At 35.7% G+C, this 223,685-nt stretch overlaps 8 protein-coding genes, 5 long non-coding RNA genes and 1 pseudogene across 32 annotated transcripts; 6 read left to right on the top strand and 8 right to left on the bottom strand.

Moving 5' to 3' along the window:
• Positions 1-8,027: 8,027 nt before the first annotated feature.
• On the bottom strand, positions 8,028-14,269 carry LOC128920147 (uncharacterized). The gene is made up of 2 exons (XM_054226704.1): positions 14,132-14,269; positions 8,028-13,431 (listed from the first exon to the last, which is right to left on the bottom strand). Exon 2 carries the CDS (start codon positions 11,832-11,834, stop codon positions 11,016-11,018), a length of 819 nt encoding a protein of 272 aa, XP_054082679.1. The 5' UTR covers positions 11,835-13,431; positions 14,132-14,269; the 3' UTR covers positions 8,028-11,015.
• Positions 13,974-60,307, bottom strand: LOC105219245 (hypothetical protein). 13 transcript variants are annotated; one of them, XM_054226700.1, is made up of 6 exons: positions 59,237-59,807; positions 59,099-59,163; positions 27,195-28,107; positions 20,630-20,782; positions 18,873-19,056; positions 13,974-14,734 (listed from the first exon to the last, which is right to left on the bottom strand). In XM_054226700.1, the coding sequence occupies exons 3-6, from the start codon at positions 27,783-27,785 to the stop codon at positions 14,418-14,420; spliced, it is 1,245 nt and encodes a 414-aa protein (XP_054082675.1). In that variant the 5' UTR covers positions 27,786-28,107; positions 59,099-59,163; positions 59,237-59,807; the 3' UTR covers positions 13,974-14,417. The 13 variants fall into 13 exon arrangements, 12 of the variants coding, with proteins under 12 accessions (XP_054082675.1, XP_011193553.1, XP_011193547.1 ...); XM_011195251.3 differs by lacking the exons at positions 59,099-59,163; positions 59,237-59,807 and adding an exon at positions 59,876-60,307; XM_011195245.3 differs by lacking the exon at positions 59,099-59,163.
• A 20,646-nt stretch (positions 60,308-80,953) lies between these two features.
• Fasn_0 (fatty acid synthase) lies at positions 80,954-93,439 on the bottom strand. The gene is made up of 7 exons (XM_011195241.3): positions 93,262-93,439; positions 92,837-93,047; positions 88,885-89,303; positions 84,646-88,803; positions 82,067-84,585; positions 81,889-81,984; positions 80,954-81,820 (listed from the first exon to the last, which is right to left on the bottom strand). Exons 3-7 carry the CDS (start codon positions 89,102-89,104, stop codon positions 81,563-81,565), a joined length of 7,251 nt encoding a protein of 2,416 aa, XP_011193543.2. The 5' UTR covers positions 89,105-89,303; positions 92,837-93,047; positions 93,262-93,439; the 3' UTR covers positions 80,954-81,562.
• Positions 93,440-99,034: 5,595 nt separating this feature from the next.
• LOC128920148 (uncharacterized) lies at positions 99,035-102,125 on the top strand. The gene is made up of 2 exons (XR_008470270.1): positions 99,035-100,867; positions 100,923-102,125. It is a non-coding gene; the product is annotated as an uncharacterized LOC128920148 (long non-coding RNA).
• Positions 102,126-102,369: 244 nt separating this feature from the next.
• LOC105219244 (reticulon-4-interacting protein 1 homolog, mitochondrial) lies at positions 102,370-135,437 on the bottom strand. 4 transcript variants are annotated; one of them, XR_008470269.1, is made up of 6 exons: positions 135,106-135,437; positions 134,841-135,055; positions 134,183-134,788; positions 133,725-133,875; positions 104,668-104,830; positions 102,370-102,702 (listed from the first exon to the last, which is right to left on the bottom strand). XR_008470269.1 is itself a non-coding variant. In XM_011195244.3 (5 exons), exons 1-4 carry the CDS (start codon positions 135,377-135,379, stop codon positions 133,768-133,770), a joined length of 1,203 nt encoding a protein of 400 aa, XP_011193546.1. In that variant the 5' UTR covers positions 135,380-135,437; the 3' UTR covers positions 102,370-102,718; positions 133,725-133,767. The 4 variants fall into 4 exon arrangements, 2 of the variants coding, with proteins under 2 accessions (XP_011193546.1, XP_011193545.1); XR_008470268.1 differs by having other exon boundaries at positions 104,668-104,790; XM_011195244.3 differs by lacking the exon at positions 104,668-104,830 and having other exon boundaries at positions 102,370-102,718.
• Positions 125,665-202,000, top strand: LOC105219240 (DNA-directed RNA polymerase, mitochondrial). 2 transcript variants are annotated; one of them, XM_054226696.1, is made up of 14 exons: positions 125,665-126,010; positions 189,032-189,172; positions 189,833-190,259; positions 190,724-190,873; positions 190,926-191,319; positions 191,372-191,728; positions 193,992-194,254; positions 195,489-195,863; positions 195,935-196,076; positions 196,149-196,256; positions 196,504-196,734; positions 196,795-197,164; positions 200,766-201,618; positions 201,681-202,000. In XM_054226696.1, exons 1-14 carry the CDS (start codon positions 125,986-125,988, stop codon positions 201,808-201,810), a joined length of 3,966 nt encoding a protein of 1,321 aa, XP_054082671.1. In that variant the 5' UTR covers positions 125,665-125,985; the 3' UTR covers positions 201,811-202,000. The 2 variants fall into 2 exon arrangements, with proteins under 2 accessions (XP_054082671.1, XP_011193541.1); XM_011195239.3 differs by lacking the exon at positions 125,665-126,010 and adding an exon at positions 172,111-172,419.
• Positions 127,454-136,006, top strand: LOC128920152 (uncharacterized). Its single transcript, XR_008470275.1, has 3 exons — positions 127,454-127,708; positions 134,662-134,799; positions 135,821-136,006. It is a non-coding gene; the product is annotated as an uncharacterized LOC128920152 (long non-coding RNA).
• On the bottom strand, positions 147,615-151,337 carry LOC105219241 (PHD finger protein 14). The gene is made up of 3 exons (XM_011195240.3): positions 149,855-151,337; positions 148,820-149,660; positions 147,615-148,753 (listed from the first exon to the last, which is right to left on the bottom strand). Exons 1-3 carry the CDS (start codon positions 151,274-151,276, stop codon positions 147,921-147,923), a joined length of 3,096 nt encoding a protein of 1,031 aa, XP_011193542.2. The 5' UTR covers positions 151,277-151,337; the 3' UTR covers positions 147,615-147,920.
• LOC128920153 (uncharacterized) lies at positions 153,616-154,431 on the bottom strand. Its single transcript, XR_008470276.1, has 3 exons — positions 154,123-154,431; positions 153,801-154,059; positions 153,616-153,741 (listed from the first exon to the last, which is right to left on the bottom strand). It is a non-coding gene; the product is annotated as an uncharacterized LOC128920153 (long non-coding RNA).
• LOC128920150 (uncharacterized) lies at positions 157,379-159,651 on the top strand. Its single transcript, XR_008470272.1, has 4 exons — positions 157,379-158,498; positions 158,560-159,120; positions 159,182-159,353; positions 159,410-159,651. It is a non-coding gene; the product is annotated as an uncharacterized LOC128920150 (long non-coding RNA).
• LOC114804875 (uncharacterized) lies at positions 161,117-165,447 on the top strand (annotated as a pseudogene).
• On the bottom strand, positions 201,741-205,390 carry LOC114804874 (uncharacterized). Its single transcript, XR_008470274.1, has 2 exons — positions 202,999-205,390; positions 201,741-202,853 (listed from the first exon to the last, which is right to left on the bottom strand). It is a non-coding gene; the product is annotated as an uncharacterized LOC114804874 (long non-coding RNA).
• Positions 205,391-206,575: 1,185 nt separating this feature from the next.
• Positions 206,576-207,794, top strand: Gs1l_0 (NADH dehydrogenase [ubiquinone] 1 alpha subcomplex subunit 2). The gene is made up of 3 exons (XM_011195237.3): positions 206,576-206,790; positions 207,469-207,575; positions 207,635-207,794. Exons 1-3 carry the CDS (start codon positions 206,693-206,695, stop codon positions 207,718-207,720), a joined length of 291 nt encoding a protein of 96 aa, XP_011193539.1. The 5' UTR covers positions 206,576-206,692; the 3' UTR covers positions 207,721-207,794.
• Gs1l_2 (probable pseudouridine-5'-phosphatase) lies at positions 207,702-213,754 on the bottom strand. Of its 4 annotated transcripts, none has more exons than XM_054226902.1 (4): positions 213,344-213,753; positions 209,811-210,029; positions 209,544-209,762; positions 207,702-208,273 (listed from the first exon to the last, which is right to left on the bottom strand). In XM_054226902.1, the coding sequence occupies exons 1-4, from the start codon at positions 213,402-213,404 to the stop codon at positions 207,855-207,857; spliced, it is 918 nt and encodes a 305-aa protein (XP_054082877.1). In that variant the 5' UTR covers positions 213,405-213,753; the 3' UTR covers positions 207,702-207,854. The 4 variants fall into 4 exon arrangements, with proteins under 4 accessions (XP_054082877.1, XP_054082878.1, XP_011193538.1 ...); XM_054226903.1 differs by lacking the exon at positions 213,344-213,753 and adding an exon at positions 210,419-213,266; XM_011195236.3 differs by lacking the exon at positions 209,811-210,029 and having other exon boundaries at positions 213,344-213,754.
• Between the last annotated feature and the right edge of the window lie 9,931 nt (positions 213,755-223,685).

Here is a 223,685-nt window from a genome sequence, read left to right as displayed (position 1 = left end):
AAACCGAGAGTATGAATAATGAGTAAGTTTCTCTTGATACGTATCGTTGAAGTGCTCATTTGTCGCATGAGCCAATAATTCAGTCAAGTTAAACCAAAATGAGCTATACCACCAAAAAACACCAAGAGTATAGCTGAATGAATAAAGTGATACGAATCAAAGTAAAACTGACGAAGACTGTGCCACCGCTAGGCAAAGGTGCCCTGCGGGAAATGACTAACGATGTATTTAGTTCTTTGATGTCGTGTATTACATTTAATGTATTAAGTTATTTAATGAGAGTAAAGATAATACTTTAGGTTCTAATATATTTCTCATAATAGTAATACAGTACTTTTCGCTTAATTGATCATCAAAATTTGCACAAATTTTCGTTCAATTAACAGGGGATTCAATTAACAGATACTCGCTTAATTGAACAATTTGTGCAATTAAAAGAATCCCTTTTAAATGAACAGTTTGTTCAATTACAGGAATTACGGTTATTTGGACCATTTGGTGAATTAAGGCCTTACGTGGGAATCGAAAATTGAAAGTTTTTTGTCTTATTAAATAGCACAATATTAAAGTATTGTCTGAAAGTAAAAAATCGATATGATTAAAATTTCAAGAATGTAAAACTTTAAACGGATTTATCTCAAAACTCGAATTTTGAAGTCAATGGACACGATTTCTTGAAAATTGCCACATATATGTATATCTTTATTACAACTATTTTTAGAGTCGGTATATGGCGAAAATTTCACCACAAAAGTTAGTTTTTTTTGTTCAAAATCTATCAAGAATTCAGTTTTCAATCTTTCCTTTTTTGCTTCGTTCATTATTAATACTAATAAATAATATTTTTGGTTCGTTGATTTGGATGAACCAATAATGAGAATAAGAGATAATAGGAAAGAGAGGAGTGGCGCGCTCTCATCGATTCGGCTATAACCTGCTAAACGGTTGAACGCCAATCATGGAAGATGAGGTACCAACGGCTAAGCGGAATTTGAAAATATAAATTTCACAAAATACTGTTTAAATGTGTATATTTAATATGCTAAATGAAATATATGATTTTATACATTAAAAAAATGTAAATATACTCATGTTTTCAATCTCTTAACCCCACCTAACCTCTTAAAGAAAACTGCATACATACGTATGTATGTACATATATGCACTTAAAGTTTTTCAAATATTGGAATATTTTTTACCATTATAGGAAAAAATGCAACAACAAATTTATGTACTAACATAGGTATGTATATACATATATTTGATATTCCAATTTATTAATAAAAAATGATACAGTGTTGATTAAAAAATTATTTTTTTCAACAATAATATTTGGAGGAATTAACCGGGGAAATTTAAAAGGAAAATGATTTTTGATGACATATATTTTGAACCAACTAAGTAGGAAAATAAATTAACCGAGTCCAATTATCCGAGAAAATTTACATGTGTTTTCATATGCTACATTTTTTGTCCGATAACACCGTTCAATTAAACCGGGGAAACCAATTAACCATAGAGTCAATTAAACGAAAAGTACTGTATATTGAAAATGAATGAAGACGCCCGAAAATGCATGTTCAATGAAATAATGAAAAATGTAATGTGACAAAGTTCTCACTGGGTACTTTTACTTTCGTGCTCAGTTACGAAGACACAATTCCACTCGTACCAATCAGTGGACCGAACTCATTCAAGTTTATTTTCATCGTGACCAATGAACAAGTGAGTAAAATCAAATTGTTCTTATACATTCGTTTGAGTCATAAATTGACGGCAGATATAAGTGTAGAAATACTATGAGTTTTTTTTGGTTTGATAGAAATGCGTCTTACAGCCGGTTTCACGAAATTTTTAAATTGAAAATTAAGTTCCATTTAATTATACTCTCGCAACAAAGTTGCTACGAGAGTATTATAGTTTTGTCCACATAACGGTTGGTCCTAAAACTAAAATTAAACGAGTTAGATATAGGGTTATATATATCAAAATTATCAGGGTGACGAAAAAAATCAAATCCGAATGTCTGTCTGTCCGTCCGTCCGTGCAAGCTGTAACTTGAGTAAAAATTGAGATATCTTAATGAAACTTGGAACACGTGTTCCTTGGCACCATAAGAAGGTTAAGTTCGAAAATGGGCGTAATCGGGCCACTGCCACGCCCACAAAATGGCGAAAACCGAAAACACTTAAAGTGTCATAACTAAGCTATGGAAGTAAAATTTGGTATGAAGGATCGCACCAGGAAGGGGCATATGTGGATGTAATTTTTTTGGGGAAGTGGGCGTGGCCCCTCCCCCTACTAAGTTTTTTGTACTTATCTCGCAAACTACTAAAGGTATATCAAGGAAACTTTCTACCTTCTTAACTACTACCTTATACAGTTCAAAAATGGAGGAAATCGGATAATAACCACGCCCACCTGCCATACAAAGGTTATGTTGAAAACTACTAAAAGTGGGTTAACTCAATAACGAAAACCGCCAGAAACACTAAATTTCACATAAGAAATGGCAGATGGAAGCTGCACTCAGGGCGTGGCATCGCCCACTTATAGGTCAAAAACCGTATCTCAGGAACTACTCGACTAATATTAGGGTTTCCAACTTGGAAAATGGGCGTGGCATCGCCCACTTTTAAGCCAAAAACCATATCTCAGGAACTACTCGACTAATATTAGGGTTTCCAACTTGGAAAATGGGCGTGGCATCGCCCACTTATAGGTCAAAAACCATATCTCAGGAACTCCTCGACTAATATTAGAGTTTCCAACTTTCAATGGACTTTATACAATATATATGACGAATATGTGGGTCAAATTGTGTATTATATAATATTAATATAGCTAAATAAATAAATTGCGAGAGTATAAAATGTTCGGTTACACCCGAACTTAGCCCTTCCTTACTTGTTTTAATTTTATTTTTATTTAACTTTGCACTTAAGTTTCCTGCGTTTCACCATTATTGACTTTTGGCATCCAAAAAATTAAAAGGCAGGGATGTTAGTAAGAATAACAGCTGATTTATGTATGTAAACAAATAAATTGTATTTCTTTGTCAAAATGGTAAACAAATGGGAATTCAGCTGATAGAAAAGCGTAACCATGGTTACATAAGACAGTATTTAAATAATATTTAAATGGCAAAGCGTGACCATTTAAATAAAAATTAAGTCAAATGGTGAAACTGAAATTAATTATTTTTCACTTAAATTTGTTTCGGGAAACCGGCTGTTAGGCATTTTTGATATTAGTATTAGTATTCATTTGCACCAATTTGTTTGGCTCATGAGTTAGTGCTCTAATTTCATTAGTACTCAATGCAGATCTCTGGTATGTATGACCAGTAGAATCTCGATACTTGATAATTTAAAAATAATTTGACGGCATAAATCATTAAAATATATTACGGAATAAGTTATTAAAATTAACTCCATCTAATTCTTCAATTGAACCACTCGACAATTTTAAAGAAATATCTGAAGGAATGAAATTTCGTGGCCTCGGTGAAGGTTGCGTTGAAGAGACTATTAAGTGACTGAACTGCGATAATGAAGACCCTGGAATCCAAATATTAATTGATGAAAAAATCATTAACAATTTGAACAGTAAGGAGAGAGAAGATGATGATGTAAAATACCTTGATGTTGCTTTTAATGTTCAACCCACACCGAATTTGTCAAAAAGTCTTTGACTAAAAATACAAGAAAACCTTTTTTTGGCCTAATCCACACCAAGCAAAACAAAATGCGACGTTGCAAAACATTTTTTTGTTTTTTCTAATCAACAAAATTTAGGTATACAAAAATTCAACCCTTTACTTGGCCGTGTGACAGAAATGTTACAAACGGTATTAAGGTATTAAGGTATTAACGGTATGCGGTAGAAAGAAGTGTACGAAAGAATAAATATTATTAAAAATTGGAGTGAAATTCTGACCGTTATTAATAGCTTCACATTTGGTTGACAAGCTCTTTATTAACCTGGGTACCTTTTTGGTATACTCGAATTGACTTTTTGGATTTTCTCTCGATGCAAAAATGTTCTACAATCAGGACCAAAGCGGTTTGTTTCATTTTCATCCATAAAACGTGTATGTATGTATGTATGTGATTGGCGTTCAACCGTTTAGCCGGTTATAGCGGAATCGATGAGAGCGCGCCACTCCTCTCTTTCCTTCGCAGTTCGCCGCCAGTTGGGGATTCCAAGTGTAACCAGGTCGCTCTCCACCTGGTACCTCCAACGGAGTGGAGTCCTTCCCCTTCCTCGGCTTCCTCCGACGGGTACTGCATCGAACACTTTCAGAGCTGGAGTGTTTTCGTCCATTCGGACAACATGACCTAGCCAGCGTAGGCGCTGTCTTTTTATTCGCTGAACTATAACAATGTCGTCGTATAACTCGTACAGCTCATCGTTCCATTGTCTGCGGTATTCGCCGTTGCCAATGTTCTGATGACCATAAATCTTGCGCAAAGTTTTCCTCTCGAAAACTCCTAGTGTCGTCTCATCTGATGTTGAAATCGTCCAAGATTCTGCACCATAATGCAGAACGGGAATGATAAGCGACATGTAGAGTTTGATTTTGGTTCGTCGAGAGAGGACTTTACTGTTCAATTGCCTACTCAGTCCAAAGTAGAAACTGTTGGCAAGAGTGATTCTGCGCTGGACTTCGAGGCTGACATTGTTGGTGTTGTTGATACTGGTTCCCAGGCATACGAAATTATCTACAACTTCGAAGTTATGACTGTCAACAGTGACGTGGGAGCCAAGACGCGATTGCGCCGACTGTTTGTTTGATGACTGGAGATATTTCGTCTTGTCCTCATTCACCTCCAGACCCATTCGCTTCGCCTCCTTATCCATGTGGGAAAAAGCAGCTGTACACTCGTGTAGAAGATTGTACCTTCTCTATTTAGCTCTGCAGCTCGTATTATTTTTTCCAATATCAAGTTAAAGAAGTCGCATGATAGTGAGTCACCTTGTCTGAAACCTCGTTTGGTATCGAACGGCTCGGAGAGGTCCTTCCCAATCATGACGGAGCTTTTGGTGTTGCTCAACGTCAACTTACACAGCCGTATTAGTTTTGCGGGGATATCAAATTCAGACATCGCGGCATAAAGGCAGCTTCTTTTGGTGCTGTCGAAAGCAGCTTTAAAATCGACAAAAATATGGAGTGTGTCGATCCTCTTTTCACGGGTCTTCTCCAAGATTTGGCGCATGGTGAATATCTGGTCAATTGTGGATTTTCCAGGTCTAAAGCCACACTGATAAGGTCCAATTAGTTTGTTGGCGGTGGACTTAAGTCTTTCACACAGTCCGCTCGATAGAACCTTATAGGCAATATTTAGGAGACTGATACCACGGTAATTGGCACAGTTTGTGGGATCTCCCTTTTTATGGATTGGGCAGAGCACACTGAGATTCCAATCGTAAGGCATGCTTTCTTCCGATCATATTTTGTAAAGAAGCTGATGCATGCACCTTATCAGTTCTTCGCCGCCGTATTTGAATAGCTCAGCCGGTAATCTATCGGCCCCTGCCGCTTTCTTGTTCTTCAAGCGGGTAATTGCTATTCGAATTACTTATTGGTCGGGTAATGGAACATCTATTCCATCGTCATCGATTGGGGAATCGGGTTCGCCAACGACTGGTGTTGTACTTTCATTGCCATTCAGCAGGTCGGAGAAGTGTTTTCTCCATAATCCCAGTATGCCCTGGACATCGGATACCAGATTACCACCTTGGTCTCTTCGTGAAGATGCTCCGGTCTTGAAACCTTCGTTAAGTCGCTTCATTTTTTCATAAAATTTTCGAGCATTACCTCTGTCTGCCAGCTTCTTAAGCTCTTCGTACTCACGCATTTCTGCCTCTTCCGTTTTTTGTCTGCAGATGCGTCTCGCTTCCCTCTTCAGCTCTCGGTATCGGGGTAGGCAGTCTGTTTTCTCTCCGCTGCGAGACGGCATTCCTCATCGTACCAGCTGTTTTTTTGACTTTTCCGAAAGCCAATTGTTTCGGTTGCAGCGGTATGCAGTGAGTTTGAGATGCCATCCCACAGTTCCCTTATACCGAGATGCTGATGAGTGCTCTCAGAGAGCAGGAGTACAAGTCGAGTAGAGTATTTCGTGGCTGTCTGTTGCGTTTGCAGCTTTTCGACGTCGATCCTTCCATGTGTTTGTTGACGGGCGTTCTTTGCTGCACAGAGGCGGGTGCGTATCTTCGCTGCAACCAGATAATGGAGCGTACGCACGTCTAAAATCGATTTGGTTACGCGTATTTCGATCAGGAGACAGCCAACTCTCTTATGCTGGAATCTGGTACTACATACGAACATATTTCGGGCCCGAGCGAAGTAGATCAGCCTCAGGCCGTTTAGCGATGTTTCGTCATGGAGGCTGAATTTTCCGACTGTTGTGCCAAAGACACCTTCTCTACCCACCCTGGCGTTAAAATCGCCAAGTACGATTTTGATATCGTGGCGGGGGCAGCGCTCTTAGGTGCGTTCTAGGCGCTCATAGAAAGCATCTTTGGTCACATCGTCCTTCTCTTCCATTGGGGCGTGGGCGAGGCTTTCTTTTTCGATTTTTCATTGGAACTTCGTTTTTATATAGTGGGTCCCAAGCTCTACGCATAACCGCAGAAGCGGGTTCGTTTTCTCGATTTAGCTCGCCTTCAAACGGATGTTTGTTAGCTACCCAGAGGATACTTGGTCTAAAACCGGAAGTCGTGAGCTGCTTGAATCATGTGGAGAAGAATCGGTTCTGGCCACTCCCAAGTGAATGACAATCAAAAACTTTCCTCACTTACGTGAACTTCTACACATTATCCCTTTCTACAAAAGGTGTACTTTTCGAAAAAAAAAATTCATCTATAACTATAAGCGAATTATAATCGCACTTTAATTTTTTTTCGACATACATATGTATGCGGTTTTTTTCTGCTCACAGGCACATACAAATTATTTTCATTTAGACGTCTTCGTACTAGTCTACTTGACATGTTTAAAAGAAACTCTGTATTATGTTCTTTATTGCCCGTGAGATGTTAAAGGGATCAGCTATACATTTTCTAAATAAAATTCATCTTTCTTGCTAGGAGTTGTTTTGCGAGGTGTCGTTTTATAAATTTTGTTCTGATTTAACAGTTTGGGATCTGATTTGACGTTTTGATGAAAAAAAATACGCTTTTATTAGCTTCACTTGTATGTATGTATGTATGTATTTTTGTTTGTTTGCTTGTAACTTTTTCCACTGCAAGAAGGCGATCAAAAGTGTGAGCAACTCTGCCCTTAACAGTATGTAACATATGAATATAAATACAAATCCTTAATGAAAGTATACTTGTATAGAAAAGCACTTCCGAAAAGCAACTACAGTATACAACCCGATTTAATATGCTTTTCAACCTGTATCTTTAAATGGTTGTAACTTTTTTTAGTGGTACTTAAAATATTTGAGCGACACTGTAAGGAAGTTAGAATAACATAGTATGTTGATATGTTCAAAAACATCTCTATAAAAGCCAATTAGTAACAGGATTGTCGATTTTAAGATTTCCCCTTTTAGCAGAACTGCTTACAGCATAACATCAAACTAAAAAGTTAAAAATAAATATAGTTTAAAAAAACTAAAAAACACAATTTTAAACCACATCGAACTAAAAAATTAAAAATAATTCTTAATGAATGGGGAACTGTGGAACGGCATCGCACACTCACTGCGTACCGCTGCAGCCGAAACAACTGGATTTCGGCAACGACAAAAAATAAGCTGCTACGATGAGGATTGCCGTCTCGCAGCGGAGAGAAAACAGACTGCCTACCTCGCAACGTTGCAAACGACCACAACACGTGCGGGATGGGATAGATACCGAGAGCTGAAGAGGGAAGCGAGACGCATCTGCAGACAAAAAAAGAAAAAGGGCGAAATACGTGAGTACGAAGAGCTTGAGAAGCTGGCAGACAGAGGTAATGCTAGAAAATTTTATGAAAAAATGAATCTACTTAACGAAGGTTTTTTGCCAATTAATGCTAGAAAATTTTATGAAAAAATGAATCTACTTAACGAAGGTTTTTTGCCAATTACCGTGGGATAAGCCTATCGCGTATAAGGTTCTATCGAGCGTACTGTGTGAAAGATTAAAGCCCACCGTCAACAAACTGATTGGACTTTATCAGTGTGGCTTTAGGCCTGGAAAATCCACAACTGACCAGATATTCACCATGCGCAAAATCTTGGAGAAGACCCGTGAAAAGAGGATCGGCACACACCATCTTTTTGTCGATTTTAAAGCTGCTTTCGACAGCACGAAAAGGAGCTGCCTTTATGTCGCGATGTCTGAATTTGATATCCCCGCAAAACTAATACAGCTGTGTCAGCTGACGTTGAGTAACACCAAAAGCTCGATACCAAACGTTCGATACCAAACGAGGTTTCAGACAAGGTTACTCACTATCGTGCGACTTCTTTAACTTGATGCTGGAAAAAATAATATGAACTGCAGAGCTGAATAGAGAAGGTACAATCTTCTATAAGAGTGTACAGCTCCTGGCGTACGCCGATGATATTGATATCATCGGAAGCAACAGCCGCGCCGTTAGTTTTGCTTTTTCCCGCCTGGATAAGGAAGCGAAGCGAATCGGTCTGGAGGTGAATGAGGACAAGACGAAATATTAAATTTTGTTATAATATTACATATTAAGTAAAAAAGTAGAAAATTATGAGTGCGCTTAATCAATGTACATACCTGTATGTAAAAGGAACTGCGTTTCATATAAGGCGCATGCGATATAGTGAAAAAGCGTATTTGCATTACAAAATTTAGAGAGTGGAATTTCTGAAGTCGTAAAATTAAATAAAAACATCCGTTTAAAGCATATTAAACAAAAAAATTAAAAATAATTCTTTGGGTTGATTTGTGTTATATTATTCTCATATTGAGTAACTTATCCCCTGTTCGAGCGCCAGTTAGCTGCATTCGTTTTTTTGAAAAAAAAAAACTGAAAAAATGTAAAGAAAAGAGCACAAGACTACATTTTTGTGAGAAAAAACTGCAACTAGTTTTCCACGGTTTGTTCTCCACGTGCAGATCAACAAATCGATCTTTGATATTACTAGCTGTTACCCTGTGTGCTTCGCTACACTTATCTCGATTAAAACTCTTAAGGGTTTTTACTTTGTGTTTTATTTATTGTTGTAAAACTGTTACTTATTTATAAAACATATTGGTATACAACATTTTTGGTTTTTCCACCTGGCGCGTAAATGAATAAGCACATTGGTGTTCCCACACTCTCGAGCATGCGACGAACAATTGGCCGTGGGAGAAGCACGGTTCTTCTAAATTGACGCCGCACACTTGAAACGTTTGCCCTTGCGATTTGTTGATGGTCATCGCAAAGGCAAGACGTACTGGGAACTGCAAGCGCTTAAATTCAAACGGCATGTCCGTTGGAATCATGTGAATGCGTGGTAAGAGTACAACTTCACTGCTGCCTTGCAGGCATTAAATATTGTTGCTTCAATCAAATTTGGCCACAATTTTTTGACTGAAAGTATTGTGCCATTACACAAAGTCGGTGGCTTCAGATTGCGTAGAAGTATAATGGGTGAACCGACTTTCAGGACCAAACGATGCGGTGGCAGACCGGGGGATCCAAAGAATTGAAGAATTCAGTTGGATAATTGACTACTTCATCTTGATTCAAAACGCTATCAATCGATGTATATGTTGTAGCTTCTCCTGGCAGTTTTTCTTGAATGGCAAAATTGATTTCGGTGCCAATATTGCGCGTTCACTTAAATAATCGTGGCGTTGATAGTGTTGAACAATATTCGGAAATACACTTTCAATCAATTCTTCTTTCGATTGTAAAAGTGTACAAAAGTTGTTCGGCAATGTGATCAAACCGGTATCATCGATTGGTATTTTGCATTCGCCAATGTCCAACAACTGCTTCGAAAACGCCGCTGCGGTTCGATCGTTTTGCAATTGGACTCGCATGTTGATGGTAAGAGTCAGCCTTTGAACATGTCTCCACAAAACTGACGATTTTAAACATGCGTTTATTTCGTCGGCAGGAGTTGATCGAGGAATGACTGGCAAAGTTAGCCGAAAATCGCCGGATAATAAGACTAATGCTCCGCCAAAAAGTTGTTGCTTTTGGCGTAAATCTTGCATTGTTCTATTGAATGCTTCTAATGACTTTTTGTTAGCCATTGGGCACTCATCCCATAGAACTATTCCAGCTCCTCGCAAAACTTTTGACATTGCTGAATTCCTCGATTTGTTGCACGTTGGTGTTTCAACGACTTGGATGTTCAACGGTAATTTCAACGCAGAATGTGCTGTTCGGCCGCCATCAAGTAGAGTAGCAGCGATGCCTGACGAAGCAATTGCCAGCGCAATTTTCTGCTGTGACCGTATAGTAGCAAGAATCAAAGAGATCAGAAACGTTTTCCCTGTACCACCGGGTGCATCCAGAAAGTAGAATCCACCGGCGTTATTGTCAACTGCTCGTATAATCTTATCATAAGCATTTCTCTGCTGAATATTCAATTTGGTAATGTTAGCTTGTATGAAAGCAAGCAAATCATTGCAATCGTATTGTTGTTCACGTTGAAGGTCATGGTCAAGCATATCAATCGCTGAACGATTGGGCGCTGTTATGCTAAGTTGCGCTAATGCCTTATTCGCAATTGTAAGGCACAGATCTTCAACCAATATCAAAGCATCATTATACATTTGTAATGTATATAGCAAGTCTGCGTCCGATGCTCGATTACGCGCCAAAATTAATAAGTCCTCGGTCATGCAGTCTTTGTACTTATTCCACAGTTCTTGCGGATTTGACGGAAGGCATGTAGATATTATTATGGCGAATAGTACGCGTATTTGTTTTGGATGAGATGTGAGTGATGAGTCATGAAGTGTGGTGTCCCAATGCATATCATCTTCTAACAAATGCAATCGCTGACATGCTTCACGACACGTCGCACACAACTGGCCGTCAACAGTTTTCAAATCATCAAATGATCTTGTCCGCGCACGTTGACTAATGGCAGACGCAAATAGAAACATTCGGCGTTGTTCGGATGGATGGTGTAAATGCGTCCTATGGCATCGGTTTTACGGACATTTGGATAACCGTCAACACGCTCGCCTTCCTTTCGTCGTTGAAATGTTTTCGATGATGGATTCCAAGTAAAATATTGTGGTATTTCGGAATATAGCAATGTTCTTGCAAATTCATCGTTTTCACACAACTCGAAAAAGGTAGTTAGTGTTGTCCCCGGTGGTCGTGCTGCGCTCTGTTGTACATTGTCTGCAGTGAAATCAACGCGTTGACCATTTTCGAGATAAACTGCCAAATGAAGAACAACGGGATGCCGGTCGTGTATTGGGAACGATAAAATGCGCCATACCGCTTCGTTGCTGCTTTTATAACGACCCATTTGGTATTGCTGAATTTCATCAATTCTCTGATAATCAGCCACTCCGAAAACTGCTATATCACTGCCCTTATTTACGTATTTGCAGATGTATTTGATCGAATTGACAGAGTTGCAATATTCTACATTGATGTGCGATTCGAAAATTTTTGACAACAATGGTGAATACGGCACGACCCAACGATTATCAACATCAACGTCTTGATTCCGAACTTTTATGACCGTTGAATTACCGCCATCTTCAGCGGATCGACGCCGATATAATGGATATCCGTCATTTCCAGTGATTGTATCATCAACTAAAGCTCTAGGATAGCGCTTTGAACACTTATTGTCAATCATGCATGGTGACGTTGGATTAATAGCGCCGCAAGGGCCGTGGATCATGTTTTTTGTTACAACGTCGAACAATTGTAGGTCACAATTAAATCCATCATTGCTTTTTGCTTTTCCCTGAATACACGTGCTGTTAAGTCGTGACGATTTTTATATATGTATATAGATATAGATATAGAATATAGATATAGATATAGATGAAATGTGATATTCTTTTATGTTTACACATACATAATTATGTACATTTAAACTTCCATAACTCGCAGATCTCAATATCTCCAACTTTTGATTTGGCAATAGCGTTAAGTAATCAAATTTCATAACAATTTCCTTAAATAAATCGGATTTTTCGATTTGAGCATAATACAAAATTTAAAATTTTACTATCGAGGCAGAATTTTAAAAGAGTCTCTATATAGTATGGAGAGGAAGATAAAATATGATATTACACTTATCGGTTGCATAAATAATGTAAGAAAGACATGGGATATAGACGTGAAGAGCAAAACAGTAGCAAACTGCAAAAACAAAATTTCAGAATACATGTTTCAATGTATGAAATGCTGCTGTTCGGCCGCCATCAAGTAGAGAAGCAGCGATGCCTGACGAAGCAATTGCCAGCGCAATTTTCTGCTGTGACCGTATAGTAGCAAGAATCAAAGAGATCAGAAACGTTTTCCCTGTACCACCGGGTGCATCCAGAAAGTAGAATCCACCGGCGTTATTGTCAACTGCTCGTATAATCTTATCATAAGCATTTCTCTGCTGAATATTCAATTTGGTAATGTTAGCTTGTATGAAAGCAAGCAAATCATTGCAATCGTATTGTTGTTCACGTTGAAGGTCATGGTCAAGCATATCAATCGCTGAACGATTGGGCGCTGTTATGCTAAGTTGCGCTAATGCCTTATTCGCAATTGTAAGGCACAGATCTTCAACCAATATCAAAGCATCATTATACATTTGTAATGTATATAGCAAGTCTGCGTCCGATGCTCGATTACGCGCCAAAATTAATAAGTCCTCGGTCATGCAGTCTTTGTACTTATTCCACAGTTCTTGCGGATTTGACGGAAGGCATGTGTATTATTATGGCGAATAGTACGCGTATTTGTTTTGGATGAGATGTGAGTGATGAGTCATGAAGTGTGGTGTCCCAATGCATATCATCTTCTAACAAATGCAATCGCTGACATGCTTCACGACACGTCGCACACAACTGACCGTCAACAGTTTTCAAATCATCAAATGATCTTGTCCGCGCACGTTGACTAATGGCAGACGCAAATAGAAACATTCGGCGTTGTTCGGATGGATGGTGTAAATGCGTCCTATGGCATCGGTTTTACGGACATTTGGATAACCGTCAACACGCTCGCCTTCCTTTCGTCGTTGAAATGTTTTCGATGATGGATTCCAAGTAAAATATTGTGGTATTTCGGAATATAGCAATGTTCTTGCAAATTCATCGTTTTCACACAACTCGAAAAAGGTAGTTAGTGTTGTCCCCGGTGGTCGTGCTGCGCTCTGTTGTACATTGTCTGCAGTGAAATCAACGCGTTGACCATTTTCGAGATAAACTGCCAAATGAAGAACAACGGGATGCCGGTCGTGTATTGGGAACGATAAAATGCGCCATACCGCAAAACTGCAAAAACAAAATTTCAGAATACATGTTTCAATGTATGAAATATATAAAACTGTGTAAAAATCTATATTTTACAGGTTTTTGAAAAATTGTATGTTCTAATAAAACCTTCTAACTCGAAGTTTTTTGTGAATTATAGTGATTTATCATTTATCATTAGGATTGATTACAAATTCGATGCGATTGAGACTGATTACTCTCTCTGTATATTCTTTTGGGCACTAAGTCGTAATCTCATTTCCATTTCCGATACCGGCCAAATACCAAAAGAAGTAGACATTTAGCTAAGAAACTAAGTGAACCAAGTTTTATCAAATCGTTTCAACCTCAACTAAATGTATACATTTTACGAACCGATATAATCGTAAAAATAAGTATTTTGGTTCTAACGTTTAGATATGTATAAAGATTAAAACCCAATTATATGTTGGTGTAATACCAAGTTTTTGTTTTATTAATGAACTAGTGAAAGTTGTCTAAAAGTTCTTAAAAAATATATGCGAACTTTATGATTGCCACGATACTAGTAATAACATACTTGATTAAGATAGATTCAATTAGATGTATTTACACTTAAATATTTGCTTATCGTAAATTAAATATTACTTCATAAACCCTAGCATTTATCAATGTATTGTTCCCTATGGTGTAAAAAGGCTCTTTATATTTGAATCTAGATAAATTTACTCATACTAGTTACCTTTACATATCCGCCTAGATATTGGGTGAGTGTCCGATATTAGTCATATTACTTATGCGTTAACGTTCACTAGCTTACAAAAGTTCAAAATTTATTCCAGATTCACAAATATAAACTACATCTGTAAAATAACTTATTAATCCACATAAAAACTTTCTTTCATTTTGTTAACTTTTAATTGCCATTTATATGGTAAAACCTATAAGCCATTATGAGTACAGTTGTAGAAAATCGAAAATTATTTTTTATACATATGGTACATATATGGTAAGTGTATGTACATTGGTTATACATGTCCTGCTGCATCTCTGCCAGCTTGTATTTTAATTTCAGCTTTCTCAGACTTCTCGATTAAGTTGATTTGGGCATCCTTATTCGCCTTCTTCATCATGTCGGTTTGATGGCATATATATATAGATTTCTTTTTGCGTTCTCTTTCGAAATGTAGTTTTATATAATTAATCGGAATTGTTACACATTCATCGGGCGTTCCTTCCGCATCAATGAATACCCCACGCACTAGTATTGAATTTGAGCATTTAAGGGCGGCAAGCACCAGAAATGGTATAAGATGTGTCAGCCAATAGCTCAGTATTTTATTGTCTGTAAATAAAATTGACGACATTGACATATATGTAAATATAATATATATATGTATATATATAGGTGTGTATGTATGTGTGAGTATTTTTAATTTAATAACTAAAATATATCACAACAAGTAAGGAATGGCTAAGTTCGGTTGTGACCGAACATTTTATACTCTCGCAATTTATTTATTTAATTTTATTAACCCTTTCATGCCCATTGTCGCCTATAGGTAACGTTGTACTTACCGGCTTCTAATTCTCGTTATTTAAAGCTTACAGTTACTTTTTCTGAGCTGTACGTGTGTTATTCAGTAAGAGTTCTCTGCAGAGAGAAATTGGCAAAAATCGTTTCGCGAAAAAAGTTATACAAAAGTGGTTATACAAAAAGTGTTCAAAAACATAGAAATAATTGTTTTATTTTAAAACAATGTGAACTATATAAATAAGTAAAGATAAGAGTGTCATTTAAAAAAAAATTCATGAAAAAAGTGTTTAGTTTATTTATAAAAATTTAATTTGTGCCTATATGCAACATCCTGTAACTAATGAACCGGGATACATAGGACTTTGAAATTTTTATCACTTCATATTTCAGTTAAGAATTAAGATCTGTCCTAAATAAAAATGTTAGCTCTGTCCATTTTAATTCGGGCATGAGTGGGTTAATATTATATACTACTCAATTTGACTCACATGTTCGTCATATATGTATATGATATAAAGTCCACTGAAAGTTGGAAACCATAATATTAGGTTAAAAGCACCGAGGTCCTCATGTTCGACATATGGGGTCTTGAAAACCTATGGTCCGAGTTCGGGAATTTTTAGAAAGGGGCTGCCACACTATTAACATAGTATTTACTTGTAAATTAAAAGTTACTCGTAAATTAAAATATTCAGATCGACTTCAAAGTTCTGGTATATAGGAAGTAGGCGTGGTTGTGAACCGATTTGACCTATTTTCGCAACATATCATTGGGATGTAAGGAAAATATTACAAACCAAATTTCATTGTCATTTTCAAGAGTGTACAGCTGCTGGCGTACACCGATGATATTGATAACATTGGATAAGGAAGCGAAGCGAATGGGTTTGGTGGTGAATGAGGACTAGACGAAATATCTCCTGTTATCAAACAAACAGTCAGCGCATTCGCGTCTTGGCTCCTACGTCACTGTTGACAGTCATAACTTTGAAGTAGATAATTTCGTTTATCTGGGAATTAGAATTAACAGCAATAACAATGTCAGCCTGGAAATCCAACGCAGAATCACTCTTGCCAACAGGTGCTACTTTGGACTGAATAGGCAATTGAAAAGTAAAGTCCTCTATCGACGAACAAAAACTAAACTCTACAAGTCCCTCAACATTCGATGAGGCGACACTAGGGGTTGTCGAGAGAAAGGTTAAACATTGGCAACGGCAAATACCGCAGACGAAAGAACGATGAGCTGTACGATTTATACGACGTCATTGACATATGTACATATGTATGTAGTTCAGCGAATAAAAAGAAGTTAGGTCATGTTGTTCGAATGGACGAAAATGCTCCAGCTCGGCAAGTGTTCGATGCAGTACCCGCTGGTGGAAGCCGAGAAAGAGGGAGATCTCCACTCCGATGGAAGGACCAGGTGGAGAAGGACCTGGCTTCATTTGGTGTTCCCAATTTGCACCAAACTGCCAAAAGGAGAGATGCGTGGCGCGCTGTCGTGGACTCGGCTATAACCGCGTAAGCGGTGTCTACGCCAGTCAAGAAGAAGAAGTGTTTTCCCTTACTGAATTAAAGCATTTTTAGTAGTTTTCAACATAACCTTTGTATGGGAGGTGGCCGTTGTTATAATTCCTCCATTTTTGGATTGTATAAGGTAGTACCTAAAAGAAATGATTCTAGAAAATTTGGTTGATATAGCTTAAGTAGTTTAGGAGATATGTACAAAAACTTAGTAGGGGGCGGGGCCACGCCCATTTCCCCAAAATAATTACATCCAAATATGCCCATTCATAGTGCGATCCTTTGTGCCAAATTTAACTTCCATAGCTTTATTTATGGCTTAGTTATGGCTTTATTGTCAGTTTGTGGGCGTGGCAGTGATTTTGACCATCTTCGAAAGCAGCCTTCCAATGATGTCAAGAAACAAGTGTACCAAGTTTCATCAAGATATCTTAATTTTTACTCAAGTTACAGCTTGCACAGACGTACGGACGGACATACAGACATCCGGACTCTTCACCGTGATCACTTTGGTATATATAACCCTATATCTAACTCGTTCAGTTTTGGGTGTTACAAACAACCGTTATGTGAACAAAACTATGTACTACTCTCTTAGTAACTCTGTTGCGAAAGTATAAAAACATATTAGGCTTAAAAAGTGATATGAAAGACCAGAAAACTTATCGATAACAGATGTAAAATTTAAATACAATAAATATTCATAAAACAATATACATAACAAGGGCTAAGTTCGGGTGTCACCGAACATTTTATACTATCTCAATTTATTGATGTAATTTTATAAAGATAACACAATGCATCCTTATGTATATATATATATATATATATATATTTGGCGTAGAAACCGCTTAAGCGATTATAGCCGAATCCACCAGAGCGCGCCACTCGTTCCTGCTTTTTGCTTTTTGGCGCCAACTGGAAACACCAAGTGAAGCCAGGTCACTTTGCACTTGGTCTTTCCACAGGAGTGGAGGTCGTCCTCTTCCGCGGCTTCCTCCAGCGGGTACTGCATCGAACACTTTCAGAGCTGGAGTGTTTTCTTCCATTCGTACAACATGACCTAGCCAGCGTAGCCGCTGTCTTTTTATTCGCTGAACTATGTCAATGTCGTCGTATAAATCGTACAGCTCATCGTTCCATCGTCTGCGGTATTCGCCGTTGCCAATGTTCAGAGGACCATAAATCTTACGCAAAACCTTTCTCCTTATGTATACATATATTATAAAGTGAACGCATCAGATGGAATTCAAAATTGAGTTATATCGGAAATAGTTGTGGTTATGAACCGAATCGGTCGAGTAGTTCTTGAGATATGGATTTTGACCTATAAGTGGGCGACGCCATGCCCAATTCCATTTTGTTAAAAAATTTGAGTGCAGCTTCAATGTGCTATTTCTTATGTAAAATTTAGTGCTTCTGACGTTTTTCGTTAGTGAGTAAACGCATTTTTAGTCATTTTCAACATAACCTTTGTATGGGAGTTGGGCGTGGTTATTATCCGATTTCTGTAATTTTTGGACTGTATAAGGAAACGGCTAAACGAACCGACTGCAGGGTTTTTGGTTTTCGGTTTTTGCCATTTTGTGGGCGTGGCAGTGGACCGATTTTGCCCATGAAAGCAACCTCCTCAGGGTGCCAAGGATTATGTGTTCTAAGTTTCGTTACGCTATCTCAATTTTTACTCAAATTATCACTTGCACGGACATACGGATGGACAGAAATTCGGATTTCAACTCCACTCGTCATCCTGATCATTTATATATATACATATAACCCCATATCTAACTCTTTTATTTCTTGGTGACACAAACAACCGTTATGTGAATAAAACTCTAAAAATATTATTTCAAAAATAAGTTCCAAAAAATTATGAAATCATTTTACACTTTCACTTAATCTTCTTTAAACGCAAAATATGATATTTTTTGCTTTTGATTGACTTTACACTATATATGTACATATCGAGCCTTTACCGCCATTTTAGCGTAAGCGACAAAAACCAAACTTTACAGGAGAAGGTTTTTTTAAAATACTTTTAACCATTAATGTGGTAGTAATTTAAATTTTTTTTTCAATTATATATGTAAATGTCTGAAAAGCATTAATGTATGAGAAATTTTAAATTACTACCGCATTAATGGTTAAAAGTATTAAAAAAAACCTTCTCCTGTAAAGTTTGGGTTTTGTCGCTTACGCTAAAATGGCGGTAAAGGCTCGATATGTATGTACATATATTGTCGAAAGTGCGAGATGAGTGTGTCTTTTTATGATTATGGTAAAAAACAGAGCGATATAATTGTAGTTATTTTAGTTCAGTAAACTGTTATTTCTCAGAATATCAATATATATGCGTATGTCATATGTAATGAAATTTCTAGCTATTTCTCTTTTAGCAACGTTATCACAATCTACTCACCTGGATATAAGTAAATATCCAAAAGGTTCCATATTCCTCGCCATGCATTTACTGCTCCGAAAAAGATTAAAAAATAGAACACGTCACAAATGATTAATTTACAAATTCCGTCAATTTTTTTGCATATGCAACGTATAATTGGTCTAATAACGAATGTGATGACGACGGTTATGTAACCAAGTATCTAAAAAAAAGATATACATTATATAATAGAGATCAGACGGTTGTGAATTTTTTAATAAATATAAATTTTTCATTCATATAGTAGATTTGATCGAACTCAAACAAAAGAGATGTGTCCACTATGTTATGAACAAGCTGCACGGATCCAAAATGTAATTAATGGTAATTTCGTAAATAACAAAGATAAGTATTAATTTGTATTACTCCTTTGATTTTATTTTTGTGTGTAAAAAGTTTTTCATGAAATTTATAAGTCGTTCAGAGGCAGCATGATATTCTCTTCGCTCCAAAAGCAGTAAGGGTTTGAATTACTTATTGATTTTTCGTTATACGAATGGGAGGGTGGCGAATCAATGATATACATGTAGATGGACTCGTTCATAGTCGAGTTAACAACACTGCGCCATTCGATTTTAACTTTCCCTGTGTGATGCCATGTCCTTCTCCACCTGGTCTTAACTGAGTGGAAGTCTTCCTTTACCTCTGCATCAAACACTTTCAAAGCAGGCGTACTTTCGTTCATTCGGATAACATAACCTGAGCTACAGCTTATTGTTCAAACTCTTAGTGCCACGCTTCTGCGCCATAAAGCAGGACGGGAATTATGAGGAACATGATTTTACATTTTGATTACCTATTTAGTCTAAAATAGCACCTGAGGGCAAGATATATTCTGCATTGGATTTCGATTATAGACGAAATTATCTATAACTTGAAAGTTATTACTGTCATCAGTGAGATGCAAAGACTTGAATGCGCCGACAGGATGATATTTCGTCTTGTCCTCACTCTCCGCAAGACCCATACCCGTCCTAATTCAGTTTGGAAAAGGCAGAATTAAGGGCGGTTGATGCCCTGATATCGATACCATCGGCGTACGCCAGCAACCGTACACTCCTATAGAATATTGTATGTTCTCTATTTAGCTCTGCAGCTCGTATTATATTTTCCAACAAAAGGTTGAGGAAGTCACATGATAGTGGCCATATACGGGGTAATAATACTTTAGAGAGGTATCCGTATACTCTTATATATGAATGGAACTAGATGGCTTTGGTGTTACCTCTGTTCTGCCCCTCGCAATTCTCTCGGTCTTGCAAATCCCTTGTACGGTGCACGGTTGCAAAGACACAACAACAAAACACATGCAAAACACAATACAGATAGCTGCAAAGTTTGCTACATCGCAACCCATGTTAATTATCATACAATGAGACTTAGTTGCAACTCTGTGTTTGATGTCCTATTGTATATACATATATACACAAATACTTTATTTTCTTCAAAGTGGTGTTCTTGCATATTTTTGCGAAGGATTTTTGCATTTCGTTAAATCGTGCAAACTTATAAGATTAAATATGTTAAAAAAATCTTAAAAAAGACAGAAGTTTGTAGCTTAGTGCGCTACTGAGGTATCGCGGTTGGGATACGAAAACGATAGTGTCGTTCTGAACGAAATCGGTAAAGAACCAATTCAAATTTTATAATGTATATATATGTTAAAAAAATAAATAAAATAAGCTAATGCGAATTTCTGATATATATATTTATATTAATTTTGTGTAATTACATACCAAAGAGCTCCAAGACGACTTTGTCTTGTCGAATGGGTAAAATGTTATGTCCATTATTCCCCAGACTCCTCTCCACACAATTACAACTAATGTTCCAATGACCAAAACGGAAAACAGTGTATCGAGGACATATAAGCCAGGCTGGTGGAAACCCTAAAAAATAGTTGTAGTTAATTATAATAATATTTAAAAAGAAGAGGTAAGAAGGAATAATGGGTTGAGTTGGGTTAAAGCCACTCGATATTATTCTAGCATTTGTAAAATTAAAAGCCCATGAAATACGTCGTGTTATCCTAATGTCCTGGAAAAGAAATGCACAGATATCTTATGCTTTGTCACGGAATCGTTTTTGATATATTTATATCGGCAAGTAGTGAAAAAAAGCAATTTTTTAATAGAGTCATTTTTATTTAATAATGCCGTACATATGTACTATATATGTAAAAATTAGCTATATCTATAAATATTTTTTTAAATGGTCACCTTTTGCTTTCACACATGCCCTCGAACGATTCGGTCATTTATCAGTATCAATTGGCACTCATCAAAGATTTTTTAAGACTTTTAAGAATTCTGTAGGATGTTCGACAGAACATGTTCTCCAACTCTGACCACAAACTTTATCTTAGGTACTGAGTTCTTCAAATTCGATATCCGGGGAATTTAAAAGTTATAGTTCCGGTTTCAAATTTTTTCTCCCAAGTTATGATCTGATACTGATCTCATACAGTATTTGTGTAAAGTTTTATTACACTATCTTCATTGGTTCGTTATGTATGTATATATTATAAAGTGAAGGAATGACATGGAATTTAAAATTGAGTTATATGGAAAGTAGTCGTGGTTGTGAACCATTTCACCCATTTTCCATCTTCAGGGTGTCAAGAAAATACTATATACCGAATTTCATTCGAATCGGTCGAGTAGTTTCCGAGATGTGGTTTTTGACCCATAAGTGGGTGACGCCACGCCCATTTTCTATTTTGTAAAAAAATCTGAGTGCAGTTTCGAGTTATGGAGAACTTCGACTTATAGAAATTCGAGTTAAGGAAGGAAATTTGTATGAAATTTGATTTCTAAACGCTATTGCTAATTCAAAAGTTCAAGTTATGGCGATCTTCGACTTAACTTGAAGAAGTTCGTGTTATGGAAGATCCACTGTATTTAGATCATCTTTCTGAAATGCTCTTTGAATAAGGAGTTAAAATTGCTAAGCTATTTATCAGAATGCCTTAATATCAATCGGCGAATTATATGAAAAAAGTTAGTAAAGTAAGCAGCAAATATTTTTATTTTACCTTATCCTCTTTTTTTAACAATTTCTTTAATTTTTTATAATCTGCACAGAAGAAGCAGATGAAGATTCCTATTTATGCCTACATAGTATATACATATGTAATACTAGCAGACCCGGCCACACCTTTTTGTGGCCAAGGTATACATTAAATTAAGTTGGTCCAATCTTGGCTTCGGCGATGATATTGATTACTCGAGGTTGATTTATGTCACGCAGCATGATGATAACTCACACTACTTTTAATTGCAAAGTGAGTGGTGATAGTACAGGCAATTTTAAATAGTTTGGGATAATTGACTACGTAATCCTGGTTTGTAGCTGTGTCAACTTGAACCGAAATTCTAAATTGTCGCATTAAGATCATCGATATCTTTTTTTTTACCACCAATATAGGACATTCAATCAGTCATTTATGGTTATCATATTAAGGTTTCATGTCAGGAAAACTTCTCTTTCGAGTCAATGAAGTGACAGAAATCTGTTGGAAATGCTATTAATCCATCGAGGTGTCAACTGCCAACTGCTTCTACAATCGCAATTTGATATTGTTGCAAAAACACTCATATGTTAGTTGTTAATTGGCGATTCTTTATGTGTCGCCACAAATTAAATGATTTTAGGCATGCGATTAGCCCGTCAGTAACAGTTGATCCAGGAATAATTGGAAGAGTCTGGCGTAAATCACCTGCTAACAGAATCCTGACTCCACCAAAAAAGTTCATCGACAATCAAGATATTTTAAAGTCCTATGCAGTACCTCCAGCGACTTCTTGAATATTTGGAAAATCTTCGTTAAAGCGCTATTTTTGGCGATTTTGCCGACTGGTGTTTCGTTCATTTGAAATTTAGGAGTAATTTCAAGACCGAATGTGCCGTTTGTTTGCCTACTAACAGGTGCCAAGTTGCCCCTATTCCCGTTAATCTTGGTGGTGAAAATGAGTGAAATTTTTTCGGGAATTACATCAGCCCTCATATACTATATATGATGATTTTCTATTGGACTTTATGGCGAATATATATGTCAAATTGTTTGTTATCTTAATAAAATTACATCAATAAATTGCGAGAGTATAAAATGTTCGGTTGGACCCGAACTTAGCCTTTCCTTATTTGTTACAAATTGTTTTGGGCTATCGACACAACCTTATACATACAATTGAACAATAACAAAAATATTTTAACAAAGCAACAATGATGACCTTCAAAATATAATTTTTTTGTTTTCTCTTTTTATATTTTTCTTGTCAACTCGAATAAAATTCTCTTATTATTATCTTCCTCGCAATTTTTCCATATTTACTGACTTTCTAATATTTTTCTGGCTTTCCACGAATATTTCAAGACTAAAATTAGCCAGATCGGTTTGGCCGTTCTCGTTTTTTTGCGGCACAAACGAACAGCAATTCATTTTTATATTATATTATTATCAAGCGACAATTTTTTTTAATTCCGCACACGACCATTCCGTAGGGAGCCGACCGCGCGAGTGATCTTAACCCCCCTCCCGTACCCCCGTGCCCGGGTGACGCCTACAACTCTACAACGCATAGTTAGCCGCCGAGCGGCTTTTCAAAATTTTTAACTCGTGATATCTTTTGAATGGAACGTCAATCTAATAATTCAAAAAGTTATATAAAGGTTTTGAAGCGATCTTAAATAATAAATCATTTATTTCGATAAGGATTAATACTAAGGTACAAATAAAGAGCCTTTTCAAGTAATTAATTTTAATTAATTTTTTTATATAAAATCGTTTATTGTGACAAAACTATAATAGTTAGAGATATGATGTTGCATTTTTGTAGATAATGATAAGTTCTACAAAATTGTAGTACAACACTTTATTATATCTTCAATCGTTTTCGCAGCATTCGCGATTAAAAATTTGGTATTTTTTTTACATTATCGGAGTTTTGGTAAGGAACCCTATTTTTTTTTTAAACTAAATATAGTCTATGTCACTCAGGGATAGTATAGCTTTCCAACGGTGAAAGAATTTTTCAAATCGGTACAGTAGTTTCGGAGCCTATTCGAGACAAACAAACAAAAAAAAAACAAACCTTTCCTATTTATAATATTAGTATAGATAGTATAGATAATATAACTGCATTCACTATGGGTATCCACCAAAAAAAGGTTATAATCATCAAAAAATAATTAACACCATTAAGTCTTTTATACAAAGTTAGTATATCTATAATATAAAAATAAATCGCTTAATGTGTTGCTAAGTGCAAATCCCGAGAACTGCTGAACCGATTCTGCTAATTTTTATTTAGAATGTTCCTCGAAGTATAAGGATGGTTCATACGTAGAGGATACTAAAAAAATTTGGAAAATAAGAAGGCTAAAACCAACAATTTTCAATAATCTCATACAAACAATTTGTAATCAATGTATGTATGTATATTTATATACATATGTAAAAGAAAGTCGCGTTAGTTACACTATTTATAACTCAAGAACGGCCTGAAATTTTGGTAAGCAGCTTGGGACCGGGGAAAAGGATATAGTATTTTGTATCCCGTTCCCTTAGGACATGTATGTATGTAGGTACAAATTTCACGTCACGTTATTTGTCCGGGATTCACTCCTACACTACTGAACCGAAATTTATTTATTGAAATTTTGAACACTATGTGAAGTTTGATTCAACTTGAGAAATAAGGTAGTTTTCTTTCTGTAGTCGCAATGGTACACTTGGCCATTGGCAATATTAGAAACATGAAGTTTCACTCCAAAAAATATTTTTGACATTCTTATGTTATAATGGACGAAAGCGGACAACAACTTCCAGTATAACACAACAATAAATTCTGTAAACACCAATGAAGATATCGGAATAAAACTTGGAAAAATCAGCGCTATATATTTGGATATTATATTGAAATGTCCAGTAAATATTTTTCAGTACAATAAGACTCTAACAGATAATTTATCGAACTATGGAACTTTTTACCGTCAACTTGGTCCGGTTTTGCTACTCCCTGGAGATTTCTAACACACTTTGTCAGTGATTCCTAGCATTACTTTCGTCGATGAAATTAACGCACATTTAAACTTACGATTTTTACTGCGAAATATAGATTTCTATACTTCCTTTGACCATGAACATGCGCATACAACTTCAAAAGGATTCAAAATATTTTTCAAAAAATGTCTATGTATTTGGAGTGGTAGAATGAAATTACAACCAAATACGTTGAGATATTTTTCGGAACATACAAAATAATTAGTTGGATCATAACCCGTTCAGTAATTGGGCTATTTTGGCAAAAAAAAAAAAATGTTTCAGTTGTTGCCAAGACATCTAATGTCTTTTAAATCAATCAATCAATTCAATTATTGAAAACATCAGTGTAGCCGTTCATTTGATAAAAATCGAAAAATAACAAGTAAGGAAGGACTAAGTTCGGTTGTGGCGGAACATTTTATACTCTCGCAATTTATTTATTTAATTTTATTAATATTATAAAATACACAATTTGACCCACATATTCGTCATATATATGGTATAAAGTCCATTGAAAACCCTAATATTAGGTTAGAAGCACCGAGGTCCTCATGTACGATATATAGGGGTCTTGAAAACATATTGAAAACCTATGGTCCGATTTCTGCAATTTTTAGAAAGGGGCTGCCACACTATAACTGCAGTATTTATGCAAAATTCGGTTCCGATATCTTCACTAGTGCATACTACTTTACATATTGTAAAGTAAACTATTCAGATCGGCTTCAAAGTTCTGGTATATAGGAAGTAAGCGTGGTTGTGAACCGATTTGGCCTATTTTCACAACATATCATTAGGATGCAAGGAAAATACAAACCAAATTTCATCGATATTGGTCGGGTAGTTTCGGAGATATGGTTTTTGACCTATAAGTGAGCGGAGCCCCACCTACTTAAAAGTTTGTATACCAATTTGGGTGGAGCCCTTCTGTACTTTCTTTATAATGAAATTTAAGGTTTCTGGTGTTTTCCCTTACTGAATTAAAGCATTTTTAGTAGTTTTCAACATAACCTTTGTATGGAAGGTTGGCGATATCCTCCATTTTTAAAAGAAACGATTCTAGAAAGTTTGGTTGATATAGCTTAAGTAGTTTACGAGATATGTACAAATAATTTAGTAGGGGACGGGGCCACGCCCACTTCTTCAAAAAAAATTACATCCAAATATGCCCCTTCATAGTGCGATCCTTTGAACAAAATTGTATTTCCATAGCTTTATTTATGGTTTAGTTATGGCACTTTATGTGTTTTCGTTTTTCGCCATTTTGTGAGCGTGGCAGTGGTCCGATTTCCCATCTTCGAAAGCAACCTTCCTATGGTGCCAAGAAACAAGTGTGCCAAGTTTCATCAAGATATCTTAATTTTTACTCAAGTTACAGCTTGCACAGACGGACAGACGGATTTGAACTCGACTCTTCACCCTGATCACTTTGGTATATTTAACCCTATATCTAACTCGTTTAGTTTTGGGTGTTACGAACAACCGTTATGTGAACAAAACTATAATACTCTCTTTAGCAACTTTGTTGCGAGAGTATAAAAAGCAACTGATAACAAGCAATACGTTGTTTATAAGTTGGTTTATTGTTCGGTTTATGTGTTGCTTCGAGTTTTGATTTCCTATTTGCCGCGATCAAGACGATCAAATCTTTCCAGACAAAGCTATAATGTAACTAGTATTTGAAACATTGTGAATGAAAGGACTGAAGAAGAACATGAAATCGCATGTGATGAACGCCGCGTTAGTATGGCTCGACTTTGTGCTTCTCAATCATAAGAGAAAGGGAAAGCAGACCGTGAAAGAGCTCGGTTGATAACGAAATTAATTTGAAGACACAAAGAATGTTGTCACTAGATCTATTGTCTTTTGAATCAATCGTCACTGTTGCTGATGAAATTTCAATTTTCATATTGACTTTTTAAATTCTCTTGAGATATCCACCACATAATTTTCGGTTCAAGTTTGGGCCTAATTAAAAATGTTGCTAATTCAAAATATTAAATATTATAGTTAACAATAAATTGTCATCATTTAGAAAACTAAATGTGAAATATTATCAACTAATTACTTTATAATGAGTAATAATATTGACATCAAGTAAAAATGTATACGGGCTATAACGAGTTGGAAGTAAAGTAAAATTTTTACTTACTAAAGGGGAAGAAGAAATCTAGACATGTTAAGGAAGATATTATGAACATTTGTTTTAGATATGATTTTTAAATACTTATATACATATGTATATCTGAACTTACCGGTATTTTAAACATAGTATCAACGTCGAAATAATCACTTTTATGATCCATTGTAACAGCATAAGGAGCGGCGCTTAAGTTTCGAACAGTACGTGTTGCAATGAGGAACATCAAAGACACCAACGTTACAGCGGCAATTATTATTAAGGAGTCCGCACTGGTGAGCCAATCGCATAGGATCCACGACCCTCGCCACATATTCACGCATACGATGCCAAATAAAGCTGTGTAGCTTCGCGAAATTACGTAATAGGTGAGGCGACGCTTATCGGGATGAATGTAACTTCGAAAAAAAGATTGAGTGATTGTAAAAAAGAAATGACCAGAAAGACCAATCAAAAAGGACATCAGCGCAGACAACGGCATGCTCCGTGGGAATAATAAAACTCCCATTAATTCCCAAGTACCTCGCCAATAGGCAATTACGCAAGGTGCCACTATGACACATGATAGTACTGCGTCCAATATTTCCAGAAATAATTCATGCAGACTTTTGATCTTCTTCTTCGGTCTTAAATTAACAATGTTGTTGCTCTGCTGAGACTTTTTCTTTGAAATGGACGATGTACTTCCCTCACCACTTAACATCATTTGGTATAATTAAGGAGCGTGCAAACAACAATTCAATAACTTATTGATTTATGTGACAGTTGTAGTTGTTGTGCCTCTTCTGTATCGTGCGTCTTCTATATCGCGGTATTTTATTTGTGAAATTTGTAATTTTCTTCATATATGCATACACATATGTATGCGTGTTGAGCGTGAGTTTGTGCTGAAACAAGGTAATTAATCTGAGGTCGTTGAAACATCTATATATAACATTTTATATCCGAAATAAGTATAAAGATGCGAATTGGAGTAATACGCAGGTACGTTGGATACATGTGCTTTCGTATGTATTGCTGCCTGCAACCTAAAAAAGTTTCATTGTTATTTTGATAATTTAATGCATTTATTTGTAGAGAAATTTAAATTAATTGCTTTTTCTTTAGATTTCATTGATTACTTGTATCCCACTTACACTTATCAGAGGGACTGTCGTCAGTTAAATCTCATAATCACATGTAAAAGTCTTACACAATTGTTTTATTAAGTGTAGAGATTACAGTACACATAGTTATTTTCCATAAAGATGTACGCACATATCATGTAGCTATTTGCATCAGAGTATTGGTTTATTATTTTTCAACTTTACGCTTCACTATGTCGATATTAAATTTGCATGGGCACGTATTCTGAATTATTGGTTTATAATGTTTAAATAACATGTCCACGGATATTTAAATGATGAATGTAGATATAATTCTATAGATGTATGCATAGTACACTGTACTAAGTACTCACTTCCAGTTATTTGCCTTCCCAACACGGTTTGATTAAATTTAGAACTAAAGTCGACAAAGAGATGGTGTGAGTCGATCCTATTTTCATGGGTCTTCTCCAAAATTTGGCGCATGGTGAATATCTGGTCTGTTGTTGATTTTCCAGGTCTAAAGCCACACTGATAAGGGCCAATCAGTTTGTTGACGGTGGGCTTTAGTCTTTCACACAATACGCTGGACAGAACCTTATACGCGATGTTGAGGAGGCTTATCCCACGGTAATTGGCGCAAATTGTGGGGTCTCCCTTTTTGTGTATTGGGCAGAGTACACTGAGATTCCAATCGTCAGGCATGCTTTCTTCCGACCATATTCTGCAAAGAAGCTGATGCAAGCACCTTATCAGCTCTTCGCCGCCGTATTTGAATAGCCCGGCCGGTAATCCATCGGCCCCCGCCGCCTTATTGTTCTTCAAGCGGGTAATTGCTATTCGAATTTCTTCACGGTCGGGCAATGGAACATCTGCTCCATCGTCGTCGATTGGGGAATCGGGTTCGCCATCTCCTGGTGTTGTACTTTCACTGCCATTCAGCAGGCTGGAGAAGTGTTCCCTCCACAAACTCAGTATACTCTGGTCATCAATAACTAGATCACCTCTGCTCTCAGACAGCAGAAGTGATTGCAGCTTCTCGAAGTCGAACCTTCCTTGTGTTTGTTGACGTGTGCGCTTTTCTACACAGAGGCGGGTGCGTATCTTAGCTGCTACAAGATAGTGGTCCGAGTCGATGTTGGGACCACGAAGCGTACGCACATCAAAAACACTGGAGACATGTCGTCCATCTATCACAACATGATCGATCTGGTTGCGAGTGATTCGATCCGGGGACAGCCAAGTAGCTTGATGGATTTTCTTATACTGGAATCTAGTCATATTTCGGGTCCCGGCGAAGTCGATCAGCCTCAGACCGTTTGGTGATGTTTCGTCATGGAGGCTGAATTTTCCGACTGTTGGGCCAAAGACACCTTCTTTACCCAACCTAGCGTTGAAATCGCCAAGCACGATTTTGACATCGTGGCGGGGGCAGCGCTCATAGGTACGTTCTAGGCGCTCATAGAAGGTATCTTTGATCACGTGGGCGCAAATCAGCGATATGTTGAAGAACTTCGCTTTGAGACGTTCATCCACCGGAGTGAATGCCAGAACTCGACGACGGAGTCTCTCTCCCACCACGAATCCCACACCGAATTTGCGCTCCTTTATATGGCCGCTGTAGTAGATGTCACAAGGACCCATCTTCTTCCGTCCATGTCCCGTCCATCGCATTTCTTGGATTGCGGGGATGTCAGCTTTTACTCTTACGAGGACATCAACCAGCTGGGCAGAGGCACCTTCCCAATTAAGGGTCCGGACATTCCAGGTGCATGCCTTTAATTCGTAGTCCTTTAAACGTTTGCAGTGGTCGTCATCAAAATTGGGGTCTCTCATCCGAGGCTGTTTCTTTCTTTTCATTGGGGGGTGTTTTTATGTGGTGGGTCCCAAACCCTACGCACAACCGCATAAGCGGGATTCGCCTTCTCACTTTAGCTCGCCTCCAAACGGATGTCTGTTGGCTACCCAGAGGATACTTGGTCTAAGACCGGAAGTCGTGAACTGCTTGAGCCACATGTAAAAGAATCGTTCCTGGCCACTCCCAAGTGAATGACAGTCAGAAACTTTCCTCACTTACGTGAACTTCTACATATGACTCCATCTTCGGGGATCAACTTAATTTTTACATAAATCAGCTTTGATTTTGGAACTTTTTGTCCTATGTGCCTCTTGAAAGTTTTCCACAAACTTTCTATAAGAATTATTTATAAGATAATACTACGTTCGGACCGACATTGAAAAAATGGGTTTTCGTTCGAAAACTTGTGTTTTCATCCTTGCAAAATCTGTCAAACAAAATCACAGTTCTCGCTGAAAACTTACATTGCACTCATTATAATCGATGTCTGCTCTAGTTTAGTCGATATAATTGGAAGACATATTTTGCCATCCACATTGTCAGCTGATATTTCTTGACATTTTAAAAAAGAATGGAGAAAAAACAAAAGTACAAAAAAATAAATTCCTGCGGTGAGAGGTAGGAAGTCGGTCAGAACGACTTTGGTTCCACAATCCACAAATTGTGTTTTCAAGAGGTTTTCAATGTCGGTCCGAACGTAGTATGAGATTTATTGCACAGGCCAACCCATATATTAAACAACATTGTCCGAAAACGATTCCAAGTGTATATTTGGGGCCATTGTCTTGCTGGTGTCCCTATTTTAAAGGCAATTCCCCTTAACAAAAGGTAGCATATTATATTCAAGTATTTGAAACCGTGAAAAGAGGATCGACATACACCACCTTTTTGTCGATTTTAAAGCTGCTTTCGACAGCACCAAAAGAAGCTGCCTTTATGCCGCGATGTCTGAATTTGGTATCCCCGCAAAACTAATACGGCTGTGTAAGTTGACGTTGAGCAACACCAAAAGCTCCGTCATGATTGGGAAGGACCTCTCCGAGCCGTTCGATACCAAACGAGGTTACAGACAAGGTGACTCACTATCGTGCGACTTCTTTAACGTGATGCTGGAAAAAATTATAAGAGCTGCAGAGATAAACCGAGAAGGTACAATCTTCTACAAGAATGTACAGCTCCTGGCGTACGCCGATGATATTGATATCATCGGAAGCAACAACCGCGCCGTTTGTTCTGCTTTTTCCCGCATGGATAAGGAGGCGAAGCGAATGGGTCTGGAGGTGAATGAGGACAAGACGAAATATCTCCTGTCATCAAGCAAACAGTCGGCGCATTCGCGTCTTGGCTCCCACGTCACTGTTGACAGTCATAACTTCGAGGTCGTAGATAATTTCGTATACCTGGGAACCAGCATCAACAACACGAACAATGTCAGCCTCGAAATCCTGCGCATAATAACTCTTGCCAACAGGTGCTACTTTGGACTGAGTAGGCAATTGAACAGTAAAGTCCTCTCTCGACGAACCAAAATCAAGCTCTACAAGTCTCTTATCATTCCCGTCCTGCTTTACGGTACAGAAGCTTGGACGATGTCAACATCAGATGAGACGACACTAGGAGTTTTCGAGAGGAAAATTTTGCGCCAGATTTATGGTCCTCAGAACATTGGCAACGGCGAATACCGCAGACGATGGAACGATGAGCTGTACGAGTTATACGACGGCATTGACATAGTTCAGCGAATAAAAAGACAGCGCCTACGCTGTCTAGGTCATGTTGTCCGAATGGACGAAAACACTCCAGCCCTGAAAGTGTTCGATACAGTACACGCCGGAGGAAGCCGAGGCCTCCACTCCGTGGGAGGGACCAGGTGGAGAGCGACCTGGTTAAACTTGGGATCTCCAACTGGCGCCGAACTGCGAAGGAGAGAGAGAGGTGGCGCACTACCGTCGATTCGGCTATAACCGGCTAAACGGTTGCAACGCCAATCACATACATTTGAACTTAAAGATGCTTGACCATATTTTTCTTAATTTAAAATATTGACCCAACGCCAGGCCAGGAAAACACCTATACACCATGATGGACCTAATCCTATGAATGCACGTTTTAGTAGAGTGCTCTTGCAAATTTAGTTCAGATGCTATTGCTACAGATCCTATAAAAGGATGCTATTTCTATAAGGATGTCATATTTTTGTAGTTTTACGTGACTTTCCTTTTCTGGAATGAGGTTTATTCGTAGTAAGGCATTATAAAATGAAGTATTGATATTGTCTAAACATTTGAGCCATATTACATTAACATTTTCGTAATTTTTGAACGATCTCACTTCTCAATACATCACCTTTCGTTTTATCAGAAAGCGATCTCAAACTACATACATATATGATTCCAATATAAAATTTATATGTTTTCATTCATATGTGCAGTGGCATTCACAATGCATATATATGTACATATAACGGAATATTTACGATGTAAATACAAATTATAAGAGACATAACAATGTCTTCTGGTTACTAAAAATAAGAACTGGCAAGCCATTTGGATGAACTTTGCTATTTTACTTAAATATTATATAATTGTTATTTGTGTCGACATATTAAGTTTACAGCAGTGTCACGCTTGTGTTTTTTATTATTATTACAACCAAGTAGTCGACACTATCGTATTAAACTTTTTCAAACTAATCCATTTTTTTAAGAAAGCCAAACTTTTCTCCGAATACGTGAAGATATTAAATTATATAATATTCGTCCTCAATCTTAATAAACTAACATAAATGTAGTATCTGTTGAAATACTATAGTATTAGTTGAAATACTTCTTGTGAAACTATAGCGATCATTTTGCAGGATAACGAGACGAGTGGAAATCAGGATGCCTGTCTGTCCTTGCAAGTGATTACTTGAGTAAAACTTGAGATATATTGATGAAACTTGGTACACATGGTTGGTATTATAGAAATTAAGGCAGAAATCATTATTATTAGGAGTACAGGGCCACCCAAGTTATATACTGATTTCATTCGTACACTGTAAATAATCTTGGAGTGAAAACACATCTTTATTTACCTAAAATATCAAACATATCACTACACATCATATATTAGTACCAGGAGACGGTCTGAGGTCCTTTAATTAATTTTGGTATAAAACTTAATTGTGCCTGTGATTTATGTCAATTTTAATAAGATAATTCAGACATTGCCCGAAATTTTCGTCATAAAGTCAATGAGAATATATTATATTATACACTGATGTAATTCACGGACCGATAAGATTCACTTTTGCCATATGTTAAGATATGTATATTGAATATTGACCGATATATACGGGATAAAAAAAACATTTTTATACTCTCGCAACAAAGTTGCTAAAGAGAGTATTATAGTTTTGTTCTCTTAATGGTTGTTTGTGGCACCAAGAAATAAAAGAGTTAGATATGGGGTTATATATATATAAATGATCAGGATGACGAGTGGAGTTTAAATCCGGATGTCTGTCCTTCCGTCTGTCCGTCCGTCTGTTCGTGCAAGCGATAACTTGAGTAAAAATTGAGATATCTTAATGAAACTTGGAACACATGTTCCTTGGGACCGTGAGAGGGTTGCTTTCGAAAATTGGCAATACCATTGCCACGCCCACAAAATGGCGAAAACCAAAACACATAAAGTGTCATAATAAAGCCATAAATACAGTTATAACAGTAAAATTTGAAATCGCACTAGCAAGGGGCATATTTGGATGTAATTTTTTTGGGTAAGTGGTCAGCCGGGAAATCCAACGCAGAATCACTCTTGCCAACAGGTGCTGCTATGGACTAAGTAGGCAATTGAAAAGTAAAGTCCTCTCTCGACGAACAAAAACCAAACTCTACAAGTCTCTCATCATTCCCGTCCTACTTTACGGTGCAGAAGCGTGGACGATGTCAACATCCGATGAGACGGCACTAGGAGTTTTCGAGAGAAAGGTTTTGCGGAAGATTTATGGTCCCTTAAAAATTGGAAACGGCGAATACCGCAGACGATGGAACGATGAGCTGTATGTGTTATTCGACGACATAGAAATAGTCCAGCTAGCTGGCTAGGTCATGTTGTTCGAATGGATGAAAGTGCTCCAGCTCTGAAAGTATTCGATGCAGTACCCGCTGGTGGAAGCCGAGGAAGAGGGAGACGTCCACTCCGATGGAAGGACCAGGTGGAGAGGGACCTGGCTTCGCTTGGTATAACCAATTGGCGCCAAACTGCCAGAAGGAGGGATACGTGGCGCGCTGTTTTGGACTCGGCTATAACCGCGTAAGCGGTGTCTACGCCAGTCAAGGAGAAGAAGAAGTGGGCCAAATCGGTTATTTCGCAAACCAATAAAACTATATAAACCAAACTTTCTGCAGTCGTTTCTTTTAGCCACTTCTTAACACAATCCAAAAATTAAGGAAATCGGATAATAACCACGCCCACCTTGCATACAAAGGTTAGGTTGAAAATTACTAAAAGTGCGAAACGACGAAAAACGTCAGAAACACTAAATTTTACAGAAGAAATGGCAGAAGGAAGCTGCAGTCAGATTTTTTTGCAAAATTGAAAATGGGCGTGGCATTGCTCACTTATGGGTCAAAAAACATATCTCAGGAACTACTCGAGAGATTTCAATGAAATTCGGTATATAATATTTTCTTGACACCCTGATAACACGGACAAAAACTGGGCGAAATCAATTCACAACCACGACTAATTTCCTTATAACTCAATTTTGAAGTCCATCTTATTCCCTTACTTTATAATATATACATAAGGAACCAATGAAGACAGCGGAATAAAACTTTACACAAATAGTGTATATCATCTCTGGCTTCATTTGTGAAAAAATTGTCGAAAACGGACTATAACTTTTCAACGACCCAGCTATCGAACATGTTCAATTCAGCGCCTAAGGGTAAATCTCTTAGATAATTTAATGAAATTCAGAGGAAATTGTTTTCTTTTAATAGTGTTCTGTTCCAAAAATTATTAAAATCGGGTCATAACATCTCCTAGCTCCCTACCTAATATATAGGTTTATAGGTTTTTCAAAAATACGGTGGGCTTTATTCCGTATATATGTATTGGTTAATATGTGAGATATCTTAGCATAATTAAGTGTTAGTCTTGGATATAGTGTACCTTGCTGGTGAAAATGAATGAAATCGGAAATTACCTCAGCCCTACTATATATGACGATTTTCGTTATTCTATTAAACTTTATGTCGAATTTATGGGGAAAGTTGTGTGTTATGTAAATAAAATTTCTTCAATAAATTGCGAGATTATAAAATGTTCGGTTACATCCGAACTAAACCATTCCTTACTTGTTTTATTTAAAGTTAAATCAGATGGAGTATAAAATTGTAATGTCAGGATATATAGGAAATATTACATACCAAGTTTTGGTGAAATTGAGCGTATAATTCCTCAGAAATGGTTTTTGACTTAAAAGTTTGTGTTGCGCGATTGACGTTTGATCGATGTACATACATATGTATTTCGACGTAATTTTTTGTACACTCGAGCTATCGCTTCAATGTCTGTTGGTTATGGATGTAATTTTAGGACTGTCAATCAAATTAAATGAGAAGTTTTTGAATCTTAATAAATAAGTACTGCTTTGATATAACACTTGAGAGAACTTTAAAACATATTTAGTATCAACATATGACGCCCATGCGATTCCACGACTATACGTTCACTTAATTGTGATTTGATATTCGAGATTAGGACTTTTATTTCCAAATACGCATTTTACATACATATACCAAACACCAAAATGCAACAATATTACTGCGGCAATTTGCAGTAATCGAGGAAGTCTTGCTGTGTTTTTAAATAATATTGCAGTGGATTTCGAATTTGCTATGAAGGCTTTACGCAGTGGGGATCTAATTGAGATCGTTAATAAATACATACGGGTCTATGATTTTTTAAAAGAATATCAACTGCCACATGTTGCTCATTGCAAAATTGCAAAGAGCATAGTGTTACTGTTTCAACATATTTACACCATATTTTAATTCGAAAATTAAAATAATTAAATACAAATTGATTTGTTAAATAAAGAAAATTTAATTATTTATTTATTTAATTTTATTAATAAAACAAACAATTTTACTCACATATTCGGCATATGTATATGGTATAAAGTCCATTGAAAGTTTGAAACCCCTAATATTAAGTATATGGGAGATAGGGGAAGTTTCACTCATTTTTGGCACGGAGATTTATATTATACATATTACAATTTCATTGGAACCACGCCCATTTAAAATTTTGTACACCTTTTTGTACACCATGGTTTCTAGTGGGTTTCTTTACTGAATTAAAGCATTTTTAGTAGTTTTCAACATAACTTTTGTATGGGAGGTGGGCGTGGTTATAATCCGATTTCCTCTATTTTTGGACTGTATAAGGTAGTAGTGGTGACATCCGGACTTTACTCGTCAGCCTGATCATTTGGATATATATAACCTTAACTCGTTTAGTTTTAGTACTTACAACCAACCGTTATGTAAACAAAACTATAATACTAGTTGGTAAACAACTTTGTTGCGAAAGTATAACAAGTAAGGAAGGGCTAAGTTCAGTTGCATTTACATTTTATATTCTCACAATTTATTGATGTCAATTTATTAAAATAACACAATTTGACCGATGTACTCTGTATTTGGCTTAAAGTCCACAATAATAATGAAAATCAATATACATAGTATATGGGGCTGGGATAATTCCTGAACTATATCCAAGGCTCACTTAATTTTGCTAATATAGCTCACATTTTAACCGATATATGCAGTATAAAAAGACCACCGGAAGTTTGATAATCCGAATGTAAGGTATATACAAGTTACGGGAAGTTGTTACCCAATTTTAACCATTTTTGGTATAGAGACACACTATTAGAAGAGAAAGATTCTATCTTAATTACATTAAAATTTCTGAGAGAATTAATGATATTTTCGGTGATATATTACTCTTAAGCACTGAGTTCTTCATGTTCCATATCTGTGGCCTTGAAAAGTTATAGCCCGATTTCGACAATTTTCCAAAAGTGATGCCACAGCTTAGGGGGCTATACCAGTGTAACCCATGAAAAATTAAGCGATTTACGTGAAATTTTTAAGAGAAAGTACTCGAGCGAATGTTTTGAAGTTTTTTGGACATAATAAGGTATATGTTCAGCTATATTTTAAGATTTTTTTTACTCTTGGGAGGTGCCAAACAAAGGTCCCCAACTGCTGACATGATTAGCTGAAACAAAAGAATTCAAAAAGGATGAATACGATGACCTACGATTATTGAAAATATCCAAAATTAACAAAATGGCGTAGTTCTAAAAACATGTCGTTTATTTAGTTAAACAAGTGTTGTTTTTTAATGCCATTGACAATTTTCAACAAATCAAATCAATCAGAATACTCAGTTTAAATTTGAAGTCGATCGGTCAATTTCCCGTTGAGTTATGATGTCAGCAATTTTGAAAAATGTCGTTTCAAGAAAAACGCGTTTAAAGTCTAGACTAGTCTAGTGATCACACTTTAGAACGCTGACATTCAAAAACTATTCAAGATACGACCTTACCGCTTTCACAGGATATTTTTGAAAGTATAAGCTATCAAATAATAATAAACAAATCGATTTTTTTCACACTTGTATAGCCCCTTAAATACAATATTTGGTTAAAGTTTTATTCCGTTATCTTCTAATATATATGTGGCAACACCATAAAGCTTTATAATTTATAATCGCTAATGCAACCATGCATTTTAACATTTTGACATTTTATTGTGTATTATCCTTCATACTATTGTACCCTTTTATGAACTGTCAATAAATCTTCCCTTTTTCTCATCAACCATCGAGCGTGTAACAAGTATACTTTTGCAATTAAGCTATATTGGTGACCCGCGAACGTAAGTAATTATTTTAAATATTTTCAACGCGAAAATGTTAAATATGCGAACATCCGCGGACACGAATACCGATGGAGAACCACTTCCATCACAGAATATACCACCACGGATTCCATTGCCGGTGATGTCGGAAGATAATGTCGAAGCGTATTTCTTTTCAATGGACTTCTGGTTTGAAGCCTCCCGCGCTTTTTCCGACACGGCAAAATTTAACATAGTACTGGCAAGTGTACCTCCAGCAAAATTATTGGAGATGCGTACACTTATCGAAGATGTACCTGCTACAGAAAAAATCAACTACATTCGCCGTAAAATCATCGAAAACTTCACCGAGAGTCAGCAACGTCGGCTTCAACGCGTTTTGAAGGAACTCCCATTGGGTGACCGAAGACCTAGCGATTTGTACAATGAAATGCATCGCACTGCAGGCGCCACGCTCAGCGAGAGTATACTTCACGATCTCTGGGTCAGCCGCTTACCACCGTACGCACAAGCTGCTATCATCGCAACAAATGTTCCAATTAGCGACAAAATTAAAATCGCTGATTCCATCACAGAATGCTTATCTCTGAAGGATGGTGGACATATCTTTGAGGTTAGCTCCGAAACGCAATCGCAGGGTGAGTTGAGTGAAATACGAAATGAAATTGCTGCTCTTTCAAAAAGCGTAGGAAAGTTGTTGCGGAATGGCCAATATACCGAAAGACAGCGCAGTAGATTTCCATCACGTGGAAGAGCCGTTATTCAACATGCGCAAAATTTTTGTTGGTATCATGCCAAATTTGGTACAAACGCTACGAAATGTCGGCAGCCGTGCTCTTTTACAGCTGTACCTATTTCTCGTCAATAGGTCAGCTCGGCTAATTCAATATCAGAGCCCGGCAAACACTCTGATATATCAACAGGTCGCCGCCTTTGCATTTACGACACATCAGCGAAACTGAGTTTTTTAATAGATTCAGGAGCTGACATATCCGTCATACCGAGGTCGACTAAATTAGCCAGAGCACGTCCATCGTCACTTTCATTGTTTGCCGCAAATGGTTCACTCGTACATACCTACGGTGAAGTTATACTCAAATTAAATTTAAATCTACGTCGTGAATTTCTATGGAAATTCATAATAGCTGATGTCACGCAGGGTATCCTTGGTGCAGACTTCTTAAGTCATCATGGTTTAATCGTCGATTAACAAGGTCAAAGTCTCGTAGATCGCAACACTCTATTCAAAACGCTGTGCTCAGTTACGCAACTTAAACAAGTATCGAATATATCAACGATAAATTTTACGGAAAATTTTTCTGATATTCTAAAGGAGTTCTCCGAAATCACATATCCATCACAACTTGGCATACGTACGAACACGTCAGCAGTTCACCATATTTCAACTACTGGCCCACCAGTATGCTCACGACCGAGATGCTTATCTCCGGAGAAACTCGCAGCTGCACGTGCAGAATTTGAACTTCTAAGCAAGCTTGGTATTTGCCGCCCGTCGAATAGCAGCTGGGCTAGCCCCTTGCATCTAGTCCGCAAGGCTGACGGATCGTGGAGACCATGTGGCGATTACAGGGCTTTGAACGCTAACACGATCCCTGACCGCTACCCGATACCTTTTCTTTAAGATTTTTCAACGATTCTAGCAGGTAAAATGATATTTTCAAAGATAGATTTGCAGAAAGCATTTCACCAGCTGCCGATTCACCCCGATGATATCTGCAAAACTGCCATTACGACGCCGTTTGGTCTATTTGAATTTACTCATATGACATTCGGGTTAAGGAATGCTGCACAGACGTTCCAGCGTTTAATAAACGAAGTGCTTCGAGGCTTAGATTTTACATTTGCGTATTTAGATGATGTTTGCATCGCATCAAAATCGATTGATGAACACAAACAACATCTTCGTATAGTATTTAACCGTTTACGAGACTACAATTTAACGATCAATGTCGCGAAATCGCAATTTGGAGTATCTCAACTCGATTTTTTAGGCCATTCAAGAGCCGTTATTCAACATGCGCAAAATTTTTGTTGGTATCATGCCAAATTTGGTACAAACGCTACGAAATGTCGGCAGCCGTGCTCTTTTACAGCTGTACCTATTTCTCGTCAATAGGTCAGCTCGGCTAATTCAATATCAGAGCCCGGCAAACACTCTGATATATCAACAGGTCGCCGCCTTTGCATTTACGACACATCAGCGAAACTGAGTTTTTTAATAGATTCAGGAGCTGACATATCCGTCATACCGAGGTCGACTAAATTAGCCAGAGCACGTCCATCGTCACTTTCATTGTTTGCCGCAAATGGTTCACTCGTACATACCTACGGTGAAGTTATACTCAAATTAAATTTAAATCTACGTCGTGAATTTCTATGGAAATTCATAATAGCTGATGTCACGCAGGGTATCCTTGGTGCAGACTTCTTAAGTCATCATGGTTTAATCGTCGATTAACAAGGTCAAAGTCTCGTAGATCGCAACACTCTATTCAAAACGCTGTGCTCAGTTACGCAACTTAAACAAGTATCGAATATATCAACGATAAATTTTACGGAAAATTTTTCTGATATTCTAAAGGAGTTCTCCGAAATCACATATCCATCACAACTTGGCATACGTACGAACACGTCAGCAGTTCACCATATTTCAACTACTGGCCCACCAGTATGCTCACGACCGAGATGCTTATCTCCGGAGAAACTCGCAGCTGCACGTGCAGAATTTGAACTTCTAAGCAAGCTTGGTATTTGCCGCCCGTCGAATAGCAGCTGGGCTAGCCCCTTGCATCTAGTCCGCAAGGCTGACGGATCGTGGAGACCATGTGGCGATTACAGGGCTTTGAACGCTAACACGATCCCTGACCGCTACCCGATACCTTTTCTTTAAGATTTTTCAACGATTCTAGCAGGTAAAATGATATTTTCAAAGATAGATTTGCAGAAAGCATTTCACCAGCTGCCGATTCACCCCGATGATATCTGCAAAACTGCCATTACGACGCCGTTTGGTCTATTTGAATTTACTCATATGACATTCGGGTTAAGGAATGCTGCACAGACGTTCCAGCGTTTAATAAACGAAGTGCTTCGAGGCTTAGATTTTACATTTGCGTATTTAGATGATGTTTGCATCGCATCAAAATCGATTGATGAACACAAACAACATCTTCGTATAGTATTTAACCGTTTACGAGACTACAATTTAACGATCAATGTCGCGAAATCGCAATTTGGAGTATCTCAACTCGATTTTTTAGGCCATTCAATTACAAAAGATGGCATTCGCCCATTGCCAAGCCGCGTGGAAGCTTTAACAAGCATGAAGCCGCCCAAGATTGCTAAAGAACTTAAACGTTTTTTGGCAATGCTAAATTTTTATCGGAGATTTCTTCCTAACGCCTTAGAGTTACAACCCACTCTTCGCGATGATAGTCGGAAATAAGAAAAACGACAACACCGTCTTAAATTGGAATGACGATACTAAACGTCATTTTGAGGCTGCGAAAGCACAACTAGCAAACTGTGTTATGTTAGCTCATCCGCTACCTGACGTAGAACTTTCATTGTGGGTAGATGCCTCTGATTTTTCAGCGGGAGCAGTTTTGAATCAAATGGTAGATGGCGAACTTCAACCTTTAGGATTCTTTTCAAGAAAATTCTCATCAGCTGAAATGCGTTACAGTACGTACGACCGTGAGTTGACCGCGCTATACACCTCCATTCGTCACTTTCGCTACATGTTAGAGGGTCGTAGTTGCCACGTCTACACGGACCATAAGCCGTTAGTATTCGCATTCCGACAACAATTGCATAGAGCTTCCGATCGTCAAGTTAGGCAGTTGGATTTCATATCACAAATCACTACTGATATCCTACATGTTAAAGGTGAAAAAAATGTAACCGCTGATCTTTTATAACGAATTCAATCACTTACCACCGCTGTAATAGACTATGACGCCCTCGCCGTGGACCAAGAAAACGACGAAGAGTTACAAGCACACCTGAATGACACCATTCGGCATTCGCTAAAATTGAAACCTTTCATGATACCTCCAAGTACCAGAAAAGTTTTTTGTGATATATCAACTGGACGTATTCGTCCCTTCGTAACATCAAAATTTCGACAAAATTTTATTCAGGCTACACACAATCTGTCGCACCCTGGCACACGCGCCACTGTGAAATTGATGGTTGACAGATTTGTTTGGCCATGCATTGCGAGAGATAGCAGATCTTTTGCAAGATGTTGCATTCAGTGCCAACGGTGTAAAGTCATTCGACACAACAAAAGTTTACTTCAAAGCAGAACAAATCCAAGTAGCCGATTTGGACATTTGCATATCGACATTGTTGGACCGTTTCCAATATCGGAAGGCAATCGATATTGCTTAACAATAATTGATCGATTTACGCGGGAGTGACGCATTTAAAAACCACACCGTATCATCCACAATGTAATGGACTAATAGAACGATGGCACCGCACATTAAAATCTGCAATTTTATGTCATAAAGTAGACCAGTGGACAACCTATCTACCGCTTATACTGCTTGGACTACGTTCAACATATAAAGAAGACATCGGTTCTACTCCATCTGAATTGGTATATGGAACATCATTGCGATTACCTTCAGAACTTTTCATCGAACAACCCAGCAATCAAAACCAATCAGAAATCTTAGTGGAGCTACGGTGTATCATGCGAGAATTGCGTCCTGTTAATACAGCTTGGCATACTAAGCAAAACATTTTTGTTCATGGCGATCTCAAATCTTGTGATCAAGTTTTCATCCGCGATGACTCTATCAGGCCGTCGTTATCAGCACCGTATTTGGGACCATACAAAGTTTTGAGCCGCTCATCTAAGTATTTCGAAGTGGAAATAAACGAGAACAAAGTCAAAGTTTCCATCGATCGTCTTAAGCCAGTTTTTACACCACCTACGACTCACTAGAAGGAGGGTACTGTGGCAACACCATAAAGCTTTATAATTTATAATCGCTAATGCAACCATGCATTTTAACATTTTGACATTTTATTGTGTATTATCCTTCATACTATTGTACCCTTTTATGAACTGTCAATAAATCTTCCCTTTTTCTCATCAACCATCGAGCGTGTAACAAGTATACTTTTGCAATTAAGCTATATATATATTATAAAGTGAAATAATCAGGTGAAAAACTAAATTGAGTTATATGGGAAGTAGGCGTAGGGATGGCTCTCGCAACAAAGTTGCTAGCAACAAAGATGCTAGAGAGTATTATAGTTTTGTTCACATAAGGGTTGTTTGTAACACCCAAAACTAAACGAGTTAGATATAGGGTTATATATACCAAAGTAATCAGGGTGAAGAGTGGAGTTCAAATCCGAATGTCTGTCTGTCCGTCCGTCCGTCCGTCTGTGCAAGCTGTAACTTGAGAAAAACGTCAGAAATACTAAATTTCACATAAGAAATGGCAGATGGAAGCTGCACTCAGATTTTTTTACAAAATGGAAAATGGGCGTGGGCTCGCCCACTTATGGGTCAAAAACCATACCTCAGGAACTACTCGACCGATTTCAATGAAACTTGGTTTGTAATAGTTTCCTTACAATGATATGTTGTGAAAATAGGCCAAATCGCTTCACAACCACGCCTACTTCCTATATACCAGAACTTTGAAGACGATCAGAATCGTTTACTTTACAATATATAAAGTAAGCACTAGTGAAGATATCGGTGCAGAACTTTGCACAAATACTATGTTTATGGTGTGGCATTTTAAAAATCGTCGAAATCGGACCATAGGTTTTAAAGGCCCCATATATCGAACACGAGGACCTCGGTGCTTCTAACCTAATATTATGGTTTCCAACATTCAATGAACTTTATACAATATATACGACGAATATGTGGGTCAAATTGTGTGTTATATAATATTATTAAAGTTAAATAAATAAATTGCGAGAGTATAAAATGTTCGGTTACACCCGAACTTAGCCCTTCCTTACTTGTTTATGTACAATTTCTCATGTCGCGAGCCCACCTAAAAATGCTCACCCAAAAAAGTGCCCAACGCGCCTTAAGTTCAAGTTTTCACTTCTGCCTGCACTCCCGGAGTGCAACCCCACAAGGTTTTTTTGTTTGCATATGTTTACGAAATATCACTTATGCAAGTTCTGAAAGAATACTATTAAAATCAACATTGCTAAATAAATTTGAAGTGTACTCATTCAAATACACCAATAGTTAAAGATTTGTGTTTCGGACAATTTTTGTATTACTTGCATTTGTCATTTTAAAACAAGTTCCCAACGAGACAACGAGCGTGGCTGTGAACCGATTTCGACCATAATCCATCCGTGTCATCAGGGTGTCAAAAATATTATGTACTGTAGAAAATATATAACTTTTGTATGGGGAGTGGGTGTGGTTATAGTCCGATATCAACTATTTTGGTGTGTGATGGGACATGTATGGCAAACGACTGCAGAATAGATATATACCAATTGCGCTCTCTTAGCAACTTTGTTTGGTTTCTACAACAATTTATGCTTTTAAATGATTTTCAATCACAGTTTTCTTTGTTTATAATGTCCCATTACTCGATATTTCTCGACAGCTTGTCATGTAACAGTTACACTCGAAACTACTAAATACAAGAAATTTTAGTTGTTCATGAATGCTTATGTTGTATTTAGAGAATAGTTCTTCAACAAAACCCACAAATTATCGTACATGTTAACATCGGATGGCTGGGCCACACCATATTAGCCGAGTCTGTGCGATTGTCGATTCGTGTTTTCAGTGTTATTCTCCTAATATCAGAAATATTGACGTATTCCAAGCTTCTGAATACTTTGGAGTAAGCTTCCTTTTAATATGTTTAGGTACATTGAAAATGCTAAAGTTCACACAGAACTGAAAGATACTTTAGTGGACGAATGGCATAGGATGTCAATTGTATTGGGCCTACCAATTCCAAATGTAGTTACTCCGACCGATTTCCAATTTTTGGACGATGTCGATATCAACACGATGATTAATCGTTCGGAATCTAGCAGTTACATATCATAAGTTGTTATAAAGTCATGTAATGAACAACAATTAAAATCTTTGGGTTCCTCGTATTTACCTCGTATCTAATACTAGCTCAACAATTTATTTTTCTTCCCATGTGGACGGTAAATTTTAAAAAACTTAAATATTCCGCAAAAGGCTCTATAGGCTAATCTCGCTATGTCAATTTTAATGTTTTAATAAAATTGATGTATAAACTAAAACTTACTCGTACAAAATTTGTTGTTGGGGTGATTTTAGGTTTTTTAATACATGCACGTAATAGGTACCAATTAATATTTGCACATGCACATTGGAATACAGTGGCAGCAAATTAATTGCCTGAGTTTGCAATTTGCAACTATATTGTGATGAAATCAAAGAAATCTTATTCATATGTAAATACCTGCATAAATATTTACATATATGTAGTATACGTACATATGTATTGACATAAATGTGGAAACATTACTTGCAGTTTTTGGCTTCAGAAATGCTTAGCTCTTTGCATTTGTTTGTGGCACTTAGTGGGCCATATGTATTCAATGATTCTATCGTTTTATTCACATTCGTTAGTAGTGTTGCATTTAACCAGTTTCGATTGTATATTGTAATGTCTGATTTTTTGTAATTTGTATGTACATACATACATATCTATGTTCATTCATTATATACCATATTAGTAAACTTATACTCGTATACATGAACATCTGTACGTATACCACTAATTTATAGAAGATATTGCATGAATGCTTATGTGTCTAATTACTTCAGCTTTTCCAGATAATGCTAATTGAATGTGATTTTTAAAGACCCCGCTAATAAACGAATTTACCTACAATTGTATGAATGATGTGCATTTACAATATGTATGGAGGCAGGTAACGGAAACATGCATTGTAGTACAGAATTCTACAACAATTCAGAATAATCAAACAACCACTACTACAAACATTCGACATACTGTAGAGTTACGATAAATTTTTATACTCTCGCAACAAAGTTGCTAAAGAGAGTATTATAATTTCATAACGGTTGGTTGTAAGTCCTAAAACTAAACAACTTAGATATAGGGTTATTTATACCAGAATGATCAGGGTTAGGAGTAAAGTTCAAATCCGGATGTCTGTCTGTCCGTTCGTCCGTGCAAGCTGTAACTTGAGATAAAATTGAGATACGAGGGCTGCTATATGTATTTCTGGCCTGGGTTTCCATTGGAAAATTTGACATTTTTTAGCATAACATCACTCAGAACGTTTTGGCATTTAATCGTGAATTGTTTTATTTACAGGAATTAAAAAATTCATCTCAGCCAACCAATGTAATTAACTCGTGAACATTTTCGTGCGATCATTTTTCACAACTTTCGACGTGGATTATCACGACAATAGTGCATCGATGAACTAAAATCTTTATATGGCTATGAAGCACCATCCTATAGCACTGTGAAAAACTGGTACAACGAATTCAATCGTGGCCGACGCTCGCTCAAAGACGAATTCGTGAAGTTCGTCCAAAAACAGCCGTTGTGCCAGAAAACATCGATGCCGTACGTGAGTTGATAACGCAAGACCGTCATGTAACATACCTTCAGATAGAGACATGCCTATGCATTTCTCCCACCAGCATACATTCGATATTGCATGAACACCTGGCCGTAAAAAAGGTTTGTTCTCGTTGGATCCCGCACAATTTGACAATCGCTCAAAAAAAGGCTCAAAAAAAGTGCTTCGAAAATTGGTTTGAGCGCATGCAAAAGTGTATAAATCTTGATGGAGAATATTTTGAAAAACAAAAAAAAAAATTTTCGTTGATAAATATTCCTATTTTCATTATTAGGCCAGAAATATATATAGCAGCCCTCGTATCATGATAAAACTTGGTACACGTAATTCTTGGTAAACTACTTAAAATATATCAAGGAAACTTTCTAGAGTCGTTTCTTTTAGGTACTACCTTATACAGTCCAAAAAAGGAAGAAATCGGATTATAACCACGCACACCTCCCATACAAAAGTTATGTTGAAAACTACTAAAAATGCTTTAATTCAGTAAGGAAAACTACTAGAAACGTAAATTTCATTATAAAGATGGTAGAGAAGAGCTGCTCTCAAAATGGTATACAAAATTTTAAATGGGCGTGGTTTCGCCCACTTTGGGTTAAAAACCATTTCTCTGAAACTACTCGACCAATTTCAATGAAATTCGGCTTCCTGGCTTCCCAATTATATATTATGAAAATAGTCCAAACCGGGTTCACAACCACGCCTACTCCCCATATACCAGAACTTTGAAGCCGATCTGAATCGATTACTTTACAATATATAAAGTAAGCACTTGTGAAGATATCGGAACACATCTTATCACAAATTATGCATTTATAGTGTGGCATCCCCCTTCTAAAAATCTCCGAAATCGGACCATAAGTATTCGAAAGCCCCATATATCGAACATGAGGACCTCAGAGCATCGAATTAATTGTTTACCGAAAATATAAATAAGTCTCTCAGATATTTTGAAGAAATTCAGAGGGAATATTTTCTTCTAATAATATGTCTCCGGGCAATGAGTGAAATCGGGTCATAACTTCCCCTAGCTCCTATATACCTAATGACAGGGTTTTCAAACGTTCAATGGGCTTTATACCATATATATGCCGAATATGTGAGCAAAATTGTTTGTTTATTAATAAAATCAAATTAAAAAATTGCGAGAGTATTAAATGTGCGGAACTTGCCATTCCTTATCATGATCCGATTATTTTAAATATGCACAGTTTTGTTCAACAACTTGTTGAGATTTTGAAGATAATTTCATAATGTCACTCTTATAGAAAATTTACAAAAAACTGGGAGAGTCTATTTTTAAAAGTTTCTCTTGAGACGAATTTTCATACATCAACATCATTCGCCATAGACAGGAACAGGTAATAATAATTTGGTGCTGGTCTGGACTATGAGGTGCATGCAAAGGAACCTCCCAAACAAGCTGTCTTTCTGTCATTAAAAAAAAGCTATATTACTGACGTAGCAACTTGATTTGAGAAAAGGCGAATAACTTATTTTTTATATCTGCATACATATATATTATAAAAACAAGTTATTTAGTTTTAAATGTCAGTTAAATTAATAAACACATTCATATTTACATATGGACTAATATTTGTTACTATACTATAGGCACCGGCATCTGCCGATACTTTGCCAACTATGCTATTTGTGCATATGCTATTAGGTTCTATATTCCATCATAATAAAATAATATAACTCTTAAACTCATTGGCCAAACAACTAAATGTTTGCAAACACATTACCATTTGACGACCACTTAAACCACGGCTGTTTACTTGACGGCCGGCTGAGTAGCCACTCGCTTCAGCAAACACAAAAGAATAAATAAGGATAGGAAAATTATTTAGAAAAACTTTAGAGGAAAAGCTTATTATTATTATATATATACATATAAATACAATTTGGCCTATATTTTCGGAGGCTATGTTAATTCCTGGACAGTTTTCAGCCATTTTGCTCGCCAAGCTAGTCATATCCACGATTACACGTTCAATTAATTATGCTATGATATCGCACATATTAACCGATATATGCGGTATAACGTCTACGGGAACTTTAAAAGCCGTATATTAGGTATATGGCTAGAGGAAATATTGACCTGATTTTTCCTATTTTCGGTACTGAGATACATTATTATAAGGAAAACATCTCATTTGAATTTCTCTAGAATATCTGAGAGATTTACCGAGATTTTCAGTAAAAAATTAGACACAGGCTTTGAGGTCTTCATGTTCCATATCACTATACCATTGGAATGCCAAGAAAATGTTATGAACCGAATATCGTTGAAATTAATCGAGTTCCTGAGATATGGTTTTTGACCGATAAGTAAGTGGCGCTACAACCCTTTCTATTTTTTATACCAATATGACTGCACCTCTTCTATAGTAATCTTAACATAGAATTTTGTGAGTCTGGTTTTTTCATTTCTAAATTTAAGCACTTTTAGTAGTTTTCAACATAACCTTTGGATGTGAAGTACCTGTGGTTATAATCCGATCCGATCCATTTTATCCAGTATACACTGGTAGTCACGTAATTAGGGACACACATTTTTATTTTGAAACGTTGGTATATTTTATAATTAAAAGGCGGAATATTTTTATACTCTCGCAGCAAAAGTTGCTAAGAGATTATTATAGTTTTGTTCACATAACGGTTGTTTGTAAGTCATAAAACTAAACGAGTTAGATATAGGGTTATATATATCAAAATGACATATATATCAGATGACAAGACGAGTTGAAATCCGGATGTCTGTCTGTCCATCCGTCCGTCTGTCCGTGCAACGGATAACACAAGTAAAAATTGAGATATTTTAACGAAACTTGGTACACGTATTCCTTGGCACCCGGAGGAGGTTGCTTTCGAAAATGGACAAAATCGGAAAATTGGCACGCCCACAAAATGGCGAAAACCAAAAACCTATAAAGTGTCATAATTGAGACATATATAAAGTTATAAAAGTAAAATTTGGAATAAATGATCGCACTAGGAATGGGTATATGTGGATGTAATTTTTTTGGGAAAGTGGGTGTGGCCCCGCCCCCAAATCGGTTATTTGTATATATCTCGCAAACCAATAAAGCTATATAAACCAAACTTTCTGCAGTCGGTTCTCCTACGTACCCCACCACATACCATGAAAATAGTTGAAATCGGATAATAACCACGCCCACCTCCAATACAAAGGTTAGGTTAACAAGTAAGGAAAGGCTAAGTTCGAGTGCAACCGAACATTTTATACTCTCGCAATTTATTTAGAGATTTACCTATATTTTCGGTGAAAAATTACCCTTAGGCACTGAGTTCTACATGTTTGATATCAGGGGCCTTGAAAAGTCATGGTTCGATTTTCACAATTTTTCCACAAGTGATGTCACAGCTCAAATACAGTATTTGTGTAAAGTTTTATTTCGCTATCTTTATCGGTTCCTTATGTATACATTATAAAGTGAACGAATCAGAACTCACTAACGAAAAACGTCAGAAACACTAAATTTCACAGAAGAAATAGCAGAAGGTAGCCATATCTCAGGAAGTATTCAACAGATTTCAATGAAATTGGATTTAATAACTAATTTTTGAATTCCATCTTATTCCTTCACTTTATAATACTGTCATGTGAAAATATGGGTCAAATTGTGTGATTTCTTAATAAAAATATAGCAATAAATTGCGAGAGTATAAAATGTTCGGTTGCACCCGAACTTAGCCTTTCCTTACTTGTTTTTAAATAAGTTATCTTATTTATTATTTATTAAAGTACATATTCATGTATAACTATTTTGACTTGGTCAACTAATTTAGGACACTCAAGATTTTGTCAATATTTTTAAAATTGATGGCTAAAAATTTAAAAATTGTTAAAACTTTTTATTTTATGTTAGTTTTTAGTCGGATAACCTTTTTATTCAGGATCAGCTTTGTATTTCTAGGCAAAATACCAACTAATTGGTATCAGCACCAGTTGATATGTTCTTCCATTTTGCCTTGACATTTTTGTTTGATTTCTTTTCCAAACCCCTTTGACATCTGCCCAAAGGTTGCCTATTGGGTAAATGTCCGGATTCTGGGCACGTAAATTCAAAGCCGTAACCTTTTAGGATGAAACATATGTTCTGCCACTTCTATCAGTGTGATTTGGTCGTTATCCTGCATAAAATTGTAGGGTTCAGGCATGTGTCCCTGTGCAAATGGCAAATCTGTACTCATCAAAATGTTTGTATATGGCTATTTGTTGAGTTATTCCCCGAATAGGAGCTAAACCGAACAACGATATGCTCCATTGTAAATTTAATACAGCGGTTTAATTTTGTAACACATGTAAACATTTTATAATACATTTTCGTAGTTCATTTTCATGAAAATGACATCAGAAGGTTCGTGTTGATTCATCGTTGGTCAGTTGAGCCATTATTATGTCAAAAAATTGTCTGAAAGTCAATCCTCTTTTGTAATAAATCTAAACAATGTAACCATTGATTATAAGCTTGCTTGGTCCACTAAAAGCGGTAAGCTACCCTAGCGATCAGTAAAACATCCATGGAACCATGAAAAGCTCATGTTAAGGGATGCTTCACAAAACAAGGATTTGACAAACTAAGTTAAATATAATATAACACGAAAAGCTCTCGAACCTGAAGCTTTCATTTGAATGCATTATTTATAAAAAGCACACTGAAGTTCTACTTCTTCGTGGAATATTGTACACTATAAATATTTGCTTATAAAATTGAAGTGTAGTATGTAATTTTCTTAAAAAACGTCAAACTATATGAAGAATCGAGATGTTTCAACACCGGAGCATTATCATGGAGGGACCGAGGAGGAATTCTGGTAACAGATGTCCAGAGCATACTGGGATTATGGAGGTAACATTTCTCCGACCTGCTCAATGGCAGTGAAAGTACAACACCAGGAGATGGCGAACCCGATTCCCCAATCGGGATAGATGTTTCATGACCGACCATGAACAAATTCGAATAGTAATTACCCGCTTGAAGAACAACAAAGCGGCGGGAACCGATGGATTACCGGCCGAGCTATTCAAATACGGCGGCGAAGGACTGATAAGGTGCATGCATCAGCTTCTTTGCAGAATATGGTCGGAAGAAAGCATGCCTAACGATTGGCATCTCAGTGTCCTCTGCCCAATCCATAAAAAGGGAGACCCCACAATCTGCACCAATTATCGTGGGATAAGCTTCCTCAACATTGCATACAAGGTCATGTCGAGCGTATTGTGTGAAAGACTAAAGCCCACCGTCAACGAACTGATTGGGCCTAATCAGTGTGACCTTAGACCTGGAAAATCCACACCTGACCAGATATTCACCATGCGCCAAATCTTGGAAAATACCCGGGAGAAAAGAATCGATACACACCATGTCTTTGTAATTTTTAAAGCTGTCTTCGATAGCACCAAAAGGAACTGCCTATATGCCGCGATGTCTGAATTTGGTATCCCATGAAAGCTGACGCCAAAAGCTCCGTCAGGATCGGAAAGGACATCTCGAACCGTTCGATACCAAACGTGGTTTCAGACAGGGTGACTCACTATCGGTCGACTTCTTCAATCTATTGCTGGAAAAAATAATACGAACTGCAGAGCTAAATAGAAAAGGTACAATCTTCTATAAGAGTGTACTGGCGTATGCCGATGATATTGATATCAGCGGCAGCAACAACCGTGCCGTTTGTTCTGTTTTTCCAGACTGGGTAAGGAAGCGAAGCGTATGGGTCTGGTGGGGAATGAGGACAAGCCGAAATATTTCCTGTCATCAAACAAACAGTCAACGCACTCGCGTTTTGGCTTCCACGTCACTGTTGACAGTCAAAAATTTGAAGTTGTAGATAGTTGTCTACTAGGGAACTAGCGTTAACAACACCAACAATATCCGCCTCTAAATCCAACGCAGAATCACTATTGCCAACAGGGGCTACTTTGGACTTAGTAAACAATTGAAAAGTAAAGTCCTCTCTCGACGAACCAAAATCAATTTTGACAAGTCGCTAATTATTCCCGTCCTGATGCATTTCGCAGAAGCGTGGACGATGACAACATCCGATGAGACGACTCTTGGGGTTTTTGAGAGAAAGGTTTTGCGCAAGATCTATGGTCCTCTGAACATGGTCAACGGCGAATACCGCAAACGATGGAATTTATACGACGACATTGACATAGTTCAGCGAATAAAAAGACAGCGGTTTCGCTGGCATGTTGTTCGAATGCTCTGAAAGTGTTCGATGCAGTACCCGCTGGTGGAAGCCGAGGAAGAGGACGACCTCCACTCCGTTGGGGTGACAAAGTGGAAAGTAACCTGGCATCACTTGGTGTTTCCAGTTGGCCAAAATATAAGAAGAAGAAATTAATGGCGCTCTGGTGGATTCGGCTATAATCGTGTAAGCAGTTCCTACGCCAAATATATACATATGTATATATGAAGAATATGAAACCACTCATTCGATTCAGAAGCTCTCTTTTCTGCCTCCATATTCGATCAAAATTTAATGTTAAAGTTATTCGTGAAGCTAAAAATTTAAAACTATTAGTATTCAGAAAAATACCATTTAACAACAACGTAAAGTCGCCTTTTTTAATAAAAAAAAAAAAAACTATTCTATTTGGAAGCCTATGATATTCGAAAGGAAGAACACTTTCCTTCTCACTATCGTAGTTGTATAATCGGCGTGGCAATCTTAAATGAAATCCCATATCTCACTAATTGTTACTGTTACAGTTTGAAAATTATCTCGAATACTGCGCCATCTTCCCATTTAACACGCTTTTATAGTTGTATTTTTTTATTTTAGAATATCCCAAAACTCATAAAGATAAAGATTCGTTGTTGTAGTGTTGAAGACGATCTGTAAACTTCGAAACTTCTGCCACCCTGCTTTACGGATTGACTTCTTGGTTTTTCTCTGAATGTGTAAATGTTGTACAATCAGAACCAATGCGGCTTATTTAATTTACATCCATAAAAAGTAGTATTTTCCAAAAAAATAAGTCTTTTGATATACATACATACCTGTATAGGTCTATGAACGAATGCAAACGCACTTAAATATACTTTTTCGACAATAGTTTTTTCTGCCACACTCCCATACATTATTTTCATTTGGACGTGTCGGCACTAGTCTACTTGCATGTTTAAGCCAAATCCTATATTCAGTTCGGCCATTATTGTCCGTGAGGATTTAAGGAGATCAGCTTTAATTTTTCTTACAATTATTTTATTCTCGCCGGAGGTTTTCGCATCAATCTTAAATTTTCTGATGGTATTGTATACAATTTTTTCCGAATATTTCACTATATTAGGAATTTTTAATTTGTTCCTTTTTTGTAAAGGTCACACATAATTTAAAATTTTCCAACAAAACAGTATCTTCTTTTTACCATTGTATCAAATATTTTAATAACATTAACTATTGAATACAAGTTTCCAACCGAAAGTAGTTACTGTTAGACCACGCACCACTGATAACAGAGAATTATAAGTGCGCTAAATAATTATCCAATGCTTTTCCAGCGAAATTTAACGAAAGCAAATTAAAACCATTTGAGTGGAGTTTTTTATACCCTCGCAACATGTTGAACAATGTCACCAAGAAATAAAAGAATTAGATATGGGGTTATGTATATATAAATGATCAGGATGACGAGTGGAGTTGAAATCCGGAAGTCTGTCCGTCCGTTTGTCCGTGCAAGCAATAACTTGAGTAAAAATTGAGATATCTTAATGAAAACCTGAATGGCGAAAACCGAAAACTTATACAGTGTCATAACTAAGCCATAAATAAAGTTATGAAAATAAAATTTGGATCATAGGATCACATTAGGGAGGGGCACATTTGGATGTAATATTTTTGGAAAAGTGAGCGTGACCCCGCTCCCAAATCGGTTTTTTGTATATATCTTGCAAACCAAAAAACTGTATAAACCAAACTTTCTGCAACAATTTTTACAATATATAAAGTAAGAACAAGTGAAGATAACGGAACAAAACTTTGCAAAAATAATGCATTTAAAGAGTGGCATCGCCCTAAAAATCGAAATCGGTCCATAAGTTTTCAAGACCCTATACCTCGAATATGAGGACCTCAGTGCTTCTAACAATTTTTTTACAGAAAATCTCGGTAAGTCTCTCAGATATTTTGAAGAAATTCAGAGGGAATATGTTTCTACTAATAATATATCTCCGTGACAAAAATGAGTGAAATCGGGTCAAAACTTCCCCTACTCCCATATACTTAATATTAGTGGTTTCAAACTTTCAATGGACTTTATACCGAATATGTGAGTGAAATTGGTTGTTATATCATTAAATTTGCGAGAGTATAAAATGTTCGGTGACACCCGAACTTAGCCCTTCCTTACTTGTTTAAATTCACTTGATATAGCAGAAGTCCACCACATAATTTTCTGTTTAAGATTATTCTTGTGTAAAATTTTGTTTTCATATTCAAGCAACAATTTTGACTTGAAAATTTAAAGAAAATCAGGTCCGGTTGCCACGTTTAGAATAACACCGTCAGAATCTACGTTACTCTTTAGAAGGCTTCAGTTTCAAACTCCTTTAACATTCGTTAATACTATGAATAAGTAAATAAACCCATACAGTGTCCATTTGTGGAAAAACTAGCTATGTAGAGGCAGGTTAACCTAGAATGAGCACCGATTAGCGCTGAATTAAAAATGTAGCTAATTCAAAATATTAAATAATATAGTAAAGAATAAAATGTAATAATTTAGAAAATGAAATGTGATACATATGTTATCAACTAATAACTTTAAAATAAGTAGTAATAGTGACATCAAGTAATTATATCAGCCAGCCACATACATCGTGTTTGTTATTTCATTATTTTATTCGTCAATAACATTAATTTCACTATAAAACAAGTAAGGAAGGGCTAAGTTCGGGTGTAACCGAACATTTTATAATCTCGCAATTTATTTATTTACCTTTATTATATAATACACAATTTGATCCACATATTCGTCGTATATTGTATAAAGTCCATTGAAAGTTGGAAACCATAATATTAGGTTAGAAGCACCGAGGTCCTCGTGTTCGATATATGGGGCCTTAAAAACCTATGGTCCTATGGCTGCCACACTATAAACATAGTATTTGTGCAAAGTTCTGCACCGATATCTCACTAGTGCTTACCGACTGCAGAAAGTGTGGTTTATATAGCTTAATTGCTTTGCAAGATATATACAAAAAACCTATTTGGGAGCAGTGCCGCGCCCACTTAAAAAAACTTACATCCAAATGTGCCCCTCCCTAATGCGATCCTTTGTACCAAATTTTACTGTCATAACTTTATTTACGGCTTACTTGTGACACTTTATGTGTTTTTGGTTTTTCGCCATTTTGTGGGCGTGGCAGTGGACCAATTTCCAAGTTTCATTAAGATATCTCAATTTTTACTCAAGTTATAGCTTGCATTATCATGTAGGGACCGAGAAGGTAATCTGGTAACGGATGTCCAGAGCACACTGGGATTATGGAGGGAACACTTCTCCGACCTGCTCAATGGCAGTGAAAGTACAACACAAGGAGATGGCGAACCCGATTCCCCAATCGATGACGATGGAATAGATGTTCCATTACCCGACCACGAAGAAATTCGAATAGCAATTACCCGCTTGAAGAACAACAAGGCGGCGGGGGCCGATGGATTACCGGCCGAGCTATTCAAATACGGCGGCGAAGAACTGATAAGGTGCATGCATCAGCTTCTTTGTAGAATATGGTCGGAAGAAAGCATGCCTGACGATTGGAATCTTAGTGTGCTCTGCCCAATCCATAAGAAGGGAGACCCCACAATCTGCGCCAACTACCGTGGTATAAGTCTCCTCAATATCGCATATAAGGTTTTGTCGAGCGTATTGTGTGAAAGACTAAAGCCCACCGTCAACGAACTGATTGGACCTTATCAGTGTGGCTTTAGACCTGGAAAATCCACAATGGACCAGATATTCACCATGCGCCAAATCTTGGAAAAGACCCGAGAGAGAAGAATCGATACTCACCATCTTTTTATCGATTTTAAAGCTGCCTTCGATAGCACGAAAAGGAGCTGCCTTTATGCCGCGATGTCTGAATTTGGTATCCCTGCAAAACTAATACGGTTATGTAAGCTGACGTTGAGCAACACCAAAAGCTCCGTCAGGATCGGGAAGGACCTCTCCGAGCCGTTCGATACCAAACGAGGCTTCAGACAGGGTGACTCACTATCGTGCGACTTCTTCAATCTATTTCTGGAAAAAATAATACGAGCTGCAGAACTAAATAGAGAGGGTACAATCTTCTACAAGAGTGTACAGCTCCTGGCGTATGCCGATGATATTGATATCATCGGAAGTAACAACCGCGCCGTTTGTTCTGCGTTTTCCAGACTAGATAAAGAAGCGAAGCGTATGGGTCTGGTGGTGAATGAGGACAAGACGAAATATCTCCTGTCATCAAACAAACAGTCAGCGCACTCGCGTCTTGGCTCCCACGTTACTGTTGACAGTCATAACTTTGAAGTTGTAGATAATTTCGTTTATCTGGGAACCAGCATTAACAACACCAACAATGTCAGCCTTGAAATCCAACGCAGAATCACTCTTGCCAACAGGTGCTACTTTGGACTGAGTAGGCAATTGAAAAGTAAAGTCCTCTCTCGACGAACCAAAATCAAACTCTATAAGTCGCTCATTATTCCCGTCCTGATGTATGGCGCTGAAGCGTGGACGATGACAACATCCGATGAGACGACTCTTGGGGTTTTCGAGTGAAAGGTTTTGCGCAAGATTTATGGTCCTCTAAACATTGGCAACGGCGAATACCGCAGACGATGGAACGATGAGCTGTACGATTTATACGACGACATTGACATAGTTCAGCGAATAAAAAGACAGCGGCTACGCTGGCTAGGTCATGTTGTACGGATGGAAGAAAACACTCCAGCTCTGAAAGTATTCGATGCAGTACCCGCTGGAGGAAGCCGCGGAAGAGGACGACCTCCACTCCGGTGGAAAGACCAAGTGCAAAGTGACCTGGCTTCACTTGGTGTTTCCAGTTGGCGCCAAAAAGCAAAAAGGAGGAATGAGTGGCGCGCTCTGGTGGATTCGGCTATAATCGCTTAAAGCGGTTCCTACGCCAAATATATATACATATATATATATAGCTTGCACGGATTATGTGAACAAAACTATAATACTCTTGTGCAACATGTTGCGAGAGTATAATAACTTTGCTGGTAACTTCCAGCTAAACACAATAAGATGAATAAACACAATAAGATGTTTCGATCATTTAAAGGTTAAGCAAGATATTATATAGTAATCAAATTAAGTAGCTAGATTACGTACATAAATTATAATACGAGGTTTAATAACTCCCGTGGTATTTATTATGGAATGTATGTATGTACTAAACAAATATAGACATTGTAGACAGCTACACAGAGAAGGAAATACTCGTAATCGAGACTGTAACTTATACGGCTAGAGATATTATCATTATACTGTTACGGTTAGAATCAGGCATTTTCGCTGTGTAGGACCTGCTTCTAACGAAGGTGCCTGATAAAAGTTGTCTATAAAAATTGGGAAGAGGAGCATCTAAGCATCTAGCAGTGACTGGCAATGTATATTTATGATAGTTATAAAGTAATAACAATTAAGTTATTAAAAATTATCAACTTCGTTAAATACATAGCAACTGATATACCATCAATGTTGTATATTGCATAGAATAGCTTGTACTCATACATATGTATGTTATAGGGGTGATTATATCATAGGGGTGATAATGACATCAATATATGTATACGTTACCCTACATTTCATATAATCCATTCTTTTTAATTATACCTATCTACTTACAGATCTAAACTCTTTAGATCAACGTATAAAAACGCTAAGGACATTAATAAACTTTTGCAACCATAATAAACATGAAGATTAGAAATAAGTTTAGGGTTCATAGTAACTCCCAAATCAACAAAACTAAATACTTGAAACAAATTAAATTTTTTATTGCATTAGAAGAAGGGTATAAAGATCTTCCTGAAAAGCACATCGTTTTACATCTTTTAAAAATCAGTGGAATATTAACCAAGTAACTAAATTGTTTAAGTCCATTTGCTTCTGGAATCTTTCATTGATTGTAGCATATGATTTAGAAAGTTTTGTAAAAGTATAACACAATTTTTGAGTTCTTAATTAAAGAAGTAATATCATTAGTAAATAACAAGCACAGAATCGAACCAATAAGACTAAGAAGATACAGTTTTTGCAAAAGAGTTGCGTGATTTATTTTATAGAATGCCTTACTAAAGTCTGTGTATATAACATCAGTATACTTATTCTTCCTATAACCCTTTGATACATGGTTTACAAATTCAAACAAATTCGTTTGTACAGCCTTCCATTTACAAAATCTATGCTGAGGGTAAGAAATTATGGTATTGCGGACATGGCTATTCCTTTATAGTTCCCAATGACTGACCTCTTTAAATCCCCTCTTCTGCAAAGCATCTAAAAACTACTTTTTCCTTATTGATGAAAATATACCTTGTTTAAAAGATGAATTAATTAGTTTTGGTAATAATGTGATTGACACATGAAAATAATATTTAAAACTCACCGCCTATGTTTGTAAGGCCAATTTTTATTAAGATGAGCATAAGTTCGTGCTATGTAAGTATTTACTTATATGGGTTCATTTTATTGAACACTTCTGATATGCTGTATGTCCGCACACTATTTCGAGCAATAACTACAAATCCTTTTGTTTACAAATATCAGATTATAAATAATAGGTAAAGCAAACAACTAATCCCACGCACTATCTATAAATGTTATACAGTTATTATTTTAGCACTGCGAATTAATTTTTTGGATTAGTATAGAGTCCAGCAATTGTTTAAAACTTTCCGAAATGTGATGCATTCAAGTTAACAATTTATTTATTACAACTAAATAATGTATGCACATAGCTAATTTATATATTATAACAATGATTCGGAATAACCCACGAATACAGCTGTTGTATGTCGAGAAAACCTTTGTCTAATTTCAGCGCTTCGAGTTCATCGACGATAATGAAGAGGATAACGGATTTGATTAAAAGTCGTAACTTGATATGCCTTAATTTCGTATCAGCACGCGACTGCTTCGATAAAGGGAGAACTTGAGACTAATCGTACGCTTATTTCAAAATCAAAATCACAACGAATAAAGATAACTTTAAAGCAGAAATTATATTTATCTGTGGAGAACTTACGGAATGTGAATTAGATTGTTAGTTCATTTGCGCACAATCTCAGCGAATCTCGAATTGCGAGCAACACATTTGTCGTTGACGTAGCGAACGGTGATCGGTGGCATCAACTATCTATTTTGCATTTCTAACTTGCTACAGTGGTGGAAATTGTAAAAATCCCACGTTGGAAGAATAAATAAGACGTACTCATACAAAACACGGTGTATGGCAGTGTTAGCTCTGATAGCATATTTACAAACATACACAATCAACATAAGCACGTCGAGCTCTATTTACTACTGTTATTTTATTCTAGCACACTCAGTAGATGCGGAAAAGCGTATGACGAGGGTGCAGAGGTGCACACTTCACCGCCCACATGGTAGATATTTACTCATACAAATCCCACATATTCATGTAGGAGACACACATACATGCATGCAAATATGCTCACAAAAGACATAATAAAGTAATAAGTGGCGAACAGTGTAAGCGTTGTTTGATAACGGAACTCGCACTCAACTTTTCATATTTTATAGAATTTATCGTTAATCTGTATATAAATAATCCCGTTTTTGATACTGCAACCGAATTTTATATTTTGAATGTCCATAATTTATTTGATAGCATTTTCTGGTGTTATCACACTACAATAGACGTGTAATTGTTATAGAGAGCATTCAACGACTATTTGATCTTTTCATTTTTATCAGATCTCTAGTTTAGTGGCACTGATAAGATGGATGGCGACAAATAATGTGGGTGTCGAATTCGTAAACAAATCCTATAATGACCTGTGTGTCGATCTCATTCATTCCCATAACCATTAAGTCTGTAATTATTAAACTCAATTTAGAAGTGACAGCAGTTCGTTTCACGCTTGAACGGTATTTATTCGTGTGGCTGGTGTAAGTGGCAAAAGTATATTTGACTAAATTCAGGGATGATATAAAAGTAGTTCAAAGTGAAGCGTAAAACTTGATGAACTCTGTGGCAAAGATATTATCATTGCAAATGTATCATCTTCAAAATTCGTAAAGACGATCAAAGAGTCCGACCGATTAATCAGCCTTGGCATCGGCATCGGCTAGTATCTGCAAAAAAATTCAGCATTTATCCGATCACTTGTACTTCTTTCGCATGTGACTTAAATCAATTTGTTGTTTTCAACATTTTTGATTTCTTTTTGTATTAAATTGAAGGTTTTGTTTGACAATTGCTTCCTTCAGACGGCCCCATTGTTGAGAGTATAGGAAAGTTGGCAAATATGGACCACCAATCCTTTTTGTTATATAGTTCACTAAATACCGAAATCAAAGGACTTACCCTTTTTTGTATCTTTTTGAAGATACAAGATTTCATAAATATTGCATTTATGGTGTATCATCGCTCATTTAAAAATCATTGAAACCGAACCATAAGACCTTAGTGCCAATGCCAATAGCAATAGCTATTTATCTTAACACTACACTAATATTATGACTCTATTGATTTGTGTTAATTACATTTATTTAGATATAATTGCATTATATTATTTTAATATGATTGCAATATATTAAAGATTTCGTCGAACATCAAATATTGAATTTTTTTGCAACATTTGTTAAAAGTATATACTAAAATAACCTAGTTTAATGTACTGTCTGTATTGCACGCAATGTTATAGCTAATTGAAAAGGATTTTCATCCATTCTACAAGGTTTTCTAGTTATCTTCGAACGTTAATTTAAAGTTCTTTTGAATGTTACGTATACCACCCGTATTATCCAGTATAGGAAAATCAGGTTTATGCAGGGCAAACTGGTCACTTTTACAACATTAGTTCTTGCTGAGGTATAAATTTAAGTGCATTTCATTAATTAATAAATTCATATTGGTAATAGTAATAGTTGCAAAAAAGTTTCGTTTTCTAAAGTTTGCAAATATATTCCGACAATATAGACCGTTAGATAATGACGCAATCTTTTAGTTGATTGAAGGTTCGGGAGGTATGGGGGGCCCATTCAATACCAAAAATGGGCAAATGGGGTTGTTCACTACGTTCACTACGAACGAGGCTCTGACGACCGAGTAAACGCGGTATAACCTTAGCACCTGCGAGGGGAAATTCGTATGCCACTGCCCGCCTAGCGGTGAAACCGACAGCTCCTGAACTAGGCTCGGATACAGAAGGTAAGGTAAATCAATTACTCATCTTAAACCCTTTAATTGCCGAAACCGAAGTAAACAAAGTTAAGATTAAGAACGATAAACTGATGACGACCTTTAGCATGAAAAATGGACTACGATTAGGAACCTGAAATGTACGTTCATTGTTAGAACCGACTAAACTACCACAATTGTGCACATAATTTCAACGCTATAAACTCCTTCTTCTTGGTATCTGTGAGGTTGTGTCCACCCGACTCGGGTGGATTTACAACAATTACTGGCGTAAAATTTATTTTCTGTGGAAACAAACCCACTCAAAGAGAATGGCGTCGGTTTTTTTCTTTCTAAGTCAGCCTCTGCGGCGCTTATGGAATGGAGAGCTCACTCGGATAGAATCATCTCAGTGAGGCTGCGCACAAGAGCAAAAAACATAACTATTGTACAAAGCAATGCTCCAACGTAGCTAAATGTAATGAGTGCAATTAATAGAGTGACATAGTTAACTTAATGGGTGATATGAATGTCCAATTTGGTCATCACAATAAGGGTTCAGAGACGACGATGGGCCGGCACGTGTTAGGCACGATGACTGAGAATGGCGAGATGTTTAACGAACTTTGTTCTAATTTTAATCTTGTTATAGGAAGAGCGCTATTCAATCATAAGCGCATCCACAAAATAACTCGGACATCTCCAGATCGTATGACTGAAAATCAAATTGATCATATAGCAATAAGTTGTAAATGGCGCGGTTCCCTTATGGACACGCGGAATAAACGTGGATCTGATATTGCAAGCGACCATCATCTTCTAATTGCGTCAGTCAGGCTCAAGGTGGCTACAGTAAGCGACTCGAAGAAGATGATACGAAAAAAAATCGACGTATTGAAACTGAAAGACGAATCTACCTGAGGTTTATCGAATCGTTAAATGCGTTTGACGAAACAGAACACACTCTGAAAACAAACTTTCCTACAAGCATCGGATTCAAAGAGTATAAGCGAAAATCCTAGGTTTCAGACTAAACGAACGCAGAGAAATAAAAAAATCACTTAAATTCCTCCAAGACGGCACTACAACACACTTACAACAAAACTGACAAGCTGATAAAGAAAAGCGCTAGAACGGGTAAACGAATTTGGAGTGACAATTTAGCAAGACAAGCGCAGGCGGCCGCGGAAACGTACTCGTCACCTGTATCAAACGATATGCCATTTGAAAAATGCAACACTCAAAACCACCAAACCGCTAAAAGATGGCAAATTCACAATGGCCAATGATAAGCAGACTACCATCTGGGAGCGTTATTATGAAAAATTGCTCTCACCAACTTCGTCGGAGGCTATTCAGCCATGCGGTTTCCAACGTCACATACCAAGACGTCACATTTACACCTCGTACCCAAATGAGACGGCTGCTATCAGAGCCTTAACGAACAAAGCTCCTTGGCCCGATAACCTTAACCCAGAACTACTAAGAATTAATCCTCAGACGACCGCACGGATAATGTTTCCTCTACTCAAAGATATTTGGATCTCAGAAAATATACCAGACGTGCTGAAAGAAGGCGTTATTACTCTTCTTCTGAAGAAGGGGAACTTATGGGAATGTAAAAATTGGAAAGGAATAACACTTTTAAGTATACGTACGTATAAGTACGCATATAATTCACAAAATGTTATCTGACTCGTTGATGCAGGGGATACGTTTGTTCTGGTTTCTGGTTTCAGACGCCATTGTCGACCACTCCTTACGAATGATTGTAGGGCAGTAGGTAAAGTGGCGAACTCCTCTCTACTTATGATTTATGAATTTTGAGAAAGCGTTCGACACTCTCAAACATGACGCGATTTGGAGAGCCCTAGTATGCAAGGGAATTCCGGAAGAATTAATCAATCTAATAAAACAGCTGTTCTCAGGAGCTAGTTGTCGAGTATGGTGTTAAAATATTTTAAGCAACAGCATCCAAGTCAGGACTGGTGTCAGGCAGGGGTGCGTGCTATCTCCGCTTTTTTTCAATTTGGTATTGGATTTGGCGATGCTTCAAGCGTGTGCGATTAATAGAGGAATATCTTGGGGTTTAGGTGGTTGCCTAGAAGATCAAGATTATGCGGATGATATATGTCCGTTGTCCCATAAATATTCGCACATTTCCTTAAAACTCGAAGCCGCACAAACGGGACTTAAACTCAATATAGCGAAGACAAATCCCATGTGCATCAACAAAACCGAAACGCCAAACATACATACATATCGCTGGCAAATGTCTCGAAAAAGTTGATGAGTTTTGCTATTTAGGTATCATTACAACTAAAAATGGTGGATCAGCAGCTGATATACGAAATCGTATATCCAATGGTCACGCTGCCTTCGGCATGTTGGATAAAAAAGCTAAAAATTTTGATCGATTTAAGCGTGAAATCTGTTGTGTTAAATGGCTGCGAAACGTGGAATATTGCGGGAAGCCGAAGACGTGGGAGACCAGCCAACACCTGGAGACGGGAAGTCGAAGTAGAAGCACAGAGAAGTGGCTATTCTTGGCGAGAAATTGAATTCCTAGCTATAAATAAAATTAATTATAATTTGTTTATTGAGGCCCTATGTCCACCTAGGAACTTCAGAGAAATATATAAATATATATACGGGAGCACTTAATCAAACCTATTTTATATGTTCGTGGAAATTGTTTGGAAAAATATTTTGTTTTATTTTGGATGGAATATAATTTAATGTCCTACAAAACTGCAGCATTATACTTTTTGTACTTTAAAATTTCATAAAAACTTATCGGGGGTGAACTACAGTGTGAAAAGTCCTTGGCCTAGCTTTTATCTCGGCGTCCAATCCGAACATTAACTGAAGTAATATTGTATATGTTTCGAAATAGTCAATAGTAATAATTTGATAGGTTAAGAAAACTTTAGTAAAATATATAACCGCCAGTAAATCCCCGCATAATTATTTTGATTAGTCTTCTTCAAATTTTTGTAAAATTGTTTTGTCTGTGGAGGAAAAATCCAAAATCGAAACGGTTCATGAAATGTGAGCTATTCTTGCATAAAATTGGAAAAATAATTTTAAATTTTCTTCGAAATAAAGAAACTTATGAAAAGAAAATCAAATGTGGCAATAATCGCCGATTTACGGAAGCAGGCGGGCGGTGTATACTCAGAGAAGCTTCAAATTATCACGGCTCCTCCGTCAAAATTGAAGAAAAACTAATATTTTAGTGATCAATTCAAATACTAAAGGGGTGGTTAAGGAAGCTGAACGTTTAATAACGCAGGAACTAAAGAAAAATCCCCCACTTAATAAGTTGCGAAACGAAATACGCCTAATTATTGATCGAACACATTTAACCTTTTAAGTAGTAGCATTATCTCATATTTTCAGATGAGAATACATTTATATATGAAAGCCCAAATGAGAAAAGTTGTTGTTTCCTAGACGCGCGCCATGGATGGGTCCCATTAGGGTCGCAAAGACACTCGGGTCAAAGGTGTAGGGAGCCATATCATATTATGATACCCGCGAATTGCAATTTTTAACGCCAAATAAGAATGCAAATAAATGTAACCGAATTCGAAAAAGTGGATTTCCCGTTTTTTAAAAATATCTTTGGCAATCTAATATGATATTCATGGCATAACAATGCGCAAATTCATTCAAAACGGAACTAGTCGACGACATAAGAATGGTTTGGTCAGCCATTACACTAGATTTTATTAAAAAACTATGGGGTTCTCTTCCCAATAAGATTTATGAAGTTTTTATTAACAAATGTGGCACCGCCCATTACTAATTTAAGTTAAAAATATTCGAATTATAAATGAAAAATGTTAAATGTAACTTTTCATATAAAATAAACGGAAACAATGAAATAAACGGGTGCAACCGAACATTTTATACTCTCGCAATTTATTGCTATAGTTTTAGTAAGATAACACACAATTTGACCCAAATATTCGGCATAAAGTCCAATATAATAACATAAATCCTCATATATAGTATATAGGCTAAGGTAATTCCTGAACCGATTTCACTGATTTTCACTCACCACATTTTATCTAAGATTATATGCTCACTTAATTTGGCTAAGATATTTCACATATTAACCGATTAATAAGCTATTAAGCCCATCGTATTTTTGAAAATCCAATAATTAGCTATATGGGAGCTAGGGGAAGTTTGACCCAATTTTAACAATTTTTGGTACAGAGACACACTATTAGAAGAAAAAGATTTCCTCTGAATTAAATTTAGATATCTGAGAGATTTACCGATACCGATTCGGGGCATCGAAAAGTTATAGTCCGATTTCAAATTTTTTCTCACAAGTTATGATCTGATACTGATCTAAAGTTTTATTACACTATCTTCATTGGTTCGTTATGTATATATTATAAAGTGAAGGAATGACATGAAATTTAAAATTGAGTTACATATATGGAAAGTAGTCGTGGTTAGTTTGCGAGATATATACAAAAAACCTATTTGTGGGCGTTGCCCCTCCCCCTTCCTAAAAAAATTACATCCAAATATGCCCCTTCCTTGTACGATTCTTTGTACCAAATTTTGGTTTTTCATTCACTAAAATTTTATAAAGAATTGTATTGTGACCCTTTATAGCTTATTTTGAAGCAAAATTTTTGTAGCTCTAACCCAAATACTATGGAAAATATTTGGTATCAACCAAGCATGATTGAGGGGGCGCTATCCTGATGGTGCGCGGTGTATTTTTAATATTGAATGCCCTGAGTATTGTCAAAAGTAAAACAAAAGTAAATACAAAGTTTTGTAATGTAATAAAATACTGAACGTGTAGCAGGCGCCATAGAGTCATAAATGCCAAAGTGATGAGTAGATTTGAAATCCGGATGTCTGTCCGTCTGTGCAAGCTGTAACTTGAGTAAAAATTGAGATATCTTAATGAAACTAGGTACACGTGTTTCTTTTCAATATAAGAACGTTGCTTTCGAACATGGGCGAAATCGGACCCCTGCGAAAATGGCTAAACCCAAAACCCATAAGGTGTCATAACTCAGCCATAAATAAAGCTATGAAAGTAAATTGTTGTCGGAAGGATTGCACTATGAAGAGGCATATTGGGATGTAATTTTTTGCAGATGTGGTGTGGCCCCGCCTCCTAATACGTTTTTTGTACATATTTCGTAAGCTACTAAAGCTGTATCAATCAAACTCTCTAGAGTCGTTTATTTTAGATGCAACCTTATACAGTCCAAATCGGATTATAACCACGCCTACCTCTCATACAATGGTCGAAAACTACTAAAAATGCTATTATTCAGTAAGGAAAAGCACCAGAAACCTCAAATTTCATTACAAAGATGGTACAGAAGGGCTGCACTCAAATTGGTATACTTATGGGTCAAAAATCCACTTATGGTTAAAAAATAATATCACAGAAACTACACGATAAATTTCGATGAAATTTGATTCGTAATAAAATGGAACTTCTCTAACTCGAATCAATATAATCCACAAAAAAAACTTCGAGTTATAGAATTTTCATTAAAATATACAGTATTTCAAAAAGCTGTAAAATATAGATTTATACCCAGTTTTATTTTTTTACTTCGCAAAAAGTTTTATGTACATACTTTAAAACATGTTTTCTGTAATTTTGTTTGTTGTTGTTTGGCACTTGATGTCTGTATCCCATGTCTTTTTTACATGATTTATGCTATCCATAAGTGCAATATCATATTTTTAGTTCGCCTCCATACGATATAGAGAGACTCTTTTAAGATTCTGCATCGGTAGTAAAAATTTAAATTTTATAATTTGTTCGCCTAATTTTGTAACACCCAAAATAAGTCAACATATAGAGTTAGTTATTCATTTTAAATTGATACGATGATCGGAATATGTGTTGTCCTCTCGTCTGTGCAAGAAATAATTTGAGTGAAAATTACACGTGTTCCTTGAGAAAGCGAAAATCGGTGAACTGCTATAACGAAGCCTCAAATTAAGCTATAAAAATTAAATTTCACTTAATTGTTTTTCAGTAAAAATTAAGAAGAAACGTTAGGAATTAAACTTTTCTTAATTATTGCAAATCATATCGAATATATTTAAACTCTAAAAACAGCTACATATACAGATGTAAGCATGTGGAAGTAAGATGCAGCATGTGCTATTTACATTTACGTCAGTTTCTTTAGCACGCGTATAAAACAAATTAGCAAGATTTATATTAAGCGTAGTCTGAATTCCATTTGCGCTTCTGCGCATGATAATTGCGAAAACTAATATTGCACCTTACCACTTAGTAGTAATTGTATAAAAGCAACTATTTAGTAATTATTTAAAAGCAAATTATAATAAATTGTACGTTTGTACATGCAATCCCTGGAATTAATATATGTATACACGTCCATCCATATCGACTCGATTTGATAACATTGGGTTTAATAAAATCACTTTGGTAGTATAAAATTTGTTATACATATATATTAAACACACACGCATGCAATATATCTAGTAATAATATTATAAATGAATTAAAATTGATATTAAATATTATAAGCAACCCAGTCTTAAAATGATAAGACATTTTAACACCTTTCAAGACTTAACTCTAGATAAAAACTTTCAGCCGATATGTTAAATTTGGGACAACTACTTAGATACGAAGATATATTTTGTGATAAACATAATGATAATGGAAAATATACATTTATTTTTAGTTAGTATTTGGTTGTATAACCCTTTTACTTTAGCACCGCCTAATCACCCTAGATGCTAAGCTTCCCTGGAAAGAGCATGTCAAGAAAAAAAGGTGCGAGCTTGATTTAAAATTTCCTAAGTTTTACCATCTGGTCGGTAGGAGATCCACGCTTTCAATCGCAAACAAGCTGTTTATATATAACCAAGTACTAAAGCCAATTTGGGCCTATGGAGCTCAACTATTGGGTTGCTCAACTCAAAACTGTATTGTCTTCATTCAGCGCTTCCAAAATAAGGTACTAAGAAGTATAGTTAATGATATGTTTCTTGGTGTGAATTCAGTAGTAAACGAAATAACCAAATTTGCATAGACTCACGAAATGAGGCTTATACAGCATGTAAATGAAGAGGCATCCAGACTCATCGGTACTGCTGAACGAGAAAACCGACTGACACGTAAGAGGCCTTCAGACTTAGCAAGGCAACTGTAATGAAATGAATTTCTCTAACATTTAGCTTTTAATTATTATTTTAAAGTTATTAGAATTAGATTATTGAATTGTTGTTAGTATTTAATCATTGTATACTACAGGATGGCTGATGAATTTTGCTACGCTACATTAAGAAACTCAAATAATTTTTTTTTTCAGTGTATGGAATTCATTTTTCTTTTATTCATGTTAAAGCTCATTCAATTTTATTAAATTAATTAGTTTTAAAAATAATGGAATTTAAATGAGCTAGAGCTCTTGGTATTCGACTAATCGACTAACCGAATTAATCGAATAGGGCATTATTCGAATAATAATATTCGGTTTGCACTATTCGGATAGTCGTCAGTCATCGACTATTCGATTAACCGCTCATTTTCGACTATTCGGTTAACCGTTCGTTGTCGACTATTCGAATAGTGCAAGTTCATTAATTTTCTTATTTTTATTGAAAAAAGTGAAATATTAAAACTAACAAAAAACTCGCTATTTTTTATTACTGTCATACCAAAACTGTTGTTGTTTCACATGCAAAAGTAAAATATGACTGATACAACACTGCGTGGTAGGTTTCTTGAGTTCGCTATTCTATACCCCTACCCACTAGCTGCCAAATTTTTTCGGTTTTTTGCGGTTACTGTAGTAACCGGTTACCTTTTGGAACCGGTTTTTTTGGGGCACACTCGTGGCAGTGTGGGCGGTCGGTGGGTGGGGCTTTGGGTCATTGTGGGGCAAAACTTCGACGTGGGTAGTCGGTTTTCTGTGAAGAACCGGTTTTTTTGGGTCGGTCAGTGGTCGGTTTTGCTCGTGCCCTTCTGCCCGAACACTTCTCAACCGATTTATACCGCACATTGTATATATCTGGAAAATACGGACATATATCTGGAAAATCAAAGGCTTTTAGACTGCAAACAATATTCATTTATTCGAATAGTGACAGTATAACTATTCGAATAACCGCAGGAGAACGACTATTCGAATAGTCGGAACATTGCGACTAACCGAATAGTGCTAACCGGTTAATATTCGTACGAACGGTTACAAACCGGATATTCGATTGCCTAAAGCAAACGGGCTAACATTCCGATATAATAGAAATGTAAATCTCTGAGCATATTTTTCATTTAATGCTCAGCAATGTTCTCCTTCCGAGCTGGCTGAGGTGAAACACGCTCATCGTGTTTTGTTAGATTTTGACAATTCACACGCTGGTTTGCAATTGGACCTTCTCTATATTTAACGTTCTCTGGTTAAATCGTTACGATTTGATGTTCGAAAATGGAAATGGAAAAGGGAAATTCAGTGCATCACGTCTTTCATGCGATAACGAATTGCAGTTTTGCAAAAAATCTAAAATAATTCGGGCACAACTGAAATTTATCGCTGTTGTAAAAAATAATGCAACATAACAAGTTGAATAACGTCACATTCTTATTTCAGGTTTATTTTTCTACGGCATCAGAATGAAAACTTTATAAAATATGGACGATGAAATTGCACACATTTCTGCATAAGAGTGTGTTCTTTGAGTTATGACACTATTCATATTAATGAGAGGTATGGGGACTTGTTCTAGCTTGATCTTGGTGCAAATGCTGTATATGTCTTTCTGCTCTAATTTTTCTATTATTTTGGAAAGCCACATGTCAATCTGTGGTTAGCAGAGCCATCTGAAGTCGTTTGTTTGCTTCATCATTCTTATGGTCACCCCTTAGTCACAGGAAGTGGTTATGGTATTTTACATCTATAATATAAAAATGAATCGCAAAATGTGTTGCTAAGCGCATAACTCGAGAATAGCTCAAAAATCATGTTCTTTGAGTTATGACACTATTCATATAAATGAGAGATATGGGGACTTTTTCTAGCATCAGGAAAAAGGTTACCACTTCTCCTCTTTTACAACACGTCGGTGTTATTATCTTGCTCGCTCTATCTCATTGATCTTGGTGCAAATGCTGTATATGTTGATAAAATCCTGAAGTGGTCTAAAATTCCCACTTTTCTAATCTCCCGTACAAACAAATTGTAATCTATAGATATAACAAGTAAGGAAAGGCTAAGTTCGGGTGCGACCGAACAATTTATACTCTCGCAATTTATTGATGTAATTTTAGATTACACACAATTTGACCCATATCGGCATATGGTCCAATAGAATAACGAGAATCATCATATATGGTATATGAGGGCTGATGTAATTCCTAAACCGATTTCACTCATTTTCCCCACCAAGCTACACTATTGCCCGGTTTCACAGTCAGTGCTTAGGTTGTGCTTAAGATAAAACAGAAATATTGCGTTTTATAGTTCAAACTTAAGTTCTGCTTAAGTACTGAAATTGGGAGACTTAAGCAGTGCTTAAGTAACAGCTGATTTTTGTTTTGAATATTGACTTATTTGTCAAAAAAATAAAATAAAAATGATTTGCTGAAAAATTTTTTGGATTTTCTTGCATTCAATGACGGTTATATTCTTTCCTGCGAGTTGCAATAGGTGCCCACACTCGCTTGCGGTGAAATTCGGTGTCCTATTATTGTTTGCATCCATGTCCCAGATTCTAAATTTATTCGTCGCAAAGTTATTTTTCATCAACAATAATTTCAATTTGTCAGATGTTATTTGTAAACAAATGTTTTTCATTGTGCTGCCATATATCATAATAGAATTTTATAGAAAATAAGCATCGACTGTGAAACGCAAATGACTACTCAGTCGACAACAATGCTTAGCTAAGATTTTATTTGGGCACAACTTAAGTACGAACTGTGAAACCGGGCATATATCTCACATATTAACCGATATATGGGCATTTCCGCCAGAAGCTCCACCACAGACAAAATATTAAACATTATTAGAATTACAAAGTTTTTGCATATTTTCATAGGAAAATATTTAAATTTATTTATATTAAATTAATTCATAACCAATTACGAGACATGCGAAATCCAAGTCGCTTAGGAGCTACTTTTCTCATTTCGATTTTTCTACTGCATTTGTTTTTTCGTCAAAATTGTTAAAGAAACTTTTTTCTTTCAAAAACTCTTTTTAAAAAAAGATTATTAAAAAGTTTCAGCATTAGGAACTTAAATGCTCGAGACCGCATTTCGTTAACTCCTTCGCGCTTTCAAGCTGCGCTATAGGGAAAATGGAAAAGCGTGCGTCTTAGCCAGTGTTGTTCTGATCATTTGCGTCTGTTTGTTGGCATTGTTCCCAGTTCCCTGGGAAAATTGAAATTGAATGTGTTGTGAGTTTGAAAGTAATTTATATTAGTATAATGAACTATAAAATCAAGTTTATTCAATAATGTGGAAAAATGTATATTTATTATATTCATTGTTTAATGAAATTATGAATGTATGGGGCTGTTATTTAATATAGATCGATTTCATTCATAGGTAAAATAGATAGTCGCAAAATTTCTATAATGGTAATGGTATAAACACAACTGAAAAGGCGAACTTCGACACAGTTTTATTAAGTATTTTGACACGATTTACCGATTTTTAGAACTAAGACGCACTGTTTGGGTATCTTCGATAATCACCAGTATTTTCGGTGAAAAGTCATCCATAGAATTTGTAATAATTGTAATTAGGGAAAACCAAAAGAAACTAACCTTTTCACACAGCCAAATTAATTGATTGAGAAACCAGCTTTTACCCTTCACACTGCCGGCTACTCGATAACCGATAAGCTGCTATACAGCAACAAAAGTTGCTAAGAGAGTATTACAGTTTTGTTCACATAACGGTTGTTTGTAACACCTAAAACTAAAACAGTTAGATATAGAGTCAAATTTACCAAAGTGATCAGGATGACGAGTAGTTTTGAAATCCGGATGTCTGTCCGTCCGTCCATCTGTCTGTCTGTGCAAGCTGTAACTTGAGTAAAAATTAAGATATCTTGACAAAACTTGGTACAAATATTCCTTGAAACCGTGAGAGGGTTGCTTTTCGAAATAGGACCATTGCCTCGCCCACAAAATGGCGAAAACCGAAAACACATAAAGTGTCATAACTAAGCCATAAATGAAGTTATAAAAATACAATTTGGAATAAAGGATCGCACTAGGAAAGGGCATATTTCGGTGTAATTTTTTTGAAGAAGTGGGCGTGGCGTATATATCTTACAAACCAATGAAGCTATATAAACCAAACTTTATGCAGGCGTTTATCTTACGTACCCCACCACACACCATGAACTTAGCCTTTCCTTACTTGTTGTTTTTGCTTTTCATAAGAAGTTGGTACGTTTCATCAGCTGATTGATATTCTACCATCGTGTAGCATGTATGTACAACAACTCGCAGTCAAAGAACGTACATATATAATAATACGGTCTTTGTCGCAGAATTGAATTTAATTACAAGTCGATTAATGTAGATTTTTATTTTGTATGGTAAATCGATCTTAATCAACGTTTTAATCGATCAGACCGTTAATTTATCAATTAGCTCCTGTGTGAAAAGGCTATTAGATCTCTTTTCATTGTCATTGAAAAAGAGCAATAGAACATGGAACATACTGCAGGTAATAAAAACATATGGATGCACTTATTGGTAACGAGTTTTTTAATTAGAGCGCTAAAAAACAAAAACTGTTTGGGATATCAATGAAATTCTTTATTCCTATGAAAGTACATTCAATGCCATTACGTATGGAACTCGATTTATTTTGGTCTTGCAAAAACGCTGGACCCAATTTTCGAAGGTTGGATACTGCTGTAATTTCACGTTCGATATTCGTACGAAGTGCATCAACAGTCGCCGTTGGCGTACACCATAGACTTGACGCAGGCCCACAGGAAATAATAATAACCGCGTCAAATCGTACGACCGAGGCCAAAGAACATATAATAATAAGAAGGAGCAAATGTTAACTCGCAGCTTTTTGTGTGCTAAAATATAAGGGAACATCGAAAACTCGCCACTTCGAAAGAAAAATAATACACCACAGAATGAGCGAACTGAGATCAATTAGACACAAAGGGGAAATGGGTGTTCTCACGTCAATTCTCCAAAATAAAATATAATAAAAAAAAACAAAAAAGTCAAAAAATATATTAATACTTCAAGTAAGATTTGAACTCGAACAATATATTTGAAATTGCAAAACGTTGGGTTGCTAAGCACACAGCACCAAAGTCAACTTTAAGACCAATGCATTTATTGTGATCTACTTAGAACACAAGCGATATACACTCCTCTACGCAATTTTTCCACCACTATGAGGGAACACGACAAACTACACCTCATTGATAGAGAACATGAAAAATATCCAATTAGAAATCACAGAATTCTGTGCGAATTTGTGGTTGATGAGGAGGCAAATTCGTAAATCTTGTGCGATTAATAATTATTTCTTTACAATACACATTATTCCAATTACCCCTTATGCGCATATCAAAGAACATCTGCGTGGGCAATTTCTATAGAGTAGTTCCCTTGAAGTGTGGTGTAGTTTCTCTGATGCATACATTTTCTGTTCTCATGTTCCTTTATATCGTGGTGCACGCAATTGATCAGTTCCCTTATAAAGTGGTAAACATTGGCTTGCTTCCCCTTTTGAATGGTGTGTTCCTTCATAGTGTTCGAAATTTTTTCGATGTTCCCTAATGTCAAATAACATTTTAGCACAGCTAACATTTGCTCCTTCTTAATATTATACGTTCTTTGACGTAAGTTTGTCACCATCACAAAAAATCAAAAGTATTTTCTACAAAAACAACAAGCGCCTCAAACGCATAAGCAGCATCACAAGTCAATATGGCAGCCAATCAACGAAGCCAATAAATACAGTAAATACAACAAAAACATTGTCATTCATGAACGCAAGCGCACATTCATAAAAGCAACACCATACACAACCCCCGCGCATGCCATGTCGACAAACGTCTTTTCGCGACGATGACAAAAATTATAAATTGAAGATTTTTCTAATGTTCCCTCCAGAAGGAAAATTTGCAACATCGCAAAAACCTAAGTACAAAAGTGGCAACATAGCCCTTGAGTCGATTTAAAATATTTTTCAGCAAAAATTCTGTGGCTCGCAAAAATTTATGTCGATATGTTTGCATGCTTATACATATTCATACATATTTACGACAAGTCGATTTTCTACCAACAACGCAATATTGCGTCGACGTCGCGCAGGCGGCCATCAAACCTTCTACACATCGAGCTTTACAGAGGCGTTTCAAGTGATCCCTCCCTAATTATAAATGCGCTAATTATGTATTGTATAGTATTGACCTACAATTAGCAAATACAAATAATTAAATGTATTTAAATATTCTACCTAATACATTGGTATTTTGGCCATATTTCAATGTACTACGACTGATTTCTGTAAGAATCAAGACATAAAAATTTAAACGATAAGATGAGTTGAGGACCTGGACCTCTCCCCTTCGAACGTGCGACACTGCTTTAACTTGAGAACAAAAAATCACAATTTGCGGCCATTCGTTGTCCGTGGCAACGAAGATTTTACAACAAACCATGAGGCACATATTTACGCACATATGCATGTAAACAAATTTACAAACAAATTGATTTTGTTTACAATTACAAATTATGCGCGAACGTTTACTCATTTGGTATATATATATATATCATTTGGACAATTTTAATAACCAAAAAAAAGGAAATACACATATTTACATATATATATAATATATAATTACATTGTATTTTAGCATATGTACATATATAAAATAATTAATTTATTAGATTCTTAAAGCATTTTATGGAATAATTCATAATTTTTTACATATGTACGTATTTATTTTCATATCAAATATAAACGAAATTATATACAGAGTCGTTTGCACATTGTATATAAGCGAAACTGTAAGCGTACAGTTAATAACATTGAAATTAACATAATTTTTCTCATTTAACACAGAAAATGCTCATTTCTGCTATTTTCGAGCGCGCCGATTTTAAACCTGTGGTGAAACACGCTAATAATTTTCTGTGGTGAAACACGCTCATCTTGGCGAGTACCCCTGCGAAAAGAGGACCACTTTGACAATCGGCACACCATGAACCATCTCTATATTTAACGTTCTCTGGCTATACTATCCCTGAGTGACATAGGCTATATTTAGTTTAAAAAAAAAATATGGTTCCTTACCAACACTCCGATAATGTAAAAAAAATACCAAAAAACTTTCTTTAATCGCGAATGCTGCGAAAACGATTGAAGATATAACATTATCTACAAAAAACGTCGCGACATCATACCTCTAACTATTATAGTTTTGTCACAATAAGCGATTTTATATAAAAAAATTAATTAAAATACCACTACTTGAAAAGGCTCTTTATTTATACCTTAGTATTAATCCTTATCGAAATAAATGATTTATTATTTAAGATCGCTTCAAAACCTTTATATAACTTTTTGAATTATTAGATTCTGACATACCATTCAAAAGATATCACGAGTTAAAAATTTTGAAATTTTTGGATGGTCCTGTGCGGAATTAAAAATAATTGTCGCTTGATAATAATATGATATAACAAGTAAGGAAGGGCTAAGTTCGGGTGTAACCGAACATTTTATACTCTCGCAATTTATTTATTTAACTTTATTTATCTATACTAATATTATAAAGAGGAAATGTTTGTTTTTTTGCTTGTTTGTGTCGAATAGGCACCGAAACTACTGAACCGATTTGAAAAATTCTTTCACCGTTGGAAAGCTATACTATCCCTGAGTGACATAGGCTATATTTAGTTTAAAAAAAAAATAGGGTTCCTTACCAAAAATCCGATAATGTAAAAAAAATACCAAAAAACTTTCTTTAATCGCGAATGCTGCGAAAACGATTGAAGATATAACAAAGTGATGTACTACAATTTTGTAGAACTTATCATTATCTACAAAAAACGTCGCGACATCATACCTCTAACTATTATAGTTTTGTCCCAATAAGCGTTTTTATATAAAAAAAAAAAATTAAAATACCACTACTTGAAAAGGCTCTTTATTTATACCTTAGTATTAATCCTTATCGAAATAAATGATTTATTATTTAAGATCGCTTTATACCTTTATATAACTTTTTGAATTATTAGATTCTGACATTCCATTCAAAAGATATCACGAGTTAAAAATTTTGAAATTTTTCGGCGGCTAACTATGCGTTGTAGAGTTGTAGGCGCCACTCAGGCACGGAGGTACGGGAGGGGGGTTAAGATCACACAGCTACAAACCAGGATGACGTAGCCAATTATCGCAAACTATTTCAAGTTGCCTGTACTTTGCAATTAAAAGTGGTGTGAGTTGTAATCATGCTGCGTAACATAAATCAACCTCGAGTAATAAATATCGTCGCCGAAGCCAAGATTGGACCAACTTAATTTAATGTATACCTTAGCCACAAAAACGTGTGGCCGGGTCTGCTAGTTGTTTATATTTTTTTGAAATATTTAATGTATGTACATATGTATGTGAAACAAAGTTTGTATTTCAGTTTACTACAAATCGATGTGTGTCAATGCACGTAGTAAACACAATACCCTAATACTTTTCCACATATGTGTCTAGGGTATACATATATCTGTCCAATTTTTCAATTACAGTAATCCCCGCTTAAGTGCCCCCTCTTAACAAGCAAGACTTTTGAGACACTTTATCGGGGAAGGCCCTTAAATAAATCCCGCTTAAAGGCCTTGAGATACTTACCAAGCTTTTTCTTAAAGGCACTTAAACGGGGGGCACTTAAGCGGGGATCACTGTACTTGCAAAAAATCAAAAATTCCCGCAAGTGATACGAACATCAACCAATCGTATGCGTACGTGCTTCCTAATTGGTCAATGTTCGCGCTTGCACTATATGTGTATTCTAATTAGAACATTTAAATGTTTCATGCTACAACAAAACAATTTCATTCATAAGGAACGCGCTTCTTCGACAAAGCAAAGTTCATGGATTCGCAAATCAGTATCCCATTCTTTTTTCTGCGCGCCTGGTCAACCACAAGTCGTTTGAGTACGATCTTCGCGAGCATGATAATTATGAAATTGATATGAAATTTTTGAAATTATGATTTTTTACAATTTGAGCAACCAACCACTGAAAATCCCACCATCCCCCCGCATAGTTAAGCCGTCCACAAGTGATTTCTTCACAAACTTGCTAAAAATACAAAGTTGAAGAATTTCCTTAATTTTCACTTTAGAAGTGAAAAGTGACAACATACCACTTTCCAGACTCACAAGATTCTTCAGTCCATTCAGTGTTCATATGAATGCATGATCCTTATTCATAGGTTTTCGAGTTAACCTATTTTAGGCCTACCTGGACAAATCAAACTTTGTCTATGTCATTATTCAGAAACAAATCACTGCGAAAGAAACAAATGTGACAACAGCTTTCATCGATTGGTCACTTCTCTGATCGCTATTTGTGGGCGCTGCTCGTCTGTCAATAGATTTACATGTGAGTTACACTGAGTTATCTAGTTGAATCCGTAAGAGAGTATGCGGAAAACTCATTAAAAATGCTATCGCCGCTTGCTGAATGCTGCCAATTACAGGAATAGTGCGTTCTTTTGGCTTCTCTATAACTCTTAGCCAAGCGATGACAGCTAACATGTCCGACATTGTCGCTAGATTGTAGATTTGAAACATTTTTGTCAACTCAGCGACGACTCGCACAATTCAACGTCAATATGTATGCGAGTTCATCTGTACGTTTATGTGCACAATTGTCAATTGAAGGGAAGCGGTCATTTGCTTATTTCAACGTTTTGTAGCAACGCAACAACTACACAATGATGTGTCACTTCGTCTTCGCCCAAAATCTCCATTACTTCTTCGAGACAACACATGTACAGAGGCGCTTTGATAGAGGTCGCCTATTAATGATAGCACTTGAGGGAGTGATTATTTAAGTAAATATGAATATATTTATACTACTTTTTAAATTTTGTATAATTTTTCATAAATTATCCATTAATATATAACATTAAAAATCAAGGGCTACTGCGCCCCCGACCCCTCCTTGCGAACGACCATCCCACTTGCTTCTTTCAACTGCACTCACGTAAAAGCAAAAGTGTCGACAAGCGTATGTGTATTTAGGAATTTTTGCGTAAATATGATTTGCATTCATACCAAAAATATTTTATTGAATTCTTTTTAGATGTGCAAATATTTTCAAAAAATATTTTAATTATTAAAATAAAGAAGATTTGCTATTGAAATGATTATATGGACGTAAATCTGCAACAACTCCCTAAAAAAAGGTTATTACAGGATCCGAACGTAAATGCTCGGAATTAACTCCTTCGCGCTTACCACCTGCGTCATGTCGAAAGTGGGAACGCGCGAGCCTTAGCTAGTGTTTTATTCTGATCATTTGTGTCTATTTGTGGCATTGTTCCCACTTCCCTCAAGCTGTGGTGTAATTTTTTCCATTCCAAGTGGCTAATTTCGCACTCAAAAAGTTGCCAATTAACATTTGCTCCTTCTTACTACATATACGTTCTTTGCTTTGGTTACGGCCCAATTTTTGTAATTTTTTTTGGTACAAAGACACACTACTAGAAAAAAAGACTCTCTGGGAATTATATCAAAATATCTGAGAGATTGACCGATATTTTCGGTGAAAATTACCATTAGGCACTGAGTTCTTCATGTTCAAGTGAAGCCACAGATGAAATGCAGTGGGGGTGGTTTTGAACCAATTTAGCCAAAAAAATATTATGTACGGAATTTCATTGAAATTGGACGAGTAGTTTCTGAGATATAGTTTTTGACCCATAACTGGGCGACGCCTCGCATATTTTCCTTTTTTAATCTGAGTGCAGCTCTCCTCTGCCATTTCTTCTGTAAAATTTAGTGGTTAATGTTTTCCGTTAGTGAGTTTACGCTCTTTTAGTAATTTTCTATATAACCTTTGTATTGGAGATGAGCGTGGTTATTATCCGATTTCACCATATGCAATATCAACTTCCTCTAGGTGCCAAGGAATATGTGTACCAAAACTGTAATACTCTGTGCAACATGATGGGAGAGTATAAAAACAAGTATCGATCGATAATGATCGATATAACGCCTTTAAATTTGTAAGATTTCTTCTAACGGTAATACTTTTACAAACATTTAAAATCAACAGGCAAATATTCGAACATACATATGTAGCATGGAATCTATTTATTCTATAAACCATAACAAATAATTTCCATAACCGTCATATTATATTAATATTAAGCTTAAATTTAGCATTAAAATCTAATTTTTCCATTGTTGTTGATTTTTCGTTAAACAATAAAACTTATCCCTATGGGGTGTTGTTGCATGACAGCTGTTCCTGGTATTGAATAGTTGTTGTAGATCGATATGCGATTTGTTATTGAAAAATTGTTTTTATTAATACCTGTCCAATGCGGTTTCCTGCCTTTAAGCACTGTTTTTGCAATCCCAAATACTATAATTGTTGTTCCTTTTTTTTCTTCAAAGCACAACGAAGGAGTTGCTGTTGCTTGATTTTTTTTTTTCAAGGTGATCTTCCTGTCACTCACGCAGGAACAAATTTTGTTGTTCGAAGCAGGATGAAGAAGTTATTGTCGTTTGTTGTTGTTTTTAATCAAGGTTGTTGTTAATTAACTTTCTTGTAGTTAATTAATTGTATAAATGCACGTTGTTGGTAGTGGGAGTATTTGTATATGACTATATCATTAAAAAAAAATTTAATTATGATCAATTGGATCAAACGAATATTACAAGAAATAAAGGACAACGTTGTTATATAATATTCAAGTACATATATTTTATTGTTGCAAAACAAATTATATTTACATATTATAAGAAAATTATTAATTAATATTAATTTAAGGAATGTTGCAGAACTAAATTGCATAGATCTTATCAAATAGTAACATATGATCAAGGTATGTGTAAATAATAAATGTTCCTACAAACATATATTTATAAATTACAAATTCATTAAACTATGTTATTTCATTCGAGACTAACAAAATTCAAAAATAATCAAAGTGCTATACATACATAGTTTACAACTCCTATGAGCTCATTTAGAACATGTAATTATTATTATGCTTCTATTCATGCCCACATAAATTTCCGCATGTACGTTTATGTTCTATATATATGTATGTGAAGGCTTGATAATATCAAATTTATCGCAATAACGTATTATATGTAATTATTTTCATGCCTTTTGCAGTATTCTAGATTGTGTGATTTCCAAAAGCAATTCATAAAAATTGGACTAAAACATTAATTACTAATAAGTTGCGAAGGAAACTAATTTAACATTTAGTGCATGACCTCTAAAACGTCTAAAATAAGCATAGTAGCATTTATAATTAAAGTGTTGTTAAGGTTTTAATATACTATTAATTCAGGAGACGCTTCAGAGAGGCCTCGATTGTTTGCAGGGGTTCTTCATCTAACAAGATGGTACGATGATTACCTTCGACGATTAGAACATCAACATTGCCATCGCACACTTCATTTAGGCCGTAATCAATTTCCAGTTTCGAGTAATTTTCGGTTGGTTTAATCAATGTTACATCACATTGCAAATTTTGCGTTACTGCGTATTTATCAGATGCAGCAAGTTTGTAGTAGAACGAGGCGGCAGCAGCTTTTACCTAAAGTTAGACAATTTTTTTCAAATTAAAAATTAAGTAGAGATATATAGATAAGCGCAAATGCATACCAGTTCAACGGGTTTATCTATTTCGTCCGCCACAATTTCCGCACACTTCTCCACTTTGCCTTCGAACGTTGGAATATCCACGAGCAGTTTTGCCATCTAAAAGGTAAAATATTCAAAATAATCACAAGTACAGAACAGACTTTGTCTTCAATTTTCTCAATTCCTAAAATGTACTTACACTATAATCGGTGTTAGCCGCAACAACGCCAAAATATGCCAAAGCAAACGCTTGATTTTGATTATCATCATCAGCTGTATTGTAACGCTTCTTGAATGCCTTTGTGTACCAATTTACGTACTTAGGTGCACCGTCTATTAACACCAACTTGATTTCTTCTTTGTTCTGCTCTAGCTCAACGGCCATAGCAAAAGCGACGGTTGCGCCAAATGAATAACCAGCAATTGAATATGGTCCTTTAGGCTGAACTTTACGTATATGTTTTATGTAGAATTTCGCCAAGGACTCAATAGAGTCCTGTTCTGCATCAGCTGTACATTGTAGACCGTAGACGGGGCAATCCAAACGTTCCGCCACTTCTTTCAAGGCGTCCACAAAACCTTCAATAGGCGAAACAAAGAAAATTGGGCTTTTCTTTGAGTTTTCTGGTGCAGCTGATTTTAGGCGGATAATAGCTTCAGAAGGCATCAGTTCTGTTACAAAGACTACTTGAGTTCCATCACCAATGGGTGTTGGTGAGCGGGCTTCAGCTGAGCTGGCTGCTGAAGCAGATCTTTCGACGGACCCACCATCCAGTTGTTTTAATTCACCGAAAGTTAGAGCACGAATTTCTTGTGGCGAAAGTACTATATCAAAGCAACGCTCGAGGGTCTGTTTAATTTCGGAACTCATCAATGAATCCATACCGAGATCAGCGAGCGAAGCAGAATCTTGTATATTTTTTATGTCCCGCAGTCCCAAAATATTGGAGATGGCTGCTACTATACTCACACCACCAGATGGATCATTACTACGCTTCTCCGCCACAACCATTGACGCCAGGACTGGATGGGGTTGTTGCAGGAATAGATCGATGGTCTGAAGACAAGAATTCATACGCTGTGGCAGTGTTCCACCAATAACTGTATCATTATCTCCTAATCCCTCGAGTACAAGTCCTGTGTCACCGATTGCTCCCCATTGTATGGCCAAACCAGGAAGTCCATTAGCACGACGTTTTTCGCAGATGCGTTCCATAGCGGAGTTCGCCAAACCATAATTAGATTGACCAACGTTACCACGACCGCATGAAACACTAGAGAAGCACACAAAGTAGTCTAATTCGGGGCACAGCGTACGAGAGTGCAAGTCCAAGAATTTTGTACCATCAATTTTAGGTTTGCAAACAGTTTGGTATTCTTTAGCTGTTAAATCTTCAATTAAGGCATCCCGTAATACAGCGGCTAAATTAAATATTCCTCCAACCAGTGCTAGTTTATTGGCATTTTGCAATAATTTTTTGCATCCCTCAGTAGTTGTAACGTCATTGGTATCAACGATTACTTTAACTCCACGCTCCTCCCATCGTCGTACCATAAGAGTCTGGTATCCGGTTTTGATACCCGATCTTGATGTTAAAACAATATATCTAGCTCCGCGTAATACCATCCAATGAGTTAGTTCCAAACCAAAGCCTCCTAACCCTCCAACAATTATATAACTCTTTTCTGGATGCATATAGGTGCGTGGAATTGCGTTAACTAGTCGTGAACTTGGTTTTAATGTCTGCTTACCAGGTTCTTCATCACGAACTTTAATAACGACTTTGCCGATATGTTTTCCAGAAGCCATAAAACGGAAAGCTTGTTCGACTTGGAATTCATTGAAAACTGATGTGGGCAGTGGACGCACTGCTCCATTTTTAATGCCTTCTGCAACTAATGCGACAACGCGGTTCTGCATTTCCTCTGCTCCTTCCATTACACTGTCCAACAGAATGCCATGAAATGATGTGTTTTTCAAGAATATTGACATTCCAAGGGGACTATTATTGCTTAAATCGAACTTGCCAATTTCCAAAAAGCGTCCATTAATACCCAAACAACGGACAGAAGCTTGTAATTTTTCTTCAGAAAGGGAATTAAGCACTAAATCAACACCCTTGCCTTGTGTTTCTCTCATAATCAATTGTTCGAAGGATGTATCACGTGAGTTGCCAATGAATCGATCTTCAAGTTTGGGGAATCGTTTCTTCAAGAAATCGCGTTTTTCTTGACTACCTACTGTAGTAAAAACAGTCAGACCGTGATGCAGCGCAACCGAAATAGCTGCTTGACCAACACCACCCGACCCAGCATGAATTAATATCTTTTCTCCCTTTTTCATTTCTCCTCGAACAACCAGCGCATAGTAAACGGTAGAGTATACGCAGGGCACAGTAGATGCTTCTTCCATGCTCCAATTTGAGGGGATTTCCCACATCATGTTCTTGCTAGCCAAACATGTGGTTGCCAATGATTTTGCAGGTACCATAGCCATAATTCGTTTACCAGAGGAATCGCGTCCAGAAAATTCAAGACCGAGCACACAATCCTGTTGTGCTAAATCACCAGGAAGTGCATCAGCAGATAATTTTCCAGAACTTAACATAACATCGCGGAAGTTCAAAGGGGCATAGTAAACAGAGCACAGCTCCAAGCTATCATTTTTCAAATTTTGAGACGGCGATGCCTCAATCCATTTTAATGATGCGAGATCACCTAAATCGATGTCAGCATATTAAAAAATATATTAGTTTTAAATGTACTATTTTTACTAACCTTTTACAAGCGCATTCACATAAGCGTGTTCCACTTGCAGTGTTGCAAGTTCTTTCTCCAATTTCAAATGTCGGAATGTACCCCAGTTACCGTGTTTAAGTACATTGGAAGTTAAATCTTTACGTAATTGTTCGGAATAGAATTTAGAAGTCAAAGAGAACTTTTCGGCGTTTGCATCTTGAATGAAGACGGTTCTAACAAATTTACCACCGTTTTCGTAAGTGACACATGTAGTCAAGCCAACAGCTCCAAAAAGCTCTTCTCCTTGGCTGACAATATATATATACTTCTCTTCTTCTGCTGCCTTTGAAAGTGCAAGTTTCAGGTCCTCTAACCAATCAAAGTTTTTGTCTGTCACGTTTATAATCTCTGCTTTTCGTTTGTTTAAATCTGTGGCACGTCTAGACACAATAAGAGCCCTAGAATCGCCTTTGTATAATTCTTGAACCACGACAAAGCCATATTGGGACAATAACTCGGTTCCAGATTTCTTGAATGAGTTTACATTTTCGTCAAAAATTAGGAATCCATTATCTTTGATACTTGCAATACTATTCTCCAACACAGCAGTGTCAGGGCGAGATAGTATATCATTTCCAAATAAGAAGTTACAATTTTGCTCAACTGGTTCTTTGGTCACATTCTTTGAAATAACTCGAACACCAAAATCACTAAAAGCTGTTTTAATGCTCTCCTCATCCTTGTTTGCAGTGGCCACAGCAATGTCAGCAGCAACAGCTGGCTCTCCTTCAATCAACTGTACTAGCTTTCCAGCCATCAAAGAGTCGGTGTTTCGCCCATTTGCAAGTTCCACTCCTTTGATTTTGAAAGAACGTTCCGCATTTTCAATGACAATTTGAATTGCTACAGAAAGAGCATGAACGCCAGCTTTTCCGGAATTCTCGTGTAGTTCTGAGTTGTTGAAATTTGGCACAAATGTATAACGTTCTAATGTCGGGGGGGTTTGCGCATTTGGTCTTTTCTGAGCTAATGAAGCTTTTAGCCCACGCAACTCAACTCCTCCACTCTTTATGACATTAATGTCGCTGTACCAATAGACAGGTACGCCAACATTTGTACGTTCTTCTTCTGATAATTGTGATAAAATTTCAATGTGTTTGGATGGATTAATTACTGCCTTTTCAATACGAGTAGGCAGATAAAGTTCACGCAGATCCTTACTCAAAATACTGAACTGCAGCATTGTATCCATAAAACTAATCCAGTTATCTACCCATTGTAATTTACCAGTACGAGAAGAGATGTCTGATGAGATTATTCCACGGAAAATACCACCATAATCATAGCCACGTAGACGCAATTCTTTATACACATCATTTGCTACCAATTCTCGGTCAACGAAATGGGGAGAGAGTGGTTCCAAAGGCAATTCCTCCAGAGTAATATTATCGACGATTTTAATTTTTCCCGACATGGCTAAGCTGCCGCCTTCGCATATTTCAAAAGCTCCGGTGCCATCAAAGAAATTAATGCCAAATTTAGTAACACTTTCTTTATTTAGAATAGTTGCACGATGGAAAACCAAATCTTCTAGAACCACTGCAGTCTTATTGAATTCGACACCACGCATTTTTGCGAACGTCATCCAAGCTAAAGTCATATAACCAGTGGCTGGGAACAAGATACGCCCGTCGATGGTATGACCGACAATGAATGCATCGTCTTCACTTGATAAATCAATTTCGATAACTGTATCACCTGAAGATTTAGCAGCTCCATATTTTGGCACTACCCATCTCTGAGAATGATCCCAACCGATTTTCGAGTTCAACATTGGGGTACCACGGCCAACAGGGTAGGAAATCGGACGTACTAAATTCTGTATCTGTGGTTGCGCTCCAGCTGCATATAATTTACCAATATTGGCCAGTAGGAATTCAGCATTATTAGGGTGTCCTCGTTTTACAAGGCTAAGATTTAAAACGTCACGTCCTAGAGCTCGTTTGAGAATGGCTTGCAGTAAGCCATGAGGTGCTATCTCAATGCAAATAGCGTTTGCTGGAATATGTAGCAGAGCTTCATAGAAAAGTACTGGTGAAAGCATATTGTTAACATGGTAAGCGGCTGAAGACTGCTTGGCTACAGGCGTATTCCAAGCACTTTCTGGGATACTACTGCTCACCCAACGCGAAGAACGATTTTTAGCCGTTGGAATAATTTTCTCCAACATTTGCCTTAGTTTCGGTGCTGCGCCAGCAATGTATTTGCTGTGAAAAGCGAAACCAGATGAGCTAACAGCCTTGGCGAATACTCCTTCAGCGTTTAATTGTGCTACTAATGCATCGATAGAGTCACCCGGGCCAGCAATTGTACAATTATCTTGATTATTGTGGCAAACTGGATAACAGTCAGATGGAACACGTTTATGAGCATCATCCCAGGCTAATCCTACGGCTGCCATTTTTCCCTTCGGCAAATTTGATTCTGTAATAGCGCGTCCTCGATAATATGTAGCCAAAACAGCTTGATCAGCGCTCAAACCACCATCTGCATATGCACAACCAAGCTCACCAACGGAGTGACCAACAATGCCGGCGGGGTGAATACCAAGAGAAGATAATAAATCGGTGAGAGCGACTTGCATAGTCGTAATTGAAACAAATGAACTAACGATGTCAGCGAATTTGTCGTCAGTAGAACGTGTTAAGATTTCCATGAGATCAATACCTTCGGGACGCAAAATTTCGGCACATCGATGAATTGATTTATTGAACACATCAAATTGCAGGAGATCTTTAGCCATACTTCCCCATTGACTGCCCATACCAGAATAGACAAACCAAATGGGACGGCTATCATCCGAAAACTCTACGACTTCACGCTGCACAGAACCTTTAGAGGTTAAAACATCATAGCCACGATAATAATGTAACGAAATAGGCTTCGTATGTATGCCGTTAATTAGAGCTAAATATTCATCATCGTCTCGATGTGTGCCAGCATCTTCGAGCAGATCTTGAACAGCGTCCATTGTGCGTCCGGAACATACAACCAGTTTTGGTGGACCATCGCGGGGAGTAATAGTTTTTGGTTTCGGATTCGATTTTAGAATAATGTGCGCATTAGCTCCGCCAAAACCAAAAGAATTAAGTCCAATAATACCTCCATTCCAGGGAATATTTTGGTCGACAACCTTTAGTCGGCCATCACTCAAACCGTATAAATCAGGATTAGCTGAACTGTAATGCAAGTTTGCTGGAATGACGCCCTCTTCCATTGCAATTAAAATCTTAGCAATAGAGCAAACACCTGATGCGGGTTCTGAGTGACCCATATTCGACTTAACGGAGCCAATTAATAATGGAGTTGGGCGATTTTTGCAAAAGAAGTCAGTAATCGAATTAACTTCCTGTGGATCTCCAACCTTAGTGCCAGTACCGTGTGCTTCAACATATACAACTTCATTGGGATCCAAGTTAATTTCCTCATAACTTTCACGAATTAAACGATTTTGCATACGTCCATCAGGAAAAGTGATACCCTGTTCCTTAAAACCATCGGTGTTTGTTCGTGCGTTCAGAATCGATGCGTAAACTCGCTTTGCCACAGATGTTTTTTGTAAAAGCAGTACTACCACTCCGTCGGAACGAACGTAACCTGCTCCAGTCGCATCAAAAGCTTTGCACATACCACTGTCACTCAGCATATTTAAACGCCTAAACTGCAATGACATCTCTGGTTTCAAAATCAAATTGGAACCACAAACTAGGGCCGCATCACATCTTCCAGCGCGCATATCCGTAAATGCCTGAGACAGAGCATACAATGAACTTGAGCAGGCAGTATCAACAGCGAAACTGGGTCCCTTCAAATCAAATGTATATGAAATGCGATTTGCAAACATAGCTCGCGCGCATCCTGTCAAACCATATCCATTTACTCTATCTGCGTTTGCGCACCAATAATTCTCGGTTTCTGAATTAGAAACACCAATATAAACTCCAGTACGTGTGCCACGTAACTCAGCCGGATTAAGACCCGCATCTATAATGGCTTCGTAGGTCGCTTCAAGTAGCATACGCATTTGAGGGTCCATACATTCAGCTTGTTTTGCAGAAACACTGAAGAATTGTTGATCGAAAACTTCCAAATCTTCAGCTTTGATTTTTCCCATTCTTTCGGGTAAACCATAAAGACCTATAATGCAGATTATAAAAATTCGAATAAAGCATGAGTATTAATACAATGGAGATGATGTTTTAAAAATAGGTACATTACCTCGTTCCCATCGTCTGGGATCATCATTGACCAAATCCACACCATCAAAGAGATTTCGTTTGAACTCCTCAATGCTAGAGCTTTCGGGGAGTCTGCCAGAAAAACCAGTTATTACAATGTCGTCATTTATTGCGGAATGATGATTGTAGTGTCCACCTAAATTTAGTGGAACACTACTCTCATTGTCGGTTATAACGTCTTCGGCGAAACGGGCAGGCATTTCGTTAGCTATTACTATCTGTGCTTTCGGTGGTTGCGAACAATTCGATTCTGCAGAATTTTGCTGATGTTTGTTGCGACGTCTTTTTCGACGATTTGAACGCGAATTGCTTTTTTTCTGTAATGATGGCGCTGGTATGTTGTTAACAGCACCAGTTTTTGAAGTATTATTACTTGTGTTTTGTATCAGCTTGATGGAACTAAAAGTACAAATAAATTAAATAAAATTAATAAATTTTAACAAATCTCACAAATTCATTGCAAATATGTTTTAGTATTATTTTTCATTATCACAAATTTAATCAAACTGGCTTTTACTGTATCAACAATTTATAGTGAAGTAAGAGTAGGAGAGACTAAGAGCAAATAGTACAAAGAGAATGATGATGAGTGTGTGTGGATGCTCACTTATTGCATGTGTTTACATGTCTATAAATGTGTGAATGTACATAGAAATAAGTATCAACAGCATGGCGTGGTTTGCCGCCTCATGTCTAACAAAAACATTGGTATACAAATCCAAAATCAGGTGATTCTTGCGTTCACTTCAAATGCACGCCAATATATATGTACATATGTATGTTTTTAGTGAGAGCGTTGAGGGTAAAAGCATAATACGAGAGCACTCTCTCTCAAATTTTCAAATTAGCATTTTTAACAGTTTGTAATGTCAATATAAAAAGTGTGGGGCATACAACTTTACGCCATCGTAAGTATGCATATACCGCAGTTATTGATTATACTTAAATGCGCAAAAACAACAAATGTTCTGAAAATAATAGAAATAGTATGTTTCGAACACCAATTTCTACTTCCATGTGTTGCAGTTACATTCCAATTGCAAGCATTATGCAATTTCATATCTTCTTACGTATGTACGTACATATAAAACATTATGTACCATTTTCCTTATAAAATGTTTATTTAAAAATAATTTAATTCGAAATAAATGATAATGTTTATATGCATACACATGCATGTGCAGAGAAGTTATAACATATGCATATGTATGTTATAAGTTCTCTGCATGTGTTAGCCGGCTGTGTAGCGTCATTGTCGCTCATAACTACCGCAAAAAGCACGCATCAGCAGGCATCAAGCTCGTGTGCCGCTAACTCAAGAGAGTGCTTATTCGTCATCCGCCGCGTGAACGCTTTTTTTTTATTTGGTTTAACCACCACTGCTATTACCATATTTCTCTCTTTCTATGTCTAGTTTTGCATTTCTCTTTTCAAAGCGAGATAAGGTGGCGTGATTTCAAGTTCATTGATGTTTTTAGTGATAATTGTATTGCGAATAGTTGGGGTGGGGAAAGCATACTTATATCAATATTAGTAATTTTATATTATTATATACAATTTTTAAGGCTGATTAATAATCATATGTATGTACATATAACACTTTATCATAGCATTACTAAAATAAATAAGAGTCAATACAATTACGTTCATAGGACACCAAAAAATTGTTTTGGACAAAATGATCTTCCGCTTCTCTTCCGCTATTGAATGTTTTACCATAATTTCAAATGATTTTATATGTGTAAATAGGTATACATATGCATGTATGGTATATAGGACAACTAGATCATTTCATTGAAGAAGGATTTTAACAAAATTAAAATAGAATTGGTGACAAATTATAAATGTTTACCGAGACTTATCAGAAATTAGAAATACAAAGCAATTTTAGTTAGCACGAACTACATATCTGAAGAATGGTTGCAACCGTCACTATTACTGACCTCGGTTATAGTTGGCAGATTTACAGTATATAAACAAATTCGTCAAATCACCATCAGAATGTTCAGACAGAGTTACACAATTAGGGCTAATAAGAACAACATTGTTACATATGTACATAAGTCTTCAAAGCGCCGGCCGATACTAATGCTATCCCTGATAGCTAACTAAGATGTATTATCTGACTAAGTTAGAAATTTATTTATTTCTATATATATTTATTATATTATCTATTTATTTCGTTGGTCTATAAAGAAATTTGCTTAACAATAGGTTTAGGAACCTAGTATCGGAAGTGATTGGTAATTAGATTCGATCTCCATACAATATACTAATAATATCTCCATAAATATATGTATGTATGTACATGCATATGTATATATTTGAATGTGCTAAAAAAAGTTGACATTGTCGGAAACAATTGATTTTTCAGCTTTACCAATTATTATAATCAATTCAAAATAGAAGCAATTAAGTAATTAGAATGCGTACACTTAGTTAGCATTTCATTTGAATGTGTTCCCGTACCATTAGCTATTCACTTTCTTCTCCAAATGTTTGTGTATAGACTCACTGCTCGGTAAGAATCATTCTAGTGGAAGTCAAGGTTAATACTTATTTTGCTAGCGCTGTCGAAAAGCTAAACCTAACCTATTGACTCAAAACACACTTAACTAATATACGGTTTAAATTTATTAATGTTAAAGTACATATTTTAATAAAGTTATATTATATACATACATCTATACATATAATGTATGTGCATATAATATGAATATAATATACTTTTATGTGCGTCAACTAGTAGCCTGCGTATGTACTTAATTACTAAGTATTTTAACTTGAAACTTGTCAAAGACATATTTAATTCAAATTACCACCTCATTCACCTTAAAAACCCTAAATCGAATAAACTTATTTTAAATAAAACTCAATTCAAAATAGTATGGTTTTGATTATATAAATCGCACATAGGAAGTTTTTATGCGTATTTAAAAATTTGTACATACATATGTAAATACATGCTTTCTTCATATGTTATTCCAAAGGTGACTCCTATAGAGCACAAGCCGCTGTACAGATACCGATTGAGGTGAATGTAAAGTAAATGTTCGCCCGAAATATTTCCACTTTTTACAACGCATTGTTGTCTGTTAAGTTAGTATTTGAATTGAAGATTTTTTATGTTATATTTTAACACATTTTTTTTTAAATACGAAATTAAACTGTGGCCATAAATCATTTTGAATATGCATATTAAGAACTATATGAATAATGAGCTCTTCGTAGGTATAAATTGATATATGTACATATGTATACTTATAAACATTCGCACAGGAATCACACTGCTTGTGGAGGTAATTCTTGGATCTGTCATTTCAATTTATCATACAGTAATAAATATGTAAGAGCATATATGCAATGCACTTCAATACACATACATTACATATGTACATGGTTATGCTACATAACATTTGCTGAAAGGAAGACCTACAGTAATTGAAAGTTCAGCAATTAGAATTTGTCTACATAAATTTAGAAGCCATACTTGAAATGTTGTGTTGTGTTATCCTTATAGACGTAAAAAATATTGAGCCTCTTCTAGCACTTAAATACAAAAGGGCAAATATGCATATAATGCATTAAATTACTAAACTTTGAGAAAATGGAACTTTGGCTTTTAAACGTTAGCGCAATAAATTTACTTTTAACGGAAAATTGTATCTAATTAGCACTTTTTTAATGCAGAGTAGGTCAATGTAGAGGAGAATGCTTTTATAGGAGAAAAAATGATATATATATACTATGAATGCAAATATTAAATAAGTGTAACTACTTAAAAACTTTAGTTTATACATATGTACATAAATGAGTACATATTGCACAAAAAAATATTTCTTTATAGATATATATATTTAAACCCTTAATGTTGGATGTACTACGCAGTTTTTCCTTTACCACACACAAACAACAATATATTGAGTACATACCGAAAATCAGTCACTCCGTGAGAAATGTCCTTTCCTTCTGAAGCTCGCTGTTGTATACCTTTTGTTCTCAACACACTTTCCAAGTTATGCGCTTTGTTGTATTCCGTTACTTCACGACGTAATATTCAATGTATCGTGATACCACTACAGTCCTTTTTATGAATTTAAAATATATATTTTTCTCCAAATTAACCAATGCCAGACGAATATCCTTAAAATGTGAAAAATCGTATTAACATTTAATGCAAATAAACACTCAAACAGTTTTATGCATCTTAATTTATTTCATAAGAGTACTCCTAAATGCTATGAACGAACAGGAATTAGTTATTGTTCTTTTTTATGCTTTTGATAGTTATTTCCAGTGTTCTTTCTTGTCTCTGAATATAAAAATACGTTGAAATTAATTATTTCAGCTCACTCACTTTTATTCACCGTTAAATGGAAAATTTCCGTTTGTATTACATTCAAGTGTTTCCAGCACTAACAAAATTATACAAGTCAAATTTCAAATTTTATCCGCCAAGTTGCAAAGCCGACAATAGCCCAAATTAACGTCTTGACGTTGTGAATTGTCAATGAAGACTGTTTCGGATTCGCGAACGTTTGCCTGCATTTAACAGTTGGGAGATCCCGGCGATGATGTGCGAAATAATGACGTTTCACTATTCAACGCCGACTCGCAACGCATACAATGAGTACGACAGAAATGCTCTTTCGTAGAGGTGACATTCACAGTGGAGCAAGACTAACTGTCTTCCTTAAATAATAGCGGCAGCGGCAAGTGACTATCTAAAAATGCTCATGTCCATACAATTTGTATGGCGCACACCGAAATAACGCAACGGCACCGCTGAGCGGTTAAAAAATTCAGATATAAAGTTGGCTGCGAAAAACGAAGTTTCTCTGTACAAAAAAATTACATGTATATATATGATTGATTTTTATGGACCAGTGAATAATGATCCACCAGTGCCTTAAGAGTTATTAATTAAATGCTACCATATGGATCAATAGCTGTAATCGTTTGGTCACTTCTCTGCTCGCTATCTTTGGGCGCTGAGATAAAAAAATATTTTTGCAACACTATTGCGCATGATTAAGAGGACATTTTAGTGCTGCCTGTCTGTTTGAATTACGGGATAGTGCGTTCTATTGGATTCTCTATAACGCTTAGCCAATCGATGACAGCTAATATTTACCAGTATACTACGCTAGGTAACGCTTTACATTTACAATAACCAACTTTTAACCACCTAACAGAAAATTTAAAGCTTCAGAATTCAGCTATATTTGTAAATATTAATTCGCACATGTAAAATAATAATATATGTCAAAACAAAAGTTGACCAAATTTGCTTCACCGTGCTTTATCTGTATCACAGAGCGCAGCGTTAAATAAAGCCCTTAAAAAGACTCTCTCGATATTTAACATACACATGCTGCTACAATGATAAGTCGAATCACCTCATCGGCGGAACCAACCAAAATTCATAACAGATTGTACGAGTGAGAGCTTTCTTCTAAGCCCAAAGCGACGACGCTAATCCAAGTGTAGCTATTTCTCTGTGTTTAGCTGCTTATTGTACACGGAAGAGAGCAATTAGTCTCATCTAAACATTATGAGCGTAGATGATTTTTTCATGCGCATTCTATTAAGTAAACTATACTCTAAAATTCAAAGTATTCAATAAATGACATGCATTTCTAATCATTTATAAAAAAACTTAAACTTAATACATTTGTTGAATTCACTTGTCATCACATTTTGCACAATAATCACATTTGTTATTATTATAAATGTATGCATAGCTATACTTTCGTATAGAATACCGGCATTATAGATATGGATATAATATTTATGAGTGGATACATAGGTACATACATATGTTATTACTTGGCAAATTAAGAGAAACTAAGGCACAGAAGAGAGACTCAACTTTATTGTAATTGCGATACTGTTAGTTATTATTAATATTAAATGATCTTTACTTTATTTTTTTTTTTTGGCAAACTGTTGCAAAGCCAAGAAAAACTTCAAATTAATTTTGAAATTAATATTGATGTATACAAAGGATGTCATTATTTTTGGTAAGTCCACCGCGGCTGCATCGAATAAATTCAACCGCGGGGACCAATTTTCGACCACTTTTTACAACAGTATGTTTATTATGTAATGGCAAACCAAATTGAGTATAAATTGAGTATAAATCGAGTAACAGCTGTCAAAAAGTATAACACCGAAAAAGTACAAGTCTCAACTACAATATCGACAGATGTTGACTTAGATTATGAAGTTGAATCTTTCACAAAAGTAATTCAAAATGCTGCGTGGAAGAGTACACCGAATATTCGCGTGAATCTAAGTGGAAACAAATTTCCAAAATACATCATTGAAGGTATTCATAAAAAACGAAAACTTCGGCGAAGATGGCAGCAAACTAGGTCGGCTGCTCTCAAAACTGAGCTTAATAGATGTACAGCGGAACTAAAAACAAAAATTAGACAGTTTAAAAACTATTCCTTCAAAACGTATTTGTGCAAACTCACTGTCGATAAATCTACCGATTATTCGCTCTGGAAAGCTGCAAGGAATATTAATAAACAAATAAAATTAAACGAAACTGAATGGGCCAAAACAAATGCACAAAAAGCTGCAGTATTTGCAAATCATTTGAGAAACACATTTACACCTAACGATGGATATGAGCTAAACTGTGAAAATAGTTGGTTGGATCCACTCGTCAGCATTTTTCTAGTTACTAGTAAAGAAATTAAAAGTCTTAATTATTCATTTAATAACCGGAGAAATATTACGCAAACTACAAAAGAACTGTTTAAAAAAAAGTAAGGAAGAGCTAAGTTCGGATTTGAACTCCACTCTTCACTCTGATCACTTTGGTATATATAACCCTATATCTAACTCGTTTAGGTTCGTGTGTTACAAACAACCCTTATGTGAACAAAACTATAAGACTCTCTTTAGCAACTTTGTTGCGAGAGTATAAATATTGTAAACATTGTAAACAGTGCATTATTATATGTACTTAAGATACGTTCCATAGCTTTGGAAAGTCTCTGAAGTTATTATGATACCTAAGCCGGGTAAACCACTTCATGATGTCATATCTTATAGGCAAATATCGCTGTTGCCAGCTTTATCGAAAGTCTACGAGAATGTTCTCACAAAGAGGCTCAAATCAATAATAGCACGAAAACACCTTATACTAGTACATCAGTTCGGCTCTCGTAATCACCATTCAACAATTGACCAGGTGCACCGAATCGTTAATTTCACTTCACTTTAAAAATGACATCATACCATCCCATTTATATAAGTACCTAGGAATCACCCTAGATGCTAAGCTTTGCTGGAAAGAGCATGTCAATTTGGGCCTATGGAGCTCAACTATGGGGTACTAAGAAGTATAGTTAATGCTCCTTGGTATGTTAGATCTGCTGACCTTCACCGTGATTTTGGTGTGGATTCGGTAGGAAATGAAATAACCAAACTTGCAAAGTCGCACGAAATAAGGCTCAGACAGCATGTAAATGAAGTGGCATCCAGATTAATCGGAACTGCTGAATGAGAAATCCGACTGAAGCGTAAGAGGCCTTCAGACTTAGTAAGGCAACTGTAGCAGCAAATGAATTTCTCTAACATTTAACTTTTAATTATTTTTTAACTTATTAGAATTGAATTGTTGTTAGTATTTAATCATTGTATACTACAATAGATACACTTGTAAAAAAAGAAATTGGAAACCACACGGCTAAAACATATGTATGTACAATGTGCAAAGAATAATCATATCGAATACGTTCATACATACATACATATGTACGTATGTTAAAATGAACTTATAAACCGAATAACAAATTATGTGTGACTTACTATAAACTATTTATCATTTTCTAATTTATACATATTCATATATTGCCATTTGTATGTACATTAAAAAGAAGAATATGTAGAGAAAAATTGAAACCATCGGTAGGTAGAATGGTTCAAATATGCACATGCATTTGAAAGTAAGTGATTGACGGAAATGTAAGCTTTATTTACATATGCATATGCTTGTATTGTTTTTAATGAAATTGAGACCGTGCAAAAAGACAACAACATTTGAAAAAATTCCAACGTAAAGAGTACTGCAGAACTCGTGTTATTATTATATTAACTAAATATTAAAGTATTTGTCACGATTCTATTATCAATCAAGGATATTCGAACACTAACATTCTTTGCATTCGGGTTAGACTATCGCAATTACTTACATATATATATTGCTTGGATTTTTATATTCATAATTTGTTTATCGAAACAGGTGATTTGTTTATAAATATGTATATTTATTAAAAAAATTTATTTATGAAATACAGTTGAACTTCCTAACTCGAATCACCATAATCCACAAAAAAAGGACGAGTTAGAAGACTTCAAGTTAATGAAATTTTCATTAAGAAATACATAGATTTATACATAGTTTTATTTATTTTCATCAAATTAAAGTTTTACATTACTATGTACATACGATGAAATATGAATTCTGTGATTGTTTTTCTAATATCGATACCTAATCAAATTATGATAAGCAAGCCATGATCGTCGAACGGATTTTATGCATGTTCGAAAGAAGGTTGCCTGAAAAGGTTGTGTCATTTCTAAAAGAAGAGGCCACTAGAATCGGCCATATCTAGAGAAACTTGATTAAAAATAATTTAGTGTACTAATGAAAAATTCACAATCCGTGCGAGATCTCAACCAAATATTTAGATATATCCCATATGAATATAGACCACTTGAGTCATTGTGTGACAATGGTTAACATAATGTAGTAAAAATATATTTTAATCTAAACTATATAAGGTGAACTTGATCTTTTTTCTTTTAATTAGCCTTTCCCGTAAGCTTCTACTAACGCATCTAGACATGCGCGCGAATAAGGGCGTCGGAATGAACACGCGTTCATATATATTATGCCCACACATTTTGAGGAATGCGAGTTAGATTTTAAGGAATTTTTTTTAATTCAAAAACATTAATTTATAAAGATCATATGTTCGAAAAATCAAAATAGTAAGTTCAAAGTCAGATTGTTGAGCAAACCGTTGATATTGATTTGGAAAAGGTGATAACGGATGCTTAGCGAAAATTTAAAAAAACATCAAGGTCAAAATGTGATAGTATTATTAAAGCATATATGTATGTATATACATATACATATGTATATCATACAGATGTGTTTTGATAATACTATCACATGAGTTAGAATTGACACGCGACAAGTATACGATTTAATTTAGAGCAAATTTAAAGTACATCATCTGTAGCAATTGTATTCATAAGCATAACGCTACTGCAATAAAAGATTATATGAAGTATTTAAGTATGAATGCTCAATATATTATAGCTTTTCTTCAGTTTTGTGATGAGAGGAAACTAATCATGACATTTATATATATATTATATAACATTTTGATTTATACCCAAAATTGTGTGGATTGTACTAATTGGATGACAAATGATATAATATTGCTTTAAATTTCAAAAATGCTTTACAATTGAAACAAATTAAATTATGAATTCCATGGTTTTTCTCCATAATTCAATTCGCTTATCCGCACTGGTTGAGACAGGCCACGATTTCAATGAAATGTGGCAAACTGCTGTTGTTTGTATGGGAAAAGTTAAAAAATAGTTTAAAATCTTACTAAAGAGTTTAAAGTAAAAAATCCATATTTACGACACCATTTTAATTGTTATTATTTTTTAAACTTTGCACATTTACTTAAGTCAAAGTTGTCTCTCCGTCTCCTATAATAATATACAAAAATCTCACACTATTCTTTGAGTATCTATAGTAGGTACGTTGGGAATTCTTTTAACATGCGCTGTAGCTCCTTATGAAGTCAACGTTATAGATAATATTGACGTCCTCTAACACATTTTATAATAAGAACGAGATTAAGCAATAGAAAATGATATTCAGTAATAATATCATAAAAATAATTTTTTTCTAATGGCAATGGAGGTATTAATTATGTTAATATATGTATATTTTTTATTGTATATGTATATACGTACATAGAATATTAAGATAATATTCACAATGTGTATTAAAATATCATCTAAACAACTAATAAGAAGAGTCTTCTCAATTATTTAATTTTCTTCTATTTTTTATTTCTATTCGTTTAACATTTCCTATTGCAATAATTATGCATAACATCCAACTATATATTTAGATTTATAGAATCCCTGTTTTTTTTTCATGAGCAACTATACTATGTTGAACACTCATGTGTGGGAAAACAGGTTAACTCAGAATAATGTGACGGACTAGCGCCGAATTAAAAATTTTGCTAATTCATAATATTAAATATTATAGTTAAAAATAAATTGTTATAATTTAGAAATTGAAATGTTACAATGTTACCTGTTATCATCATTATGTCATCAAGTAAATATTTATACCTGCTCTAACGTGTTATTTCAATATTTTATGCGTCAATAATCAGTTCATTATATGAAATATTTAAGTACTTCCGTGTAACTGTTATATTGTATGCATGTGTTCGCAAACTTTTATAACCAAGTAAATTGCTTAGTAAATTTCAAACTTATTCGTAAAAGATGACGCCCCCTGTCCTATATAAGTCCTAACATTACCAATAACGTAATTGATTTAGCATAAGACTCAACATTTTTCCTCACTCACTTACTCTTTACATATTTGCATATGTAAATATCATTTATCAGCTCTTTCTAATTTTGGCAATACATACGTGTGGTTTTGTCCGTAGCCAGCAAGAACTACATGCATTGCCATCTCACATTATGCATCGCTATATACCTATGTATGTACGTATTTATGTGGACAATTCACTATGTATTTTAATATAATTTTTTATTTTTGTTTATTTTACAAGTGTACCTAGTATACAATGATTAAATACTAACAAACAATTTAATTCTAATAAGTGAAAAAATAATTAAAAGCTAAATGTTACAGAAATTCATTTGCTGCTACAGTTGTCTTGCTAAGTATGAAGACCTCTTATGTTTCAACCGGTTTTCTCGCCTAGCAGTTTCGATGAGTCTGAATGCCTCTAGGCTAGATGCCTATATGCAACTCTATAGTTGAGCTCCATGGGACAAAATTGGCTTTAAAACTTGATTATATATAAACAGCTTGTTTTGGATTGATAGCGTGAATCTCCTGACGAACAGGTGGTAAAGTTTAGCAAATTTTGTATCAAGCTAACGCCTTTTTCTTGATATCTTGAAGCGTAGCATCTTGGTTGATATATAACTTGTATCACTTGTAAAAAGCAAGTAAAGCATTGGCCCCAACACGCTTCCCTAGGGAACACCCGCTTCTATTGGGTGCAAGTTTGAGTATGCATCCTCTTGTTTAATGCGAACTATATCAATAGCCTAAGGCACATCTAAGAAGGCCGTCGAACAAACGTTCTTTTATCCATAGCATTTTCAACGAAACGAACGTGGTCAATTGTTAAATGGTGATCACGAAATCCGAATTGATGTGCTGGTATAGGGTGTTTTCGATCAATTATAGTTTTTAGCATCTTTATTGGTATATTCTCGAAGATTTTCGATAAAGCTGGCAGCAACTATATTGGCCTATATGATGTGACATCATGTAGTGGTTTACCCGGCTTAGGTATCATAATAACTTCAGATACTTACCAAAGCGATGTACGTACATATAACGTATAATGCGCTGTTTACACTCTTTTCTACAACTCTTTGGTAGATTGGTTCTTTGGTAGTAACTGAAGGAGTGCTGACGAGTGGATCAAACCAACTATTTTCGCAGTTTATTTGCATCGTTAGGTGTAAATGTGTGTCTTAAATTATTTGCAAAAAAATAAATTAAAATATTTTGGAGCTTTGTAGATTTGTCAACTGTATGTTTCGACAAATACGTTTGGAAGGAATAGTTTTTAAATTGTCTAATTTTTATTCTTAGTACATCAAAATCAATTAATAAAAATCAAGATCTGGTAATTTTTTTAATTTATATAATAATTATAATAGTAATAATAATTTATATAATAGTCAAACATTAAGGTGTAAAGGATTTGTCTAAAACGAATATAGCCATTCTTCCATTCGAATAAAACTGAGGGTTTGGAATACGACTTTTGAAATTGCTCCTATAGATGATTTCTTTGGTACTCCCCAATATTATAAAAATTTTAAAATATGTATGTTTTTACTAAACATTTATTTGAAAATTGCATAATTTATATTATTAAAACTACAAATGTTTTACGTCTCCGCTATTTTTTAAATTAAAAATTTCTTTGAATAAAAATTATCTTACAAAATGGTTCGAAATTATTAACAATAAAAAGAACGATATCTTATATTTTAATATATTGCCATGAGGAAATGTGTTTAATACGAATATAAAATACAAATTTGGTTACATAGTATAATGGATTTATAAGTACACACAACTATCGCCTCCTGATTTTTCTTCCATTAGCACTACGGGCCCGTTTACGACCACGACCCGATCTTCCGCGTGAATAACTTCGCGGACCTGTTGACTTCCGTGCACAACTGCGTCCTCTTGGTCGGCCTCGAATTTTTTTGGAACGTAGAGGCGGTGCAATTCCAAAGTCGGGATTACCTCGTCGACCATCAAAATTATTTGGCACACGATTCTAAAATACGGGCGATAAATTAGTAAAAATGTAAGTTATGATGATTACATGTGTATTACATGTGTCTTCGAAGGTACTACCATGTTCTTGTCAGTATCATTTTGTACCACCGGATTTCCAGTCCCTATTGCTGGCTGTTGAACTTGTTGGTTCGCTGTATTTGCTAAAATTTTTGTGTTTTTAGCTGTGCTAGAACGAAAGTTGAAAGGCATGCGTATGGTTTCGTTGGTCAAAGTTAAGATTCCTAGTGATTGGCCCACGTTTAAGGCACGTTGCAAAGCGATGCGCACATTCCCATAACGTGTATTATTATCAGCAATTAATTGTTCTTCTATATCTTTGCAAATATGATCGAATGTATCACCTGAAACGCACATTGAAACATACATACATACAATTGCATATTAAAGGCAATAAAACACCAGTATATATTTTCAAAGTAATTACAGAGCTCTGGCTTGCGGCTTAGTGTTTCCAAAATATATGGCAACAATGTTGAATTTGGATCCTCCATTGAAATAATATATATGTATGTATGTATAAAAAGGAATTTAGCTATAAACTTTTCAAGAAAAAATTTAATTCAAAATGAATAATGAGCATTTTTGATTTTTAAATCATTGAATCAGTTATTTATTTATTTTGCCTTGTAGTGTTCGACAAAGTTTTATCTCTGTGCGGAAAACGCACAAACATGGATTGAGGAGTGCCTTTTCAAAATAGAATATTTAACTTTTTTTAACTTAGTGTCTTGTTTTTAGAGCTAATACACTCAATTTTGTCACTTGAATTATGATCTGAAAGAGATGGTTACCAAGTAAAACAGCTTTAAATGTGAGCGTCCGTTTCAAAACGGGATATTTTAACCATAAAAATATAGGTAGGCTGGAGAAAGAAATAAGAAAGAAACTGGTTATAAACAACAAAGATAAATATTGGTTGTCAAATATCTATCAAGCTTTTTTGTGTATCCAGATGGTTTAAAATGGTTTGTTGACTAACTCCCATCTCCTGGGCGATGTCACAATATGCCACATGACGGTCTAACTCGATGTTTTCCATGATTTGATCGGTATTCGTCGTCATGGGTCTTCCACCGGCTGGCTTATCCATGGTGTCGTTTTCACCCGCTCTGAATCGTCGAAACCATTGCTCCGCAGTTTTGCCTTTAACGAAAAAAAACTTTAAAATAGCGCGAATTTCGGCGTTAGTGAACTCATAGCCGCTAAGTTTAAAAGACAACAAGTAAGGAAGAGCTAAGTTCGGGTGTAACCGAACATTTTATACTCTCGCAATTTATTTATTTAACTTTATTTATATTATAAAATACACAATTTGACCCACATATTCGTCATATATATTGTGTAAGGTCCATTGAAAGTTGGAAACCATAATATTAGGTTAGAAGCACCGAGGTCCTCGTGTTCGAAATATGGGGCTTTAAAAACCTATGGTCCGATTTCGGCGATTTTTAGAATGGGGCTGCCACTCTATAAACATAGTATTTGTGCAAAGTTCTGCACCGATATCTTCACTAGTGCTTACTTTATATATTTTAATGTACACGATTAAGATCGTCTTCAAGGTTCTGGTATATAGGAAGTAGGCGTGGTTGTGAAGCGATTTGGCCTATTTTCACAACATATCATTGGGATGTAAGGAAACTATTACAAACCAAGTTTCATTGAAATCGGTCGAGTAGTTCCTGAGATATGATTTTTGAACCATAAGTGGGCGACGCCACGCCCATTTTCCATTTTGTAAAAAAATATGAGTGCAGCTTCCATATGCCATTTCTTATGTGAAATTTAGTGTTTCTGGCGTTTTTCGTTAGTGAGTTAACCCACTTTTAGTAATTTTCATCCTAACCTTTGTATGGGAAGTGGGCGTGGTTATTATCCGATTTCTTTCATTTTTGGACTGTATTAAAAAGTGGCTAAAAAAACGACTGCAGAAAGTTTGGTTTATATAGCTATATTGGTTTCCGAGATATGTGCAAAAAACTATTTGGGGGCGGGGCCACGCCCACCTCCCCAAAAAAATTACATCAAAATATGCCCCTTCATAGTGCGATCCTTCATACCAAATTTTTTTCCATAGCTTTATTTATTGCTTAGTTATGGCACTTTATGTGTTTTCGGTTTTCGCCATTTTGTGGGCGTGGCAGTGGTCCGGTTTTGCTCATTTTCGAAAGCAACCTTCCTATGGTGCCAAGTTTCATCAAGATATCTTAATTTTTACTCAAGTTACAGCTTGCACAGACGGACGGACGGACAGACAGACATTCGGATTTGAACTCCACTCTTCACCCTGATCACTTTGGTATATATAACCCTATATCTAACTCGTTTAGTTTTGGGTGTTACAAACAACCGTTATGTGAATAAAACTATAATACTCTCTAGCAACTTTGTTTATATATAATCAAATGTATAAAAAGGCGGAAGGGAGATATTTGACAACCTAATATTATGATACAGTAAACTTCCGAATCACCATATTACACAAAAACAATGTCGAGTTATGCCTAAGACAAACATATGGTTTCCGTACTATAATGTGTACGACAATAAAAGCTCAAGAAACCATGTACGAGCATAGTGACACACATGTAGTATTGTACAATGATTACATCCATCAGCTGATACAAATAAATTCTAGCAAAATATAATTATAACAGGCAAGAAAATTGATCCTGACTTAGTTATAACTTCAAGCAATAATAAAATGTTATTTTCCATTATAATTATTACTTCTCAACATATTTTTCACAACATCTTTTCAAATACATATTTGCTTTTTTATTTCAGTTTATTTTGAGTTTACTTCATGATTCAATTATAAAGAGTTTGGTAAGTAGTGACAGCTATGATTTGACACTGGGTTACAAAAGGATGTATTTGCGAAGGAAAGAAAAAAGGGAAAAAACAAGTAAGGAAAGGGTAAGTTCGGTTGCAACCGAACATTTTATACTCTCGCAATTTATTGAAGAATTTTTGTATTTTTGTATTTTTGAAAAACCTATAACTAGGTATATGGAGATGTTATGGCCAGATTTTAATAATTTTTGGAACAGAGACATACATACTATTAGAAGAAAACAATTTACATTAAATATATGAGAGATTTACCCATATTTCCGGTTAAAATGTATCCTTAGGCGCTGAGTTCAACATGTTCGATATCTGGGGCCTTGAAAAGTTATAGTCCGCTTTCGACAATTTTTCCACAAGTGAAGGCAGAGATGATATGCACTATTTGAGTAAAGGTTTATTCCGCTATCTTCATTGGTTCCTTATTTTTACATTATAAAGTGAAGGAATAAGATGGAATTCAAAATTGAGTTATAAGGAAAGTAGTCGTGGTTGTGAACTAATTTCGCCCATTTTTTATCCGTGTTATCAGGGCGTCAAGAAAATATTATATACCGAATTACATTTGAATCGGTCCAGTAGTTCCTGAGATATGGTTTTTAACCCATAAGTGGGCGATGCCACGCCCATTCTCCATTTTGTAAAAAAATCTGAGTGCAGCTCCCTTCTGCTATTTCTTCTGCAAAATTTAGTGTTTCTGACGTTTTTCGTTAGTGAGTTAACCCACTTTTAGTAATATTCAACCTAACCTGTCTATGGGAGGTGGGCGTGGGTTATTATCCGATTTCAATTATTTTCATGGTGTGTGGTGGGGTATATAAGAGAACCGCCTGCAGAAAGTTTGGTTTATATAGCATTATTGGTTTGCGAGTTAAATACAAATAACCGATCCCGAAATTTCGAAAGCAACCCTCTCACGGTCCCAAGGAATATTTGTGCCAAGTTTCGTCAAGATATCCTAATTTTTACTCAAGTTACAACTTGCACAGACGGACAGACGGACGGACGGACAGGCATCCGGATTTCAAATCTACTAGTCACCCTGATCACTATGGTATATATGACTCTATATCTAAATCTTTTAGTTTTAGGTGTTACAAACAACCGTTATGTGAACAAAACTATAATATTCTCTTAGCAATTTTTGTTACGAGAGTATAACAACGATGCTGCAAAATATTGTCCCTTAAATCATTGTATATCATATGTGTGATTGTCTGAGACTTGATATTGGACAAATCAGCATTTAAGTTATTATTTGTTTTATTATTATATTTCTACTCTGATGAATAAACTTATATTTCTTTCTATATTTTTTTTTCTTTACAATATAATGTACATACATATATTGCAAAAGAGGGGATATTATTAAAGTTGCGTATCAATAGGAATATTCTGTTTTTTAAGAATTGTGTAGCTCTAAATGACGAGGTCCTATTTTTACTAAATTGTTTAGTTCCAAAAATATAATGACCAAACCAAATACTATTTTTCAAATGTAAATTTTCCCCTTTGTTTAAATGAGTCTGGCTCAACCCCCAACTGTAACATTCATCCACACTCACTAAGCATCAACATACCACACTGGCACACAACATATATCCAAATCCACACCACTGATACATAACATTCACCACACTCACCACAGAACAGAAGAAAACTGTCACATCAACACACCCACACACATAACAACACCGTACACCACACAAAAGGGAATAGAAAGGATCGTCAATTATACCCGCGATTTCTTCTTTTTCGACCTGCGTTCCGATTCACGTATATTCTTTCGTTTTTTCACCATCCATCCGCAGCAAGCAGTTGATTAAATCGACAACCTTTGTATAAAACTAACATTTAAAATATAAAATTAGCTAAACCATATAAAATCGAATAAAGACAAATATTATAAATTGTATTAGCAGAATATACGTCTTTCATTGTTTTTCGGACATATGTACATATATGGATATTAACAGAGTGCGTCCAAAACTAGTGAGAGGCTATGCACCCTATTATTCACCCTTATATAGTTTTCTATTGTTTGTATTTTAAGAAAACACTTTAAGATAAGGATATCCTCTTTTGAAAAGACGGTCCTCAATTATTATATGGTCACTGTTTGAACAAATTATTAAAAATAAATATACCAAATAATATGTATCTACTAAATGTATACAGATTGTTTTGTACTATAAGATGTCGGGGGTTCAAAATTTAATCGCTGTGAATATTACAGAATACAAGGTAGTCCGAGTTTGGGCGTAGTATTGAATGTTTCTGCCTTATAAATAATAAAACTGAGTTTTGCATATAACTGCCTTCCCTAAATAAAAGCGTTGGCGGAACGTTTTTTAACGCTCAGCGTTAACGTCGATGCGCCATCCCTAAATAAAAGCGGCAATTTTATGTCAAATATCAAAATGTTTACTTGAATTGTTGTTGTGAAATTTTATTGTACAGAGAAACTTCGTTTTTCGCAGCCAACTTTACTTCGGAACGCTCTGTCAAAATAGAAAATTTCAACCGCTCAGCGTCGCCGTCGCGTTATTTCGGTATGCGCCATACAAAATGTATGGGCATGAGAATTTTTTGACAGTCATTTGCCGCTGCCGCTTTTATTTACTGAAGGCAGTAAGAGAGAAAATACATTTTTATATAGCATGTAATACATATCATGTATGTATGTATTATTATATTGTACAAATTTTTACTTGTTCAAAATACATAAACATTTATTTGTTGGCTACTTCCAGGAAAATGCCCCCAATGTATCTGTTATGAAAGTAATTACATTTTAAGACATTGTTGTCTGAAATACATGAATGTACCCTAACACGAATTAACAGAAACCATTAATTGTTGCATTGTAAAAAGCTATTGCTGTTATACTTTAGTAAATTTCTTTGTCAGACATACAAATTTTTATAAAAGCTAATATTCCAATAATTATTATTAATATTATTTGCACAAACGAGTCACGCCACGCTTTTTTTTTTAGATTTTTAGTAGACAGTTCTATATTGGCACGCGCACATTATCAGTACGAGGACGGTCTCATTGTATATGGTAATAAATTAATATGCAATAGGTTTTATAAATATGTAGAAGTATATACATAATTCTACATATGTTTATGCGGCCATATGCATGACACGTAAAAACCACAGCGATAAGTATAATAATCAGCCTGGATTTAAATGATTTTGTAATCTAGTTTTACTTCCATTGAAGACAGAAATACATACATATTTATAAAAACAATGATTGAAAAAGAATAATACGTATACACGTAAAAAATTTGCATAAACATATGGAAATTTTGATTCAGTTTCGCACTGATAAGTGGATCGTCTAGCGATTATCACCAAAGGCGAACCAAACTAAGCGTGATCAGCTTGAAAGACGAACAAAATAGTCGCGCCATGCCATATGATTAGAATGAAACCTGTAACAAGAAATTAATTGATATGATTCAGAATGGCCAGATAATGAGTACTAATCTATATACAGTAATCGCTGCTTAAGTGCCCCTTCTTAACATGCAAAATTTTTAGGAAACTTAAGCGGGAAAGGCACTTAAGGCAGTAGTCTGCTTTATAGGCTTCAAAGAATCGATTTTTTTGTTTTGTTTTAAATCTCTTCCAAAACTATCCAAGAATATGCCTTTAAAATTCTAGAGGACAATTCGACATATTTTCGAAGCTAGAGCAGTTTTAGTGGCCGAGCGTCGAGCAGGTGCGAATGCTCAGGCAGTACTTTAAAGCGCGTTTTCTCGAGTTTTCATTTTCACAAGTGTTAGAAAACGGTGCCGGCTATAGCAAAAATAATATATGTCCGATCGAAGAAAACCAAAATGATCTAGCTTCAGTATTAAATTATCTTCTATTTGAACTAAAAAAGTTGGACAAAAGGATTATTTAAATTACTTGTTTTGCAACTTAAAGTCAATTTTTTTTTCTTAAAAAAGTGAATTTTTTTTCAAACCTCGAACCTTCAAACCTCAAACCTTTTTATAACTTCGATATTTTTTTTGTTCATAAAGAAAAGAAACTTATAAAAATTAAAAAAAAAATTGGTTAATAACAATAAAAATGAAAAAAAAAACATTACAAAACTATGTATGTGTTTTCCTTTTGAAAATTTTCAGCGCCTTCAATGACAAAAATATTAAAAGGCACTTAAAAGAAAAAAATTGCAAACAATTTTGTATTTGTTACCTACAGTGGCGGACAAAACTCTACGTACGACCCCTTTTTCTTAAATTTAAATGTCCCAATACATTTGAAAAAAAAAGTAATGATGCAGGTTTGGTTTGAATCTTATAATTGTATATAAAATAACAAAATAATATATATCTCCAATACTAACTTTTAAAGTTATTCACAGAAAGTTCAAAAAAGGCACTGACAAAAGTGTACGTACGAATTTAAAAAAAAGAAATAATATTAAAATTTAAAATTAAATAATAAAATTTAATATTTTGTTGGACCACCACCGGCATTGAAGCTACTAAATTTTCGAGCTCTTTTAGAGTTGGAGCACCACTAATATCGTGCTTTCGGATCTTTCGCTCCAAAATTTCCCACACGTGTTCTATTACATTCAAGTTTGGGCTTTGTGGAGGTGAATACAGCTGTCGTGGAGCATAATACAGCAGCCAGTCCTTCACCACCTGCGACGTATGCTTTGGATCATTGTCCTGTTGGAAGATCCAGCTCGTTCCTAGGCATAACTTTTCCACGGATGGTTTCAAATTGTTTTCCAATATGGACTTGTATTGAAAGCGATCCATAATGCCTTCAACAAATACCAGATTTCCAACTCCTGAGGCTGCAACTGCTCCCCAAACCATAACATTGCCACCACCATGCTTCACGGTTGGCATTAGGTGCTTGGGATCCATAGCAGTGTTCGGTTTTCTCCAAACTTTGGCTTTCCCGTCGTATCCAAAGATGTTGTATTTGGACTCATCCGTAAATAGAACACGTTTCCAGAAGTCAATTCTCTTATTTATATGTTTTTTTGCAAACTCCAAGCGAAGTTTCCGGTTTTTCTCACTTATAAGGGGCTTCTTACGAGGAGTTCTGCAGTTAAATCCTTCATTATTGAGGGCCCTTGTTACTGTGCGTGGGTGAACAACAATTTGGGATCGCTCTGCTATGTCCTGGGCCAATTTAGTACCATGAACTTTGGGATTTCGGTTCACTTCTTTACGAATGAATGAAACGTCTCTGCGGTTAAGCTTCTTCGGACGGCCAGTGCGCGGCTTACTCTCGATGGAATTTGATTTTTTAAAGTTATTAAATATGGTCTGCACCGTCGATTTGCTTAAACATAAAAATTTTGCTATTTCGCCAAATGATTTATTCTTATTTCTATGTTTAATAACTAAATTTCGCACATCCACCGAAATTTCTTTGCGTGGAGCCATTTTTCTGGTCGTACACACTTTTTAAAATGCCAAAATGCAATAAATTCCAAGAATAGTACAAAGTACAGACATAAATGAAACAATCGGCAATTTACCGTTATGCTTCAGCAGAAAAAAATAGCGAAGAGTGAAACTAATAAAACGTATGTAGACTTTTGTCAATGCCTTTTTTTAGTTTTGAGTGAGTAACTTTAAAAAATAATATTGGAGTATTATACTTTTTTGTTATTTGTCAGACAATAATAAGATTTAAAACAACCCTGCATCATTACTTTTTCTTCTCATCCTACAGAATTTGTTAAATTTAAGAAAAATGGGTCGTACGTAGAGTTTTGTCCGCCACTGTAAATATTACAGCGGAGGCTCTTAAGCGGGGAATTTCATATGTAGGAAGGAAAAGCAACGTTGCCGCAAAATATGGTCACTTAAGCGGGAAAGGCACTTAACCGAGATAGGGCACTTAAGCGGGGTTCCCTGTATTAAAAAAAAAAAAAACAATTAAAACTTTCGATTGAATTGCAAATATTGCACATAATATCCAGCAGAGTATAAATAAATAAATAAATCGATATTTACTCTACAGGAAAATATCAAAGACGGAGGCTTGAGCATTGTGAAATCAATTGCTCCTATAAAAGTGTTAGTGGTTTCTGTCCTGGGAGCGAACAGAACGAAAATATTATATATTGTAACGGATTTCCAAAATCTGTCGTTTACGCTGTCCCTTTTCGTTACAATATGATAAAACTCAAAGTATTACAGTGTAGGACCTAATGATTACTGGTTTTTTGTCAACAATATTGTAAATGTAAAATCTGTGTCGATTTTGTAATATTAAATATACTACTATACTGTAGTATAGGTTGGGATCATGTGTAGAAGTTCATGTAAGTGAGGAAAGTTTTTGATTGTCATTCACTTGGGAGTGGCCAGAAACGATTCTTCTCCACATGGTTCAAGCAGCTCATGACTTCCGGTTTAAACCAAGTATCCTTTGGGTAGCCAACAAACAGCCGTTTGGAGGCGAGCTAAAGTGACTCACATAAAAACGAAGTACCAATGACAAATCGACGAAAGTCTCGGATGAGACACCCCCATTTGATGACGACCCCTGCAAACGTTTTAAGGAAAATGATTTAAGGGCATGCACTTGGAATGTCCGGACCCTTAATTGGGACAGTGCCTCTGCCCAGCTGGTAGATGTCCTCATACGACTAAAGGCTGACATCACCGCCATCCAAGAAGTGCGATGGACGGGACAAGGACGGAAGAAGGTGCGTCCTTGTGACATCTACTACAGTGGCCATATAAAGGAGCGCAAATTTGGTGTTGGATTTTGGTGGGAGAGAGACTCCGTCGCCGAGACCTAGCATTCACCCCGGTGGATGAACGTCTAGCCACAATCCGCTGGCAATGAGCGCCTAGAACGCACCTATGAGCGCTGTCCCCGCCACGATGTCAAAATCGTACTTGGCGATTTTAACGCCAGGGTGGGTAAAGAAGGTGTCTTTGGCACAACAGTCGGAAAATTCAGCCTCCATGACGAAACATCGCTAAACGGCCTGAGGCTGATCGACTTCGCTGGAGCCCGAAATATGGTCGTCTGTAGTACCAGATTCCAGCATAAGAAAATACATCAAGCTACTTGGCTGTCTCCTGATCGAAACACGCGTAACCAAATCGATCATTTTGTGATAGACGGAAGACATGTCTCCAGTGTTTTAGACGTGCGTACGCTCCGAGGACCAAATATTTCTGGTTGCAGCGAAGATACGCACCCGCCTCTGTGCATCAAAGAACGCCCGAACAAACACAAGGAAGGTTCGACGTCGAAAAGCTGCAATCGCAACAAACAGCCACGAAATACTACTGCTCTCTGAGAGCACTTATCAGCATCTCGGTATAAGGGAACTGTGGAGCGACCTGGTTACACTTGGGATATCCAACTGGCGCCGAACTGCGAAGGAAAGAAGTGGCACACTATAATAATATTCGGCTATAACCGGCAAAACGGTTGCAACGCCAATCACATACATACATACTATACTCCACTAAGAATATGAAGTTTTCTCCATATTGATATTTAATTTATCAATAAGTATAATTCGTTCAATTTCATCCGTATTTATTTATAAAACTTTAATCTTGGAACCATGTATGCAATAATGCTTTCAGCGGACCCGGTTTTTCGATAAAACTAACGAGGATCTCAGTCATTCCCATATGTTTGCAACCACAGTATTATATCGTATTATATTATATTAAATAATGCAGTTTATTCAATGTTATTGTGGTAATAAATATTAATAATTGTTATGTTAGTATTAGAATTTTTTATTTACACGTTACTCGTACATATGTACTATAGGATATTCAATTACAGTGGAACTTCTATAACTCGAAGATCTCCATAACTCGAACACTTGAATTGGCAATAGCCTTTAGAAGCCAAATTTCATACAAATTTCCTTCCCTAACTCGAAATTCTATAACTCGAAGTTCTCCATAACTCGAACTCTTGAAGAGGCAATATAAGGCAACTTTCATACAAATTAACTTCCATAAATCGAACTTTTTGGGCAGGACATAATACAAAATTTAAAATTTTACTATCGAGGCAGAATATTTAAAGAGTCTCTCTATATCGTATGGAGGCAAACAAAAAATATAATATTACACTTATGGATTGCATAAATCATCTAACAAAGGCATAGGATATAGACGTCAAGAGCCAATAATAGCAAACTGCAACAAACAAAATTACAAAATTCATGTTTAAACGCATGTACATAAAACTTTATGGGAAGTCAATAAATAAAACAGGGTATTAATCAATATTTTACAGTTTTTTGAAAATTTATATGTTTTAATGAAAATTCTATAACTCGAAGTCTCTCTAACTCGAAGTTTTTTTGAGGATTTGGTGATTCGAGTTAGAGAAGTTCCACTGTATTTCCTTTTGTCATATTTGCGTCATTACAACTGTTGCTATTGTTTTACAATTAAATTTTAAATAAGCCTGTTATTTTCTCTCATGTCTCTGTCCCCACATGCATTATTACAATAGAACGGAAAATAGAAAAGGGAGTCACACATTTAGTCTTATAACTATGCTAATTCAATTGCGCACTATATAAATAAACCAATAGTACGACTTAAAACTCCCGAATTATGCGAGCATTGATCAGCCTGGGGTGACACCGAGCTCAAAGCCAAGCCGAGCGCAAAGCTGATCAATTCTAGCTACCGCACTGCGCATCATCAGGATTTTTTTGTGGTGCTTAACCCTTTCGCGGACACGTTGGCATAATCCGACACAACGAATGGCTTAAATTGGGACACGTCGGTATATGCCGACATAGAAAAAATGAAATAGGACATGTCGGCTCTGTCCGACTTCGAGCGTATCCGACGTGTCCCTATAACAAATCAAAATCCCTAACCCTAAAGACACGTCGGTGGATGTCGACATACTATAATTTTTTTGTTTTGAGTAAAAATTAAATATTCAATAAACCATAAACCCAAAACTGAAATCGGAATTCAATTATCGGTTTTATAAGCCAAATAAATGCATGTGTCATTCTGATAACATTTACTAAATTTCGTGTGTCCGCGAAAGGGTTAATTGATGAATTTTTGTGAATTGTTTTATCCGTGGAGGAAATATCCAAAATCGAAACGGTTCATAAATGTGGACTGTTTTTGCACAAAATTGGCAAAAAATAGGGAAGGCATCGAAAAATAATTTTCAATTTTCTTCGAAATAGAGATAAAATTCATATATTCAATGAATAGGAATGCAAATAAATATAACCGAATTCAAAAAAGTGGATTTCCCGTTTTTATAAATATTTTTGACAGTCTATAATGATATTCACGGCACAATAATTCTTAAATTCAGCTTTTCTGGTCTGAAAACATGGAAACAAAATGTCGGTGTTCTGGAGTGTCAGCCATACTCCCTTGATCTATATATTATAGAAAATGTCTGCGGATGGTTGATTAGAAATGTGTATACATACCCAATGGTATGTTCTGAAAATAGGCCAAATCCGTTCACAACCACGCCTACTTCCTATATACCAGAACTTTGAAGTCGATCTGAATCGTTTACTTTGCAATATATAAAGTAAGCACTGGAACAGAACTTTGCATAAATATTGCATTTGTAGTGTGGCCCCATATATCGAACATGCATAAGTGTCGATATTTTTTTATTGAAATTAGTACCCTCAAATAAATTAATGAACATTTTGGAAAAATTATTTAAATCTGTATTCTGTAGTCTATATATAAAGAAAGTCGTGTTAGTTACACTACTTATAACTCAAGAATGGCTGAATCGATTTGGCATAAATTTGGTTTGCAGGTAGCTTAGGACCGGGGGCATGACGTATGATACTTTTTATTCCACTACCGTAACGAGAACGTGAATAAACTGTGGCATAAAAACGCAATAGTCAAAAAAAATTAGTATTCAAAACATCAGAGTAGGCGTTCATTTTATAAAAATGAAAACAAAACTGAAAAACAAAAAAATTATCAATCACCATGATTCAATTATAAAAGGTTTGGTAAGTAGTGACAGATAAGATTTTACACTGCGTTACAAAAGGTTGTATTTGCGAAGGAAAGAAAAAAGGGAAAACATTATTCGCTTTGTAAACGTAGTTAAAAATATATTTTAAGTAGTGTAAAATATAATACTATTCTCGATCCAAAATTAATAAGTAGCATGAAAATATGTCCGATTTTCTTCTAATAATGGTTTGAATTTTTTTTTGTATAGGTAAGACACGTCCAGTGCAAAGAATTACTATCTATTTAATATTAATAGTCATGGAAAATAGAATATTTAAAATTGTTGCCTATGAAATAAACATTTAATTTTATTTTCGGAAATTAGTATTAACAATTTATAATAAATCATCAGACACTTACGAACAGATTAATCTCCAGAAGTTAACCTACTATTATGCTTTCGCTTCAATTGAAGCGCTAGGAAGATTCTAACAATGGATAAATAGCATTGATTGATTCCTTAATCTTTCATCGAGAGAGTTACAAAAGCAGGTAGAGTTGAGGATATAGTCCCAATTTCCTTCTATGAAATAAACAACTTTGAAAACAAAGAAGTACGATTGGAAAGTTAGTAGCTAAATAGCAAACATTAAGGTTGACTTGGACCTATTTAACTATATTAGTTATCTCCTATAAACACCATTTTTAAACATGTTCTTGTACAATATGCCCTTTTAACTTTCTTATAATTGTATTCATCAGTTTTCTGCCTTCTATTTGAAATTAACTCGCTGTCACATTGGTCTTTGGCTGAGTCCATCCTGGACCATCGACTGCAATTTCTTTGGACTAGATAGATGAGTTTTATTAGTTTTTCTGGAATCGGACATGTTTTAAATTCATTAGGTCAAATAAAGAGATGAGCATCTCGATATATGCAATTGAATAAGAATAATACCGAGGCGGTTAAAATATTTTTTACGAAAACATTTCATTTTATTAAACAATTTTTCCGTTTGCGCAATGTAAAAATCAAATGTCAATAAAAAAATTCGAAAAAACAGATATAAATGAAACAGTATTGCCTACCCCTTGAATTGGTAAAATCTGCTACTATATACAAGATTTTGAACAATTTTTTCAAGATATTTCGAAAAAAAAAATTATTGTTTTGCTAACGCAGAAGGGTTCTCAAAAAAGAGTGAGAAAGCTGTTTACTTATCAAACCTTTTATAATTGTAAATCTATCCAGAAAATTGTTCAAAAATTTTTAAATAGTAGCAGATATTTCCCAATACAATGGGTAGACAATACTGTTTAATTTTTATTTGTTTTTTCGAATATTTCTTGTTGACATTTTAATTTTATATTTGATAAATTGAAGTAAATTGTTAGATTGGATTATATTTTCAATGTAAAAACCGTGATAACCGTTTCGTTCATATACATATTCGGTTATTTATATCGAGGCGATGATTTCTTGGATCTCAGTCTTGTGCAATTAAAAACAAACCTAAAACAGTCGATGGGTCTAACAGCGCTGTATCAAGATCAAGAAGAAGGACTATACCAAAGTTTACAGGATTGAGGTCACAGATTTCGTCTCAAAATGTCAAAGTTTATAACAGAAGTCTGTAAGTAGAGAAATTAAGTTATAAGAAGATTGATATGTCAGCCAGTTTCAAGAACGAATGTGCAGACAATTTTATTGCAAGAACTTGCTTTGAAATGGAGTTAAATTTGTGTTGCATAACAACCGTGTAAAACTGATTTTAAATAAATAGTTTTCATGGTACATGTCATTTTCTTCTTTTGCTTATATCCCACAAGGTGATTGGGAACATATCCCGAACTGTAGTTGTCCCAGTGTTTTTTATAATTCTCCGATAAAAAGTTATATAATCAATCAGTCCTATTTTATTTTATGGATCTAAATGTTCCCTCTCCTTCAGTAGAAGCGAAACCGTAATATTTACGCACACCTGTGAAGTATGTGAGAACCAATCTGTTTCCTGATGTCTGACCATTTATTTCACATCCACATTCCCGAAATTAACACTGTCATGTTTAGTAGAATTACTAAATATTTGATTAATAGATAAAAATATGAAATAACTGTGGGATGGTAAATTTTATTGTTATGACATTCTTCTTTGAGTTCATCAAAGCAGTGGCACAATGCATCTAGAGTTTTAAATCATTGATGTTATATCTTGCTAATTTTCTTTAATTTCAAACGAAATTGATAGTTTGTTACGTACTTTCCAAGGATACTTTTTTAGCTATAATAGTAGCACATAGGGAAATGCAGTTAAACTATGTCAAAATTACAGAACCGATTGAAAATTGTAATACATCAGATCATATTAATGAAAAAATGTTGAAAAAATTAGTCTTGCTTTCTGATAAAAAAAAAGTTAACCTACGTTTTGACAAAAAGCAAATAAATTCTTCCCACTATTCTTTCCTTCGCAAATACAACCTTTTGTAACGCAGTGTCAAAACTTTGCTGTCATTACCTTTTATAATTGAATCATTACTGTTTTCTAGCAATAGCAATAGTGCTTCATTTATATCTGTTTTTTTTCTTCTAATTTTTAATTAATAATTGCGTGAATGGAAAAATAGTGCGATGAAATTAAATGTTTATGTAAAAACCTTGCAAAATTCTTGAACAATGTGATCTGTGCATTTTTATACTCGGGATATCTTTCGAATGGAATTCAAAAAGTTATTATATATTGGAATTAAAGCAGTCTTATACATATATTCAGCCATTTATTTTGATAAGGATTAATACCAAAATATGAATAAAGGAACTTTTATAGCAGTGGTATTTAAATGTATATTTTTATTGTGGCTTAACTATAATAGTTAGACATATGTATGGGCATTTCTGCCATGTCGAGCGTAACAATCGCACACATTTCAACTAAAAAAAATTATGAACTAAAATCTTTTATTTTTTTTTAATTTTGACAGTAGGATTTTTAAATTGCTCTTTATTAGCCCTACATTTACTGTTAAGGTTGATTTTAATAACATAAATCGAACTTTTTGGGCAGGACATAATACAAAATTTAAAATTTTACTATCAAGGCAGAATATTTAAGGAGTCTCTCTATATCGTATGGAGGCAAACAAAAAATATAATATTACACTTATGGATTGCATAAATCATCTAACAAAGGCATAGGATATAGACGTCAAGAGCCAATAATAGCAAACTGCAACAAACAAAATTACAAAATTCATGTTTAAACGCATGTACATAAAACTTTATGGGAAGTCAATAAATAAAACAGGGTATTAATCAATATTTTACAGTTTTTTGAAAATTTATATGTTTTAATGAAAATTCTATAACTCGAAGTCTCTCTAACTCGAAGTTTTTTTGAGGATTTGGTGATTCGAGTTAGAGAAGTTCCACTGTATTTCCTTTTGTCATATTTGTGTCATTACAACTGTTGCTATTGTTTTGCAATTAAATTTTAAATAAGCCTGTTATTTTCTCTCATGTCTCTGTCCCCACATGCATTATTACAATAGAACGGAAAATAGAAAAGGGAGTCACACATTTAGTCTTATAACTATGCTAATTCAATTGCGCACTATATAAATAAACCAATAGTACGACTTAAAACTCCCGAATTATGCGAGCATTGATCAGCCTGGGGTGACACCGAGCTCAAAGCCAAGCCGAGCGCAAAGCTGATCAATTCTAGCTACCGCACTGCGCATCATCAGGATTTTTTTGTGGTGCTTAACCCTTTCGCGAACACGTTGGCATAATCCGACACAACGAATGGCTTAAATTGGGACACGTCGGTATATGCCGACATAGAAAAAATGAAATAGGACATGTCGGCTCTGTCCGACTTCGAGCGTATCCGACGTGTCCCTATAACAAATCAAAATCCCTAACCCTAAAGACACGTCGGTGTATGTCGACATACTATAATTTTTTTGTTTTGAGTAAAAATTAAATATTCAATAAACCATAAACCCAAAACTGAAATCGGAATTCAATTATCGGTTTTATAAGCCAAATAAATGCATGTGTCATTCTGATAACATTTACTAAATTTCGTGTGTCCGCGAAAGGGTTAATTGATGAATTTCTGAATTGTTTTATCCGTGGAGGAAATATCCAAAATCGAAACGGTTCATAAATGTGGACTGTTTTTGCACAAAATTGGCAAAAAATAGGGAAGGCATCGAAAAATAATTTTCAATTTTCTTCGAAATAGAGATAAAATTCATATATTCAATGAATAGGAATGCAAATAAATATAACCGAATTCAAAAAAGTGGATTTCCCGTTTTTATAAATATTTTTGATAGTCTATAATGATATTCACGGCACAATAATTCTTAAATTCAGCTTTTCTGGTCTGAAAACATGGAAACAAAATGTCGGTGTTCTGGAGTGTCAGCCATACTCCCTTGATCTATATATTATAGAAAATGTCTGCGGATGGTTGATTAGAAATGTGTATACATACCCAATGGTATGTTCTGAAAATAGGCCAAATCCGTTCACAACCACGCCTACTTCCTATATACCAGAACTTTGAAGTCGATCTGAATCGTTTACTTTGCAATATATAAAGTAAGCACTGGAACAGAACTTTGCATAAATATTGCATTTGTAGTGTGGCCCCATATATCGAACATGCATAAGTGTCGATATTTTTTTATTGAAATTAGTACCCTCAAATAAATTAATGAACATTTTGGAAAAATTATTTAAATCTGTATTCTGTAGTCTATATATAAAGAAAGTCGTGTTAGTTACACTACTTATAACTCAAGAATGGCTGAATCGATTTGGCATAAATTTGGTTTGCAGGTAGCTTAGGACCGGGGCATGACGTATGATACTTTTTATTCCACTACCGTAACGAGAACGTGAATAAACTGTGGCATAAAAACGCAATAGTCAAAAAAAATTAGTATTCAAAACATCAGAGTAGGCGTTCATTTTATAAAAATGAAAACAAAACTGAAAAACAAAAAAATTATCAATCACCATGATTCAATTATAAAAGGTTTGGTAAGTAGTGACAGATAAGATTTTACACTGCGTTACAAAAGGTTGTATTTGCGAAGGAAAGAAAAAAGGGAAAACATTATTCGCTTTGTAAACGTAGTTAAAAATATATTTTAAGTAGTGTAAAATATAATACTATTCTCGATCCAAAATTAATAAGTAGCATGAAAATATGTCCGATTTTCTTCTAATAATGGTTTGAATTTTTTTTTTGTATACGTAAGACACGTCCAGTGCAAAGAATTACTATCTATTTAATATTAATAGTCATGGAAAATAGAATATTTAAAATTGTTGCCTATGAAATAAACATTTAATTTTATTTTCGGAAATTAGTATTAACAATTTATAATAAATCATCAGACACTTACGAACAGATTAATCTCCAGAAGTTAACCTACTATTATGCTTTCGCTTCAATTGAAGCGCTAGGAAGATTCTAACAATGGATAAATAGCATTGATTGATTCCTTAATCTTTCATCGAGAGAGTTACAAAAGCAGGTAGAGTTGAGGATATAGTCCCAATTTCCTTCTATGAAATAAACAACTTTGAAAACAAAGAAGTACGATTGGAAAGTTAGTAGCTAAATAGCAAACATTAAGGTTGACTTGGACCTATTTAACTATATTAGTTATCTCCTATAAACACCATTTTTAAACATGTTCTTGTACAATATGCCCTTTTAACTTTCTTATAATTGTATTCATCAGTTTTCTGCCTTCTATTTGAAATTAACTCGCTGTCACATTGGTCTTTGGCTGAGTCCATCCTGGACCATCGACTGCAATTTCTTTGGACTAGATAGATGAGTTTTATTAGTTTTTCTGGAATCGGACATGTTTTAAATTCATTAGGTCAAATAAAGAGATGAGCATCTCGATATATGCAATTGAATAAGAATAATACCGAGGCGGTTAAAATATTTTTTACGAAAACATTTCATTTTATTAAACAATTTTTCCGTTTGCGCAATGTAAAAATCAAATGTCAATAAAAAAATTCGAAAAAACAGATATAAATGAAACAGTATTGCCTACCCCTTGAATTGGTAAAATCTGCTACTATATACAAGATTTTGAACAATTTTTTCAAGATATTTCGAAAAAAAAAATTATTGTTTTGCTAACGCAGAAGGGTTCTCAAAAAAGAGTGAGAAAGCTGTTTACTTATCAAACCTTTTATAATTGTAAATCTATCCAGAAAATTGTTCAAAAATTTTTAAATAGTAGCAGATATTTCCCAATACAATGGGTAGACAATACTGTTTAATTTTTATTTGTTTTTTCGAATATTTCTTGTTGACATTTTAATTTTATATTTGATAAATTGAAGTAAATTGTTAGATTGGATTATATTTTCAATGTAAAAACCGTGATAACCGTTTCGTTCATATACATATTCGGTTATTTATATCGAGGCGATGATTTCTTGGATCTCAGTCTTGTGCAATTAAAAACAAACCTAAAACAGTCGATGGGTCTAACAGCGCTGTATCAAGATCAAGAAGAAGGACTATACCAAAGTTTACAGGATTGAGGTCACAGATTTCGTCTCAAAATGTCAAAGTTTATAACAGAAGTCTGTAAGTAGAGAAATTAAGTTATAAGAAGATTGATATGTCAGCCAGTTTCAAGAACGAATGTGCAGACAATTTTATTGCAAGAACTTGCTTTGAAATGGAGTTAAATTTGTGTTGCATAACAACCGTGTAAAACTGATTTTAAATAAATAGTTTTCATGGTACATGTCATTTTCTTCTTTTGCTTATATCCCACAAGGTGATTGGGAACATATCCCGAACTGTAGTTGTCCCAGTGTTTTTTATAATTCTCCGATAAAAAGTTATATAATCAATCAGTCCTATTTTATTTTATGGATCTAAATGTTCCCTCTCCTTCAGTAGAAGCGAAACCGTAATATTTACGCACACCTGTGAAGTATGTGAGAACCAATCTGTTTCCTGATGTCTGACCATTTATTTCACATCCACATTCCCGAAATTAACACTGTCATGTTTAGTAGAATTACTAAATATTTGATTAATAGATAAAAATATGAAATAACTGTGGGATGGTAAATTTTATTGTTATGACATTCTTCTTTGAGTTCATCAAAGCAGTGGCACAATGCATCTAGAGTTTTAAATCATTGATGTTATATCTTGCTAATTTTCTTTAATTTCAAACGAAATTGATAGTTTGTTACGTACTTTCCAAGGATACTTTTTTAGCTATAATAGTAGCACATAGGGAAATGCAGTTAAACTATGTCAAAATTACAGAACCGATTGAAAATTGTAATACATCAGATCATATTAATGAAAAAATGTTGAAAAAATTAGTCTTGCTTTCTGATAAAAAAAAAGTTAACCTACGTTTTGACAAAAAGCAAATAAATTCTTCCCACTATTCTTTCCTTCGCAAATACAACCTTTTGTAACGCAGTGTCAAAACTTTGCTGTCATTACCTTTTATAATTGAATCATTACTGTTTTCTAGCAATAGCAATAGTGCTTCATTTATATCTGTTTTTTTTCTTCTAATTTTTAATTAATAATTGCGTGAATGGAAAAATAGTGCGATGAAATTAAATGTTTATGTAAAAACCTTGCAAAATTCTTGAACAATGTGATCTGTGCATTTTTATACTCGGGATATCTTTCGAATGGAATTCAAAAAGTTATTATATATTGGAATTAAAGCAGTCTTATACATATATTCAGCCATTTATTTTGATAAGGATTAATACCAAAATATGAATAAAGGAACTTTTATAGCAGTGGTATTTAAATGTATATTTTTATTGTGGCTTAACTATAATAGTTAGACATATGTATGGGCATTTCTGCCATGTCGAGCGTAACAATCGCACACATTTCAACTAAAAAAAATTATGAACTAAAATCTTTTATTTTTTTTTTAATTTTGACAGTAGGATTTTTAAATTGCTCTTTATTAGCCCTACATTTACTGTTAAGGTTGATTTTAATAACATAAATCGAACTTTTTGGGCAGGACATAATACAAAATTTAAAATTTTACTATCAAGGCAGAATATTTAAGGAGTCTCTCTATATCGTATGGAGGCAAACAAAAAATATAATATTACACTTATGGATTGCATAAATCATCTAACAAAGGCATAGGATATAGACGTCAAGAGCCAATAATAGCAAACTGCAACAAACAAAATTACAAAATTCATGTTTAAACGCATGTACATAAAACTTTATGGGAAGTCAATAAATAAAACAGGGTATTAATCAATATTTTACAGTTTTTTGAAAATTTATATGTTTTAATGAAAATTCTATAACTCGAAGTCTCTCTAACTCGAAGTTTTTTTGACGATTTGGTGATTCGAGTTAGAGAAGTTCCACTGTATTTCCTTTTGTCATATTTGTGTCATTACAACTGTTGCTATTGTTTTGCAATTAAATTTTAAATAAGCCTGTTATTTTCTCTCATGTCTCTGTCCCCACATGCATTATTACAATAGAACGGAAAATAGAAAAGGGAGTCACACATTTAGTCTTATAACTATGCTAATTCAATTGCGCACTATATAAATAAACCAATAGTACGACTTAAAACTCCCGAATTATGCGAGCATTGATCAGCCTGGGGTGACACCGAGCTCAAAGCCAAGCCGAGCGCAAAGCTGATCAATTCTAGCTACCGCACTGCGCATCATCAGGATTTTTTTGTGGTGCTTAACCCTTTCGCGAACACGTTGGCATAATCCGACACAACGAATGGCTTAAATTGGGACACGTCGGTATATGCCGACATAGAAAAAATGAAATAGGACATGTCGGCTCTGTCCGACTTCGAGCGTATCCGACGTGTCCCTATAACAAATCAAAATCCCTAACCCTAAAGACACGTCGGTGTATGTCGACATACTATAATTTTTTTGTTTTGAGTAAAAATTAAATATTCAATAAACCATAAACCCAAAACTGAAATCGGAATTCAATTATCGGTTTTATAAGCCAAATAAATGCATGTGTCATTCTGATAACATTTACTAAATTTCGTGTGTCCGCGAAAGGGTTAATTGATGAATTTCTGAATTGTTTTATCCGTGGAGGAAATATCCAAAATCGAAACGGTTCATAAATGTGGACTGTTTTTGCACAAAATTGGCAAAAAATAGGGAAGGCATCGAAAAATAATTTTCAATTTTCTTCGAAATAGAGATAAAATTCATATATTCAATGAATAGGAATGCAAATAAATATAACCGAATTCAAAAAAGTGGATTTCCCGTTTTTATAAATATTTTTGATAGTCTATAATGATATTCACGGCACAATAATTCTTAAATTCAGCTTTTCTGGTCTGAAAACATGGAAACAAAATGTCGGTGTTCTGGAGTGTCAGCCATACTCCCTTGATCTATATATTATAGAAAATGTCTGCGGATGGTTGATTAGAAATGTGTATACATACCCAATGGTATGTTCTGAAAATAGGCCAAATCCGTTCACAACCACGCCTACTTCCTATATACCAGAACTTTGAAGTCGATCTGAATCGTTTACTTTGCAATATATAAAGTAAGCACTGGAACAGAACTTTGCATAAATATTGCATTTGTAGTGTGGCCCCATATATCGAACATGCATAAGTGTCGATATTTTTTTATTGAAATTAGTACCCTCAAATAAATTAATGAACATTTTGGAAAAATTATTTAAATCTGTATTCTGTAGTCTATATATAAAGAAAGTCGTGTTAGTTACACTACTTATAACTCAAGAATGGCTGAATCGATTTGGCATAAATTTGGTTTGCAGGTAGCTTAGGACCGGGGCATGACGTATGATACTTTTTATTCCACTACCGTAACGAGAACGTGAATAAACTGTGGCATAAAAACGCAATAGTCAAAAAAAATTAGTATTCAAAACATCAGAGTAGGCGTTCATTTTATAAAAATGAAAACAAAACTGAAAAACAAAAAAATTATCAATCACCATGATTCAATTATAAAAGGTTTGGTAAGTAGTGACAGATAAGATTTTACACTGCGTTACAAAAGGTTGTATTTGCGAAGGAAAGAAAAAAGGGAAAACATTATTCGCTTTGTAAACGTAGTTAAAAATATATTTTAAGTAGTGTAAAATATAATACTATTCTCGATCCAAAATTAATAAGTAGCATGAAAATATGTCCGATTTTCTTCTAATAATGGTTTGAATTTTTTTTTTGTATAGGTAAGACACGTCCAGTGCAAAGAATTACTATCTATTTAATATTAATAGTCATGGAAAATAGAATATTTAAAATTGTTGCCTATGAAATAAACATTTAATTTTATTTTCGGAAATTAGTATTAACAATTTATAATAAATCATCAGACACTTACGAACAGATTAATCTCCAGAAGTTAACCTACTATTATGCTTTCGCTTCAATTGAAGCGCTAGGAAGATTCTAACAATGGATAAATAGCATTGATTGATTCCTTAATCTTTCATCGAGAGAGTTACAAAAGCAGGTAGAGTTGAGGATATAGTCCCAATTTCCTTCTATGAAATAAACAACTTTGAAAACAAAGAAGTACGATTGGAAAGTTAGTAGCTAAATAGCAAACATTAAGGTTGACTTGGACCTATTTAACTATATTAGTTATCTCCTATAAACACCATTTTTAAACATGTTCTTGTACAATATGCCCTTTTAACTTTCTTATAATTGTATTCATCAGTTTTCTGCCTTCTATTTGAAATTAACTCGCTGTCACATTGGTCTTTGGCTGAGTCCATCCTGGACCATCGACTGCAATTTCTTTGGACTAGATAGATGAGTTTTATTAGTTTTTCTGGAATCGGACATGTTTTAAATTCATTAGGTCAAATAAAGAGATGAGCATCTCGATATATGCAATTGAATAAGAATAATACCGAGGCGGTTAAAATATTTTTTACGAAAACATTTCATTTTATTAAACAATTTTTCCGTTTGCGCAATGTAAAAATCAAATGTCAATAAAAAAATTCGAAAAAAACAGATATAAATGAAACAGTATTGCCTACCCCTTGAATTGGTAAAATCTGCTACTATATACAAGATTTTGAACAATTTTTTCAAGATATTTCGAAAAAAAAAATTATTGTTTTGCTAACGCAGAAGGGTTCTCAAAAAAGAGTGAGAAAGCTGTTTACTTATCAAACCTTTTATAATTGTAAATCTATCCAGAAAATTGTTCAAAAATTTTTAAATAGTAGCAGATATTTCCCAATACAATGGGTAGACAATACTGTTTAATTTTTTTATTTGTTTTTTCGAATATTTCTTGTTGACATTTTAATTTTATATTTGATAAATTGAAGTAAATTGTTAGATTGGATTATATTTTCAATGTAAAAACCGTGATAACCGTTTCGTTCATATACATATTCGGTTATTTATATCGAGGCGATGATTTCTTGGATCTCAGTCTTGTGCAATTAAAAACAAACCTAAAACAGTCGATGGGTCTAACAGCGCTGTATCAAGATCAAGAAGAAGGACTATACCGAAGTTTACAGGATTGAGGTCACAGATTTCGTCTCAAAATGTCAAAGTTTATAACAGAAGTCTGCAAGTAGAGAAATTAAGTTATAAGAAGATTGATATGTCAGCCAGTTTCAAGAACGAATGTGCAGACAATTTTATTGCAAGAACTTGCCTTGAAATGGAGTTAAATTTGTGTTGCATAACAACCGTGTAAAACTGATTTTAAATAAATAGTTTTCATGGTACATGTTATTTTCTTCTTTTGCTTATATCCCACAAGGTGATTGGGAACATATCCCGAACTGTAGTTGTCCCAGTGTTTTTTATAATTCTCCGATAAAAAGTTATATAATCAATCAGTCCTATTTTATTTTATGGATCTAAATGTTCCCTCTCCTTCAGTAGAAGCGAAACCGTAATATTTACGCACACCTGTGAAGTATGTGAGAACCAATCTGTTTCCTGATGTCTGACCATTTATTTCACATCCACATTCCCGAAATTAACACTGTCATGTTTAGTAGAATTACTAAATATTTGATGAATAGATAAAAATATGAAATAACTGTGGGATGGTACATTTTGTTGTTATGAGATTCTTTCTTGAGTTCATCAAAGCAGTGGCACAATGCATCTAGAGTTTTAAATAATTGATGTTATATCTTGCTAACGTTTTTATTACATTTAAATATTAATTTTATTAAGTTACCATGAAATAATACAACATAGATTTATAAAATAAAAATATATAATTAATAAATGAAGATTTTAAGTAGCATTTCTTTAGTAAAATTATATTTAAAATTTTTTCTTTAATTTCAAACGAAATTGATAGTTTGTTACGTACTTTCCAAGGATACTTTTTTAGCTATAATAGTAGCACATAGGGAAATGCAGTTAAACTATGTCAAAATTACAGAACCGATTGAAAATTGTAATACATCAGATCATATTAATGAAAAAATGTTGAAAAAATTAGTCTTGCTTTCTGATAAAAAAAAAGTTAACCTACGTTTTGACAAAAAGCAAATAAATTCTTCCCACTATTCTTTCCTTCGCAAATACAACCTTTTGTAACGCAGTGTCAAAACTTTGCTGTCATTACCTTTTATAATTGAATCATTACTGTTTTCTACGAAATAGTATATTCAGAAAACCGTTCAAAAAGTTTTATATAGTAGAATAGCAATACTGCTTCATTTATATCTGTTTTTTTTCTTCTAATTTTTAATTAATAATTGCGTGAATGGAAAAATAGTGCGATGAAATTAAATGTTTATGTAAAAACCTTGCAAAATTCTTGAACAATGTGATCTGTGCATTTTTATACTCGGGATATCTTTCGAATGGAATTCAAAAAGTTATTATATATTGGAATTAAAGCAGTCTTATACATATATTCAGCCATTTATTTTGATAAGGATTAATACCAAAATATGAATAAAGGAACTTTTATAGCAGTGGTATTTAAATGTATATTTTTATTGTGGCTTAACTATAATAGTTAGACATACATATGTATGGGCATTTCTGCCATGTCGAGCGTAACAATCGCACACATTTCAACTAAAAAAAATTATGAACTAAAATCTTTTGTTTTTTTTTTTAATTTTGACAGTAGGATTTTTAAATTGCTCTTTATTAGCCCTACATTTACTGTTAAGGTTGATTTTGAGACGGTTTTCATTTTCAAGATAATTGCAAAAAACCAAGACATTCGCACGGGACAAAAATGGATGTCGTTTTTGGAGACAACAATTCAAACGGCGATTTCAGCGAATTGTGAGCAATATTCAAATGTTTTTGATTGTAGAATGTTGTGCATTGATGCCTTTAAAATTTGTCTGAATTTCTCCTAAAAATAATTTATAGTTTTTAGTTAAATATTTACCACATTCGCACGGAACTTTTTTTTCCATCATAATATTTATGTTGTTTATGTTGTTATAATATAATACGGAATTATATAACAACGAGGCCCGTAAAATCGTTTAAAATAGTAGTAAATGTATTAAGTTTTAAATAACATCAAACGAGAAACACAACAAAAATTTTCTATGGTATGAAATGAAAATAGAATTATGAATATTAAGCAGCTTTTACTTCTTGACCATCTCAATAAAAGAAAAGCAACTGGGATATACCTGGAATGCATTTAACCATTTTTAATCTAAATTATATATAATGGACTGATTTTCAATCTGATAACATCAAATTAATTTTAAGCACAGTTGCACTATTTTGTTTTTAAAGAGTATTATAATTTTTTTGTAAAAGCAAAAAATAATAAATATTTGTTTGAATAATATAAATTTGTTTTTAATCTAAGAGCAGTTACCATCAGAAAAAATAAATATTTTAGAAAAGCAACTAAAAGATTGCTTAATTTTAGTTAAGAGATTAATCAAGAAATAAAAATTATATGCGTTAATTTATAACTTATAACAGCAAATGATTTTCTCTTGACAACCTTGTACTCTTATTTTGATTTGTAAGCCTATAATTTTCGACAAAATCTATTTGAATAGCTAGTTCGTTAAGTGGAATTTAAAGTGCGGTTTTTGTGCCTATGTACATACTTAAGTCAATTTTATAAGATGAAAAATAATTTTCAATTTTTAAATTCCACACCTACGATGTCTTCTGATTTTTGAACAAGGTTTTTTTATTTTGATTGTATGAAAATTTACTGTTTATACCCAAAATTTTGCGAGCTTTCTGCTTATATTTCCGATGCAGTGGGAACAAGTGTTATTTTTTGATATCTCAAGGGAATCAAAACTTACATTTATTTGCAATCGCAAGCTTTCTTATGCAATTTATTTTGCTCTTTGTAAACTTATAAAGGTTTTACACAAATCAAAAATTAATACATGATATGTTTCTTTTTTGACTAAAAAACTAATGCAGTAAAAAAACGAAATGAGAAAAGTATCTCCTATGTGACTTGACTTTCGTATATCTCGTAATTGGTTATGAATTAATTTAAAATGTATTTAATATAAACAAATTTAAATATTTTTCTATGAAAGTATGCAAATACTTTGTAATTCTAATAATTTTTAAAATTGTGTCTGTGGTGGACCTTCTGGCGGAAATGCCCATATGTTGTCGCGATATTTTTTGTAGATATTGATATGTTATTTAATATTGTAGAACATCTTTTATTCTATCATCAATAGTTTCCGCAGCGCATGCGATGAAAGACGTTTAGGGTACTTTTTTACATCTTGGATTACATTGGTTAAGTTTTAATAAGGACCCCGAATTTTTATACTCTCGCAACAAATGTTGCTAAAGAGAGTATTATAGTTTTGTTCACATAACGGTTGTTTGTAACACCCAAAACTAAACGAGTTAGATATAGGGTTATATATACCAAAGTGATCAGGGTGAAGAGTGGAGCTCAAACCCGAATGTCTGAATGTCCGTCCGTCCGTCTGTGCAAGCTGTAACTTGAGTAAAAATTAAGATATCTTGATGAAACTTGACACACTTATTTTTTGTCACCATAGGAAGGTTGCTTTCGAAAATGAGCAAAATCGGACCACTGCCACGCCCACAAAATGGCGAAAACCGAAAACACATAAAGTGTCATAACTAAGCCATAAATAAAGCTATGGAAATAAAATTTGGTATGAAGGATTGCACTATGAAGGGGCATATTTGGATGTAATTTTTTGGGGAAGTGGGCATGGCCCCGCCCCCTACTAAGTTTTTTGTACATATCTCGCAAACCAATAGAGCTATATAAACCAAACTTTCTGCAGTCGTTTTTTTAGCCACTTCCTAATACAGTCCAAAAATGAAAGAAATCGGATCATAACCACGCCCACCTCCCATACAAAAGTCAGGTTGAAAACTACTAACAGTGGGTTAACTCACTAACAAAAAACGTCAGAAACACTAAATTTCACATAAGAAATGGCAGATGAAAGCTGCACTCAGAGTTTGTTTACAAAATGGAAAATGGGCGTGGCGTCGCCCACTTATGGGTCAAAAACCATACCTCAGAAACTACTCGACCGATTTCAATGAAACTTGCTTTGTAATAGTTTCCTTACATCCCAATGATATGTTGTGCAAATAGGCCAAATCGCTTCACAATCACGCCTACTTCCTATATACCAGAACTTTGATGACAATCTGAATCGTTTACTTTACAATATATAAAGTAAGTACTAGTGAAGATATCGATGCAGAACTTTGCACAAATACTATGTTAATATTGTTTCAGCCCCATTCTAAAAATCGCCGACCATAGGTTTTTAAAGCCCCATATATCGAACACGAGGACCTCGGTGCTTCTAACCTAATATTATGGTTTCCAACTTTCAATGGACTTTATACAATATACATATATGACGAATATGTGGGTCAAATTGTGTATTATATAATATAAATAAAGTTAAATAAATAAATTGCGAGAGTATAAAATGTTCGGTTACACCCGAACTTAGCCCTTCCATACTTGTTTTTTATAATATATAAATAAATTGCGAGAGTATATAATGTTCGATTACACCCGATCTTACTTGTTTTTTTTTTCTTATATTATAGACCGAATTTTGCTGACATTGGTCGAGTAGTTCAAGAGATATGGGTTTTGAACCATAAGAGGGCGCCATGTCCACCATCAATTTGTGTACCAATATAAGTGCAGGTCTTCCATACCGTCTTTACCATGAAATGTTGGATGTCTGTTGGCTTCCCTTAAAGTGGCCATATACTATACACATGTGCGTTTGATGGGTATGCGTTGAAAGCAGAATTACTCGTGTATGGGCTTGAGCGCATACCAACCCATGTTCGCGAAAATGTTTGATTTTTCACGATCGGTGTGCATACATGTTTGTCGTGTATGGCGCTCTGTGCACACAATTGGTGATTTGGATAAGAAAAAAACGACGAAATAGGGTAAATTTTAAAACAAAAAACTGATTTTGTTCAAATAATGTATTGTCTAAATATAGACAAATATATGTATGTATAAAGTTGCTAAAATAACAAATTTATAGCATAATTACAAGTGTTATTACATGATCCGTTTGTTCTCTCCCATGTTTATTCATTGAAGAACGAGCGTAAAATGGATTTGTATGGTGAAACGATTTCATACAGATCGAACGAACACACATGTGTTATTTTTTTAAGATTTTTTACTAGTTTTCAACAAAACCTTTGAATGGTTGGTAGGCGTGGTTATAATTCATTAATTTTCATGTTGTCTAATCAGGTGCCTAAACGGCATGATTCCAGAATGTTAGGTTAATATGGCTGTTATGTTAGTTTAATGGAGGGAGGATCCACGCCCACTTTCCGAAAAAAAACTTTATGCAAATATACCCTTCTCTCCCTAGTATGACCTCTCTGTACCAAATTTTGCTTTCATAACTTTATTTATATCTTAGTTAAAGCACCATTTTGTGTGCGTGGCAGTGATCTGTTTTTACCCATTTCTTATTGTGCCAAATAACACGTGTACCAAGTTTCATTAAGATATCTCAATATCTCAAGTTTTTACTCAAGTTATCGCTTGCACAGACAAAGAGGCGGGAGACGTGAATTTGGTAATTCGTTATTTCAACATCATTATTTAGAGGAGGACAATTTACATTAGTATTTCCAACTTTAATTACAGTGATAAATTCACTATCGGTATTTTTTATATTAGCTACGTATGTCGCATGACTTTATGCAAAATGAATTTTCATCTGCGAATCAATGCTGAATCGCAACAAAATCGATAAATTGTCTAAGCGGAGTTGCTTTTACTCTTGAAGTGGTTCAATAATGAAAACATCAAACGGAAACGATAGAAGTTGAATCACGGTGGACAGACGCATGCGGTGGCCAAGCAAGGATTGACGATCCCGAAGTGTTTAATGGGTTTGACAGACAATAATTTATTTTGAACTAGCCCTCAACGGGCAAACTTGATTCGAACCTGTGCTGCCAACAATGGAATGTCTCAAGGGAACAATTGCCCAGAAGCGAAGATAAGCGAAGATTTGACCTAAACCTTCGATTTAATGAAAAAATAACTATAAATAATAATTTTAGACCTTATATTATTGTTTTAAAATGTGAAGAGAAGAATTCTTGTTTTATGCTACTAAAAAATTATATTTAGGAATAAATAGGTAAAAACAAAACATGGAATGCTTCATATGCATATGATTCATATGAAGTACAAAGAATCGGTCAAAAATGGCAGATGCCGATGCTGATTGGACGGGTTACGCCCATATACACATAAGGACACATAAGAGGGCCCGTTATCTGCTTATCTGAGCGCTGACTGTTGTAAATTTTGTTATTTTCGTGTGTCAGTTAGCATTTAACTCTCGGACAACTAGGACTGTAGGTATTGTTGAGGAAGCTTGGCAACAAAACATTTAAAACTGATCTAGTTTCGAGAATAAATAATACACATAAGAAAAAAATGTGAAAAATTGCTTTTCGGTAAGCTTAAATCTTAGTGTACTCGCATGAGTACTACGAATCCCGAACCATCTCAGGTGCAGGGAGTGTTACTAAAGAATTCGGTGGATTTGTGAGCTATGTAATATAGCACTTTGCGTAGAGCGAGAATGTTTAAAAAATGATCATACTAATGGTCATCGAATAAATTAATTTTTTTATACAACTGAAACTTTACATAGATATCCCTCATTACCCCATTGTAATCGTTTGGGTACTAGTCCACATAAAATAAAAGAAATTCAGTACATACTATAGAACTGCAAAGATTTTATCTACATAAAGATATTCCAACTTATCTTATAACACACAAAACATATAAAAAATTAAATAGAAAATTTGTGGCGATAATTGTGCTAACCGAAAACAAAAGGCATTCGATTTTTAAAATAATTAATTATTTAAGAGAAAAAAATTCCAAGTGGCTCCAATCGGTTGTAGAGCGAGCGACCATGTGTGCGATTATGCACAAAAATCAGCGAAGCGAAATTAGATTATTACACTTAAAAACGCGGAAAAACTATTGGATCACGTCGGGATTCCGATGGCGGGGATATTTGAGAAGAGAATTACAAAACTTATGCGCTTTTTTTTTATAACACAACAGGCGTAATTGAGTTTAACCGATCCTCACTTAAGTTTAACACACTCCCTGGTGCGATCCTTTGTACCAAATTTTACTTTTATAACTTTATTTATAGCTTAGTTATGACACTTTGTGTGTTTTCGGTTTGCGCCATTTTGTGGACGTGGCAGTGGACCGATTTCGCCCATTTTCGAAAGCAATCTTCCTATGGTGCCAAGAAATAAGTGTGCCAAGTTTCATCAAGATATCTTAATTTTTACTCAAGTTACAGCTTGCACAGACGGGCAGACATCCGGATTTCAAATCTACTCGTCACCCGGATCACTTTGGTATATATGACTCTATATCTTACTCCTTTAGTTTTAGGTGTTACAAGCAACCCTTAATTATCAATTATATTTCCTATAATTCATTTAATTATTTCTAATATTTTCTTAATGGTAGTTATAAAACAAAAAAGTACTGATTATAGCGAAACAAAAGTATTGGCACTCTCTATAAAATTATCCCATTTAATTCCATGGTAAAAAACAGTGCTAAAGTCAAGGCATCTTGCTGAGGCAATACTTTTGTTCGTCACTGTACATAAATAATAGCAGAACTTTAAATTAAATAAATAGTCGAGTAAAAAACTTTTCAGCCTAATTCAAATATAATGCCAAAGAGATATGTAAATGAAACGAATTTTTTGGTTAACACAGTCTTGGTACATTCGTAAATTAAACTTACCATTTAAATAAGAGCAAAACATCCTGAATATTTTATTAGTGAATTATGACAATGTTATTACAACTTTTCCTCGTAAATGGCCACTTTTCACCTTCTCAAAAGCACGAGGCAACTCCTTAAAAGTGAAAGTGCTATCAATTAGCGGCAATAACTAAAATAAAAATGTTTGGAATGTTTTGAATATTTTCAAGTCTGTCAAATATTTCATGTAAAGGCTTCCGAAGAACGGAGCAAAGTAAATTAAAAGATAAAAATTAACAATATTGAATAGAATATTGATTTGAATAGAATAAATTTTCAAATCTATTCACATCAAAAGTGTTATAAACATTATATTTAAGGAAATAATTTAAAATAACTTCATTATAGAAATAATGTAAAATGCTTTTTTAGTTATTGCGGTTCTACTAAAAATTACTCATCTGACCAGCCTTATTAGTTATAAAAAATATACATACCTGATTTTTTTTCACCAAATGTGTTAGAAGTTCAATTCCTTGTTGTGCTGGCATAAAGAATCCATATTTTAATAAAGATCCCTTTCCGGATAACGATTTCGCATTGGTTTCAATAAAATGTGTAATATTTTTCATCATTCCGAAACTTAAGCCAAACTTGTCAACATTCATCAACAAAGGGGAAGAAAACGTTATATACTGACCAAAATTGAAATTTAGCTTATTTGCTATATCAGTTCCTTGGCCAGCGCAATCTAACACAATGTCGAAAGGTGCATAATTCCGCAACTTCTCGAACTGAGTTTGGTTTTTATAATCTATCACATAATCCGCTCCCAAATTTTTTACAAGTTCAATGGCATTTTCACTACATGTTGATATAACAGTAGCCTTTTGAGATTTAAGTAGTTGTATTGCAAGTGACCCAACGCTACCAGAGCCACCCATTACTAATATACGACGATTTTCTCCTCCACCAGAACTGGAGACTGCTCCACAAATGTTTCCTAAACGTCCGGTAACATATAGGCCCGACCATGCCGTAAGACCAGCATAAAGGACTGACGCAGCTTGCTCAATTGATAAGGAAGTTGGTGCAATTGACAACTAAAATATAAGTATGTATTACTAGTCAACAAATATATTTTATTATAATTACACAATAATCCGGCACAACAACATATTGGGCATGCGATCCATTTATATGTAACGGTATAACGCCATAAACTCTGTCGCCCGCAGCAAATTTATTATTGGCCCCCATTCCACATTGAACAACTTCACCACTAAATTCGCGGCCAAGAATTAAAGGAAACTCTATCGCCTTTGAATACTGACATCGCAACAAATTTAAAGTTTTTGAACCATATCCTCCTATTAATTTCAAATTTAAATTGAGAAGATATCAATATGGGCCTACATACCTAGCATTGCAACATCAATAGGGTTAACTGTTGTAGCATTGACACGTACTAAGCAATCAGATGAACTCTTAATTGCAGGCATTCTCAGACGCGTCGAATATTGTAATTCCTCGGTCTTTCCATAGTTGTGAATTTGCCACCCAGCCATTTTTAAGTTATTTGATTTAGAACAGTTGTTACCACTGACAACTGATTTTTGGGACGCAATGTCTTGTGTAGAGTAAAGCCGTGGCAAACATAACCCTCTTAAACTTTTTATATTGCGGACATTCATATTTCTCTATTATTATTCTTAAATAATTGTGCTTTAGTTGTAATACAATAATAATCGACAATAAATAACTAGTTATGTGCAGAAGTTTAAATATCAATATATGAAATCGATTTCGGTACTAAATATTTCCTTCTCGTAACCGGTACCACTTCAAATCATGAACCATCACAGAAGACGAGTAGTCATTTATCTTTTTTTTTCGTTACCAGTAAAACAACCTGTATTATTTTATTGGTATCTCTTGTTCTAACAGCAAGAAAAATGTTACCATTTCTCTTCTTTTACTGCATGTTGGTCGCTCTCTCTCATTGATTTTGGTGCAAATGCTGAATATGTCTTTCTGCTCTAATTTTTCTATTGTTTTGGAAAGCCATATGTCACTCTGTAGTAATTTGTATTTAACCAGTCATACTGATAGATTGTTCGATATATCATTTTCAGGGTCACCCCTTAGTCACAGAAAGAAAATATATTGGTCATTCGTTGGGTCACCGTATCGTTACATAAATTTGGTTCAATGGTCTCCACGGTTTCATACCACAGCTCCACCCACTTTTTCGTTTAAAAATCAAAAAAATTAAATTGTTGTTTTATTTTTCTTTTTATTTATTTAATTGTATGAGGTATTTACATTTATAAATTAGTATGGTATTTTACATTTTTAATAATTATTATAGATTATTTTTTAAATATTATGATTGCAGTAGTAAGTAAACTTTCATTTTTACAAACGTTTTTGCGGCTATCATTTATACATTGTCAAAATTTACATATTTTACATATGAAGTTAGTATTAATTATTAAATTTTTATAATTTACAATTTCTCAAAAGTTTTAAGTATTGATTTTTGGAGTTGTATTACAATACATACATACGACGACATTGACAAAGTTAAGCGAATAAAAAGGCAGCGCTAACGCTGGCTAGGTCATGTTGTCCGAATGGACGAAAACACTCCAACTCTGAAAGTGTTCGATGCAGTACCCGCCGGAGGAAGCCGAGGAAGGGGAAGGCCTCCCCTCCGTTGGAGGGACCAGGTGGAAGGTGGAGAGCGATCTGGTTACACTTGGAATCTCCAACTGGCGCCGAACAGCGAAGGGCAGAAAGGAGTGGCGCGCTCTCATCGATTCGGCTATAACCGGCTAAACGGTTCAACGCCAAATTAAATACATACAATTTTATTAAGATAACACAATTTCCACTAAAATAACGAAAATCCATATCTATAGTATATAGGGGCTAGGATAATGCCTGAACCGATTTAACTAATTTTCACCACCAGGGTACACTATATCCAAGATATACGCTCACTTAATTTCTCACATATTAACCGATATATGCGGAATATGGCCCACCGTATTTTTGAAAAACCTATAATTTGGTATATGGGAGCTAGGGGAAGTTATTACCCGATTTTAATAATTTTCGGAACAGAGACACACTATTAGAAGAAAAATATTTCCCTTGAATTACATTAAAATATTTGAGAAATTTAATGATATTTTCGGTGAAAAATTACACTAGGCACTGAGTTCTTCATGTACGATATTCGGGTGGTTGAAAAGTTCTAGTCCGATATCGACAATTTTTCCACAAGTTAAGCTAAAGATTATATATAGTATTTGTTTAAAGTTTTATTCCGCTATCTTCATCGGTTCCTTATGTATACATTATAAAGTGAAGGAATCAGATGAAATTCAAAATTTAGTTATATTAATTTTCCATCCATGTTAACAGGGTATCAGGAAAGTATTATGTACCGAATTTCATTGAAATCGGTCGAGTAATTTTTGAGATGTGTTTTTTTTTCAAGTGGGCGACGCCACTCCCATTTTCCTTTTTTTTTAATCTGAGTGCAGCTCTCCTCTGCCATTTCTTCAGTAAAATTTAGTGTTACTGACGTTTTCCGTTAGTGAGTTAACGCACTATTAGTAATTTTCAATCTAACCTTCGTATGGGACGTGAGCGTGGCTATTATGCGATTATATCAATTTTTATGGAACGGGGGAACACAAGAGAAGACGCACATAAATATACAAAAAAAATAGGTGATATAAAACACTCATTACACAAAAACACAATTAAATACCTTTAACTTAAAAATCCAATAAAAATAATTTTAATTTGTTAACCTTAATTTGAGTGTGCTCTTGCTTCAAAATATTTCAACAAGCTCAAATGCGCTTTGAAAATGAACAAGTTTTCTTGCTTTTAATTCTACATTTACAAAGTACCGTTAAATTTTCAGCGAATTAAATTTCGGAATTTAGAATCTAGGGAAACCAAACGTTAAAAATACAAACATATGTATACCAAAAACACATAGCGGTACACAAATAGTTCTGGCGTGCTCATGATGTGAAATCTGCACACAAGCTGAGTAAAATAAACATCGGGTGGTCGATCTGATCCCCGATCTCTGTTGCCGTTTCAGAGCATCAAGTAGGGAGTTCGAAAACTTTCATTTGCAGCTATCATTGGAAACCAGAGGCAAATCGCCAATAATAATAGCGGGTAGTTTAATAGAATGATCTACTGATTGTGCTAGCAAAGTAGAAACTACCGCCGCCAAATTCCTGAGCCAAACCAACCTTACGACAATAAATAATGGCGCAAACCAATACATATAGAGGCCTAATGTTTACTATTGACAAACTGAGCAGTCTCATTAAGTGGGAGGTATCGGACATGTATACAAATAGTAATTAAATGGCTATAGTTGCTGAAGTTTTACTGTTCCAAAAAATGGAACCCTTGAGAGGAAACACTTTCCAAAAAGACACCGCGCACTTAGTATTCGCATTGCAAAACGAGCTTGACGCAACATACATACGTCATAACAAAGCAAATGACGAAACCACACAAGGAATGAATAAATGCCGCGCTGAGAAAACTTGTTGACACTACAAAATTTGCATTAAGTGGTAAAAGATGGAAAGGTGACACAAAAAATTTTGCGCACTGATTATCTAGATGTGAGGTCGACGGAATTCCTCTTGGCAATACCCTCCACGCGGGTGTCGACTGAACAATGGGTGGCATTGCTTGCACGTTGGTGGTCTCTTGCTGTCTATGGACAGGCTAAGCCACTGCATTGCAGGCAGGCGTCACATAGCTAAGGCTGTTGTAATCCCTCATTCACCTCGTCATGGTGGTCAGCTCCACATGCAACCTCATGAGGGGGTGGATGAGGGTTTACATTGGCCATTACTAAGAAGTACCTGGCGTCAGGTATAAAACGCTAGGGGTAGAGTCCCCCCGGGCTAGGATATTAGCCCAAACGTCGGTGGAAGGCGTGGCTGCTACCACCGGCGGGCACAGCGAGATTTCGAGCTGTGTCGCCAGCGGCCGCACCTCCACTGCAGCGGGAGCAGGTTGCAGTGGTTGTACTGTTACTGCCAAACCAATTCTACGTCGCACCGGTGCCGCAGTCCACGAAGACTCGCACCAGGAAAGCGCCGTAAGTATAAATACGGAAAAGGAGGATGAACTTCTTCGCTCTCCGGAGCTATCGACCGAGAGTTCCAACTCTGGCAACAAGAAAGGGCCCTGGAAGAAGCCAAGCAAGAAGGGGTTGAAGGCAAAGGCGCGATATAAAGCGGAGGTCGGGATTTGCAACCGACTCGAAGGCAAGCCTAACCTGAAGGAGGAGGAAGAGAAAAGGTTGGCTTGGGCCAGAGAAGAGGTAAGAAACGGCTGAGCTCACTTCGCCACTCGTAATTGGTGCAATGCTTCAGACCCAGCGTTTCCGAATCGCATTGAGGAGCATATTGCGGAGAAGAGGCAGCGCTCTACGGAGGGTGAAACGAAGGCACCAACAAAAAGGAGGATATGCAAAGACGCAGCTGAGAAGCTAGACGTCAGGCATACGGACGGAAGCCGACAACGTCCAAAGCAGCGGCGGCGGTCAATGAGATTGCGAGGCGACACTTGATCGTTGCGCTCATCGATCGCAGCAACCCGCTGGGACAGATGTCACAAGAGCGGTGGAAAACAGTGGAGATGAAGCTGTTGGAAGCCCTCTTCGCACGGATGGACTCCGATCCAAGCGCACCCATGCCAACTTTCGATGGAGAGGGGTGGCTTGGGGGGCTCAAGATCCTGAAATGTAAGGACGACCCCGCACAATGTGGAAGAAAGGGTAAGAAAGGCTAGTAATGCTCTATATGCATGCAGGCAGTTGCTAGGCACTACCTGGGGTTTTCTCCCTCTCTCATGCACTGGTGCTATTGTGTGGTGGACAGGCTTAAAGAAGACAACTTACCGAAAGCCAATGGAAAGGGTTCAGCGACTCGCAGCGCTCTGTATAACGGGAGCTCTGAGAACCACCCCTACGGCAGCTCTTGAACGGATACTTAACCTGCCGCCGATAGATCTCTTTGCCGAAACTTATGCGGCAAAATCTGCGGGGCGACTACTGGCGGGCGGAGAATTTACGCATAGAACTTTTGGGCACAGCTCGGTGGGTAGGGGCGGTTTGGCAAGTACCGACTACTTGACCCCACTAATGAACTGGGAAAGAAGATTCCGGGTGAACCTGGAAAAAGACGGCTGGCGTAAGGGAATGATAACCTCACGCAGCACATTGAATATCTACATGGATGGCTCGAAAATGGAGGACGGGGTAGGTGGTGGAATATACTGTCAGGAGTTAGGTGTAAAGCAGCCTTTTAAACTTCCGAACCACTGCAGTATTTTTCAAGCGGAGGTATTTGCAATTGGGAAAGCCGCAGAGCTAGTCCTCAATACAGCAGCCGGCTACTCCAAAGTCAATATCTACGTAGACAATCAAGCAGCAATCAAGGCAACAACCTCGGTTTGCATTTCGGACAAAGTGTTTTGGATACCAGGATGGCAGTGGAGAGAGTTGCTAGGAACACGTGTCTTCGCTTCTACTGGGTGCCAGGACATAAAGGCATTGAAGGCAACGAGATTGTGAACGAAATTGCCAAGAATGGTGTAAAACTGTCTTCCGGAAACGCGAATAACATTGGCAAACCCATGCACTGTCTGTTCGATGATCTGGACAGAGACATGAAAAGAAAAATCCTAGCACGGTGGGCAAATATACCGGGGTGTAAAACCGCTAAAGCCATGTGTAAAACCGTAGACCAGAAGTACACCAAACTCATTCTGTCACTCGATAGAAGGGACTGTAGGAGTTTGGTGGGAATACTCACGGGTCACTGTCTCGTGGCGGCACATGCCTACAAAATGGGACTTACAGATCGAGATAACTGAAGGAAATGTCAAGAGCAAGGTGCAATAGAAACAATGAAGCATCTTCTGTGTACCTGCCCTGCATTGTCAAGGCAGAGACTTCGCTACTTGGGGGCCTCACAATATGAGAATCTGGAAGAGGTATCGAAAGTGAAACCACAAATGCTTTTAAAATTCGCATCTGGTATCGCAAAGGACCTAAATAGGTCTATGTGTGGCGTATTGGCCTACCAGTTTAACCTAACCTATCTAGATGTGAAGAATGCCCTATGTGAAATACGTGTCCAAAAAAACTCGATCTATACTACTATTATAAAGAAGAAAGATTTGTATGTATGTTTGTAATGAATGAACTGGAAAGCTCCATTCACCCCGAGTAACATAGGCTATATTTATTGCTAGAATCTCAACTTTCTGGAAATAGGTCCCAGGTGAGGGTATCACCTCCGTAATGGAGAATCTTAATCTGAAACTGAGAATCGTCATGCAAGTCATTCTCTTCGCATCGCAAGCGCGGCCCAGAGAGTCGAGTACGGAGCGTGTGCAACGGCTTGAAGAACAAAATATTAGAAATATACAAGCTCGTTTCATAATCAGAGAGAAAGACAAAGACTAGAGGTGGTAATAAATGTTAGCTCATTACAAATAAAATATAATATCATATTCGAATTTTCATCATTTTGCTTTTTTTAAATGAACCCACGTAAGAAACGGGAAAGTACATACATATGTATGGGAGAGTGTGTATGTGTGTGTAAAAAATTACAACTTTTGAAATGTTTGCTTAAACCCGTGCGAAGCCGGAGCGGTCTGCCAGTAAATAATATAATGAGTTGCTTTTAAAACAGAAGGCACTAAGAGCTACTCTATTCCGAGTAGAGTACCACATGGCTCGAGGCTTCTGTTAAAATTGGAACAATATACTTCAAGGAATATTGTAAAAAAAAATTAGCGAAATCGGTTCAGCTGTTCTCGAGTTATGCGCTTAGCAACATATTATAGATAGCGAGATGTAAATTTAAATTGGAATTCAGAATATAATCTGAACGCCATCTATCAGGCGTAACTGAAACAAAAGCATACTCTTGAATATTTGACACAGCGACTACAGCGCAGTCTGCCGGATTTTATGTAAGTTGTGCTAACATCAACAACAATTTTTAAATAAATAATATAACTAAAAAAACAATATCTAGTTGATCGTATTGTGAATCTAAACCATCCTCAAACCCCCTGGAATGACACGTACAGAAGATTTATATATAGAAATAAGCACAAATATTTCATTTTTTGAAATTTCAGGGTGGCGTAAGCCCTTAAGTAAACATAACATGATTGATCATATTACATACATTAGCTGAATATTTTCTATTATATTCCAACGGAGTGGAGGCCTTCCCCTTCCTCGGCTTCCTCCGGCGGGTTCTGCATCGAACACTTTCAGAGCTGGAGTGTTTTCGTCCATTCGGACAACATGACCTAGCCAGCGTAGGCGCTGTCTTTTTATTCGCTGAACTATGTCAAATCGTCGTATAACTCGTACAGCTCATCGTTCCATCATCTGCGATGTTCGCCGTTGCCAATGTTCTGAGGACCATAAATCTTGCGCAAAATTTTCCTCTCGAAAGCTCCTAGTGTCGTCTCATCTGATGTTGACATCGTCCAAGCTTCTGCACCATAAAGCAGGACGGGAATGATAAGCGACTTGTAGAGTTTGATTTTGGTTCGTCGAGAGAGGACTTTACTGTTCAATTGCATACTCAGTCCAAAGTAGCACCTGTTGGCAAGAGTGATTCTGCGCTGGATTTCGAGGCTGACATTGTTGGTGTTGTTGATACTGGTTCCCAGGTATTCGAAATTATCTACAACTTCGAAGTTATGACTGTCAACAGTGACGTGGGTGCCAAGACCCGAGTGCGCCGACTGTTTGCTTGATGGCTGGAGATATTTCGTCTTGCCCTCATTCACCTCCAGTCCCATTCGCTTCGCCTCCTTATCCATGTGGAAAAAAGCAGAACAAACGGCGCGGTTGTTGCTTCCGATGATATCAATATCACCGGCGTACGCCAGCAGCTGTACACTCTTGTAGAAGATTGTACCTTCTCTGTTTAGCTCTGCAGCTTGTAACGGGTGATTTTTTTGATGTTAGGATTTTCATGCATTAGTATTTGACAGATCACGTGGGATTTCAGACATGGTGTCAAAGAGAAAGATGCTCAGTATGCTTTGACATTTCATCATGAATAGACTTACTAACGAGCAACGCTTGCAAATCATTGAATTTTATTACCAAAATCAGTGTTCGGTTCGAAATGTGTTTATCGACAAATTTTGTTCAGCGATGAGGCTCATTTCTGGTTGAATGGCTACGTAAATAAGCAAAATTGCCGCATTTGGGGTGAAGAGCAACCAGAAGCCGTTCAAGAACTGCCCATGCATCCCGAAAAATGCACTGTTTGGTGTGGTTTGTACGCTGGTGGAATCATTGGACCGTATTTTTTCAAAGATGCTGTTGGACGCAACGTTACGGTGAATGGCGATCGCTATCGTTCGATGCTAACAAACTTTTTGTTGCCAAAAATGGAAGAACTGAACTTGGTTGACATGTGGTTTCAACAAGATGGCGCTACATGCCACACAGCTCGCGATTCTATGGCCATTTTGAGGGAAAACTTCGGAGAACAATTCATCTCAAGAAATGGACCCGTAAGTTGGCCACCAAGATCATGCGATTTAACGCCTTTAGACTATTTTTTGTGGGGCTACGTCAAGTCTAAAGTCTACAGAAATAAGCCAGCAACTATTCCAGCTTTGGAAGACAACATTTCCGAAGAAATTCGGGCTATTCCGGCCGAAATGCTCGAAAAAGTTGCCCAAAATTGGACTTTCCGAATGGACCACCTAAGACGCAGCCGCGGTCAACATTTAAATGAAATTATCTTCAAAAAGTAAATGTCATGAACCAATCTAACGTTTCAAATAAAGAACCGATGAGATTTTGCAAATTTTATGCGTTTTTTTTTAAAAAAAGTTATCAAGCTCTTAAAAAATCACCCTTTATTATTTTCTCCAGCATCAGGTTAAAGAAATCACACGAGAGTGAGTCACCTTGTCTGAAACCTCGTCTGGTATCGAACGGCTCGGAGAGGTCCTTCCCGTTCCTGACGGAGCTTTTGGTGTTGCTCAACGTCAGCTTACACAGCCGTATTAGTTTTGCGGGGATACCAAATTCAGACATCGCGGCATAAAGGCAGCTCCTTTTCATGCTGTCGAAAGCAGCTTTAAAATCGACAAAAAGGTGGTGTGTTTTGATCCTCTTTTCACGGGTCTTCTCCAAGATTTGGCGCATTGTGAATATCTGGTCAGTTGTGGATTTTCCAGGTCTAAAGCCACACTGATAAGGTCCAATTAGTTTGTTGACGGTGGACTTTAGTCTTTCACACAGTACGCTCGATAGAACCTTATAGGCAATATTTAGGAGACTTATCCCACGGTAATTGGCACAGTTTGTGGGATCTCCCTTTTTATGGATTGGGCAGAGCACACTGAGATTCCAATCGTCAGGCATGCTTTCTTCCGACCATATTTTGCAAAGAAGCTGATGCATGCACCTTATCAGTTCTTCGCCGTGGTATTTGAATAGCTCAGCCTATCGACCCCCGCCGCCTTATTGTTCTTCAAGCGGGTAATTGCTATTCGAATTTCTTCATGGTCGGGTAATGGAATATCTATTCCATCGTCATCGATTGGGGTATCGGGTTCGCCAACTCCTGGTGTTGTACTTTCACTGCCATACAGCAGGTCGGAGAAGTGTTCCCTCCATAATCCCAGTATGCCCTGGACATCGGTTACCAGATTACCACCTGGGTCTCTACATGAGGATGCTCCGGTCTTGAAACCTTCGTTAAGTCGCTTCATTTTTTCATAAAATTTTCGAGCATTCCCTCTGTCTGCCAGCTTCTCAAGCTCTTCGTACTCACGCATTTCGGCCTCTTTCTTTTTTTGTCTGCAGATGCGTCCCGCTTCCTTCTTCAGCTCTCGGTATCTATCCCATCCAGCACTTGTTGTGGTCGATTGCAACGTTGCGAGGTAGGCAGTCTGTTTTCTCTCCGCTGCGAGACAGCATTCCTCATCGTATCAGCTGTTTTTTTGACTTTTCCGAAAGCCAATGGTTTCGGTTGCAGCGGTACGCAGTGAGTTTGAGATGCCGTCCCACAGTTTCCTTATACCGAGATGCTGATGAGTGCTCTCAGAGAGCAGAGTGCAAGTCGAGTAGAGTATTTCGTGGCTGTCTGTTGCGTTTACAGCTTTTCGACGTCGAACCTTCCTCGTGTTTGTTGACGTTCGTTCTTTGCTGCACAGAGGCGGGTGCGTATCTTCGCTGCAACCAGATAATGGTCCGAGTCTATATTTGGTCCTCGGAGCGTACGCACGTCTAAAACACAGGAGATATGTCTTCCGTCTATCACAACGTGATCGATTTGGTTACGCGTGTTTCGATCAGGAGACAGCCAAGTAGCTTGATGTATTTTCTTATGCTAGAATCTGGTACTACAGACGACCATATTTCGGGCCCCAGCGAATTCGATCAGCCTCAGGCCGTTTAGCGATGTTTCGTCATGGAGGCTGAATTTTCCGACTGTTGTGCCAAAGACACCTTCTTTACCCACCCTGGCGTTAAAATCGCCAAGCACGATTTTGACATCGTGGCGGGTTCAGCGCTCATAGGTGCGTTCTAGGCGCTCATAGCCATCGGATTGTGGCTAGACGTTCATCCACCGGGGTGAATGCCAGGACTCACCGACGGAGTCTCTCTCCCACCACAAATCCAGCACCAAATTTGCACTCCTTTATATGGCCGCTGTAGTAGATATCACAAGGACCCACCTTCTTCCGTCCTTGTCCCGTTCATCGCACTTCTTGGATGGCGGTGATGTCAGCCTTTAGTCGTATGAGGACATCAACCAGCTGGGCAGAGGCACCTTCCCAATTAAGGGTCCGGACATTCCAAGTGCATGCCCTTAAATCATAATCCTTAAAACGTTTGCAGGCGTCGTCATCAAAAGGGGGGTGTCTCACCCGAGGCCTTCCTTTTCGATTTTTCATTGGTACTTCGTTTTTATGTGGTGGGTCCCAAGCCCTACGCACAACGGCAGAAGCGGGTTCGCCTTCTCACTTTAGCTCGCCTTCAAACGGATGTTTGTTAGCTACCCAGAGGATACTTGGTCTAAAACCGGAAGTCGTGAGCTGCTTGAATCATATGGAGTTTCTGGGCACTCCCATGTGAATGACAATCAAAATCTTTCCTCACTTACGTGAACTTCTACACATGATCCCATCCTCCGGTGGTGAAGTGTAAGTGTAAAATAAGTGCTTAATATTAATAAAATATTCAATCTATATTGAGAAAATTCAAGATAAAAGTTGCACTTTTTTCAATATCTGCGAATATCTCGAAAACTATAAGTCAGCTGCAGCTATATATATATATATATATTCTTCATCTAGAGAACCTCCTCTAGATGAATCATGCCCACTTTATCCCCAAAAGACTGGGATAGTATAATAAAGTTTCCCCTCGAATTGATAAAAATAGACGAAACTATTGTGATCGATCAACTCTTTCATACAAACAAAAACTACGCACTTTTAGTACTGCGACTCACAAAAGCTCCGCAACCCTGGCGTTAAAATCGCCAAGCACGATTTTGACATCGTGGCGGGTTCAGCGCTCATAGGTGCGTTCTAGGCGCTCATAGTCATCGGATTGTGGCTAGACGTTCATCCACCGGGGTGAATGCCAGGACTCACCGACGGAGTCTCTCTCCCACCACAAATCCAGCACCAAATTTGCACTCCTTTATATGGCCGCTGTAGTAGATATCACAAGGACCCACCTTCTTCCGTCCTTGTCCCGTTCATCGCACTTCTTGGATGGCGGTGATGTCAGCCTTTAGTCGTATGAGGACATCAACCAGCTGGGCAGAGGCACCTTCCCAATTAAGGGTCCGGACATTCCAAGTGCATGCCCTTAAATCATTATCCTTAAAACGTTTGCAGGCGTCGTCATCAAAAGGGGGGTGTCTCACCCGAGGCCTTCCTTTTCGATTTTTCATTGGTACTTCGTTTTTATGTGGTGGGTCCCAAGCCCTACGCACAACGGCAGAAGCGGGTTCGCCTTCTCACTTTAGCTCGCCTTCAAACGGATGTTTGTTAGCTACCCAGAGGATACTTGGTCTAAAACCGGAAGTCGTGAGCTGCTTGAATCATATGGAGTTTCTGGGCACTCCCATGTGAATGACAATCAAAATCTTTCCTCACTTACGTGAACTTCTACACATGATCCCATCCTCCGGTGGTGAAATGTAAGTGTAAAATAAGTGCTTAATATTAATAAAATATTCAATCTATATTGAGAAAATTCAAGATAAAAGTTGCACTTTTTTCAATATCTGCGAATATCTCGAAAACTATAAGTCAGCTGCAGCTATATATATATATATATATTCTTCATCTAGAGAACCTCCTCTAGATGAATCATGCCCACTTTATCCCCAAAAGACTGGGATAGTATAATAAAGTTTCCCCTCGAATTGATAAAAATAGACGAAACTATTGTGATCGATCATCTCTTTCATACAAACAAAAACTACGCACTTTTAGTACTGCGACTCACAAAAGCTCCGCAACTATACCCGCTATTTTCGGGTAGTTCTACCGAAATCCCAAATAAGAATTTAATTTCAAAATCAATAATTATATTTCATAATTCCTCTATGGAAAATATCATGCATTTAGGTCTTTATAAAAACTTGCTATTTTTAATTTATTCATGTATTATCGTACCACACTATATCCATACAGTTGACTCGAACTTCCTTAATTCTTAAATTGGCAATAGAAGTGAAATCTCATGCAAAATCTCTAATTTTTTTTTTAATAGTCCCCATATGTAATGTACTTTATTTTTTTGTAATGTTTTTAGAGGGAGACCGTTCATAATGATAACAGAACTACAATACATATTTTTTTATTTCATTAATTTCTATACAATACTCATACATTTATAAATAATTGTGTTGATCATTAGAGATTCCGAAAATAGTTGGCGTTCTGTTTCATACAGTAAAGATTGCTAGAAAACCAGTGATGGAATTCAAGTTTGGAACCAGTGAAATGTACTTTTGAGATAATTCAGTAAGAACAACCCATATAATAATTTGTTTGAATGTGTTTGGTGGTCTGAAGTTCATTTTTGGATATTACAATATTGCAAAAATAGTTTTTGTTTAATATAAAAAAACAAATCGTGATGAATGATTATTTTTTTTCCTCATCTGTGGGATCGCAGTCAGCACAGTGCCAAGAATATCCACGAATTTTTGGGGTCTTTTTTAATGGTGGATCTAAACACGTAAAGTGATAATGTTTATGACACTCATCGCATGTTACAGCATTCCCGCTAGAACCCACATCCTTACAAATACAACAGACAATACTTGAAGGTGATTGTATAATTGTTGCTGATTTAGAATTAGATAACTGTGAATTCCTTTTACCAGCTGTTTTCCTTGGGCTAGTTTTACGAGTAATAAGGGGTACTTTCATAACAGTTAAGTCCGGCTGATCAACCATTATTTCAGATTTGCTTCTCCCAGCAGAACTTTCCTCTACCAAAACTGGTGTTAGATCCTCCACAGTTTCTACAGATGTTGGTCGAGATGCTTCTTCAGCTGAACGCACCATATCCGCGGATACATAGAAAAACTGAGCCTCCGGCGTAACTTCGCCAGGCAATGGCAAAGTTTTAAATTTGATTTTTATTTTAGGAATGCTTTCTTGTGGGTTCTCTGTATCATGATCGTGTATTTTTTTCTTGCGCTTACGTTTATGCTCTTTGTTTGGTGATCTTTCGGTATCTGATGAAATATTGTGCTTGCTCCTATGCTTATCTTTTCGCTTTTGTTTCCTTCCTGATTTATTAGGATCTGAAGAATCTTCCATAGATGAGACGATGATGTTAGTGTTCAGCGGTAACGCCAAAGGGTCAGGATCAGGAGTTTGGATAGAATCCATATCTCGAGGTATTGTGACAGATGGTAATACCAGTAGCAAAGGTTCATCAGAGAGTGATGTATGGACTAATTGAGTTACTGAAATGATAATAAAGAATTTATAAGGTCAATGTTAACTCATTCCAATTTACTATAGAATCTTACTGTTTGGGGTTAATGCTGGAGAGTGAGCTTGTTGTGCTTGTGATTGGATTTTTTTCTTAATATTTTGTAGAGGAACGTAGCATTTACTTTTCTTCCCCAAAATGAACGTTGATGATACTTCCGTCTTGGGCGTAGTTTTGTCATTGGCATCATTTTTAATTGTATTTGAAAATGAATTGATTTGCTTATTTTTAGTTGTAGGGTTCTTTGTCAATTGTATATCTACCGACCGTCTTTTAGGTGGTTGGCCAGTATCACTTTCCGCCTCGGCTAGAGCAATAATTGAACCATCTTTGTTAAAACGTGTTCGCGATTTACGGGGTCCTTTTGGTATATCAGTAACACCTTCAGAATCTTCGGATTTATCGCATTCAGAACATTGCCAACCGTAGAGTTTAGACTTCTTTGGATGGCGTGTCAATGGCGGATTCAAACAGCTTAAATGGTAGTGTAATTTGCAAGTGTCACATTTCGCTAAAAGGTGCTGGTCAGTAGTGCGTTTGCATATACCACATTCAAATGTCTGCACGTTCAGCGTAGGTGTACTTGGTGCTGAAGACGCACCCCCACTAGCAATTGGAGAAGATTTAGCATGTGTGCTTAGCAGGCGTGTCGAGTCTACTTTTGTTCCAGGGGGACCAAGATGAGCCAAAGGGAATCCTACTCCCATTTTAAGAGCAGCTGCTGTGGGAACTGAAATCGGTCTGCTGGGAGGCGTTGATGCTGATTTATTAGATTCGTATTGCGCATGTCCGATATTAGATGGGTTGGGAAATATTTTGTTAGGACACATAAAGTTTATTTCGTTATGAAGTTGAGATATTGTAGAAATTAACGAGTCCTAGAAAAATCATACAATGCAAAGACATATGAAAACATTAGAATAAATAATAAATTATATTAATTGATTCCAACCATTAAACTAGATCTATTTATTTTTTTTTTAAGTTAAAATAGCGAAGGAAGCTAGTGATTTCTACAAAAAGTAAAATTTATATAGTTAAGTAGTTACGATTTATTTAAAGTTTAACTTACTTGTCTTGATTTTAAATCTTTATTCATATCTAGCCGTGAGTCATATGTGGTGCGAAGCAAATCTTGTTCTTTCGATAGACCCAGATTATTTTCTATCATGTCTGATAGCTGTAATTTAAGCTCATGCGTACGCGAAATTCTATCCAGATAGTAGCCAATAAATTCTACACTAAATGCTGGAGCTATATGCCATTTCTTACGTATATCAGTTAATGCAGCGATTTGTGCTTCTTGTCGCTCTAAAAGCTCCACATCAACTGCCATTATGTCTGCTTTCGCCAATAACCTTTTGCAAGCTGAAGCTGAAGTAGTCAATAGACGTGACATCTTTTGAGTTGGTACCCATGGATCGGGTTTCAGTTTTTTGCTTTGCGAATACTTAGATTGGTATTTCAAAAGTTTACGTTGAATACGTAACTGTGCCGGACAAGGGTCATCAAATTTTAAAAGTTTTTTATCCTTTTGCTTTTGTTGCATGTTTAGACGAAGATTATGATAATTTCTCTTTCGACGTTTTATCATCTCCTTTTCAGAATGTACTTTACAATGTGCAAAAAATGGATCTGCAGCGTCCGCTTCTTCATGATGTGCTTCTGTAAGAAATCCAGCAGTTTGGGCACACGTTACATGAAAATATGTTTTGCACATGCCAGCGTCACATCCAATACAAACTCCAGTGCGTGCAAAACGTGGAGTTTCACATAGAGAACATACCTTGGCCCCCCACTTGCTATAGGGCATTTCGAATAAAGTAACTGAAGATAACTGATCTACTTCTCCAAAAGCAACGCCAGGTATATAAAGGGCGCAAATTAAATGCACCCATTTCCCCACATCCGTTTCTTTATATATTCCACCTTTGTTGGGGCATAACTCACAAATCGGTTCGGAAACGCCGGCACGACAAGCTTCACAGAACCATGGTTCAGTAGAACATGTAGAGTTAGTGCTCGATATACTCACATTGTCATTCACACCGTAGCAGCCTTCATGTACAGACACCCCACAACCATCACACTCAATAATTTCATTTGAATCATCACTTCGATCCCCTAAACAAACACAACATATTGATTTAACAGGCAATTTAGATTCAGTGTATTTATTTGTCTCCAGATTCTGTAGAACTTTGGATATTTCATTACAACCCATAAATTCGGTATTGGAGAAGTCATCAATTTCATTTTGTTTTATATTTTGATGAGAGTTATCACTATATTGCTCATTATACAAATCATCGGAATCACTTTCATTTTCTTCACTACTATTTTCAGAGGAATTGCCTTCATCATTTGTATCACGATCTTCCTCACTGTCATGATCTTCTATACGAAAATCACTATCCGATGAACTTTCACCCAAATCAAAATCTAAAAGAGCTTGTGTAGTCATTTTTGGCTGCCTCATTCGTTTTAAGGACATTTTAATTTAATCGAAATTAAATACACTCAATATAAAACGAACGTTTTGACCTCAGTATATACAGTAGAAAACCTTTGTATTGTTTACATTAATTTTCATCTTTTAACACACCACCGAGGAGTACTTGGGTTGTGTGCTACGCTTTTTTTGCTACAATTGTGGTAATTAGGGTGTTGTGCTAGCATTTAATATTCACAAAACTTCTAAAGTCCGATGAACTGTACTTAAATAATTATTAAATAAAATTAATTTTTTTATTATTATTGGAATTATTTTAAATTATTTCGGATATTTATTCAATTTTATGGTGGCATTAAGTGTTATTTATTGATAAATTAGTTATATTTTATGTACAAGTGTATAACGCGTTTCAACTAATTTTTAAATATTGTATTAAAAAAATAGATGTCTGGGTTTGTGACACTGTATTTGGCGCTTTCAAATTTTAAAAGATTTAATATTACTATTAAACAATTTAAATAATTTTCACTAAATAACCTTGAAAGAGTATGTTTGTCTGGTTCAAGATAGTTCTTGGCAAACTTTTCAAGCATTGGCAATGTCTTCCATAGATAGTCAGCAATCTATTAGACATTGTATGGAAATTTATATAATTGAAAACGATTTCCTTCAGAGAAATTCATTTTCATATTTATATGGTTATATGTATAATGAATATTTTAAAATGCACAATTGTTTGCTGTCTTTAACATTATTCGAGAAAGGGTAGATCTCTGAAGACGCCTATACTTTTACAAAATAAAAATTATAGTATTCGTCAAACTTAGTAAAAGCTCTTGAGCCTTTTATAAATTTCATAAAAAACTTGAATTAGTATTAAATGACGATTTTGATTCTTGTTACCTTGGACCCGATGGTTTAAAATACCTATTCAATAGGATCATGACATATTTTGTTTTAAAAATGTTTAATAAGTGGCGACCACGTATCGTTTCAAGCTCATAAAGCTTTTATGTACTTCCAAGCTTTGCAATTCAAAGCCTTTTAAATATAAATATTTGTAAATAATTTAAGTAAAAACAACAAAAAAGCAATTTTTTAATTTTGTGTCAGTAAAGTTTAAATAAATGTGGCCAAAAATAACTTACCACAGAGAAGTACTTGTATAAGAGCTGTATTTTATTCTCACCACTTATAAAATATCTCATCTATATTAAATAAATTTTTTGCAATAATATGGCACACGTAGATGTTAAGATCTTCTATAAGTGAAGAGTATAAGTGAAATATAGCATAAATAAATAATTTCGCTTTATATAAGATAACTATATATACAATATTTGCTATTTTAAGACTAAAGTTTTACTAAAATTAAGTACTCTATATATACAGCAGTGTGTTTTTCCAAGATGGCGGCTATCTTACCACCGAAAATTCCCCACGAATAAGATTTTCTACTGTAAATACTGTGGGTTTGACTAACATAAACGATAATTTAAAATCTAAAAAATTAATCCATCCAATAATAGAGTTGCGCGTTTTCATGTTATCGAAAAGAGCTGCCAGGTTCGACGATATTCAATGATAAGCATTAAGAAAACTCATCCCTGCAAAAGGAGTAGAGTTACTTAATTTATGATGTATTCGTTCCCAGTAAAATAGCTCATATTTTATTGGTCTTTTTGTTCTAGCAGAAGAAAAAAATTTACAATTTCTCCTCTTTTACGGCATGTCGGTGTGATTATCTTGCTCGATCTCTCTCATTGATTTTGGTGCAAATCCTGCATATGTCTTTCAGCTCTAATTTTTCTTTATTTTGAAAAGGCATATGCCAATCTGTGGTTATCAGAGCCCTCTGCAGTAGTTTTTTATTTAATCAGCCATCATCGGTTGAGATTGTTCGATTTATCCTTTTCAAAGTCACCCCTTTGACACAGGAAGTAAATGTATTTGTTGGGTCACGGTTTCGTTACTTATGGTATTTTATATTTTTAATAATTATTATTACTTAATTTTTTAAATATTAGCATTTCAGTAGAAAGTAAACTTTCATTTTTACAAACGTTTATGCGGCTATCATGTATACAGTGACAAAATTTACATATTTTACATATAAAGTTAATATTAATTATTAAAATTTTATAATTTACAATTTCTCAAAAGTTTTAAGTATGGTTTTTTTTAATTTCACTACTATTACGATCGTTACATATATTCGTACTTCCATTTGTATATAGACTGTACATTTAGATTAATAAATTTAGTGGTATTGCGAACGTTTAAAATTTATAAATTAACAATCATAATATTGAAAATGATAGATTGTAAGCTTAGCATAGTCAAATCAGAAGCAGGATAAACAACTTCTGCGTTTTTTATTTTTGTCGAGCTCTGTTATTATGTTAACTATCCATTGTGTAGATGCAAGGGTTTAGCACGTCGAAAATAAGTAGTGAAACTGCTACTCCAAAAGCCGATGTAATTTGTTGTACATCATACGATGCCTGAAAAATTTGTATAGTTGGTTAGAAATAATTAAAATATCTATATTCGTAGAACCAACCTTGTTATTTGCCGGTTACGTTGTGCGATTTTGACTTTTGTTTTGAATTAGAAAATGTATTATTTGTTGTTGCTGCTACACTTGTTACACCATGTGGCGATTATCCACCAATATTAGCTGTCATCGATTGGATAACTGCTATAGACAAGCCAATCGAACAAACTTTCCAACTTTTCACACGAACTGACATGCATTGAAATCGAATTGCCTATACTTGGTCGCACTGAACTCTTCTACCACCGTCAATGTCTTACGTTTTCTACAATAAATTTAATTTTAATTAAAATTTTTTATTCAATAAATTCAATACAAATATACTTACGATTTGTCTTCGCCTGCCATTTTCAATTTCAAATTTGAGTATAACAATTTTTATTATTTTGACAGTAATTTGTCCTTTCGAGCCGTTCACATTAGTTAAATGATTCTAAAATGTGTAAAACAAAACTTGGTAGCACTCAGCACGCGGCGAAAGAATTTTTAATGAGGTATTGGCATACTCTCCTGCACGAATTCAACTAGATAACTTTGTTGTTGCTTTCACATGTAAAATTTTTGACAGGCGAGCAGCGCCCTCAGATACCGAGCAGAGAAGTGACCAATCGATGGCAGCTATTATAAGCATGGGAATATGAATACCAACCCTGTTAAATACTAAGAATATCAAAATTATTGTTGTTTTTGTTTTGCAATTAAATTCGTTTCCATAATACCTGTTGTTGTAGGATATTTTGTGTTGTATTTCTAGGTGCATGTTTTTTGTTACTTCCTGACACAAAGGACTACAAGTGCTGCTTCCATCATACATCGAATTCTATTGGAATTTGTATTGTACGATTGATGAGCGATTGCCGTTGTATGTCTTGAAGAACTGCTGGTAGGATTCCCCGCACCCATACCAAGTATAGCTACCTTCCTATATGGGAGTATATGGGTGGTATCCAGCTTAAGCTTTAGTTTTTCTTCCGAAGTTTGCAAATATCTGAAAAGGATAATAAAAAGAAAGAAGTATATTCTAAAATAAGATTTGGGGAAACTTTAGTATACTATCCCAGGCTTTCGGTAATAAAATGGTTATCGTTGGAAAGAGGAGGTTCTCCAGATTAAGAATATATATACATATAGCTGCAGCTGACTTATAGTTTTCGAGATATTCGCACTTAAAGGTGAAAAAAGTGCTACTTTTATCTTGAATTTTCACAATATATACTGAATATTTTATTAATATTATGCACTTATTTTACACTTACACTTCACCACATTGTTTCTGCATATTTATTTTATAAAATTTATCACGAAAATAGCTGTAAATAAGTATTTAACATTTTACACAAATCTTCGTTTAAAAAATAGCAAAAAGGGTTGCAGCTTGACAAGTAATAAGTGTTGCCATATCAGATATTTTGCAAACGAATGAGAAGAACCAAAATAAATAAATACCCCAAATGCAGAAAACAAATGCCCTATTAAAAGATTATTTAAAGATAATATAAGAAAGTTTATGATATTCACTCTATGTACTATAAGTAAGGGAAATGAAAAGTTCTTTCGTGTAGAAATACTTTCCGCATTGGCGGCCTTCGGCCGCGCTTCAAAAAAATAACCCTGGTCGAGCCAACACCGGGAGTTATCAAAGAGGGGGAATTGAAATACTCTTTCGTGTAGAACTACTTTCCGCATTGGCGGCCTTCGGCCGCGCTTCAAAAAAATAACCCTGGTCGAGCCAACACCGGGAGTTGTCAAAGAGGGGGAATTGAAATATTATTTCGTGTAGAAATACTTTCGGCATTGGGGGCCTTCGGCCGCGCTTCAAAAAAATAACCCCGGTCGGGCAATCACCGGGGGTTATCAAAGAAAAGGTAATACCGAAAGACTTTGCATTAGTCATAACACCATTATAGTTTGGTTTGGGGTATAATCCTTCTTTTTTCTGTTTATTTTTATTCTTTTGATTTTTGCGAAATATTTGATGTGGCAACACTGATTACTTGTCAACCTGCAACCCTTTTTGCTATTTTTTAAACGAAGATTTGTGTAAAATGTTAAATATTAATTTACAGCCATTTTCGTCATAATTTTTATAAAATAAATATGCAGAAACAAGGTGGTGAAGTGTAAGTGTAAAATAAGTGCAGAATATTAATAAAATATTCAGTATATATTGTGAAAATTCAAGATAAAAAAGCACTTTTTTCAACTTTAAGTGCGAATATTTCGAAAACTATAAGTCAGCTGCAGCTATATGTATATATATTCTTAATCTGGAGAACCTCCTCTTTCCAACAAAACCCTTTTTTACCAAAAGCCTGGGATAGTATACTAAAGCCGACCCTAAGGTTTTATGTTTCGTATACACATATAAATAGTTTGATATTATCAACTCACCCATCTGCCTAAAGTGGCATAATCCTTGTTCTGCTTCTCTTTTGAGTTTTGCATGTACGCACCAGATGTGTGTTGCAGTTCGCTTTGCCTTCCGAGACCATTTTCTGCAGTTATATTCCTTTAAAATACGCTGCAGCACCCAGTCAAACATAGTACCGCTCTGTACAGAGAAAATTTTTCTAAAAATAAAAAAATATCAATAACAAATTATCAATACGCACTAACATCCACTCACTTCAAATTTTATTTTCATATGAATGACGGCCATGGCGGAGATTTTGATCGATTCATTGTAGTGCTGAACACAAAGACGACGACACGACACGAACATTTTGAACGTTTTGAACATTTTGAAGACGGCAGCGACATATCAAACAGCAATTTCATTGTTGCCGTACTAACATCTTTCATTTCAATAAAATTTACATATTTAGTTTAAAGTGAAATTATTTACGCAAAAAATGTAAACATTGGCGATTTATTTGTTTTAAATAATCGATTGTTATTATAAATGATATATCAAAGCTATTTTACGTTTCTACTGGCAAAATGACGTCATACTTGGGAGAACTTTGAATAATTTTACATTTCACATGTAGCTCTACAGCGGCCATTGTCGTCGGCAAAATTAGAAACATTTCTAATTTGGCGACAACGACAACTACAAGCTTGTTGTCGCGTAGTCGTGCTGTTGTCAAAAAATCTGTGCCCTTAAGAACGCGTGTATTTTAATATTTGACAGATGTCGCTCGTCGCTTGTCGTCTTCTATGTGTTCAACACATGTAGTACGTACATCTCTCTCTTGGATATAAAAAAATTAGGGTTAATAATGTTGCCACTCTAACTACAGAGATTGCCATTTAACTATAAAAAGTTACTACTGTGTATGTGTTGGTAAAAGCTGAAAAACTTTGCATATGTAGTGGTGTATGAGTTAACTCCGTCTTGTAGGAAAGTTACTATTGTGTATGTGTTGGTAAAAGCTCAGACTATTCACAATGGTAAAAACGACTCAAAGGACAAATTTTTGACAAAAATGACAACACAGAGATACATATTTAACATGAGTAACATTATATAAGTGCTGCCGGACTGGCAGCACGATACTGTTCTAATAAGAGAGTTGTCGAGTAAAGGACAGTGAGAAAGTTGTCGAGTAAAGTATGAGTAATAAAGTGTAAAGTTGTTTGAATTAGAAATAAAGAAATTAGGTAGAAGCAAATTACAATATAGCAGTGACAGTGAGCAGCTGTTAAGTGTTATATCTATAGCTGTCATTGATTGGTCACTTCTCTGTTCGCTATCTTTGGGCGCTGCTCGTCTGTCAAAAAATTTACATGTGTAAGCAACAACATAGTTATCTATTTGAATTCGTACAGGAGAGTATGCGAATACCTCATTAAAAATGCTATCACCGCTTGCTGAATGCTGCCAAATTTAGTTTTACATATGTATACTATTCACAATGGTAAAAACGACTCAAAGGGCAAATTTTAGACAAAAATGACAATACATGGATATGTTTGTTGTTTTTACTTTGAAATACATTTTAATTTATTAAATAACACGTAAAGCGTAGACGCAGCTAGAAACAAAGGGATACAAAAATATTTTTGTGCATATTTAAGTATATCTCCACCTAAGAAAATTGTTCAGCACTATTGCGCATGCTTAAGAGCTGTCCTGTCCTGTCTGTTTGAATTATAGGATAGTGCGTTCTTTTGGCTTCTCTATAACGCTTAGCCAATCGATGACATTGTGCGTAACAAAATAGTGTAAACAGAAAAGGCTTGAAACAAGAGCAAAACTTTATATACGTGCGCCAGCCACCAATTGATTGAAGTTAGTAGCAGCGCAGCCGTTCGAAAGAATCCCAGCAAGTCATGGGTACTGAAACTCCAACATATTCAAAGAAATTATAATAACAATATATATATGTATACACACATATGCAACAAAGGGCAAAATGTGCATAAACATTTAACTCAACTCTTCTCTCGTACAGCACTCTGAATGATAGAAAGAAACAACCAAAGTTCTCGTGTTTGAACAAGTTTTGTTTTGAGTCATGGCTGCTTGTGAAGTATTATTTTGCGTGTTTTATTTAAATCAGTGATCTGCAGCCTAATTAAAGTGTAACTTATTAAAGCACGCATTTTTAAAGAAGTAAAACGTAAAATAAAAGTTTTCTAAAGCGAAAATATGGAATTGAAGAGGGCGATACTGTAATATTTCATTGCACTGTCAATTCAAAGCACGCAATAGAAGCTACGCCAACAATGGTCAACATCAATGGCGAAACCATTGAATACGTAAATAATTGTTGAATATAATAATATTATCTTGCCTTAAATTCTAAAATTTTCCATACAGATATTTCAAAACTCATACGGCGCGTTAAAGGTACGCAACCTAATTGGTGTCATTTATGGCAGGAGCGTAGAACTTTTGAATCGATGGAATATGTGCTGCAAGCAAATCCAGAACTATGGATGCAAACTCTGCTACATCGAACACAACTCATTTACACACCAGATATTGGGTTTAATGTCACTTTTTTACGTGCAATTAAACCTTTTGCTCAACACAAGCCCGGGAAGAACTGAAACGACATGGCTTAGGTGCATTTGTAACCGTTTATTATCTCGACGTGTGTAAACTGGGTTTTGCCAATAAGCTAGAGGGCAAAGCAGTTGCAGTATTTTTAGAATTACCGGCCCCTCAGTTGGCCGTGCAATTAAACCTTTTGCTCAACAAGAGCCCGGGAAGAACAGAAACGACATGGCTTAGGTGCATTTGTAACCGTTTATTATCTCGACGTGTGTAAACTGGGTTTTGCCAATAAGCTAGAGGGCAAAGCAGTTGCAGTATTTTTAGAATTACCGGCCCCTCAGTTGGCCGTGCCATTAGCAGCTAAAACTCAGAAATTAAAGGGTAAATTTAAGTGAATGTTTGTGATCATAGAAATTTAAAAACTTCTTGTATGTTCAATTAGGAGGACTTTTTTGATTCATTTTCACCTTATATTGAGCAATCATAACGTTGTTGTATCGCTTTACAAGGACATGGATTCACCGAAATTAGTTCAATGGAAATACTACAGCAAGAGCATGGATGTTAAGACTAGAACGTTGCCAGTGCTAGATTTAGAATTCCTGAAACATAAGGTAATTATTACCAACTTTTATGTTGTAAAATTCTAATTTTACTTTATATTTTATAGAAACTCAGAAAATGGACGAATCTAGTACTAATGAAATTAATGAAAGAACAGATCTTCCAAATCTCCTAAAGAAACCAAAATAGTCCTCACATAATGTGCGCATCTTACACTTCCAAGCCGCTCGGGGTATTTGACATTTGCCACTTTTCCTCCAGCCTTTGTCAAATAGCAAAAATTTTTCAAATATTCAATACGTTTTACATATGTATATAGTGTAGTACGATAATACATTTATAAAGTAAATATAATAATAAGCACCTAAATAGCATGATATTTTAAATAAATATGAAATATAATTAATGATTTTGTTATTAAATTCTAATTTGGGATTTTGGTAGAACTAACCGAAAATAGCGGGTATAGTTTCTGGGCTTTTGTGGGTCGCAGCACTGAAAGAGCACGTGGAGTTTTCGTTCGCAGTTTTGGGTCTTTCACCCGTAATAGTACCAAGAACAGTACTGAAAGTGGCCATGTAGTTTTGGGTCTTTCATCCGTGATTGTACCAATACCATTCCCCAAATTGTGCAAGAGGTATATATACATTGCTAAATGATGAATGTAATGTGCAAGAAAGGGATGAACGATCACACGTACACAAGAGTTTCGGGTACTATTGTCATTTCGCCCTTAAGAATGGCATAGAAACTTTCATTGAAACTGCGGCTACCGCTCCCTGGCATTTCACCGGAGAATTCGCCGGTACCTGTCTTGCAGGGAATTTGCTTCGGCCGCGCTTAAAAAAATAACCCTCATCGATCCAACACCGGGATGTTCAAATCCTTTCGCGTTAAATTTTCTAACACGGTTCATGTATTTCGGGTATATTCCTTCTTTTTTATTCATTTTTATTCTTTTGATTTGTTTGCCAAATAATAGGATATGGCAACACTTTACCAACACAATATATTTTTAAGCGAATATATGAAATAAGTGTTTTATTTGTACATTAAATTAGCTATTAGCTCGTGGTGATCAAATAAAACACGGCTAATGTTATTTTTCTACGTTTATACACAAAAGTGTGGTTTGATTCATGTGCATATGCAGGATGTGACAAACACATGGCTTGTACAATGACGCAAAACTGCGAACGAAAACTACATGTGCACTTCCAGTACTGTTCTTGGTACTCTCACGGATGTAAGACCCAAAACTGCGAACTAAAACTGCACGTGCACTTTCAGTACAGCGACCCACAAAAGCCCTGAAACTATACCCGCTATTTTCGGTTAGTTCTGCCAAAACCCCAAATGAGAATTTAATAACAAAATCATGAATTATATCACATATTTATTGAAAATTTTATGCCATTTAGGTGCTTATTATTATATTACTTTATACATGTATTATCGTACTACACTATATACACACATATGTAAAACGTATTGAATAGTTGAACAATTTTTGTTTTTTGGACAAAGGCTAGAGGAAGAGTGGCAAATGTCAAATAACCCGTGCGGCCTGGAAGTGTAAACTGCGCACATTATGTGAGGACTCATCCAATTTCTGGGAGGAAAGTTTCTATAAATTATAAAGTAAAATTTGAATTTTAACTACATAAAAGTTGGTAATAATTACCTTATGTTTCAAGAATTCTAAATATAGCACGGGCAACGTTCTAGTCTTATCATACATGCTCTTGCTGTAGTATTTCCATTGAATTGATTTCGGTGAATCCATGTACTTGTAAAGCGATACAACAACGTTATGATTTCTGTGTTTCAGCTGCTAGTATGGCCAACTGAGGTGCCGGTAAGTCCAAAAATACTGCAAGATGATAAACGGTTACAAAAGCACCTAAACCATGTCGTTCCAATTCTCGTGCTTGTGTTGACCAACAGGTTTAATTGCACATAAAAAAGTGACATTAAACCTAATATCTGGTGTGTAAATGATTTGTGTTCCATGTAGCATCGTGTTCATCCATAGTTCTGGATTTGCTTGCAGCACATATTCCATCGCTTCGAAAGTTCTACGCTGCTACCATAAGTGACACCAATAAGTTTGGGTACCTTTAACACGCCATATGAGGTTTGAAATATCTGTATGGAAAATTAATTAGAATTTAAGGAAAGATAATATTATTATATATATATATATATATATATTTGGCGTAGAAACCGCTTAAGCAATTATAGCCGAATACACCAGAGCGCGCCACTCGTTCCTCCTTTTTGCTTTTTGGCGCCAACTGGAAACACCAAGTGAAGCCAGGTCACTTTGCACTTGGTCTTTCCACCGGAGTGGATGTCGTCCTCTTCCGCGGCTTCCTCCAGCGGGTACTGCATCGAACACTTTCAGAGCTGGAGTGTTTTCATCCATTCGTACAACATGACCTAGCCAGCGTAGCCGCTGTCTTTTTACTCGCTGAACTATGTCAATGTCGTCGTATAAATCGTACAGCTCATCGTTCCATCGTCTGCGGTATTCGCCGTTGCCAATGTTCAGAGGACCATACATCTTACGCAAAACCTTTCTCTCGAAAACCCCAAGAGTCGTCTCATCGGATGTTGTCATCGTCCACGCTTCGGCGCCATTCATCAGGACGGGAATAATGAGCGACTTGTAGAGTTTGATTTTTGTTCGTCGAGAGAGGACTTTATTTGCAATTGCCTACTCAGTCCAAAGTAACACCTGTTGGCAAAAATAGTAACACCTTATCGAATTGACAGTGCGTTGAAGTATTACTGTATCGCCCTCTTCAATTCCATATCTTGGCTTTAGAATACTTTTTTTTACGTTTTACTTATTTAAAAATGCGTGCTTCAATAATTTAAACTTTAATTAGGCTGCAGATCACTGATTTAAATAAAACACGGGATATAATACTCCACAAGCAGCCATGATATAGCTCAAAACAAAACTTGGTCAAACACACGAGAACTTTGGTTGTTTCTTTCTCTCATTTATCGTGCTGTACGAGAGAAGAGTTGAGGTAAATATTTATGCACATTTGGCCCTTTGTTTCATATGTGTGGATGTAGTGGTGTTACTAAAATTTCTTTGAATGTGTTGGAGTTTCAGTACCCATGACTTGCTGGGATTAGACATGATACGAAACTCTTTGGTTTGAGAGAGTCAAAATCCACATTTTTTATCATTTGTCAATGACGTCACTACCGAAAAAATTTAATTTTTTAATTTCATTTTAGAAATAACTTTTGTATTTTCCATTTTAGACATTAGTTTTAAATGCTCTGTTCCGCCTAGTTCAATTTCTTATATATACTACCTTAAATATACTTATATACTAATTATAAATAAGTCACTAGGTAAAAATATGATTTTTTAAAAATTCATGCAACAAAATATATTAATTTATTTACTCAAAATATATATTAAAGATATGTATATATTAATTAGATTTCATTTTTAACAGCTAATAAAAAAATAGTTTCCCACAATTTAATATCAGTGTATTTCCCTAAAATTTTATTTCCAATTGATTTTGTCAATACTTTTACCGGTATTACTTCTGGCATACCGCCTTTTCTGTCAAAAATTCCTTAAACTCCTTCATGTCATCTTTGGCCGAAGGCTGCCAATGTAGAAAGGAGTTCAGCGCGAAAGAATTCTGAACAGCGCGGTGTTGGATCGATGATGGTTATTTTTTTGAAGAGCGTACGAAGGTCGCCAATGCAGAAAGAGTTCAACGCGAAAGAACTTGACTGGGACTTCCAGAGTTGACCAAGATTATTTTTAAGCTCAAATTCAGAAAATCGTTATAAGCGAAAAACTAATGATGTCATGGAGGGTATAACACTCTATTTAACACTTACTTTTCTTTAACGTGTCATTTAATTGTTGCTTTTTAAACAAGGTAACGCTTCTTTTTTTGTTTTGCTATTAATTTCATTGTTGGCAAACAAAGTGAAAACAATTAGAGTGCGATTAAGCGTGTAATTAAAAATTTTATTTATATAATTTAAATTATATTATAATTATTTTATTAATACGCTAATAAAATCAAAAAAGAAAAAAAAATAGTGCAACTTTAGCAGGTATGTTTTTATATATTACCCTTTTTTAGAAACACTTAGAAATATACATATATACATGTTAACGAGCAATCCACCAGTCGTGGTGTAGTACGTAGGCGTAAAGTGTTGTTAGTGGAAGAAATATGTGGAATATTGCCAAGGTCTTCGAACTGAGAAAGAGAAATGCATAACTTTTGCGGAAGAACAACATTTGGTATTGATAAAGAAATTGTGTCACGTACATAGATCGGCAATGGTGGTTTCCCTATCAGGTGGTATTGTGGGAACATTCAGATGTCGCAAAGGACAGGGCCTTCCCGAACCGCGATTTCAAGGTCCACGGGAACATGGTTTGAGAACACTAAAATTCCACTGACACAAATATTTTATCTCATGTTTTGTTATGCATCTCATTGGACGCAATCGGAGGTGCCAAAAAACAGTTTTGTGAGGGAACCAATTCTATGTAGCGCAACCATATGCGACTGGTTCAATTATTGCCGTGAAGCTGTAATGATATACCAAATTGACCAGCAGGATGCGCTAGATAAAATTGGCGGCCTGGCAAAATTGTCCAAATTGATGAAAGGAAATTTGGCAAACGGAAATATAATAAAGTTAATAATAAAAATACACAATATTATGCAATATATATAATATTTATTTCAGGCAGAAGAGTTGAAGGCCACTGGGTCTTGGGCATGATCGAAGATGGGAGTGACGATCTGCGTTTAGAAGTGTGCCCAGATATCGTCAAGTCAGCCGAGGTGCTCACACCCCTGATTAAAAAACATGTTGCGCCAGATACTGTTATTCAAACGGATTGCTGGAAAGCTTACGATTGCTTATCCAATCAAGGGTATGAGCACCGTCGAATTAATAATAGCGTCCCAGACAACCCCTTTGTGGCTGAGGACGGTATTTATACGCAACTTATTGAGTCCCAGTGGCGAGTAATAAAAAGGTTTTTTCGTGAAAGACAATTACAACAATTCTGAAAGTTTCGCAGATATGGTGGTTTAATACGTGTGGAGGAAAAACATTGAAAACAAACACGAAGATCCTCTTGTAAAGCTTATTGTATAAGCTTAAGTATATTTAAAAACCTTTATAACCTTATACTCATTTTCTATAGTTATAATTCATTCCTGTAACTGTGATTAATTCCATAAACACAATTAAACATACATATAAACTCTCAAACCGTTTTCTTTTATTAAATTCTATTCTTTATAGTGTATTTGTTTCCTGCCATTTGGGTGTTTTATTTATTTTGGTTGTTTTGATTCGTTTGGGGACTACTACACCTTCAATATATATCGTGATATTTGAATAGCGATCTATATTGAATATTGATGGATTACTTCGCGACTGCTAAATGTTCAATATATATTACGTCAATATCTATACGATGTTGTTAGTGTTTTCATAAGAAAAAATATTCAAAAAAATACATTTGTTTATTTTTTCGTACATTTTTTCATAAAATTTCGGAAGAAAACCTAAGAAAATCATGTTTAGCTATTGTTTCCGCTCCCACAGCAATTCATTATATGTATCCAATATTTAGACGTTATAAAAAACCTTTAGCAGATGAGTTGTATAGCCCTGGCAAAGATTCTATTGTAAACAGTATAATTCATGTTCATTTTTTAGAATAAAGTTAATTTTAAAATTTTGGCACTGTTCTATTTCACCAATTTGGACTTGCAAATCACAAAATATGCTACACATTCAATATTGATCTCGCGATCCACGATCCGCGATCTGGATTTCAAAATATTTAAATTTTTTGTGATATTGATCGTGATCCATCAATATTGCATGCTAACCGTTCAATAAATATCGCGATACAGGAAATTGATAGAATTTAATAAAAATTAAAATGCTTATTTTAAGCAAATTTTGTTATATTTAATAGAAAATAAAAACGAAAAAAAATGTAGTGAGGTGTGAGTGTATAATAAGTGCAAAATATAAATTAAAAATTCGATATATATCATGAAAATACATACGTGTTAAAATTTACCAATTTTTTAACTTTTTTTTTATTTTTATTAACCCAAACGATTACCCTCCTCCCGCCCAACCGACGCGTGGGGCGCAGTCCGCATACGAGCGGAATTTGCCGAGTCTAGAAAGGCAAGAGATTTTTAAGCGTCCGGTTCTCAAACTGCTCAGCTACAGAAAGAAACATTTCAACAGCTGAGATTTAAAAATTTATAAAAACAAAAAGTTAAAAATTTCTGAATATTATTTATTAAGAGAAGACAAAATAGTTTTTTTGATGCTAAATATTGAGTCAGATGGATCAAATGTGCTGGAATGCGAATTAAAATCATGACATATTCGGCAGAATGGTTCATTTAACTCAAAATTTGTTCTAGAAGATTTTAGAAATAATGGTCTAAACTGCCTGGATGAACGCAATGGGACATTAAACTTAATATCAGACAAAAGGAATGAACTACAAACTAAACCATTCAGAAGTTTTACCAGAAAAATTATACCTAGCATTTCTCTGCGACTAGTGAGTGTGGGTAGATTTATAAGTTTTAAACGACTAGTATACGGGGGAAGATTCAATCTTGAATCCCAATGTAAGTGGCCTAAAGCAAAAAGTAAAAATTGTTTTTGAACGGACTCAAGCTTATCAGAATGGGATTGATAGCTAGGATTCCATACCACAGAACCATACTCCAATATAGGCCTTACCAATGTTGTAAAAAGAATTTTAGTAATATACGGATCACTAAATTCTTTAGACCAACGTTTAACAAAGCTAAGAGCACCTTTAGCTTTTAAGACAATTGAATTTACATGAGAATTAAAATTTAGTTTAGGGTCCATATTAACTCCTAAATCAACAAAGCTAAAAACTTGCTCTAAACTGAAGTTATTTATTACATAGGGGGAAAGATCAACAGTTCTACGGGAAAAGCACATCGTTTTACATTTTTTAAGATTCAGTGGCATATCATTTTTGTGACACCAAGAAACTAAATTATTTAAATCCGATTGCAACTCAGTCCTTTCGTTATGAGAAGTATATGATTTAAAAAGTTTTACATCATCCGCATATAATAAAATTTCTGAAAACTTAATTACTGAAGGTATATCATTGATGAACAACAAGAACAGAATCGGGCCGAGATGACTACCCTGTGGAACCCCTGAAGTGACACTAATTGAATCGGATAATGTATTATTAAATAAAACTTGTTGTTTTCTGTTAGTAAGATATGAGGATACCCATTCAAGAAGTCTTTGTTGAAAACCAAGAAGATTCAGTTTTTGCAAAAGAATTGAGTGGTTTACTCTATCGAATGCTTTACTAAAGTCTGTATATATAACATCAGTATTCTTATTATCCCTAAAACCCATTGACACATGGTTTACAAATTCAAGCAAGTTAGTTACTGTAGATTTCCCTTTACAAAATCCATGCTGAGAGAATGAAATTAAAGGAGAGATTAAGAAAGTTATTTGGTCAGTGACAATAGCTTCAAAAAGTTTGGGTATAGCTGACATTTTAGCTATCCCCCTATAGTTCTCAACAGATGATCTAACTCCACTTTTATGCAAAGGTAATATAAAAGAGTTTTTCCACATTGACGGAAAAATACCTTGTTTAAGAGATAGGTTAAAAAGCTTAGTTAAGGGCAGATAGATATATTTTGCGCAATTTTTAAGAAAGCTTGAGGGAATCATATCAGGGCCATATTTAAACGTATCTTTTAACGTAACTAAATAATTTAAGACATCTGTTTCAGAAATAATTGGTGTATTAATTACAGTACTCGGACATAACACTTGATGATATGGCACATTCATAGGGTAGTTTGAACAATAATTGGATTTGAAGAATTCTGCAAACATATTAGAAATAATATAATTGTCACATGACATTGTTGATTTATATTTCATCGCGGACGGAAAATTTGAAATCCTGCGTTTGGAGTTAACGAAACCATAAAACAATTTCGGATTACGAATAATATTATTTTTTACTTTGATTATGTAGTTTTTATAACATTTTTTGTTAAGTTCCTCAAACTGACGACGCAATTTAGAATATTTTAAATAGTCAACAAGAGCTCCAGTTCTTTTATAAAGTTTAAAAGCACGAGCTTTTTTATTTTTTAATTTACATAGCTCATTCGAATACCACAAATTTGAACTTTTTCTTTTGATAATAAAACATTTCGGAACAAATCTTTCAAAAATATTAAAAATTGTTTCATTAAAATGTGATACATTTAATTCAATATTACCACTATAATCAGGCCAAGTCAATTTAGAAAGTTCACAATTAATCTTTTTGAAGTTAGCTTTCGCAAAGTTGAACCGATAACAAAGGTCCTGTTTGTTGCATACAAGTAATTCGTCTATGATTTCGATATTAATTTCCAAGGCAGGGTGATAAGAGTCCTCTCTCAACAAAGACCAAATCTAAGAATTTACCAAACTTGTTCGGAATTAAGTTAATTTGGTTAAGACCCATCCCAGACATTTCTTCCAAAAACTCATTAAAGCTTAAACGAGTGCAAAAAGGGGTAATGCAATCGTCAACAGATTTCCAAGATACACACGGTAAATTGAAATCGCCTAGAACAATTATGTAATCAGTATTCTTAGCAATTGAAAAAACATTATTTATTAAAGAAACATGCTGCGTATATACAGATAAGTCCGATTGAGGCGGAATATAAGATAAAGTCAGATAAATAGAACATTTATTAATACAAATTCGTATGCACTTAAATTCAATAAAGTCCGCATGAGGAACTTCTACTTCTTCAGATGGAATTGAAGAATGCACAGCAAATAGTACACCCCCCCCCCCCCCCCCGACTCTGTTCAGTCGATCGCATCTAAAGATTTGAAATTCACTATTTAATATTTCGTTATCAAAGATATGAGGTTTAAGCCAAGTTTCAGTAAAAGCGATGACTTTAAAATTACAATTAGTGCTGTTCAAATACAATTCTTTTAATTTTGTATTTAAACCCCTTACATTTTGATAGTGAATTTGTAATGAATTTTTTATAATTAGTTTTTTGAATCCGCGGCATTTTTTGGAATATGAGCAATTACAGTTTGTTTTTGTTGCTTTTGCTCGAATTCGCGCACGAAAGCACCAGGTGGCCAAAATGATTCATCAAGTAGCAATTGAAAATTAACAGCTGAAACGCCAATCTTGAAAGAAGATATGTTTCTTTCGTATTTAAAGTTAAATTTTCTGACATCAATATCAATATCGTTAATTTTTAATTTCGACGAGATGTAAAACTTTATATCTTCGATTGTAGTATCCGAAGCGAATCTCGAAACGAAAATAGATTTTCGTTGAGGTATTACTACCAAATTTTTTGCCACAAACTCAGAGTTAATAGGAGGCGGATCCTGAATAGTTTTCCGCTTAAGGTTATCGTTAATTGTTTTCGGAGGATTAAGCACTTTTGAAGAGGAAGGCTTCTCTCCTTGAGGGCAAGGAGATGAGAGATTAATAAGGTCTAATTTCACCGGTGACATACTTTTCACGGACAAAGTGGCAGGTTCCTCATTAGACGGACGTTTACGTTTTGATGAAGGCTTAGCATTATCATCTTGATCATTTAGGCATTTAAATGATTGAAACAACACTTCATAATGCTTAAATTTTTCTGTAAGGTTTTGAAGTTCTCGACCGATTTCTTTAAAATTATTGCGCGCCTGTTTAAAAACTTTAAATAATTCAATATCTGTCGGTCTACACTTTAAGCACGACCAGCGCAGACCCTTTCCATCGAGAATAGAATCTAAGATTCTACCTCTCAATCCAGCACATTTAAGATGGGCAAGCCCGTCACAAAGCCAACAAGAAACAAAACGATCAGAATCGCCTTTAATAGTACAATTCGGAAAATTGCAAGTCATTATGAAAAAAAAAAAAAAATTAAATTGAAGGAAAAAATAGAATAGTAAATAATAATAAAAATTAAAATATGATATAATAGTAAATAGAAAAACAATAATAGTTATACTGAATTAGCCGAGATCACAACCAATATAATAGTGAGCAGTTTGAGAAGCACTGAGCCACTTAAAAATAACACGCAAACAGCTGTGAGCAAAAATGAAAGAAAAAAAGACGAATCAAAAGAAAAAGAGCAAATTAAAACAAAAACAATATGCAATCGCACAAACAATTGCAAAGTAGGAAATAAAATTGATAATTGATAACAACAACAAATGATTTAAAAGACTCGGCACCAGAATTTAAGAAAATAGTTAAAATACAATTAAAATTTAAATATAACACAAAAGCAAATTAGCACAAATACTTAGCTTTAGATTACACTTATTAAAAGTAAAATTTCTTTAATTATATTAATAAATTTAAGCACAAATTCAAGAACCGAGAAAAAATTAAACTTCACAGTTTGACGTGTTGCCAGATTAAGCGCGAATGTTTCAAAAACTATAAATCTTCTGCTATAACCATATTAAGAATATATATAATCTGGAGGATGCTATACTAAAGTTTTCCCTCAAATATATATGTATATAAACATATCGCTTATTTACTTCAATAGTGCCACATCTCAAAATAGTCGATTTTTCAGGAGAGCGATTTAAAGATTTAAATATAGAACAAGTAAGGAAGGGATAAGTTCGGGTGTAACCGAACATTTTACACTCTCGCAATTTATTTATTTAACTTTATTTATATTATATAATACACAATTTGACCCACATATTCGTCATATATATGGTATAAAGTCCATTGAAAGTTGGAAACCATAATATTAGGTTAGAAGCACCGAGGTCCTCGTGTTCGATATATGGGGCCTTAAAAACCTATGGTCCGATTTCGGCGATTTTTAGAATAGGGCTGCCACACTATTAACATAGTATTTGTGCAAAGTTCTGCACCGATATCTTCACTAGTACTTACTTTATATATTGTAATGTAAACAATTCAGATTGTCTTCAAAGTTCTGGTATTTAGGAAGTAGGCGTGGTTGTGAACCGATTTGGCCTATTTTCACAACATATCATTGAGATGTAAGGAAACTATTACAAACCAAGTTTCATTGATATGGTTTTTGGTCCATAAGTGGGCGATGCCACGCCCATTTTCCATTTTGTAAAAAGATCTGAGTGCAGCTTCCATATGCCATTTCTTATGTGAAATTTAGTGTTTCTGACGTTTTTCGTTAGTGAGTTAACCCACTTTTTCACAATGGGCCACCAAAGGCTTAGGTGCGTCGTTTCGACAACCACATAACCTAACCTAACCTAACCCACTTTTAGTAATTTTCAACCTAACTTTTCTTTTCTTTTTGGACTGTATTAGGAAGTGGCTAAAAAAACGACTGCAGAAAGTTTGGTTTATATCGCTCTATTGGTTTCCGAGATATGTACAAAAAACCTATTTGGGGGCGGGGCCACGCCCACCTCCCCATAAAAATTACATGCACATATGCCCCTTCCTAGTGCGATCTTTCATACCAAATTTTATTTCCATAACTTTATTTATGGCTTAGTTATAGCACTTTATGTGTTTTCGGTTTTCGCCATTTTGTGGGCGTTTCATCAAGATATCTTAATTTTTACTCAAGTTACAGCTTGCACAGACGGACGGACAGACAGACATTCGGATTTGAACTCCACTCTTCACGCTGATAACTTTGGTATATATAACCCTATATCTAACTCGTTTAGTTTTGGGTGTTACAAACAACCGTTATGTGAACAAAACTATAATACTCTTAGCAACATTTGTTGCGAGAGTATAAAAATGCCATCAGTTTATTGACAAATCTAGTAGTCTGTAATATATTAAAGACAATATTGAGCATAAATGGACCAAATAGAGTGTACTAATGCTTTTTCTTGGACATAAACGTGACCAACTTTTAGTTATGTCGTTATTTGTGAAAAATATAAATCTATTTCGTCGTCATAAGTCAAATGTGTCGTTTTTGCTGAAAAAGCAATATGAAAAATTTAATTAATTTTCCACCAATATCGTTATAATACAAAATGTGTCGTTCTTTCTGAAAAGAAAATCTAATTCTCCTTATCACAATATGTGTTGGAACACCAAATAGTCGTTATTTCGTAAAAATAATTATAACTAATTTTGGCACAAATGGAATGTGTCATCGTTGTGGTTAAAAAATAATGCAACAGAACAAGTTTAATAACGGCACATTTTTATTTCACGGTTTATTTTCCTACGCATCGGAATGAAATTTTTATACAATATGGACGATGAAATTGCACACATTTCTGCATACTCAACTCAAAAATCGTGTTGTTGAGTTATGACACTATTCAAGTAAATGAGCGATATGTATATATATTGTAACGGATTTCCAAAATCTGTCGTTTACTCCAAAACTCTACCCTGAGTTCGATCACTGGATTGTCAAATAAAAGTCACACTTTAATGGCTATACACTAAACTTTATTTCGAATCCCTTATAACGTAACACTTTATTACTTATTACTCTACTTTTCAACTCTAACTTATAGTTTGTTTACTCGATTGTTGATTCTAGATTGTTCTGGTACCATTTTCGTTACAACATTTAAAAAGTTATTTCAGTTACTTTATTTACAAATATCTAATGTCAGTAATGTTTTTTTTTTCAAACTAGCATATATTATCGGGCTAAGATTTATAACTTGTGGAGACTCCAACTAATTAATAATTCTTATCGTTGATTTGAAATGTAAACAGATGACGATATACGCAACTAAGTTCTGTATATTATTACATGTGATTGTGTCTAATATTAATTTAGGTGTTTTGTATATTTTGAATTATGCAAGAACATATTTGATTTAGATGTACTTAGAATAATCGTGTTTACAACAATTAATATATTTAAGAAAGAAAGGAAATGTACCGGGTTTGGTCGGCAAAGTGGACAAGTGCACAAAATGTACAATTGATGCTTACAAAATGTGCACAGAGGTTTGATTTTTGTCGAAAGTATTCTCTGCTAAAAGTTTCGGTTGAAAATAAAGTGTTTGGTAAGTTCCTGCCGTCTAAAAAATGTATTGTTAAAATTCTTATGATGAATGTAAATATAAATTGATCCTTAAAAAATCAAATTTCCGAACATTTCATCCAGTATGTTGTTAGTGTATAATAAGTGAAAAAATGACAAATAAACTATTAAAATTTTTAAATTAAAATGCGAATATATATCGAAAACTATACGTTTCTGGGGTATATAATTATTTATATAGAGTCTTAGTCTAGAGAATCACATCTATCCAATCAAACCAATTTTAACACTGCAATCAAGGAAAGGTATATTATTATTTATTTTTTCTCTAACCGTATGATGAAAGATAAGCTATGCTTTCAAACAATCCCTTCAAATAACGATATCTGGTGCAACGTGCTTTTTAATTAGAGGAATGAGCAATTCTGCAGGTCGTTACTCCCGTCCTTGATAATTCCAAAAACCCAGTGTCCTTCCACTCTTCTGCCTAAAATAAAAATAAATAAATATATCTTATATATAAAAGAAAGTCGTGTTAGTTACACCATTGGGTCGGCTTTAGTATACAATCACAGGCTTTCGGTAATAAAATGAGTATCGTTGGAAAGAGGAGGTTCTCCAGAAGAATATATATATATAGCTGCAGCTGACTTATAGTTTTCGAGATATTCGCACTTAAAGATGAAAAAAGTACAACTTTTATCTCGAATTTTCACAATATATACTGAATATTTTATTAATATTATACACTTATTTTACACATACACTTCACCACATTGTTTCTGCATATTTATTTTATAAAATTTATCACGAAAATAGTTGTAAATAAGTATTTAACATTAATGTATATATATTCTTAATCTGGAGAACCTCCTCTTTCCAACGATACCCACTTTATTACCGAAAGCCTAGGAACGGCCCAACCGATTTGGCTTAATTTTAGTTTAGAGGTAGATTAGGACCGGTGGCAGGACATATGATAATTTTTATTTACATTCCGTGACGAAGAGAATAAACTGTGATATAAACAAGTAAGAAAAGGCTAAGTTCGGGCAATTTATTGATATATTCTTATTAAGATAACACACAATTTGACCCAATTTGGAAATCGTATAATTAGGTATATGAGAGGTAGGGAAAGTTATGGCCCGATTTTAACCATTTCTGGTACAGAGGCACACTATTAGAAGAAAAAGATTTCCTCTGAATTAAATTAAGATATCTGAGAGATTTACCGATATTTTCGTTGAAAAATTACCATAAGGCACTGAATTCTTCAAATTCGATATCCGGGGCAGTTATAGTCCGATTTCGACCATTTTTTCACAAGTAATGCCACTTATCATATACAGTATTTATGTACACTTTTATTTCGCTATCGCTAAGTGAAGGAATCAGATGGAATTCAAAAATGAGTTATATGGGAAGCTGTCGTAGTTGTGAGCCGATTTCAACCATTTTCCACACGTGTCATCAGGGTGTCAAGAAAATATTATATACCGAATTTCATTGAAATCTGTCGAGAAGTTCCTGAGATATGGTTTTTGATCAATAAGTGGGAGATGCCACACCCATTTTCCATTTTGTAAAAAAATCTGAGTGCAGCTTTCTTCTTTAAAATTTAGTGTTTCTGACGTTTTTCGTAAGTGAGTTAACGCACATTTAGTAATTTTCAACCTAACCTTTGTATTGGAGGTGGGCGTGTTTATTATCCGATTTCTTTAATTTTTGGACTGTATTAAGAAATGGCTAAAAAACGACAGCAGAAAGTTTGGTTTACATAGCTTTTTTGGTTTGCGAATTATGTACAAAAAACATATGTGGGGGAGTGGCCACGCCCACTACCTCAAAAAAATTATATCCAAATATGCCCCTTCATAGTGCGATTCTTTATACCAAATTTTATTTCTTTTCGAAAGCAACCCTCTCACGGTCCCAAGGAACATGTGTTCCAAGTTTCATTAAGATATCTCAATTTTTACTCAAGTTATCGCTTGCACGGACGGACGGACGGACAGACGGACAGACATCCGGATTTCAACTCCAATCGTCATCCTGATCATTTATATATATATATAACCCCATATCTAACTCTTTTATTTCTTGGTGACACAAACAACCGTTATGTAAACAAAACTATAATACTCTGTGCAACATGTTGCGAGAGTATAAAAACGCAACTCACATTTCATATAAAACGCAAATTTATTATTCAAATCATCAGAGTAAGCGTTCATTTCATAAAAATTTAAACAAAAAGAAAAACTGATTAAAGCAAAACCAAAATTTTTTCAGTCAAAATATTTTTATTTAATTTTATAAAAATGGAAAAACAAAACGCAACTGACAAAAAAAATAATGTTGTCTATACCAAAGTGTATTCAACAAAGTGAACTAAGTATTTGACATACCCTTGTTTGACAATAAAATAATAAACAATTCATGTATTTGTTTACATTAACCCGTCTTTTATATCTTGACCAATATAATATATATTGTTAAAATTCGTTGCAATTTGTCAGTTGGAGCACAAAACATCGGTAAATTGCTTTCATGAGTTGTTTTGCCCAACCAGAAAGTATTCGGCATTTTCATTTATTAATTTAAATAATATTTTTTTTTTTATTTGAAATTCGTTTACTTTTGAATGTCAAAATTTTAATTTTTGAATAAATGTAAAGCTCCAGTTACCGATGCTTGACTTGACTCAGCTTCGAAAAATTTGGTTTGGAAAACTTAGATGCAGTTATACTTCACACAACTTCAACTTCAGCTGTTATTATTATAATTTCTGGGTAGAGTTGCCAGATGTGCAGATTTAGCTTTAAAATTAAGTTTTTTTAAATTAAAATATCACCAAGATTGAAGATTTTAAAACTAGTATACAAAGAAATCTTCACTATTAGGAAATCTGTGAACACGTGAAGATTTTATGTTTGAAAGAAAACTCTTTAATAAATATATGAATATAGCTTTGAGCAGAATAGCATAAAAGAAACGTGCACGCGTAGTTTAGTTTTTCGATATTTGGAATTGTTAGAAGATGTAATAAATTGGAGCCAGCCAAACGTATAAATGATAGGTGAATAAATAATTTATTCAAATTGTATTTGAACATTTACAATCAATTTTTCATTACATAAATTCGCAAAATATTTTTTTTCTGAGCAGATCACCACAAATTCTTGCAGAGATTCCCAATAGTTATGTTTCTGTTGCAAAAATTACCCTCATATCGTACCTATTTGATTTGATTTGTTTATTGCACTTAAAGTTAAACAAGTATTTGCGTTATAAATAAAATAAAAGATTTTTTTATCAAACACATTAAAAAATAATTGTTGTGAAAAAGGTATTTTCTTCTGAATTATCTTATTTTTTCTTTATTTGAAGATTTATAAATATTAAAGATTAGAATTTTAACATATTTAATTTTAACCGAAAACATTCAGGCAACACTGGAATAGTGTCATAATGAGAATGAATGGAGAAGCAGTGTGAGAGGGAGAGCAGTTCAAATGTCAACGTAACTTAGATTTCTAAATTCAACAGACTTTCAAGTCAAGTCATGCCTTCGGTAATCAAATACATGCAAAGGCCCATTAAACGGATCTTTTATGTGACAGTTCTCAAGTCTCTCTAGGTCAAGTCAAGCATCGGTAAACGGAGCTTAAGGCTTAAATCAATGGCACGTGTCGGGTAAAGAAAAATTTAATGTCATATACTTGTTCACTTTGTTGAATAGCTGTTGTTGTTGTTGTTTCAGCGATTATCTATCCCCGCCTGAAAAGAAGAGCATAAATCTAGTTCTCGTCGAAATCATCTAACGGTAGGTCCAGGAAACTTGCTGTTTCGACAGGGTTGGACCAAAGGGAATGGGGTGTTAGATGAGTAGGATTCGTTGGGCATGCAAAGTGGGTTTGGTATCATGCGGGACATGTATTTTGTATGTTGGGGTTCAGTCTGGATAAGTAGGAGTTTAACCTGCTACAATATCCAGATCGAAGTTGCGCAAGGGTCACTCTGGTTTCACGTGGCAAGTCGAGCTCTTCGTCTGCTATAGGTGGTGGTTTGGTTCCAAGGACGCCATTCACTGGAAGGGAGTCAATGAAGGTGTTGATAGCTCCACTGTGAATGGCGTTTAGAGCGTGTCTAAAACTGTTAGCGTCCGCAGTCTGGTCGGTATATGGATTGAGTTCGTCGACGTGTTGTAGGAATGATCTCTTGATGCACCTAGGGGGCGGTTCTGCTTCCAGCAAGTGACTACATGGTTGATTTCTACGAAAACACCCAAGTATCCTGTAGCTGTTCGGAGTGCGGTGTTTTGACACCTCTGTATCTTCCTCTGCTGCGAGTCACTGCGTAGTTTACGACCGGCCGGCCGATAGCCTTGTAAGTAGCCAGCAGCGTTTCTTTGTCCTTTCCCCAAGTGCTACCATCTAGCGACTTAAGGATTTTTTTGCGGCTCTGTACTTTAATGACTATCGCAGTCGTGTGTGGAGTGAAGGAGTGCAGACTGTCAAATGTGACTCCCAAAATCTTGGGATTGTTCACTGTCGGAATTGGCATCGACATGAATATTAAGACTTAGTCTGCACTCCTTCGTCCAATTCGTAAAAAGGGTCGCTGTGGATTTAGTGGGTGCGAGTTGGCACTCGCAGAGAAGAAGCGAGAAAGTTCGGGGTGGTATCTGTTCACGTTCGAACACATGTCATCAATGCCAGTGCCCGACGTCATTATAGTACAATCATCTGCGTAGGAGGTAACAGAAATTCCCTGTGGTGGTTGAGGGAGTTTAGAGATATGGAAATTAAACAGTAACGGGGAGAGGACACCGCCCTGTGGAACCCCTTGCTTAATTTTCCTTGTCAAAAGCTTTTGACAGGTCCAACGCTATTAGGACGGTTCTCTTACAGGGTGGTTTTTGATTAAGAGCATGAACTATCTGGGCGTTTATGACGCTAATTGCTGTGGTGGGACTGTGCACTTTACGGAAACCATGTTGATGTTCTGCTAGGTTCAGGTGGTATGTGAGTGTCGGGAGCAGTAAGGCCTCAAGTGTCTTCACTAATAGGGAAAGGAGAGGTATCGTGCGATAGGACTCCCCTAGGTTGGCGGGTTTCCCAGGTTTCAGTAGTAGAACCACTCTTCCGATTTTCCACATATCGGGTATTTTAAGAGTGGTTACGGACAGATTAAGTTCCTTGGCGAGATATTCTACTCCCGTTGAAACTAGGTGTTTTAACCAGGGACCGTAACTATTATGACTTTTATCAAAAAAATCAAAAAATAAGAGTTATTTGTGATTTTTATATATTTAGATCAATAATAAAAATTATTTTTGATTTTTATATATTTAGATCAAAAATAAAAGTTATTTTTGATTTTTATATATTTAGATCAAAAATAAAAGTTATTTTTGATTTTTATTTTTTTAGATCAAAAAATAAGAATTATTTTTGATTTTTATATTTTTAAATCAATAATAAAAATCAATTCAAAAATTTTATTTATCTATTTATGCCGTATGTATTACAATATGCTGCATCATTTCAATTTTTATATGTCACAAATTTTGAATTGATTTTTATTATGGATTTAAAAATATAAAAATCAAAAATAATTCTTATTTTTTGATCTAAAAAAATAAAAATCAAAAATAACTTTTATTTTTGATCTAAATATATAAAAATCAAAAATAACTTTTATTTTTGATCTAAATATATAAAAATCAAAATTTAAAAATCATACAATATTTCGCATATAATTCACCCAAAAATCATGATGGTGTAATCAAAACTTTTCTACGATGTTCCTTTATGTATGATTTTTTTGATTAAAAATTGTAAAATAACTCTTATTTCCGGTCCCTGGTTTTAACATTAAAGAATTGATTCCGTCAGGGCCGATGGCTTTGGAGGACTTAGTCTTCCTGATGACCTCCTGAACCTCCCCACTGGTGAAAACAAGTGCGCGCCGTTGTTTTGCATTTTGCGCAGCCGTCTGGTGACACGTCTTTTAGCCTTGCCAACCGGGGAGTGTAGTATGAATTGTCGGCTAAAATAGCTCGCGCACCTCTCCGGGTCCAAGAGGCATGGCTACCGAATTGAATTTCAACCCGGTCGTCATGCCTCCTCGGGTTTGACAGGGAGTTGACGGTTGATCAGAGCTTTCTCACACCAGTGGAAAGATTACAGGACTTCAAGTGCTCATTTCGTCTGCTTATAGTTATTTACCAGATGTCGAATCTTCAAATTGAGATCCCTTATGCGGCGATCACAGGGATCGACCTGGCGTAAGGAGTCACGCTCTTTTGCTAAAACTGTCGCTTCAGCCGACAATTCTTCCGGTTGGTATGAAACGAGCAGTAGCATCGGTGATCACATTGCGGAATTGACGTTCGCCAACGATTACGTCCGTCTCGGTGAATTCTGTTAAGCCGTCCCAGTTAGCTTTATTAAAGTTAACATACTTAGGTGCGGTTGTCCGCAGAAATAAAGTCGGAAGGTTTTTCAATCGAGATAATTATGAGCAGATGGTCTGATGCAAGAGTTAGCATAAGTTGCCAGGTTATGCAGTTTATCAGATCACCGCTAGCAATGGTGATGTCTGGCGAGCTGCTGTAAGTGCTCATAATTCTGGTAGGGGCTTCGTCATTCATTGTGCAGAATGTCGAATCGTCTATCTGTTCTGCCAGATCCATCCCTCTCCGATCATTTGACAGGCATGAATGCCAAAGATCGTGGTGCGCGTTAAAGTCGCCAAGTACCAGTCGGTTTTCACCACGAAGTAGCGCACTAATATTCGGGTGATATTCTGTTGGGCAACTTGTAACTGGGGGGATGTATATATTAAATATTTCGAGCTCGACATCGCCTGACCGGACAGCTATACCCTGACATTCTAGGATAGTGTCCCTGCGGTCGATATCACCTTCGATAAGACGATATTGCACGGTGTTGTGTAATATGAATGCTAGGCCACAACCACTATCTCGCTCGCGATTTTTACGTAAAACGTTGAAACCTGCACAACTCAGAAGATCTGAGTGGCTGTTTAACTTGGTTTCTTGGACCGCAGCTATTGATATGCCTTCCCGACTCATAAAATCAACTATCTCCTCGATCTTGCTCTGGAGCCCGTTGCAGTTAAATTGTAAGAGTCGGGTGTGTCTTGGTGTTGCTGTCGTGACCCTGAGAGTGAGGGAGTGACGTACAGGTGGAGGTTGTTGCAGCTGTGTTACCAGCAAAGGAAAATGTCGCACTTCGGTGTTGTTTGGCGACTCCGATGTTGTTGGTTGCGGGGGCAAACTCATATTACAGCATGGGGCAACGTACGATACACTCCACTCACGAGTGGTGCACAGGCCGGAACACGTGGGAAAATGACAGCAGCCAATGCAGGAATTGCATCTGACTGAGTTCACATTCAGACGTATTACGGTCTGACACACGGAACAGACTGTGCGAGGGACCAGGAGTTGCCTTAAGGTCCTCGCACGAGGATTGGAGCGGGATGAAGGTTGGGGGGGATTGGTCAGACTGGGAGTCATGCCCTAAGTTGGCCACTCCCTGAGGGTGGCGGCGCGTTGCGCGAACTAGGTGCAAGTTGCACTGCCGTAGTGGCAAAAGTCGCAGGATTGCATTGACAGCATGGGGCCACATAACGTGTGGTCCACTCCCTATGAGTCTTAAGGTCTGAACAGGTCTTAAGATGGCTCCATCCATTGCATGAGTTGCACCTAACCGAGGTGGAATTTGGATGGAGCCTTTTATCGCATACGCAGCAGAAAAATACCTCAGGCCCTGGGTTGGACTCGATGCCAGCCCGGAGTAAAAGGATATGGAGCAACCCTGCTGCAAGGCGTTGCTCCAATGACGTACAGCTAGACTTAACACTAATCGATCCAAACAGGGTTAGATCTCCGAAATGGCAGCCCTTGACCGGATAAAATCCGGATCAACTCCGATGGCGTAGAACCGGCTGCGTTGGGAGTTGGTATAGACCAAAGTGTATTCAACAAAGTGAACTAAGTATATGACATTTAGTTTTTCTCTACCCTTATTTGACATGTATGTTTTTATTGATTTAGCCCTTACATTTATTCAAAAATTCAAATTTTGAAATTCAAAAGAAACTCATGGAAACAACATACCAATTTTTTGTGCTTCCACTGACAAATCGCAACAAATATATATGTATGCAAGTGGCTTCATATTGTTCATGATAAAAAAATTGGGTTAATGTAATAAAAACATTAATTGATTACAATTTTATTGTCAAATAAGGGTAATTCAAATACTTAGTTCACTTTGTTGAATACACTTTGGTCTATAGTTGAATATTTGAATTTTAAATTAAACCTTTACCTGGCCGTATTATAGTTATGGTACAAATCGTTGTATTGATTAAATTTCTGTATTACGGTTATAACAATTTCAATTGGAACTTAGAACTACTTTATAAAATATGTGTACAAATTTTGATAACTTTTCTTTGGCGTTGCGCGAACTAGGTGCAAGTTGCACTGCCGTAGAGGCAACAGTCGCAGAATTGCATTGACAGCATGGGGCCACATAACGTGTGGTCCACTCCCTATGAGTCTTAAGGTCTGAACAGGTCTTAAGATGGCTCCATCCATTGCATGAGTTGCACCTAACCGAGGTGGAATTTGGATGGAGCCTTTTAGCGCATACGCAGCAGAAAAATACCTCAGGCCCTGGGTTGGACTCGATGCCAGCCCGGAGTAAAAGGATATAGAGCAACCCTGCTGCAAGGCGTTGCTCCAATGACGTACAGCTAGACTTAACACTAATCGATTCAAACAGGGTTAGATCTCTGAAATGGCAGCCCTTGACCGGATAAAATCCGGATCAACTCCGATGGCGTAGAACCGGCTGCGTTGGGAGTTGGTATAGACCAAAGTGTATTCAACAAAGTGAACTAAGTATATGACATTTAATTTTTCTCTACCCTTATTTGACATGTATGTTTTTATTGATTTAGCCCTTACATTTATTCAAAAATTCAAATTTTGAAATTCAAAAGTAACTCATGGAAACAACATACCAATTTTTTGTGCTTCCACTGACAAATTGCAACAAATATATATGTATGCAAGTGGCTTCATATTGTTCATGATAAAAAAATTGGGTTAATGTAATAAAAACATTAATTGATTACAATTTTATTGTCAAATAAGGGTAATTCAAATACTTAGTTCACTTTGTTGAATACACTTTGGTCTATAGTTGAATATTTGAATTTTAAATTAAACCTTTACCTGGCCGTGTTATAGTTATGGTACAAATCGCTGTATTGATTAAATTTCTGTATTACGGTTATAACAATTTCAATTGGAACTTAGAACTACTTTATAAAAAATGTGTACAAATTTTGATAACTCTTCTTTGGCTTTACGATATACTTCAATAATACGAATGTAGGAACGAAACGACGATAAGTATGACAACGACTTGGATAATACAATTAAAACGACAACGACAACGGGAATAGGGCCGAACAGAACGCGCTATTCAGTAATTCAAACAAACAAGCATCACTTGTGCTGTGCGCAATAGTGTTGTACCATTTTTTTAGGTGGAGAAATACTTAAATCTGCACAAAAATATTTTTTTATCCCTTTGTTTCGAGCTGCGTCTATGCCTTACGTTTTATTCAATAAATTCAAATGTGTTTCAAAGTAAAAACAAAAAATATATATTTGCATTGTCATTTGTCCTTTGAGTCGTTTTTAATATTGTGAATAGTCTACATATATATATATATTTGGCGTAGGAACCGCTTTAAGCGATTATAGCCGAATCCACCAGAGCGCGCCACTCATTCCTCCTTTTTGCTTTTTGGCGCCAACTGGAAACACCAAGTGAAGCCAGGTCACTTTGCACTTGGTCTTTCCACCGGAGTGGAGGTCGTCCTCTTCCGCGGCTTCCTCCAGCGGGTACTGCATCGAATACTTTCAGAGCTGGAGTGTTTTCTTCCATCCGTACAACATGACCTAGCCAGCGTAGCCGCTGTCTTTTTATTCGCTGAACTATGTCAATGTCGTCGTATAAATCGTACATCTCATCGTTCCATCGTCTGCGGTATTCGCCGTTGCCAATGACCATAAATCTTGCGCAAAACCTTTCTCTCGAAAACCCCAAGAGTCGTCTCATCGGATGTTGTCATCGTCCATGCTTCAGCGCCATACATCAGGACGGAAATAATGAGCGACTTATAGAGTTTGATTTTGGTTCGTCGAGAGAGGACTTTACTTTTCAATTGCCTACTCAGTCCAAAGTAGCACCTGTTGGCAAGAGTGATTCTGCGTTGGATTTCAAGGCTGACATTGTTAGTGTTGTTAATGCTGGTTCCCAGATAAACGAAATTATCTACAACTTCAAAGTTATGACTGTCAACAGTGACGTGGGAGCCAAGACGCGAGTGCGCTGACTGTTTGTTTGATGACAGGAGATATTTCGTCTTGTCCTCATTCACCACCAGACCCATACGCTTCGCTTCTTTATCTAGTCTGGAAAACGCAGAACAAACGGCGCGGTTGTTGCTTCCGATGATATCAATATCATCGGCATACGCCAGGAGCCGTACACTCTTATAGAAGATTGTACCCTCTCTATTTAGTTCTGCAGCTCGTATTATTTTTTCCAGCAATAGATTGAAGAAGTCGCACGATAGTCAGTCACCCTGTCTGAAGCCTCGTTTGGTATCGAACGGCTCGGAGAGGTCCTTCCCGATCCTGACGGAGCTTTTGGTGTTGCTCAACGTCAGCTTACATAGCCGTATTAGTTTTGCAGGGATACCAAATTCAGACATCGCGGCATAAAGGCAGCTCCTTTTCGTGCTATCGAAGGCAGCTTTCAAATCGATAAAAAGATGGTGAGTATCAATTCTTCTCTCTCGGGTCTTTTCCAAGATTTGGCGCATGGTGAATATCTGGTCCATTGTGGATTTTCCAGGTCTAAAGCCACACTGATAAGGTCCACACAATACGCTCGACAAAACCTTATATGCGATATTGAGGAGACTTATACCACGGTAGTTGGCGCAGATTGTGGGGTCTCCCTTCTTATGGATTGGGCAGAGCACACTAAGATTCCAATCGTCAGGCATGCTTTCTTCCGACCATATTCTACAAAGAAGCTGATGCATGCACCTTATCAGTTCTTCGCCGCCGTATTTGAATAGCTCGGCCGGTAATCCATCGGCCCCCGCCGCTTTGTTGTTCTTCAAGCGGGTAATTGCTATTCGAATTTCTTCATGGTCGGGTAATGGAACATCTATTCCATCGTCATCGATTGGGGAATCGGGTTCGCCATCTCCTGGTGTTGTACTTTCACTGCCATTGAGCAGGTCGGAGAAGTGTTCCCTCCATAATCCCAGTGTGCTCTGGACATCCGTTACCAGATTACCTTCTCGGTCCCTACATGATAATGATCCGGTCTTGAAACCTTCTGTTATTCGCCTCATCTTTTCATAAAATTTTCGAGCATTACCCATGTCGGCCAGCTTTTCAAGCTTTTCATACTCACGCATTTCGGCCTCTTTCTTTTTACGTCTGCAAATGCGTATCGCTTCCCTCTTCAGTTCTCGATATCTATCCCACCCCGAACGTGTTGTGGTCGATCGCAACGTTGCGAGGTAGGCAGTCTGTTTTCTCTCCACTGCGGAACGACAATTCTCATCATACCAACTGGTTTTTTGGCGTTGCCGGAGACCAATTGTTTCGGCTGCAGCGGTATGCAATGAGTTTGAGATGCCGTTCCACAGCTCCCTTATATCGAGATGCTGATTAGTGACCTCAGAGAGCAGGAGTGCAAGTCGAGTAGAAAATCGTTCGGCTGTCGGTTGTGATTGCAGCTTTTCGACGTCGAACCTTCCTTGTGTTTGTTGACGGGCGTTCTTTGCTGCACAGAGGCGGGTGCGTATCTTTGCTGCTACTAGATAATGGTCCGAGTCAATGTTTGGTCCTCGGAGCGTACGCACGTCTAAAACACTGGAGACATGTCTTCCGTCTATCACAACGTGATCGATTTGATTGCGCGTGTTTCGATCAGGGGACAACCACGTTGCTTGATGAATTTTTTTATGCTGGAATCTGGTACTACAGACAACCATATTTCGGGCCCCAGCGAAGTCGATCAGCCTCAGGCCGTTTGGCGATGTTTCGTCATGGAGGCTGAATTTTCCGACTGTTGTGCCAAAGACACCTTCTTTACCCACCCTGGCGTTAAAATCGCCAAGCACGATTTTGACATCGTGGCGGGGGCAGCGCTCATAGGTGCGTTCTAGGCGTTCATAGAAAGCATCTTTGGTCACATCGTCCTTCTCTTCCGTTGGAGCGTGGGCGCAAATCAGCGATATGTTGAAGAACCTCGCTTTGATGCGGATTGTGGCAAGACGTTCATCCACCGGGGTGAATGCCAGGACTCGGCGACGTAGTCTCTCTCCCACCACAAATCCAACACCGAATTTGCGCTCCTTTATATGGCCGCTGTAGTAGATGTCACAAGGACCCACCTTCTTCCGTCCTTGTCCCGTCCATCGCACTTCTTGGACGGCGGTGATGTCAGCCTTTAGTTGTATGAGGACATCAACCAGCTGGGCAGAGGCACCTTCCCAATTAAGAGTCGGGACATTCCAGGTGAATGCCCTCAAATCATGATCCTTAGTACGTTTGCAGGGGTCGTCATCAAAAGGGGGGTTTCTCATCCGAGGCTCGGTGTTTGTTTTCATTGGGGAGATTTTTTTTATGTGGTGGGTCCCAAGCCCTACGCACAACCGCACAAGCGGGCTTCGCCTTCTCACTTTAGCTCGCCTCCAAACGGATGTCTGTTAGCTACCCAGGGGATACTTGGTCTAAAACCGCAAGTCGTGAGCTGCTTGAGTCATATGCAAAAGAATCGTTCCTGGCCACTCCCAAGTGAATGGCAATCAGAAACTTTCCTCACTTGCGTGAACTTCTACATATGACCCCATCCCCCATAGTCTACATATGTAAAACAATTTGGCAGCACGACAAGCGCCGACAGAACTTTTAATGAGCTATCCGCATACTCTCCTGTGCGAATTGAACAGTTAACTTTGTTGTTGCTTTCACGTGTAAAATTGACCAATCAATTTCTAGTATCGCAATAATTGAATACAATGCCTTTGCATTTATTGTAATTTTACCAAGTTTGTTTTTTAATTGTATTTTTTTCGCTCTTCACATTTATATAACATGGGATAGGTGAATGTGATCACAAGAAATTAAATTTAGAAGTTCAAATGAATGCACCAAAGGAAATGGTGGTTTATATTTCCTGGATGTCCTTGGTAGCACTGAAAAGACATTCATCATCCCATTAGTTTTAGCCAATGTTCGTGCGAGATCCAACATTGGAATAGCAGCCACATTGTTAGAAGGATTGCGTACGACTCATTCAAGATTCAAATTACCGTTAAAACTTCAAACTGTTGAAGAATGAATATGTAATATTGTAAAGCACCCCGTGATGACCCAAGTTTTATCAGCATTGAAAACCATCATATTTGACGAATGCACCATGGGGCATAAACGTGCATTAGAAGCACTTAAGCAAACATTAAAAAAATTCCAAACACTGTCATGTCAATTCTATGACGTTATGTGAAGAAACTTCAGCTAACGATAAAGATGACAGTTGTGTTACTGAATGATACCTCTATTAAAGATATCTCAGAGCAATTGCTGACTATTGATAATGATCGAGTACCTTTCGACGAAACGAACGGATTTCGAATTACTGCAACTTTGTCTAATCGAAAAACGAACTCATCAACAAGGTATTCCCAATCACAACAAGTAAGGAAAGGCTAAGTTCGGGTGCAACCGAACATTTTATACTCTCGCAATTTATTGAAGAAATTTAACCAATACATATATGCGGAATAAAGCTCACCGTATCTTTGAAAAACCTATAATTAGGTATATGGGAGCTAGGAGAAGATACTTTTGAAAAACCTACAATGAGGTATATGGAAATGTTATGACCCGATTTTAATAATTTTTGGAACAGAGACACACTATTAGAAGAAAACAATATTCTCTGAATTAAATTGAGATATCTGAGAGATTTACCCATATTTTCGGTTAAAATTTATGCTTAGGCTCTGAGTTCAACATGTTCGATATCTGGGGCCTTGAAAAGTTATGGTCCGTTTTCGAAAATTTTTTCACAAGTGAAGCCAGAGATGATATGCACTAATTGTGTAAAGTTTTATTCCGTTATCTTCATTGGTTCCTTATGTTTACATTATAAAGTGAAGGAATAAGATGGATTTCAAAATAGAGTTATAAGGAAAGTAGTAGTAGTTAAAATTGGTCACGTGCGAGATCGTAGGTGTGGAATTTAAAAATTGAAAACAATTTTTTGGTTAATAAAGTTGACTTAAGTATGTAAATATATACATTTACATTAATTATTTACATATGAGCAAAAACCGTCCATCCAATGAAATAGCTATTCAAATAGATTTTGGCAAAAATTATAGGCTTACAAATCAAAATAAGAGTGCTCATTTTAACAAGGTTGTCAGGAGCAAATCGTTTGCTTTTAAAAGCGACAAGTTAACGGATGACATATTATTTTCTTGATAAATCTCTTAACTAAAATTATGAAATCCTTTATTTGCTTTTCTCAAATATTTATTTTTTTAAGGTAACTGCTCTCAGTCTTGTTGATTTTATAAAATAAACAAAATACTATTCATTAGAATAGAATTTTTTTGCAAGGAGCCGTCGATGGAGTGGGAGCAGGAAAGTCTGGCAGATAACGAAATCCAAAAATTTTTATACTCGAGGACAGCATTTTCTGAAAAAAAACTGTATATCACATTCATAATACTATTTTAATTTCATACTATAGAATTTTTGTTGTGTTTCTCGTTGGATATTAGTTAAAATAAATAAATAAATAAATAAATACATTTACTACTTTTTTATGCCATTTTATTGGGCTTGTTGTGAAATAATTCCGTATTATAAGAACAAAATCAACATAAATATTATGATGGAAAAAAATTTCCTATGAGACATGTCCCGTGCGAATGTGGTAAATATTTAATTAAAAACAAGTAAGGAAGGCCTAAGTTCGGGTGTAACCCAACGTTTTATACTCTCGCAATTTATTTATTTAACTTTATTAATATTATATAATACACAATTTGACCCACATATTCGTCATATATATTGTATAAAGTCCATTGAAAGTTTGAAACCCTAATATTAGGTTAGAAGCACCGAGGTCCTCATGTTCGATATATGGGGCCTTGAAAACCTATGGTCCGATTTCGGCGATTTTTTGAATGGGGCTGCCACACTATAAACGTAGCATTTCACAACATGTAAGGAAAATATTACAAACCAAGTTTCATTGAAATCGGTCGAAAAGTTCTTGAGATATGGTTTTTGATCCATAAGTGGGCAATGCCACGCCCATTTTCCATTTTGTAAAAAAATCCAGCTTCCAGTCCAAAGTAAAGAGTCCAGCTTCCGTCTGCCATTTCTTATGTGAAATTTGTTCCTGGCGTTTTTCGTTAGTGAGTTAACCCACTTTTAGTAGTTTTCAACATAACCTTTGTATGGGAGGTAGGCGTGGTTATAATCCGATTTGCTCCATTTTTGGACTGTATAAGGTAGTACCTAAAAGAAACGAATCCAGAAAGTTTCCTTGATATAGCTTTAGTAGTTTGCGAGATATGTACAAAAAACTTAGTAGGGGCGGGGCCACGCCTACTTCCCCAAAAAAATTTCTTCCACATATGTCCCTTCATAGTGTGATCCTTTATACCAAATTTTACTTCCATTGCTTTATTTATAGCTCAGTTATGGCACTTTAAGTGTTTTCGGTATTCGCAATTTTATGGGCGTGGCATTGGTTTGATTACGCCCATTTTCGAACTTAACCTTCTTATGGTGCCAAGAAATACATCTTCCAAGTTTCATCAAGATATCTCAATTTTTACTCAAGTTACAGCTTGCACGGACGGACGGACAGACATACATCCGGATTTCTCGTCACCCTGATCATTTCGATATACTTAACCCTATATCTAACTCGTTTAGTTTTAGGACTTACAACCAACCGTTCTGTGGACAAAACTATAATACTCTCGTAGCAACTTTGTTGCGAGAGTATAAAAAATTATAAATTATTTTTGGGTGAAATTGATACCAATTTTAAAGGCATCCATTCACAACGCTCTACAATCAAAAACATTTGAATATTGCCTCAGAATTCGCTGAAATCGCCGTTTGAAAATGAAAACCGTTTCAAAATCAACCTTAACACTAAATGTAGAGCTAATGAAAGGCTATTAAAAAATCCAACTGTCAAATTTAAAAACTTTTTAGTTCATATTTTTTTTTAGTTGAAAGGTGTACGATTGTCACGTTCGACATGGCGGAAATGCCCATATGAGGAATTTTTTTCCTCCTGACAAAAATCAAAATTTTTTAATATTTTTGAAAATGATTTTGGCGTTAAAGAAAGAACTTTATAATTATCTTATATGCAATAAGTACTGTAGAAGTTACAATTCTTATGTTATAAATCCCTTAATTTGGAATATTTATAATTATGTTATTTTAGATATTGATGTAAATAAGCGGCAATCAATTCTACTCAATCCAGTGTTTCGTTCTCAGTCTACAACTATAAATGAAGTTTTTAGAAAAAAGAAAAAACGCGTAGTAAAACCTCGATATTCTAAGTATGTTGAGCTGCTTGAAGGTGAGTAATTGTGTCATTGGGTATAATCTTTATAATCGAAAGTCCTTTGGAAATCGAAATTAAAAAGTAAAATTAATAAAAATTTAAAAAAAAAATCTCATTTAATCAGATTAATGAACTTAAAGTTTTATTCGAAGATATCTTGCAATTAGCAATGCAAAAAAATATTTATTTTTTCTTGTCCTAATGCTGCCTACCTATATCGTTAGTCGTTCACTTTTGAACACAAGTCATCTATTCCAGTGCTCGATGTTATAGTCATACAATTAACTTTTGAATGGTTCTGTTTGTAGTTCATTTCTTTTGTCTGATATTAAATTTAACGTCCCATTCAGTTCATTTAACAATTTTTAAGCTTTTAAAATCTACTAGAACAAATTTTGAATTAAACGACCAATTCCGCCGAATGTAAATGCCTTAATAATGAAAATTCAAAAATTAATATTTTTTTCTTTTACGTAATTCTAAATCTTAGCTGTTTTTTCTGTAGCTGAGCAGTTTAAGATCTCGTCGCTTTAAACTCTTGCCTTTCATGGCTCAACAAATTCTGCTCGTTTAATCGGTAGGGTTTATTAATAATCTAGTACAGATCCATAACCAAAATGTTGGATTATTATCACAGTTTTTAACATTGATTACTTTTTGATGATTCCCTCATAGTTACAGACATATCAGCCAACGAGCGGAAATCCCGAGTTAAAAGACTGAAAGCCAAAAAATTACAGGAGTTCATTGCTAGAACGCAGGCTCAAATAATTGAGAAACGCGCTAAGGAAAATAAGAATCTTAAATACAAAACACCTGTATTAGAAAATGTATCACTTGGAGATAAACCTAAAATAAATGCAGAGCCGGCGATTTTCAAACAAATTGACATATATGAAATGGATCGTACCATATTGGAATCGGGAATATATGATGATAAGCCAATGATATTCTTCGGAAAAGAAGAGTACACGAAACGTGTTATAAATAATACAGAAGACATAAATAATATCATAAAGAGTTTCAACAGCTATCGCGACATAATCGAAAGTATGGGAAATGAATGTCAGGATATTTCTGAAACGCAGGAAGATGCTTTCAGGTAAAATGTTTAAAATAGTAACCAATTGCTGCAAATAAGTCCTGTGCTGTCCTGATTTTAAGAACTTATACTTTAATTTTAAGAAGAAATATTGGAAAGTCATTTCAAATGTTCTTCAAAAGTATTTTATCCAATACTATTTAATATAAATTGTTAGCACTAAACTTAAATTCTTTAAGATATCTCACAAATTGACCAATATTATCAGTATAAAGTCTGATATATATATATATATATATCGGAGACAGAAAAGGTGCGTCGTGTTTGTGAACATATTTTATTACTAAATTACACGATTTTAGAATAGCTCCAGCACTTTTTTATTGTAAATTTCTAAAAATGCAATAAGTTCCTAAAATTTCCATGGAATTTATATTGCTAGTTGGTTATTTTTCTATCAGTAATAAGCGTCTAGAAGTAACGATTTTTTTGCAATTAAAGGAAGAAATTTTTACACTTTGCAGTTGTACGGTTCCAAAAGATAACGATGTAGAAGAGCTCTTGGATCCTTTGGAGGCTGCCGAACCTTATATTGATTCAGATAGCATTGAAAGTTCTAAATATCACAATGCCCAGAGTACAGAAACTACTGTTTTCTCAAAGCCAAAATCAAGGTAAATTATTATTTTTTTATCTATTACATGGTTTACCATTTTATTTCTTTAGATTCAAATCTAAAATACATAATAATGAGGAGCAAGAACGATTTGCAAAAGAAAAAGCTCTTCGAATCAATTTGGAATCATACCTTAATGTATGTGTTTCAGCTGGAATGGTTCATCGGGGAATTGCCACATTGTTAGCATATAGACAGAGAGCAAAAAAGAAAGTGGAAACTCAGGGTCTTATTACAATTGAATTCTACAATATTCTACTACATGGTCTAGCCGAAAAGGGTTCATTTGAGCGATTTAAAGATATTTTCGCACTAATCGAGGAAGATCAATTGAAATTTAACGAACAAACTTTTGCCGCTATTTTTGAATGTCTAGGGCGCATGGAATCATCTGAAGAGAATATTCAACAAATTAAAAAGTTTGAACAAATGGCAAATCAAAATGTAATAATTATTATAGTGCATATACAGTTGCTAAATAATTATTTTTTTACAGGGAATGTCATTAAATCAAATTATGGATCGATCAGTGTTTATTGCTGACCAAAGAGATATTGCTTTAGATGCTATTCGCCGCGTCCAACCAGATTTTACCCCAATATATACACCACCAGTCCTAAGCTATAATAACAAACTACTTAATCATTTAAATCAATTCATTGTACCTTCAGGGGAAACCTCGTCCCAATTAACTAGCTCGTCATCAATTACAAATGTGATGAAGTCAAAATGTGGTTATAAAAGGACGGAGCTAGAAAAGATGGCACGTGAACAACTGAAAGTTGAATTAGATGGCTGCATAACAATTAAGTCAATAGAAAGTTCAAATGAATTTGCTAATGCTGAATATTGTGTAAGTACTTATGCCAATATATACATATGTACATCTCAATATTTATGATGTGTTGTCAAACAGACAACAAAGAAACTAATCGCTTCCCATGTAAATTACTCTATGTAAAATTTTCAAAAACTGGTTTTGATAAAAATCATTACTATCATAGAAATGTTAATTTGGTTTGTAGGTGTAATATCATTGTCTTTTTCACTTAAGTTGAATTTTTTTACTATTGTTTGGTTTTGTTTTAGGAGATTTTTGACATTTGCGGGTCTCGTTTTCAATGTCAAATATTCAAGTGCATTTCTTAGTAAATGCCACTTTTCACTTTGACTCTCAGTATATACAGTAGAAAACCTTTGGTTTGTTTACATTGTTTTTCATCTTTTAACATACCACCGAGGCGTACTTAGGTTGTGTGCTACGCTTTTTTGCTACAATTGTGGTAATTAGGGGGTTGTGCTAGTATTTAATCTTCACAAAAATTTTAAAGCCCGATGAACAGTACTTAAAAAATTATTAAATAAAATAAATTTTTTCATTATTATTGGAATTCCTTTAAATTATTTCGCATATTTATTAAATTTTATGGTGGTATTAAATGTTATTTATTGATAAGATAGTTATATTTTACATACAAGTGTATAACGCGATTCAAAAAATTTCTAATCTTGTATTAAAATAAATACATTCCTGGGTTAGTGACACTGCATTTTGCGATTTCAAATTTTAAAAGATTTAATATTACTATGAAACAATTTGAATAATTTTCACTAAATAACCTTGAAAGAGTATGTATGTCTGGTTCAAGATAGTTCTTGGCAAACTTTTCAAGCTTTGGCAATGTCTTCCATAGATAGTCATCAATCTACTACAGATTGTATGGAAATTGATATAATTGAAACAGAGAAATTCATTTTCATATTTATATTGTTCTATGTGTAATGAAAATTTTAAAATGCACAATTGTTTGCTGTCTTTAACACTATTCGAGAAAGAATAGATCTCTGAAGACGCCTATACTTTTACAAAATGAAAAGTGTAGGATTCGTCAAACTTAGTAAAAGCTCTTGAGCCTTTTATAAATTTCATAAAAAAAATTGAATTAGTATTAAATTACGATTTTGAATCTTGTTACTTCGGACCCGATGGTTTGAAATACCTATTCAATAGCATAATGACATATTTTGTTTTAAAAATGTTTAATAAGGAGGCGATCACGTATCGTTTTAAGCTCATAAAGCCTTTTAATAATAAAGCCATTTGTAAATAATTTAAGTAAAAACTAGCGAAAATGGATTTTTTTTTAATTTTGTGTCAGTAAAGTTTAAATAAATGTGGCCAAAAATAACTTACCACAGAGAAGTACTTGTATAAGAGCTGTATTTATTTCTCACCACTTATAAAATTTCTCATCTACATTACATACATTTTTTGCATATAATATAGCACACATTGATGTTAAAATCTTCTATAAGTGAAATAAGCATAAATAAATAATTTCGCTTTATATAAGACAGCAATATATATAATATTTGCTATTTTTTGACTACAGTTTTACTAAAATGAAGTATGTACTCCATATATGCAGCACTGTGTTTTTCCAAGATGGCGGCTATCTTACCACCGAGAATTCCCCACGAATATTTCTACTGTATGTACTGTGCTTTGACTACTGTAGTATTGTTGGATAGAGGGAATAGTTTTAGTAGGGCAGCATATTTTTTGTTAACCTCTCTCCAGTCAATACAAATCGATTCGATGGCTTTCCCACACGTGAGAATGCAGCACATAGTTGGCCAACAACAACATGGGAAAAACCCGGATTTTCTAAATCTACACTACAAATGGATATTGGTAGGCCTTTATAGGTATAGTGAATGCTAAACGAAAACGAAACTGTAGCCATCTGAAGGGTATTGTAGATTCTGACGATATCATTGGAATATATGGCAACAGAAATAATTCTCCTTTACACTTCCAAGGCTAAATTGTTGTTTTAATCAATATATTTGGTGGGATCATTTTGATGACCAAACGTGTACAGTTGCATAATCGAACATCACACTGACCATTTTTTTTTATTGTGATATTTCGCCATTTTTTTATTAACATTTTTATATTTGTTTTTTTTTTTTTTGGGAAAGTTTTCGGAAAACAACCACGCCCATTCCCCACACAAAGACTAGGTTGAAAAATACTAAAAGTGCGTTAACTCACTATATTATAATATAAGAGTCTACAATAAATTTGATTTGGTTTTTCCAATAAAATTTAGCGTGGAAAACTGAAAGAACTAGAAGAGATGTGGCGTACACAAATAAATGCTGCCATCGTGCGTGACTTAAATACATTACGAGCCCAAATTCGTTACAAACCAAATAGTTTCATGAATTATTACACATACCTTAAAGCCCTTGACACCACTATATATACCGATATTTTGCTACAAGAAATCTATAAGTTGGCAGAAGGATCTGAAACTTTTAGTCCAACAGTAGGACAACTTTATAAAGAACTTGGCCAGAAAGTTCAGCAAAGGTGAGTATACACTTAAAAGCTATTTATTAATTTATTTTTCCTTTACTTTAAAAATGATACATACAATACGTTATTTAAAAAATTTTCAAGTGCATTTAATTTTCGATTGTCATATAAAATTATACATAGTATCTCAACTCATGCTTCTAATTGAAAAACTCGTATTTCTATTTATCGGAGTTGAAATTTTGGCAAGTTTTATTGTATATAAAACTATAATTACATTTTGTGCCTTTTCCAGTGTAGGTCGTTTTATTGTCGAAATTCTAGTTGTAATATAAATGCATATTATCTTTTTATACTCTCGCAACAAAGTTGCTAAAGAGAGTATAATAGCGGTTGTTTTCATCACCCAGAAATAAAAGAGTTAGATATGGGGTTATATATATATAAATGATCAGGATGACGTGTGGATTCGAAATCCGGATGTCTGTCTGTCTGTCTGTAAGCAAGCGATAACTTTAGTAAAATGGTATCTTAATGAAACTTGGTACACATATTCCTTGGCACCCTGAGGAGGTTGGTATTGAAAATGGGCGAAATCGGTCCACGCCCACAAAATGGCGAAACCCGATATATAATATTTTCTTGACACCCTGATAACACACATAAAAATGGTCAATCGGCTCACAACCACGAATTTTGAATTCCATCTCATTTCTTCACATTATAATATATACATAAGGAACCAATGAAGATAGCGGAAAAAACTTTGCACTTTGTGAAAAAATAACTTTCAAGGCCCCGGATATTGAACATGAAGAACTCAGTGGCAAAGGTCATTTTTCACCGAAAACATCGGTAAATCCTTCAGATATTTTAATGTAATTCAAAGGACTTTGTTTCTTCCAAAAGTATGTCTTTGTTCCAAAAATGATTAAAATCGGGTTTTAACTTCCCCTAGATCCCATACCTAATTATAGGTTTTTCAAAAATACGATAGTCTTTACTCCGCATACATATATCGGTTAATAATTGAAATATCTGAGCCAAATTAAGTGAGCATATAATCTTAGATATAATGTATGTTGGTGGTGAAAATGAGTGAAATTGGTTAAGGATTCCAAGCCTTCATAAACCTTGTATGATGATTTTCGTTATTCTATTGGGCTTTATGCCGAATATAAGTGTCAAATCGTATGATATCTTAATAAAACTATAGCAATAAATTGCGAGAGTATAAAATGTTCGTTTGAATCCGAAGTTAGCCTTTATTTACTTATTCTTTATTTAGATATCAAATTGAGATGAAAAAGAAAAATGGCATTCTGGAAAAAATTGGAGAAATATATAGCTGTTATTGCGATTTATGGCACGAGGCAAGTACTAATGACAATGCTCGCCAAATGTGGCAACGACTTGTGCACAATCACCGAGATAGTGGGCCCAGTATGGATGTGAAATATGTAAGTTGGCCTACCAATGTGCAGTCTGGTATCGGCCGTTTTCTGTACAATATTTTGATCCGTGACATTAAAATAGATGCCCATATTATGCGTCAAAAAGCCAAAAGCAAACAACAGAATCTTTTACCCGCCTTTTATACGCTTTTTCGAAATCAAGGACGCTTAGTAAAGGAAGAAGTAAAACCTCATCCTGTATTAGCGAGGTAAATTTTCATTCAAGTCAATTGAATTGTAGATTAATTGTATTTTATACATTTTTGATTTATTCAAAAAGATTATTGCGTACGTCACGGCAGCAAACATTAACATTTGATTCAAGCCTGGTACCCATGCTATGCCCACCACAACCTTGGAGTACACCCAATAATGGAGGCTACTTACTGAATAAATCAGAACTAATACGTTTGCCTCATCAAGTGCGTACATATCTTTAATGTTAATTTGTACATATTAAATGCATCAACTTATATATTTTCTTTTTAAAACAGGCCATACAACAATGGGAACGAATAAATTCAAGCAGCCAGCAGCAAATTTATCCTGCTCTTGATTCTTTGAACCAGCTCTCTAGTATAGCCTGGCGTGTAAACACTGACGTAGGTGAAATAAAAATGTGCTAATGATCGACAAATTGCTTGCTCAATTCTTTAAAGAGCATATTTTAGTTTACCGTCAAAATTAATAAAATCAGTCCACATATTGATATAATGGTCTATAAGATGCATAACTTTCACCCCTTTTTTGTAGTAATATCACAATGTATCATAGGTTTTAACGCTGCAGTAACTTAATAGTACGATTATAGTGTTTTCCGTATTCATAAATTTTTTTGTTATAAATCAGATTCTGGACGTCATCATAAAAGTATTTCAAAATGGTGGCGACGATAAACTTGATGTGCCCCAACCACCAACCTCACTGCCACCATTGCCTTCGTACGGTGAGGAAAATACTACCTTAACAACAGCTGAACGATCGAAACGCTTTAAAGACAAGCTAGCACATCGTCGAAAACAAGGAGAGATGTACAGTTTATGGTGTGATACATTATATCGACTTTCTTTAGCAAATCACGTAAGCACCTTCAGTAAATTTGAAATAAGTAAAAATATTGATTTATGGGTTTAATTTCAGTATCGCGATCGAGTGTTTTGGTTACCTCATAACATGGATTTTCGTGGCCGAGTTTATCCGATACCTCCTCATCTGAATCATTTGGGATCAGACTTGGCGCGATCTATGCTTGTGTTTGATCAATGCCAACCTTTGGGACATGATGGTTTTAGCTGGCTGAAATTGCATTGTATCAACTTAACTGGCATAAAGAAACGTGATTCCGTCCATGAACGTTTACTTTATGCTGAGGAAATAATGGATGATATTATTGATTCTGCCGATAATCCTTTAACTGGCAGAATGTGGTGGACCCAATCAGATGAACCATGGCAAACATTAGCGTGCTGCATGGAAATAGCTAAAGTTAGTCGCTCAAGTAATCCCGAAGGTGAGACAGTTTTCTTCGCAAATTTTTATCTTCATATTAATAATAGAAGTTATACTCCCCATACATTTCTTCTTCTTCTTCTTAACTGGCGTAGAAACCGCTTACGCGGTTATAGCCGAGTCCACAACAGTGCGCCACGCATCTCTCCTTTTGGCGGTTTGGCGCCAATTGGTAATACCAAGTGAAGACAGGTCCTTCTCCACCTGGTCCTTCCACCGGAGTGGAGGTCTCCCTCTTCCTCGGCTTCCACCAGCGGGTACTGCATCGAAAACTTTCAGAGCTGGGGCACTTTCATCCATTCGAACAACATGACCCAGCCAGCGTAGCCGCTGTTTTTTTATTCGCTGGACTATGTCTATGTCGTCGAACAACACATACAGCTCATCATTCCATCTTCTGCGGTATTCGCCGTTGCCAATGTTTAAGGGACCGTAAATCTTCCGCAAAACCTTTCTCTCGAAAACTCCTAGTGCCGTCTCATCGGATGTTGACACCGTCCACGCTTCTGCACCATAAAGTAGGACGGGAATGATGAGGGACTTGTAGAGTTTAGTTTTTGTTCGTCGAGAGAGGACTTTACTTTTCAATTGCCTACTCAGTCCATAGTAGCACCTGTTGGCAAGAGTGATTCTGCGTTGGATTTCAAGGCTGACATTATTATCGGTGTTAATGTTGGTTCCTAGGTATACGAAATTATCTACAACTTCAAAGTTATGACTGTCAACAGTGACGTGGGAGCCAAGACGCGAATGCGCTGACTGTTTGTTTGATGACAGGAGATATTTCGTCTTGTCCTCGTTCACCACCAGACCCATTCGCTTCGCTTCCTTATCCAGGCGGGAAAAAGCAGAACTAACGGCGCGGGTGTTGTTTCCGATGATATCAATATCATCGGCGAACGCCAGGAGCTGTACACTCTTGTAGAAGATTGTACCATCTCTATTTAGCTCTGCAGCTCTTATAATTTTCTCCAGCATCAAGTTAAAGAAGTCGCACGATAGCGAGTCACCTTGTCTGGAACCTCGTTTGGTATCGAACGGCTCGGAGAGGTCCTTCCCGATCCTGACGGAGCTTTTGGTGTTGCTCAACGTCAACTTACACAGCCGTATTAGTTTTGCGGGGATACCAAATTCAGACATCGCGGCATAAAGGCAGCTCCTTTTCGTGCTGTCGAAAGCAGCTTTAAAGTCGACAAATAGATGGTGTGTGTCGATCCTTTTTTCACGGGTCTTCTCCAAGATTTGGCGCATGGTGAATATCTGGTCAGTTGTTGATTTTCCAGGTCTAAAGCCACACTGATAAGGTCCAATCAGTTTGTTGACGGTGGGCTTTAGTCTTTCACACAGTACGCTCGATAGAACCTTATACGCGATGTTAAGGAGGCTTATCCCACGATAGTTGGCGCAGATTGTGGGGTCTCCCTTTTTGTGGATTGGGCAGAGTACACTGAGATTCCAATCGTCGGGCATGCTTTCTTCCGACCATATTTCGCAAAGAAGCTGATGCATGCACCTTATCAGCTCTTCGCCGCCGTATTTGAATAGCTCGGCCGGCAATCCATCGGCCCCCGCCGCCTTGTTGTTCTTCAAGCGGGTAATTGCTATTCTAATTTCTTCACGGTCGGGCAATGGAACATCTATTCCATCGTCGTCGATTGGGGAATCGGGTTCGCCATCTCCTGGTGTTGTACTTTCACTGCCATTCAGCAGGCTGGAGAAGTGTTCCCTCCACAAACACAGTATACTCTGGTCATCAACCACTAGATCACCGCTGGGGGTCCTACAGGAGTGTGCTCCGGTCTTGAAACCTTCAGTTAGTCGCCGGATCTTTTCGTAAAATTTTCGAGCATTACCCCTGTCGGCCAGCTTGTCAAGCTCTTCATACTCACGCATTTCTGCCTCTTTCTTTCTTTTTCTGCAAATGCGTCTCGCTTCCCTCTTCAGCTCTCGGTATCTTTCCCATCCCGCTCGTGTTGCGGTCGATCGCAACATTGCGAGGTAGGCAGTCTGTTTTCTCTCCACTGCGAGACGACAATCCTCATCATACCAGCTGTTTTTTTGGCTTTTCCGAAAGCCAATGGTTTCGGTTGCAGCTGTACGTAAGGAGTTTGATATGCCGTCCCACAGCTCTCTTATACCGAGATGCTGATGAGTGCTCTCAGAGAGCAGGAGTGCAAGTCGAGTAGAAAATCGTTCGGCTGTCGGTTGTGATTGCAGCTTCTCGATGTCGAACCTTCCTTGTGTTTGTTGACGTGTGCGCTTTTCTACACAGAGGCGGGTGCGTATCTTAGCTGCTACAAGATAGTGGTCCGAGTCGATGTTGGGACCACGAAGCGTACGCACATCAAAAACACTGGAGACATGTCGTCCATCTATCACAACATGATCGATCTGGTTGCGAGTGATTCGATCCGGGGACAGCCAAGTAGCTTGATGGATTTTCTTATGCTGGAATCTAGTGCTACAGATGACCATATTTCGGGCCCCGGCGAAGTCGATCAGCCTCAGACCGTTTGGTGATGTTTCGTCATGGAGGCTGAATTTTCCGACTGTTGTGCCAAAGACACCTTCTTTACCCACCCTAGCGTTGAAATCGCCAAGCACGATTTTGACATCGTGGCGGGGGCAGCGCTCATAGGTACGTTCTAGGTGCTCATAGAAGGTATCTTTGGTCACATCGTCCTTCTCTTCCGTCGGGGCGTGGGCGCAAATCAGCGATATGTTGAAGAACCTCGCTTTGATGCGGATTGTGGCTAGACGTTCATCCACCGGAGTGAATGCCAGGACTCGACGACGGAGTCTCTCTCCCACCACGAACCCCACACCGAATTTGCGCTCCTTTATATGGCCGCTGTAGTAGATGTCACAAGGACCCACCTTCTTCCGTCCTTGTCCCGTCCATCGCATTTCTTGGATTGCGGTGATGTCAGCCTTTACTCTTACGAGGACATCAACCAGCTGGGCAGAGGCACCTTCCCAATTAAGGGTCCGGACATTCCAGGTGCATGCCCTTAAATCATAGTCCTTTATACGTTTGCCGTGGTCGTCATCAAAAGGGGGGTTTCTCATCCGAGGCCTGTGTTTCTTATTCACTGGTTATTCGTTTTTATGTGGTGGGTCCCAAGCCCTACGCACAACCGCATAAGCGGGATTCGCCTTCTCACTTTAGCTCGCTTCCAGACGGATGTCTGTTGGCTACCCAGAGGATACTTGGTCTAAGACCGGAAGTTGTGAGCTGCTTGAGCCACATGTAAAAGAATCGTTCCTGGCCACTCCCAACTGAATGGCAGTCAGAAACTTTCCTCACTTACGTGAACTTCTACATATGACTCCTCCCCATACATTTATAGTCTTCAATTTCCCCTAAGTTTAATATCAAAATTACTATTATATATAGAAAATTTAAAACTATACATCTTTAAACTATATGTTAGAAAATGTTTGGGCAACTCGATTTTAAATTCGTCGAAAACAGTTTCGAGTGCTGTCCGTATAATTATTATTCTCCTTTTATAAAAGCAGTAGAGCTCTTATAAAAGTACTCGCCATTTTCATATTTTATCATAACCATATATAATATGCAACTAATATATATATATTAGGTTTCCTTAGTCGGTTTCCAATTCATCAGGACGGAAGTTGTAATGGGCTACAACACTATGCAGCACTAGGGCGTGATGAGGCTGGAGCCAAAAGTGTTAATTTGTTTCCCTCGCCATTGCCGCAAGATGTTTATAGTGCTGTCGCTGCACTTGTAGAGAAATCTCGAAAATCAGAGGCATTAAACGGAGTCCAAGTTGCGCAAGCATTAGAGGGTTTTGTCCGTCGTAAGGTTATTAAACAGACTGTGATGACTACGGTGTATGGGGTTACACGCTACGGTGCACGACTGCAAATAGCTCGCCAGTTAAAAGATATTGAAAGTTTTCCCAAAGAATGGGTATGGCCCGCTTCCACGTATTTAACATCGAAGACTTTTGAAAGCTTACGAGAAATGTTTACATCAACACGTGAAATACAAGATTGGTTTACGGAATGTGCGCGACTAATATCAGGCGTGTGTGGACAAAATGTAGAGTGGGTAACACCACTTGGTCTGCCAGTGGTGCAACCATATAACCGAAGTGAAGTGAAGCATACCATGCGTACCGGTGCAAGAGTTTCTGAAACTATGGCTATGGATATGTATGAAAAGCCAAATGTTATGAAACAAAAAAATGCATTTCCACCAAACTTCATACATTCTCTAGACTCTTCCCATATGATGCTCACTTCCCTATATTGCGAACAAAAGGGGCTTACATTTGTGTCCGTACATGACTGCTTTTGGACTCATGCATGTTCAGTGCCTGATATGAATCAGATTTGCAGAGAACAATTCGTATCTTTACATTCTCAACCTATTTTAGAGGACTTGTCAACATTTATGAGATCGAAATATACCTTCCAAGAATCGTAAGTTTTATACAATTTTTATATTTTTTTTTTTACAGATTACATTAATTTTCTTACCACAGTGACATGCTTAATGATGGATCTGCAGACGACCTTTCTAAACGTAGACTTAATCGAATTTTAGGGGAAATGCCGAGAAAGGGGAAATTTGATCTTCGAAACGTTTTGAACTCTGTATACTTTTTTAGTTGAGCTGCATTATATTAATAAACTTGATTAGAGAAAATTTGCTTTGTTTACAAGACGTTTTAGCAAAGCCAATTATTATTATTTTTAACTATTTGTGTGATTTTGTTACGTATTTGTATTATCTCATATGGATAGGAAATGTTAAGAAAAACATAATACATATAATATTAAATTATTGAATGGTACACTCTAATTGACTTAATATTTTTTTTATTTCCAAAAAAAGGAAAAACGTTTTGGGAAAGAAGATTACTAAGTGTTTTTAATTATTTTTTTAATATCGAACAGATCACAACTCAGTCAACAATTAAGCTAAGAATTTGGTGCAGCAGTTGGCAGTAGGTTGAGGGTGTGTGCGCCTCAGCACTAGTCCACACTTCTTCTATGTAAGTATAGTATATATTAAAAAAGGTGGCTTCAGATCCCTTTCTCCAGTCTCCAAATATTTATTGCAACTATTTTCCGGTTCTTTGATTTGCTTTATATATAGTATACCACTATGGATTCACGTGCTTACCTGATATCTTCGGCTCCAGCAGCGACTTTGCAGAAAATAAGGAAGAAGCCAAAGGGAAGGAGTCGGAATCGAAGAAAGACGACGAATAGTTTTCGGTCTCTTCGAGTAAACAGGTCATTACTTCTTCTTTTTAACTGTCTACCGCTTACTTGGTTATAGCCGAGTTAACGACATCGCACCATTCGTTCTTTGGGTGATACCAAGTGCGGCCAGGTCCTTTTCCGCCTGGTCTTTCCAACAGAGTGGAGGACTTATTCTTCCTCTTCCTCTGCTTCCACTAGCGGGTACCGCATCGAACACTTTCAAAGCTAGAATACGTTCGTTCATTCGGACATCTTGACCTAACCAGCGTAACCGCTGTCTTTATATTCGCTGAACTACATCGCTGTCGTCGTATAACTCGTATATGCCATTGTTCCATCGTATGAGGTATTCGCCGTTGTCAATGTTCAAAGGACTATAAATCTTCCGAAAAATCTTTCTCTCGTGTCATCTCATCGAATGTCGACATCGTCCACGCTTCTGCATCCTAAATCAGGGCGGGAATAATGAGCGACTTCAGAGTTTGGTTTTGGTTCAACGACAGAGGACATTACTTTTCAATTCCCTACTCAGTCCAAAGTAGTACCTATTTACAAGAGTGAATTGCGTCTGGTAATGGAACATCTGCTTACCTCTTCTGCTCTCAAGTGTTGTGGTCGATTGCTACGTTGCGAGGTAAGCAATCTGTTTTCACTCCACTGCGAAACGACAGTCCTCATCGTACCAGCTTTTTTTTTGCGTTGCAGAAATCTAATTGTCTCCCGTATATCACAGCCATGTAGCTTGATGAATTCTATTGTGTCGGAATCTAGTACTACAGACAACCATATTTCGGGCCACAGTGAAGTCGATCACTCCCAAGCCGTTTGGCGATGTTTCGTCATGTGAATTGAATTTTTCGACTTGTGCCGAAAACACTTTTTTTACCCTTTAGTGTTGAAATCGCCCCGTGCTCATAGTTTCGTTCTAGTAGATTTCACAAGGGTCCGAGCATTTCAGGTACATGCCCTCTAATCGTTTGCAGGTGTCGTTATTCAGGATTGTTTTTCAACCGAGCTTCTGATTGTTTTGTTTAACCTTCGCACATTCACAGAGACGGGCTTCGCCTTCTCACTTATTTCGCCTCCAAACGGATGTCTGTTGGCTACCCAGTAGATAGTTGGATAGTAGGATAGAACTTCTACACATGACCTCATCTTCCATAAATAAAATATGTATTCGTAATACAAACCTAAAGAAAGTGATAGCCAGAAGGTACTGTGGTGGCATGCCATACACAAAATTATTTTTAATTTCAATTTTATGGTGTTTATTAAAATTATTAAAATGAATCTGTAAAGTTGCAGTTATATAAAAAAAAAAATTAATTGATTCTTGATAACCACCTCTCTATGCTAAGTGCTATATTACATAGCTCACAAATTGACCGAATTCTTTGGTGACACTCGCTGCATCTGAGCTGGTTCGGGATTAGTTTTGGAAATGGTTGAATGAAGAACCAGCTAATGATTTTGTTGTTGATCGTTTCATTTATGACTTGATATTATGATTGTGTAAGTAAAATCGCACATATTAAGTCACATTGGCCGTTACCTTAAATTTTGTAAAGTTTCCAAGAGTTGACTTATGATAGAACTTATGATATAAATGAAACCATTTCTTTGCCCGAAACTTTGGGTCACCTTCTCGCGTTCACGTGTTATATTGTGCTATTAATTTGGGCTGATGAACATTCACCTTACGTCTTTTCTTCATGATCAGCGGTATGCAACGGTTCAATTGTATCAATCGAAATGAGCGCGATCGCTTGAACCAACACATTCGGTGGCCGCAGAAAGGTTCCTGAATTTTTTACCGTAAAAACTCTACACATCCATTTTAAAATCAAAAAAATATACACCCGATTCACATGCATAGGTACATATTATGTTTTTAAGTTATATTTATATCTCTTAATTTAGAGATCGCAGAAGTTTCATTTAAGCTTTGTTTTAAAGATCGGTCTATTGAAAATTAGGTGTTTTAATAAACAAGTCAAAAAAAGTGTTCTAAAATTTGCGTTATTTGAATAGGTACATATTGTATTGTGGCAATGTGAAAACGCCTTCAAATTTTTACTGCATCCGACGTCATATGAAAAAAATATGAAAGGAAAACAAAAAGGCGACCACGGAATCGGAAATTCGGTATATTTTGATAAAACTTCCAATTCGAGTGGCTCTGCAGAAAAATAAAGGCTAAAAGTGAGCCCAGTGCCCGTGTTTCCACTGTAAAAAGAGTAATACAAAATTGTAAGCATTTGGTGCCCAAAAAACACCTTTAAACGCTGAACAGAAGGACTCAAGGCTACAGTTTTGCTACAATCACATTTTTGGAAAAGTGTCTTATCAAATAACGGGATCTCTAGTATGTACACCGGAAGTTACGTATTCATTCATAACATCTCGCTGTAATATATACTGACGCGTTCTTGCAAGATCATGCTTCTGACAACGTTTCCAAGTCGCAATTTTTTCAGTACTCAAGCGAGTACAACGGGAACAATAGAATAAGCTTTTCTTCTAAATTATTAATAAAATGATAAAATTATGATTATCTGTAATTTGCATTGGTACTTATACAATGTGTGGGGTTTTCCACAAAATTTACGATTCTTGACAATTTATAAATGATAGCCACAAAAACATACTCAAGAATGAAAGTTTAATTTGTACTAAATGCTCCTATTTAATAACAAATCTAAATCATGAAAAAGATTTTATAAAGCGAAGTGACGAATAAATCACATTTTAGACCCAAATGATAACAAAGCAAATAACTAATAAATTTGTTTTCTGTGACTGATGGGTATCTAATGGAACTGACGAAACAAACAATTTTCACTAACACATGGCTAATTAAACTCAAAACCACTGCAGAGCACTGCTAACTAAACAATAACATAAGGCGACAGAAACAGCAAGTTAATCATACCGACGTATGGTAAAAGACGAGAAATGGTCACCTTTTATTAGCTTATTTTGTATGGAAGACTTAAGCTAAACTACATAGCTCGCGTATGCGAATGCGAAAGCGAAAAAATGCGCTTAACTGCGTATATTACGAGCACCTCCATAATTGCGCTTTTGAATGCGTTGACACCTGTGTACAAGGTGATATACATATACACATTTTATTTGCGAGTTTGAAAACTAACTAAATAACATGGACGGCGATTTTCAACTTTTATTGATTTTTATAGGCAGTATACATAGAATATCTCGAATTAAGCAACGGAAGGAAAATTCAAACTACCTACCTTGTTTATTAAAACTTAACCACTCCTTATCTTTAACAATTACTTAAAATATTTGATAAATATATTACTAATAAATTAATAAATATTATATTTCACAAAATACTTATATTGTAGCGAAAAAACGAGCTTAAATAATTAAAACACACACATTGTAAGTAACATAATGTTGGTATTCTTAAGAACGTGAAGGTTGCTGTGTTAGCGCATGAAAGTTGAAAATTTTCAATTTCTGTGCGTCTTCGAATCCGAGTTCGAAATTCGGAGCGTTGGTTGCGAAAACATGCGAAAGCTATGTAGCTCATCTCATAAGAACATGTGTATTCAACCTTCTGTCAAACGTTCGCACTCGCATTCGCGAGCTATGTCGTTTCGGCTTTAACCAACATAATTATATTGGCTTGTCATAAGCTATCATAACATGTACATTGAAGTAGAGGCATTGTTAGTTCATCGCTTTTTTTCATTCACAATAGTTTGGTTTTTTTCCCAAAAAACAGTAGTTGGCAATAGCGAGAAACCCCATTTTGACATATAAAAATGTAAACAAACCAAAATTTTAAATTCTATCGAACTTTATCCATATTTATTTTGACCACCCCGGATCTAATAATGATTGTAGATTTCTTAAAAGATCAGAATATTGTAGAAACGCGGTAAACAAAATGAAAATTTGATTTATGAATTCAACTTTTTTTTCAAATAAATTACATTTCAGCTGCGAGTTCGGGCCCGCATTGCCAACACAACTCATTTTTAAGCGAAGAAAATGCGTTTTATTGATCCATGATTTAGCTATTAGCTTGTGGTGGTGAAATAAAACACGCCTATTATAAAAATAGATTTAAGATAATAAAAAGTTTTTTTCGCTTTTTCAATTATGGCAAATCTGGCAAACTCTCCACTTAAAACTTTGCATTCACAATGATTTCCAAACGTCAAAAATATAAACAACATATGTTGTCGTTTGCTTAAAAGGAATTAAGTTTTGTATTGTACACATATTATTTTTGAATAAAGAAAGATACAAAATGCGTGCTTCTATAGTCCGATTGACTAAAGTATCCTTAAAATTAAAGGAGTTACGCATTCATCTTTGTCAAACGGGTGAAGCTTCAAAAGGAGCAAGGTATGATAAAGTAAAAAGTTCTAGTTACATAATAGGTGTAGACACGGCTGATTTTTATAAGTATTGAAATGGTACTGTAGATTTATGTATGGCTTATTAACTGTATGTATGTACATTGTTGTTTACTGTATAAGACGGCTTTAATAAAGCATTTTTAATTGACCAATATCAACCTAACAGAATACTATATTACGAAATAATATTTTTCAAAAAATGTCCAAAATCCTTTTATTGATCCAACGACTATAAATAATTAGCATACTTACGGTTAACTCCACCGCATCAAAATTTTAATAGTAAGAAAGTGCGATCAAAGGAGCATTAAATAATCCTGGTCAAACCAACAACGAAGTGTCCCAAAATTTCGCTTAGAAATACTTTCCGCATTAACACCGAGGTCTCATTAGTTTTTTTTGCGGACTACCACTTTCTGTTGTTCGATTATGAGGACTCTAAAGCATATGCTTACGTAGTTGCATAAATTAAGACATTGGATCATTTGGAATATCTCTTTGGATGTAATTTAATATCCTTTAATCGAAAGACCTCTCTAACACTTTAGGAAGGCAACTTAATATATAGTACGATTTTATTACTAAATAGTGTAAATACTCCCATAAATTTATTTTTAGTGTACAATGCTCATACATCATACATAAAAAACTATAATATTTTTAGGGAATACGTGGAGAAATTTTACCCAAATCTTAAGAAGAATAACCCAGAATTGCCAATTCTAATTCGAGAATGTTCAGGTGTTCAGCCACGATTGTGGGCACGATATGGTAAGTTCATTACTACTTTAACTACCTACTTAATATGCATTTAATTTCCTTGTTCATAGCTCTAGGTAAAGAAACTTCCGTTCCATTAACAAATCAGTCGGCAGCAGAAATTCAAAAACAGGTAGATGCTGTAGCAAAAGCGTAAAGTTATATTTTTGATATCAAACTAAAACTGTAAACATGTGTACATCGTGATAATAAAATATCATAACAAACGAATGTGATGCGTCTAATTTGAATTTTATTTGGTTTTAAGCTTAATTGTTATTCAATTATTACTTAACAAGATTTTGGAAAAGGCGGCAATCCGAACTTTTCAGGACAAAAGTCTTCTAAGGAATGTAACACTTGGGTCGCTCCTTTGCGTAACTCGTCCGTCACTAGTTCATCTGGTACCATCACGACTTGCATTCCTGCACTTAAGGCTGCCTGAACTCCATTAGGGGCGTCTTCAAAAACAAGACATTTCGATGGATCAGGTTTGTCCGGGAAACGAGAAGCAGCTATGAGGAATATATCAGGAGAAGGTTTGCCTTCTTTTACTTCTTGGTCTGTGGACCCGCAAACACGATGATGAAAAAGTCCAAAAACGTAGCGATGTTTAGTAATTTTTATTTCAACCATATGCTCTCCAGAACTAGTTGCCAATGCTATTGGAATATTATTAGCATGTAGATGCCTCAGTAATCGCTCTGCACCTATAAAGTTTTATAGCAAACATTTACCATATTATAGCGAACGATAGTTCATATGTAAGTAATGTGTGTGCAATGTCTGTTATGCAAGAAAATTAAGTCGTGTTGATCCTACATAAATCCTACATAAATGTTTTAAAATAATTAAAACAACAACAAAACATAATATAAATAAATGTTATTGTTGTGTTGGTATGGTAGTACAAGAACATGTAGTTTGTGTACTATTTCGAAGTTGTCAGGCTATAAAATGCCATAACTAGTGTATGTATAAACATTTCAATTTAAAAGGGCAATTTACGTAATACTATCAACTCAAATATAGTACTTTAATTTCTTGGTGAATACCTTTAGGTTCCAAATGGTAAACATTTGAAAAGAACTGGTTTCGAAATTTGATATAAAGTCTGTTTTTATGGCACTTGATGCATTCCCGTTAAAACCTAACCTATAATTAGCTGCATTATAACTCGGGGTTTGTGCGTATCTAATTGTTCCTCTTTGAGAAACCCATATCTTAGGGAGGCATAATTAATTCAGAAGTATATGATATTATTACATACGACATGATATATTAGAAGGAAATCATTAAATGTTTGTATTATTAGTTATTAAAATAATAATTATTATTATTTTCGAACCAGTATTTTATGCATATTTCTGTGTATAATTGCCCGATTTAATAACAAATAAAAGTAAATAAAAACAATTAATACAATAAGAAAGTTCAGAAAATTAAAGTATGAATCAAGTCATATTGTTTTTCAGTGAAACGTCAGTTTTGATATATTTGATTTTTAATTTGCAACTTTGAAAATAGTAAAATCAAACAGTACAAGCTTGCAAGCAATCTGGCCTTAGTCAATATAACAATGCTTGTCGTGATTGAAAACTAAAACAAACTTAGTCCGGAGATTATTGCGCTTTTGGATTAGTATAACCGATACACATTTTAGTATTCGTTTCTAAAAAATTACAATAAAACCTATAGTTATCCTTGTCCATTTTTCTTTACACATAGTTTAAAGAACTTCATGACTATCATTCCAATGTAATTGAAGTAACGTCATGCAAAATTGGTAACGTTGTATGTACTTATATAAATTTCGGATACGTGACAAATCATGATCATGATTGACATATTAAATCGTAAATATTTGAACACTGTATCTTATAAAAAAACCATCGTTTCATTGATAAAAATGTTCAATTACTTAAAAAAGTCTAACGGTTGATCTAGTCTCCTATTTGAAAGCGTTGCATATGGTCTAACCTTTCATCAACGGAGAATTTCCCAACATTTCTTTACACTTATTTGTAAATATTTTCAGGTATTCCTCGACAGTTATGGGCAATTCTAGATCATTGACAGCAATTTGAGCCGATTTTTGCTCGGTAGTGCCAAGCATTCTTACACGTACATCACGTGGATAAGGCTTGTTAAAGGACCCCGCTATTTGCCTTACAATTTCTTCATAAATCACTTCAGTATCTACAACAAAACAGAAAATTAAATTAGATGATTCAATTTGTGTATTACCTGGCATTAATTCAGCTTCTGTCATTAAAATTTCCGTTCGATCCCGTTGTTTTTGTGCATATTCTTCCCAGCTTATAGGTAATTTATAAGCATCAACTATAGCTTCAGCAACTTGCTGTGTCTGCAGCCCCATAACACTTACTTTAACGTCCCAAGTGTAAGTTTTACCGTACGGATCAAGAATTTCCTGAGTGGCTTGGGAATACAATTTTTCCGTATCTAAGAATTAATAAACCAAGAAATGAATTTTTTGCGTCGTAATATAAAATTGTAAAATATTCATTCCATGATTGTAAGCCTATGAATCGAGATTTTTGTATTAAATATAGTATTGAAATTCAGCTTAGATTATGGAAATATTTAAATTTTTACATAAGAGTTAAATAATATATACATATGTACCCTTAAATATCTACATTTTTACATAAATATAAATAGCAGCAATAATTTCCCTTGAGCATAAAGCGTATTACTGAGATTCCCTAACATTTTCCTTTTATAGTTTGCGTTATTTTCATTAGCCAATAAAAAGCTGAAATAAATTCTAAATTTGATCTTATTTTTCGTATCTTCTGAATATTAGGAAGTATTTTGTTTTTATAACTTACTAGCAGACCACTCCAGCCTCGCACGGGCTTATACAAACATTTCAAAAGTTATGAGTTTTTACACGCTTATCACACTTCCCCATACATATCTATGTACTTTAGCTTAAACTTTATTACGACTTCTAGTCTGTGTCTGTGTCCGTTGTTTTTCTCTCTGATTATGAAGGCATTGGGAACGCTCAGAGTTCGACACCCTAGTGCGAGCTTGTATGTCTCTAATTTTTTGTTCTTCAAACCGCTGCACCGCTCCGTACTCGACTCTCAAGCGCGTACTTGGCAGGTTGTGAAATTTTGTTGATCAAGCAGCTGCGAGCACTTATTACTCGACTCTCTGGCACGCGATTGCGATGCGAAGAGAATGACTTGCAAGACGATTTTCAGTTTCAGATTAAGATTCTCCATCACGGAGTGATTTGATACCCTCACCTGGGAACTATTTCCAGAAAGTTGAGATTCTAGCAATAAATATAGCCTATGTTACTCGGGGTGAATGTAGCTTTCAATGGTGACAGAATTATTGAAATCGGCACAGTAGTTTTCGAGTTTATTCAATACAAACATACATACAAATCTTTCCTCTTTATAATAGTAGTATAGGTAAGATTCAAAAATGTGTCGCTTTTTAGTTTTGCCTCATGAATAAGCTCATCAGATGTTTCCACTCTGATTCGTATATTGTTTTGTTCATATTCGAATTGATGAAAATCCAATCAGATTCTGTGACACCAATTAAGCAAGTCTGTCTTCGATTCTACAACAACACTGACTATAAATATTCAGAGAATTTAAATTTTCTCAATGACGATGGCTTATATATAGCTAAAAATTATTGCAAACACATATCGTTTTATTATTAATTTAGTTAGCAATAGTGCTAAGGGTTAATATTGCCTGTACTATCACCACTTACTTTGCAATTAAAAGTAGTGTGAGTTGTCATCATGTTGCGTAACATAAATCAACCTCGAGTAATCAATATCGTCGCCGAAGCCAAGATTGGACCAACTTAATTTAATGTATACCTTAGCCACAAAAACGTGTGGCCGGGTCTGCTGCTAGTATACTATATATGATGATTTTTGTTATTCTATTCTATATCTATGAATATATGGGTCAGTATTGTGTGTTATCTTAATAAAATACAGCAATTAATTACGGGAGTATAAAATGTTACACCTGAAGATAGACTTTCCTTATTTGTTACAAAATGTTTTGGACTATCGACACAACCTTATAAAATTGAACAATAACAAAAATATTTTAACAAAGCAACAATGATAACCCTCAAAATATTCTCTTTTCTCTTCTCTTTTTATATTTTTCTTGTCAACTCGAATAAAAGTATCTTCAATTCAAAATTATCTTCCTCGCAATTTTTCCATATTTACTCACTTACTAATCTTTTTCTGGCATTTCACGAATATTTCAAGACTAAAATTAGCGAGATCGGTTAGATCGTTTTTTTGCGGCACAACTTAATAGCAATTCAATTTTATGTTATATTATTATTAAGCGACAATTTTATTTTAATTCCGCACACGACCATTCAGTGGGGACCCGACCGCGCGAGTGATCTTAACCCCCTTCCCGTACCTCCGTGCCCGAGTGACGCCTACAACGCATAGTTAGCCGCCGAGCGACTTTTAAAAATTTTTAACTCGTGATATCTTTTGAATGGAATGTCAGGATCTAATAATTCAAAAAGTTATATGAAGGTTTTGAAACGATCTTAAATAATAAATCATTTATTTCGATAGGGATTAATACTAAGGTACAAATAAAGAGCCTTTTCAAGTAGTGGTATTTTAATTATTTTTTTTTATAAAATCGCTTATTGTGACAAAAATATAATAGTTAGAGATATGATGTCGCGACGTTTTTTGTAGAAATGATAAGTTCTACAAAATTGTAGTACATCACTTTGTCGCGATTAAAGAAAGTTTCTTGGTATTTTTTTTACATTATCGGAGTTTTGGTAAGGAACCCTATTTTTTTTTTAACTAAATAAAGCCTATCTCACTCAGGGATGGTATAGCTTTCCAACGGTGAAAGAATTTTTCAAATCGGTTCAGTAGTTTCGTAGCCTATTCGAGACAAACAAACAAAAAAACAAACCTTTCCTCTTTATAATATTAGTATAGAAGTATAGATGAAGGCTGAGGAAATTCCTGAACCGATTTTCACTCATTTTCACCATCAAAGTACAACGAAAATAGGGGCAACTTGGCACCTGTTAGTAGACATACAAACTGTACATATGGCATTGAAATTACTTATTTTCTATTAAAAGTTCCGAAACCTCACTCTTGAAAAAACTAGGCGGGATTTATGATTCTAAGCACATTGCTCATACAGTTAAACATTCAGATTGAAAATGTATGGACAGATGTCAAATAAATGTAACAAAATTTTCTTACAGAAATAAGTAATGGTTGGGAGAAATTTGAATCGAATCCATGACACCACAGATCAAGCTGTTATAAAAGGAGGTAGACTTTATTAGCTTTTTATAAAATTAAACTGAACGTACGCTGTGATATGAATTTCCCTATATTCAATTATTAATTATCAACAAATTAATAATTTCTTTTAAAAAATCGCTTTCAATTAATCAGACGTAAGTTCTAGATGATCTCGTTAATTATTAGAAATGATTGCATAGTGATAGAACCGGTATACAAGATGGTATCAAAGTTTTTCTTCAATAAAAATTGGTGTACTTTCAATGTCAGCAACTACATTATAATATACTAAATATGGATGAACTATTGTCGCACATATAAATATATGCATATTTACGTTAAAAGAAATAATAGTTCAATTACGTAATTAATTTTGACATCCTGCTATGAGAAATAGTAATATTATTAGGAATTTAGAATTTACTCATATATGTGCTCCAATTGCATAAATATAAAAACTTACCTAGTAACAAACCATCCATATCAAATATACAATGTGTAACATTCTTAAATTTCGTACACATGTTGATAAAGTTTAAACTACACTTTCTAAGCTATGTAAAATCGTGTTCTATATTAGTAAAAGCGCGAAATTTTTGTCCAAAAGATTTTAGTGACTTTTTGATTCAACTAAAATTTCATAGCGTTTGAAATAGATATCAAAAACTATCGATTCAAATATTTCTAATATTTCAAAGCATTCAATATTCGATTTAAGCAATTGTAATGTCCTTGGCAACAGCTGGATTACTATTTTCTGGTGAATTTCCATGAATACATCATGGAAAAGAGAAAACTAAAGTTAGATGTTCCATCTTTTCGCTCATCATTTTTTGACATCTCAAATTTATACCATGTTCACATAAGTATTCTAATTAATATACTATGGATGTGCCAATTATTGTTTTAATGCGGATAGAATGAATAGAACCAATTTATTATATAAATTGAAAATTTACATTCGTAAATTCGTAAACGTATGGCAACATCGCAAAATTACAATATCGCCAAACAGCTGTTAATTATACTCTCGCAACAAATGTTGCTAAAGAGAGTATTATAGTTTTGTTCACATAACGGTTGTATGTAACACCCAAAACTAAACGAGTTAGAAATAGGGTTATATATACCAAAGTGATCAGGGTGAAGAGTGGAGTTCAAAAACGAATGTCTGTCTGTCCGTCCGTCTGTGCAAGCTGTAACTTGAGTAAAAATTAAGATATGATGAAACTTGGCACACTTATTTCTTGGCACCATAGGCAGGTTGCTTTCGAAAATGAAATTTCGAAATGAATAAAGTGCCATAACTAAGCCATAAATAAAGCTATGGAAATAAAATTTGGTATTGTAACGGATTTCCTAAAATCTGTTGTTAACGTTAAAACTCTACCCTGAGTTCGATCACTGGATTGTCAAATAAAAGTCACACTTTAATGGCTATACACTAATCTTTATTTCTAATTCCTTATAACTTAACACTTTAGTACTCAATACTCTACTTTACAACTCTAACTTATAACTTGTTTACACTTTGCTCGACAACTCTCTCCTTAGAATTGTCCTCACTCGACAACTCTCTTATCAGAACTGTGTCTTGCTGCCAGTCCGGCAGCCCTTATATAGTCGATTGTAAGCGATACATCGCCACTCGAACATTCTGGCAACTACGAGTATCGATATCTAGATACATCTGGCAAGTTGTCGATTTCGATAGTTAATTCTAGTTTGTTCTGGTGCCATTTTCGTTACAATATATTCTTATTAAGATAACACACATAACCTATAATTAGGTATATGAGAGATAGGGGAAGTAATGACCAAATTTTAACCATTTCTGGTACAGAGACACACTAGTAAAAGAAAAAGATTTCCTCTGAATTAAATTAAGATATCTGAGAGATTTACCGATATTTTCGTTGAGAAACTACCATAAGGCACTGAGTTATTCAAATTCGATATCCGGGGCATTGAAAAGTTATGCCCGATTTCCACAATTTTTTCACAAGTGATGCCACTGATCATATACAGTATTTATGTAAACTTTTATTTCGCTATCTTCATTGGTTCCTAATGTATATCTTATAAAGTGAAGGAATGAGATGGAATATAAACTTGAGTTATATATGAAGTTGTCGTAGTTGTGAACCGATGTCATCCATTTTCCACACGTATCATCAGGGTGTCCAGAAAATATTATATACTGAATTTCATTGAAATCTGTCGAGTAGTTGCTCGGATATTGTTTTTTGATCCATAAGTGGGAGATGCCACGCCCATTTTTCATTTTGTAAATAAATCTGAATGCAGCTTCCATCTGCCATTTCTTATGCAAAATTTAGTGTTTCTGACGTGTTTCGTTAGTGAGTTAACGCACTTTTAGTAATTTTCAACCTAACCTTTGTATGGGAGGTAGGCGTGGTTATTATCCGATTTCTTTCAATTTTGGACTGTATTAAGAAGTGGCTAAAAAACGACTGCAGAACGTTTGGTTTATATAGCTTTTTTGGTTTGCTAGATATGTACAAAAATCCTATGTGGGGGCGTGACAACGCCTACTACCTCAAAAAAATTGTATCCAAATATGCCCCTTCATACCAAATTTTATTTCTATAACTTTATTTATGGCTTAGTTATGGCACATTATGTTTTTTCGGTTTTCGCCATTTTGTGGGCGTGGTAGTGGACCGATTGGACCATTTTCGTTAGCAACCCTCTCACGATCCCAAGGAACATGTGTTCCAAGTTTCATTAAGATATATAAATTTTTACTCAAGTTATCGCTTGCACGGACGGACGGACGGACAGACATCCGGATTTCAACTCCACTCATCATCCTGATCATTAATATATATATCACCTCATATCTAACTCTTTTATTTCTTGGTGACACAAACAACCGCTATGTGAACAAAACTATAATACACTGTGGAACATGTTACGAGAGTATAAAAATAAAAGACAAACTATCGTGAGATGTTTTGATTTCTGTGAGCTCTTCCACTCGGGTCAACTCCTGTTGCGGCAATTCTTAGTTTATAGGAGAGGGGGCGACGAAGAGATAAGAATCGCGACGAGTCTCCTGTGTTCGGCAACACGCTTTGTGTTTTTATTCGTAGCAATTCGCTGCTACGTAACAGCGTTGCATTTGCGCATATTTTAAAATTAATGTATATAATATATTTGAAATTTTGAATTTTATAATTAATTTTTTGTATGTAATTGCAAATACATATAGAAATATGCATAATACAATTAAACTATGTTAGAAAATAGAGAATAAAAATAAAAATTAGTTAAAGAAAAATATATTTTTGTTTGGAAACGATTCGCACAAGAAAGTGAGAAAATGATATAGAAGAGAATTAGAGAAAAACACGAGCAGAGTTGACGAACACAAATTCCTCGTTTAAACGCAATGAGCGACAGCAAAAGAGAATCGCTCGATAATTTCCAACAAGAGTTGACCCGTGTGAAATAGCTCTATCTAGTCTGGTTAAATTATTGTAACGGATTTCCAAAATCTGTCGTTTACTCCAAAACTCTACCCTGAGTTCGATCACTGGATTGTCTAATAAAAGTCACACTTTAATGGCTATACACTAATCTTTATTTCTAATTCCTTATAACTTAACACTTTAGTACTCAATACTCTACTTTACAACTCTAACTTATAACTTGTTTAAACTTTGCTCGACAACTCTCTCCTTAGAATTGTCCTCACTCGACAACTCTCTTATCAGAACTGTGTCTTGCTGCAAGGCCGGCAGCCCTTATATAGTCGATTGCTAGCATCTTATCGTCACTCGAACATTCTGGCAACTACGAATATCGATGTCTAGATAGATCTGGCAAATTATCGATTTCGATTGTCTATTCTAGTTTGTTCTGGTGCCATTTTCGTTACATTATTAATACATATTCGATATCCGATTGCATGTAGAACATGATACGAAATCACCCTGCAAGACGGGTACCGGCGAATTCTTCGGTGAAAAGCCAGGGAGCGGTACTAGCAGTTTCAATGAAAGTTTCTATGCCATTCTTAAGGGCGAAATGACAATAGTACCCGAAACTTTTGTGTACGTGTGATCGTTCATCCTTCTTCTACCAAAACCCCAAATGAGAAATTAATAACAAAATCATTAATTATATTTCATATTTATTTAAAATATCATGCCATTTAGGTGTTTATTATTATATTTACTTTATAAATTATCGTACTACACTATATACATATGTAAAACGTATTGAATAGTTGAACAATTTTTGCTATCTGACAAAGGCTGGAGGAAGAGTGGCAAATGTCAAATACCCCGAGCGGCCTGGAAGTGTAAGCTGCGCACATTATGTGAGGACTCTTTTGGTTTCTTTAGGAGTTTTTGTAAGATCTGTTCTTTCATTAATTTCACTAGAACTAGATTCATCCAATTTCTGGGAGGAAGGTTTGTATAAAATATAAAGTAAAATTAGAATTTTTACAACATTAAAGTTGGTAATAATTACCTTATGTTTCAAGAATTCTAAATATAGCACGGGCAACTTTCTAGTCATAACATCCATGCTCTTGCTGTAGTATTTCCATTGAACTAATTTCGGTGAATCCATGTTCTTGTAAAGCGATACAACAACGCTATGATTGCTCAATACAAAGTGAAAATGAATCAAAAAAGTTCTCCTAATTGAACATACAAGAAGTTTTTAAATTTCCAATAATCACAAACATTCACTTAAATTTACCCTTTAATTTCTGAGTTTTAGCTGCTAATGGCACGGCCAACAGAGGAGCCGGTAATTCTAAAAATACTGCAACTGCTTTGCCCTCTAGCTGATTGGCCAAACCCAGTTTACACACGTCGCGATGATAAACGGTTACAAAAGCACCTAAGCTAGGTCGGTTCAGTTCTTCCCGGGCTTGTGTTGAGCAAAAGGTTTAATTGCACGTAAAAAGTGACATTAAACCTAATATCTGGTATGTAAATGATTTGTGTTTGATGAAGCAGCGTTTGCATCCATAGTTCTGGATTTGCTTGCAGCACATATTCAATCGATTCGAAAGTTCTACGCTGCTACCATAAGTGACCCCAATTAGGTTGCGTACATTTAACGCGCCGTATGAGGTTTGAAATATCTGTATGGAAAATTTTAGAATTTAAGGCAAGATAATATTATTAGATTAGGTTAGGTTAAACTGGTAGGCCAATACGCCACACATAGACCTATTTAGGTCTTTTGCGATACCAGATGGAGTGCCGTCACGTTGTCCACGAGGAGTAGTCATCCATTAGGATGCCAGTGCTTGACACGAATTTTAAAAGCATTTGTGGTGTCACTTTCGATATCTCTTCCAGATTTTCATATTGTGAGGCCCCCAAGTAGCGAAGTCGTTGCCTTGATAATGCAGGGCAGGTGCACAGAAGACTTCATTGTTTCTATTGCACCTTGCTCTTGACATTTCCTGCAGTCATCTCGATCTGTAAGTCCCATTTTATAGGCATGTGCCGCCACCAGACAGTGGCCTGTGAGTATTCCCACCAAACTCCTACAGTCCCTTCTATCGTGTGACAGAATGAGTTTGGTGTACTTCTGGTCTACGGTTTTACACATGGCTTTAGCGGTTTTACACCCCGGTATATTTGTCCAACGTGTTAGGATTTTTCTTTTCATGCCCCTGTCCAGATCATCGAACAGACAGGCATGGGTTTGCCAATGTTTGTCGCGTTTCCGGAAGACAGTTTTACACCATTCTTGGCAATTTCGTCCACAATCTCGTTGCCTTCAATGCCTTTATGTCCTGGCACCCAGTAGAAGTGAAGACAGGTGTTCCTAGCAACTCTCTCCACTGCCATCCTGGTATCCAAAACACTTTTGGCCGAAATGCAAACCGTGGTTGTTGCCTTTATTGCTGCTTGACTGTCTACGTAGATATTGACTTTGGAGTAGCCGGCTGCTGTATTGAAGACTAGCTCTGCGGCTTTCCCAATTGCAAATACCTCCGCTTGAAAAATACTGCAGTGGTTCGGAAGTTTAAAAGGCTGCTTTACACCTAACTCCTGACAGTATATTCCAGCACCTACCCCGTCCTCCATTTTCGAGCCATCCGTGTAGATATTCAATGTGCTGCGTGAGGTTAGCATTCCCTTACGCCAGCCGTCTTTTTCCAGGTTCACTCGGAATTTACTTTCCCAGTTCATGAGTGGGGTCAAGTAGTCGGTACTTGCCAAACCGCACCTACCCACCGAGCTGCGCCCAAAAGTTCTATACGCAAATTCTCCTCCCGCCAGTAGTCGCCCCGCAGATTTTGCCGCATAGGTTTCGGCAAAGAGATCTATCGGTGGCAGGTTAAGTATCCATTCAAGAGCTGCCGTAGGGGTGGTTCTTAGAGCTCCCGTTATACAGAGCGCTGCGAGTCGCTGAACCCTTTCCATTGGCTTTCGGTAAGTTGATTTCTTTATGCCTGTCCACCACACAATAGCACCATAGAGCAGAATTGGTCTCACTATCGCTGTGTAGCACTAGTGCATGAGAGAGGGAGAAAGCCCCCAGGTAGTGCCGAGCAGCTGCCTGCATGCATAAAGAGCATTACTAGCCTTTCTTACCCTTTCTTCCACATTGTGCTTCCACAGTAACTTGCTGTCCAAGACGACTCCCAGGTACTTAGTGCGGTCTTTCGGTAATAGTTCTCTTCCGTTTAGCGAGGGGAACCTCCATTGAGGGATTTTGTATTTCCTTGTAAACACAAGTGTATAAATGAGCATCGGCCCCGTCTACCATACTCACCATAGCATTACCTACCGTCCACATTAACACACACGCATACATCTCTCACGAGAACTTTACACACAAACACACACCAACTTGAGAACATCAAACTGGAGACTTTTACGTTAACAAAAAGGATCAACGATCAAAAAAGAACCAGCTTTTGCTATCGACTCCGAGTAAAGCAACATCGCCGTAGACTTCGTCGTGGTTTTTTAATTACCCTTATTTAATATCTAATTCAATAATCAACTCCTGTGAACTCAAATTTATTGTAAAATAAAAATTGTTACAAATCGGAAATAAATTCTTTTTCAATTAGTGTTGTGGAAAAAAGGAACAAGTGGGAAGTGACGAGTTCACTATATGGTCCTTCGAGCATTTAGAAAGGCACTTGTGGAAAATACACCCATATGAACAAAAAAAAAAAAAACAAGTAATTAAAGCTTTTAAAAAATCAAAGTGCAGTGAAAAATATCCAAAACATATGAAAAATTATATGTAAAATCGTTCTTTGCAGTGTAGACACATATATTAAAAACATAAAAAAAAAAACAAAAACATACTATATATACACATATATATAAATAATTGTATACAAACTTGTACAGTGCAGGTGCAGTGAAACACATCTAAAATACATAAAAAAAAAAAAACGGGCGCGATAATACACCGGTAATTTATAACCGGTTTAAAACAAAAAACGGGCGCGATTTTTAAACCACATAACTTATACGGTAACTTATAACAGTTTGGAAAAAAATAAATAAATAAAAAAATCTACACCAACATACATAAGAGGACACGATAGGACAACAGGAATCTATATACAACCTGCTGGACGTTAAATCAGGAACTACGGAACTACAACCTAGATTACCACCCTAATACAACTAAGTACCACCCTAATACCCCTTGAGGCGGACTAGAGTGAGTGTATCCATTCCTTATATTTGTTCATATGTACATATGTATGCAAACACCTTTTTAAAACGATATATACATCACATAATTACATTGTTTCATGCCTAAACGAGCTTATATTTGTGTAAACAAACACACATAATCACTTCAAAAAACAAAACAAAAAAAATATTCAAGCATCTACTTGCAATAATTTCCGGCAATACCCCTTCTGTTTCAAGAAACAGCAAGCAGGATTGCATTAAATAAATAAGCATACGGCATAAAGAAATCAAATTACGAAACAAGATTTAAAAGGACATACATATTTGCATATTGATTTACAACATATAAATTAATACTGTGTATTTATCATATTACATACTTACATACATATACAATATATTTCTATTTAAAAACCGGTTCCTGAACAATTCAATTTTCTCGTTCTCTCCACTTCCAAAATCATACGTCCCACATTTGCATGTTGGTACATTGCATTATTATATTACACCTACACTTTTAAGTGCTGGGGTCAAAGACCCGCACATCATCCAATTCTCTCCTACCACAGTCTTCTTACCGCGCAAACAAACGTACATACGCATACCTAATGTAATTGTGCTGCCAATGCTTATATATCCAACTAACATAGGGTAAATTTGAACAATTAAGAATCATAAAAACACGATCGGTCTATATTATACAATTTGTACATTTACTTATAATCACGGCCCGCAAAGGCAAATATTTTCTTACATACCCCTTGTTCTTTGTACAACAAAAACAAGCAGGTTTGTAGCCAATATAATTAACGCATATTACATGCACACAAACAAGCACATAACGTGCACTCATATGTACAAAGGATATTGACCTCTTACGCGCGATCATATAAACAAGGACATTCGAATAAGTCCGTAACTTATAATAAAACGAGATTCCAAACGCATTTAAATACAAACGCATACTAAATAAAAACGGAACAAAAAGCGTATTTTATAATTACAACGAAAAAAAAAAATCTTATTTGCGTAAAAAGAGTTTTCGGTTCGCTAATTTCAATATAGAAAATTATTAATATTAAACTATTAATCAATTTTAAAAGTCTAAATGAACATAGATTCAAAAGACTCTAAATCAACTCAGAGCTTAAAAATTCCTAAAATGATTACAGACGATAAGAGTCCATGTACACCGGCAGAAGCTACACGCTCAAAGCAAGGTGCTACAAAACCGAAAAGGGGGAAAGACATGTTGTACTCTAAATTCATTTCTGAGAGTGACTGTCTAATAAGATACTGCACTCGATTTACATCTTCGCCGATGCAAAACAACTCTGAATCGGCACTTGAAATAAAATGTCAAACAATTGAAAATTTTTGGACACGTCTCCAAGCGGTGTATGACTTAATAGTAGAAACTGATGATTCAGATCTACCGGAAAATTTTAAATCTTCGGCTTACGCCAAATATGAAAACTGTTTAGACCAGTATGTAGACTCAAAAATTGTGATCTCAGATCAATTAAAACTTTTGAAGTCAATCGCGCCTACTCCCCAATCGAGAGTAGAGCTGGCACAAATAAAACCCCAAGAAAATAATTCAGACACTTATCTCCAAGTGCCAGCATGCGATACGGAAATATTTCACGGATGTTATGATCAATGGCCGTCCTTCCGGGACATGTTCACAGCTCTCTTTATAAATCATCCTAGACTCGCAGATGCACAAAAACTATACCACCTAAGGTATAAAACACAAGGGGAAGCAGGCATGATCGTCAAGCAATTCGGCTTAAATGGCGAAAGTTTTAAGCTGGCTTGGCAAGCACTAGTCGAAAGATACGAAAATAAAAGGGTAATGATAGAAAATCCTATTAAAACTATACTACATTACCCTAAAATCAAACAAGAAACTAGCCATGAATTTCAAAAGTTTTACTCGACAGTAACAAATTGCCTATCAGTATTACAAACACAAAATGCTCCCGTAGAATATTGGGACCATATGATAGTAACTATTTGCGCAGAAAAACTCCCTGATGCTACGTTACTACGATGGGAACAGTCACTAGACGACAGAAGAGTGATGCCCACATGGGAGCAAATGAAAACATTCCTCGCTGCTCAGTACGAGATAGCTGAGCGAATGGGCAGCCAAAATATGAATGTAACTAGTCTTCAAAATGAGTCGAGTAAAAACTTGCTTAAACCTCAAGCCAGCAAACATATCCAATACAATACACACGTGAATAAAAGTCACTCCTTCGTGTCAAACCAAGCCAACTAATGGCAAACAGTATGTGAAATGTGTAAGGGGGGTCATAAAATAAAAACTTGCGAGAAATTTAAGAAATTAAATATTAGTGAAAGGAACAACTTTGTCAGATCAAAACGACTCTGTACAAACTGCTTGTCCCACACACATAATATAAATAATTGCGAAAGCAAATTTAACTGCGTTTATTGTCAAAAAAGACACCACTCAATGTTGCATTTCAACAAACCTCCTATGCCACCCCAAAATAATGCTTACATTAGCACAAAAAGAACCACGGGTTTAGTTGCAACAGCAACTCCCGAAACACAAAACCCCGAAATTGGCCAAGAGGCACCATGTTGCTCAAAGACATCAAAGGCCAATGCATTACATAGCGAGATTCAAAGTATGGTATTACTACCCACAGCAGTAGTCTCCATCGAACATCGAGGAGAACTATTCAAACTTAGAGCCTTAATAGACCAAGGATCACAACGATCCTTCATAGCGTCTAAGGCACAAAATAAACTAAAACTGCCAATGAAACAAGCAAAATTTGAAATTACGGGAATGGGTGGAAGAGTTATACAGAACTCTAATAAAATCTGCCCCATTACCCTAATATCCACGCCAGCGAATAAGCGTATTCTAGCAGAAGCTATAGTCTTACCACAATTGACAAATATGCTTCCTAGCTTCCAAATAAATAGCAAGCATTTGGATAAGGTTTCACAACTGAATCTAGCAGATCCCAACTGCAACACCCCAGCTCCAATAGATATTCTATTAGGCAGCGACCTTCTACCACAAATAATACTAGAAGGTGTTGAAAAAATATCAAACACCATTCTAGCTCAAAATACTATATTCGGTTGGATACT

This window comes from Zeugodacus cucurbitae, chromosome 3 (genome assembly GCF_028554725.1).
Source record: "Zeugodacus cucurbitae isolate PBARC_wt_2022May chromosome 3, idZeuCucr1.2, whole genome shotgun sequence".
NCBI lineage: Eukaryota > Metazoa > Arthropoda > Insecta > Diptera > Tephritidae > Zeugodacus > Zeugodacus cucurbitae.
The sequence above is the reverse complement of the archived record's forward strand: the minus strand, read 5'-3'. Positions and strand labels throughout refer to the sequence as shown.

Bases quoted from the DNA above. Each gene is read 5' to 3' on its own strand.
- LOC105219240 (XM_011195239.3), top strand. From the start codon at position 172,287: ATGTACCGGGTTTGGTCGGCAAAGTGGACAAGTGCACAAAATGTACAA. The intron at 172,420-189,031 runs GTAAGTTCCTGC...ATGTTATTTTAG, and splicing joins GGTTGAAAATAAAGTGTTTG to ATATTGATGTAAATAAGCGG. The intron at 189,173-189,832 runs GTGAGTAATTGT...ATTCCCTCATAG, and splicing joins GTATGTTGAGCTGCTTGAAG to TTACAGACATATCAGCCAAC.
- Gs1l_0 (XM_011195237.3), top strand. From the start codon at position 206,693: ATGCGTGCTTCTATAGTCCGATTGACTAAAGTATCCTTAAAATTAAAG. The intron at 206,791-207,468 runs GTATGATAAAGT...TAATATTTTTAG, and splicing joins GAAGCTTCAAAAGGAGCAAG to GGAATACGTGGAGAAATTTT. The intron at 207,576-207,634 runs GTAAGTTCATTA...CCTTGTTCATAG, and splicing joins ACGATTGTGGGCACGATATG to CTCTAGGTAAAGAAACTTCC.
- Gs1l_2 (XM_054226902.1), bottom strand. From the start codon at position 213,404: ATGTGTACGAAATTTAAGAATGTTACACATTGTATATTTGATATGGAT. The intron at 209,763-209,810 runs GTAATACACAAA...GTTTTGTTGTAG, and splicing joins AGAAGCTGAATTAATGCCAG to ATACTGAAGTGATTTATGAA. The intron at 208,274-209,543 runs GTTAGACCATAT...AAAACTTTATAG, and splicing joins AAATTCTCCGTTGATGAAAG to GTGCAGAGCGATTACTGAGG.
- LOC105219241 (XM_011195240.3), bottom strand. From the start codon at position 151,276: ATGTCCTTAAAACGAATGAGGCAGCCAAAAATGACTACACAAGCTCTT. The intron at 149,661-149,854 runs GTAAGTTAAACT...TGATTTTTCTAG, and splicing joins AAGATTTAAAATCAAGACAA to GACTCGTTAATTTCTACAAT. The intron at 148,754-148,819 runs GTAAGATTCTAT...TTATCATTTCAG, and splicing joins TCCAGCATTAACCCCAAACA to TAACTCAATTAGTCCATACA.
- Fasn_0 (XM_011195241.3), bottom strand. From the start codon at position 89,104: ATGCCTGCCCGTTTCGCCGAAGACGTTATAACCGACAATGAGAGTAGT. The intron at 88,804-88,884 runs GTAATGTACCTA...TCTGCATTATAG, and splicing joins TCCCAGACGATGGGAACGAG to GTCTTTATGGTTTACCCGAA. The intron at 84,586-84,645 runs GTTAGTAAAAAT...ACATCGATTTAG, and splicing joins TGTGAATGCGCTTGTAAAAG to GTGATCTCGCATCATTAAAA.
- LOC128920147 (XM_054226704.1), bottom strand. From the start codon at position 11,834: ATGATCCACGGCCCTTGCGGCGCTATTAATCCAACGTCACCATGCATG.
- LOC105219245 (XM_054226697.1), bottom strand. From the start codon at position 30,024: ATGAAAAGAAAGAAACAGCCTCGGATGAGAGACCCCAATTTTGATGAC. The intron at 28,108-28,538 runs GTGAGTACTTAG...AAACTTTTTTAG, and splicing joins GGGAAGGCAAATAACTGGAA to GTTGCAGGCAGCAATACATA.
- LOC105219244 (XM_011195244.3), bottom strand. From the start codon at position 135,379: ATGAATGTCCGCAATATAAAAAGTTTAAGAGGGTTATGTTTGCCACGG. The intron at 135,056-135,105 runs GTATGTAGGCCC...TGAAATTAATAG, and splicing joins TATTGATGTTGCAATGCTAG to GAGGATATGGTTCAAAAACT. The intron at 133,876-134,182 runs GTATGTATATTT...TTTTTATTTTAG, and splicing joins ATTTGGTGAAAAAAAATCAG to TTATTGCCGCTAATTGATAG.